The 288,358-nt window shown below is 40.2% G+C and overlaps 6 protein-coding genes and 1 long non-coding RNA gene across 17 annotated transcripts; 4 read left to right on the forward strand and 3 right to left on the reverse strand.

The window, feature by feature from the left end:
* The first annotated feature begins 6,161 nt into the window (after positions 1-6,161).
* Positions 6,162-33,680, forward strand: LOC148651359 (Y+L amino acid transporter 2). 2 transcript variants are annotated; one of them, XM_088601528.1, is made up of 10 exons: positions 6,162-6,489; positions 13,718-14,253; positions 22,254-22,379; positions 23,259-23,403; positions 26,220-26,343; positions 28,953-29,056; positions 29,350-29,446; positions 30,021-30,170; positions 30,356-30,539; positions 32,984-33,680. In XM_088601528.1, exons 2-10 carry the CDS (start codon positions 13,809-13,811, stop codon positions 33,076-33,078), a joined length of 1,470 nt encoding a protein of 489 aa, XP_088457654.1. In that variant the 5' UTR covers positions 6,162-6,489; positions 13,718-13,808; the 3' UTR covers positions 33,079-33,680. The 2 variants fall into 2 exon arrangements, with proteins under 2 accessions (XP_088457654.1, XP_088457655.1); XM_088601529.1 differs by lacking the exon at positions 6,162-6,489 and adding an exon at positions 7,955-8,076.
* An 8,678-nt stretch (positions 33,681-42,358) lies between these two features.
* ripor2 (RHO family interacting cell polarization regulator 2) lies at positions 42,359-167,005 on the forward strand. 8 transcript variants are annotated; one of them, XM_088601537.1, is made up of 23 exons: positions 42,359-42,843; positions 127,894-128,014; positions 128,443-128,598; positions 129,011-129,089; positions 129,630-129,653; positions 130,327-130,380; positions 140,180-140,329; positions 141,265-141,328; positions 141,444-141,487; positions 141,892-142,017; positions 144,114-144,262; positions 146,074-146,203; positions 146,973-147,119; positions 147,542-148,216; positions 149,282-149,448; positions 150,904-151,069; positions 152,848-152,983; positions 154,585-154,746; positions 155,477-155,647; positions 156,397-156,599; positions 157,259-157,342; positions 160,476-160,566; positions 163,908-167,005. In XM_088601537.1, exons 1-23 carry the CDS (start codon positions 42,711-42,713, stop codon positions 164,006-164,008), a joined length of 3,333 nt encoding a protein of 1,110 aa, XP_088457663.1. In that variant the 5' UTR covers positions 42,359-42,710; the 3' UTR covers positions 164,009-167,005. The 8 variants fall into 8 exon arrangements, 7 of the variants coding, with proteins under 7 accessions (XP_088457663.1, XP_088457656.1, XP_088457658.1 ...); XM_088601530.1 differs by lacking the exon at positions 146,973-147,119 and having other exon boundaries at positions 42,374-42,843; XM_088601531.1 differs by lacking the exons at positions 42,359-42,843; positions 146,973-147,119 and adding an exon at positions 92,738-93,082.
* A 2,719-nt stretch (positions 167,006-169,724) lies between these two features.
* On the reverse strand, positions 169,725-173,249 carry LOC148651361 (uncharacterized). Its single transcript, XR_015925739.1, has 2 exons — positions 171,355-173,249; positions 169,725-170,725 (listed from the first exon to the last, which is right to left on the reverse strand). It is a non-coding gene; the product is annotated as an uncharacterized LOC148651361 (long non-coding RNA).
* A 665-nt stretch (positions 173,250-173,914) lies between these two features.
* LOC148651362 (armadillo-like helical domain-containing protein 2) lies at positions 173,915-176,385 on the forward strand. Its single transcript, XM_088601542.1, has 2 exons — positions 173,915-174,125; positions 175,868-176,385. The coding sequence occupies exons 1-2, from the start codon at positions 173,927-173,929 to the stop codon at positions 176,293-176,295; spliced, it is 627 nt and encodes a 208-aa protein (XP_088457668.1). The 5' UTR covers positions 173,915-173,926; the 3' UTR covers positions 176,296-176,385.
* A 169-nt stretch (positions 176,386-176,554) lies between these two features.
* Positions 176,555-183,951, reverse strand: gmnn (geminin DNA replication inhibitor). Of its 3 annotated transcripts, none has more exons than XM_088601541.1 (7): positions 183,876-183,951; positions 181,783-181,829; positions 178,995-179,099; positions 178,655-178,811; positions 178,273-178,355; positions 177,667-177,777; positions 176,555-177,264 (listed from the first exon to the last, which is right to left on the reverse strand). In XM_088601541.1, the coding sequence occupies exons 2-7, from the start codon at positions 181,816-181,818 to the stop codon at positions 177,097-177,099; spliced, it is 660 nt and encodes a 219-aa protein (XP_088457667.1). In that variant the 5' UTR covers positions 181,819-181,829; positions 183,876-183,951; the 3' UTR covers positions 176,555-177,096. The 3 variants fall into 3 exon arrangements, with proteins under 3 accessions (XP_088457667.1, XP_088457666.1, XP_088457665.1); XM_088601540.1 differs by lacking the exon at positions 183,876-183,951 and adding an exon at positions 182,777-182,902; XM_088601539.1 differs by lacking the exon at positions 183,876-183,951 and adding an exon at positions 182,802-182,866 and having other exon boundaries at positions 181,783-181,857.
* Positions 183,952-185,815: 1,864 nt separating this feature from the next.
* c12h6orf62 (chromosome 12 C6orf62 homolog) lies at positions 185,816-194,748 on the forward strand. The gene is made up of 5 exons (XM_088601538.1): positions 185,816-187,224; positions 187,975-188,151; positions 188,730-188,855; positions 190,351-190,485; positions 193,460-194,748. Exons 1-5 carry the CDS (start codon positions 187,096-187,098, stop codon positions 193,583-193,585), a joined length of 693 nt encoding a protein of 230 aa, XP_088457664.1. The 5' UTR covers positions 185,816-187,095; the 3' UTR covers positions 193,586-194,748.
* Positions 194,749-197,000: 2,252 nt separating this feature from the next.
* acot13 (acyl-CoA thioesterase 13) lies at positions 197,001-200,815 on the reverse strand. The gene is made up of 3 exons (XM_088601543.1): positions 200,656-200,815; positions 199,887-200,071; positions 197,001-197,417 (listed from the first exon to the last, which is right to left on the reverse strand). The coding sequence occupies exons 1-3, from the start codon at positions 200,737-200,739 to the stop codon at positions 197,261-197,263; spliced, it is 426 nt and encodes a 141-aa protein (XP_088457669.1). The 5' UTR covers positions 200,740-200,815; the 3' UTR covers positions 197,001-197,260.
* Positions 200,816-288,358: the final 87,543 nt, after the last annotated feature.

Below are 288,358 nucleotides of genomic sequence, written 5' to 3' on the forward strand. Positions count from 1 at the left end.
CACCAACTCCTCCGCCTTTGAAAAAATGAAATGTTATCTTTCATGAACATCCAGATAGATTAATGGATTAACTGAAGAATTTACACATCCTTTATTCATTTAATTGAAACAACTCTGAGTTTCATTTCAGTTCCATGTAATTTACAGTCTTTGTGAAGAGAACTACAGCACACATTGGCATTACTGAGATCAGTATTCTACATATCTTTTTCCACAATTTGCTACACTTTTGTTTTCACTCATTAAACTTGTTTTTTAGAAAAAAATGTGAGCAGATTTTAATTTGGATCATATTAAGCTGTTACTTTACTTGTTAAAAAAGTCTTAATTATTTTTAGTTTAAATTGAGACAGAGCAATACTGTATAGTATATCTTCAACACTGTGCAGTCTCAGATACAGCACTAGATAGCTAGAGAACAGAATGAGAACTGGAACCCTTATGCACTGTATACCCCAATATGTCTTCTTAATAATTTAACGTATTGACTTTTGACTTCCCCTTAGAATTTGCCCCCTTGAAGCAGAACATTCCTTGCAAAAAGGGATTTAAACTTAGTTTAGCAAAGTGAGAATAATTTGAATGAATAAAAATATGGTATAGTACAACTGTCTGGGGTGATCAGTTGCCTTTTTAAAGGACCAAGGGACAGTAAACATATTGTATACATTAAACAGTAAAGCCGTTTTACAATACGAGATACTTTTCCTGTGTATATTTGACATAAAGTTATGTTTACAGCAGATAGATATGTACAATGCAGATTTAAAGGAGATTATCCATTGACTTTTTAAATCTTTTTTGGAATTATACTTCAGATAATAACAAATATTTTTTGCTGATCCATCTACAGTACTTCGAAGCCTGTCCTGGAGAATAAAAATCTGGATAGTTTCATCTAGAACCCAGCTGGGTTTGGATAAAATCCTAATTAAGGAGTGTTGATGGAAGAAGTGATGCACCTGCTTTAGGGTCAAAGCCAGGAAATGGGCTGGATGTGGATATTCGTGAATACTCCAGGAGCCACACATGCTCTGGAGAATATCCAGTTTTTTGTGGCTGAATCAGGTATGTGCAACTGGATCATGCCTGTAACTATGAACAGTACAGTATATTAATAAGGTTATTTACTATACCCTAATGAAATAGTTGTGTTATGAAAACTGCACTGTTTAGCAGTGAACATCAGTACACATACAAATGGACAGTATGTTCCATTGGACATTATAACAAAAATACACACCAGAGAGCACTCACATCACTAGCGTCCACAAGTGTGCGTCCAGATTGTTGCTACTGTAGGTTATAAACTCACCACCACATATACCATGCAGCACCATCTGGTGCTCATGGAAATGATTCTCTTATGGCCCCATTTGTATGTGTAGCAACATTAATTGCTCAGCAGTGCAGGATCCATGATCTTACACCATTCCAAAAAGCTAACTAAATTTCTATAGCATTTTTTGTCCCCAAAGAAATGGTGTATCCTTTGTGTGTCTGGCCTTTCTGATGTTGCATCTAAAGTATATTTCTAGCCCTGATCTCTCCTTGTGGAGTGGGTAGGGAAAGAGTTATCACCTTGTCATATATCCCATTTGATCCCAGAAAGTATGCAAGATAGGACTTGGACAGAACTGCAATGAGAGACTCCAAGGAAATCACTTTACTACGTCAGGTGGTATTGGACCAATAGGTGACTATGACAAACCCGGGCACACACTGCTTGAATATAACAACAACCTCCTCTGGGACCCTAACTCTTCTACATTGTTCCCCTGACAGAGAAGACTGCACAGGTCTCTTACTTCAGGCATTGGAGCATTCATCACAGACTTCTGGGTGCCCAGCTCTCTCTATCTTCACTTATCACATTCTACTTGCACTAATTACTGGGCACAGGATTTTTTATCCTTTATGGGTATTCACCATAAACTCCTTCACTCATCACCCACTCATCTTACATTACTTCTCTTCTTAAAGCTGAACCTTCCTGCCCAATTATACGTTTTTATAATAAACGCTTGTGTCTACGATACAGTGGCAGCCGGGTTTGCAATTTCCTTTCACTCTGATCTTACTCTCCAAGACATCCATCTGTCCACTGTCAAGGCACTAGAGTACTCAAAGCTCACCCTACTCCACAGCAGAGGCAAGAACCTACACTGCTACCTTGCTAGGTGATGCTTTGTTTCTCCAGGTGATGCCTCATTTCTCCAGCCACAGCCTCCAATCAGCCCTGGTCCAGCAGACCAACCCCGTTCCTTGACGGTGCACTTCATCTTCAAAGAGTCTGGCAAATGAACTTCTACACAGCCAACAAGTTCACAGTCTCTGACATCCCTCAGGCCAGTTTAAGATGTATCCACTAAAGTGTTTCATAGCTCTCGGAGTCCCACAGGCCTGTCAGCCAGCACATTCAACACCTAGTGAGAACCTTCCATTTGATCTCTCCTTCTCTTTTTAGGCTATAAATTAGACTTAGACCGCTTTCCTCCCATTTGGTCTTATAAGCCTATTAATTAGCCCATAGGAGTTCTTAATTTCATGCAGAGAAGAGCATGCTTATGGCCACACCATTGGACACGAATTTTGAAACTGAGTTGTAGGCTTCTCCATAAAGTTCTGAACTAAAACCAATGCCCCAGTTGGGTGACCAGGGACACTGTGCTGTAATAGGTGCCATCTTTTGTACATGGTGCTAAAACAAGGTACTAATTATTTTGTCATTTAAGATCCCATGTTACTGATTTATTGAGAAGGTGTGTAAATCCTGGTAATCAGGCTAAGCTTACCGTGCACAATTTGGCTTACTTTAATTTCAACTTTATTACGACAAGTGAAGCAATTCCTCACTTCTCTACTTGATCCGTTAAATGTCCTCCACCTATCTGTTGTTCAAGATGCATCCGGTGGCCCCTGACAGTGAGTCATTACCTGAGTAACTAGATCAAGCAGGTGTCTCCTGCACATAATTGTGAAACACTGAACAAAGTAACTATTCTCAATAGTAATGAGATTTGCATTTTAAGAAAACAGCAAAGAGATTGCAGGAACCTTTTTGTATATCTTCTGATGAGCGATATGCAGAGACCTGCCATGTAACACTAAGAAGGCATGGAGCAGTTCAGGTGGGCAGTTGCATCAGCATGCGTAGTCTGCAAAGGAACAAGTAATAGGTTTATTCCATGCTGAAAAGAGAAGAAAGAAAACACAACATTTTGGCAGTGACGCCTTCTTCAGGTGCCTGAAGATTGCTTCACAGCTGAAACGTTGTGTTTTCTCTCAACTAAGAAGGCATGACAGACAGAGTACAATGCTGGCAAAACACTGTGTACAGAAATGAGCAGACACAAACACGGTCCTCACAGCTTATCTTTGTACATGTGATTCAATTGGCCTTGCAGTAGGTGATATTTCTATGCCACTATACTGTAGAGGACAATTGCTGCCATTGTTTCATTTTATTTTGGGTAGCAGGCATCTGCAAAAGTCGGAGTGTTCAAGATTTCACTGAATTAAATACATGAAGAAACAATTACACTCTGAAGGCAAGTGCTGTTGTTCTTATTGTCTCAATATCTGTCTATATCTAAGATAACATGTAACTTACAAGGCTGTAATAATTATGCAGTTATGTAATTTAAATACGAAGTACTACTGTATAAACAAAACATATTTCCTAATAAAATGCTAACATGAATGCTGTTGTTTTTTCATACTAGTACGATCCTAATTAACTTACAAGGGGCTCTTTGTCCTGTGTATTAAAATATTTGGCATTTTGTGACTTCTTAGTCATAAACACTCTTCTTCTTTGTTTCTGGTTGTGTCTAGTTCATGTTTCACTACTGATCCTAAGTATCTTCATTTAAGATAACTTCATCAATACCTATACCTATACATCAATACCTATCACGTTTTCTCATTGTCTCTTTTGTTCAAAATAACAGACATTCAGCAGCTTTAACATATTTTATGAAGACATTCCATTAACTCCAAGAAATAATCTTGTTACTCTTCCTTAGACTGGTTTTGGAGCAACAGTTACTTTAAATTACCATTGACTCTCTATCCAAAGGTTCCACAAACAGGAAATCCTTATAATGAATTGTGGGTAAAATAACATGAGTTATTTGATGTATTTGTTTTAATAACACAGGCAGCAGAATGTTTCTGTACATGGAAGCATTAGTGCAAAAATGAAAAAAAAAAATAGCCTTGACACCTTTATGCATTTAACATAAAAAGAGGTGTGAATTAACATTACACAAGCACAAAATGTGGGCCGACATACACAAAATAAGTTAGTTGGTACAGTAGTCTGACACAATACAAAACCACGTCATAAGAAGGTGGGTCTCAAGAAAGTGTTTGAATGTTGTTGGAGATGGTGCAGGCCTGATGTTTCATTTCCAGCAGTCTGATTTCACCATTAGCATGCTTGGGAAGAAACTTAGCAATCCACTGGGTTATGTTTACCAGTTTCTTTTAAACTTTTAAATACTTATTGTATATCAAGTCCCCTCATAACCTCATCTGCTCAAGACTTGCTCAAGACTCCTTAATTCTATATGTACAGTATATGGCAATCTTTCTAATGCCGGAACTATTCTGATCAAACTTTACTGAGCTCTTTCTAGTGCAATATCCTTTTCATAATAGAAAGACCGTAAGTAAATGTTCCTTATTTTTTTCTTATGTTCTCGAAAGCCTGATGGCCTAGAAATAGGAAGGCCATAATAATACAGTTAAATTCATTGTCAAGATTTCAGAACAAGATTGTCTTGAAACAAGAATAACAAGAAAGAATAACAAGTTCCAAAAACAGGAAGGAACATCTAGGATAACTGAATCCTCAAATATTTTAAAGGAGTAATCACTGTCAAAGATTTACAGCTTAAACAAACATTTAATAAACGAGTGAATAACTATTGAAGATGGAGGACACCAATACTTATGCCTGCCTCTGTATATATCAAAGGCAGCTTTCACATGAATATGCACCAGTTTCTCCCATGCAACAGCTTAGAACATTGTTACAGAGTACTTTGTACTCCTTTGGTATAAAGATCTATAAACGTTATCTGGTAGTCAGGCTACTCTATGCCATCAGAAATAATTTATTGCAATGTATGTGGGGGAAATCTTGATGTGTAACACAATGTGGAAAAAGAGGTGAATGAGTAAATGCAAATCGTCTTGTCACACTTGACATTGTTACTAACATTCCTTCAAGGCATTATTCGTTAATCGAATTAGCTTGTCTTTTTTATTATCTTTCACAACCACGGTATAGAAAAATAACCAGAGACAATGCATGTTGTGCTCTGTCTTGATACACAGCAGGAGTAAAGGAAAAGTGGACTGCTCATTAATATGGAAATAGAACTAGGGAAATTCTTGGTCTCTGGTTAACTCAAGTATTACATTTTAAGATTTTTAAAAATTAAATTATGTTTCCTGCGTACTTAAAATTTTTCATACAAACAGAAAAATTTGAAGTCCTTTATTCTGTACAGAATTACTGTCAATCATTAAAAAGAGTAATCTAATTCTTTTTTTATTTTTTTTAAGAAAGGAAAATCAAGCAAAAGAAATGTCACATACTGTACAGGTTTTAATTTATTTAAAATTTAAATTAAATTTATTTATTTAATTCCACAGTGGTTTTCTTAAGCTTACCTTTGATCCAGTAACAGGGCTTAATTTGTCTATGTCAAACAAGCTTTAAAGTAAAAATGTATTTTCATGTCCAAATTCAGTGTAATTTTCATTCCGGGAAAGGTTTTGTTTCACAAAGGTATGACCTTTCTCACAAGGTCTCACAAAAGGGCAAACATATCTATCTGAAACTTTTGCATTTTACCCATTTAAACGTTTTATAATGTTGAGTGACATACAGTAGTACCATTTAGTTATGAAGTTCGACAAGTGCAATTGCCTTTAACGGTTTATAATATTTCTCGGTCTGTGCTATTGTAAACCTGAGATGTAAAACGAAATCGTCTTGATAAAGGGAGACGTGCATGCAGATTATGTCAGCGGAATGAATCGCACAGAATGTACAGTATTTCGAGAGGATAGAAGAGAGTGAAGTAGCCAACATTCCCCCTCTCTCTAATATGGAGTGTGTCTTGTGAATGTCATCATTCAATCTGGAGCTTTCTTAGTTACTGGTGACTGAGGGGAGGTACTATGGAGGTACTTCATTGCATTTGTACCGGATTGGCCTCCTAAAAGCGTGTTACACTGCAATGAGAGATGTTGGCGTGTTGTAAGCGGTGAGATGACCTACCATCTGCTTCCTTTTTCATGTATGTGTCAACGATCACGCACACTCACGAAAACCCTTTATAAGCAAGGAGCACCTGGACCGAGACGTAGAGTGACTTTATTTTCTTATTCATGTTATTTCTGAGAAAAAAAAATTGATTCAAATTTCTTCTTCTTTTCACACGCTGTACTGAATCCAGGAAGTGGAGCTAGGTAAGATAATTGTTTTGGCATTGCTCACAATATATTCCTCTAAAGCTTGTTGAATTTTAAAAACTGGTGTGGATATATAAACCTGATACACGCCAAAGACACGTGTGGCGCGTTATTTCATATATATTTGCTTAACCAGATTATATTTCTTACTATTGTTGCTTCAGGGAAAGGTACCAGATACATTAAAATGTGTACGATATTTTGCACGTCGATTCTCATTGATTCGGTCTCGGTGCCACGCTGTAACTTCCCTTAGCTTGTATGAGCCAACCCTCGAAGATCATCGTTTTTTCTGCCTTAAATTTGCAATATGGCTTTACAAAACTTTATTTTGTCACGATGGCCACATGAAATTGAGTATACTGGCTAGGTATGTAATCAAATAACAATTGTATAGCAACGCGCGATAAGAATGGCTAACACATTCTTAAGAGCGGGCGGTAAATAATTTTATGTAATTTATTTACTTTTACTGAAATTTATCGAAGTAAAGTTTTCTGCAGTAGCTGTCATTTTAGCTTTGCAATACATAGCGATGCCATCCTGTTAAGAGTTCTATTTTTAACAACCGAATACATTACTTTACACGTGTTCTGTTTGATTTGCACCGGTTGTATTCTTTGCATTGGATCATCTCAATTGCGAAATCCTCATTCTGACCATTAGCCCCAAATACATCCCCTAAAATTACATACAGTGGCTTTAAGTTAAAATACTATGTATTTCAAGAATCTTTGCATGAATTGTATCGCTCTTTATTAGAATTATTATTCTTTATAATACAGGATAGCCAATAAAATGTTTAAGGTTATGTATTGTCAAGACTGTTACAATTATCTGTACTGAGTTTTTCTGTTTCTCTAGCTACTTTTTAAATTATACTCCTCTCTGTGTTTCTCTCCTTAAATTGTTCTTCTGAAAAGATTACTTGTTCATAAAAGATGCGTTTTTTAACTTAACAGAAAAAGAAACGTACATTTAGAGTACAATATTTTTTAATTGTGTTTTTTTACCATTAAAAGTGACAATCATGCTCTAAACGTTTTTCCATTACTTTAACCACTGAAAATAGTCTAATGTGTAAGACAGGGGCAAGGAGACAGCTGAACCAAATTCTGGGTCTGTGTTGACAGAGTGAGCGAACTGGGCATGAAACTAATAACTTTTTTGGGTTCAGAAACATCTGTATTTTGCTAGGTTTTAAGACTGCAACTGGAAGCCTATTGCAATTGCAAATATTTTTTCCAGCTTTTGAAACTCCCGGTTTATGTCCCAAGTTGAACAAAATTACTCATTAATTAAAATTGATCCTGATATTCAAAAATCCATTCAAAATATTCTTGTGAATCACTGCATCTGTAACACTTCATCAGCATGTAAAATTTTATGAAGTCAGTGCCTGAAATATTTTCTGCCGTAATATGTATACTCACAACAGGTCAGAACCCTGTTTGGCAAGCAACAAGCAGCTCTTGGTCCTTATTGCCTGATCTTGGAAGATCTCAGACAAAAAGCAATACTGAGCCTTGATTGGGAAGCCTCCCCAGAAATCAGTTGAATGATTCAGATGGTGTTGAGGGGCTTGTAAGTGGAACTTTTTCCTTTGGACCAGAATTTCCAAACCAGTGGCTTAGTATGGTGACAGATGGATGGGTGCTGTAGGAGGTCCAATTATCAGATGTGATGCTAAGCTGTGATCCCGACTACTTGTTCATTAACAATCTTATGTTAATGATTTGTTAGAATGGTGGTTATCATGGAATTCCACTCTGGCCTTGAACAATCTGGCTGTATTAAAGGTTCCCCTTAGTTCAGGTGGTAAAGCTGTTTCTCTGATCTGCAGCGCCCAGATCTGCATTGCAACGAAGTTACTGGCACATACTGTATAAGCTGATACATCTGTCTCTGGTGAGATCTGTACTGTAGGAGTGGATGGTGTGGGTCCCCTGTTCTATGTAAAGTGCTTTGTGATGAAAATGCAAGTAATTCTTAGTTATGAACTGTTTTGAAAAAAGTGGTCTAGAACACAAAATGCTCTTGAGCAAAAATTGTTTGGCCAGTTAACTCCAAACCTGACAGCACGCAACAATACATAGTGGCAATACGAACATATGGAGAAATGGTGTTCCTGCATAAATCACAGTGACCCTTGAGTTTTGTTTGCAAACTTCAAGTTACCATTGTCTTGGAAACACTGCACCAAATTTATCTGAAATTTGGCAGGTTTCACTAACCTGACCGGCTTTAGAATTGTGCTTGCAGCAATACTTTACACTCCCTCACCAGATACTCACTCGACGGGCAAGGTGCCGCTGGCAGTGCTAATCACTCTTCTTCAGCAACTGTTTGTCCAATGATCTCCAAACCTGGCAGGAGTTATTCTAGGTTCCCATGCTGTTTATGCACAGTTCAATCTTGGTGTTAAAGAAAGTGAAAGTCTTCAGATTTGCTTGCAGTTTTCTAGCTAGTTATTTATAGGTGACAAAGCTAACTCTTTATGGATTCTGTAGGGTTAATCCTTAAGTGTGAAAATTAAAATTTTGCACCATTTATAAATCTTTACGAAGTAAGAATGTTCAACTGTTTTTGTATGAACTTTTATCAGTTTTCTTCAAGAACATGAAGATAACCGGGTATATGAGAACTCACTTAAGGAATATGAAACTTTCTGAAACTGGAGAAGTCTCTTAAACTGTGTTCTTATATGGCACGTCTCTTTTCCCAGGCTTGTCCCAACTTTCTTGTCTTAATTATTCTTAATTACACCTTCTGAATGGCAGAGGTGTGTAGCCTGACCTCAAATCTGGTTGCACCATGGAAGAGTGTTATTGGAGTACCTGAGGGTACTTGTAAACACATCCACTGATTTATTTTCCAAAATGGACAGTAGAGGTGTAGACTGTTATTTTTAATAAGATTGTAGGAAGTGCTCCAGGCAGCTACACCTGTTTTATTGCTTGTCAAGTGATGAGTCTACTTTAACATTAGCGCACTGTCTTTATCACTACAAAACCAGGAGAATTCCCTCATTAACTGCAATTTATTTGCACATGTGTCCTGCCTTAAACCAAAATCTATTAGGATGTTTACAGTGCCAGTATCAGCACGAGTGACTGAAAGTGCAACATAAATTAATCTTAATTTGTGAATGACTTTTGAATTAAGAATTTAATTACCAAACTGAAGTGTGACCACATACTATTGTTTCTATGTGCTCTGATAAAAAAATCCAGATTTAAGTCTAATCAAAGTTATTTCTTTCCCAATTTCTTGTTTCTAACAGCTGATTACAAATAAAATATAAATAATAAGTGTCGCTAGGTTCAGGGGTTCTTAATGCAAAGCAAAGCAATGAAAACTTTTTGTGCTGCTCGATTTTCTCTGCAGTTCCAAATGAAGTATGTCAGTTATGTTAATAAGTGTCCCAGATCCAAGGGAGTAGTCTTTCTTGATGGTCTTGTTCTGTGCTTTACAAACCCTTTCAGCTCACAGCACGCTTTTCATGTTCCAAACGTATTGCAGCACAGCAAATTATTTAAAGGAAAACAACCCTCATATTGCAGGAAATAACATTTATTCCAAACTGACTGAATATAGACTGCAGTTTTAATGAGAAATATTTGGCATTTCACTTGTCTAATTATCGGCAATGTAATCGAAACAGAGTGTATGGTGTAATGGTACAATGGTAATATAATGGTGTATGAGCTCAGCCTGGTCAAATCGCGCTACATCATGACCATCACCATTGGGTTTAGTCATTTGTTGTCATTTGAAATTACTTTAGAGTATTTTGACATGGGCCTAATCCTTTATCTCATTTTCAAAGCCCGAGCAAACCTCTCATGTCTTCCACTCTGGTCTCTGTGTCCTGAACCTAGTTCCTATCAAATTTGTGCACAAACAGATGTTACTTAGATCTAATAGAGTTGATGATTAAGCCCCAAATTGACAAGACTGGAAATAAAACAGTTACAGATGTATATCAAGATGAGGATCGTACTCTTGCCAGGGTGCACAGTAATCTGCTTATGTTGCCTGTATCATAAAGCAAAGGACATTTTTGTTTTGCCAATGCATTTTTTACAGGGCTAAACAGGAAATAATATCAGCCATCCTAAAGCAGACATTCTTTCACTAATAACTGTTCAGTAACACATAACGGTCGTTCTTGGTAGGTATTCCACCACTGAGATATATGTTCGGTCTAAATAAGACAGGAATCTCTCCTGTCTCACTTAAAAAAAACCATGGTATAGAGCATGACTTTTGGGGGTGTCTATGCCAAAGTATAGCTCTTTTATAGCAAAGTCTGGAGCAACTGTAGAGCCTAATAGCCAAGAGTTAGCGGTCTGAGGTGAAATGATGATGATGATGATGATAATAATAATTATTATTTTTATTATTTTACCATGAAGGATATTTTTTCTCACACAGACAAAACACTTACAATACTGAGATTTGAAGTACCTTGTTTCAGGCCAGGATACATGCCCTAGGCTTCAAGGGGCCTCCATCTCGGTTCTTCGGACAGTTTCAAGATCCAGCTTAATTGATGTCTGTGTGTTTTAAAAATGTTGCATGGAGCTTGTCAGGTGACAGAATTTGACCAATTTGTTTTGATGTCTCGCTGAACTCCAGTCAGGCGCAACAGTTAGATTTTTTTGTGCAGGGGTTGTAAGACTCTGTGGGTTCCGATATGAAGTTATTAAATTAAAGGCTGGCACAGACACAAGGAACTTGCACCTTATTAGTTGCAGGTCCTATTAAAGCAGAGGAAGTAGAGTCTATGGCTTTTAAGCACTGCGGAATGCCAGCGGTACAGCATGTACAGCTTAGGGCTATCATTGTTAAAGCCAGTTTATTAAATTGGATGTGTTGCAGCAGAACACTATGGGCAGAGGATTAGTGTGGTATGTTTAACATTTTTTTTCTTTTGAACTTTTATTGTGCTAATCAGTAGATGCTATTTACCTTTTTTTCCCTCTGGTGGTCTGCATCATTTTCTGCTTATAGTTTGAAGTTTATTTTCCCTGGGCAGGAGCAGTTTTTACTGTGCGCTAGGCTGCTGTCTGATCCTATCTGTATCACAACACGCACAGGTGATACTGGTGACTGTGATACCATCACAGACGAGGTGTTCAACAATGAATAGCAAACTTATTTTTGAACTTCTCATTCACAGAAACTGGATTTCAATTTTGAACTGCTGTCTTTGCATAGTCTGAGTAGCACACCATAATATTTTGGGACCTAATATTATAGTAGTTGCCAGGTAATGTGCAGTTAAAGAAAAATGTATTCAAGAGTTACATTTACTGAAAAGTAAAAGGATGAGTGTAGTGTGACAAAACTATTTCAATCATAGTTTTTCACTGGAGTGCTCCTTTAACACTAGGTAGTTCACTCAAATTAAGTATTAAGAAATGCATTTTGAGTACACCAACTGGTATAAATCTCTCACTATCACAGATTTCACAATGTAAGGATCACAGTGCAACATACTGTATTGCTCTGTACTAGTCCATCCATCCACCCACCACTTTAATAAATACAGGGATGTGGGAGAGCCAGAGCCTATCCCAGCAAGCAATGTGTGCAAAGTGGAGTACACCCTAAAAGGACACCAGTCCATCACACGGCACACCAGGGCCAGTTTACCTACCATTATGTGTTTGGACAGTGGGAGGAAACCAGAGCACCTGGAAGAAAACCCACATCAACACAGGAAGCTATTACAAACACCACGCAGACAGCATCAAAGAAATTGAACCCAGGGCACCAGTGCTGTGAAACAGGAGACAGCAATGCTAACTCCTGTGCCACCATGCCATTTCTCTGTAGTGCTCATTAAGCACTTATTAAAATTAAATGTTACATCTATTTTAGTGCACCATGATTGAAGGTTATTGACTTTATATTATAGTTTAAAGAAAAACCTACCACAATATAGAAACAATGCAGTAAGTGAACTACATTTCTTAGGATGACTTAAATGAAAATGGAAAGATGATTATAGTCATCAAATAAAAAAAACATACTTGTACGTAGATATGGAGTGAGGCAGTCATCAAGGATTCATGCCTGGCTAATTCAGTTGAGCTTTCACACTGCAACTCACAACTGGCAGCCCACTGAAGCTAAGCAGGTGTGAGCCTGGTCAGTACCTGAATGAGAGACCTCCTGGGAAAAACTAAGGTTGCTGCTGGAAGAGGTGTTAGTGGGGCCAGCAGGGGGCGCTCACCCTGTAGTCCATGTGGGTCCTAATGCCCCAGTATAGTGACGGGGACACTATACTGTAAATAGGCGAAGTTGAAGTTGTGTAGCTCTGTTTGTTTAGTCCAAAGTAATTTTCTTTTTATCTGTATTACTAGTTGGGAATTAACTAGGGAATTAAGTGAAAATCTACACTTACAGCAGTACTGAGCTTTAAAATAAAGGAGTCACAAGACCATTGTTTGCATTTATTCGCTTGCTGACACAGCTTTGGAAGGGAGTAGTAAATTGGGATCACAGACTTTTAACTCTTTACCATCCAGCTGGGTGTTCAGATTCTATTCAACATGGGCTTTGTGAGCTGGTGTGCTATTTCTATTCCATCTTTAAGTGAAAATTGCATATTGAAAATGTCATTTAGCATGCTGGAGATAAAAATTTGTTTAATCATTTCATTGACTTCCCCACACTGCTTCAGTTTGCACAGTTGCACAATCTAAGAAGATTACAGTGTTCCTGTTCATTAGTCCCTGGACTCCTGTAGGGGGGTGACCTGTTGCTCTTATTTCCAGCCTGTGTGCTGGGTTAATTAAGCGGCCCACTTGTGTTACCCAGAGGGAAAGGCTGAACTATGTTATCTAATCATCCTTTCAAATAGTAGTGCTTTGGTGTTGTCTCTTGCAAGCACCCTAAAACACAGTGAATGAATTGTGCCTGCAAATACTTGTAATTTCAAATATTTACACTCTTAAAATTCTTTAATTTCTGCTGTGTAAAAGAATAATAAATAAAAGAATAAGGTGCTCACAATGTGATTTGTTTTCAAAATGTAAAATAAATGTTGACATTTATTTTGTAAAACAAAGGCAAATATAAAATACTTTACCATATGTTATTGGTTCACTTCAAATTCATTTTTTCTTTAATTCTTCATTCAGAAATAAACTTTAAAAAACCCTTTTAAAGGGAAACACAGGTTTATTTAAATTTTTGATTGGTTCTCTTTCAGGTTTTGAGGTGGACCAGACTGTTAATGATGCAACTTGATTGAGCTTAATTTTTAAAAACATACTGCTTCCTTTGTTCAGCCACTGTGAGACATGGCCAATGACAGTGACAATAGCTCCACCAGCTCAGTGCGACTGAAAAAGGAGATCTCCCTGCTCCATGGAGTCTGCCTGATCGTGGGGAACATGATTGGCTCGGGAATTTTTGTGTCCCCCAAGGGGGTCTTGCAGTACACAGGCTCCTACGGGCTTTCCCTGGTCGTCTGGGTGATCGGAGGTGTGTTTTCTGTGTTTGGAGCACTGTGCTACGCGGAGCTGGGAACCACGATCCGGAAGTCTGGAGCCAGCTATGCGTATATCTTGGAGTCATTTGGGGGCTTTTTGGCCTTCCTCAGACTCTGGACCTCTCTGCTGATAGTGGAACCGGCTTGCCAGGCTGTTATTGCATTGACCTTTTCAAACTACCTTGTCCAGCCCTTCTACACAACCTGCCATCCGCCATACAATGCAGTGCGGCTCATAGCTGCTGCTGTCATAGGTGAGTGAGTTCTTCTTCATCTTCCCCCAAGACCACACTGTGTGTGTTACAGTATGTGACCTGCCAATGATTTATGCAGTTATAGTTATGAATGTTGTTGGCCTATTCAGATAGCTGATGAAAAATGTGCACGGTGAAGAAATGGAGCCAAGAGGAACACATTCCCTATGGACTGTGACTGTACACACCAGGGGGTACTGACATTACTGGTTTCCACAACTTTATATTCCATAGGAATGCATTGCAGAGAGTGTAATAGACAGCAGTGATGTTGGCACCCTGTGTTGTGTACATGTCACTGCTTCACCGTGCACAGTATGATGGGGTTGTCTGAATAGGTCCACAAAGTTTATGCACATCTTATGTTTAATTCAGTGTTAGGAGTTTAATTGCAACTCTCCATTTAGACATTTCCTGAAAATAAACCAGCTTCTCTGGTTTCCATTTGTGGAAACATGTTATATGTTTCCTGATCCATATAGATGTATGCAAAATTTTGGGCAATCCTGGTCAATTTGCATGTTTCACAAAATCTCTAATTAAAAATTAGTTAGCACAACCTCTGCAGGGTACAAACTTAAAGTGACATATATACACATTTTAATGCAGGATTACCATTTATTTGCTGAATTTAACAGATTGAAAATAAAACATTGCATGTCCCGTGTGCAAAAGTTTGGACATTACTGCCTCCCAGTGGTGGGATCTCTTTTTTCAATTCTGGAGATGGGGTACCATCTGCATGGAGTTTATATGTCCCCCCTGTGTTTGCATGGGTTGAAGGTGCTCCAGTTTCCTCCCACAGTCCAAAGACTTAGACACAACCCTACCATACTAGTAGGTTAATTGGCATCTTGGAAAACTGGCCCTGGTTTGAATGTGTGAGAGTTTGTGTCTTTGTGTGTGCCCTGCAGTGGACTGCAGGGGACTGGCAACACGTCAGGGGTGTATGCTGCCTTGCGCCTGTTGCTTCCAGAGAGGCTCTGGCTCCCTCACGACCTTGTATTAGATGAAGCAGTTAGAAAATGGATGGATAGAATTTGCATCATATAATGTCCTGTTATTTTTGAATTAATGTTTAAATGTGAAATACTGTCCTAAACAGTGAAGTAAAATGCAAATTAATCTCTCCAATATTTCTGGAGTGTTTTAATATATGTGTGGTGCCAACAGTGGCACTGTCATAATCTATAGCACTCCATTGTTGCATGTCAGCATTTCTATATAAAGACATGCAGGGGTTTTCATAACCTGGATATCGTTTTTAAAAAATATTTACCATTTCTTAAGAGAAACAAAAATGTATTGAGTTAGTTGAGACATGGGGGAGACATGGTATATGTGAAAGATAAATATATTTTTCAGACAGTAAGCCCATGTAAATATACTTTGGAAGTGGCAGTTTGTATGTTCTCCCCATGTTCACGTGGGTTTCCTGCAGGAGCATCTGTTTTTTCCCACACTCCAAAGACACACCGGTAAGTTGATTGGCTTCTGGGAAAACTGGCCCTGGTGTGTGTGTGTGAATGAGTTTGTACCTTTTGAACTACAATGGACTGGCGTCCCATCCAGGGTGTATTCCTGCTTGCGCTCGTTGCTTGCTGAGACACCTTCTGGCTCTCCTGCAACCCTCTACTGGATAAAGCAGTTAGAAAATGCTTGGATGTATTTTGTCCCACCAAAATGTGCTGGCCAGTTCTAGCAATAAAGCAGTGTGGAGTCTTGCTGCATGCTCTTTAATCTTTGATTATAGGTTTATCTTTAATCTTTGATCCTAAGTCATGCTCAATATATTCAGTTTTCATTCTACCTGAACAGTTAATGACCTAATTGAATCAATTACTGGTCTTAATGTGGTACTTTTTCTAACTCTTCAGTTATTATGGCATTTGGGTTCCCTTTCTGTAAAACATGTAGGAATGCTGCTCTTCCTGATTATATTAAGAACTCAGGTGGAGTAGAAACCAGAAGACACATTGTTACTCTAGGCCCAGGATTCAGAACCAGTTGGATATTACTGTATTCATTCGCTCAGGTAAATGCCTTTTGATTTAGCTCATATATGCAAGCTTGATTTTATGCACTTTTCCTTAATTGCTTCACTTTTATGATTTGCACCAATAAAAAAACAGTTTCTCATTCAGTTATAACATTTGCTATAGTTATTAACTAATGGTTGCTAATATTAGAGCGTCAAGAGGTTAAAGAAATAAGAACAAGCTGTTATTATATATGAAATATTAGTTAATAGGATTGAAAAATGAACTGGCATTTTGTATGTTTTGTAGCTACTGTTTCGTCAGCTTTTTTTTTGCTTCACTCTGCAATTAGAAAATCGGTTTGGAATTTTTTGGTGTCAGTTTACAAAAGTCAGAATGGTAGCCCCTTTGATGTGGTCAATAAGTGAGGCAAGGGCTTATATTCCTGTTTTTAAAGGTGCTGTTTTTTTAGAAATATTTGGAGTTCATAGGAAAAAATAGGATTTTTAAGTGTTCAGGCTCAACTGTTAAATGAAAGTGAGGAATGACACACTAATGGATTTTCAGAAAACGGAAAAACATTGACTGAGGAGCACAAGGTTTCCACCTTTGCATCTGCATCAGTGTTTACATTAGGTGATAAGTATAAACTGCAAATCTCAAAGGACTTTAAAAGAGAAAAGGCTAAACACTTCCAGATTCTTCAGAGTATTTGTTGCTATTAATTTGATATGCTCAGTTGTTATCCTGATTTTTATTTAGTTTGCATTTGTAGTTGCAGGTTGTAAAATTTGCATTTGTAGAATGCACGCATTTGGTGTCTGTGCTTGGCTGAGGAGCCAGTGGTGAGAAGATAGTTAGCACCTGTGGGATTATGTTTGAACTTGTTTTATTTAGAATCTCTCTTAAACATTTTTAGCAGAACCTAAGGAAGGTGCAGTTATAGGAGGCCACTTATACCACCTTCCTTCCTGTAGGTTTCTTGTAGTTTATTCTTTCATCAAGTTCAAAGTTCAATTATTGTGATAAAAATCTCCCTAGAATGGCTTAGTTTCTGTACAGTGACAATAATTTTACAGTCTTCAAAGGAACAAGCAATAGGTTTATTCCATGCTGAAAAGAGAAGAAAGAAAACACAACGTTTTGGCTGTGGAGCCTTCTTCGGGTGTAAGCCACACTACAACCCGAAGTACGAAGTACAAGCCGAACTGTAACCCACCTGAACTACATATTACAGTCTTGTCAATCACAATCTTATTGTCATCTTACTGCCATCTTTCCTGTGTTTATGAGTGATCTGAGCACTGCCAGCTTCATCTAGAGCTTTGAATGCAGAATGCATACTTTGTTTGCACTCACCTCATACACCCATTAAGTCAACGTTTAAATAAGTGAGAGCTCTGATTCTGTTGTGTTCCGTGCTTCAATTTTTTTTCTTAACACAAAAAATGAAAAAGAATTTTGGTTCATCATGTTTTATTTTAACTGACTCTCTCTGATTCACTGAAGGAAAGTCTCACTTCCATTTTTTTGAAACTATGAAATACTTAGATTTTACACAATGAAAGAAAACAGACAACATGAAATATGAAATGGGGGTTTGGAAAAGTACAGTACATGTGGAAATTTGTGTTTCACCATCACAAGGTCAGCTCACTTGAAAACAATTGGTTGAATATTACCAGTCCGTTAGAAATAATAACTTGTTTCCAATCAGTCTTTTAAAGACTTTTAGTTTCAAGATCAGGTTCACACTGATTGGCCATTAAGGAGCAGAGAACAAACTATATGGATTGCTGTTTATCAGAGAGAACATTCTATTGGGGAATGATAATGGTGTTTTGAAATGTAATATTTAATACAGTGGCCTTTAAATCATGACTCAGGGTAAGATGCCGTGTTCTTTCAAATTTCACAAGCTACACATCATTCTCCAAATTCTAAAAGTAACATGAGTTAATTCCTTCATTGGTGTACAACAACATTTTGATTGCAAAGGTTTCTTCAAACTTGTGACATTAAAATACACTCATCCTACCAACATTTTATGTGTCTTACATTTCTTAAGCCCCATACTTACAAAAGGCAGTTATTTCAGAGATCCAGGTGGATGCTGCACATTGGTGGTGGTGGAGGGGAGTGCCTATAACTTGCAAAGTGCTTTGAGTGGAGTATCCAGAAAAGCACTATATAAGTATAAGCAATTATTATTATTATTTAATGTTTATCCATCAGTCTGTTTTCTAATCACTTTATCCAATACAGAGTGAAAGGGAAGCCAGAGTCTATCCCAACAGGCAACAGGTACACACAGATACACCTAGAACAGGGTGTCAGTCCATCACAGGGCACACGCACAGATACAAACACGCACACACTCACACCAGGGCCAATTTTCCCAGAAGCCAGTTGACCTACCAGTATGTCTTTGGGCTATGGGAGAGATCTGGAGCACCCGGAGGAAACCCACACAGACTCGGGGAGATGTTATAAACTCCACACAGTCAGCACCCCAGGAAGGGAACCCAGGGCCCCAGTGCTGCGAGGCAACAATGCTGTTCAGTGTGCCACTGTGCTGCCCATTTACTTTATATATGAAATACATATCATATCAGATTTACAGTATTTATATACTGTTTTAATTCTTAGTGTTTCATTTTGCCTAATTTGGCATGTGCATTACACTTGCATCTTGTATGAGCTTTATTGTCTTTTTATTAATGTATCTTGTTGTACTTAAATGATACATAGTACGTTGTTCTGGAGGATGGCATCTACTAACTTAATATGAATAATGTGGAGATTGTATGTGAGAATGCCTTTATTTTATCCCAGATCCAGCAAGAAAATAATATAATTTAGACTTAACAGTGCCAAAAAGTCTATATGAAGTATATTTGTGATCCTATCTTATGCAGCTGCTGAAAACATAAATCAGAGAAACATGAGCTGTCATTCATACTATCTGTCAGTGTCCCAGCGTGTTTGACAAGGTTGATATGCATGTTCTCTGCTACATTTCTTCTTTTTTTCCATTTGCTTTACCAATTGACCAACCAAGCATTTATGATTTTTGAAAGGTGTTTCATAGCTGTCTAAGAGGAAGGGACGGGGTTTACTCAGCAAAGCATTTTCAGGATGAAGAAATCTTCCCTTTACAAAGAAAAAGGATTGTATTTAAAAAAATATATTTTGCCACTGTGTAGACTCTGTAGAAAGCCAAACTTTACACATCCTTTGCAAGACTAGTTTACTTAAAACAGCACTGAAGAGCAAGTGGAATTTTCTATGGACATTGAAATGTTCTGTGATAAGGAGAGTGAAATGTATATCAGTCTTTTAGTCCTGTCTTAGTACAGGATGTCCAGTGTAGCACACAAAACCACGTGCTCTGATACACTGCTGCGGTAATGTAATTTTGCAAGTTGTACCATTTGCATGTTTATTTACGGATATAATGTTTTTATCCTGTGATGTATGGATACAAGAATGACCTATTAGTGCTGAATACTCTTTCATTTTGCTTCCAAACATGGCACCAGCAGCAAATCCAAATCGGGTGGCAGATAGCTGTATTTTAAGCTCATAATCACATGGAAAGTTCTCCAAACGCAGAAGAAATTTGTAAGTTTTTCAGTGGGACCGTCATCTGTCATTAATAATAGCCTTGAGTCGGATTGAAGCTTGATGGTCCCATTTTTAAATGTTAATTGAACTTTATTTCAGGATGAGTCACATCTGACGACTTCCTCATGGAGGTAACAATGTAATTCTGGCACACACTACTTCCTACTTTACTAGATAGCGAACAAACATGATTGTTTGTATTGCTACCTTTTTTCTGACCTGTGTCTTGCAGGCTTTTTTTTGTTCTCATTTAAAGGGTCTGGAGGCTTGGATTATGTAATGATACAAAGCTCAACCTTGGCTGAGTGGACAAGTTGCTAATCACTCTCATGTGTGACTATTTAAATTCACTGCTTTACATTGCGTTAGTTATATAGTTAGTATAAGTGCACAGGCGTGGTAATCTATTTATGGACAGAGGTGAAAATTAGAGCGTGTTTGAAATTATGTCAGTTATGTTCCCATGTCCATTATAATGCTAGTGCATTGTTTTTGTGTGTATTGATTTGGTATGTTGTGTTATATGGGCAATCAAAAAATAACATTACCATACTGATTGTAATAAGTGTAGCATATAGAAAAGATCAATTAACACCCTAAAATACATTCCTGGCCGAACTGCCATTCTTTCTTTTCAGTTCTACCAACAATGTGCTGATTTATTTGCAGTGCGTTACAACTGTTGTTTAGTTTAAATCGCTTCGCTCCCCATTAATCCAAACCCAGAGTCCTGAGGAGCTCCAAGTTATCCGTTTGGTTTTTTTAAATATTTTTGTAAAGATTGAATGATCTCGTTGTGATTTACAATCACAACTTAGTTGTGACCTGCAGTTAAGTAGATGATTTGTTAAATTAAGTAATTTTGATATTATTTGGTACCTCATGGAATCGATTAATTCGTTTATTTTTCCAGTTCAGTCAATTGTGAACAAATAGGGATTTTCTGTGTGATGTGGATACAGGGCTTTTACAGGAGCAATCTGAGTAAAGCGGATGTCGGTGGTCTTTACTATTCTCCAGTCTGGAGTCTAGAGTTTCTGACAGCAGCTGTGAGGTGTAGAGTCATCGATTCATGAATAACTTTCAGCTGTTTCAGCTAACTGGATTAGGGTCCTCCATGATCTGAATTAGAGACTCTTGGCCTGAACTGCCAACAAAAGCCTTTCCGTACAATTGTTTTGTTCAGTTTGTTGGAAACAGGGTTACACCATGCACTGAGTGTGTGCAATGCATGATTAAAAACTAATGCTACACTTTTGCCAATCAATTGAGCACCAGTGCTTTGTGAAATTTGGCAAAATGACCCAGTTTGTTCTCTGAATGGTTGACCTTTTCCTGGCTGAGTTGTTTGTATCCCTGCATGTGCAACTGCACTGACAGAAGAAATATGCTATAGGGCAAGCCAACCTTTGAAGCTGTTCATTTTCACTGTTCTCATTTGTTTATTCCTAAAAGCCACTTGGCACAGGTTCCATAGCTATGCTCTTAAGGTATGAATAAAAAAACTTTAATATATCATACTTGCATTTGACTGGGACCTTCTGTTATTTAAAAAGTGGTGACTAATCTACAAATAAAAACAGATCTAGACATGCCTCTGTATATTTCTAACCTTGCATAGCTGTTGAAATAAAAAACAGATATTGAACTCTTAAATTTGAATCCATTTGAGTTTTTCTGATTTGCAGAGAATTATGCAAAGAATTACACTTGTTTATTTGGGGTTTGAAACATCCAAAAGCCGGAAATGAAAATGTCTGACGCCCTAAAGTTGTAATTCTCTTGCAACCTTCAGGCAACCTTAGCTTTAGCTTGTTAGAATAAATGTGGCTTACCAAACCATCAAATAAAATTTTACAAGCCTATATAGTGAAATGGAGGCATGTAGTTACAAATTGTTTTCTTTACAATTTGTCTTACATGGACTCACTCTTGTTTACCACAAAAAGTCTTTGGGAGCTCATACTTTATGGCGTGGGCTGTAATGAAGAATAAAGCTTCATGCATTTTTCTGTGCAATTAAGTATACAGTATACTTTAGGAAAAAGAGAACTGTTTTAATGTGAGGGAATTACTGAATTTCTAAATATTTTACCTTTTCATTTTCATAGATCACATTACAGTAGTTTTCAAACAGTTTCCAGGGAACTGTGAGTGCAATATCCATTTCAAATTAATGTTATGTAGTCTGCAGACACATCTGTATCTTTATTCTATGATGTAATTAACAGATATGTTAAAACCTTGCCTATGAAAGAACATAAAAATAGCTGAACCTTGAGTTGTTCAAGAGCCATGTGCCCAGAGTGGAAATGTCAATGCCCTTGGTGGTTTGTGAGTGATGGGATGAAGCCTGCTGAGTCATCTTTACTAACGTGTGTCCCTGCTGCACAGCTCTCCTCACCTGCGTGAACTCTATGAAGGTGAAATGGGGGGCTATGCTGCAAGTCGTCTCCACTGTGGCCAAGGTTCTTGCCCTGATCGTCATCATCATCGCTGGCTTGGTCAAGCTTTGCCAAGGTAATAGCTTCTCCCTCCATCTGGTGCTTCACTACAATCTTGTGCTCCTTCACACAAATAGAGTACTATTTGAAGTTTAAACTGGAAAGACCTGTGCTCTGACATTTTTCAGATGCTAGCTAAATTGCTGTTCCCCCTTTTGTAAAATGTGCTGCTTGGGACAGTATTTTTAGAAAATAATCCTTGCAGTTAAAGGTTATTTGTATAAGGGATTGCTTTTAAAATCAATAACAAAGCTTGGATTATATATGTGATAAGTCATTGTAATGCCCGACTTTTATAAATTACTTGTGTTTCTGTATCAGGAAGGAAGATCAGAAACGTTCTGTTAAAAGTGTAGAAGCAAAATTTCACTTAGCTGTAATTCTAATCCTTCAATTGTACAAGTAAGAGGAAGTTTTGAACTGAACTATAGGATGCTTATAAAGTTAGCTGACCAATTCCTACATCTACATTATGAAAACTGGACACGGAGTAGTGGAATTTGGTACACATGACTATGGAACCATAGGAAGCACTATGCCCTGAACATGACAGAGCATCCCAAGATATACCTCTTTGACTGGAGTACTGGAAATATTGCAGTACGTACCTTCTGGTGGGCAGTGGTGGTGTTACATGTTTCCGGTGTGTACTGCTATCTATGGAAAAGTGTTCTGCATGGTCCCATTTGTACCTTGGTCATTGGTCTGTGATTCAGTTTTCACGATACAGCTGTTTAAACAGGTCAGCTATCATTTCAAGCACCCATATATTTCCAATGGCCTCTTCTAAATCTATCTGATCTGATCATCATAAGAATCCGGGCTTTTCACATCTTAAAGGTTTACTTGATTCAGCCCAGCCTGTTGCTAATGAGTGTTGTTTGGTCACTTGCAGGGAAAACAGAGAACTTTGAAGATTCCTTCAAGGATTCCAAGATGAATGTGGGAGACATGGCCTTAGCCTTGTACTCTGCTCTATATTCCTATTCTGGCTGGGACACCCTCAACTTTGTCACAGAAGAAATCAAGAACCCAGAACGGTAAAGCGGGTCACCTCAGAAACTATGGCACTGGCTTTAAAGATCTTTTTCTAGAACTTGTGTTTTAAAAAAAAATGTGGTTTCCTTCAGATACTGCAGATATCCAGGTGACAGAGTTTATCATTATAAGAGTATTTGAGGACAAGCACAGCTAGGTAAAAAACTCTGGTTTCTTAGAGAATAAGCTCTGCAGCGATAACAGCACTTATGGGATACTCACCCACAGCACATCCATTTTGAACATTTTGCCAAGAACCAAATACTGTCTCATTTTGCAAGGTTCCCTGAGGTATTGAAGTTGAAAATACAGTTTACCTGCTGTGAAATACATTTTGGTACTGGCACAAATCCTTTATTAAACACGGTTACATCCTAAACACTTCCTAGTTCTCAAGCTTTTAAAATCCCTTTAATGTTACTATATATATTTAGACAGCATGTTTTGTTCAGCCTATTTAGATTTAAGATATCTCTTTGGAGTCCAGCATCAATGCATGAAAGTAAAATGAGTCTTGTATAATGGCAAACTTCAGGTATGGTTCATTATGAGCAAAAACAATAATTATTTCTTCATTTTTTTAGAATTGCCAGACCACTAACATAGTTACCAGCTTGTGAACAGATATGCAACAACAATGGTTAGAGATCTTTCAGACTTATTTGTTTTAACAACAGTTCTTGTGGGTTACAGTACTTTTTGTTTGGATTATACCTAAATCAAAACTTCAACTCACCTTCTAAAAGCAAACTTGATGGAGATCTTTACATTTCCTAGTTACATTTCTCCTCTGCCCAGTGGAAGTCTGCAATTCTATACTTGCTTTGGAATTGGTGGACAGATTGATGTTTTGGCATAAATGTAAGGTGTTTATACTTTTGAGGTTAAATAAAGTAATTTTCTTCTAATGTTTTCAGTATTTTACTTTGCTCCTGAGTGTCTTAGCCAGAAAAGGCACACACTGGGATGGCTAAGCTTATGTGGGTCCCAGAAGTGGGGAGTTCAAGCTATTTCACTAGTCGATTGTAGCTGGGATTTCCCAAGTGACAGTTCACAGCTGGCTGAGTGGTACCAGGGCAGGGCAGAGTTTACTGACAAGAGCAAGAGATTCACTTCTTGCCCAGTCAGTGATACCACAGGAATGGTGGAGCTTGTAAACTGTCAAATTACAAATGTCTCTGCAGTCTGAGGCTCCACGAAGCATGGCCACATGGTCTAAGAGTCATTACAGAAAAGCCAGGACTTAAAACAGTTGCCAGTTTTCCTATTGGGTGGGCATAGAGCAGAAAAATGTGCAAATTCCATGTTTTGTCAATTCTAAATCTTGCAGAGACAAATTGTCTGAATGTATTTATGTGTTACATTTATGCCTTAAATGTATTTTTTGTAAACAGCATCTTGATGTAGAAATATAATTCTTCATCATCTTATGCTTTTTAACTTTGCTTTAACTTTATTTAACTGCTGTTTAACATATTTTTAGATGTTTCGACTTGAAACATCTGTAAAAATTAGTCAGTACTCAGTAGCTAATTCTTCTACACTGGTCACCAGTGTTGCACTATTTGGAAGAGTGTTTTCTGTGCTTTACTGTAACACTCTCAGTTGTAAAAGAATGTTTTAAAATATGATAATGGTTTTTGACATTGGTACTGACACTGACACAACAGAATCAGATTTATTTAAGATCTCTTCAACAGCAACTACAACAGTCTTCACCAAAATGTACACTGCTGTGCAAGCATTTTAGACATTTTGCATTATGCTGCAGTTTTCACTCATGTTTTCCGTATGCAAAATCTCAATCCCATGGTAGTCTACTGAAAATTTAGCCATTTTAAACAAAGCTAACAGTTACTCCTGATCTGTATTTTATTGTACAAAATTAGTCTTTCAGTTTAATACAAGAATTCTTTACTGCAGTGTATGTAGAAGTAAATACATTTTGGCCAGTTGTGTAATACACCAAAAGTCCACAGCTTTGCTCATCACTTCTGATTCTGTCCTCACCTTGGTTTCCACTTGAGTGGAGTCGTTAGAAAGTCCATTCAGCAGATGGAGCCAAGGATCTAGCTTAAGTAAAAAAATCCAGCTTTCACTTGAAAAGAATAAGGCTATCAACTTAAGCTGCATGGGTAGCTTGTTCCACACTCCCACAACCCTTTATGTAAAGAAGAGTTTCCTTTTTTTAATTTACGTTTTCTATGTAGTTTAAAGTTTTTTATAAGACCATAAGGTCCAAGTTAATTTTATGTTCATTGTTATGAACATGATGTATACATGTCCTCTCTGCTCCAGGTACTATCTGATGCAGAAGCTATTTAAATAATTATTTGAATAATAATTGTTGTGCAACATATTATCATGCTTATCCTGTGTAATAAGAAGGCAAAGTGGGAATACGTACTAGTTAAAAACGATTACTGTTGTATACGTTTGTTTATTTTTTGTTGTTACAGTTCAAGTTGGTAGTTTTGTGGTATTTCCTGCAAACCCCCACCCAGTATGAGAACTCTCTAGCAAACTTTGTTTCAGTGCTGCCACCTAATGATTGTCTTGCTCATGACAAAAGCAGCACTCCAGGGGAAAGGAAAAACTGTCTGTTTTGTTTGCCTGGCTATTGCAATAAACACAGTTTGCATTATTTGAAGTTGTCAGTTTCTATTATAGTGGCAAGGCATCAAAAATAGTCTATATAGTAAAAAAAACATTCCAGCTAAAAGAAGCTTTCTGTCATACATTGACATATATTTTAAATAGACTTTAATAAAAGAGTTGTAATGTTTCTTTTAATCTACATTGTTTCTTTTCCTGACAGGAATCTCCCATTGTCAATAGCCATTTCAATGCCCATTGTTACAGTTATCTACATCCTGACCAACATTGCATATTATACTGTGCTCGACATTGATACAGTCCTGTCCAGTGAAGCGGTGGCTGTGGTGAGTATTTTAAGAGGGAAAAGCATTTGTCTACATGCAGAAAATCATCAAAGACTAGGAGTTAGTTTTTCTGCATCGAACAGGAGACCCTTTCTAAGACACCGTGTCTTGAGAAAAGAAATTAAGATGTAATTTTCTGGTGTGCTGTTTTTTCAAAGGAGGGGTTTGTTTTCCATTTTTATTTTGCTATTACTGACATTTTCTGATGATGTACCTTATAGGTTATGTTATAATGTTAAATGCTCTTGAAATTCTTAATGGAGTTTATAAGCAAACATTAGACACCAAGGGCTCACCCTCCACCTAAGGGAGAAGTATAAATACAGGTAACAACTCCTTTCCCATTCCTCTCTCCCATTCACAGCCCATGCAGTGGCACATTAGCTCATTTGACCTGATGGTCAGGTGATTCCTCCTCCTAAGCAGGTTAAAGCTAGATCAGTATGTAGGTTACTCATGCAACAAGACTTACAGCAGTAGAGTTAGGCCACACAATGTTGAGTCTAGAAAAAGCTGTAACAATAATAATCTTTTATATACTACAATGGAAAACATACCACAGCAGAAACAAAACACTATACCACTCCTTTTCATGCTAAACAGATTGTCAATTAAATTTTAAGTCATGGCAGAGTCTAGACAGTTTTTTGTATCTTGCTCCAGAATTTCAAGGTAAATATTACGTTGTTTTTAGGTGTTAGTGTGACTGACATGATAACACTGCAGTAGGAAGAACTAGCACAAGACTGTAATACCCAAAATTCTGCAGGAAGAAAAGAAATGGTTTATCTGGTGAGAGAGAAAAGGAGCTCTTAACAAATAATTTTTCAGAAGTATTTTTTCTTTGTGTATTTTAGTATAACCAATATGTAATTTATAGAACAGAAAAATCAGTATACAGGATCTGCCCTGTTATTTTTTTTAATTTTTAATTCCTAGGAAAAGAAATGCAAAGCATTTTATCCGGCTTTGCCTCAAAGCCTGTACTTGGTGCTAAAACGATTAGCAAAACACATTAATAGGCAATGTTGCCTATTAATGAGGTCTATAGAGAGTTTAACTGGTGTGTCTTTTTTATTATTTTGTTTAGTTCTGTAATGCTATTTTTTTTTTTGTCGGTGTTGAAAAACTGTTCAGAGTTTCTGAAAAAGATTCTAAATGCTGATAGTATTGAAGAGTATGAGAAAAGCAAAAAAGTGAAGAAAAATATGCTGAAAAGGGAATTAAAATTCTTTGTGTACAACCCTGGAATACTGGAAACAGGATTTACAGGAATTAATGTAGATGGTTGTTTCCTCTTCAGTTAATGTACTCTGGCCTTTGTTAAAGAAGGGATGGTGTACCCTCTGTTCCAGCCAGATCCTTTGGCACTGCAGATACTCAACACAGATTGAACTCTGTGTTGGGAACACATGGCATCAGACAAAGGGCATATAAAGATGTCCTTTATATTCTATCTATCCATCCATTTTCTATTCTGCATATCCAGTTCAGGGTGACGGGTGGAGCCAGAGCCTAACTTGGCAAGCAATAGGCATAAGGTGAGATGCACTCTGAAAAGGATAGCACTGCAGGGTAAGCACAGACATAAACACAGGCACACACACTCACACCAAGGCCAGTTTTAAAGAGGTCAGTTCGCATAACTGCACATCTTTGGACTGTGGCCGGGGAGAACCAGAGCACCCTGAGGAAACCCATGTAAACACACGGAAAACTCCAGGCAGAGAGCACCTCGGGAACTGAGGAATTGGGCCCCAGAGCTGCGAGGCTGCAATACTAACTATTGCCCCACTGTACCATCCAGTCCTTTATATTATTTTTAAATTTTCTGTGTTTGGGGATTCACTGTTTAATAGGTATATCTCTAATATGGCATATATAAAAAAACTCTGTTCCATGTTGTTGATGAAACATAAAGCAACTGCGGTGATCACAAGCCCATAGTCCTATGTCTTTAGGGGGTGGCAAGGAGCAGATGGCCGACCACATCCTATACTCCTGCCCTCGCTTCAGATGCCCCAGCAACTTTACCGGTTTGGATGATGCCAGCCGCGACTAGCTGAGGCACCTGACTGTGACAATATAACTATGTAACCTCTGCATGTTAAGCTCATACGAATAAATAAGGGGGTCATGTGATTATACTGTAGGTAATGATAATGATTTACCTTCTGTTTTGTTTATTCTAATGCATTTCTAGAGTTTGTTCTGGTTATGCCTTAATATTCAATGCCTTCAATATAAAACATGGCTTGCTTTACCTTCAGGTAGGATGTTGATTTGAATGTGTTCAATAGACCACCATGCCTTTGTGATCTACCCATAACCTAATGGGTATATTTGCATAAGCAACTCTTTGCAACTGTCACTATTAATAAGTTCATTACTTGTCCCCTAAACAGTATCATATTTATGAATTTTTGTAACATTTTATCATCCGAGTTTGTCCCGTATGATGCATTATGTTAGGGAGACAGAATTGAATTTGAAAGTGAGTCGAAATTTTGCTATTAATTAGTTTGATTTCTCACCTTTAATCCTGATGATGTTGTGATGGTAGGAATTTGCCTTTTCATGTATATGCATGTATCTGTTTTTCCTTTAAGACATTTGCTGACCAAGTACTTGGCTTTGTTAAGTGGCTGATACCATTGTCAGTGGCAATATCTTGCTATGGAGGATTGAACTCTTCTGTTATAGCTGCTTCTAGGTAAGTAACTGAAAAATGACCTTGCAGAAAAAGAGCACAACCAAGAACATCCTTCACGTTTAGAGGATGTTTTTTGTGGGGAAAAAGTCCCCAGCAATAAAGTACTTAAGTAAACTACAATAAAGATGCTCCAAGGTAACGGCAGTGTGTATTTAAATAAAAGAAAGATCTAAACAATCTTTGTGTCCTACCTCACTGTGAATATGATCTAAAGTAATTAAATGCTGTGCAGTTGACTGGCTTTCTTCTTGTGCTGGAATCGGAATGCTTCCTCCTCTTCTGCTCCCCTGCAGGCTGTTCTTTGTTGGATCCCGGGAAGGTCACCTGCCGAATGTTCTTTGCATGATCCATGTGACGAGGTACACTCCTATTCCTGCCTTGCTGTTCAATGTAAGTACAAATGGAATTAGACACTTGGTCTGTTGATATTCTTTTCTGCACTTAAACATTTGGAATTGCCAGTTACATTTTTTGCTTTTATTATTCCCAACCAATTTGGAATTGCCTGGAGGTGATCAGCTCGACTCGCTGCTACGTCTCCTACACCAGCATGTGTACGAATACAAGCACACTTTTGACCAGCTTAGCTGTCTTAGCCGCTCACCACAATGCATGTGTTATCTGGGCTACAAGGTTCAAACTCCGTCTAGGCAAGAACCTTTGCTGATACAGGCCTTTTTTGACATCATATTATTAGGTTTGGATTAAGGGCACATAGGAGGGGAGATGGCCTGTTTACTATTTCCAATAACTCCATAGATCCCCTTCATGCCTTTCCTGCTTTTAATATTCACATTTGTCCAACAGCCTCCCCCCAACTCTAATTTTATCTTTTTTCCTTTGGCTCAGACTCATTTTTCTAAATGGTAAACTATAAAGTAACTTTGACATCAGTGAAACTAATCTGACATGTTACATTTATTTATGCTATTTATCTTATTAATAGTTGTTTAATTTAAAACAGGGTGGGATGTCTCTGATCTACCTCTGCGTGGAGGACGTCTTTCAGTTGATTAATTACTTCAGCTTCAACTACTGGCTCTTCATCGGCCTCTCCATCGGCAGTCAGATTTACCTTCGTGTCAAGTTTCCAGACATGCCTAGGCCTGTCAAGGTGAGGTGGACTGAAAAGAGAGCATTTAGCATTGCCTTTATCACATCTCAAGTAAGTTAATGTAAGTGGAAGTCCCTAAATACATAGCAGTTAATTCATTAGGAATCCCTATGAAAAGAGTGGCAGAAATTCTAACCATATTTCAGTCCTATTGACGTAATCTCACTTCTTTTTTCCACTCCCAGCTGAGCCTGTTCTTCCCTATAGTCTACTGCATCTGCAGCGTGTTTCTGGTGGTGATGCCTCTATACAGCGACACTGTTAACTCCCTGGTGGGAATAGGTGTGGCTCTTTCAGGCGTGCCTGTCTACTTCGTCTGTGTGTACCTCCCGCCAGAGAAGCGACCCGCCTTCCTTGAGAGAATGCTTGGTAAGATCTGCAAAACAGAGCAGTTAAATAAAATGTTAAAATGTCAGAAATGTACATGAGTAGTAGGTAGAAATGTGGAGCACGTCAAGTTTGGCAACAGACTATTTGTTTTCTGGCACAAATGTGGTGAAAGAGTAATAAAATAAGTTTAAACTTGACACACAAATATTTATTAACAGTAAGATAATACAACTAAACAAAACATTACAGAACATACATCATTAAACACTAAACTATATACAAAACTATGCATTTCAGTGTCCTACATCCTACAGACCCATAAACCTATACCTGTAATCTGAAACAACACCTTGATAGGCTAACAAAAGAAAATTCTCTACATCCTAAATAAAACAGTATAACCCAAGATTAAATCTCCTTACCATATGGATACCCAAAAGTAAATGTGAATCTTGCTATTCTGAAAATGCATCACTTAAACCAGGTGAGATTATTTTTAGCCTGAGGATTCTACAATAAAGGAAATCATAATTTCTTAAAGTAAATAAGACAGCAAGCTCTCTAAAATGAGGGTCAAATTACTTATCCATTATCTGGTATCCAGGAGAGGTCACAATGAGGTCCTCTCACATGGCACAAGCATAGAGAAGGACGGTGGTCATGGTATTTCTTTTTGTCCCTGGCTCATCTCTGTTTCTTCAGGTATCTCCTCCCTGTCCTTTTTCTGAGATAAATTTCAAGACACTAATTGCAAATATGATAGATTTTATGACCCGCGGCTGGGTTGTAATAATTTCAAGCTACTAATATCTCTAGATACTTACAAAGATATTAGAAAGTCATAAAGATTTGCTTTAATATTGTGCAACTCTTTTTTTCATTCCTCAGGGAATGTTTTGACCTTTAAAGTGGAAAGGGTAATGACCAGAGTAATGAGATAGGAAAAACACACACACTCATACACCCCAAAGGGATGCCTGCAGTTAAAAATAGATCCATTACTCAGTCTCTAGACAGGTTTGTGAGAAAGCCATCCACTGAAATCTGAGACTATTAATATCCATGTTGTGAAATTGTAAACTTATGTTTACTTTTAATAAGGAATATATTGATGTCAATATATTGTGGTGTGAATATTATTGTAAATATTTGTGAATTTTTAATGAAGTACTAACTTACACTGGGTCTTATGGAACAACAGAAAGCTTTTACAGTATTAAAAAATGGACTACCAAGCACTTCAACATAATGTTCCTCAGTGGTATTGCAGAAATACTACTAATAACCATCGCAACAAAGGAAACCTGTTTTTATCTTTATTTAAAAAAAAGTTAAAAAGAGTTTTGAAATTTGAAGTGCAGTTTATCCAGATGTCTATACAGCCTTACCTCAAATTATGAATCACTAAAGAAAACTTAAGGGAATGTAACGATGTAATTATTGTTTAGCAGTTACAAAGATTTTCATTATAACAAAGGTCCATCCTTCATAGATAAACAGAAGATGCCATCTTCATAGTGTGACCTCCCACAGCACAGGTCCCCAGTGTGTCTGAGTTCTTAGAATTTGTGCACGCTTTACCTCATTTATACCGTATGTCTTGTTCATTACTGTACTAGGGTAAATAGGATAATTATCATAAGCGAGGGTGTTCTTATGTTTAAAATTCAGGGCTGTGTTAGGGTCAAAACCTATAATGATGGATGATGCCCTCAGAAACAAATTGTAAAGTTAAACATTTAAATTTTTTATTTAGGAATTTTCATAATATGAACAGTTTTCAAGGTACAGATTACATTCAGAAATCAAGGAATAGGCATACTGTATATAAAATGTATATTTGATTTAGCATTACTAATGGATCACTTTGAATTATTATTGTATATTAGTGCTATTACAGAAGAGACGAGTTCCCAGAAAGCCTGCTTAATTTTATCAAAGCCAACCTTCAAATCAGGCTTGGCTGATTATAAAGTGGATCCAGTTGAGTAGAAGAAGAGGTGATTATGAGGTTCCTTGGAACAGAGTCAGAAGGGAAAACGTCAATTTTCTCGGATTTCAACTGTATTCGAAGCAAGATTTATTATTTAGGTCAAAGTAGCAGTTATTTTATGAGACTGATCAGGTTATAAAATTGAGTTCAATACCATCATGACCATGGGTCTATTATTGTCACAAAGTTCTTCTGATTCAGTAATGGACAGTATAGTAAAACTGAAGGGGCTTTGGAACTTGCCTGCAATAAAACTCAGTATTATTGAAAAGTATTGACTTATCAGATAGACAGCTAGCATTAATGGAATGTTCATTGAATGATGTACCACTAATTTTTAATTTGTCACAATATCTGTCAGTAACTGAAACTGGTAAATAGTTTTTCTTGTGAGAAGCATAGTTATTGGAGGTCTTTTTTCCTTTTTATTTTTATTTAACTGTTTAGAAGGAAAGGAGGTGTTCATGTACTTCTTACTTGCATTTTGCAGATTTCATTTCTCTGAACACCCAGAAACTGTGCATGTGCTGCCTGACCGACCCTGAACTTGATCTGGATGATATCTCTGAACCAAAGAAAGATTAACACCCTACAAGAGAAACTGAAATCAGCCCTATCTAACTGTGCAGTGCATTACAAGGCTGTTTTGCAGCCATCAATGATTCAGTTATTCAAAGTTTAAATTGGTTAACAGTATTTACAAAACTTGTCAACTTTGGTTCTGTGCACCAAAAGCAAGATGTGGGGACTTTTTTTATTTCTCAAGTGTAAACCTTTGGACAATCCAGTCAGTTAAAGGAGGGACGTGAAACTTTGTCCATTTTGCTGAGGTGTTTTCCATTGTGCTTCAGCTAGTTTAGGTCTCTGCTCCCTGTAGAGCTCCTGGTTCCAGGTGTTCTGAGCAGAAAGACACTAGTGAAGGTCTGTCTTTCAGCAATAGATTCAAACCACATGGGCACTGGGCACAGGCTGCTTTGGTTTCCACTTGGTTTGACAATGAAGGAGTGGCGATTAGATTTTTTTATCTATTATTTATAAGTTGAACAAACTGTAAATGCCAGAAGGATGAAAGATGACCAGAAAGTCAGAGTTTTATTTTTGAAGGTTGGTATTGTGGCCTTATTTGCCTGAAGATTTATAAATTCAGTCCTTCAGTGGGGTGTCAGGTGAGTCAGGTATTTTCTATGTACAGTGCCTTGCGAAAGTATTCGGCCCCCTTGAACTTTTCAACCTTTTGCCACATTTCAGGCTTCAAACATAAAGATATAAATTTTTTATTTTATGTGAAGAATCACCAACAAGTGGGACACAATTGTGAAGTGGAACGAAATCTATTGGATTTTTGAAACTTTTTTAACTAATAAAAAAATGAAAAGTGGGGCGTGCAAAATTATTCGGCCCCTTTACTTTCAGTGCAGCAAACTCACTCCAGAAGTTCAGCGAGGATCTCTGAATGATCCAATGTTGTCCTAAATGACTGATGGTGATAAATAGAATCCACCTGTGTGTAATCAAGTCTCTGTATAAATGCACCTGCTCTGTGATAGTCTCAAGGTTCTGTTGAAAGCGCAGAGAGCATCATGAAGACCAAGGAACACACCAGGCAGGTCCGTAGTACTGTTGTGGAGAAGTTTAAAGCCGGATTTGGATACAAAAAGATTTCCCAAGCTTCAAACATCCCAAGGAGCACTGTGCAAGCGATCATCTTGAAATGGAAGGAGTATCAGACCACTGCAAATCTACCAAGACCTGGCCGTCCCTCTAAACTTTCAGCTCGGACAAGGAGAAGACTGATCAGAGATGCAGCCAAGAGGCCCATGATCACTCTGGGTGAACTGCAGAGAACTACAGCTGAGGTGGGAGAGTCTGTCCATAGGACAACAATCAGTCTTACACTGCACAAATCTGGCCTTTATGGAAGAGTGGCAAGAAGAAAGCCATTTCTCAAAGATATCCATAAAAAGTCTCGTCTAAAGTTTGCCACAAGCCACCTGGGAGACACCCCAAACATGTGGAAGAAGGTGCTCTGGTCAGATGAAACCAAAATCGAACTTTTTGGCCACAATGCAAAACGATATGTTTGGCGTAAAAGCAACACAGCTCATCACCCTCAACACACCATCCCCACTGTCAAACATGGTGGTGGCAGCATCATGGTTTGGGCCTGCTTTTCTTCAGCAGGGACAGGGAAGATGGTTAAAATTGAGGGGAAGATGGATGCTGCCAAATACAGGACCATTCTGGATGAAAACCTGTTGGAGTCTGCAAAAGACCTGAAACTGGGACGGAGATTTATCTTCCAACAAGACAATGATCCCAAACATACAGCAAAATCTACAAAGGAATGGTTCACAAATAAACGTATCCAGGTGTTTGAATGGCCAAGTCAAAGTCCAGACCTGAATCCAATCGAGAATCTGTGGAAAGAGCTGAAAACTGCTGTTCACAAACGCTCTCCATCCAACCTCACTGAGCTCGAGCTGTTTTGCAAGGAAGAATGGGCAAGAATTTCAGTCTCTCGATGTGCAAAACTGATAGAGACATACCCCAAGCGACTTGCAGCTGTAATCGCAGCAAAAGGTGGCTCTACAAAGTATTAACGCAAGGGGGCCGAATAATTTTGCACGCCCCACTTTTCATTTTTTTATTAGTTAAAAAAGTTTCAAAAATCCAATAGATTTCGTTCCACTTCACAATTGTGTCCCACTTGTTGGTGATTATTCACATAAAATAAAAAATTTATATCTTTATGTTTGAAGCCTGAAATGTGGCAAAAGGTTGAAAAGTTCAAGGGGGCCGAATACTTTCGCAAGGCACTGTATATACATCTGTATCTATATGGATATAGATAATATTGTATATAAGAATATATGAATTATTGCTAATTATATCCTACATATATATTATCATGTAATACCTGCCTCAGAATGAATGAGGCACAAGTCTGTTCTGGTTATAACATGTTGAGTCTTATTTTGGGGTGGTTCATTAAATAACTGCCTGGTCAGCTGTAAAATATTAATTGGTGGTTTAGTGTGTACGAAGGTTGTAATTCAATTGCATCCACCTTCAGTAACTAAATGCCTCACAAAAGACAGTAACACAACTAAGGAAATCCATTGAAAGGTGGAAATTGCTTCCAGAAACACTTCACCTTTTTTATCAAGTCACATGTAGCATAAAAATGGAATACAAAGGACAAAAAGGCTTTACCAAAAAGGTGGTCCTTGTTCTTTCTCAGCCAGCTAAAGCCTATTCTCTTGAAGGTTGTTAAAGAACTGTGATGAGAAGTGAGCTGAAATGGGAAGACACAAGCTATCTGTCTTTGAAGATATCCAAGGCCAGGCCTCACTGTGTTTCAGCACTGTTGACTTTTGCAAACCTGCTTTGAAATTAAACAAAAATTGAGACTGTTGAACAAGAATATTAGAATTAGAAGAATATAGGAATATTATTGATAATGCAATGTGGGTTTCCAGCTGGAACCTCAGGACCAAAAAACAAGTCTGTGAGGTGTAAGCACAAGGGATCTTGGTTTGAGATAAACATACACACCTAATCAACAACTAAGACAATGTCATGTCATATTGCCAAGTCAGGTCACTTTTGGGCTTTGTGTGGTTTAGAGGACTGGGTCATTAAATGGTTCCAATTCACTAATTACTCTTCAGAAATTTTAAAAATTAGGTTTGTGGAAAATTATTTTTCAAGTGATATGGTTACTTGCATTGTTAAGCGCCTTGGGGCAACCTTGTTGTGAAAAGCGCTATATAAAAATTAATTGAATTGAGTTCAAGGTGGTAATGGCTTAGTGAATTGTAGAACCAGATTTTGACTATTGAGTAGGACTGCTGTCACTAAATGAATAAGTGCAGAACTGTGGAGTTGTGTAGAATTGTTACAAAGTAATGAAAATGAATTTGCATCAGCTACTCTCCTTCCTATTCACATAGAATTACATATTGGGGAACTCTTGTGTGTGTATATATATAGAAATATATAGTTTGTACTCTTTGCCTTGCCTCAAGATCATCTGGGGTTGCCTTCTCTACCTTTTGGGGGCAAAACTATTTAACAGCACATTATTCGGGAAAATCTCTGATCAATTTTTAGTGTATAGAAAGTTCCCCAAGATGTTTTTCTTATGAGAGTCAGGCCACAAAGGGGAGGAGACGGTTTAAATTAATCATTTTGGCTTGAATTGAGAATTTCTGTAGTACCTTTCTCTCCACATGCAAAGCTGTTCATATGTTATTGTTTAAAACTTTACGGTGCTTTTCAGTATTTGTATTAAAAAGTGTCCTTTAAATTTAAAATGAAAGATGTCTTGTATCAAAGACCAGGATCTTTTTGAATCATATGCTTGATAACCCAGAATGTGATCTTGACAGTCTTGGTGTAATGCTTTTTTTAAGTATACGTTGAGAATAGATGTCACTCCAAAAACCAGCAAATGCACTTCACTGAGTCTCTCAATTCAGTAAGGATTTTCTTAGAAATGGGTATTAAGACCAACTGATATTTCTTAAGAAGTACAATCCTGTAAAGAGTTTAAGTGTATTTTGATATTTTTATTGAAATTAACTACAAATCTCTGCTTTTATGAGCCAATACTGTATCACAACCCAAAACCAACTGACATAGTTATGTAAAAGAACAAATAAGTCACCAAACTTTGTGTAAGGGAAGTTACATTTGATCTGTATTTGTCATTTTCGATGAATTAATGAAATTCATATGCTGAAAAATGCATTTTATTTCCTGCTATTCTTACATCGTTCCCACTACTCTCTCCAGTAAAAGCAGACATGGAAATAGGTAGATGTATAACGTTGTTTGGTAAAGAACCCTAATCCAGTTGGATTTTTAAGGTCAATATAGTTCAAGGATGGAGACACAAACCACCACATAAACTTGATGAACAATTTATTTTTTAAAAGACAAGCAATTATTGTAGCAATTCACACCCTCATAGGATATCAGCTGTTTAATGTAATAACGATAGTTACCTTCATATATTCACAAGTTTAGTACATTTCTTTAATTGTTTGAACAACTGAACTTTGAATAATGAGTAGAACTTACTCTTTTATATTAAAAATATCTTAATTAAGGAATGCCTGGAAAATCTGTTTTATCTGATGCTCATGACATTTCAGTTTAAAAAAGTGGTAATTGTGTATCATGTGCTTCTTGACTTCTGGCTTCTTTTCTGTCAAGTTGTGGATTTTTAGATTTGGATTTAGATTTTTTATACCTCCCAACCCTGCTTTGGAAGCAGCAGGTGTTAATCAAAGCAGCTTTTGGCAACCTGTTTCATACCAGCTTGAAGAGCGATGAAGATGGAATTCTCTCATCCACTGAAATGTATGCTGTTGGACCAGCCATTCCCTATTTCAATGCAGTCTGGCATTAACAGCATGTGTAGGGCACCATAGGACCACCAGGGATCATTGTTACACAGCAAACCAGGGAATGCCAGTCTGACACTGAACCAGGGATTCCCTAATGGCCCACACACACTCATTACTTCTGTTCTCTTCATTGTTTTGCAAAGATTGTACTGTAAGACAATGCTTATTTTACTTCCCCCACAAACAATTATATAAATGTATCTGATAGTAGGTGTACCTTCACTTGATGTTCTTTGATACTACCAATAAGAAAATAAAGTTTACAAACTACAGGAGGCCATTTGATCCAGCTAACCTGTTTCGTAGTATGTTGCCTCCACTGTGCCTTTGCATGGATAAAGATCTGTCTACTATTGTCAGTTATTCACCAAAGTCAGCCACATCCAAAAAACATTTCAGTTATGAGCTATGCACCTCTTTCTTTGAAGTATTTGGTTAATTAGTATAGCTTTTCCCTCATGAGCTAAACATCATAATCTGACAGAAACAAGCTCCTAGATGTCTACTTTTCTGCAACATATGATGTTCTCTAAGATTTTATAGAAGTTACAGTTAACTAAGCTTATGCCTCATAGGGTGGGTTTTTATGTTCTTGAAATAGAATTTTAAGGTATAAATCAGGATTTTTAACCTATTTTTTAGTAAATGTGATTTTGATTTGGTGTTACTAGGTATTTGTACTATTCTATTGAAGTACACAACATGGGTCCATTAATTTGGAAGTGACAGTTTCTGTATAGTGGGCTGAAACCCAGTCCTGTGTTCAAGAACCCCTGTTTCAGTTCACAAGGGTCAAGGCAAGTTCATGTGAAAAATCTTCAAGGTACATACTTGCCTTACTCTTCTACCTCTTGATGCTGCATAATCATACTTACAGAGCCTTTTCTCCACTTGATGTGTTCTTATGATTCCAGTAACTCCTGTTGTATTGTTTCTGAGAGTTATAGTGGTATAGTGTTTTGTTTAGGAGAGAGTATCTTGTACTGAACATTTTACTAAAGTGGTATTGTTCTTTGTTTAATCATTATTCTGAATCTTGGAAGTTTTTAATAAATCTAGAAACTAATGAATAAAAATGCCTGTGGTCCTTTTTGTATTTTGTTTTCATTATATGCAATACATTTAAAAGCAGCTGCATGCAGCTGATTTGATTGATTTTGTCATAAAGTCTGGGAAATCTTTTCAGTGCAGCATGTTCCTATTAAGGTAAAACAATGTACCCCCATACATTGTAAAACATTGCACAACCACCAGTCCCCCCTTTCAAAATCAAGTGATACCTATAGAGTGTTTTCTCTCTTATCTCTCTAAGATCATCCATTCATCTGTTATCTCACATAATCCAGTTAAGGATTACAATGACCCAGAGCACATGGAGTTTATAACAGAGGTTTGGGTGGAAGGTTAGATCCTAATCTTCACTTATGTACACTTATGTACAGAATATATAAGTCTCTCAGCCAGGACTATCCTTGGCATACTAATATATCTCTCATCCTACACCCTTAACTACATCTCCCTATCTGACTCCTCGCAATAGTTTGAGCTGTCTTCATAACTTGGCTGGCAGTCACTTAGCTAGTAATATAATGTATTCTATATAATGTAATATACTGTATTCTACTTAATTTAGCCTTCTTTCATATTCATTAGGATCTGATTGAACTACTGAAAACCCAGTTATAATCCCCCAAATGGGAGTAATTATGCTCATATGTTTTCATTTGAAATAATCCAATCTATCAAACCCTTCAGAATGTTTATAATGTCTGTAAAATAAAGCTGTGCACCATAGAGAGGTTTCTAATTATTTTGTAGGTTTTTAGTAGTCTTGGTTTTTCAAATTCCCACTAGATGGCACTATAGTTAGTTATTTGTATTGTCTTCCCAAGTGGCTCCATCAGAGAAATGTGGTGAAATTTCTATAGGTACTTAATATTTACTGTTTATTTTAAAAAATGATTATAGTAATTGTGTTTTGAATGCTTTCAAAATATTTAAGGAAGTATGTTTATACATCTTACAGAGTCTTACTCTGTGACTCTTCAAAAGCTCTTTAGTTCTGCTTTAAACTGGTTGGAGATCTTTTAGAGACCAGCAAATAAATTAATATACATGATACATACTTTAATTTATGAAAGTAACTCTCTTTAAGGTGTACATCAAGCAAAAGACAGAAAAAGAAAATATATATTTTTAAGCATATTTTGAGGTGATAACTAGAATTGATTTGGAGGTTGAAAACATAACAAAGGTTACAAATTAGAAAAGGTAATTTAGTCCACATGTCTTTTTTTCTAAGAACACAAGAATGAGAACAAGAACACTAAGATCTGCAAATGAGAGGGTCCATACTACACTCAAGTTATCACTATTATTTCTTAGAAGTATTTTGGAAGTGCAGTGGGTATAGAAAGTCAAAATTTGTACCTTTTGTTGTACGACGCTCTGAAAATAAAAACAAATTAAACTAGGCTTGTTCCATTTTTATTCACACACAATAACCCACATTAGCCAAGTAAAAATACAATTCAAAAACATTCTGAAAATTAATATTTCAACAGTAAAATACCTTATTTGGATAAGTGTACACCCCCCTTACAATCGCATTTGTAAACTTGCTCAGGTATAACCAATCGCCTTACAGATCAGACAACAAACTAATTGGCTCCCACCTGTGATCAATTGTGTTTATTTTGATTAGTTCAGAATAAAAGAGGATTCCACTGCTTGGAAGTGTAATTCAAACCAAAGAAGCTACTATGGGCAGAAAGGTGCTTTCAAAAGAACTTTGAGATAAAGTTGTGGAAAGGCGCAAGCCAGGAAATGGGTATAAAAAGATTTCAAAGGCTTTAAGTATCCCATGGAGCACAGTCAAGACCATCATTAAGAACTGGAATGTGTATGGCACCACCCAGACCTTGCCTAGATCAGGCCGTCCCTCCAAACTGGATGACTGAGCAAGAAGGAAACTGAACAAAGAGGCTACCAAGAGGCCGATAGCAACTTAAAACGAGCTACAGGCCTTTATGGCAAAGACTGGTCAGTGTGTGCATGTAACAACAATATCACAAGCACTCCACAAATCTGGCCTGTGTGGGAGGGTGGCTAGAAAAAAAGGCCACTCCTTTAAATTTCCACATCAAGTCTCGTTTATGTTTTGCTAAAAAGCACCTTAAAGATTCTGTGGTCAGATGAGACCAAAATTGAACTTTTTGGATGGAAAGCAAAACGGTATGTCTGGTGAAAGCCCAATACATCTTACCATCCAAAGAACACCATTCCTACAGTACAGCACGATGGTGGCAGCATGCTGTTGTGGGGGTGTTGATGGATGGTGCAAAATACATGTAAATTCTTGAAGAAAACCTACAGCCCTCAGCCAGGAAGTTGAAAATGGGAAGATGGTTCACCTTTCAACAAGACAATGACCCAAACCAAACCGCCAAAGCAACTGTACAGTGGCAGAAGGACAGGAAGGTGAATGTCCTTGAGTGGCTTGGGGGGTGTTCTCTTATCCAACCCAGTTATTCTACTTTTTTTTAGAAATTTTGCTTTAGTTTTTCACTTGGATATTTGGTACAATTTGTAAATAAAGCTGGAAAAAGTCTAATTTTATTTATCTTCTTTTTGGGCTTTAGGGCAACAAAGGTGAACATTTTGAAAGGGGGTGATGACTTTCTATACCCACTGTATGTTGCTTAAGGTAGCCCAAAACCTGGAATCATCTGTCCAGGTCACTGAACGGCACACACACATACAGGGTCTATTTAGAGACTTAAATTACCCAAACCAGCTTGTCTTTGGAAGGTGGGCACATTGAGCACAGAACTCAACACAGACAGGCATCTCAGTCCAGAATCAAACACAGGACACTGGAGCTGGGAGGCAGCACTTTTAACCACTATTAAACTGTGCTGCTCAAATCACTGAAAATAAAAACTGTGCTGTTCAGATCACTGCAGATAAATCAAATTGCTTTTTATTCCTTGTTCCAGACAGTGGAGTCCTGGAGGCAGTGCTGAATAGCCTTCAGGAAGCTTGGTGAGTGATGCCATCATTTCAGACTCATTTTTCTCTATGAGAATGACTACACCTACTGCACAGGCCTTTTTCACTCAACAACATTTCAATTTTGTGACAGCAAAGCAAAAAAAACAACAGTGAAACATGAGTTAAAACTGGAGCTAATTCTGTTATAATGTAGGTTAAATATATTCCTGCAAAAGTTTTAAAGTTGTGACAAAGTGTTACAATGTTCCCGGCCTAAGTATAGCTAATGTTTTATGCCCTGGAGATCACACAGTCTGACTTTTTAGTGGAAATTTTAAAACTCAGAATTAGACAAGGACAGTGCGACAGCTCCTGTCACTGTAGTTAGAGGGCTAGAGCAAGGTATTCTTTCTTCATGCTAGTGATGGCAGCAGAGATGGAAGGAGCTCTGTTTTGCTTTGGCCTTTTGTCAGCTTCTGCCTGCCAGGGATCACATTTCCACATCATGATCATCTGCAGCTTCTGTTCCTTCTAGGCGGCTTGGTGCTCAGGCTTGGGGGAGAGAGGAGCAGGCTCATTAATGTGCCAGCCTCTCAGTGCAAAAGGAATTATGTCCCCAACCTCATGCATAAAACATTGAAGCTGAGGGAAGCGTGAGGGGAGTCAGCCAGGTACAGTGTCACAGCTGCAGGAGAGATTGGACTGCCCAGACCTGAATGAACAGCAGGTCAGTTGAAACAGAAAGAAAAGACATCCTCCTCTGGGGCTAAAGATGAGGGACTTGCAAAGTGGGATTTTGTTTGTGGAGTGATGCGTGTGGGTCACAGGGACATCTACCCTGCGTTTGCCCTTCCCCCTCGAGAGGCCATGGATTTGTCTGGACGGCTCCACTGGATCAGGAAGCGGCCATGGAGAAACCGGGCCCCCAGACGGGACTTCAGCAGTAAGTGTCTCAGTGTGTGCGTCTCTTTGTCACTTTGAAGAACTGCGCTTTGCTTTAAAGCCTCTAGAAGGTGATGAGTCATTCTGTCTAACGTGGCCTGTGTACTGTGAAAGGGAATGTCACTCTGACTGACAGGATTCATCCTGTCTCAGCTTCAAATGTTGTTTTAATAGTCTCACTAATTCTTGCTACAAGACCAAAGTAGAATAAAGTTGAAAATAAATTATATTTTTATCATTTACACAAGCACCTAGTTTTAGCACTATCTGTTAAAGCACAGACTTGCTGTCAGTCTCTCTCTGTGAGCATAATTAGCTTCTCAAAATCTCAAGGCAAAGTTTGACTTGGATTCTGTAGTCATATTTGTTCTGTTAATTGCTTGTAATGTCTCAGCTGCTGCATTACCACATGATAGCTCTAAGATAATTTAAGTGAAAATATGATAAATAAATTAGGGGAACTTATTGCCTGTGCAGGGTACTATGGGATAGAGCAATGATGAGATGACTTCAAAATAAAATGCACTGGTGCTTTTGGAAATGATTCTACTCGATCCTTTCTTTTTGTGAACAACTTTCGTTTGGAGAGGAGCACTACTGAAAAACTTAACACCTAAGGACCCCTAAAATGCCATCTAACAGCTATACCAGAGCCACCCTACAACAAGGCTTTGATGCTGATCTGCAGCTGCATTCCCCTTGACCCAGTGTGACCCCACTGGCACCATGGATCAAAGTAGCTGATAGCTCCATAGAAGTAACATTAAGACAGGTCAGATCCTGTGATGCCAGGGGGGAGAATGCAGAGGCTTCCAATTCAGTGCCAGAACTTTTTAGCAGCAGTCAGACCAGCCCACCAGATCCATTTTTGCTGCTGTGAGACGCCCAGATAAGAGTCACAATCCAACAAGAGTTCTAAATGTGACCATGGAATGTGTGTATTTGGAATAAAGGACAAATGCAAAACAACCTGTTTCAGCTATTTATCCATCACTGGGACTCCAAAAATATGTAAAAATGTGCTGACAGGCAGGAGACTAGAAACTGTTTTAGAAAGTTATTGTCTGGGAGCCACATACAGGTATTGAAGTAAATGTAAGTGGAAAATTCCATGGTAAGGATTTCTGGAGGCAGAATTGGAATTATCCTAAATTCTGTACCAGGAAATAGGTCATCTGCAGCATTCAAGTCCCTGTCCTAAATTGGAACCACGGCTAAAGTTTTATAGAACGGTGCTGTAATAGAAGGGCATCCTTAGAAGAAGCCAGTTTCTTGGTTTCTACAAAGAGGCTGTACACTGGGTGTACTGTATAGACAACCTCGCCCTCCAGGGTGCGACGGCAGCACACATTGCAGTACAGAAAGAAAAAAGAGAGCTGTATGATTGCTTGAAATGTGGAGACTGAAGCACTCCAGCTTAGTCCCACTCCCTTTTGAAAATGCAGTGCATTCATTTAAAGGTGATCAGATAATTCCAACATACAATAAAAATTCCTTACACTTATATGGTGCTTTTGTGGACAGTTCACTCAGAGTGTTTTACGGGTAATGGGGACTCCCCTCCGCCACCATCTGCACAATGTGTAGCTCCCACCTGGATAATGCAGCAGCATTCAATCACTGGGGAGGAGAACAGAGTAAAGAAACCAATTCATACATGGGGAGTATTAGGAGGCCATGATTCGTAAAGGATAGGAGGATATTTGGCTGAGGTTAACACCCTTCCATATAACCTTTATGATGAATAGGATGCTTTCTGCTAATGGATGGATGCTCTGCCTAGCCTTGCCCAGCAAAATTATCATTTCTTTCTTGGCATTAATTTACCCTATAACAGCTACTTTCAAGAACAATGGTTTACAGAAAAGTCTCTGTACAGACTTTATCAGATATATGGATTCTTATATAACTTATAACTTACACCTCTCCCAATTCATAACATTAGTATATCTTTTAAATTAAATTATTTACTGTACATCTATAGGCTGCAGTTAGGTGGTATCTGCAATTGTAAAAGAAAAAGGTTAATTTTGCCAGGGCTGGACTACAGCTAGGATCACACCTTGCCCCTTCTCTTAACGACAGACTACTTTCTTCTACATTTTCTCCATTCATTGGAAGTTTCATTTCACACCTGTCACTCCTCCTCTCTCCCAGCCTTTGTTCTCCCGCTACATTACCTTTGCTTACTGCCTTGTCTTTCTCACACCTGAAGAAGGCTCCAGGGCCGAAACGTTGTGTTTTCTTTCTTTCAGCATGGAATAAACCTATTACCTGTTCCTTTGCAGCCTACGCATGCTGACGCAGCTACCCACCTGAACTAGTTTATGTACTATACCACAATTTATATTATGGATATAAATTAGAAAGAGCAGTGGTCCTCATATACTGTAAATCCTTGTGGTACTCCACTTATTACATTATCCCAATTTGAGTATTTACTGTATCTCTTTTCTCTAGTTTGGTTTCTCTATATTCCATGCCTTGCATTTCTGGAATTTGATTAATCTCTCAAGAGGAACTTCATCAAAAAACATTTTGATTACATGTTTTCTGAAAATATAAATATACCATAACATATGCTCTTTGTGTATTATTTACGGTTGTATTACTGTTATTGTCAAGTCTCACAAAATAAGCAAAATAAATTCATGCTGACTGTCCCTTATAATTTTCTTTTCATATAGATGAACCACTAGTTTATTTCTAATTATTGCTTCTATAACCTTGCATTAAATAAAAGTAAGAATTATTAGCTGTATTTACTTGGTATAATTATATCAATTATATAAATATATTTGGTATAAAAAAATATATTTATTTGAATGGGTGCTACATACTTAAAGCAATATTCAGCTCATTCAGTATTAGCACCGTCTTGAGATGCTGCTGGAAGTGGGACTGAAGTTTTAGTAGCTGTAACACTGTGCTGTTTCTGTGCCAATATTATTTAATACAGGACTTATCTTTCCTCAGGTTAAGGTATGTTGTCTATTTCGACTGGTCAAAATCTGAGTGACATATTTATTTAATGCATCAGTCATTACCCCTTTCATCCATTACCCAATTATGATTTGTCATTAATGTCCCTAAGACATTTTACCATTTATGGTTGTATTGCTGTCATAATACTGAAGAAACATTTTATTACTTAATTTAGCCTCCATTACAATATTTGTTCCTATCCTCTCAGACTTTTTAATATTATTTTAAAAAATACTGGGACAAAACATAAAATTTAACTCTTTTATACAATTATACTGCTTGCCTGGAAAGGGGTCATCCCCACAACCTGGTTTGAATGAAGCAGTTAAAAATAGCTGGATATATATATATTTTACTTTTAATTATACGTTTTTCCCTTTTCCCCTTCTGTTGATTTTAAAAAGAGAGCATGTGGACAAAGACGGAATGAGTTAACCATTCTCTTTATTTTATAATGTACTTTCTTCTTCCATGCAATTTCTTAATTGGCCTATTGAACAGATTGGGCCACTGTTTTCCAGCCTTTGGGTCACTTTATCTTGAAATGAATTCGTTCTGCATATCAAGCAGAATATCTTTGAAGTGCTGCCATTCATTCTCTACAGATTTCATATCCATCCTGTCATATTATACTTTTCTGAATTTCTGTTTCATTCCTTCATTGTCTGCATTCCTCAATTTGTAAGCCTTTGCTTTGACTCTGTCTGTACAGTTTCAAGTTATAGCTTAAAGCACAGCATATTATGATCACAGTTCCCTAATGGTTCTCTTGCCTGTTTTTCTCACTCCATCTTGATTGTATGAAAAAAAGAGATCAATGCAGGAATTCCTAATTCCTAAAAGAGTGGCTCTGTGGCTAAGGATCTGTGCCTGTGGCTGGAAGGTTACAGGTTCACATCCCATGGCTGGCAGAGGAATTCTACTCTGTTTGGCCCCTGAGTAAGGCCCTTAACCCCAGCTACTCCTGGGGTACTGTATAAATGGCTGACCCTGTGCTCTGACCCCTAAGCTTTTCTCCCTGTTTGTGTCTCTCATGGAGAGCAAGTTGGGGTACATGAAAAAACAAATTCCTAATACAAGAAATTGTATCCTGCTAATAAAGTGATCATCTTATCTTATCTCTCTTAATAGCATCTGTGGCAGGTAGGCAGTAATTAGGCTACTAATTTCAGCTGACCTGTCACTAGAGGTCTTTCATGTGTAAATAGGTTGATATGTGGTGAATTAGTTGATTAATTAGGTAATTGGTGAAGAGCTGAGAGTCACATTCTCACATGGTGTTAATTTAGATTTAGTCTGTTTTAGTTTAGTTTTTATAAACTGATTCTTAGGGAGAGCTGGAGTAGGGTTGCTGAAAGTTTATTTGTGGTGTATAAAGAAGAACTTTACTAAAATATTTCCTTGTATAGTATCTCTGTTTTCTGTTGTTTGACAGTTGCTAAGGTCTCATGAGCCTTAGCATATCCCTCCCATTGAGAAGCAGGCCTGTTGTTGCATTCTACTATATATTCAGCCTCCAAAAGCAACAGCTATGTCTACGATCTTCCACTACTTAATTTTATATTGCTTTTTTTCACACTCTGTGAGGAAACCATTTCTTGAGTGAACAACTACATTTGTCATATGTTTAATATTTAAAGACAGCCAGGGAGCTATAGGTTAGGAACATTTTGAAAGATGTAATGAGTTTTCATATTTTAAGGTAAGCAGTCTAAAAGTGTGTTCTTTAGATCTTAGATGCACAATGTGTGCTTCTTTGCTGTTCCTGCCAGAATCTCATTACTTTGTCTGTTTCATTTGCCTTTCTGATGGCCCTGTCTTTACTTAAAGCACATCTGGATAATATGGATGGTTTTTAACATTCTGTACAGAGTGCACTCTAAAGAAGCTGTAATGAGCAAGTGGTGGGACGTATTAAAGGACTAAAAAGAATAGGAGTACTCCTAAGTGCTGTGATAAATAGCTAGCAGATTGCAATACAAGCATCCAGGTTACTGCAATAAGGTCGCATTGTCTCATGCATGATAGAAGGTTAGGAAGCAATAGGAACAAAGGTGCAGGTTTGTGATTTATATAATTTCCTTAACTGGATCCAAGGGAAAGTGTGTCAGGATTTAACATCTGATAACACCCTCAAAACCCTTAAAACCCAAAATTATCTCCTTTGCCAAAGTAAGAGCACAAAGGACAGTCTTAACAACATGTGGTGTGACTGAGTCTACTGCAAGTGCTATCTCTCAAATGCATTCTTGTTCTAAGTTGAACATACTCTTCAGAAAGAGGTTTTAAGGTCTATACAGTATGCGATGAGATGCCAAGTGTTAAAGTGCATTTCACAGTCGACAAACTCCAACTGAACAGCACTCAGTCAGGGACTCATGAGTAGGCCTACACCTGCCCAGGTCCCCTCATGCAATGGAACTCCAGAGCAGGAGAGTGACCACCTGCGATTGAGAAGTCTGGTTCCTGAGCTAATGCTGTGCGTAGTGGTAATACCAAGTCCAGCCGGTACTTTTCAACCTCTAGCACCAGCTCAGGGTCCGTGCCCCCCAGTGAGGTGATGTTCCATATCCAAAGAGCCAGATTTTGTGGCCCAGATCTAGTCCATCTAGATTGATCCTGTTCATGCCTGTCACCTGACCGGCATTGCATCCGACCCCTGTTCTTCGCCTCATGGCCAGACAGCCCATACGATGGCTCCACGTCACCGTTTCAAGCTGAGCTAGGAGGCACGTAATTAAAACAAATCACACCATAGGTTTTATACCATATACTATAATGATTTTATACTTGATTTTGTGAATGAAGTATTATATGTTCTCAGCTTCAGTTATACATATTTCTTAAATTATAATTTTAATTGCCATTATTTCTAACATATGCATAATTGGGAGGTCTCTCTTTATAAAATGACAGAATACTTTGCTGAGCTTATAGAAGGTTTGATGGCTGTCCATACCACATTAGATGACTTATTTTATTTTGACTTTTGAAATATTTTATTTTCTTTTGCCACATCACTTTCATCTCCCCATTATTTAGCAGTATTTTAAATAGCACCCTAAGGTTTCAACCTTTTTCATGCACTCTGTCATGATGGGACAAACAGGAACCCAGAGACATGCTTCCTACTTGCCAGGAGAGATGGGGATTTAAGTATTTCATCCACCTTATTTCTCATTGTCTACTTGGAAAATCAGTTGTGATATCTTGTCTAGTCTTTTCACACACATAGAGAAAACTTTCATTTTTTGTTTAGCAAAGGCTTCTTTCAACAGGAAGGTAATAGATGTGCTGTTTTAAAAAAAGAGTTCTTTAAAGTACAGAAGAACATCAGAACTTGTGTGTGACATCTTACCGTCATAAGGTCTGCACATGAAAACTAACAATGATATCCAGAGGTAAAGTTTAATAGATTGGTTTTCTGTCTTTTCATCTATAAAAACTCAACAAATGCAAAGTCCATCCATTCATTTGCAAACTGCTTCATCCAACACAGGGGCGCTGGAGCCTACCCCAGAGAAACAATAAAAAACATGTTTTACAATAGATTTATTGTGTTTGTTTTACACAGTCTTTTTCAAAGCATTTGTGTCTGCCTTTTGCAGGAAAGGAGTGAAGTAGTACGCATACTATATTCATATTGTAACGCCCTCGCCTGGTAGTGAGGAGGAAGCACCCCTAGGCGCTCGTAGTACCGCTGGGCATGCTGGGAGTGGTAGCCGGGGAGAGTCTGAGGGTCAGCACGATGACCAGTGGCTGACCCTGTGTAAATAATGTCCTAGTAGTTTGAGTGCCCTTGTGTAGTCTTGTAAAAGTATAGTGTGTTGTTAGGTAATTACCACCCTAACGATGTGTACGTGTTCCGTCAGTCTCCTCATGTGCGTGTATATCCTGTGTTTGGTTTTGTGTGGTTGTTAACGAATAAAGCTAATGCTTGTTTGTTAATCGCGTCTCCACTCGTCCTTTGTTCTGAAAAGAACCTGTAAACGCTACATTGGTGTTAGAAGTAGGATGAATGGACAACTCGTGGCAGACACTACCCGATTCTATTACGCGCCGGCTGACGCTGAAAGAAACAGAACCCATCGGCAGCGCACATAAAGAGCCTGAGCAACTCCTGGGTGCGACAGGCGGCCACAGCCCTTACCAGGGCTATTCAATAGTGGTCCCGCCGGTAGAATTAGGGCGACTGGCCGCTACTCCTGGTCAGCGGGCACCCCAGATAGAGGATACTCTCCCTGCCGGAGCCGATCAGCGATTCCCACACCCATCGGCGCGGGTGCGACCAGGTCGCTACAATGGGGAAGCGCCTTGGGAAATATACGAGGCGCAGTTCCAGCTCGCGGCCCGGACGAATGGCTGGAGCCGGGCGGAGATGGCCGGCCACCTGGCGGCGGCACTGGAAGGAGCGGCCTGCCAGGTGCTCCTGGACGTCCCGGAGGAAGACAGAGGTGAATACACGGCGCTGGCAGCAGCTCTCCAGCTGCGCTTTGGTGTGGAGGAGGCGCCGGACTTGATGCGGGAGAGGATGGCCCCGCGGCGGCGCCGACCAGGAGAGCCGTACCTGTTTGGGACCCGGTTCCAGCTGAGGACCGACCATGCGTCCCTCACCTGGCTGCTCCACTTTAAGGAGCCGGAGGGGCAGATGGCGCGATGGATAGAGATCCTGCAGGAGTACGACTTCACTGTCGTAGGGCAGCAAGAGTGCAGCCTACGCGAGAGGAGCTCGCCCCGCACCCAAAGTCCGTCAAGGCCCTCTGCGCCCTGTGGGAGGCCTTGGAGGTAAAGGACGGGGTGCTACGCCGGGGGTGGCGGGTACCCTCCAGTGGCGAGGTACGGTGGCAGCTGGTGGTGCCTCGGTCGCTCCGCGGGGCGGTGCTCCGAGCAGTGCATGGCCAGCCGGGCGTGGGGCACTTCGGCGGTATAAAAACCCTGCAGCGTCTCCGAGGCCATTTTTATTGGGGTCTTTGCCACCGGGACGTGGAGCGGTACTGCCGAACGTGTGCGGTGTGCGTGGCGCAGAAGGGTCCCCCTGAGCGCTCTCGGGCCCCCCTCCAACAACACCAGGTGGGGGCTCCTATGGAGCGGGTGGGGGTGGATGTTTTAAGCCCATTTCCGCGCACCGAGGCTGGGAACCGCTACGTCTTGGTGGCCATGGATTATTTCACGAAGTGGCCGGAGGCCTACGCCCTCCCGGACCAGAGTGCCCCCACGGTGGCCGATGCACTGCTGAAGGGGATGTTTGCCAGGCTGGGGGGGGTCCTCTGGGCGTATAGGACCGCGGTCCAGGAATCCACCGGGTGCACCCCGGCCACACTCATGCTGGGCCGGGAAATGCGAACCCCGGTGGACCTGGTCTTCGGCCCGCCGCCCGTAGACGGGTCGGCACCGCCAGCTGGACCGGACTACGAGTTGGACCTGCGGCAGCGGATGCAGCGGGTGCACAGCTTTGCACGGACCCACCTGACACAGGCTGGGGTCCGGCAGAAGCGGCACTACGACCTGCGCTGCAGGGGGCCTGCCTTCCAGCCCGGGGACTCGGTAGCCGGGGAGAGTCTGAGGGTCAGCACGATGACCAGCGGCTGACCCTACCTGTGTAAATAATGTCCTAGTAGTTCGAGTGCCCTGTGTAGTCTTGTAAAAGTATAGTGTGTTGTTAGGTAATTACCACCCTAACAATGTGTACGTGTTCTGTCAGTCTCCTCATGTGCGTGTATATCCTGTGTTTGGTTTTGTGTGGTTGTTAACGAATAAAGCTAATGCTTGTTTGTTAATCGCGTCTCCACTCGTCCTTTGTTCTGAAAAGAACCTGTAAACGCTACAATATCATGCGATGAAATTTCACAGAGGTAATGTCTTTTATCTAACTCCCACTAAATCTGACATCTTAATGCAGTTGTCATACAGACCACTATATATGAAATAGGGTCTTTATACAAAAGTGGCACACTGTGCTCTAGAATGAAAAATAGCCAGTCCAATAACTAATTAGTTAAGCAAACAGTGAAATATATAATTTACAGCAAGTGGAAAATAAGAGCTACTTTCTGTTTCTTTCCACACATATTTTTCTTTGTTTCTGGAAGATTTTCACTTCAAAACAAGTGGTCTAACCATTAAAGGCATTCTTTCAGAGAAGATATTGAGCCTTTAGTCTAGGTCATATGAGTTCAGGCTACGTCATTGACTGGCCATCAATGGAATTCCATACACATTTGGCTGAGCAGGTTTGAACCAGCCAACTTATCTTCAGCTTCAACAACTCGTTTACAGCTCCCTTGACCGCCCTCAGCAACCATCCACACCAGGCACTTTCCCTTGCAACAGAGCTCACTGTTTCACCTGCAAGTATACATCCAACACCACTCATTCAAGGCCCCTCAGAACAATTCCACATCACCCAGAGGGCATCTTGTACCTCCAGCAACCTTATTTACTGTATCTCTTGCAGTAAATGCCCAGCCATCTACGTTGGAGAAACAGGAAGAAGCCTCGGAGACTGCTTCAGAGAACATGTCAGGGCTGTGAAGATTAAAGATCTCTCCAAGCCCATTGTTTCTCATTCCTCCTTCTTCCCAGCCTTTGTTCTCCCGCTACATTACCTTTGCCTACTGCCTTGTCTCTCTCACACCTGAAGAAGGCTCCACGGCCGAAACGTTGTGTTTTCTCTCTTCCTTTTTTCAGCATGGAATAAGCCTATTACTTGTTCCTTTGCAGCCTACGCATGCTGACGCAGCTACCCACCTGAACTATCTTCAGCTTCCTATGTAACATGACTCTCATGATTTTCCAGGCACCTGTGATCTTGCAGTATTGTCTAAATGTTTTCAGTTTTCAGAACTCACCGTTCTCTCATTCCTCTTGCTAGTTCGAGACCCATACTCTGCACTGTACTGACTATTGACTGGGATAAAGTGAAAATTTCTTTACTGGTTGTTTAAAGAAATAAATATACTGCTACAATTTTATATTAAGAAGAAACATTTATTGCTTGTGTTATTATGTTTTCTCACTTTAAATTAGTGGGTCAATGTTTTTGAAAGTCACAAAGCCATTCAGAGTTTGACTCTCATATGTCACTTTTTGCAGAAGAGGTTTTAGTTCACTACAGAACATTTAGTTTAAAGATGCCATAAATGGTACCGTAGAATACTTTTTGGGTGTAGTGCCCAGTCTTGGGAGCAACAGCCACTTGTCAACTCTACATGAAGAGCAGTAGTTGTATTCTGTACTTAAAATGATCTGTTGAACAGCAGACAAAGGATATGCTACTGTACATCACTTTGTAATTGTGCTCATCTGGCCAGCCAATTCTGAGGCTGATTTAATCCTCAGTCCTACCACTCCAGGAAGGAGTAGTCTTAAATGAAGCTATAGAGCCATTAAATGGGACATAAAACAGTTCAAGGAACTCATTAACCTTTTAAAAAACATCTGTGCTGAAAGAATAGCCTCTTTCTTTTCATAATCATTTCCCCAGCAGGGAATCAAGTAGTTGCTATTTTTAGGGTTTTATCTGATGTTCTGTCTAATGTTCTTTATAAGACTTGCAACAACAAGCAGATATCCTCTGACATGCATCTTTTTTCTAATCTGTGCTCTATGAATATCCCCTCTCCAATTACTATGTAAATTAGTGGCACATTTTCAGGTTCTCTATTTTATCTGACTTTGTAAACACTAATGATGACATCTCTTATCACTCACAAAAAGTATAACTTCCACATATAAACAGGAGTAAAAATAATAAAAAATCCTCTGGGCATTTTCCTAAACATCCTCCATCTATTAAGTGATTTTATTTTCTCTGTGCCTTCCTTTCTAGCTATAATGACTAATTATTATTTTTTTCTCTCCCTATCTGTGTGTCTGTGTCTCATGGAGAGCAAGCTGGGGTATGCAAAAAGACGAATTCCTAATGCAAGAAATTGTATGTGGCTAATAAAGTGATCTTATCTTATCTTTTCGAAACTAAACTCAGTTTTGCTTGAATTTGGGGAAGCATTGAGGTCTCTGAATAAAACGGTATTCAAACTTTAAATATAATAATAATAACATCACTTTATTAACCCTTTACAATTTCTTGCATTAGGAATTATCTTTTCGCGTACCCCAGCTTGCTCTCCATGAGAGACACAGACACACAGATAGGGAGAGAGCCTGGGGTCAGAGCGTAGGGTCTGCCATTGTACAGCGCCCTTGAAGCAGTTGGGGTTAAGGGCCTTGCTCAGGAGCCCAACGGAGTAGGATTCCTCTGCCGGCTGCGGGATTTAAATAAATATTAGGCCCAATGATTTAACTTAAATAATGCATTACTGAATTTCACCATGAAAATCATATCATCTAGTCAAGTATAAAACTCAACATTTTTTTTAATTGAATGTATTTTAATGGATTGGGATTCTCAGGGCATGTGCCCTCGCCGCTCCCACCCCAGTTCGAACCCAGGTCCCTGGCGTCACGCAACAGGGAACTTGCCTAAATCTCTGTTGGCCCGGACGGCCAAGCTCCCTTTTATGCGCAGGGGCGTATTTGTTACACTATAACAAATTTACAAATACAAGTAGAGGAGAAAATACAGATGAAAGAAAGAAAACATAAACAGAACAAAAAACAATTAACTGCCAGCGGTTATGAGAGAAATATTTATGTAACCATGTTATATTTTTACATAGATCAAACGTTTTTCTTGCTTAAGCATTTTTCATGTTCTTTATGGAATTTAAATAAAATTTAAACTCCACCTCAAAAGTGCTAGAAGATGGAGTATTATTGGACCATTTGACTTATAAATATGAAATTTACCCAGGATGACTAATAAATTCATTACTGTATAAATAAATGTTATTTTTCTAAATTTCCTCTTAGTACAAAAGAAAATCAAAATCCTTAGTATAAAATCTTAGTATTCTAAATTTCCAGTGGATTGTCATGATGTGAATTTAATGTGCTCTGCCTGGCAATCTCTGTTCCTAAGGTTGGCGCAAGAGTTAGCCAGTTTAAGAAGCACTTAGTAATTAACGAGTGTGTCAGGGAGCAAATAGATTACGAAGGATTTAACGTGCTACTTTAGTTACGATGGATTTGGGAAACACTCGTAAAATAAAGATAGATATAAAGATTGAGTTTACGTTGTTCTTAGCACTACGATGCTTTCGGGAAACTCACCCCTGATCTATAGTCCCTTGAGCTTTGACAGTTAGGTTTGGAATCTCATGGACAAAAAAAAAAACTATCAAAGATTCATATTGATGGTATTAATTATTAAATTTTGAAAATTATTTTGCTTAGCATTACATCAGCTAAAGTGGGTGATCATTTAGTACTTAGATTCTTCCCTATCAAAGCCCTGTTTGAAAGTCCTGAGATTAATCTTAGAATAAAATTCCAACCTCCAGATTTGGTCTCCAAATTTATTCATAATCCTGATGAAACACGAACAATACAATAACTGAAAGATTTGCACAAGGTTTCTTGAACTTGAACTTTATTGCCATATGTAACTGGTACTGGTACAATGGAATTCTTACTTACAGAAAGTCTCTCAATTGTAAAACAAGTGTAAAAAACAAAACAAAGTACAAACAGTGCATCAAGACAATATACAAACAAACAGTAGACAATGTGCAAGTAAACATGTAGACAGTTTGAATGTAAACAATACAGACGTGTAAACAATGACTGGAGATGTGCAATAGATAAGAAATCATAAAGAGGTAGATGGTGATGGTGTAGGTGTGGTCCGAGGGGGATGGCTAAATTTGTTCGCCAATCTCACTGCTTGTGGATAGAAGCTATTGAAGAATCTAGTGGTAAGTGTCCGTATGCTCTTATATCTCTTGCCTGAGGGCAGTGGGGTTAAGAGCTCATGCCCGGGGTGGTGACTGTCCTCTGTGATGGCCAGAATTCTACCACGGCAGCGGTCCTCATAGAGCTGTTTAATCTCGGTGAGACCGCAGCCGATGATCTTCTGGGCCATATTGACCATTCTCTGCAGTGCCTTTCTTTCTCGCGAAGAGGTGTTGCCATACCACACGGTGATCCCGTTGGTGAGGACGCTCTCGATGGTGCAGCGGTAGAAGTTCACCAACACATGTATTGGCATCCCCCATCGCTTGAGACACCTCAAGAAATAAAGGCCGTGCTGAGATGTGAATTCCCAAAAACCTAAAGCTGGTGACTGTTTCCACTTCCGTTCCATCAATACTGAGTGGGCTGCGAGTGTGTGGCCCGTGTCTCCGAAAGTCCACTATTAGCTCTTTCGTTTTCTTTACGTTCAAGTCCAGGTTATTGCTATGACACCACCTAAGCAGCTGTACGACTTTATCCCTGTAAGTGGACTCGTCATCATCACTGATCAGTCCTATTATAGTGGTGTCATCTGCAAACTTAATGATGCGGTTGTTGCTGTGTCTTGCTGTGCAGTCGTGAGTGAACAGGGAGTACAACCTTGGACTCAGACAGCAGCCTTGTAGGGTTCCAGTGCTCAGGGTGAGTGGTGTTGATGTTTTATTGCCTATCCGCACCACCTGTGGTCTCTCAATAAGAAAGTCCAGCAGCCAGTTGCAGACAGAGTTGCACAGACCTAATCCCCTGAGCTTTGTCACCAGTTGACTGGGTATGATGGAATTGAATGCTGAACTGTAGTCCACAAACAGCATTCTCACATATGAGTTCTTAGTGTCCAGGTGTTCCAAGGCTGTATGCAGAGCCAGGGAGACAGCATCATCCACTGATCTGTTGTTCTGGTAGGTGAACTGCAAGGGGTCCAGGGACAACACCAGCTTCTCCAGGCATTTCATCACCACAGATGTTAATGCTACTGGGCAGTAATCATTCAGGCATGTCACTTTTGCCTTTTTGGGGGGTTGAAACAATAGTGTTTTTTTTAAAGCAGGTGGGGACCATGGACTGTGACAGGGAGGAGTTAAAGATATCCGTAAACACTGTGGTCAGCTGGGCTGCACATGTCCTCAGGACGCAAGGTGGTATCCCATCAGGCCCTGCAGCCTTACAGATTTTCACCATGCTCAGAGTCTTCTGCACATCCTGCTCTGAGAGTTTCAGAACAAACTCGCCCTGCACACTTGGGGTCTTCTCAGCATTGCCCGTGTTCAGAGCATCAAAGCGGGCATAGAAATGGTTCAGCTCGTCAGGCAGGGATGCGTTGTTCGTGTCAATCTCCTGGCTGCAGCCCTTGTAGCCTGTGATTGACTGTAGTCCCTGCCACAGCCTCCGGGTGTTAGCGCACTGCGATTCAAGCCGCACTCTGTAGCTCCGTTTGGCGCGTTTTATGGCTTCCTCTAATGCATACCGTGATTTCTTGTACAGCTCTTTGTCCCCCGATTTGAACGCGGTGGATCTATCTTTTATTTTATTGCGAATGACGGTTTCTGATTGGGAAATGACCTAATTTTCATTTCTGGTACACAAATGTCAGTGCAGTATTTAATATAGCTGGTGACCGCTTCCGTATACTCATTTAAATCTGTGTCGGGAGCTCTGAATGCATCCCAGTCTGTACTATCAAAGCAATCTATTAACCTGCTTTCTGCCTCGACAGACCAACAACGCACTGACCTGTTCGCAATGGGGGAGGTCTTCAGCTTCTGTTTGTACTCAGGAAGCAACAGGAGAGCGATGTGGTCTGACTTACCGAAACTCGGTTTGGGAAGCGCTTTGTATGCTCCTTTTATTGTTGTGTAACAGTGGTCCAAAATATTGCCTCCTCTTGTCGGTCCAGTAACATGCTGAATGTATTTTTGCAGTACTTTCCTCAGATTGCAGTGGTTGAAGTCCCCAACTACAATTGAGACGGCTTCTGGGTGGGAGTTTTCGTGCTTGTTGATAATGTCGTGGAGTTCGCTGTGTGGTGCTTCCACGCAGGCTTGAGGTTGAATGTAAACGGTTGTGAAAATAGTGGCGGAAAACTCCCTCGGCAAATAAAAGGGTCGACATTTTACGGTCAGGTGTTCTAGATTCGGCGAGCAGGATTTAGAGATTACCTTCACGTCGGTGCACCACTTGCTGTTGACCAGGAAGCAAACGCCTCCTCCTTTGTGTTTGCCGGTTGCTTGGTGGTTTCTGTCCATGCGGTAAACGGTGAACCCCTTTGGCTGGATGGCGGTGTCCGGGACTCATACATTCAGCCAGGTTTCAGTGAAGGAATAAACACAGCATTCCCTCAGGTCCCTTTCCGTGTTGATCCGACAATGTAGCTCATCTATCTTATTGTCCAGTGACTGAACATTAGCTAACAAAATAGACGGCAGCGGTGGTCTGTGCGGACGCCTTCGTAGTCTCGCTAGTACGCCGCCTCGTCTCCCCTGGCGTCTGCCCACCTGTTGTTGTTGTTCGCCGCATCTTTGTCCGATCCAGCAGGTGGGGTCCGGTACGTGAAAAAAGTTGTTTGATGATACTAAGGAGTCTGTCCTCAGGTTTAAAAGCGTTTGTCTATCATAAGTAATGATTGAGCGTCCAACACAAAACAAGAGTATTAACGTATAAATAAACATTAAAACAGTCACACAATGAGAGAGCTTTCTGTAAACCGTTGCCATCTTTCCAGCGCCGGAAGTACGACTCCATAAAAATCTAAAAATCTAGACAGTAATATTAAAAGCATTGCATAAAAAACAGCCACAATAAATAAGGATTACATTTATTCACACCCTTGTCCTTCCAGATCTTCTCTGGAAGGAAGTAAGCTGACGTGATGCCTCTTGTAGATTGCTATGTGTTTCTGGTACTTCAGAGGCTAAATCTATTGACATTTTTCCATGTAGAGTTGCTCTGAGTCCTTCAAACCCTTTGGTTTCCATTAGCAAACTGCCATCCAATGTTCAAGTGAAATGAGGTCTGCAGACTGAGATGAACAGTTGAGAACATTTATTTTATGTGTAGTTAACAATTCTTTTGTTGCTTTGGATATATGTTTTAGATCATTGCCATCCTGGAATGAACATTTTTGTGGTAAGCCTGAGCTTCTTGGTAAAATGAACTAGGGGTTTGACAATAACATCCTGGTACATGTTAAAGTTTATGATTTCCCTTACTATCTTGACAAAGACTCCAGGATCTATAGATGTAAACAACCCCAAACCTTAACAGGCCCCCCACAATAACACATTAGAAGTCTACTGTGTCCTGTCTCAATGACTATTGCCCCATGGCACTCACACCCATTATCATGAAGTGCTTCGAAAAGCTAGTCATGGGCCACATTAAGTCCAGACGGGGACCTCTCTGGACCCCCTCCATTATGCGTATCGTCCCAACCGGTCTGCAGATGATGCCGTATTCCTCGCCCTTCACCTTGCCCTGTCCCATTTGGATTAGAGGGACACTTATGTCTGAATACTGTTCATTGACTTCAGTTCAACATTCAACACAATCATCCCCCAGAAACTGATAGAAAAACTGAGCTTGCTGAATCTCAATGCCTCTCTCTGCAACTGGATTCTGTGTCATGATAGTAATCCCTCCTCTTAAGGGCGCTCTGGCTCTTTCACATTTTAGTTGATTATGTGCACCTGCCTCCAATCCTGCCCCTCCTTATTTAAGGTGGGTGCTCTCGCTACTCCTGGCTCTGCATTGGAAGATGGACACCCGGAGGCCAGCCTACCATCAAGTCGCCCTACGTCCATGGCTTGAGGGCAAAGGTCTCCTATCAACGTCTTGGCCCAGCTGAGTTTGGTGCTCAGAGTGCCTGGCCTCGTCATCCCTGTTTTAATTCTCTCTCCCTGTACCAGATTTCCTTCCATTTTTTAACTGTGTCTTGTTTTTGTCTCATCTGGATTTCCCAGTTTTGGACTCTTAGACTTCGCCCTGGATTTCCCCTTGGACTTGTTTGCCATGGTCACACTCCCCGAGCACCAGTTCACCGTCGTCACCCCCCCTGTTTGTCAACCTGCCCTGATCCTCGTCTCCTCCCCGTTGTCCTTTTCCACCTACTTCCAGATTATGCTTTCTGCATAGGGTCCAGAGCCACGCATTGTAACATTCTGGACTTTCTGACCAAGAGACCTCAGACAGTCTGAATTGGAAACAACATATCTAGTTCCAACATATTGAACATCAGAACCTCCTAGGGCTGTGTACTCAGCCTGCTCCTGTTCACACTGATGACTCATGACTGCACTGCTAAGCACAGTTCAAATTACATCATCAAGTATGCTGATGACGCAACAGTGGTGGGCCTCATTAGTAATAACAACAAGGCTTAAACAACAATCTGTCTCTGAATGTCGATAAGACAAAAGAGATGATAAATGACTTCAGGAGGGCCCATGCTGATCACTCCCCACTGCACATCAACGGCTCCCCTGTGGAGACAGCTAGAAGTACTAAGTTTCTTGGTGTGCATATCACAAATGCCCTCACTTGGACCATCGACACCACCTCCCTAGCTGAGAAAGCACAACAACGTCTCCACTTCCTGTGGTGACTGAGAAGGGCAAACCTCCCCCTCATACTATTCACATTCTATAGAGGTACCATCGAGAGCATCTTGACAAACTGCATCACTGTTTGGTTTGGGAATTGTAAGGCCTCAGACCGCAAGCCCCTGCAACAAATTGTCAATATGGCAGGAGCCTCCCTTCCATCGATTCAGGACATCTACCACAAACACTGCACACACAAAGCCTTCAGTATTGTGGACAATCCCTCCCACCCCTCCTGGAACCTCTTTGCCCTGCTACCATCTGGTAAAAGGTATCGCGGTACACTGTCTGATGTATTCTTTGCACAATTCTTTGCACAGTCCTGTAAAGTAAATTGCAATATGCACATTATACTTTATGTACCCTGTACCCTGTCAGAAATGTCTATAGCATTGTCTTGTCAGTGCCTTGTCTGTATTCGCGCTGTAGACTTGTAGAACGATATCACGCTTCTCTGTATACTTGTGTATGGCTGGAATGAAAAACAAACTTGAACTTGAACTTGAACAATAGTTCACAGTGGGTAGATGTGTTTTCTCAACATGAGCTTCATCTTTTTGTGCTCAGCAAAATGCTGATGCTTGCCAACCTTGAGTTGCCTCTTTTTGTGGTTATTCCTTTAGAAGAAGATTCATCCTAGCAGCCCAGCTATTAATCCCATGATCAAGGTGATTTAGATGGTGATGTTTGACACTTTGCATTTCCAATTGTTGCCTCGAAAACCACTTGTTTCGTAGGTTATTGTGTCCAGTTATGCTTGTAAACTATTCCTGGCAGGGTAACCACTATTCCTTAAACCCTTAATGTTTAATAATAAACACTACAGTGAAAAGGGGGTAGAATAATCTTTTTGTGGATTTTTTATAACCATCATTCAACTTGTTAAGGTCAGTGATCGAAGTGTTCAGACCTTCACCATGACGATGCATGATAGAAGTGAATGTTGAATTACCAGACAAACAGGAAACCATTGGAGGTCTCTGTATAGTTTTAGAGGAATCCATTGTACTTCCAAACATCAGAATGATGTTGTGAATATGTTTTTGTTCAATTTTTATTTAAATAACTACTTAGAGGGGTAATAAATGTGGTGCTTTTTTTCTGGAATTTAGTTATTAATTACACACATGTGTTTGCTCTGTACAATGTTATTATGATTACCATGTAAATATAAGAAGTTTTCAAAGTGAGACACACTGTCTTCATATGAAGACTGTATCTCATTCTACCTTATTGCCTGCCCTATTTAACTAGAGGGATGATTAATTCTGGAAGGCAGTGTAAGTGGTAGGAAGTTAGATACCCACGTTCACTGTATTTTATATTTTATAATGACACCTCTTCTCTAGAGCACTCACAGCACCACTTCCTAAACAGCAGCAAAATCCACAATGCCAAAAGACCTGATCTCTGTCTGCAGGAAAAGTCTACCCTGTCTAGGTTTCATAGGAGTGTCGTCAGTTCAGTAACATGCTCAATGTATTGGGCTCTATAACATATGGACTAATTCCAGTGCATCAATACACCCACACCCTCCATAATTACATCTCGTATTTCAGCTGAAATATCCATCTGGCAATTTCAGTGTCAATCTACTGGGAAATACCTCATATCCCATATCCTTCCTTAGCAGGAGTTGGCCACTGAAGTGTGTCTTAAACTGAAGTGTATCGTGATAATGAATTTCCATGGCTCAGTTTGCTAAAACTGTAATCACTGGGAGAATCATCTAATCCACCACACATGGTTGAAATAGCAAAAGAGTTCCATACACTTCCACAGAAGTGGAAAAGGTCTTTTGATAGTTTATGTGTCAGAAATGACTGAAATGTAGCTGGTTCAGGTCTAGGCTATGTCATTAGCCAACTGTGTCTGAATTAAAGCATTGTTGCTGAGAGACACATCACTTCTCCAATTAATACAAATGAATCCTGTTGGATTGAAAAAATATGTAAAAAATGTGGAAAGATGACTAGAAGAATAATATGATAGAAGAATAAAAGTGTGCAAGATACTCATCACTAATAGTAGTGCTAAGATAATTTTGGTAAACAGAAATTATTTACAGTTTAAATTGCGGAGAGCTGAAGTACTGTAGCAAAAAACATATTTGTATATATTTTTGACAACTGTTTTTGTATCCAAAATGCTGTGTAGCTACAATCACCAAAAATAATACACATGCAAAGAATAGGAGCTCACACAATACAAAAAAACACCTTGTAGTCAGATCTCATTACTAACTGGAGATCTGACTACTGGAGAGACAGGAGCCTCTGTGCTGAAGAAGGTGCCTTTGTTCATACAAGACACTTAACCAAGGTCCTGACTACCTTGTCAATACAAGACCATATTGCTCCATAAAATTGGAGTTCTATTTAAAATCTACTCTAGCCTTGTGCAGTCTGGGCATCCTTAAGGTTTCCCTTAATTCAGCTGGTGAAGTAATTTCTTATTTCACCACCTGATCTGCTGAGTGGTGGAGCTACTGGCTCATAGTGGCTTTCACCCATCATCTCTTCGGGTGCTGCAGCTGAAATGGATCCCCTTTTATATGTAAGGCATCTTGGGATCCTTTTTGATTTTTGTTCTGTGTTCTGCTGTTCTTTTGTTGAACCCATAATTTCTTCGATATTAGGACTTTTCCTATATTTCCCCTTCAGTTTCATTGTGATTCTTCAGAACAGACACTAAAATCAACACATAGTCACAGCTGAAGGGCTTATTCTTGTTACCAGTTTTATATCACTGATAATTTGGCTCCTAGATAACCGAAAACAAGATTCAAAATTGAATAAAAGTGAACAGAAGTGCAGAAGTTACTTAAAATGATAGTGTCTTTAGAAGAAGAAGCTACCTAGTAAATTCTTGTAACTTCTTGCCCAGGACAGTGCAGAACCATGATTCATGTTATGTAAAGCAGACTACACCAAATGGTCTACCTAGTGATAACTGGTCGCACTCACTCCCACACATGTGTGCACACATTCATCAGAGCCACCCACGATGTTCATAAGTATCAACAGCAAATATCATCACATGCTGAATCTGATGCTGATGTCTGCTATATGAGAAAGACTGTCAAAAGTATTTTATTGAAGGTCACACAATAGGGTTCATGCAAAATTGTGACAATTACAGAAATAGGAATTAGTTGTTGTTTCCAGAGTACAGATAGACTCTCACATTGTTGTTTCCAGAGTGCAGATAAGCTTTGTTGATATAGCTAGACTTATTTAGAACAAGCAGATTAAAACATTTTGACAGAGCACTCCCTATTGATTGTATCTGTTCACCAATTTACATCTTATAGTTTTGAAGGTCATCCTGTGCTGAGATTTGTTTCAGATATATTGAAACATTTCTTCCGTTTTTTTTGTTGGTGGATTATTTTAATGTCCTCCTATTTCAGAGCAAATAGGCAGTTTTACTGCTTGTGATAGGACTATGCTATTTTATTGTTATATTATTTTATATTAATAATGTATTATTTGAAACTGACCTCACTTTTGCAATTCAACACCAAATACAAGTGTCTTATATGTCACTTTCATAAAACAAAACTTGCACTTAGTCTGCTGCTCCTGTGCCACTTCAGGACAACATGTTTAGATTTCACATAATGGAGCACAGAGATATACAGGAACCTGCTCGTGGACCCACAGGGAGTCCATGATAGATCCTGACATGGACTGATGTGGGAATGTCCTACTAGAAAGGGCTACACTATTTCAGTGCCTTCCCTCTTAGCCTTGAAATTGTGGTACTTATAGAATTGGGGGTTGTTTTCAATTGAACAGTTTCTTCCAAATGTGTGTCAATAAATGTCATGTGATTTATTACTCCCTTTATTAAACTGCAGAAAATAGCTGTAACCCTCAGTTATTGGTACTTCTTAAAAGCAATGTCATAGTTACCTTACATGTGCATACTGTAGCAAACTTCTTTCAGATGTCATTTTATTTCATTCAAATGAAGTTCACTTTAAGGCACTGATTTTATTCCTGTGTTGCATGCATTGCAACCTTCAAATATTTTTATATGTCTGGGGGACATATTGACTTAGACCTCGGTTTTAAATATTAAGTTATTTTTTAACAATTTCTCTAATCAATTTTCAAGACAACCAACCAAAACAAATATATAAATTTATAAACAAGTATATAAATATTGTAACGCAACGGGGGCTCAGGCGGGCGCCCTTGCCGCATCTGGTCGGCCCCTGCACCGTCCGGGGCTCGAACCCGGGACTTCCGCGTCTCTCTGCAGCGACCTAGCCCCGTGAGCCAAAGAGAGATCTCTCTCAGCCCAGTGGCTGTGGTCCTGCTATCACAGGGAAGGGCGGTGACGTCACCCGCTCTGGTACGCCGGCTCTTACACACAGTGCTTGTCGGCCGTAAGCGTTACACTCTCCCCCGCTTAAATCGCCGTCCCCGGCGAAGGGCTATCCCATCCCACTTCTGACACCAATGTAACGCAACGGGGGCTCAGGCGGGCGCCCTTGCCGCATCAGGTCGGCCCCTGCACCGTCCGGGGCTCGAACCCGGGACTTCCGCGTCTCTCTGCAGCGACCTAGCCCCGTGAGCCAAAGAGAGATCTCTCTCAGCCCAGTGGCTGTGGTCCTGCTATCACAGGGAAGGGCGGTGACGTCACCCGCTCTGGTACGCCGGCTCTTACACACAGTGCTTGTCGGCCGTAAGCGTTACAATATACAAAAACACAGAAATAGGAGATCACACATGACAAAATAGGGCAAGGACCGAATTAAACCAGTTTTTCACCAGTTTTTCATTTCTATCTACTTATTTATGTTTTTTTTTTCCCTTTTTCTCCTCGATTACACTGATTTCTAATTTATCTATTTTCATCCGCTTCACGTTACAAATTCACAAATGCGACTTCCACTGCATTGTGAACTTACTCAACTGAAGACCTTCACCTCTTGCTACCGCCTTCTCTGTATTTCCTTCCCGTCTCATTTCATCAATCATGTCTCTGAGGTACACTGCACTGCAACTTCTTCAACTAAAACAAAGCTACTTCCTGGTCAAAGACACATTCGATTACTGCCGTTTTACTGGGATTTTACGACCGACTCGCTACATCCATCGCAGCACAGGACGCCGTTCTCTACGTTCGTCTGCCTGCGGAGTCTCTATCCCTGCCTTTCGCCGCACGTCTGTAAGTCCATCACGTACCGGCGCCGATCTAAAAAATCTCCTCTCACTACCGCACCTGGACCGCACTCCGCTTCCCCCCGCATCCCCGAGACTGGCCAGATCAGCGCTACTCAACACCCGCTCCGTTAACAGCAAGGCTCTTCTTTTATGTGACATTATCAAAGAAAAACAACTGGACCTTCTGTGCTTAACCGAAACATGGCACAAACAAAACGATGGACTCATGTTCAACCAACTAGTTCCTCCTGGATATGGTTTCTTTGACCTTCCGCGTCTTTCAGGCAGAGGCGGGGGCATCATTGTTATTTACAACCTTTTTTACAGTCTTAGTCCTATAGCTATACCTCCTCCCTCTTCTTTTGAGTGTCTTGTTTTAAATGTTTCTATCCCCCAATCTACTATTATTGCCACAGTTTACAGACCACCCAAACCCAGTGGAGTCTTCTTAGGTGAGTTTGCTGATTTTCTCTCATTCTTATCCCTTACATTTAAAAGGATCCTTATTCTAGGGGACTTTAATATACACATTGATTCAACTTCCTCCTGTCTGGCTAAAGACTTCCTTTCTCTTTTGGGATGCTTTGACCTTGCTCAGTTTGTTTGTACCCCTACACATAACAAAGGACACACCTTAGATCTAATTATTGCAAATGACTCCTTTGTCTCCCACTGCTCCCCCCTTGATCTAGGCCTCTCTGACCACTTAGCCATTCTCTTCAATCTGGAATTACCTGTTTCTAACACTTCCCCCTCACGCTCTGTAAATTTCCGCAACTGGCGATCAATTGATCACCCAAGGTTTGCAAATTCTGTTCTGTCCTCCTTATCCTGTTTCTCTTCCTCTGACCCTCTAGAGGACAAAATACAGTTACTTGACAATGCTCTTTTATCTACCCTCGACACCTTTGCTCCTTTAAAAACTCGAACCATCTCCTTCTCTCGCCCTGCCCCCTGGTACAATGACCATCTGCGTTTCATGAAGGCAGCCTCTCGCAAACTTGAGCGTAGGTGGCGTCTTTCCGGCCTAAATGTACATTATCAGGCCTGGAGAGATTACTTATCTGATTATAAGGTTACTATAGAGTCTGCTAGATCCACCTACTTCTCTCACATCATTGAAAATCACCAAAACAATCCCAGACATCTTTTCTCCACCATCAACAGACTACTCAAGCCAAACTGCCCCACCACATTACCTGCCTCATCACAACTTTGCAACACATTCTTAGATTTCTTTAGTTCTAAGATTGACAACATCCGGCATCACATTCTCTCCACTACGGATATAATTTCCACACCTCCTCCCTCCTCATCCAACTCTCTCCAGCTTCTCTCTTCTTGACTCAGCATCCCTAAACAAACTAGTTACGCGCATGAAACCCACCACATCTATTTTAGATCCCATTCCCACCACTTTATTCCAGTCCTGTTTCTCTTCTCTCTGTCCCATTGTCCTCAATATAATACATGAATCCTTGAGCACCGGCATTGTACCAACGGTCCTCAAAACTGCTGCTATTACCCCAGTGCCAAAGAAGCCTAACATGGCTCTCGACAATCTTAACAACTTTCGCCCCATCTCCAACTTACCCTTTCTATCTAAAATTCTAGAACGTGCTGTCACACTTCAGTTACATAACCACCTCATGACAAACAACCTTTTCGAACCCCTCCAATGTGGCTTCCGTCAACTTCACAGCACAGAAACCGCCCTAGTCAAAGTCACCAACGATCTCCTAATAGCTTCTGATTCTGGTTCTCTTTCCATACTCATCCTTCTTGATCTCAGTGCTGCCTTTGACACTGTTGACCATAACATCTTGCTTTCTCGTCTCGAGACTGTGTTTGGAGTCTCTGACACTGCCCTCAAATGGTTTAAGTCTTACCTCACTGATCGCTGTCACTTTGTCTCTCTCAATGGGTACAGGTCTGAAATTGGTCTTGTCAAGTCTGGTGTCCCTCAGGGCTCAATACTGGGCCCCTTGCTCTTCAGCATTTACATGTTCCCACTTGGTCAGCTTTTAAGATCACATGGCCTCAGCTTTCATTTTTACGCTGACGATACTCAAATATACATCCATACCAAACCCGACACTGATGTGGCTGTCTCTATTCTATCTAATTGCATCTCTGACATAAAAATTTGGATGACTCAAAACTTCCTTCATCTTAACTGTGACAAGACTGAAGTCATGCTTATTGGTACCCCCCATCAACTTCGTAAAGCCAGTCCTGTAACCCTGTCTGTAGATGGCTCTGTACTTGAGCTCCAATCAAAATTGAAAAACCTTGGGGTTATATTCGATTCTGGCTTAACATTCGACCCACATGTACAGCATACTGTCAAAACATCTTTTTTTCACCTTAGAAATATCGCAAGACTACGCCCTATGCTATCATTAACTGTGGCTGAAAAGCTGATCAACATATTTGTATTCTCTCGAATTGACTACTGCAATGCTCTGCTCCCTGGGGTATCTAAATCTACTCTGAACAAGCTGCAGTATGTCCAAAATTCAGCAGCCAGAATCCTGACCAGATCTAGTGCAAGTGTTCACATTACTCCTATCCTGGAGTCCTTGCACTGGCTTCCGGTCAAATTCCGCGTAGACTTTAAAATCCTCATGCTCACCTACAAGGCTTTACATGGCTTGGCACCTCAATACCTGTCTGAACTTTTATCGCCCTACTCCCCACCTCGCAACCTCAGCTCTTCAAATTCTGCCCTCCTTACTGTCCCCCAAGCCCGTCTACATTGTATGGGCGACAGGGCCTTCTCCTGCTATGCCCCCAAGCTCTGGAACTCCTTGCCCAAGGATATTAGAGAGTCACCTTCTCTAAACTCCTTCAAATCCAGACTCAAAACCCTCCTTTTCAGAAAAGCCTTTACTTAACTGGTTCCATTCTTCACCCCTCTGCTCTTCTTAATACCATCTTCCACGGTCTCCTCTATTGTTATTGTTGTATTGTTGTAATTATAATTGTGTCCTGTCTTGTGAAATTTTCTTATTTATTGTTGTAGTCTTCTTATTTATTGTTATTGTCATCCTGTAAAGCGCTTTGAGAAGCCACCTTTAAAGGCGCTATATAAAATAAAGTTTATTATTATTATTATTATTAAACAGGTTTTGAAGAAAAGAACATTTGACTGTGTTGTCACAGTTTGTGCAGTATCCAGATGTATCCTAGCTATACATTAAACTTATGAAATGGAATAAAACCAAACGTGTTTTAGGAATGTTTCAGTCCTCATTCAAAGTCAGGAGATGCAACATGCTTCTATAGTTACTGGACGCAACCTGAGTCAGAGAGACACCTTTATGATATTATTTACAATGCCAAAAAGGCCTATCATCCAGTTTGCCTAGTTCTCTATCCTAATTTCAGTGTAACATGTGAAGAAATTAATAAAAAGTGGAAACAAAGTTCTTGTGGTGACTGGTAAAACTATCAGAATAGCCACTGGCTTCGAGAGTCCTATTGGACTCTACAGATGTGAAGTTTTGATCAGAGTCTGAGTTATATGAAATAGGAAAGGGAGCAAGTAAGTCTCCCTCAGATCCTGCAACATGTGCAGGTCATTTTCATTAAATATATTGCAGTGTATAGCATAAACATGTGAGCCATCTAAAAATAACAATTTATTAAAAGACAGAATGCTGCATCACTGCAAGCACGAGCCTAATCTGACTCGATTTCTTACAATCTCCTCTCACCATGGCAACCAGTGAAAACACAAATTAAACACAGTGTCATACTAATACAACAACTGCCGAAAACTCAGACCATAATAGATGTCACCTTGAGTATGAACATCTCTTGTAGACCAGGGTGGGGAGGCAAAGGGCTGAGAACCCAGCAGTGAGAGAAAATTATTCCACATAGATAAAAGTTTATAGTGTGTCGGGGGGCCAAGAATGATTGACTTTCCTTGAAATTTCCACTGTTTCTGAAATGCTTGGGCCATCTGAAGGGAGACAGTCGAGCCCTTTGGAGCAGAAAACAAAAAATCCTGGAATCTAATTGGCCTAAATAGAATTTCTTCAATTGGGCTCCATGAAGCTGAAGGTCTGGAATCTGCCCATGTCTTAAAGACCCTCAAGAGAAAAGACAAATTGCATTTGTTTAAGATGTGGTAATGCAACTTAAAACTTTCCAGTACTTTGAGGAATATTGTCCAAGGGCAGTTCACTACTGCAGATGAAACTTATTATCATAACATTAATTTGTGTTGGGTATTGTAGCGGGAATTTGATAGGAATAATGTAAATTAAATATGATGATGAATGAATATACTGTCTTCTTCAATCTGCTTTAATTTTATTAAAGAATTCAAGCATCATTTTAAACAAATCTAATGAAATTGGGGGAGATCTTCAGGCTCAAATTTGTGAAACCAGTCAATCGGCACTGAACGGTTCTGTTAATATGTAAATTCAAGTTGCTTATAACAGAATTATTATAGTTCCTCATCTATTAGGTTTATCTGTATTTTACTGAATGGGGGCATAATATTTTAAGAACCCTTTTTCTCTGTCTCTCTCATCCTAATTTATTATAAATCAAAACAACGAAAGATGAGAAAACTATGTAACAAGCAGTACCAAACATATTTCAGATATGTTGAAACCCTCTTACATGGAGACTGGGATGGGAAATATGTATTAACAAGTGTAGACAAATAGTCAGTCAAAATAGGACCTTAGTTTTACTTAATGATCAAAGCCAAGAGCACAATAAGGTTATGTAACTTATTTAGGATGAAACAAAGCAATTCTGTGGCAGAGCTGGGGCTTGAGCCATGAGACTCTTGGCAACACATTCTCTGCTGCAGAACCCCTGAGCACCTCAGGTTAGTTAGTTTCTGAAGCCCTTTCCATTATACTCCAGAAATCTGTGGTAACACTTATATTTCTGCTTGTGGTTAAGGCTTATCAACAAGTTTTCAGGAAATAACATTTCTTGGTGGACTTTTCAGATATATCAGTCAGTTCTATGGCATCACAGTGCTGCCTGCATGTTTCCTTAGGAAGGCCACACTACCTTCCTGATTTCCGGGGTCTGTAGTCTTAGAAGACGTCGAAACAGGAAGGCGAAGGAATATAAACAGTGCTAAATATAAAAATAAAGAAATTGAATTTAATTTTTAGTTACTTTTTTTAAAATTTTATTTGAATATGAATTGAATATTCATTTAATCAAATAGAAAAATGTTTAAAAAAAGAACATCACCTCATGTTGGAGTGATTTAAACAGCTATGTATCTGCTCACAACAAGGCCCTGAAGGGATAGACTGAAGGAAATGTCAAGAGCTCCTGTGTCAAATTCAGCTTGATTTCAAACATGCTCCATTTTTCACACTGTGTTTGTGGTTATTTTTATCTATTTTCCCCTCCCTGTTTAATGTTATTGCTTTAACTTGATTTGTAATGGGCTTTGCAGCCCTTAGAGGCATAGTTAGGAACAACTACCCACTCCATGGCAACCAGCTTCCTATATTCAGCCTGATGGAAGAGTCACAGAATCAGGGTCTCCCTGCTGTGATGTCTTTCTGACATGCCACACATCTTATATTACTGGGTACTGCAAAAATATATTTTTGATTAAGCTTCTGATGTGGTTGAAAAAAAAATAGAATTACAGTGCTGAATAATTGGATTTTGTGTTTATGAATACTGCGGTATGACAGTACTGCTTAAAATCAAGCCTTGAAAATGTTCTCAGTGCCTCTGCAAGATATCTTGGAGACTGAACACTTGATCTCCCTTCTAGTGTTCTTTTGCTCTACAGGGTCTTGCACAAGACTCCGATAGCAGCAGAAAATCAAGCACAGGACTTAACTTTAGAAAAAATGACATTCTTGCTCATAACTTAAATAAACCCAAGTGGGAGTTCAAACTTCTGGTGCTGCTGAATTAAATGAGATCACTATGACCAATCAAATTCTTTTCACACTACTGATAAAGATATTCCTCTAATATCTGTTTTGATTTTCATTTCTTTAAAGTGTTGTCCCACTAGTTTGCGGTGGCTTGGTATAAGTGTGGTATGTACTGTACACACCTGCATTTGGAAACAAAACCTTTTAATTCTACAACCATATATAAAATACATATATAAAACCATATATGAAATACGCTTGCATCCACGGATCCTCACCAACTTCTACAGATGTACCGTGGAGAGCATACTGACCAACTGCATCACAGTCTGGTATGGCAGCTGCACCGCATCCGACCGTAAGGCACTGCAGTGGGTGGTCAAAACTGCCCAACACATCATCGACAGTGCCTTACCATCCATCCAGGAAATCTACAACACAAAGCCCCCAAAATTATGTCTGACCCCATTCACGTCAGTCATAACTTATTTGTCCCCCTACCATCTGGTAGAAGTTTCCGGACGCTCCAGTCGCACACAACTAGACTCCAAAATAGGTTCTTCCCCAGAGCCGTCAAATTGGTGATGCCCCCACTCAATCCCATCATACTATGATCTCTCCTCACTTCTTCCTGCACCCACAACGACTGTACTCCTACACCACTACATACATGACAACTGAATGTAAGCTAAAATTGTACTTAAAACTGTAGCAATAATTATAATAATAATAATAATAATAATAATAGTAATACAAAAATGTATTTTATATAGCGCCTTTAAAGGTGGCTTCTCAAAGTGCTTTAAAGGATGAAAAGCGCAGTAGTACAGTAGTTGTGCTATTTATTAATTACCGTATTATTTTTGCACTGTTCGCCAAATTACTTTTGCTTTGTTTTGTCCTGTTTGTATACTTTTGCACTGGCACCTTACTGTTGTTTACACTGTTATTTTTATTGTATTACTGCCTATTGTCTTGTCTTCTGTTCCATTTATATACTACACCTGAGAGACTAATGAGAAACACTTTTCTCTATACTTTGCAATTGAATATAACATGGACAAAATATAATGCGGTCTAATAAATAAGACCTGTTACAAATGTGAAGCCATTGACTCTATCTTGCTCATGTGAATTCTAAAACACGAAGGTGGTTTCAACTATTGCATTTCATAAGTAACCTACACTCTCCAACAACAGAGTAGGAAGAACTGTTAAAGGTTCTAACCAAGAAAGGTGTTCAACTAAAGATTAATTTATGTGATAGATAGATAATACTTTATTAATCCTGTAGTGATTCATAGCCGTTCAGGGACGCCAAATATGTAATGTTAGTGGCTCTCTGAAGGCACCAGTTCTGTAGGGTTTGGGCATTTACTGAGACAATTATTAATTGTAGCAGTAAATCACAAAGTTGATTCTTTTGATGGCTTTAGAGTCCAACCATGCGACATAACTCAAACAACGCACACACACAGGTACTAATACACGAGGATACATTTATTAATACATAGAATATGCCTTAAACTAACAGATCTTATCGAGAGGGTTATCAGAATACAAAAGATATATATTCAATCAGTTATGAATTGTTACATATATCAAGAGGACATACGTTCAGTATATCATTCATTAAGACCGTTTCATAAATGAACTTGGTTATAACTTCTACATTAGATACTCGAAACAAGTACATAACTCTTAGGAATTAAATTGATATCAACTCGTTGGGATAACAATTGAATTCTTGAGCTGTAATGCATTGAAGTTGAATACTCATCCAATCTTTGGGGATTCAGATCTCCTGCGGGCACAAAGAAACAGTTGCAGGCTGTTGCTGTCCAATCCGCGCTCTCTGGCTCGGTGCCAGGCTGTGCTGTGCGGCTTGCGACGGTGCGCTGCTGATGCTCACTGACCGGCTAGTCAGTGTTGGCTTTAACTAGCAAAGTTTGTGCACAGGAGAAAAGATGACTGTGGGTCCCAGCAAGTCAGGAAGAGGACAGGTTCGTTCCTAATGAAGAGCTAGTTCTGAATAGTGATTCAGCTGTCCACAGTTCCGACCTGTTCACGAGGCCTGCTGCTGGTTACTCTCTGGCAACCTCCACTCTAGACTCTTAGAACAAAGGAAAGTTCTGGCACTCGGACACACTGGCCGTTCCGTGGTTGTCCGGGCTGAGTCTCAGGATGGTCAGGAGGCGCGCTGCGAGGATGTCCTGCCCTTGGGAGCCTTCTGCTCCTGGGCCATCCTGCCCTGGAATTCTCCTTTGAATTCCCTTTAGAACAGTCCACAGAATCCTCTCCAGAATCCCTTCTGAATCTTGTTGAATCTCTGTGTTGCCTGTTTTTACCTGGAGGAACTTCAGCTCATTGATTGGCTGAAAGTTCCATGGGCATCAGAGTCCCACGTGGGTTACTCGGCCCTACCAGTCCCTGATTGGTTGATCAAGGTGAGATATGAGTCACTTACTCCTGACACTTAGGAATGCAATCCAGATGTCCAACTCGCACTCCCTAGACAGATAGGCGCCAATGGATGACCATTGATCATGATAGCCAGGCTTAGCTAAGTGCATCCCCCTGTGGGAGCTGTCCTTATCAAAAGAAAACATCTTGCATGAATAGTTTCTCTGTGGCTGCACCACAGAGATGAACAGAGAAATGGGGCCTCATTTGGGAAGCTCAGAAACACTTAATTCTGCCTTATTATTAAGCCTCGCCGCTACATATCCCCCCTTTTTGAAGGCCACGAGGTCCCGAGGCATTGTTGCCTTCAAAACAAAACAGAGTTAAGTGATGTCCCTTGCCATTAGAACATTAATCTTAAATGTCTACATTACTCCTCGAGAATTCATACCGGAACCAGCATTGGATACAAACAGGATGAATAACATCTGGAGTATGTATAAACACGGTAGGAGACATTATCTCAGTCTAGGAATTACACATGAGGAAGTTCACTGTCAATATCTGATACCTCTGTAGTAGATATTTGGGGAGAAGTCACTTCCTTTCTTTTGACATGCTACCTTTGACTCATTCATGCTACCCAGAGTACATCTTGATGTGAGACTACATCATTCAGAGTACACTGTCAGTCATGATCCAGCTACCTGGCAGTAGTGTTACAATAATAACAGTTCCTGTTCCCAGCCCCCGATAAACCACAACACCTGTGTTGGGTATCTGCTAGGGTGGTTTGGAGGTTTGTTCCATTAAAGCAAACTAACTACCTGTACCTCTTCAGGGCTTACTGTTTCTTGGATTTCTATCCAATTGAATAGTGTGGCACCTGAAGGCATCTTAGACCTCAAGTTTGGTCTTATATTGTCTGGTTCCAGACCGTACAGTGTTAAGTTACCATGCTGTACTATGGCCTCCTCGGGAACTTACAGGAAAACTATTGGTTAGGTAGCTGCATTGTGGTAGCTGTATCATGCCCGTCACAAGTCATAGTGTCAGTTAAATGTGGTGTGCTGACCAGCCATTTACTTCCCACCTGCTCTTCATGGGGTTCATTAACCTCCCTCTGCTCGTTAGTAGCTTTACACCCTTCATTGGTGAATCGTTTAGACACAGCCAATGGATAGCTTTGGTAGCCATACCCATCTCAAGATTTGGAACCGAATTCAATCTTGGATTGCCTTCTGGGTGAGCTATGAGCGATGGGGTTAATGTCACATACTCCTCTACTGAGAAGAGTGGAATCAAGTGGGTTGGGAATTGTGCCATGGTTAGACTGGCTACAGTGGCACTAAACTCCCTTAACAGGTCTTGTGTCAAGATTCTGGCCTGTTGCACACAAGCATAAACCCACTGTATAACACCAACAATCATGTCCACTGGTTGGGGAATAAGGTTTAACCCTGTTGCATAGGAAGTTGCCTGTAGGGTTTTCCCTAAGCTTTCCAACTTTTGCTGCTGTCGATACAGTCTGTCACTACCCTCTGGCCTCTCTGACACCTGCCTTCTTGGGGCAGTCAGGGTGAGAGTGCCAGTAGCACACAAACCTACCAGAAAAAGCAAACGTGCAACAGTGGCGGAAGCAATCAGTCCTCCCAAAAGTCTTTTCGGGTGGCTGATCCCAGTCATCTCCTTCTGAGTGACTGCTGCCTTTCTAAGCTGGCGCAGCGTGTACATGGTGTCTTTCTCAGTATGCCCTGTGGCATCTTGGGCACCAACATCCTGGAAATCTGGGGAGATCTGACACAGCTGCTGATGCTGTTCCTCCTTTTCCAGGGCATCTGCTTTTTCGATTTGTTCATGCCTGTGCTCTAGGAACCCTGCAGGGGGCGGTGCAGCGGTGGAGCATGCCTGACCCTCGGCTGAGTGGTCATCTGGAGCACCTGAGTGATCTGGGATTGTTATCCCATTCTCACTGTTCAGGTCCACCCTGCACACTTCCTGTTTGAGGAATCCTTCTATCGGCATGTTTACAATCGTTCGCTGGGGGTAGGTGTAGGACACCTGCTCGCTCCCCCCTTTCCTCGCTAGGGGTTCAGGGAGCTGCCCCAGCACTGGGATAGCTAGTTCACTGTCTTTGAACTTACTATCACTCACCAGGCCCATGTCAGTGCAGGCGGGGATTCTGACACCTCTCTTTGCGATGTCCTGCACTGGCAGGCGGGTGACTTTACCATCCAGCTCCAGTCTGGCTGAACCACTGTTGGTCAGACTCAGACTGACAGACTGAGCTGGTGGCTGTAAGAAAACCGGCTCGGCTTTCATTCCCTGTCCCTTCTGGGGGACTGGGTGTGTTGGCAACCCTGCCGTTGAGGCAGGAACAATCAGGTCAGTCTCACTCACTACCTGGTAGTTGTGAGAAATAATGTTACCTGACTGCAGGTTCCCTGGGTCAAAGCAGAGGGAATCGGCATCTGGGATCAGGTGTGTCCACAGCGCAGTAGTCTCAGCGTCGAGCTGGACCTCCTGTCTAACCTGTGAATGTTGCACCAGGGGCACCTGGCGGTGGCCCTGTGACAGCTGCTCAAGCAGATCCTCACTAATAGAGGACCTCTCAGCGCTAAGGGTGAGGGCTACATCACCAACCTGCTCTCCTGCCATCTGGATCCCTTCCACCACTGCGGGGTGGTGTTCCTGAACCCTCTTGGGTGCCAGGGTGCACAGGGAAAGCTCCTTCTCATCGCCAGGTTGGGAGATCTGCTCCTCTTTAGGGATGTAAAAGGGGTGTGCTTTACCTGGTGGATCAGGCGGCTGCTTGGAGCACCGCTCCTGTGGCATGGAGGCTGTTGTGACCTCAGCCGGGACACGACTTCCCTGTATATCCGGGGAACAAGAAAATATTTTTATTTCTTGTCCAGAGGGAACAGAAGGAATCTCCGCATAGGCTTCTGTGTTCGGTGGGCACTGTGTGAGCACAGTCTGCCTCTTGGCCCCCCTTTCCTTCTGTACAGAAGGCTTAGGAGCCTTGACCTGTTTCCACACTTTGCCTTTCTGGCGATCCACCAAAGGTTCCTCTCTGAGTCGCATGCCCTTTTCTTTTTCTACCCTTTTGAGCTTGCCGTGTGACATCAAACACCTTTCAACCTCAGTGTCAATCAGTGTCTCACTGGGTAAGACATCTCCCATGGCAGCCTTGAGGTAAAAGCTTCTTGCTTTTCCTCTGCGTTTTACTGCCTGCTCTGTGACTTCAGGGGTGGAGTCAGCACTCACTTGGGAGTGGCTGACCTCATCCAGGCAGGAACCCTTCCGCTCAATCAGATAGACTGGGGGAGGGAGAGGGGGCGGGTCTCCACCTCCTCCAGTGGAGAGTATCAGCTCATTCACGCTTCCGGCAGCCTTGGGGAGCGGTTGTCCCTGTCCTAATAAAGCTTGTTCAAGCCTTGCCAGGCGGGCGGCTACTGAATCCTTTTGTTCAGCTTTATCTAGCCCTTTCCCTCCCCCGGTGTTCTCATGGCACTTTGGACGCTGGGTGCGGTCCTGTGTGAGTGCTTTGGAACGGGGCTTAGCCAGCTCAGGAGCCTGTGCTCCTTCGAGCAGGGGGGAATTAAGCCTGCTGGCTCTGAGGGCGAACACAGTCGCTTTAACAGCTTTTTGCTCAGAGCGACTTTGGACATCATACTCCCAGGCTTTCTGCACGAATCTCTTGATATCAGTCATTTTCATGGTCTGTGCATCTGTATGCATTAAGATCATCTTTCTGACTGATGGGTGGAGATTCGCAATGAATAAACCCTTGAAATGTGTGTTCTCTTCGCAACCCTCATCATTTCGCCCTGCAAAATAAGTTCGTCTAAGTCTCTCGTAATATTCGCGAGGGGACTCTGCTCTCTCGTGCTTAATGTTAAGAGCGGCGGCTATCGCAGCAGTCGGGTCCATAAACGCACTGTATTCTTCGATAAGTGCTTGACACAGCTGCTCAAAATCATTACAGACTTCTTTCATCTGCCTAGCCATCCACTCATGTACAGCTCTGCTGGTAGTTTTCCTGACCAGAAACACTTTCTCCTGTTCTGTGGCGTTTGGCAGGTACTGCAGGGTATACCTGAGGTCTTGAATATAACTCTCGATATTATTCTCTGACACTGCGGGGTCAAATCTCTCTATGTCCTTCGCTAGCTCTCTCAGAGAATGGAGATTTATTCTAGCTTCTCCGCTGACGGAGATATGGAAGAGATCGTGGTCAGACCTGTCGCTGCTAGAGAGAGTGCTTAATAGCGACTCGAATTCAGACCTTTTAGCAACCATCGTTAAACTTAAAGAGTATTACTTTTAAGTACGAAATTACAGTTTTACCACAGAAAACCACAAGATCAAGTATGCAATCAACCCGGTAGATCGCAAAAGATCACAAAACAATCAAGCACTGCTTAAAGAGCAAGGGGAACTTTTTTTTCTTTCGGCTTTCAGCACACTGTATTGTCGTGTATGAAACCCGCGGCGTTTTATATTGAATTATTCCGCTTGGTTGACTCATTTCAGTCTTGCCACGCCCACCCAGGGACGCCAAATATGTAGTGATTCATAGCCGTTCAGGGACGCCAAATATGTAATGTTAGTGGCTCTCTGAAGGCACCAGTTCTGTAGGGTTTGGGCATTTACTGAGACAATTATTAATTGTAGCAGTAAATCACAAAGTTGATTCTTTTGATGGCTTTAGAGTCCAACCATGCGACATAACTCAAACAACGCACACACACAGGTACTAATACACGAGGATACATTTATTAATACATAGAATATGCCTTAAACTAACAGATCTTATCGAGAGGGTTATCAGAATACAAAAGATATATATTCAATCAGTTATGAATTGTTACATATATCAAGAGGACATACGTTCAGTATATCATTCATTAAGACCGTTTCATAAATGAACTTGGTTATAACTTCTACATTAGATACTCGAAACAAGTACATAACTCTTAGGAATTAAATTGATATCAACTCGTTGGGATAACAATTGAATTCTTGAGCTGTAATGCATTGAAGTTGAATACTCATCCAATCTTTGGGGATTCAGATCTCCTGCGGGCACAAAGAAACAGTTGCAGGCTGTTGCTGTCCAATCCGCGCTCTCTGGCTCGGTGCCAGGCTGTGCTGTGCGGCTTGCGACGGTGCGCTGCTGATGCTCACTGACCGGCTAGTCAGTGTTGGCTTTAACTAGCAAAGTTTGTGCACAGGAGAAAAGATGACTGTGGGTCCCAGCAAGTCAGGAAGAGGACAGGTTCGTTCCTAATGAAGAGCTAGTTCTGAATAGTGATTCAGCTGTCCACAGTTCCGACCTGTTCACGAGGCCTGCTGCTGGTTACTCTCTGGCAACCTCCACTCTAGACTCTTAGAACAAAGGAAAGTTCTGGCACTCGGACACACTGGCCGTTCCGTGGTTGTCCGGGCTGAGTCTCAGGATGGTCAGGAGGCGCGCTGCGAGGATGTCCTGCCCTTGGGAGCCTTCTGCTCCTGGGCCATCCTGCCCTGGAATTCTCCTTTGAATTCCCTTTAGAACAGTCCACAGAATCCTCTCCAGAATCCCTTCTGAATCTTGTTGAATCTCTGTGTTGCCTGTTTTTACCTGGAGGAACTTCAGCTCATTGATTGGCTGAAAGTTCCATGGGCATCAGAGTCCCACGTGGGTTACTCGGCCCTACCAGTCCCTGATTGGTTGATCAAGGTGAGATATGAGTCACTTACTCCTGACACTTAGGAATGCAATCCAGATGTCCAACTCGCACTCCCTAGACAGATAGGCGCCAATGGATGACCATTGATCATGATAGCCAGGCTTAGCTAAGTGCATCCCCCTGTGGGAGCTGTCCTTATCAAAAGAAAACATCTTGCATGAATAGTTTCTCTGTGGCTGCACCACAGAGATGAACAGAGAAATGGGGCCTCATTTGGGAAGCTCAGAAACACTTAATTCTGCCTTATTATTAAGCCTCGCCGCTACAATCCCGTAGGGAAATTGATGTGTTACAGCAGTCCAGCCCACGACAAGCAAAACAGACATCAGAATAGTTATAAAACAAAAGACAAACAAAATAAATAAATACATAGGTGTGTGCAAAATGTGCTGATCATAGTCACTATAAAAACAATAAAATATGTGCAAAATGTGCATAGGTTTATACAGACTGATTGTCCAAAAAGTACAATGGAGTAAACATGCTGTCCATAGAGGAGCAAATGAAGGGCTAACAGTCCTAGCCTAGGGCAGCGTTATACACCCTGACAGCCGCCGGGAGGAAAGACTTTTGGAAACGTTCCCTTGAACACCGTAGCTGGAGCAGTCTATTGCTAAATGTGCTCCGCTGCCCAGTAACAGTCCCATGAAGCAGATGAGAGGTGTTGTTCATGATGGCTGTGAGCTTGGTCAGCATTCTCCTCTCAGCCACCACCTCCATGGGGTCAAGGCTCATCCCCAGCACAGTGCCAGCCTTCTTGATGAGTTTATTGAGCCTATTTGCATCTTTTGTCATGATGCTGCTGCCCCAGCACACCACAGCGTAGAAGATGGCCACCGCCACCACTGATTCATAAAAAATGTGTAGCAGTGTTCCACACACACCAAAGGACCTGAGTCTCCTAAGAAAATAGAGTTGGCTCTGACCTTTCTTGTACAGGGCATCAGTGTTACCAGACCACTCCAGCTTATCATCCAGGTGTACCCATAAGTACTTGTAGGAATGTACGCCCTCTATGTCCTCACCCTGGATGGAAACAGGGTTCAGCGGAGACTTATTCCTTCGAAAGTCAAAGATCATTTCTTTGGTCTTGCTGGTATTAAGCTGGAGATAGTAAAGATGACACCACTCCACAAAATTGGTAATCAAGCTCCTATATTCCTCCTCCCTCCCCTCTCTAATACACCCCACAATTGCAGAGTCATCCGAAAACTTCTGCAGATGACATGTCTCAGAGTTGTACCTGAAGTCAGAGGTGTAAAAGGTGAACAGGAATGGAGCAAGGACTAACAACCTGCTAACAACCTGTTCGGACACACAGCTCTTTAGCCGTACATACTGTGGCCTGCAGGTCAGATAGTCTATAATCCAGAACAGCAGGGGAGTGTCCACCTGCGCCGCCCTTAGCTTATCTCTCAGTAAAGGTGGATGGATGGTGTTAAAGGCACTGGAGAAGTCAAAGAACATAACTCTCACAATGCTCCCCGTCTTCTCCAGGTGAGAGTTAGCTCTGTGTAGCAGATAGATGACTGCATCCTCCACTCCCAGGGGTGACCGGTAGGCAAACTGCAGGGAGTCCAGTGCTGTACTCACCAGGGTTCTGAGGTGGTCCAGTACAAGCCTTTCCAGAGTTTTCATTAGGTGTGATGTAAGTGCCACTGGTCTGTAGTCATTCAAGACTTTAGATGTCCACAAGATGGACATCACAAGATATCCACAAGTCTATGTAGAGATTAATTATTTCTGCCCTGAGATTCTGCACATCCACATTATCTCAGCATTCTATCTACAGCTGCATTGTTGTAACATGTTGCAACATGCTGTGTACTGCTAGTTAAGGGTCTGAGGTTAAATGGTGAATTATTCATAGCTGTATTCAAAACCAAAGCAAGGGAAACTGTAAGTGTCTTTTTTTTAAAGTATATACCCATCGTTGGGAGCATAAGAGCCTTCAAATTGTCATCAGAGACAACATTGTCGGGGATCAGATGCTGAACAAAGATTAGACATTACTCATACACATTCTCAAGCCAAATCCAGCAATGTCACTCTCCTATTGGTTAGTACAAAAATATTTATTTATTTTTATGTCTGAGGCTACTTAGTCACTAATCAAGTTTCATCACTAATCATAGCTGTTACTGTTATAATTCATCACTTAGTTGGTGTTTAAGGTGTTTTTTTGTCAGATTTCATGTGGACACTTAATTATAATTAATTCACTCATTGTGTTAAAATTGTCTTAAACAGGTTAATAATTTGCAGATATATGTTGTTTTTTCATGAGTCCATGTTTTAAAAAGTAGAAGAGATACAAAGAATAGCAAGAAGAGGCCTCAGTGAAGAATATTTTGATTCAATAAAACATTATTTTCTATAATTTAATGTACTGTATATAACAAGTAAAACAAGTGATACATACTCATGGAGTTAAATGCCACTTTCTCAGACCATATGCACAACAATTTTATATGTTTTTATTTTATTTATGTGTTTACATTTTTAAGCCTTTTTATTGTTCTTGTACAAAGTGTGGGTAGGAGATAAATATAGTTATACTGTAGAAAAAAACACTTAAAATATGAATTTACAATTTTTAAATACTGGTACAATGATGCATTAACACAGAAAAAGCATTCATAGCAATGAAAACTATAATTATTCCATTTGAAAAGGGATAGGTTGCAAAGCATTTTGAAACTAGTGATGTAACGCCTTACTGAAAAAGAGAATATTGCAAAAGGAGTACAGTTTTGATTTACTAGTGTCTATTACATGTATAAAAGTCCAATTAAAGAAACATTTTCTGCTGTGCGCTTCAATTTGGTCTCTAGATTAAGGCACTCTCCTAACAAGGATGGTGATATGCACCATCAGCATAGTATTCAGTAGTTACACACATGAGTATACTCAGGAGTACAGATTACACTGTAACTAAGATTACACTCTGGACAGGATGAAATGCTACTGCAAGGCACATACAAGCACAAAGGGAAAAGTCAGAGAAACCCATTTATCTAGCCAACATCTCTTGGAAGGTGGTAGGAAATAAAGACCCAAAGAAGATCTTCCTGAGCCATCAGAACATTCAGACACCACACTGAGGACACCCCAAAAGATGCATGTGACATTTCACGAAAATAATAAGACAAGAAAAAAATGAAGCATCCTAAAACTAGTAATAATATGAGCTGAGCATTCTTTCATTTTTTATTTTTTTTTATTTGCTGAAAAGAGTCATCTTTCATTCCACAGTATATTTACTGTAAATGTATATGTAACTCTATTGGGGATTTGCAAAACATGAAAAAGATGGCATTATTCAGCTTGAGAGATTAAAAACACCTTTGTATCTCACTACAAATTCAGAACTCTAATTTATGCAGGGTTTCTGAATATAAATTTATCCTTTTTAAATGTATCCTTTTATTGAATAGAGTAATCTCTATGGACCAGAATCACAAAGCTTCCTTTTTAACCATAGAGAAACTCAAAAAGCACATTTAAATTTGTGCCAAACTCTGCAAGCTTTCCTTCATAACCAGTGCATCTATAAAGCTTTTTAAAGCATTGCTATTAAGATTTCTATAACAATGGAAAAAAATAACACACTGTGTTCATTCAATTCAAAGTGTTCTTATTATATATAATATATAGAAAGTGGGGCAGAGTGGTGGCTCTGTGGCTAAGGATCTGTGCCTGTGGCTGGAAGGTTGCCTGGTTCAAATCCTGCAGCCAGCAGAGGAATCCTACTCCATTGGGCCCCTGAGCAAGGCCCTTAACCCCAACTGTTCCAGGGGCCCTGTACAATAGCTGACCCTGTGCTCTGACCCCATGCTCTCTCCCTGTCTGTGTGTCTCATGGAAAGCAAGAACACATTATGTGCATTTTTCAGCTCTCTTGCCCAATGAAGATGATAAAAGTGATTTTGCTACGTGTCTTCCTGTAAAATTGCACTTGAAGGCTTGGTTCCTTATTTCAGGTCACCTGCTTCATGAGAACGGATTCTGTGGGCGATATGTTACAAACCACAGTTCAACTCCACCTTTTTGAAGCTTTTCATTAATATTGTTTATGTTTCATATAAAAATAGCAACATAAGCAGCAAATCACTTACATATACAGTACATATTGAACAGTTAAAGCAAGAGCAATCCTTTGTACACAGGGGGGTGCATACACTATATTCCTTACAAAAAAGATGGAATTTGATCATGGATATTAATAATGTCACTTTTAACATGTCCACATTTTCATGTTATTTTTAATTTCCATTTAATTTAATTTCAGTTTGATATGCACAATTCTGGCAAAGGGTCAACTCTTTTTGAATCCGCTCTTGATTTAACAATTAAACTACTCCTTCAGAGTCACTCGGGATGTTGGTTTTACACCACATTCACCTTGGACTGACTACAAGGAGGATAAAAGGCTAGCTCAGCTCATCATACTGATGTGGTGGCAGAGCTGGGGGTTGAACTGGGAACTTTTATGAAGCTCTTTTTTGTGAGGTCCACCATCTGCAAATCTGAAAAAATAAAACTTGGAAGGGCAAATCAGGCAGCTAAAGCAGTACAGTCCCAGAAACTCTGAACCAGAGCAAAATGATAATTGCTTGAAACCAATATACCCGTGCAGATACCTTGTATCCATGACATTAGTGTCAGATCAACGTTATTCTGTCATCCAGTTTCTAACTGGATTTAGAAATCCATCATCTTTAAAGAGCAAGAATTCCACATAAATCGTGACTTAGAACAGATTTACTGTGATATGGACGAATACAATACTTTGGCTCACTCAAGCACGATTTTTTGGCCAGAATTAAGAGGCCTAAGCAAACAGAATGCAGCAATCACTGGGTTGGTCATTTTCAAAATGGGCTTGGTTAAAGTGTTGATTTGGTTTTATCAAATCAACAACAGGCAAACCTTTCCAATGTAACATTTGTCTTTCCCAATGTAATGCTGAATGTCAAATACAGATGGCAACAGGCAGCTATAAGCTGTTAATTAGACTGTCTCAGTATCAACACTGGAAAAAAAATTACTTCCCAATCACTCCCCTCTTAAGTTATTTATTTTTGATTTATGTCAGGAAATGTGCAATCCTGATCCTGTAGCTTTAAATGAAGAATTGGTAGCCAAAAGCAAAGTGTCTAAACTTCCAGTTGTGCTGTAATCATAATTACGGCATCCTCTGCATGACATTTCTTCTTTCTTAATTGCTTCACTTTTTAACAATATTCAATCTGTTGTAAAAATTCTCTTGGGATGTTTTCAGTTTTTTTAATAAAAAGTGCCTTTGTGGCAGAAGAAAAATACAATTATTCAATCTTAAATTCCAGAACTTAAAGTGCTTAGTTCACTAGATTATACCCAAAGCAAAAGGTAGAAACATATTTTGTTTCTGAAGATGTTTATTACTCAGCTTCAGTGATGCTTCCTGTAAGGCTCATTTTCAAAACAGGTGTAATGTGATTTGTTCCTTAAATCTAATTGTGAGAGGAAGTGGTGCTCATTTTGAAACTAGGGTGTGGACTTAAACGGGTGATTCTGAACTCTTTAAAAAACTCAGACGGGGGTCCTGGGAGTAAATGTTTGCTCATGAAAATATTTAGCTGATACAGTATCAGCTTCGACAACATGGCTGGGTAGCTTGTTCCATACTCCCACAAACCTTTGGGTAAAGACGTATGCCCTGTTCTTGATTTTAAATACACTCCTACATAATTTCATGTGCAGTCTATTTCATGTTTCATTTTAAAGAAATCCACTGGATGTTCTAGTGTCAGAGGATTACGAATACTTGTATAAGGTTCCCTCATAATCTTTTTTTTCAATATTGAAAAGGTTCAATATGTTCAGCTTGCCAGTAAAGGACATTATCTTAACCCTGAATATATCTGGTTGCTCTTTGCTGAAATGATTCCAAATATTTTTCAAAATATATTCCATAACTTGTACACAATATTCTAAATGAGGTTTTACTAATCTGTTACATATTTTTTATATAACACCCCTTAATTTCTACACATTTACATATACTGAATATTTGCAAAAGTTTTTCTGTAGTACATTAGAAAGCACTTTTCTTATAATGTACTATTATGTATTATACCTAGGAGTACATTATAAGAACATGCAAATTCCAGAGAAGACCCCACAGTCTGGAGCCAAACCCAGAAAAAAAATAATTAAGCCTCAATATTCCCTTGAATCTCTCTCTTGGCCCTTCTAATATTACTTTTTACCAGTGCTTGCAATTTCTTGTACATTTTTCTAATTCGATCTTTTTTAAAATGATTTTATAAAAATCTTTCTTTTCCTTTATATTTTACAAGTTGATTTGTTGAACTATTTGGAATACAGTTTTCAAGCTTTTGATTTATTCATTTTTGTTATTAATGTGTTCCATATGGTCTGTGTATGTTACATGTGCAATAGTGTTTATTGATTGTCACTATTATAATTAAAGCAACAGAGAGTTTTCTGTCAACCTTAAAAGCAGAAGGCATTAAGATCTCGAAGATTAAGAAGAAAAATCTTTCTGAACCAAAGGTAACCACTGGCAAAATATGGTAGGGAAGGCTGTCAACACATCTACACATCACATGGATGAAATGAGCAATCCTGATCTAAAATATACAAAGTGGGTCAGAAATAAAATATAATATGTGTTGTCTGAAGGAAAAAAGTATTTTATCCAAAGATTAATCTCTTCTTGCATTTGTATAGAATAGTTCAGCCCATAGGACCTCACTCTTCATTTACAGGAGAAAACCCTCTTTGTCCACCACTGCAGTGCAGCACCGCTTGGGTGACACAAAGCAGCAATCATGTGCTAGCAGTCCTCCCACACAGTAGACTGAAGGAGAAGTGAGAAATTACTTCACCAATTAAATTAGACCAAATAGTGTAATATCATAATGGAATTTAACCAGGACACTGGAGTTAACACCCCTACATCCCTATCCCATCCTTCGGATGAGACCTAAAACTGAGGTCCTGACTCTCTGTGGTTATTAAAAATCCCAGGGCGTTTCTCAAAAAGAGTAGGGGTGTAACCCCAGCGTGCTGGCCAAATTTCCCATTGGCCCTTACCAATCATGGCCTCCTAGTAATTCCCATCTATGAATTGGCTTCATTACTCTGCTCTTCTCCCTACTGATAGCTGATGTGTGGTGAGCATATTGGCGCACTATGGCTGCCGTCGCATCATCCAGGTGGATGCTGCACATTGGTGGTGGTAAAGGGGAGTCCGCATTACCTCTCAAGCGCTTTGAGTAGAGTATCCAGAAAAGCTTCAGAACAAAGACAACTCCTACAGCACAGGGGCCACTGTCTCCATTTTGGGGTTTTGTTACTACAACTATGCCACTTACTACAGTAACCTGGTCTCCCTTGGAGGTCTCTCATTCCAGTACTTTGCCAAACCTTGTTTTATTCATCATTCTTTGTTTTCAGCAATGTACCTATAGTATACATACATTTAACATTAAATAATTATGAAGAAAGATACAATAGCTACTTAAAATGATCAGGTACAATAGCATGTATATTAAACATCACTGATCTAGCCTGTGGCTCATTATTAACAACATGCCACTCTCATTAAAAAAGGCATTTGATTAATTTGGGTCCATAAATTCCCCATCTGGAAAATAATCCAGTTCTATTGCCATAAAATACATGATATAAAGTGGTACCTCAATGAGCAAGTGACCTACCTTCTTTTCTGTAGGTTCTATTAAAAATCTGAGGTTCCTGCCTCCACATTCCATAAATATATAACAAAATGTATCTGATAAAAGGTTCATCTTGCCTAAGGCATTCTTTTAACAGACCAATTTTGCATGTACTATGGCACAATTAGCCGAATCTTGATACGCTTATTTTTCTTAATTTCCAAGGCTGATCAAACAAATTATGGAAGACTAGCATGAACATTTTATCTTCCAAGGTAAAAAAGCCAGAGACAGATGTACACAGCAGTAAAATCTTTAAAAGGCTTTAGAGAGAATGGACAAGAGCCAAAGTCAGCTTTCTAGTTCTGGTCTCAATGTTGTTCCCATGGTAACACAGCACCACTTCTGAATTTTTGCTTATATTGAGCCCACTATGTATAGCTGTTGGTGACACACTTGTTGCCTATTTAACCATCAAGAATTTATATTTTCTCAAAAATCATTTCTCCAGCTTTACAGTTGTGTAAATAAGTATTAGAATATTTTCAGACTTGTCATTTGATGACCTTTTCATAAATGTATTCATCTATTACAGAAATGATCTCTTCATATGTTTTGCAAACATCCATCCATTTTCTAACCACTTCGTTCAGTACAGGGTTGTGAGGGAGCTGGAACCTGTCCAGCTCCCTCACAAGGGGGAGTACACACTGCTGGACTGGTTGCAGTCCATCACAGGGCACACACAGACACATACATGCACACACTCACACCAGGGCCAATTAACCTACAAATATATCTTTGGACTGCAGGAGGAAACTAGAGCACTAGGAGGAAACCCACACAAACATGGAGAGAACATATAAACTCCACACAGACAGCACCCCACGTCTGGATTGAACCAAGAGCTGCAGGGCAGTAATGCTTACCACTGTGCCACCATAGCACCCATTTAGCACAAATAAAAGCGTATCAAAACAAAACTAAAAAACCTAGTTAGAAGATTGGTTTGGGGTCTAATCTCCGCTGAGAACCTGTGATGTTTGAAATATGTGCTGTGTTTTAAAGGTTTATATTTTTAACAAAATAGTTTTATTGTTCGAGTTATGAGAAAGTTCATTGAGGACAAAGTTGCCCTGGAATGGGAGGAGTTAAGATATGCTGTTGTGTTGCCCACATGTGAATGGGTGTGCATGTTATCTCAGACAATGCGTTCTGTTGTTCTATGATGACATAGACAGGGCAGTGGAGAAGCAGACTCCTCTCCAAGATTAAAGTGTGTGTATGTTTTAACAAGTTATAGGATTTCTATAAACCAAACAACAGGTTACAGATTTAAGCCTACAATCACGGCAAATAGCTTTTATGTCTTCCTGATTTCAGTGTTTACTTTACTAAGGCCTACTTCAAACTAAGGGGCATCCAATCCACTGTTGCACTTTAGTGCAATCAGCACCTTAGGTTTTACAGTAATTGATAATTAGCTGGAGGAATGTATCATTTATGGTCCTGCACTGAGGTACTAAAGGACAACATTTGTGAAATCCTGGTCTTTGACAACTGTATTTTTTAATCTTTCTATCTTCCTGATTAATTAACCTCATTTCAATTTGAATAAGTCACACTGATCTCTTTATCATAGCTAGGGGATTTTAAGACACTGTAAACAGGAAAGCAACTTACATACAACTCAATACACTGTTAGACTTGCAAATTCCTTTCAGTTCCAGGTTTCTTGTTTCAACCACATCCTGTATTATTAATGACCCTGCAAGGAACACCAGTATGTGTCATGAAGCATTCTTTCAGGACCCTGTGCAGACAACACAATCCGGGGGGAAGTCAAGTTAACATGGGGAAAAAGGCATGCAAGGGGCTGGAAGGAAAACAGGGGGCGTGTCCATGGTGCGCTGGTGTTCGGGGGAGGTGTGGCCGAGGCAAACAGTCCAAGGGAGTCCGAGACAAATCCAAGAGTGTAGCAAATGTCCAAGACTGGGTAATCCATCCTGACCGACAGAGTTAAAAGCCAGTGCGGGATCCGGCAGAGGGTCAGGGGAATAAAAAGGGGTAACAGGACCAGATGATCAGGACACCGTTGTGAAGCCTATGCCATTGAGTCGCTCCTGGAATCGCGGGTAGGTGAGCTTCCGGGCATCCATCTTCCAAAGCTGAGCCCCAGTAGGCAGGAACGTCTGGCTTATATAGCATGGGGGGCTGGAACCGGAGGCAGGTGCAGGAGATAAGTACAGAACAAGGAAGGGCTGGAGCATCCTTAAGAGAAGGGGTTTACGATCGTGACATACTGTATGTAAGCAGTGCATCCCTGGATCATCAACTTGTGGATTTAAGGGACAGTTTCCTAGGAAAATTACTCATTAAGATTTGCCAAGTGGACCTACGAGTAGTCAGTCTGTTTGTGTGTAGAGCATATAAGAAATCGATTGTTGTGTTAAATGAAATACTCATGTGACAAGCTCTATATTTTCTACAAAAAATACCTGAAATAAGAGGCAAATTATATATTGGTATTTCCTACTAAATTTTTCTTTTTAGCTTTTAATGTGGATTGTACAATGATTTTTGCTTTATGGAAGTCCCAGTTTTTTTCAATATCCAAATGTTTGTAACCATGGCTCTCTGTTACCGCGTAAACTACAAACATGGGACAGATGGAGTGATCATGCCAATTCAATTTAATTCAAATGTATTAGTCATTATACGTACACAGGTGCATAGTATAATGAAAAGTGTTTCTTATTAGTCTCTCAGGTGCAGTATATACAGAACAGCAGACAAGACAATACAATAACAATAACAATTTAAACAATAAGTATGGTACCAGTGTGACAGTACCCATATCTGTTAAAAACTGTGAAAAGTACACAAAAAGAGCAAACAGTGCAAAATAATACAGCGTTATCAAATAGTACAATCAATCAAGTACAGTTTTATGTTCAAGTTCGGCTTACATTCAATTGCCTGGAGGCATGCTGTAAGTAGCGGTGTAAGAGTACAATCGTTGTGTGGTACAGGAAGAAGTGAAGAGAGATCATAGTTTGGTGGGTGGGAGTGGGGGGGTCACCAGTTTGATGGCTCTGGGGAAGAAGCTATTTCGGAGTCTTGTTGTGTGTGACTGGATCGTCTGGAACCTTTTACCAGATGGTTCTACCAGATTTTTTCAGACAGTGTTGCAGATTTCCTGGATGGATGGTAAGGCATAGCTGATGATGTGTTGGGCAGTTTTGACCACCCGCTGCAGGGCCTTGCGGTAAGATGCGGTGCAGTTGCTGTACCAGACTGTGATGCAGCTGGTCAGTATGCTCTCCACCATACATCTGTAGAAGTTGGCGAGGATCCGTGGATGCAGACGTATTTTCTTCAGCCTTCTCAGAAAGTAGAGCCACTGTTGTGCTTTCTTGATGAGACTGGAGGTGTTGAGTTCCCATGTAAGGTCCTCAGTGATGTGAACACCTAGGAATCTGAAGTTGTTCACCATCTCCACTGCAGTCCCTTCGATGTAGAGGGGGGAGTGGACATTTCCTTGTCTCCTGAAGTCAACAATCAGCTCTTTAGTTTTGCTGATGTTGAGACATAGGTTGTTTCTTGAAAAGAGTAGGGGTATTGCCCCCTGTCCTGGCCAAATTTCCCATTGGCCTTTACCGATCATGGCCTCCTAATAATCCCCATCTCTGAATTGGCTTCATCACTCTGCTCTTAGAAGTAATCCCCACATTTTCATTAGAAGTAATGGCATTTTCAAGTTCTGTCAGTCTTGGACAGTGGCATTTAGCCAGTCGTGTTCCTCTCATGCATACATAGCCCCTAATATAAAGTAACAGCTCCTCTCTAGGGAGCTAAAGGACCCTACCTGCTCTACCCTGAGTAAGTGACTTTACTGGGCACCTCAGAGTCCTGGTCTGGAGATATTCTGCTTTTCTGGTCACATGTGTGTCACTTTCTCTGGCAGCTCTCTTTGGATATCCTGAGTCTTATAACAGGTGAGAGTTGTTATGTCACAGGTTGCATAAAAAAGTTATTAAATGATAAAACAGCCTTCATTGTATTAAAAAGTAATAAATCCTTAAGCTTATACAGAACTTTTCTGGACACTCCACTCAAAGTGCTTTACATGTAATGAGGGCTCCCCTCCACCACAACCAACGTGTAGGCCCCACCAGAATGATGTGACAGCAGCCACAGTGCGCCAGTACACCCACCACACACCAGCTATCAGTGGAGAAGAGAAAAAAGTATTGAAACAAATTAATTAGTTTATGAACATTTGACTTTTCTGTGTCTGAACACACACAGGCCAGCATAATGAAACCTGCTTGCTTATAATGTCCTCCAAAGAAGGTCAGGTTAATCATACTTAATTAACGTAGAGTACAACATTCAACATTGTTAACTGATTGGTTTGCATGAGTACTGTACTTTATAGGTTCAATAGGTTTCTCTGGATCAGTTTTATTGCACAAAAGAAATAATGTATGGTAAAAACACCTGACAGCAATAGATTAAATAATGCTTTTCTTATGCAATTTCATAAATTGCCCTTTCTTAATGAGATCTGTGTCTATTTCTCTGGACACAAGGAAATAATCGTGATAAGATTAGACTAGAAAAGTGGGAGCTAAAATCAATTGAATGCAACCTAGTTACTATTTTTGGGCCTTGACTTTCAGCTCCTCTCTCTCACTGGAGTGAATCACATCACCTTGTCTGAGACACACAACACAATTGTGTTAAAACAATGCCTAAAGTTTTTTCTGCAATGGTATTAGAAGGAAAATAATGGCTTGCAGGAACAAACAACTTGGGAGATCAAAGCCTAAAGAAATACTCAATTTATGTTCTACCTCCTAGCTTTTTTAATTGGTACAGTTTAATGTTTGTTTTCTGTGTTCTTTGCTGCTGCTAATTAAAAAAGAGCTAACAACCAGTAGAATTTTGGAGTCAGACTTTATCCTCCTTGCATGAATAAATGTTGACATGGATGGTAAACCCATTGTTTGGATGCATAAACCAACAACGCTCCAAACTTACAAATCAGATGTTTCAAATTCGATTAAACATTCTATAGCCCTTCACTATGTCTGAAACATAAAAAAATGTAATAACAGAAAGAAAACTGCACACCAGAAAATAAGAGGGAGTCATGACCCTTTAAATTTTTCTACTGTTTTACTGTCAGATACGTTCTACTATATTACCAAGCACTGTGTACCATAAGTTTTAACAATAAAAAGCTACCACATACGTCTTGTCATCATCCCTAATTTATACTGTACATCATTCACTTTCACATCTATCCCCTGTCCCTTGTTCACAACTGAAATGAACTGTAGTTTATTTTGTTGGACTGTTTCTTATAATCCTTTGTAAAAGGGATTAAAAAAACTGTTTATTTACCATGTGGGTACTCCTTCCTTTTTTTCTGGCTGGTAAGATCATACTCTAATGATAAGATGTTATATCTCTAGAAATGGAACAATCCTGTGCTAGTGTAACATTAAGAAGAACATGACACCCTTGAAAGCCGCTGGTGGTTGTATCCACTCCTCCACACACAGCTAGGCAGGGTGAATCTGGAGACGCTTATCGCTCTCTTTCTCACAAAGAGGTTATGAAACTTGTATATTAGTGGGGAAACAGTTAGGGTGGTGGAAGTTGCACTTTTTTTTTCACAAAGTGAAGAAAGCACTGTGCAGCTTTTCATTTCACTCAGGCAGAAACTGAGAGGCAGTGCATATTATCTCAAGAAATTGCCTGGAGGAATTGGGCAACACTGATTAAATTTAACAGTACAGTGAGCAGCTCAGAAACAGCAAATTGACAAAAAGTGGTCATAATGACAGAGATCACTGAAGATGACCTAAATGCCCTGATGCTGGAGGAATCTGAGGACGTCTTCTTTGAAGGTATTTTAGCCTAACTAAAGAGAATTGTTACTAAATAGAGGGAAAGTATGGCATTGTCTATGTGCACTAATGCATTGCAGGTCATGCAGACAGCGCTGCTTGAAGTTGAGCCCTTTATGGGTGTAAATGAGAGATTTTCTTGTTAGAAGGTCCAGGATAAAAGCTAAGAAAATAGGTGCTGCTATGGTAGCACTATGGTAGGTTTTTATCTAACAACAGTAAATTATTTGTATTATTTATTCATTCTTGTTTTTATTAGGATTATTATTTATTGATAATTAATGTGTTGCTTAGACAATACCACACTCCCATATTGCATGTGGACTGATTTATCAGACAGCTAGATTGCACAGTGCTGAATTTCATTTTTGTCTTGAAAAGCACACATTTAGTCTGAGCATAAAGCCACAATTATTGATTTTTGTCATTGGTATTTTGTTTTTTTACACTTTACAGAAATAATAAAGCTTTGTTTTTTTTTGTGGGGGTGTTCCTTTATAACCCACACATTTCTAAACCAAGAAACCATGGTACAGAAGGAATTTCTGTGGTTTGTTTTTTCATTGTGCTTTACAAAAATAAAACTGTGAGGAAGGATATATACACTAGGCCATCTGACCTATTTTGTTTGCTCCATTGGTATGTCATGATTTTTCCAAGAAGTCCAGGTTTTATTAAGTCAATTTCTTTGCTCTGAGATTTAAGGTTTTCAGTTTACAGGTTTTCAGTTTTCAATTTAAGATTCCTCTCTACTGTAGTTTGTAAGATTCTGCATGCCTATACAGCTCCAAAGAAGCTTGTAGTTTTAGCTACATTTTAGTAGTTTAGAACATTTCTATAATGCACAAATCTCAATTCCCAGGCTGATTTACTATTGGACATAATCACCTTTTTTAAGACAGTGTTGGATTTATTACATTTGAAGCCTTCAGTTGTGGTCTAGGTCTCAACAAGTACTATGGATTAGGTTTCTAAAGCTTGGGCATTTTACATAAACACCACGATTTTAATACGAGAAAATGTATTACTGACCTTTATCATGGACTTTTACCTATTAAGACACACTCTTACATTCTTCGGAGGTGCACAGTCATGGTGTCACAATTTGCACAGCAGTTGCATAATAGCTACACAAAAGAGCTATGCAGATTTGAAAGACCATATCAAAAATAGTCTTTAGGTTTACATAGCCTAGATTTGTATAATGGAATGGGAGACTTAAAATGAATGGTTATGTTTAAAGTTTCATATGACAGAACATAGTTTGTACAAAACATAGCTAGAGGGAAAATGTCACATTATGTTAGTGCATTAACTTTTCATATGGACCTCAAGTCATCTGGAAAATCATCAATGCTTTTTTTAATAAAAACCTCTCTACTAGGATAAAGAAGCTCATAGCAGTTTACCAGTGTAAATATGTAAAGCTACTTTGCATTTCTGCTGCTGTTTCTCAAATAGCCATGTTGTAACAAGGCAACAGGTAAAGGTTTATTCTATGCTGAAACCTGAAGAAGGCTCCACAGCTGAAACGTTGTGCGTCTTTCTTTTTCTTTCAGCATGGAATAAACCTTTACCTGTTCCTTTGCAGCTTATGCATGTTGATGCAGCTGCCTACTTGAACATGTTGTAACAAGGCCTATAATATAAAACTACCATCTCAGCTTATGCAGTAAATATATATATAGTGGTTGCTCTTGCATAAATCTATTTATGGTATTATAATATACAGAATATTATTCCCCCAAAAACTGATGTCATGCTCTTAAAACAAGTCTGGTTTTCATCCAGACACTTGTAATGTTCATTTTTGTCTAGACCATCCTCTGCCGAGAGGTTGATTCAAGAGTCTCCATGTTTCCTTAGTGATGTTCATCTACAGTTTCCTGCAATAAAAATGTTCTTTGATGTTTGTTGCTTGGTATGTTGTTGATGTACCTGTTATTTTTTATATTATTTTCAAAGAATTTTTTCCTCCTTAATGATTCTGCCTTGACTTCTAAAGCCAAGATCATTGGGAAATGCAAACTGGAATCAGAGCAGGGAAGACATGCTGTTTGATCCTGACAGAAGCATACAGTAGGCTTAGCCATGTTATAGTATTACATTACATTCTATGACCCTTGCCTCACCCTTTGAGGTGCCCCTGCTCTCAGAGTAACTTACCAATGCCTAGTGTGTTTGAGTGGCGACAATCTTTTAAATGGACTTTTAAGTGCTGCTACCACAAACAAAGTGTGGGGGAGGAGGAGAATCTGTGCACTCACAGAGAGTTTCAGTGTGAGATAATATAAAAACAGTCCGTGACTAGTAGATAAGTTTGTATTGTGTGTGTAGTAAGGTGGAAAGAAATGTCTCATGTGAAAGTGGCTGTCGTTAGAGGAGTTTCTTGAATTGTGGTTCCTGGATTAGGTATCAGGCTTTCTTGGACTATAGCTTTCCTTAATTTCTGAGATGAACTGGCAAAACTGCATTAGCACAGTTCCCTGCTTCCTCTTTACCTACAGTGTTGTAAAACATTTGGCAATGTTTTGTATATTTTTCTGGATGGGTGATGGACCACCATGGCGATGGACCAGTACTTGTTGGAAAAATGACAGCATCTCACAAAGAATGTGTGCAATAGGAAAAGCAACCCGCACTGAAACTAAAGACACAGGATACACTGTACTTTTAAAAGATTATTTAAGAAAATAACTAGCTAACGTGTGGATGTGTTAGCATCTCAGTCTTTTGACACCTTCAGATCTCTTCCTTAATTATGGTCTTTGGCAGTGATCACATGCAACAGGCTTCTTGACTTATCAGCTGTTTACTGTGAATCGGAAGAAGCAAGATGAGTTTAAAAATAAATTGTTAAGACCTGGGTGTAGCTCAGCTGCTTCACCACAAAGAGGAAATATAAAAGGAAAAACTCTCAAATCAGTTTAGTCATAGTAGGAGAGATGCTCTTTTGAAAAATCAAATACAGGAGCTTATCAAATGCTCTATTTTTAAAACATATCATGAAGTAAAGAAATGGTGTTATTAATTTTGAAATGTGCAAATATATTAGCATATATTATACATTAATATGGCTGGCAAGCACTTCCTCCTTTGCCAGCAGCTATATCACCCTGCAGCTCACAACTGGCAACCCACTGAAGCTACAGTAAGTAGGTGTGAGCCTGGTCGGTACCTGGATGGAAGACCTTCTGGATAAGCTAAGGGTGCTACTGGAAGAGGTGTTAGGTGCTCACCCTGCGGTCTGTGTGGGTCCTAATGTCCCAGTACAGTGACGGGAAGACTATACTGTAAAAAGGCACTGACCTTCAAATGAGATGTAAAACTGAGGTCCTGACTCTCTGTGGTCACTAAAAATCCCAGGGCATTTCTCAAAAAGTGTAAGGGTATCGCGACATCCTGGCCAAATTTCCCCCTGGCCCTTACAATTCATGGCTTCCTAGTAATCCTCATCTATGAATTGGCTTCATCGTTCTGTTCTCCTCCCTACTGATAGCTGATGTGTTGTGTGCACTATGGCTGCCGTCGCATCATCCAGGTTGGGTGCTTCACATTGGTGGTGGTGAAGGGGAGTCCTCATTACCTGTAAAGCACTTTGATTGGAGTGTCCAAAAAACAGTTATATAGGTGTAAACAATTATTATTACATAAGCAAATAAACACTATCCTCTTTATATGAAAACAGCTTGTCTGTTTTATTAGTGTACTGTAGACAAACTTAAAAAAAGCTCAAATGTCCTAAAGGAACAAGCTCATATACAGTATCTATCTATCATCAGAATGCCACTTCCTGGTGAGTTTAAAGCCAAACTGGGGCATATCACAGAAGCACAGAACACGTCGGGATATCACTGCATGTCAAAAACACACGTACTAACATAGGGGCAATTTAGAGACACCAATTAACCTATCTAGTATTGCACCAGAGCACATTGAATTGTCATGGCCTGATAAACTAAAAGATATTGTTCTTCCAACCAGCTTTAAAGACAAATACATGAAATGTAGACATCCAAAGGCTCCCAGAGACATGTTCCAGGTCTCTGGGGCTGTCGAGAATCAATCAAGGTTTATGCTAAGACCATTTGATTGTACACAACCAGGTTAGTCTCTCCCAGTATTGTTTATTTGTTGTTGTGTTTTTTAAGCACCGAGTTGGAAAATGTAAACCAAAATCTCACTTCACCTCACACATGTAATAGAAGTATTGAAAATTGTTTGGTTGAGCCTCATTTCCCCAAACAGATCTCCTTTTCCCTCGTTGTCCCCTTTAAACTCTTATCTACCATTTAAAAAATGTAAAGGGGACACATGCCACTGTGTAGACAAAGTGTGTTTCTCACCACAGCTGTCTGCTGGATTTAAACAAGATGTCAGTTTGTCTGTCAGTGGGGCACAATTATTTCCTTGTGAGCATGCAGTGGTGCTGCATTTTTCTCTGGCTCCCAAAAAATAGGATTGTACATCCATTTCATAGTCTATGGATGTAATCTGTCACCATGCTTGCATTGAAGTTCACTGAATCCTGCCACACTCCTGGAGTCACCTGCCACACTCGTGGTTATTCAATTCATTGTGCACAGTAAGATCTCTTCATGTCTAAATACCCAAAGGCACTAACAGTATTCACACTGAGTCCCATGTCTCAAAACAGTCACTCTTTTGGAGGAGCACAGCCACCGATGGTTGACCTTGTATTTGCTTTCTTAAATGAGAGAAATTGTCTGAGTTGTGAAAAAGTGGATGAGATGGTTTGGAAAGACACAGATGACAGAAAAGAATGAAGATTCAACAGCACAGGGACTTATAAAAGCTTCTTAGAGTTACAGAAAAGGGCTGTAAAAACAATTACCATGATTATTCTTTCCTTTCAGGTATTACCGTTTTAAATATATGTTTATTTACTTTGCAGAACTGTTTTATGTGCATGTCTCAATGCACATTAATATTTATGCTATGAATAAGAAGAATATATATAAATATTGCCATCTTTATCTTTTATTGCATAATTCACCGAAAACGTTTTTGTGCATTTTGTAAACTAACCTAACATTCGGATGATTAGACACTTAAACATTGTCACTGAAAATATTTGAACTGATAACATTATTTTAACAAATAATGTTTATCATGGGTGACAGTGGTACAGCGGTTTGAAAATAAGTAGATGTTTATTGCACATTTGAATGAATAGTCTTGTTTCTAGAAACAGGCTCCCAATACACACTGAATGTCTGAAATGGTATCATGTTATAATTTAATAGATAATCAACACTTAAATGTAAATGTGAAGCGTAGTTCAGGACCCTGTGCAGACGGTATAATCTGGTAGTAAGTGGAGAAGGACAACAGGGAAAAGATGTAGAGGATCAGGATGTGTTTGCAGACGGGGGGGGAATGACGGCGGTGATCCGGTGCTCGGGGGGTGTGGCGAAGGCAAACAAATCCAGACACTCCAAAGGGGGATTCCAGGGCGAAGTCCAGAGTCCAGGAACTGGGGGATCCATCCGTGACAGACAAAGTTAAAATCCGGAACAGGAACAAGGAGTAAAAACAGGGTAACGAGGCCACGGGCTCCGAGCAGATGGTCAGGACGTCGGGAGGAAGCCTGTGTCGTCAGGTCTCTCCTGGACCCGCTGGTAGGCGGGCTTCCGGGCGTCCATCTTCCAATGCTGAGCCAGGAATAGCGGGAGCGCCAGGCTTAAATAGTGGCAGACTAAACAGGGGGCGGTTGCACTTAATGAACTAAAATACAAAGGGTCAGAGTGCCCTTAAGAGAAGGAATGACGATCGTGACGGTAAAACAATACTCCAGAAAAGCTGGAAAGCAAATCTGTTTTCTAATTATTTTTTCTTTTCAATCCTTCTTTAACTTCCGTCTCTGACTCAAAGGCACATGGTCTTGAGGGACCTGTTCCCAATAACCTAATAAGAAACTGTGTTAGTCTTTTTTAGACTGTTTCCTGAGAAGTGGAACTGACTTGAAGCATATGACTACAGCTAGGTATACTGCCAGACAAGGTGCCTGAAAGCTCTGAATTACAGTAGATTTGGGACAAGCCTGAGGGCACACTCAGAGCACTCTCAGTTTCTGTGAAATCTAAAGTCATTTTTCCCAAAAACAAACAACTGACAATTAAATATATGTATTAGAAATCAATCCCAAAACACCAGTCTCTCTTTAGTTTAAGCAATTTAAAAATGAACACCAAAACTCTTATGAAAATGAAACAAAAAAAATCACAAAAATAAACTATATTCCTGGAATATATGTGTGCTGATGGAAACAACACAATGGACATTATTGGCTCATACTTAGACCTTATACTGAATAGATTTTATATTGAAAGCTTTTTTAATTAAAACATCCTCTATTAACCAAATGGGAGATTTCCAAGCAACTCAAAATTCAGTTTGACAGCATCATAGATTTCTGAGATCACTGCACTGGGGAGCTGTTCTTAGTGCAACATTTTGCATTAACATTTTGCCAGCAGCCATATAACTTTGCAACTCAGAACTAAGCAGGTGTGAGCCTGATCAGTACCTGGATGGGAGACCTCCTGAGAAAAACTAAGGTTGCTTTTGGAAGAGGTGTTAGTGGGTGCTGTGGTCCATGTGGGTCCTAATGCCCCAGTATAGTGACGGGGACACTATACTGTAAACAGGCGCCGTTTTTCCGAGGTCCTGACTCTCTGTGGTCATTAAAAATCCCAGGGTGTTTCTTGAAAAGAGTAGGGGTGTAACCCTGGTGTCCATGCCAAATTTCCCATTGGCCCTTACCAATCATGGCCTCCTAATAATCCCCATCTATGAATTGGCTTCATTACTCTGCTCTCCTACCCACTGATAGCTGATGTGTGGTGAGCGTTCTGGTGCGCTATGGCTGCTGTCGCATCATCCAGGTGGATGTTGCACATTGTTGGTGGAGGGGAGTCCCCATTACCTGTAAAGCTCTTTGAGTGGAGTGTCCATAAAAGTGCTATATAAGTGTAAGTAGTAATAATAATAATAATAATAATAATAATAATAATAATAATAATAAATATTATTATTATTATTATTATTATTATTATTATTATTATTATTATTATTATTATTATTATTATTATTACTGTGATTAACATTTTCCAATAAGCAACTAAAAGACAATTGTTTGAGGAAGGCTGGGAATTATGCTTCAGCAATTAGATATTTTCTTTTAAAGGCCTTCCACCTGCCTCTCATATATTTAAACCTATTTTTAAATTTCGTTTTAAATTCCAGTGCCTCACTAATAACAGCATGTATCAGCATTTCATGTTGTGAATTACTGTTACATTGTCTGCAAGTTTGAAAGGAAAGACCACTACTGCTTGACAAGAATCTGTCTTCAGGAGGGAGTTTTTTCAGGAATGAACACCCTTGTTAGCTGAAGCCCTGTAAAAAGCAGGGTCTATAACAAATGCTGGAACCTGTATGAATAGTAGGCAAAACCAAGATCCAGTTTCACAAATCCATTTATTGTGGTGATCTTGACATGAATTAGGTTGTTTCTAAGAAACATAATCTGCTGCTGGGCCTGCTAACGAGTCAAACATACAACATTTCAGTGGAATGGCCCTCATGAAAGTGATTAATGGTTAAAAAAAGGAAAGTGGTGACAAGAAGGGTTTGTTTTCAGGGCTGAAATAGTCATCCAAGGCATCGGCGCGTTTAGGTTCATGCTGATGTTAAGTATCAGCCTTCTAGGATGCAAGCCACAGAGCTGCAGTATTGGTTGTTTTTGTTATGGTGACTTTTCTCAGATAACATGTACTAATTGATTTGATTAAATATTTTTAGCCATTGTCTGCCTGGAATTTCCTCCCCTTGAACATTTTGTTATATCTCTGCAGCAGAACATAGCAAGAGCCTGGTTCAGGTCTTAAATTGAAGCTAACACCCCTGGCTTTGAGTGTGAATAGTCATATTTCTTTTATTTCAGAATGTGTCCACTCAGCAGACAAAAATATGAAAAACAGCAGGTGGAAATTTTGTTTTGGTCTTCAGAGGTTTTAGAATTTTAGAATTCTAGACCTGTCAGGTAGCTGAAAAGGCTGTGTAGGCCTTGTCCTAGATGTCTACTAGCTTGGATAAAAATCTGGGACAAACTGATCAATTTGAAAAAAAATCTACATAATGTTTTGTGAAGACTGGACCTGGAATGAAATTTCTCGCATCCCAAAATAAATCATAAAAAATATTGAAAGCAATAACAATAAAAGCCATTGCAAATTGCTATAAAAACCTTTAGACATGGCTAGAGAGCCTTTTTCTACTGTTAGACATCGAAATAAAAACTCAGAGTTGCCTTCTGGTGTGAAAAAAGGACCACTGATAAGAAACTGATTGATTACCCCCTCTGAATCAATGATTGACAGCTAGAAGGCAGGTAGAATGCAGCATGAGGCTTCTAGAGGAAGTCTCACCCCCTAAGGGCTCTGAATGGCTGAAAATACAATGAATGAAGCATTTTTTACCAATCAGATAATCTTATTTCTGGTGGTCAAGTTTCAAATATCTGTTTCAAAGCCAATAATGTTCAGTTTCCTCCAGGTCTGGAGGTGGGTTAGTCTAGCCTTTTGTGGATATATATCGTGCTTCAGAATAAGGTAAAAACATGGGATATTTTCTTTTTTTTGCTGGTTTTTGCTTTTGCGGTCATGTTTTGCTGGCTTATTGATTACCCTATCAATACACCTTGGAAGTTTGGAAATGCATCATCAGATTAAAAGTGTCTTTGTGATTGATTGCCTTGGTGTTTTTCAGTTCAGAAAACGGTTTGTTAAAGCTCCAGTTGTCCTTTTTTGATTGATAACAGGTTTTGTGGTTTTGTTGGTAAAAAACGATTAAATATGACGCAGGACTCAAATGTAAATATTGACTTACACTGTGGTTCCTTGCGACTACACGGCGCACAAGCATAGTTTGATTAAATTACCTTTTTTTTCGGTTCTGAAAAAGGTTTTGTGAAGCTCTAGTTTAACCTTTTTTGATCGAAGGGGTCGAAGGGGGATGTTCTGCTTTTGGGTATACGCGCTATGGCAGGAACCTATCTACTGTATAAAACGCGTGTCTACTGTACTTAAATCCTCTTGTGAAGGTGACAAATTTCTTTATGGCTTCAGACTCAGGTACTGTCAGGCATTCCACATGCACTCACACTGACACGCATTCCACATGTGTCACGATATTAGTTCCCCCTCCTTAAGGGTGCTCCAGCCCTATCACTCAAGACTTTATTCCATGCACCTGCGCCCTATTCCCTGCCCACCTTAAAAGCCAGGCGCTGACGCTCTTCCGGGCTCTGCTCTGATTTCCATATCGTGCGAGTCCGGGACCAGGAAGCGCCTGGTCCCGTTAAGGTTTTAACCTCGGTTCCCGTTCCTGTTCCCCGTCCGCCGGTTCCGACCCGGCCTTCGTGGTTTTTAATTCTTTGTTCTGATGGATCTTCTGGTTTTGGACTTTCTCGTGTGTTTTTGGATTTTCCCTAAGGACTACTCTCGGATTGTTTGCCTCGGCCACACCTCCCCCGTGCACTAGCGCACCTTGGACACGCCCCCCTGTCTTCAGCCCCGTTTTCCTGCATGACGTTTCCCTAGTGTTTCCCCACTCCGTCGGACTGTGTCGTCCGCATAGGGTCCGGAAAGAACTGTTCGTTACAACATGCTCTCACAAATGCTTCACATTCCAACATGCACCCATTTAAACAGGCGCTCATGCCGCAACTAATCTTCCTTTCGCCTTTCACTCCCGTTACTGCTTAAACCCCTCTTTTCCCTTACCATCGCTTACTATTTCAGATTCTCCCTGGAGCTCCCTAGTGCGCGTACCCTCCTTCAAAAGCTTGTTCTCTTCCTTACTTTCTGACTCTCGCTAGATTCTGACCACGTTTCTGCCTTTGTGTTTTTGGATTGGTTGCCTTGCTATATTGTCTCTACCTGGTCTTGGCTATCTCCTCCCCTTTGGATTTAGGATATAAGGACTTGTTTCTTTTTTGGTATCCTTTTCTATTTGGACTGCCTGCTATTGCTCAGAGAATAAGCCTACTTGAGCCCTGCACAGGGTCCTTATTTTCGGCATTCATAATTGCTAACAGGTACATGATCTAATCTTGTTTAACTGTCTTTGCACTGCCTAAGACATACTTACAATCATACAATCCTTCTAAATCAATAAGAGGCCTGAGCTGTTATCTCTGTGATTGTTCTTAGTCGGATGAGGTCCTATCTGTCTGATAAATAGCAAATTTGTGACAAAAGGACATAAAGCCTCTGACACCTCTTTGGTTACTCTTGTCCCACAAGGCTCAGTTCTAGCACCTCTTTGATACTGCACCTACATTTTATTACTTGCACAGATAATTTGTTGCCACAGTATTAACTTCCAACCTTATGATGGTGACACTCGGATGTAGTTACATACAAAGTCTGACACTGATCTAGGTGTTTGTTCTAACAAGTTGTAAATCAAATATAAAAATTTAGATTCAACAACTATTTAAAGTTTAATAATGATGAGACATAAATTATGCTACTGAAGCCTTCATACAATTTATGTAAGATATATTTCTTTAGCATGGTCATAGAAGGTTTGGAGGTTAGGTCAGGTACTCTGATAATGTGATAATTTGCCTGTCTATGATCCAGTAAGATACTGAGAAACTGATTCATACTGTGGTGTTCTGTGGATTAGGTTACTGTAGTGCACTGCTTCCTGACATCCCTAAGCATACTAACAACAGTCTTTAGTATGCTCAAATTTCAGCTTCTCGATTTTTAACTAGATCTATGTCCTGAAAACACAACACTTCTGTTTTGGCCTCCCTGATTGTCATAATGTAAATATTGGAACTAATTATAAAATTAACAAGGTCCCAAATGATCCAGCTGAATAATACTGCAAAGGCTTACAGATTTATTGCACTCCACCCTGACTGCTCAGTTCACTGTATTCTGGTTTGCAGTGTGTCCCATGATGAGGCACCATACTTGTCTGCAGTTCTGCCCTTCATAACTTATTCTCAGCTGTGTTATGCTCTTCCTGAGGCTGTATTTCCAGATTTGTATTATAACTGAACATGATTTTATTTTTGTTATTTTGTTCATATATTGATCTTTTAATAGTGCTTATCAGTGTAACTGAGTCTTCCACATATTGCATTTACACAGATTACAGCTGAGACATCTGAGACATTAAGTCACCAGGAAATATATGCACTTACTGTATATTGCTTATGATTTGATCTTCTTTAGGAATAAGATAATAAACAAAAAATTAAACTAGAACACATATGGAACAGAAATAAAAATGTTGTTGCATGTCCATTGAGGAAACCCTTAAGAACATTTTTTCATTCCATACATACCATAGGATATTTACCATAATGTTTCAACTTTACCATGTTTTTAAGATGGTTTTCTGTATTATATTAGGACCATTTCTATTTAGACTATATTACGACTGAATAAATATATGGAAGAAGACATTTAATGTCGACATGTTCAGGGTGTTGCATAGAGGTAAAAGTACCATAAAACATGCATAAATATAGAATGGAAACACCGAACTTGGAGAGAATGCTTATTAGAAAGTCTTTTTGATGCTGGGGAAGGAATAAAAAATACAATGTCAGAACATACAATTAACAAATAAAATGAAGAAAAAGGAATGTTGTGTATGACTACAAGGGGACCTCATTCAAGTATTCAAAACCTTCAGAGGTCTTCAGCTGTAATGACTGAGCACCATGACAGCATAGTTTACACTGGTCGATTATGGTAAACACAGTGATGACATTCTGAAACCATAGGAACATACAGAAAAAGCCATGAAATCCCACAGTAAAGGTGCATAAGTACAGTAATATGTTCACCATGTAAACAATTGAATTGTCAGTGTCATTGTTTTATTCAAGAGTCCAGGGAATCCTGGGATCCTCAACAACTTTCCACTCCAAGTCCAGTTAGCCTTCCTGGAAGAAGAATGTGGGGAAGGCATTTATATGAATTTGGGGGACTGAATCTGAGAAAGTGTCCCCACAAAGGCAGTAACCCCTGACACATGCAAGTATGACTTCCTAATTTGTCCTACACCATATCAGATTAATCTAGGGAACATGATATGCCAAGTCAGTTACAGTATATTATAGGTAAAGGAACTCAGCAGGGTGAATTTTGGGGTGTTATAAAGGAATCCATGTTCTGGACAGTTAAAAATTAATCCAAAGGCTGACAGGCACCTTGCTATACCTGCTATACCTCTGTTGAAAGAATTCAAATATCAGGGCTGTTCTGTCACACCATATTTTGTTCCTGTAATTAAGTGACTTGTTACCTTTTGAGATCTATTCAGTTTACCTCAAGGATAAAAGCCTTGTGTTCATCCAAAAACCTGCACATACTACAATATGTTTTTGTTCCTTCTACAGGAGTGTTTGCAGTTTATGACCTACTTTTAAGTAGCTCATTTTTCTTTTAATATTTTTTTTATTTAAAAAAACAGAACAAAACAGCCATATGCAAAAAACAAATTAAAAATAATCAGAAATGGGAGATCACTTATAAATACAGGAAAAGTAAACAGCCCTGATATTTGAATTCTTTCAACAGAGGTATAGCAGGTATAGCAAGGTTCAAAAAATGATTGAAGCGTGAAAAAGCATCTGGCCATGTTGTCTCAGCTTTTACTCTAGCAAAAGGTAATCTACTAGTACTTCTTTCCTAACAGCAATTTATTCAAATGAATGCAATTAAGTGTGAGCTAAATTGCATTCTCATTCTCCACCAAACATCAAGTACATTTTTTAGCTGTAATCAGACCTCTAAATCTCACATTTTTCCATCATGAGGTTCTATGTCAAACAATGGAGAGATGAAATTACAAGGACATGGATGTAAAAATAATGATGACACAATAAGCTTAATTCGAATTTATTAATCTGTGACTGGTTTATTTTGGGAGTAGTTTTCTCAGAAAAATTATTCTTACAAAAGAGTTATACTACTAGGTTTCCAGTGCACTCATTTAGTTTATTATTACCTTCTGTGCAGGAAGACCATGTAATCATTACTTTAATCATCTTAAAGAAAGATCTGCACTTTTTGAAGTAGTGATAGTTTTGACCCCCTATTGAACATCACAATATTTTTGTTGGAGGCTTCTTTCCAGACCAGTTTTTCTCTCAGCTTCACGTGGGCTCATTTATAGATCACATGGTCATTGACATTCTGTTCAATCAATTCCTTCTGGGGGAGCTTCAGTAAAACATTTCTGCATTCAGGAGAAAATGCAGCTTTAGTTTGAGCATACTTACAGTAGACCAAGCAAACTACAGTACATACAGTAGGTTTCTAAAAGGGACTAGGAGGTAAAAACAGACTTCATAGATTGATTACTCATCATTTTAATGTTTCTGTTTCACTGTCTTGCTTTCAAAATCACTGATTAACAAGGTAATAAAAGACACTAATTACAAAATTGTCTAAAATGTACTGGGAAAATGACAATACCAAAACACAACTGGGGCACCTATTGGCACATAGATGGTGACAAGATGGCGAGCAAATAACTAAAGGTCACAGAAATTGATCAAAGGCTTCCCATTCTTTTATCCTCCCTCATATTATGTTTTAGTACTTATTAGCATGGAAACTGAAAGGCAAAAAAAGATCCTTCTCGACAGATACAGTAACAGATTATAAATATAAAGTGTTGCATTAAATAATAGGATTGTACAGGTTGGTAGTAATGTAGTTTGTCTATACTATTTCATAATTAAGACTTTAAAATATTAGATTTTTATTTTCCAGGAATATGTATTATTTTGAAAATATGTTCATGTTGTGGAAATAATCATGGCAAAATCACCAACAAAAAATAATTAACCTGCTCTGAATTCAGGTAATAATTACAGTACATACTCTTTGTGACAGTGGCACATTTAATAATAATGGAAAATATTTCCACTATTTTTTGTCTCAGTTCATTTACTGTATGTTTCTGGTACATGATTCTGGATGCTGATGGCAGTAGTAATTACAAGATAAATTCTGACTTGAGGTGAATATTTTAAAGCACCCTCTGCAATTCAGGGGTTTGACTCAAAATGGCCTTAAAAAAAACTCCTCCAGATGCTTCAGTTTCCATCCAGATCAAAAGACATACTGATAATAGTCTTCTGTAAAAAATTGGCCCTTGTGTGTGTGTTTGTGGTTCTATGTGTCCTGCAATAGACTGGCATCCCTTCCAGGGTGTACCTTGCCTAGTGGTCGTTGGTTGTCAGGATCGGCTCCAGCTCTCCATCAACCCTGTATTGTTTTGTTGTTGTTGCTGCTGTAAAGAGTTCTGCCATATATGAAAGTTAATGTTGCTGCAGCCAATTCTGCTTTGCAATAATTTTTGCAATCATTTGGAGATAAAGAGTAACAGAAATCAGCCTTTTATGGTTCTCTAGGTGCATAGAGACATCAGGCAGATTAAAATTTCTTGGTTTGTAATAGAATATATGATTTATAGAGAAACAATTTGCACTGACAGAAATGTTACAAAAATGACCATAAGAAAATTGTGTGTGTTGTACAAACTCAAATACTGTAGACGTTTTTTTTTTTTACATTTATACCGGAGTATTGTCACGGAGACCAAAAATAATTTTGTATCCTTTAATTTAAATACACAATTTAAATTAAATTGTGTGTCTGTGTCTGTTTGGTGTGTGTGTCTTTGCTTAAATTAACTCTGCTTTAATAATAATAATTGCTTACACTTATATAGCCCTTTTCTGGACACTCCACTCAAAGCGCTTTACAGGTAATGGGGACTCCCCTCCACCACCACCAATGTGCAGCATCCACCTGGCTTCAATTTAAGACCTGAACCAGGCTCCTGCTATGTTCTGCTGCAGAGATATAAAAACTGTTTAAGGGGGAGGAAATTCCAGGCGGAAATTGGCTAAATGTGTCCATGGACATAAGTTAATGGCATGTATTCACCTCAACTCAGAGAGTAAAAGTACAACGCAAGTACAAGTTTGAGATGTAGGAATTATCAAATGCAGCAGGTCTGTCTGAAGACTTTGAAATGTCACGACAAACAGCTGTTTAAATCGTTTACGACATAAACAGGACCCGTCTCGTACAACTCACTACACCCCCTCAGCACTAAACATACAGTATCTCCTGTGTTCTGTTATGGCTCTGACGAATCCCACCCACTCTATGTGGACCGCCTGCTCATTGGCTGGTATTCAGCAGCAAAGCGAACCTAAACTGGGATGAGCATAATGTGTTTAGTCGCTCTCAGTTTAGTCGCTGTCGAAAGCACCGTTGTATTTTTGAGACACTTGCCTAGTAAGCAGTGGCCCAGGGATTTTCGGATGCCTCTTTTTTATTGTTGTGCTGTCAGATTAAAAACGGAGAAAGAGTGAAAAAGGTTGCTTAATTTCGTTTCAATGGAAGGACGCAGATAGTAGCCTCTGGTTTCAGAGAAAGTAGTTTTTGCTTTTAGAGGTGAGTAAAGTTTCATTTCGCGTGAAAAGATAAAAGGTCTGCGAGGCAGGTAGATAAATACGAATGCATGTGTTTTGCTGGATAGCTTTTACAGGTTACGTCTTCGTGAAGCTTTGTGATAGTCCGCTAGTTTGATTTAATCACAGACTTGTTAATAAGGCCGATGAAGGTAATTACAATCAGGATAAGATTATCTATACATGTTTAACAGAATGCGACTGAGAAGCTTGAATGCATTTCTAACGCTTAATTCCATTCAAATGAAATCCCAAATGATTAACGCATTTACGTACACGAGGACATGTACCTAATTTAGTTTAAGTACAAAACTGGTTTTTGATCCTCTATTTTCAAAGCAGTAATTTCCCGACAGTATAAAGTATTATTTTTAATGTATAGGTGTTTACAGTTTGTAAACCTCGACCAAATAAATACGTAAGCTAAAGTTTTAAGTTTGAAACTTGGGTTTTAATTTTCAAATGAATGTTGGAGTTATGTTGTGATAGAACATCATAACATTTCATGGTTATAATATAATTTGTATGTACAGTACAGCCGGTATTATTCTTTACAGAGTGATAGCTGTGTGTTATTTTGTTTAGATGATGTGATGAAGTGAAATAAATGATCAATCTCAGTCTTTGATGGTTGTGCATTCGCCTCTAGCAGTATTAACTGTCTATAGTAAAACCACTAGACAATCTGAGTCTTCAAGGAGACTGACATGGGGTTCAGACAGCTGCACTGTGCGGGTAGGTCCTTCAGGGAGGCTAGCTCAGACACTTTGAGGAACAGTGTGGGGAAGCTGCCATTGTGAGTCTGGTCATCATGATCTGTGGGTTCTGTGAATGAAGCACAGCGCTGGCTTTCTTCTGGTCCAGACTAATGTATTGCTTAGTAATCTGAAGTGGAAAAGAAGTGGTCCTTTCATTTTACAAGGCTGGATACTTAAGGATTTGAGAGGATGGAAGAGGGGGGAGGGGATTTCATTATGTTCCACACACCTCTTTTGCATAATATCTTTCAGTTTTGAAGTCATGGTTTTCATTCTCAGACAGGTTCTGCACCAGAACAGAACACAAAGACACTCTGGGTAACTTGGGGACCTCCAGTACAATCCAGTACTACCTAACAGAAACTATCCATCAGTGCAATCCTTTGACATTTGTCCGAGGACAAATGAAAAGAAAATGTGATTTTTAGGCTCATGTTGTAGATCTGTGTGCAAGTGTCCAAACACCAATGAAAATAGAAAATAAAAAGCAATAAAAGACTCATACAATTTCAATGAGGTTATTTTTACCTGCAGTTGTAATACCTATATAATGCTGTTGATGTGAAGAGTCATAGCAGCACAACTGTGGACAAACATTTATTCATATCCCAGATGAAAATGGAACAAAATCAGAAATATTTGCACATTCCATAATGTATTTTACTTAACAATTCTTAACATATTATTATGTAATCTTTATAATATTGTGTTGAGCAAAGTCATAATTAATTCCATTTCTATAAAACACAAGGGGCACATTTATTCACACCCCTGTAGTTAGTATTTTGAAAATCGTCCTCTGGCATGAATTACACTGACTAGACATGTCCTGTAGTGTGTTGTGAGGTTCAAGCGCTTCTGAGGGGGAAGTTTTGACCATTCATCCAGGTAGAATTGCTCTTGGCCCTTCCGTTTGGTTTCCATTAGGGAACTGCCTTCTTGAGTTCAAACAACAAATGTTTAATTGGATTGAGGTCTAGAGATTGAGATGGACATTTAGATGTAGATTTGACTTCAGAAAAGGATTCTTCTTTGCAACCTCGACATGAATGCCATATTCATGCAGGTACAGTAACTGTACTGTAGTGTTCAACACTGTATCCTGAAGATTCCAGTTTGCACAGTGGCAAGATCATCCTTCCCCTTCCAGGGCTACCACTGTACCATAAATACCTTAGTAATAGACACTGCAGTGAAGAGTGGCAGATTCAGATTTTTTATTCTTTTATCGTCATCCCCCACCTTGAGCAGCTCAATGATGCTGAAGCATGATGTCCCATGATGTCTTCTGGATGTTACTTCTTTTATACTCCAGGGAAACAGGAATTCTTCAGAGGCCTCTATATACAGAAGTTCCAGGGGAATCCCTTTTACTTCCAGAGAGCAAAATGTTGCAGTAGATTTTGTTTTGTTAAATTTTATTAATGGAATGCTTGGAAATGTGAATAACGTGACCCCTGTGGTTTCTGGAATTCAGTTATTTTTGACAAATATTTTTTACAAATATTTTTGGCAAATATGACTTTACTTTGGATGAAACGTATTTGCAGTGATGAGCAATGCCGGGGCCCTGAGTTCTGATATCCGGAGTGATATCTGTGTGCAGTTTGTATGTCCTGCCTTGTTCTCTTGAGTTTCCTCCATGTGCTCTGGTTTCCTCCCACAATGTTACGTTAATAATAATACGTGTGCATGTCTGTATGTACCCTGTGATGGACTGCCATTGCTTGCCAAGTGACTTTGGCTCCACTTTAACCCTGAATTGGAAGAAGCAGTTAGACTATGGATGGTTGGACTTTGCTTTATGCAGTGCAATTAAAGTATGATTACAGTATATTATTTTTAGAAAAGAAAATTTAATGTTTAATCAAGATGCACTATCCAACCTGTAACACATTCTTTAATATAATGTGGTTTTTGTTCCTATTTCATCTTAGGTTTGAATAAATCTAGTGAATGCTTTATAAGTATGTTCCAGATGTAGTAGACCTCTGTATAAAATGCTAAATAAATAAGATGGTATCTAAATAAAAATGCATTGGTATTGAAAATTTCCAAAAGATGATGAAATAACGAAATGTTAAAAGGTATATTTAACTACTTACTGTTCTGTTTCAATAGTGGTGGTTAAACATACTAGATAGAGTAAGAATTGAAAATACCTCAGAGTGTTTGCCAGGTTAGAGATGGTTTTTGGGCAGTTTTTGGAGCCATATGGGTTTTTTTTTCTTCTCAACTTATCAGACACATTTGCTGGTAGCATTGTCTGTGGCTGACAGTCAAACAAGTGGCTTACAAACAGAACCACTTCCTGGACATACCAGATTCTGTTTTCCAACATGAAGTTAATCGTCTTTTTTTTTGTAAATGTAAATCTGACTGTAGGAAGACCTTGGAGCAAAATTTGCAGTGTTGTTGTATTGTTCAGTGCGAGACCTGACCGTTTAAAGTCACATTAACTTCTGATCTTTGCTTCAGAAACTTTAACCAAGTAATTGAATCAAGACACCACCAATGACAGTGCTTTTTTAAAAAAAATCCAATATTGAGAACAGAGTGTGCATTCTGTGAGGTGGGATAGCTTTAAGGTGGGGAATTAATATTTAGATTTCCAGTGTTGCTTCTAAAATTTAGAAGGATACTACAGAGATCTCTCATAGCAAGGAGTGCATGACTTCACTCTTTGCACAGCCTTGCTGCAGAGTGGGAACACCCACACAGTATTCCAGAACATTTTCTCCCTACAGAGCACTGGTTGCTCACATGTTAAACTGAGTGTGACTTTGTGTGCATACCAGAAATTAACTTTTTAACTATGAATTTAATTTTGACCTGGAGTGTCCAAAGTGTAACCATCTGAAGATCTTTTGCCTTCTGCCTTTAAAACTAAAACCTCCTCACCATTCTATTTTATGTGTTACTTTGTTTCTCACAAAAATATTGGACTAAATTGAAAAGCCTTATACATTTGTTTTACAATTGTATACAATATTACACAAAGCTCTGAATCCTTGAGGAATAACCCATTACTTAGCTGTTTCATTAATTTCATTGCAGTAGACATAACTGAAAATATGCTTTTCAATTAATTGTGTGTTTGAAGCAGAATCGCCAATATTAGTAATTATATTAATTAATTAATTGCCGTGAAGATCTCTGAGTTTTATGAGCTGCAGAATTTTGTGTGGACTGTAATCTCTCTCTCTAAGGACTCAGCTATCTCTTACTTTTTACCCTATCATGGGTATATAGGAAGGTGAAATATACTGTACATATGTACCATTTTGGCATTATTTGCAGTTGTGTGTGACTCCTTATGATACTTGTGCTTTACACCAAGAATATTTATTTGGGTGACCTGTGTTTGATATACTTTGTGGAAAATATCTGACAGTCCCTCCCTTACAACCACCTACAGAGATTTTTTCAGGAAGGAGAGGAGTGAGTGAGATCGGGAGAGATTTCTGACATTCTGTACTTCAGCCACACAGAGATGGTAAAAAAGGCCAAGATCAAAGGCTGCCTCTTTATCCACAGCTGTCCCTTAGCAGTCTGCTGGGGCAAAGAATGTGGCTCACAGATAAGTGTGTGCTTCACAAGTCAGATGCTGAATTAAATCAGGCCGGTCATTCTCAGTTCATCCAGAGCACTGCACAGTTTGAATTGAGAGTATTAGTTCAAGTATGGTAACTTGCTGCTTCTTATGAAATCATTATTTTTCTTTTAGACTCATATTACACTTTTAAAGAACATTTTTCTGTCTTCTGTTTCCCAACCTTATCTGTCAAGAGGTTTTAGTTGATCTGAAAAACAAACTTGTCTGATAACAAAATGTTTATGTTCATTTTTATAAATATATTGCTTTAGGTTTGGTGTTTGCAGATGATAGAAAAAAATGGTTTTTGTAAAAAAATTGTACCCTACAAACAAAATAAAAAATATGATATAGTAATATTAAATACTGTTGTTTTTGTGTTACTGTACATTGTATAGTACATGTAATGGGTAATTGTTAAATAATTTACTTGTGTATTAACTCAAGTATCTATGAAACATAATGAAATTTTAGCCTCTTCCCTTTTTTAACTATACTTAAGATAGTATAATGAATACAGAATTATTTTTATCTGTAAAAAGTTGTTTAAATAAATAACTCAGCACTTTAAGAAACAATGTGTACATCTGAGGCTATGATCTAAATATATTGGAACGTGACATCTGGTCCAGACTGTAATGTACTTAGGTGAATGAAAAACTGGCACTCCTTGTGTAGCATACCAGGTGGATCATGGGCAAGGACTTTGGTTTTTGGGAGTGCTGATGGGACTGTGGAGCAGGTGCTGCAATCAGTGGCCAACTGGCCCTCCTGGGATCAAACCTTTGATTGGAGACATGTGGGGGTTTGCATTTCTCCAAACACACATATAGTATTTTTAGTTTTTTGGTATGTGGCTGCAACTAATCTGCCCGATTGTGACTGTGATGAGTTGTAGCAGCTTTCTTGTGCTTACAGCCCTGCAACCCACCATAGAGCAGAGGTCCCTGAGTCCAGGACAGTAAGACTCTTGTGTTTGGTGTAAGGTTTCTGATCCACAATTTCAGAGTCCATCTGTGTAGTACCAGGTCTTGAGCTTGTAGGAGACATTTGATGGATAGGGTTGTTGTTTAGAACTTGGTGAGTCTTGTGTTTGTAGAATGGAGACAGCTCTCTGGAAGATTTTGTAGAGTAGTCCAGAGAGACAGTACATATTATTGCAGACATTATTTTCAAATAATCTGGTTAATTGGGTAATTTAAATATCATGTTGAAGAAAATCATTAAAAATGATGAGAGTTTATGACATTCCTCTTTAAATAGGCTGTTAGTTCTTTTATTTTCCAGAGCCTAAATGTAGTTGAACTTGAACTGTATTGCCATATGTAACCAGTACATGTAGTGGTACAATGGAATTCTTACTTACAGAAAGTCTCTCGATTGTTAAAACAAGTCTAAAAACACAAAGTGCAGACAGCGCATCAAGATAATATACAAACAAACAGTAGACAATGTACAAGTAAACAAGTAAACAGTTTGAATGTAAACAATGCAGACGTGTAAACAATGACTGGAGATGTGCAATAAATAAGAAATCATAATGAGGTAGATGGTGTAGGTGTGGTCCGAGGGGCATGGCTAAATGTGTTCGCACTTCTTGTGGATAGAAGCTATTGAAGAATCTGGTGGTAAGTGTCTGTATGCTCTTGTATCTCTTGCCTGACAGCAGTGGGGTGAAGAGCTCATGCTCGGGGTGGTGAGTGTCCTCTGTGATGGCCAGAATTCTACCACTGCAGCGGTCCACATAGAGCTGTTTAATTTCGATGAGACCACAGCCAATGATCTTCTGGGCCATATTGACCATTCTCTGCAGTGCCTTTCTTTCTCGAGAAGAGGTGTTGCCGTACCACACGGTGATCCCATTGGAGACGATGCTCTCGATGGTGCAGCAATAGAAGTTCACCAACACAGGTATTGGCATCCCCCATCGCTTGAGGCACCTCAAGAAATAAAGGCGCTGCTGAGCCTTGTTCATGATAGAGTCAGTGTTCACAGTCCAGGTTAGATCTTTAGAAATGTGAATTCCCAAAAACCTAAAGCTGGTGATTTTTTCCACTTCCGTTCCATCAATTCTGAGTGGGCTGCGAGTGTGTGGCCTGTGTCTCCGAAAGTCCACTATTAGCTCTTTCCCTTTATTTACATTCAAGTCAAGGTTATTGCTATGACACCACCTAAGCAGCTGTACGACTTCAGCCCTGTAAGTGGACTCGTCATCATCACTGATCAGTCCTATTATAGTGGTGCCATCCGCAAACTTAATGATGCGGTTGTTGCTGTGTCTTGCTGTGCAGTCGTGAGTGAACAGGGAGTACAACCTTGGACTCAGACAGCAGCCTTGTGGGGTTCCAGTGCTTGGGGAGAGTGGTGTTTTATTGGTTTTGTGGTTTTATTACCTATCTGCACCACCTGTGGTCTCTCTATTAGAAAGTCCAGCAGCCAATTGCAGAGAGAGTTGCACAGACCTAATCTCCTGAACTTTGTCACCAGTTGACTGGGTATAATGAAATTGAATGCTGAACTGTAATCCACAAACAGCATTCTTACATACGAATTCTTAGTGTCCAGGTGTTCCAAGGCTGTATGTAGAGCCAGGGAGACAGCATCTATCGTTCTGGTAGGCGAACTGCAAGGGGTCCAGGGACTCCTTGATGGAGGAGTTGATGTGTGACAACACCAGCTTCTCCAGGCATTTAATCACCACAGCCCTACAGGCTGATGTATATCTCCCATTAAAAGGAAAGAGATGTTAACAATTAAATAATTAAATAATGCACATCAGGGAATTACAGGAAATGCAGGTGATTTGTTTATGAAAAAAATAAATATTCTAAGAGGCACATTTATTTTTAGTTCTGTCATAATTGTAAACAGTAGCAGGGATTAATATTAGTTACGTTTTCTTTCAGATATATACAGTAGCTCATCTCATATTTAATCCCATCATACATTCTTATACAAATGGTTATAGCTGGTTCAGAATTAGGAAGTTATTTCTGATGTTCAGTACAGAAATCCCTAAAAATCTACTAATTGGATGAGGTACTGACTTTGTCATTTGCAGTAGCTATGTTGATGAAAGAATTGTTATAAGCTAAGCCTCAACAAAAAACAGAATTTTGGTCTTAGAAAGGAAATCTAAGAATGGACCATTTTACGTATATCTTATCTAGAAGGTATAATGTTATAACAAGATAGATAGATAATACTTTATTAATCCCGTAGGGAAATTGATGAATATCAATTGATGAACAAGCAAGCATACTATATATTAGATATAGTATATTTATGCCACGATTCTGAAACAATGTGATAACACTAAATAATTGTAGTTTATTATAATTTAATTTTGTTTCTTCAGCATCCTGATGCCCAAGGAGGGAAAGAAGACCTCTTCCCTCACAGAAGGCATTTAGTTTAGTAGCCCTGAGATACAGGAACTGCATTTCATGATCCAAAATCCAATGAAAGAAATTACGTGGAAGCTGCTGAGAGAAAAACAAACGTTTTCTTAAATGACAAATTTCACCGTGTTGCAGTTTTTGGAAGGAAGATGATCTCTTGCTGTACCTTAGATGAGTTACAACTTGTAGTTACTTTTAGAAAATACAGTGCAGACTTTGACAGGAGACTGAATGCTTTGAATATGGCTGCATCCTTCTAAAATGCATTAAGGCATCATTTGTGTGCAGCTTCAGCTGATTGTGTTTGAAAGCTTTCCATCTTTGCCAGAGCTCTATAATGAAATGATAGTGGCAATTAAGGGGTTTGATAATGGTTAAACCTTTTCAATAGAAAACTTAACTAACTAATGGCAACTTTTGAAAATAAATGGTTTGCTTTTTCTTCTTGCAGCCTTAAAAAATGTATCACGTTCACTACCACCTGGACAAGTTCAATGCACAGAAACATGGGCATCATTGAATAAACTTGTACAAGAAGTTAAACATGATGACCGGAGTCTGTGATACAGCCCTGCAGTCTTGGGCTCTATGTACATTGTTTTTTCCGATAAGGTTGGCATATAATATGTACATATGTATAAACACATTGTGGTGGAAAGTATGAATTAACCAACATCTGTATTCAACCAAACTGAAATTTCATGCTTGTTACATTGATGTTAAAATGGCATCAAGTAATCATTATGATTCATATGAATATCTCTGAGATTGTACCATTGCTGGCTGACTTATTAGGACCCTCCAGTCAAATGAAGAGATTTCCTCAGGGATGGGTAATGCTTGACAAGCATGAGACAGAGTTCAGTCATCTGCTGCCTTCATCCACAGTAGAGAGGACTCAATCCTCTTCAAAGCTGGAGGAACTAGTACAGTGTGCAAATCAATTACGTCCACTTACCTGACTGATGCATCTGTTCCATTTATACACATTTACATTTCAAAGAAGCAATTGGAGTTTCTTTTTAAGGACTGTAACAACAATGTCTTATCCAAGGTTTGAACCTACAACTTCCACTTACAAAACCAGAGCCCTATCCACTACTCCACCTCACGACAACTACAATTGAAGGTGACCCTGCTTTAAGAATGGAAAATAATCAGGCTAAAAATATGTCCAAATCTTGTCTAACACAAGTTCTGATCAAACTGTTTTGCTGCTCACAGAGGTAAATCATTCAGTAAGGAGATTCCTAATGTATTTGTCATTGTGTGAATTATTTGGAATCCAGCTGCCTCTTTACACCCCATTGTTTTCAATTTCTAGGAAAATGCTTAAAATGCTGAAAGAAAGGAAATTTCATCTTCAAACCTAAAACACTTAATAGCACCAGTCCCAATTGTCAGCTTTTATAACCAGGAACACCTGGTGCAAACATTGCAGATTTATGGTGAAAGCAAGTGTTTGAAAAAAAGTGTTCATTTGTGATATGTATTTTCACAAAAATAGCCTCAGCAGAAAAAAACCCACAAAAACATGTAACCATTAAATGGCCAAGTTGCATGACACTGTTAACACTGTGCTTTGGTATAAGAAAAAGCCTGTTATCATTTCAGAACTCCTCTGTTGTTCATGAATTCAATTTAGAATTGATTATTCTTGTCTGTTATAATAAATGTGTTTTAGCTTTAAGAAAGTAGTTCAAAACTGGAATCGTATTAAATATATTATGCATTCTGCTCTAAATTACAACCTTGACAGGAAGAGCCGTCAGCAGGTTTAGTCTCTTGATGTCATTGTAGAGTAGCTACAGTCTATTGGAAAACTGTGCATAAAAAACTGGCAGTGTTTTGTAGGATGTAAACACTACAGTTAAAGCATTTATTATTGCGCAAAATCATATCTGTCTGTGCTGCTAGACTGGCCTCTACAGAAAAGCAGACAGTTTTTTATTTTGGAGTTTAAATGATGGATTACGGTTACAAGAGGGCAATACAAAAGTTCACTGTGTGGAACAAAACCTTGTGACTGATATATTTCAAAACGGTTTTCCCTCGGCAATGTGACCTATAACTTACTCTGTAAGCATAGTGTTGAATTGGAATTACATTGAAATTTGTAAGTCTGCATTGGGTATTAGGATACAACTTTACACTTTCCATCCATCTACTCTTGTTCCAGAGGACTGGGTTCTTTGATCAATATGTATGCATTTATATACAGTACATATTTTACATACTGTCTGCAGTACTTTTGACAATGTGAATTTAACTGTGCTTATTTAATTTTTTTTTGGAATCCTTATAAATGCTGTTTGCTCTATTTTCTATTCTTTCTCTTTAAACACACATTCACAAATTATAAGAAAGTTATAAACTAAAGGCCATTCTATATATGAAAAATTATATTTTTAATTGATTCATTTTTTAAGTTAATGTGTACAATGGCATTACAAATAATAAGGCCCTCAATGTTTCCAGTGTACTTTTCAGTGTTCTGTGAGGTGCTCTGTGTGCGTAACCTCTTATTTGTCATGACATCATAGGAGGATGGAAGTGACATTTATGAGCTTTTTAAACTTTAAAAGAAGGGTTTCAACTGATCCACAGATGATGAGGACCTCATACATATGACAATGATATGTCATAAGAACATATCATGTTAAAAACAGAAAGAGGCCATTTGGCCCATCAAGCTCCTTTGTTTGCTAGTAGCAAATTGATTAAAAGATTTCATCTAGCAGCTTCTTGAAATAAAATAGGATATCAGCTTCAAAAACATAGCTGAGTAGCTTGTTCCAGACTTCTCCTGTGAAGCGTTCTGTTTTCAGATTTAATATACTTCCTCTGTTCTGTGTTTAGCTGATTATTCTGGAAACATCCATTAGGTTTTGTCAATGTCTTTGAGAACTCTAAATACGTAGATCGTTTCCTTTTGTAAACTAAATCTTTTTAGTCTCAAACAGAGAAAACTTCAGAGTACAAAAATACTGTAGGATATTCCTCTGAGACTGTTAATGTAACTGGTTGCTGTTCTCTGAACTATTATAAATTTATTCATATTGAAAGTAGTCAATGTTCTTCTGAGGTCTTTATAGTGCATTGTAAAATTTTAACATAACATCTGTTGACCAAAAGGTTATGCTTTTCACTATATATCCTAACATTCTGTTTGACTTTTTATTGTATCTTCACATTGTTGTATACTGTATGTGTCATCATGAACAGGTTATTTCATGTTTTTATTGCATGCATTTATTAACTATAACAGAATCTAAAACATTTAAATAAAATAGGAAGACTAGTACTCCTAATACCGATCCTTGTGGTACTGGACTAATTAGGCTTCATCATCCCAATTTGAACATTCATCTTTTTCTGTATTTTTTTCTATCCATTATGTAGTTCTTATTTCAAACATACACATTTTCCCATGGACTACACCTGTAATTTAAGTATTAATCTTAAGTAACATTATTAAGCCTCATACAAGTCTAAATATACTACATTTTATGCTCTGGTTGCATCATTTGTTCCATTCTTGTGTTTTAAGTACCTTAATAAGTTAGTTAAAATGGACCTAATATTGATCTACGTATCAGTATCAATATTGATAATGTCAATATCAATGAAAATAAAAAAATTGAGCAGTTGGGTTTGAATTGCGAATATGTCATGACATGCATCCAGTTTTGTGATTTTAGTGGTGATGTATTCAGGTCTAAATTGTTTATTGTGGATAGGAAAAATGTTGGTCACATGTATGCATTGCCGTTACTATTACTCTTTGTAAAGGCTATTACTACCAAGTGTCACGAAGTGTTCTTTTAGGACCCTATGCAGACAGCACAATCTGGGGAGGAGTGAGGAAAACACAGGGAAAAAAGCATGCAGAGGGGATGGAAGGAAAACTTGGGGGCGTGTTCAAGGTGCGTTGGTGTTCAGGGGGGTGTGTCCGAGGCAAACAAGTCCAAGGGAATCTGTAACAAATTCAAGAATGTTCCAAAGTCCAAAACTGGGTGATCCATCCTGGCAAAGACAAACGGAGTTAAAAGCCGGAGCGGGATCCGGCGAAGGGTTGGGAGAATAAAAGGGGGGTAACGGGACCAGACGTTTCCAGTACCGGACCCAGAAGGTCAGGACGCCGTTGTGAAGCCTATGCTGTCGAGTCGCTCCTGGACTCGCAGGTAGGCAGGCTTCCAGGTGTCCATCTTCCAAAGCTGAGCCCAGATAGGCAGGGACGTCTGGCTTTTATAGCACAGGGGGCAGGAACCAGAGGCAGGTGCAGGGGATAAGAACTAAACAAGGAAGGGCTGGAGCATCCTTAAAAGGAGGGGTTTATGATCGTGACACCAAGATGTTGGTTCTTTTACATTGTGTCTCTGTTGTTAAATGACATAAAATACAACAACATTTTTCTGTTTACCTACATATCAATCAGATGTGTGATTTAGAATGTGCCCAGGCAACATGGGATAGTTGAACCTTTAGTTATTACTGGGAAGTAATAATATTTATCCTAGCTTTTTTTTAGAAACACATGACATATCCCTGCTATTTCATATAGTGTCAAAAGTCCAGGGTGTTCAGGATTAGTCAATGCCTCTAATGCAAATTAGTTGTACTTGAATCTTTGTGACTGTGCAATCTTTATAGACTGGCAGGGACTTGATGTTTTCTGATCTCTAGTAGAGAAATTCAGTCTAAAACCTTTTAGTTCTGTTGTACTACAAGACACTTCCTCAGAACATCTTGTTCTCGCTCAAAAATGTATTTTCATACCTTTAGAAATGACGTTATGGCGAAATGTGCGGGGAATTGTGAAACACTGCAAGTAGTGTAATGGAAATTTAGCAAGTCTGCATTTCACCGCTTCTCCCTTTTGATGCTTTCACAAAAATATCAGACATTCAGACAACTGTGGAAGATGGTAGGTTCTTTGGTGGGTCTCTGTACCACCCCATAGCACATGATGGGGGCCATTAAAACAGCATGCCTTTGAAATTTAAAGCTTTGAAGTCCAAGCAATTTTTCATGAAGTGTTCACTAATTATTTTTTTACAATTTGGTTTGTTTTATAAAACATAAGTTAAATACAGTACATAAATGAAATAATTCAAATACAGTTAAAAGGAGTCCAAAAATAAAATGTCACCTGCCAAGCAACCAGGTTTGGCTCAAAAGTAAAGAAACTCCCAAACAGCAGTCTTCAAATACAAACAAAACTGGATTTATTGCCATCAAAATAGGGATAACCAAAAAATAAACCCTCACAGGAATACTCTCTGCACACCTTCCCTCCAAGGCACTCTCTCCATACTGAGCTCTCCCAGTCCCTTTTATAGCCCCTCCTCTCCAAGGACCATCCTCTTAAAGGGACTTACTCATGTTTTTTAACAGACATTTAACAGAGATGGGCAATTTGATCAAAATAAAGTATTTAACCATCCACAAAAACGTATACATTTTAACAGAGTCATGCAACAGTTATATATCCACTTAAACAAAACAAATAACCTTATATCTGTTATTTATAGATGGCTCTCCAGTAACCTTTCCCTTTAAGATCATTTGTGGGATACTACAAACAGGAAAAGTGACTGGTGGCCATCTTGATCAACACAATACAATACTCCACTGGGGGAAACACTGCAGTGATTTTAGGGAAACAAAAAAAAGTATCATTCATACTTCATTCGTATCACATACACACTCTCAAACATACCAGAAGGGTAGAGGGAAATATTGGAGTATTTCAAATTCATTAAAAGAAAGAAAAAAAACAAGCACTCTGTTACAACAAGCAATAGCAAAACAGTGAAGTAGACACATGTTACATGAGCAATGCTAATGCAGCACCGAGCAGTGTAAACAGTATCCATGGAGCAGTACACAGTATATAGGTGAGCAATTATTGATTACAGAAAAGGGATATTAGTGACCAGAGAGCAGCATCTTTGGTTCCTGCATAGTCAGGATTGAAAAATGAATGTGGACTTGAGGTAGGAGAGAGGAGGCACTGACATTCTGGTGGAAGAGAATGAGTGATTAAAGACTGGGGCAGAGTGGTTAAGACAGTAGCAGCAAGAACAAATACTGTATGTGCAGCTATAGGGAGCCAGAAGACGGACCAGAGTGGTGGCATGAGAGAAACAAGGTAGAGAAAAGACCAGGAGAGTTTTGAAATATTTGGAGAGGGAAATAGCACAGGTCAGGAGGCCAACCAGAAAGCAGCTGCAATAGTTCAGGGTTTGAGGATGGGATTTTTTAAGAGAGGTGTAATAGGCACGTTTAAGAAACATGGAAAACAGCCCAAGGTAAGAGAGGTATATCTTGAGGGACAAGTATATATAGGGAAGGAGATCAGGGAAAGGAGCCTGGAAGAGTTGGGTAGGTGCTAAATTCAATTCAGTTTATTTTTATATAGCGCCTTTCACAACAAGGTTGCCCCAAGGCGCTTAACAAAGCTGTTTGACAGTACATGACATTACAATACAGGAAGAGAAAAGGCCAGAAGGCAACACAGGAGAGGAACCAAAAACTCCTTTGTAAGGAGAAAAAAACCTCTAGGTCAAGGTCAACTGGCTGCCCAACCATATTCGCGATGTCCCTCTTGGATCCATGGCAGTGATGCAGCATCCAACTCAGATGGTGCCCAGCTCGGGCACCATCCAGCCATGTGGGGAGGAGAATAGGATAGTTTGGTCAGAACAGATGTATCTACCTGGAAGGCCAACACTGAGACACACAATGGCATGTACAGCAGCACCAGCAGCCATAGTTACAACGAGCTACAGTATGTTGTAAGATGTGAGTAGGCTAGGCTGAAGTAATAGTTTGGATTTAAATCCTGAAATTGACTCGGCATCCTGTACATTTGCAATATTTCTTAACTGTAGAAAGCATGGGTGCGATACTGCATCAACATGTGAGTTAAATGAGAGCCTTGTGTCTAAGATGACGCGTAAGTTATGTGCCAAATCTTTGAGGCAAAATTTTAAGTGAGTGACAAAAAATTTTCACACATCCAAGACTTTACTTCATTAATGCAATTAGCTAGTGACAATTGACGAGTTGTCATTAGGTGTAAATTAAATGTATATTTGAGTGTCATCAGCATAGGAATGAAACTTAAATGCAAGTGGTAGGTTTGTGGGTCAAGGAAAAGAAGATGTTGGTGTCAAACAGGGGTGTGAAGAAGGGTCAGTAGAGAACTGAGAAGGTGGGGTCAGTAGGTTGAGGGTGAGGGTTGCGGTAAAGTGGTAAAGAGCATGCGGATGTCGGTGATTCTGGAGAAAACAACAATGTCATCTGTTGAGATGAACTCTAGTTCATCTACACATTACAGCAAGTAGTAGCTGGGGTAGAAGGGTTGAAAGGGATGAGCAAATAGCTAAGATCTTCTGAAGTGGTAAGAGCATGAGGGTGAGTGAGCAAAATGTAGTGAGCCTGTCAAGGGGTAGCAGGAGCAGTGAACATCTTGTTGCGTTCTTCACCATCCTCTTCTACTACGTAGACTACATAAGGGATAGGGGATGCACTGCCAATGGAGCTTCAAACTAAATTGTGAGGTTGTGAGCTTTGACCCACTGTGATTGATTAATTGTCTCAAGTGTATGCTACAGCCAATTTCCAAGTTTCTATAGCAAGGTCAAGTAAACAGCTGAAGTTTATGCAGTTATAGCCACATTGGTTCCTGTAAAGTGTTATGTAATGCAACAAAACTACTCAAGCTAACACCAAAATGAAATAAAAACAGTTACGTTTGTGACATCTTGCTGAGAGCATCTAGATGTGCTGTCTGTAGTGCCAGCTGGAATGCCACCTGATTGCGTCACTTTCAACAATTCTGTCAGTTTACTAAAGTGATACTAATTTCTAGTCCTCAAGTATCTTAACCTAGAAGGTTTTCTAGCATGGCTAAACACCAGGCAACCCTGTTTGTTACATAACCAGATACCAGTATGTAACTGTAAACAAATTGTTAAATTGAGTTAAGTAAATGATTTAACAAGCAACCAAAAATGTCCAGTGGTTCTGCAGGACTAGAAGTAGGTGTTGCTGGTCCAACAGTTTGCTAGCAGTGCCACCTGCCACTTCAATCTGGTTGTATGTACCTATAAGCATCTCCTCCCTGTATTACAGAATGACTGTGGAATATTATTATTCTACTGGTCACCCATACAGGAGGTAGATCATGGCTAATAAGTGGTGAGAAAGAAGTGCTTCTTTATAGCTGTGCATCCACTCAGCCATTCAGCCTTACAACATGTAGAGCAGGTGCTTTTAGAAAACAGTGCTACATGCAACAGAAATCTTGAACAGATTACCAGGGTGCATTTTGATATAACATTTTCTAGTGGGTCAAATAAAACAGATGTGAACTGGAAACTCCATAAATGACTGAATACTTCTGCCTTTGCCATGTAAAAAATTATTCGGTCTTCAACAAAGAACTATACAAAGAACGATTGCATATATTTTTAAATGGCGCTGTACTGTATATAGTGTATCATGATCTGCACCATACATCTATACTTAATTAATTACAATTTGTAACCATTACTGTGAAAAAACATAACCGAAAAGTTACTCTAGTAATTTAAGATTATTTAGAGAGTGTAGATAAACTAATTAGAATTGACATCTGATGTACAATACATATACATTTACTAATTTCTCATACATGTATGTCGCATTAAATAATTTTAGACTGGAAGGTCTATAAATGAGAGAGTGCAAGAAGTCTTATCAGATCTGGACTGTATTTTTGTTTCAAAAGCTCCTCCACATGAACCACATTGTCCCATTTCTTGTTTGAGCGCCTTATAATGGCAATGTTGTTTTATATAACAGTTCATATATTGTGTGCCGTTGCCATGGGAGTATAATTAATACAGGCATAGAAATGAGGCTGCAGCTAATGTACTGTAGGCTGAATATAATTTAGTTCACACATGCTTCTGGCCTTAGCCATAGAGTGACTAAATGATTGTGTGTGTGCGAGAGAGAGACAGCTTCTGTGAGATAAGTCTGGCTTAGTCTTATTTATGTTTGTTCTCATGATGTCCCTTGTTCTTGGCAGCCGAGTGTGTTTAGCCTAGTGATTTAAAAGGAATCCAGCTGGAGTCCTGCTGTGAGAGAGAATGCAAGTGGCACATCTTGCGTTCCCAGTGTGTTTTCCACCCCGAGAGCTGCCACATTGCTAGGTCCCACAGGGCCTCATGCTGAGAGTATGGATTTCAGACTTTGGGTGTTAGCTGACCTGCACACCAGAAACATGATGGAAATGACTTATTGCTGTTGCTTTCTATGATGGTGACATGCTTATGGGGTTTGTATTTTTTTTCTTTCTGAAACTTCTTTACACCGTTCTAAAGGAAGACAATCAAAAAACCAAGTATTAGCCAGGCATGAGCCTTGATTACTTTCTTGAGCTCTGACAAGATTGTTCATGTTTGGGGGGGTGTAACTGATATTACTGGTGTGTTAAAAGCAAAAAAATATCCAATGACCTAAATTTTGAAACAGAAACATTTGATCTTAGAAACATTTATGTTGAGGATGAAATGTTTCACTGCTGCTTATGAATGCGATTGGAAATTCATGGAAATTCAGTTTCTGATAAACAGCTCTGTTTAAACATGGCATACTAAAATGGTCAGCCTCAAATTGCAAGAAATAAATGGCTGAACTCAGGAAATTCAGTGGCTGGTTTCTATTAAACAAAAAAATCTACAATGCTCAGCTAGATCTATAGTTTTGCAGCCTTTTCTTATAATTTAATCCCTCATAATCCTGTTTAATGCCTCTTTTCCGAATTGGCACAGTGCATCCTGATGTGCTATGAGGCTCTAGGGAAAGAGGAATTAGCACAGGGCTTCACTATGGCGTGTGGGTCTTATCAACCCACCAGGAATAGAGGATATGGAAGTTATCTCACAGTTTCAGGTACCACAGTGCAAGTTCACAGTACATCAGTACTCCAGACATTGCTTCTTGGCAGTCTGTCTCTTTTTATATAAATATTGAGGCACTCATGTACAGTAATTGCAAAAAACAAGTTTTCCTTTTTTGAAGAAATTCAGTTTTGTATTTAATTTATGTGCTCATTGTTTAATTTGCCATTCAGCTTTTTTCATCTTTGTGTTGTACTCATTAGAGAACACCTCTATCATTTTAATAGTTTTATAATATATTTTTTTATTTTTCTGGCAGTCTACTCATATCCTTCCAAAGTCTTTCTAGAAGGTGTTTTTTATGTATTGTAAAGTAATCTGTGGCAATCACCCGTAGTCATGTGCAGTTTGTATAAACAAATTATAAAATGTAGTCTATAACAAGCACCAAATGTTGTGAATATATTTGTTCTTCAGCAGCTTGTGTGTAGAAGATAAGGTCACTAAATTAGAATGTACTGTACAAGTGATTAAAAATCAGCTTTGCATGAAACTCTGTGGTGAGGGCAGGACAATTTTTCTCTTGTTTTCTAAGGAATAGTTACACTTATACTGTATAAGCATTATTTTTGTGTGTGACTTAATCAATTAATCTTAAAAAATACAAAATAATTGATTTGCTTTTTGCTCACACAGTGTTGAGCCCCTGCCGACCTGAAGGGTAATCTCGGGCTAACAAAGCTACTATAGAACACAGCCCATTCACAGATAGATGTTTATATATTAGTATTTGACAAGTCCAGACTATGAGGAGCATAATGCTGTGCTAATTCTTAGAAAATTAACAATATTAAACTTAAAATGCAGTTAGATATTAAAAGTACAGTTCTTAAAATGTCCTACAGACCCTGCTCTGTTACTTGTGTTTTAGCTTACGTTTTCTACAGTACTCTTCAGTTCTGGGACATCAGCAGAACAATGTGAGAGACTTGTACTACAGTTTGTGTTATTTGTGGTTTTAATACAGAAAATTGAAATATCTTAGATCAGATATCAACTCATTTTTAATGTGCAGTACTGAAAGATATATACATTGAGGATTCATATAATATGTGACTTCTGGTATAATAGATCCACCTGTTCTTGGTTTATGTAAACCAGTGGCATCCTTAAAAACCCTACAAGCTCTAGCAGCAGGTCAGTAGCACAAGTTGTAAAAGCCTTTGAGCATGGGAATGGTTCAACAGTTTTCCCTGTGGGGATGACAGTCAGTTAGTGTGATACAATACCTGATGTTCCTTTCTCAGCTTGGTTACTGGCAAAATGGCATGTCTGAGGAAATAAAGGATGCTCAGCCCTTTCAAAATACCACATCTAGGTTTGTTAGAAGTTACCTAAACTGTAAATAGGACTGTGAGAAACAACTAATGTTACTAAAAACTCTGTTTCATCAAAGGCACAGAAAATATCTGTATTATGTTATCATAAGCTTTTATCATATCTGTTACATTATCATAAGCAGGCTTATTGGATTTTATTTTTCATTGGCCTGTTTTGTGATCAGACACTTGTGTTTGCTGGTCCCTGAAAGTGGCTTCTCCGTTGTTGCAGGAGTTTCCTCCCGATTCCCTGAAATCATGGCAGCTGGGATGCACTCCCCTGGAGGGCCCAACGGGATTATCAGGAGCCAGTCTTTCGCTGGCTTCAGTACTCTGCAGGAGCGAAGGTCCAGGTGAGGGGACTCTTTCTGATTGGTATTTGAGACTCAGGACATTAGTCCATGTTGCATGAAAGATGTAGTCATTGTAATTAATAGATTAACAAAAATAAACTCTCAAAATCTAGATTCTTCTATTACCAGCAGAACAGCATTTTCTAATGTTGCTTAAAGTATTTTTTTTATTTAATAAGTAATATTTCCCTTTTTCCCATTCAGAAAACCACCTTCTGTGCAGTGAGTTAACTACATTGAAAATTAACCCACTTTTCTTCCAGGAAAAATAAGGCCTTTAAAAGCCTCCAGTCAGGTTTAACTGGCAAGTTAGGTGAAATTAACCCAGGATACCATCACCTTACGCAGGCAGCTCCTAAAACCTTATCCTGTGATAAGATTTAATATATTTTTTGTTGCAACAATTGATATATTGTGTGCATCCTCAGGTGCAACTCCTTTATTGGTAACTCAGCTGTGCCCAAGAAGCCCCAGTCCAAGCCAAGGAAGACGCACTTGTCAGGACACAAGACCAGCAGCAGCTCCAAGGAGTCTCAACCCAAGAGAGTGGAGGAGGTGTATGGAGCCCTGAAGAGAGGATTAGAGTGAGTCTTCTGCTTCACATATTTGCTCTCCCCCAGTGGTGCTTAGCCAAATGTGAGAATTTGCAGTCATAGTCAGCTAGTTACGTGACCCAGGTTCAAACACAAAATGTCTGTTCATAGAGCTCAAGCCACACTTGTACCTTTACTGGTTGAGCCCCTCACAGCTTGTCCTTTTCAGTGCCTGACCAAGATACAGTGGTAGAGGAAGAGGATCAGTTCTGAAACCTTTCTTCAATGGTATTCATATTGTGTCCATAATTGTGGCACTGTAGGGTCTGTGCTCCCTCAAATGGTTTTGATTCTAGTTCATTTTGTACTGAATTGTATTCATCTATGTGTAGTCTTTATTCCAGAAAGACTGAATTAATATAAAGTCTGGTATTATTCTTGACCTTTTCCCTTTGTTTTCCAGTGAATATCTAGAGGTTCACCAGGCAGAACTGGACAAGCTTACCTCGCAGCTTAAAGACATGAAGAGAAACTCCAGATTGGTATGATGCTTGGCTTTATTAGTCATTAGTGAGGTGCTGCGTTGCCTCAATATAATTAAGAATACACAATTTAGTGGTGGATCATATAATGATGAAGCAGGACTACTTATTCATGAGCTCAAAATAGTTAAAAAAGTTTCATTACAATTTAGTTTTTCACAACAGGAGTGATTTCCAATGTTTGACCTACAATATCTTTAAGACCATTTCAGTTTCACAGATATTAATTCATATTTGTATGGATTTGCACTTCCTAACCTTAATACTTGTTTATATTAAAAGTCTTGGGGATTTGGTTTTCTGAATGTAACTGTATTAGAGTTTTCTTGGTGAGATTAGAGGAGGTCCAAGATAGTGGACTAGTGTCTGATCATTTTGACAATGGTTAAAAGGGGGAGTTAATCATCATTTCATATCATGTATGCATGCAACCGGTGTAAAATTATGGTGCAATCCTCTTATATGAAGGGTTAAAACACTCAAGCATTATCATAACATGATAAAAAACATGTTTTTCTGTTTTTCTGTTTTGTTTTTCAGGGAGTTCTGTATGATCTAGACAAGGTGAGTTGAGATGAGAAATTTGACTATTTGGATTTAAAGGATTTAAAATGAATACATTTGACTATTTGTACAATATGTAATTGGATAATAGATAAATGTCCATTCTGGTGTCAGCTAAATGCAACATTGAGCCAGAATGTGCAAGATACTTTACAGAAGAACAGGCAGTATTTACACAGTAATGTTTTAATCAAGATAGTGATCAACAATAGAGATCAACAACATATCACCCGCTATCTTTTGTGCTGTCTAGTTTTCCTTAAAGTGTGCTGGGCACAGATTAAGAATATGCAACCTGAACTGGGAATGCACATTTTAATGTGCAAAACAATCCTGGTTTGGAGACCTAAATAAGTTTAAGCTAACAAACACTTGAAGATTTGAAGATCTGTGTTTCAATATAGTATTTAGCCTGCAATGAAAATATAAGTATAATATGCAAGGATGGCTAGTAATATACAAAGTAGGGAATTACTCAATTTGAAAAATTTGTATTTTTAATGAAAGCCACATCCTAGTTTATGTGGACCTTAATGGGTGGATGATCAGCTCTAAGTTTCTACATATTCCTCTAGTGTATTTACACATTTGGTCTTATTGTTGACTATTTTAATGTGCTTTCTAGAAATATGCATTTATTAATGTACATTTTTCCACAACATTATTCTTTCAGCAAATCAAATCTATAGAAAGATATGTCCGAAGGCTGGAATTCCACATAAGCAAGGTACGTAGGCTGTGTTATTTTCTGTCTTAATTATGAGATTGTCCTGGGAAATGTGAATTCTGAGTCCAAATTCTGACTGACGTGCATTTGTGTCCCTGTCAAATTTGTTAATAATTAAAGGGGAACTGCAGTCCCAGTTTCTCAGACTGGCTATTAAATCATTCATTTATAGAAAATAATTTCCACATTTTGAATTAAGCACAAAATCATGAACTTTTTGAAAGTACTATATGGTCACCATTGTTGTCGCAAATGAACTGCAATGTGAAAAAGCCCTTCCTACTCACTAGTCACTGTAATGACTAATGTAATGTGAGTGAATAAGTACAGGTTGATCAGCAGACATTTAACTGGAGAAGTGTTTTAATGTAATCTGGATGCAGAGTTAACAAGTAAGTAGTATTTGTTGGCAAAACCAAGCAATATTTCTATTAGATTAAACAGATTTATTCACAAACCTGCTTGTTTAAAATGTGATGCCTTTTTGCCTCAAGTTACTGTGTACATTTTGCTTTTATTGTGGTTTGAAATGCACCCATCAATGCTAACTCTTTTAAACCCTGAAATGTAAAAATAGCATTCCATTTCACCTTTAAAGCCTAAAAGTGGATAATTTAGACACATTTAGACACATTAACAATATAGAAATGTGGTCAATGTTCAAATTAAAATTGAAAATACACATTAACCTAGAAAACCTCAGAAGGACACAGTCATGTAGTGAGGCTCTGTCTTTTTTCAGGGAACAGCTGATGAGAGAGATTCTCTCTGAGATCTCTGAGATGAGATTCTCAGAGCATTTAGCTAAGAGCAACCAACCGAGCTGGAATGGCATCCTTTTTTGTAACCTTTCTGTTGCTTCACGTGTGGGCATGCATTTTGATTCAAATATTGACAACGTTTTTAAAATATTTGTTTATCTGACACTGTTGTCAGGTGAACAATATACTGTATATAAAACCAAACAATGTTTATATATTTAAAAAATCAACTTGAAGTACTGATCCAGCAATCTGGGGAAATACCTGCATAATAATAAGAATATAAGAAAATAAGAAAAATGGGGAAAAGACATCTGGGCAATGATTAGTTTGCTTCAGTATTGTACTACTTTTAATTAGCATTTTTCTGAAAAGCAAATAATGTTAGTCTTAATGTCACAAACATGTTTTTGCTGTTTGAGTGCCCTTTCATGGCAGAGCAGGGACCGCTACTCTTCCTGTTTCCATTGTCTACAATGTGCCAGTGAAAACTAAAGTTCTCGGGGAAGCACTCAGGTGCTCTGCTACTCCTACACATTACTTAACTATCTCAGTGTCATCCCCACACAAGACAGAGATCTGTTTTTTGATTTAGTTCAAAACGTAATTCAAATAAATTTGAGATGGTCAAACAATTTTGCATGAAAGGTGCACATTCACTTAATTTCTTACTTTAGTTCTCAACATAATGCCCTTCTCTCTTCCTTCCCCTAAAATTGAAACAAAGTGGTCAGTGCTTTTTTTCCCCTCTATTAATTTCCAGACATTCGTGTCTGTGCAGTATTCATAACTCATCCACTAAAGAGATATGACAATTGGAGAAGAGGTAATCAAAGCAGTGATCTGACGACAACGTGAAAGCCTTGGTATCCATGGTTATCGTAAAATGGAAATTTGAATCTTTAGAACCGAAGTCACTGTATGAACAGTCCCGCCAAGGATTTTTTCCATTTCAAATCCCTAGTTCATCCACTTAATCTTTCACCTAATTTTCCTGGTCCTTTATTTTTTTGCTACACATCAAAGCAAAAACAACTGCAACAAATCTAGGTCAAAAGTATTCTCGAGAGCTATTGACAACTTTTTCCGGTGACTGAACATATAATAGTTTCAATTAGCAGGAAAAATGAATAGATTTTTTTGTGGTACAAAGACTACATCTACGATTAGAGATTTTAACAATAACCTTGAAATATGTCACTGGTAGAAAACTTGCAAATTATAAAAATATTATAGAATTTTCCCATCCTGACAAACTTTAACACAGCGCAAATGACTTTGGTTAACCAGGGACTTGGTTGTTTAATTTATTTTTATTTTCATTTAAAAAAAAGAAAGCAGCACAGTTTTCAATGTTGATAGTAGTAACATATCTCTTTCTTATTGAGTAAAATAGAAGGATCTTTTTGTTTCATTGGTGTTAGAAAACACTTGGGTACTCCAATACAAAATCTGAAATCTAAAAGAATCTATTTTAAAAGTCAGTAAAAAACTGGATTTTTGTTTTTCTTTTGCTCATACAAGGAGTTTACTGTATGTAATTGTCAGTGTGAGGTGGAAAATCAGGACAGTTGGAGTGGAGCGGTGGCTCTGTGGCTAAGGATCTGTGCCTGTGGCTGGAAGGTTGCCGGTTTAAATCCAATGGCCGGCAGAGGAATCCTACTCTGTTGGGCTCCTGAGCAAGGCCCTTAACCCCAACTGCTCCAGGGGCGCTGTACAATGGCTGACCCTGCACTCTGGCCCCACGCATCTCTCTGTGTGTCTGTGTGTCTCATGGAGAGCAAGCTGGTATACGCGAAAAAGACAAATTCCTAATGCAAGAAATTGTACATGGCTAATAAAGTGATCTCTTATCTTAGGTATAATTCCACTATATCACAAGTGTTTAGAGTGTATGTGTCTTGGTTGCTATGAGCAGTGGGCAGTTGTAAGAATTCACTTCATAGGTCTTTGAAAATCCTCTACTAAGGAGTTGTTTACTTTCATCCTGTAATACATAATAATATAACACCACATGTAGCAAAAAAGCGAATCCTTCACCAGATTATCCATGCTTACTTAACACTTTGTAACACTGTCCTTATAAATAACAGGGTAAAGGTTAAGAATCTTTTAGAGTAACTAAATATTTAATATATTAAAATGGGCCGGAGTAGTAGAATATGCAGTACCTGTCTCTCTTTATTTACAGCAATATGTAATGAAAATGTTAAATATCACATTGCTGTATTGCAATTGCAGATTTATTCAAAAATAAATCTTTACAGCTCTTAAAAGCATAATTTAATAATAACTTAGGATAGAGCCCTGAATAAAATTACTCTCAATAATTGATATGTATAGCTTGGTGTTTTAAAATCTTGATTGTTTTGGTTTGATTGACTAACAATACAGTCATTTGTAATTCATCAGTGACCATTATTCAAAGTATCTTTCACAGAATGGAGGGTGAACTGTACATCAACGACTACTACTATGGTAGAGCCTCAACTTTTAACATCTAAAGGATAAGGAGATTCGTTAACTTACTGGGTATAACAGAAAGTTGATCACTAGCAAAGGCAGGGCTTGGTCTGAGAACCCCCTGGAAACACCCTTGACCACTGAACCGCTTAGCCTATAGTTAGTTAGTTAAGCAGTGATAATGATCTCACTCTGCCGCACCCAAATTCCTGCTGGTATTCTCTTTTTTTAACAGACTTTGCTGGGTTTACTTTTCTTAAGTAGCATCTTCATATGAGTGTAACATCCCTAGCAAACAGAGTTCTGAATTAGGGTCTCAGCAGCTTGCTATTGAATATAGCTAATCTTTCTAATTCCTCTCACCATGGCAAGAAAGATACAATCATTGCAATACGTGTGGAGTCAGAGGGAGACAGAATTTCAAACCTAGACTGAAGAATGTGCAGTAAATGTGACCTTATCTTTGGCCTGCTTACCACACTATCATTTTGTAATGTATCAGAAATCAACATGTATTCTTTGTGTTTCATTATGAATGACAGATTAAATTAAAAATATTAACCATTAATTTTTTACTTTGTGAAATTACTGTCACAGGTTTTAGAAAGGAAAATATTATAGTAGTCAACATTGTATGGTTATTTAAAGAAAGGGGGTAAAAATATTTATATGTGGGTTGTGTCTGTTTATGTGTAAATGCATCAAATATATCAACATAGTGTTGTGAAAGAGGTTATTATGGCAAAGACTGCAATGTACCACTTCCTGCTTGCAACAACCACTTCCTGCCTGTGTAGGAGAGAGGAGGGCTGGGCAAACAGGAAATGTAGCAACATGTGGTAGAGAGGAGAACGGGGTATTTTTGTGTTTTCTAAGGGAAAAAAGTGGGTGAGGGGCTTATTTTATTAATGACCATGGAAATAGTAATTAACCCTACACCGATACAATTATACAAAGGGTTTCTCTAAATATTCTATTTTTAGAGCTTTTGCTTCAGTAATAAAGGTGACAGTAGTATCGTAAGTGTCTGACTGAAAGGTAACTGGTAGCAGAACCCCATTAACCATCATGGGTACTGATAAAAGCACACCCTATGAACCTGTAGCAAGCACATAAATCTATTTTGTTATTACTGACTCTCTGCAATTTTAAGAGTGTATCTTTTTAGTGAAATTGTAACACTTCTATCTAAAGATGAATTTGAAAAAAATGTACATATGTTCTCTTCAGATCTAAGTTTCCATTCCTTTCAGCATTTTTTAATTTAAGAAATGAAGCTTTGTGGGGGAAGGATAGATAGATAATACTTTATTAATCCCGTAGGGAAATTGACAAAATTGATGGATAATTTAAAGCAATAATCCTGATGTCGGTCTGTATTTTTTTAAAATGCTAACCAATAGCAGGATGAATCTTACCCTTTTGTTTGTGTATGTTGTTGTCGTCTAAAAAACCAAAAGCTGTTCAGTGAGTTCCTTGTACATTTGGAAAGAGCACTGTCATTTCAAGTGAAGGGCAGTTAGATAAGGTATAATTTGCTCACGGAGGAGGTGGAATATTTGTTCTGTAATTATTCCTTCTTGAAACAGTTCCCCTCATTGCTAACTGCTAAGTTGGGTAAAGATGAATAATTAAGACTGTGGCACTGAGTCAGCTGCCAGTGTTTCTCCTGCTTGTTCCAGAGAGGTGTTGGTCATTGTAGTGAGAGAAGAACATGGTGGGGTCAGTTTCTCTCCAGCTGTGAAGGTGATATCTGATTCCCAGTAGTACCAGCGTTAGCCAGAAACCTGAAACTCCATGCTCTGCTCTTAACTCCTTCAGAGCAGATTGTAGACTGGCAAAAACCCAGCTTGGATCACATTGCTGCAATATACTTTCTTCCACCCAGAGATTTTGACATTCACATTCACATTTTTTTCATGAAGTGAAGATAAGAAAATGAAGTACTCAAAGCTGCAAAGAAACAGAGTAAGTCTACAGGAAAAGATGATGTGTTGGGCTATTGTTAAACTGCAGACTGGGCAATATTGTCTTCATCTTAAGTAGTTATTAAAATGGTGCTATGCATTAGATCTCATGTACAATGGTTGTTGTCACATTTAAAGAATATTGCTACTCTAGAATCATCTTGGTCAAGGTATATTTCTGGGTTTGAATGAATATATTACGAAGAAAGAATCTTCAAAGGTACTTGGCACAGTCAATCCAATGGATGTAATTTAATCAACAGTGAAGACCAAACCAGAAGACAAAAGACAAAAGTACTTGGAAATTCATTTGCTATTGTGAACAGGAGGCTAATCTTTACACAAAGGTTGCTTTTCACAAACGAGACTAACCTGAACAAGTAACCAGTCATTTTACTGAAGCTAGATAAAGAAGGAGCTAGATGAGTTCCTGGGATCACTTAGCTAATAGCAACTAAACCTAAGCAATCTAATTGACTGACTAGGCATGTACAGTATGCCTCAATTTATATACAGCTTTACTTAAGTAACTCCCTTGTGTTCTTTACTAGTTCAGTACATTATTTGGCTGAGGAAAAGTATATCATGTTAAATGTGATAATGCAAGAGTTGTAAACCCATAGTTGTAAAACCACAAAAGGTATATTTAAAAGGTTTTATTGAAAATATAGGAAAATATTTTTACAACTAAAAGAAAATAAATATGTAATAAATAGGTACTGCATAGTCAGTAAATACTAATAAGAGATTAAGTTTAAAACTGTTGCACCATCTTTCTAGACGTTAGGTTACCAACTGAAAGCACAGCCTTGAAAGTATCTGATCTGACTAGAGGCTTTGGCATTTAAAAGACCTTAATGCAGGAGAGGGACATGTATAACTGTGATTCAGTCTTTCACTCCAGGGATGTCTTGGAGTATTTCCACAGGTGTGACAACACAGGGAACACTGAAATGAATGGGAGGGCTAACCTTGCTATGGTATGAATATATCCATACTTACATATGAACTACGTAATACGTACATGAAACGTTGTTTCATAGCAGTACAACACTATACATTAGATTCATGGTTTTCAGTGCTTGGATAATATTTTTACCTCTTTCCTTAAAAAATAAAAGATTTAGAAAATCCTTAAATTGTACCTGAGATTAAAGAATTACCCATTTGTTTTTTAAAAGGTTCAACCTTAAAACATAGTACTTTGTCACAACAAAGCATTAACAATTTTGTCTGAATGGGTAAGAGTAAGATTTTTGCTGAAGAGTACAAGCCATCAAAAACAGATTATTGCAGGGAAAACATATTTTTTAATCAACACATATGTACTGAATAATATATATATAGTTTAAAAAAACAGTTACAACATGTAGACAGAACCCTGGCCCCAGCACAAATTTATATTTGATGAGATTGATCAGCCTGGTACATGTTTGCCAAGATGGGCCAAGTTCCCTCAAAGAGCTCTATTTAATGAAAGAAAAAGGAAAGCCAGCACTTACAGTTACTGTAGGTCCCCTTTCATGCAACATGAAGGCCTACTACGGCTGTGGGCGATGTTTTTATGTTCAGAGCACCAGCTTCCAGCAGCTACTAATCTAAAAAAATGGCTTTTATTTTGTGGGTTCATTGTTGTTTTTGCTACAAACAATCCAGACAAACTACCCTCTTGCCAAAATATTTATGCACCTCTTTATCTGGAAGAAACACATTCATGCTCTGATCAATATGCAGTTGCATGCTTTTTGAATTGTTCCTCCTTATTTGTTTCTGTATACAGTTGACTAACATTGACAAGTATTGTTGGTCTAAATGATACTTTAAAATCATGCTTCCAGAAAAGCAGCTCTGTTCCATAAAGGATATCTAGCAATGTAATATTGTCCTTGATGGGTAACTCAGTGATTTCAAGATTTCAAGGGGCCTTGGAATGCCTGATAATGAGTTTCTGGATTTTCATAGGTACGATCCACCCAACTGTATACACCATAGTTTTTCCACTTACCATTTCTGTAGGTAATGTTTACTGTTTGTGCAAACAGGGGCTCCCAAGTGGATCAGACAAGAAAAGTGCTCACTCAGAGTGCAGGTTAGACTACATGATCTAGATGTCACTAGCTGACTCTTACCAGGATTCTCCGAGCAGCAGCAAAGAACTGGCAGAGCATTGCTGAGTTAAAATAGGGATTAGTAGGTCAGGAGGCTCTGGCAAACACAGTTGCTTAGAGACATCAGTGAGAGACATGCTGCTTCTCCAGTTTATGTTACCTCTCCTGTAAAACATTGTGTCGAAATGTTGGATATCTCTGTATGTGGACATTTGGAGGTGCATGTCTACACATCTAATTTTTCCAAACCAGTACGGGAGTTGTTCCTGGAAAGCTGGCATTTTTAAAGAACAGAAAAGAAAAAGCTGACATTAACTTCAATAATTTGTCTCCATTTGTTTTGTCATAATTTGGTGTTGCAAAATTTGCCTTGAGAGTATGTTTTATTTCCCAACTTAATTAAATGGGTGTCAAAATAAATCTCTGGGGTACTGAGGGAAGCTTGCTGAATAGTACTGGGCAAGACTGTAATGAAAGGGCAATTAATCTGTCTTGGAGTTAAGCCCAGAGAGAAAACAGAGTTAGTATTAAATGATGAAAACAACACCTCTATCTTCCACAATCAAACTGCTCCACAGAAAACCTGTGAGCAGAAAACCTTAAAGGCATTTATTAATGTGAAATAGGACATACTGTTCCAGTAAACCAGCAAACCACATTAACTCCTGCAGGAATAATCTGTCATTTCAACATGGTAACCCTTTCATGTTTTGGCAAAGTTGTTTTCCTCTTCATTCAGATCATTCTCGTCTGGTCCTGGACGATTTTCAGTAAAACAAGGCTCTTAACTTAAATTAGCCTACTAATGTCTTAATTGGTCCTGTTTAACATCTCCAAGCTTTATAAGTGGTTGTGCTTTAAAGAGACCTAGAAAACCTGCAGATACTGGCCCTCCAGGACCACAATTAGACACCACTGATCTAACCCATGATCCCCACGATCAGGAGCTTGCAGTTTCATTCTTTTTTTTTTGGAAGCTGCAAGGTGTAGGATGTGACGCTAAGATGACGCTACACACCTCTGCTTTATGTTTATAGAGCATTTACCATTACCATTACACTAATTATGTTTTTGTTTACTATTATGCTATTTACTATATACTGTAGTTATATGAAGTATATGCCCAAAGAATCACACTGCACTTCACTGAGATCTGATTTAGACATTTTTGTAGACATTAACATTTCCATATTTCTAATTTTGTAACATGAAAAAAATTTCCTTTATAAAAATTCCAAATTTGACTGACAAAAGCTGCTGCTTTTTGCCTTCTTTTAAAATTGAAAATGCATACCTTCTAGCCTCACGCCACTGTCTTTGTATTATCATCCCTGTGGTGGCCTGATTATGAACTGTCTGCAGTGTCCGACCACATTCAAATGCACAGTCAGGAGCGTTAAATTGAGCTTGCCGGATTTACAGAAAGAGGAATGGGAATTCCATGGAGCGATGCAGGGACAGTGGAACAGTGTATCCCAGGATCTCTACAGGCTGAAGAGGATTAGCATAATTAATTTGAGTGGGAAAGAAAGTCAGCCAATGTGCGATCAATTGTGAATGTTCTAAATGTGCATTTCCATGATAATAGAAGTGTGATTGCATTTGCTTATCAGTCTGAAAAACATGTTAATTTGTTCTGTTCCAAAGCTGACACCAAAAAGCACCTACAGTACAGGCCGTTCTCACTTTACAAACTTAGCCCTAATCTGAAAGCTTGTGTTAAATTTACTCGACAGTAATTCATTATTAAACAAAAAGATGTTTCCACTTTGAATTTAGCAGCCAAAGGCTGCTTTCCCTGACTGACCTGTAATGCATTAATTAAAATATGTCTATAGAGAAGAGTTTTTGAACAAAAGCACAAAATACCCTAGTATTTCAGTAACACACAGGGATTATGGCTCATCATTAACAAACATTCCCTGTGTGATTTCTGTCTAGCACCAAGGTTTTAACCTTTTAATTTATTTTGTCCTATAAAGTGATGATCTGAAATCTTGATCTTTATATAATTATGGTAATAAACATGGCATATTTGCAAGTAGATCCTTCTTATCCTACCTTTAAACCTTATTTATGTCCTACTGGATGTATGTATCACACAAAGAGTGATGAATCCTTATTTTTATTACATACAGGAGACTAACACAGTATGCCTTATCTTATTACAGCACCCACCCCACAGCTGGCAGGCCAGGATTCAAATCAAGCCAGAGGTGTTAGAAAAGCAATTTTCTGTTGCTTCACTTTCAGTCTCATCAGAAAAATGAGTAAAAAGAATGGTCACTGGCAGGGCAGATGACTAGGTGTCTATTAGCGCTGTTACAGTGCAGTCAGCAGCATCTGCTTTATGAACAGACCCTCACACCAGGTGCTCACAAATGAGCAGCATTACTCAATTGTAAGTGACAGCCATTGCAATGTACAGTACTTGGCTATAGCGCATACCTGTCTGAGTACGTGCCTGAGTGAAGAGAATCTGTTTATTTGTTCCTGGCAGGTGGATGAGCTGTATGAAGCCTTCTGTATCCAGAGACGCTTGCGTGATGGCGCCTGCAAGATGAAACAGGCATTTAGTGCGTCGCCCTCCACCAAGGGCACGAGAGAGAGCCTGGCTGAGATCAACAGACGCTACAAAGAGTACAGCGAGGTAAATGCCAGGTCTTGTAATAGGAAAAAACAATCCTCCCTGTTCTTTTATTTCTGAAAAATAGTACCTTTAACATCTTTGAAGGTAGTGTAATTTGAGAGGCTTAACTGAGACATGTCTCATTATGTCTGAGTCATAATGACATATACTGTATGTGTTTTATATTTGATTAAATGGGTTTATTTACTGGCACTGACATAAATATTCACACACTAATGTTTACACACAATAATACACTTAATAAAATATAAATTAATGTTTCTCAGGGAAAGTTCCAGAACTTGCAAACAATACAGCTGTATTTATTTCTTGGTCTTCTGTAAGGTCTTGTGTAATAAAATATATATTGCCCAGGGCATGTTGTACTTGAAAACACAGAGAATTAGCTACTGTTTCCCTTACTGGGACTAGAGAGGGTGACTCTCCTGAGGATGGTGCTGCTGGGAATAAAGAGGATGACTGTGTCCTGAGGTGATTGTTCTAGATCTAGAGAAAGGATGACCATAGAAATAGAAAGTGCTCCGAACCTCAAGTGTAAAAAGGCAATAATGTGTGAATCAGGAAAGATTCTGTATGAAAAAGGATATGAATGTCACAAAATCTAGACTCAAAGATACCAATAAAAATAATGAAATAATACAGAATGAAAAACCTGTTTGAAAAATACTACCACTAGTACATTTCACACACAAAAATGGTTATTCAAGGTACATTCTATTTAAGGAAACGAGAATTTCTTTTTGTTAAAAAAAAGCATTGCATACCTAGTCTGATAGATATTTCACAAGGGATGTCATCAAAAAAGAAAACAGATGGTATATGAAAGCAAATGGCTATCCCAGTACATAATCTACATCTAATGAGGGAGAAATTCTCTCACATGCTGCACCTCGGTGGAACTACCAACTGTCTCATTTTCCTTCTATACCCCTCAGAACATGTGCACTTATGAGTGTGAATTGGAAAATCTTTTGGGGGAGTTCCACATTAAAATGAAAGGTAAGAGTTCTGAAGTTTGCAGTTGTTAGTATTACAGTAATGTTAAATTGTTTAATTGGAATCTAAGTCACAGAATAATTCTCCTTTTCTCTTCTCTCTCTGTCTTACCCTGTAGGCCTGGCTGGTTTTGCTCGACTCTGCCCAGGGGATCAGTATGAAGTAAGTACTGTTGCTTCCAGGACTTCTAAACACATCTTTCTTCTTATCTTCATTCAATATAAACAAAAGTGAACAGCTGCAAGAAAACTTTGCTGTCACCTCACATCTGGAGTTATCAAGATACTCAGGACTGCACTCTTCAATACTTGAGATTCTAATTCACATGAGTCTGTTTGCAGGATTTCTCAGTTTCAAAATAAAGATGTAAGAGTTGCAGAAGAGACTTCTTCTTTCTGTCCACTTACTCTTCATGGAGTAAATCATGCAAAAATATTGTTAATTTATCACCTAGCAGTAATTGCCCTATATGGTTTTAAGATGTAACAGCAATGTTTTGGTGGAAAAAGTTGTTGTACTACAAATAAAAACTGTCTTTGCACATCATGTGTGTTTTGTTTTCCCAGATTTTCATGCGGTATGGAAGGCAGCGATGGAAGCTGAAGGGTAAAATTGAAGTCAACGCAAGACAGAGCTGGGATGGTGAAGAAATGATCTTCTTGCCCCTTATCACAGATCTCATTTCAATCAAGGTAGAATCTTATAGATGATCTAAACACTTTCAATTGCAATTGACCATTGAATATACAATACATATACAGTGCCTTGCGAAAGTATTCGGCCCCCTTGAACTTTTCAACCTTTTGCCACATTTCAGGCTTCAAACATAAAGATATAAATTTTTTATTTTATGTGAAGAATCACCAACAAGTGGGACACAATTGTGAAGTGGAACGAAATCTATTGGATTTTTGAAACTTTTTTAACTAATAAAAAAAAGAAAAGTGGGGCGTGCAAAATTATTCGGCCCCTTTACTTTCAGTGCAGCAAACTCACTCCAGAAGTTCAGCGAGGATCTCTGAATGATCCAATGTTGTCCTAAATGACTGATGGTGATAAATAGAATCCACCTGTGTGTAATCAAGTCTCTGTATAAATGCACCTGCTCTGTGATAGTCTCAAGGTTCTGTTGAAAGCGCAGAGAGCATCATGAAGACCAAGGAACACACCTGGCAGGTCCGTAATACTGTTGTGGAGAAGTTTAAAGCCGGATTTGGATACAAAAAGATTTCCCAAGCTTCAAACATCCCAAGGAGCACTGTGCAAGCGATCATCTTGAAATGGAAGGAGTATCAGACCACTGCAAATCTACCAAGACCTGGCCGTCCCTCTAAACTTTCAGCTCAGACAAGGAGAAGACTGATCAGAGATGCAGCCAAGAGGCCCATGATCACTCTGGATGAACTGCAGAGAACTACAGCTGAGGTGGGAGAGTCTGTCCATAGGACAACAATCAGTCTTACACTGCACAAATCTGGCCTTTATGGAAGAGTGGCAAGAAGAAAGCCATTTCTCAAAGATATCCATAAAAAGTCTCGTCTAAAGTTTGCCACAAGCCACCTGGGAGACACCCCAAACATGTGGAAGAAGGTGCTCTGGTCAGATGAAACCAAAATCGAACTTTTTGGCCACAATGCAAAACGATATGTTTGGCGTAAAAGCAACACAGCTCATCACCCTCAACACACCATCCCCACTGTCAAACATGGTGGTGGCAGCATCATGGTTTGGGCCTGCTTTTCTTCAGCAGGGACAGGGAAGATGGTTAAAATTGAGGGGAAGATGGATGCAGCCAAATACAGGACCATTCTGGATGAAAACCTGTTGGAGTCTGCAAAAGACCTGAAACTGGGACGGAGATTTATCTTCCAACAAGACAATGATCCCAAACATACAGCAAAATCTACAAAGGAATGGTTCACAAATAAACGTATCCAGGTGTTTGAATGGCCAAGTCAAAGTCCAGACCTGAATCCAATCGAGAATCTGTGGAAAGAGCTGAAAACTGCTGTTCACAAACGCTCTCCATCCAACCTCACTGAGCTCGAGCTGTTTTGCAAGGAAGAATGGGCAAGAATTTCAGTCTCTCGATGTGCAAAACTGATAGAGACATACCCCAAGCGACTTGCAGCTGTAATCGCAGCAAAAGGTGGCTCTACAAAGTATTAACGCAAGGGGGCCGAATAATTTTGCACGCCCCACTTTTCATTTTTTTATTAGTTAAAAAAGTTTCAAAAATCCAATAGATTTCGTTCCACTTCACAATTGTGTCCCACTTGTTGGTGATTCTTCACATAAAATAAAAAATTTATATCTTTATGTTTGAAGCCTGAAATGTGGCAAAAGGTTGAAAAGTTCAAGGGGGCCGAATACTTTCGCAAGGCACTGTATATCCACACATTACAGATATAACATATAATGCTTGAAGTTCTTTCATAATTGTAACTTGTTTATTGCATTATGCATCTAAAAGGACAATTTGCATGACAGTGATGATTATATTACCACTGTTTTAGTGCAATTAGTGCTTGTATCTAGTAGCATGTTTCTGTTTTAACAGCTATTGACAGATGTGTTTTTCACTTGATTATTTTAAATATGCAGTCTTGATTTCAAACAACACAAAATAGGTGGGGCTCATATTGTGATTTCCACTCTGTCTTTAGTGTTTGTACTCAGTGGTTTTTATCAAAGCAAAATATTTCCTGATGTCTTCAACATCATGCTTGTTTTTAGTTAGTTGTTCTGAGACTTTCTAATTTGTCTCTGACCCCTGTCTGCTCTTCAGGTGACAGAACTAAAAAGCCTGGCTTCTCACATCTTGGTTGGGAGTGTCATCTGTGAAACCAAGGACTTGTTTACCGCTAGGCCTCAGGTGCTTGCAGTTGACATCAATGACCTCGGCACTGTCAAGCTCAACCTGGAGGTCACCTGGTTGTAAGTTGCAGCTTCTTAAAATTAAGTTCTTAAAATTCAGTTTAAAGAAACTGAATCAAGAATTCCCTTCTAAATTAAGTACGTCAAAACATCCTGAGAAAAACATCTGAGAACTCTCCAGAGAAAGGACATTTAATACTGAAAAAGTAGGTCTTTGACCTTGTGAGGCTGCAAGATGGCTTTAATGAGATCCTTGAAATCTGAAAAGGAATAAAAAAGTTGATTGGCCCTTTGAAAATATTAGATCCAACAGAATGCAGGGGCATTATAGAATAGACAACCAAATTATTCTTATAGTGCTAAATAAGTATTCTTTGCATGCATTTTTTGCAAATTATTGCTCAATGATTTGGTTTGCTTTTTTAAAAAACTTGTTGAAACTAAGCTAAATTTCAAAAGTTTGAAATTAAGATGTTTATAAATGAATGAAACAAAGTAGGCCAGAATGATCTGCTACTATTACTGGGTGAGTAGTTCTTTTCAGCCAGCAATATAAGAGGGTGTTGTTGCGTAACTATAGAGGCCTGCACAATGATTGCACAGTGTCCCCTGCTGGGTAAACTGAGTATAATTTCCAGACTGAAAGATTAGCTGTGTTTTAACCTCCCACCTCCCATCCATCCATTTTCTAATCACTTAGTCCAATTCAGGGTTGTGGGGGGAGCTGCAGTCTATCTCAGCAAGCAACAGGCGCAAGACGGGAAGCACCCTAGACAGGACGCCAGTCTATCACAGGGGAAACACAGACACACACACACACACACTCACACCAGAGCCTATATAACAGAAGCAAACTAACCTACCAGTGTGTCTTAGGACTGTGGGAAACATCCAAACCACCCAGCAAAAACCCCTGTCAACACAGGGAGAACATGCAAACTCCACATAGATAGCACCCCAGGAATGAGCCCAGGCCCCAATTGCAACTTATGAGGTAGCAATGCTAACCACCATGATGCATTATGTAGGCTTATTGTGTGCCTTGAAAGATTTTCATAATATGAGCATACAGTAGTCTATAATAGTGTTACTATAATAAGTATAGTAATACTATAATGTAGTATAATTTAGCTTTTGGCAATTTTCGCCTTCAGATCTTCAAAAACCTCACGCAGAATTTTCAAATTGAAGAAGAATTTTTAAACACCTTGGTGTGTTGTCAAACAATCTTCTGTTACCATCTTTGCAGTCCTGAACCTACTACTTCAATCATCCTCATCTGTTGCTCTGGTGCACAGAAAAGACAACACAGACAAGTGGTTTCATATTTTCCTGTGTGTGATATAACCTGGCTATAATCTGTAAAAAGATTAGAGTGCTTTTGCCTAGACACTTGAGTCCAGCATTCAAGACATCCCACACTGATACTGTATATCATAGAAATGACAAACTATTGCTGAAACCAAAAAGAAAAAAACAGCATGGTTGTAGTTAACACATAAGAAAGAAACTTTTTTTGAAAAAAATACATTTTGATTCAAAATCTTGATTCAAACTTTAGAGACGTACATTATGATCACTAAAAATTATTCTTCTCACCCTCTAATATTATTTGTTGTTTAACTAGCAAGCCCCACCTATACTGCCAGAAAAAGTGGGAATTGAAAAACAATAAAAAATGTAATTAAATCATTTTGAGTATGTTTTACTACCATTGATCCCCAATTCTAAAAACAGTGTGGAGCACTTTTTTAATCCACTTCTGTAAAAGATTAAATCAATTGCTGATTTCCCTTCATTATTTGTAGCAGTCCTGTTAGAAAATTTTCTCTAAGATCTCTTAGACAGGACCCTTGTTCTCTCCTCACCAGTCCATTTGATGTCGAGGACCTGACCCTGTCTTCTGGGAATCTGAACAAGGCCTCTGCACTGCAGAGAAGGGTGTCTGTGTACAGCCAGGGCACTCCTGAGACACCCACTTTTGAGGACACCTCCTTCTTTGTGAGTTACTATTTATACCTCGGTTCATTAGGGAGGAGGGGTAGCTGGTGCTTTCCTTTATTTTCAGCTATTAGCTGTTTCTGTTACCAGCTGTTGCTTTTGCTGGTAGCTGTGGATTTTTTCACCAAATAAAAAAGGCAGTTTATTAATGTCAAGCTCTAGCAGTGAGATCACAATGAATCAAGAAAATGTTCTTCAGTCTAAAAGATCTGCTAGGTTCCAAGCTTTATTTGGAATTAACTTTTAACTATTAAGCCAAATCTTCTAATTATCCATCCAACCACCTGTTATCAGAGTAACTACTGGTGCCTGGTGAGGGTTGCAGTAACACGACTATCCCAGAAGCATAGGGCACTGGACAGCAGGTGGGACTGGATGCCAGGCCGCATCACAAGGTGCACATACAGATGTAGGAAACTGCTGCATAAAACTACCAACTTGTGAAACCCCACACAAACAAAGGGGAATATGCAAACTCCACAAGAAAAGGTCCACAACCCACAGTTGATCCCAGGGACTGGGAGCTGTGAGGCAGCAGGTCTAAGTACCACTCCTCCGTCCACCCTTTACTGACTTTACTGGTCAGTAAAGACCAGGGACAATTCCATACTTACCTTTAGTATTTGGGTTCATTTTCCTTATCTTATTTGTAGAATAATAAATCACATTGACCTGACTGCAACAAGGTGCAATATGCTTTTTGTTTCAAGCCTATACTCAACCAGTGCTTGCTGCTTACTAATGCTTTTTTGACTTTTGGCATTTGAAGAAGTGTCTACCACATCCCCAGGACAGACAGCATTTGTTATTTATTGATACCCTGCGGGACACATTTTTTGAGAAGCTGAGGCGTAGCCGCTCATTCAGTGACCTGCCCTTTCTGAAACTTCGGCCAAAGTCAGAACTGGAGCTTTATGTGAGTGCAGTGGTATGACACTGCTGTGTGCATACTCTGAGAGTCCCTGTGGGTCTGCTGTGTGCCCATTCTCAGAGTGCTGTGTGTGTTTCTGCTGTGTGTGTTTCTTTGCTTGTTTTTTTTTCTTGATATGGTTTGGTTAACATTTGGTCAACAATTTGTATTCTGATGTAAACCTGGGACCTTAGGGAATCTCCAGTCCCAGCTGTAGTTGTACAGTTGGCCTGATTAATTCCAAACTAGCAAATAATTTTTGTTTCACAGAGACAACCTTGAATAGAATCAACACTATTGATTTGTTGCTTTTTTGGAGCTTGTATTTTCAGATCTGAATTCTGCCCTTGTTTCGGTTTCTCAACAGATACCTCAGTGGCTTTCAACTTCTTCTTTTAACTCTTTATCTTGTGCCTCTCTCATTACAGTCAACCCTGCCTGATGATGTCTTTGACAGTGGGTCATGTTCTGAACGGAAGCGTCTGTCTTTCACCTTCCCAGAAACACTTAATGGCAGCACCTCGCCACTCTCAGGAGTTCTGGGCCTCTCCAACCCAGAGATCACAGTCACTCCGCCAGAGAACGACAGTCATTCCTTGCACTTGGTGGGAGAGGAGAATGAAGAAGGAAAACAAGGAGAGAAGCAGGAGGGGAGGGAAAAGGAAAACAATGGCATTTTGGCGGGTGAGATGGACTCAGAGTGGGAGCAGCCTGAGAGCCTCCAGAATGGTCTTACCTCCCTGTGCTCGGAACAGCTGTCCATGGTGAGGCCTGAGGATGTGTTCTTGAATGCCAGTGTCTCAGAATCTCTCCTGCGGGACTCGGATGAAGCTCTGGAACTAAAGCCCGTGGAGCTAGACACAGATGAAGGCAACCTGACCAAACAGCTAGTGAAGAGCCTGACTTCAACAGAAATGGTCCCATGTCCAGACAAGTCAGAGGGCTCGCTGAGCTGGGGATCAGAGGGCAGCAGATCATTCCTGGACAGTAGCCTAGAAGAGTCCATCCAGGGACTGCTATTGAAGCTGGAGGGCGTAGAAGAGCAGTGCAAGGAGCTTCAGGACCTGGAGCAGGAGGCCATGCGTCTGGAGGATCTGCTGAAGGTTAGTGTGGACACTGGGAATGCTCAGGTGCTCCAGCATAGACTTCCTGTATGAGACTGTCTTTGAGTTTCTTTGTTTTGATGTTCTTAAGTTTGCTTATTTCCCGTTCAAAAATAAAAGTGATCGCCATTTGATTTGTTTTTATTTATGCTTTAAATAGTAATAAATGTTGAAATATCATATTGATTGATGACCTATTCAGAATTTGTTACCAATATAATTTTGTTTTTGTAATTTGTCTTTTTGTTTGATTGCAATTTTTAAATGTTCTTTTATTTTTGGAGGCCTTCACAAAACTATGACTTCTGTTTGAATATTATCTTATTCATGTCTATTTTAAAATAAAATATTTTAACATTTATATATTCTTAGTTATTTGCTTTTTTAATGTTCTGGTTCTTAAATGCCTACATTTTAGTAAAGTTTTTATGGATCTAAAATAGAAATTTTGGGGGGATAAGAAATTATTTTTATTTTTTTCTGCATGTTTACTGTATAGCAAGCTGTTCCTTTTTTGCCAGATTTTTTTAGCAAGAAATTGTTTTTTAACTTTGAAACATAAGATACTTAACAAATGAGGCAGGGCCATTTGGCACATCTAGCTTGCTTATTCCCAGTAAGTTCTTTATCCGAGGATCTGTTTCTAAGGGATCCCAGGGAATCTGTTTCAACAGCAGACACCCATAACCCTTTGTGTGAAGATGTTCTTCCTGTTTTCTAGGCTTAAATGCACCTTAATACATTTCAATTGCCACTTGTGTCCACTAATAGGACTTGTATCAATTTGCTTCATATTTTCCTCTGTTGAACTCAGTTCCTCTCACCTGTTTGTGCATGATGTTCCTGTGAAACAAAAAATAAATGTTTTTTTCCTCTTTAAACCAATCTCACTGCAGCGCTGTTGTTTTAGTCTAAAAGTAGTGTAAAATGTGTTTTCAAGTGTTTGGAAATGTCAGCTTGGTTGTCAACACAGAGCACGCAGTCTTTCTGAGAGGAAGGCAGTGGGACACAGTGAGGCGTGGTCCTCCATGAGAGTTTGAAGCTGTGGCTCTTCTGCTTTTTTAGTGTAAACCGGCTGCACAGAGGAGCAGGTCCTCCAGTTTAAGTCTGACTGTTGAGAGCGCTTTAGAGAGCTTTGATTTCCTCAACACCTCAGACTTTGATGACGATGACACCGGGGATGACGGGCTTCCTCGCTCCGTGTTCTTTGACATGGAGTCAGAGAGGATCGGGTGAGTCAGGGACAGCCCATAATGGATTGGTGCACCAAAACTCCCCCTTCCCTCTCTCTACTAACGCTCAGCCCCCAGGGGTGCACATCCACCAAGTCTATCTCTGGAAAAAGGGCCTGGCCTTGACCAATATGTTCTTGTGTGTGTATGTGTGTGTGCATGCGTGTTTTTCCTGTCCAGTTTGGTCACTAATACCTCTTGTTTCTTTCCCCTGTTTCCTCTATAGCCCTGTGACTCAGTGCAGTGGAATAAGGTTGTCAGTAACAATACCACAGGTGCCGAATTTACAGGCATGGTGTAGGTTTCCTCTGGAGTCTAATATAACTGTTGTCCACCTTGTCTGTTCTTGTGTCTGTGTTGTCATTACGTGAATGTAGGAGAGACGGCTATTGCAGTTATTCCATTCAAAAGTCCTGCTCATTTTCTATAGCAGTGTGTGAAAGACAATTTGAGAGTAAAGTCATATGAACTTTTCAGCCTGTATGATATTTGTCTTCACAAAATTCTAAAAAAGAATAAAGTAAAGTATTTATCTGTAAGTAAAGATAAATCACACTTCAAATATAAAATCATCATGTACTGTACAGTTGTCCTTTGATATTTTTCTTTTTGATTTTGAGGCCGTCTTAATATCATCCTACTGGTCAAGTATTGCTCTTCAGCTCATGGCAATGACCTTTTTACTGTGTGGGGACATCACATACTGTGTAATGTCCCCTACACATCTACTGAGCCTTTCATTGTTTGACAAGCCACCAGCTCCACAGAGCCTCACAGGAGGGACAGCTCCAACTATAAGAGCAGTGCAGCTCTTGCTGATGTCACTCCAAGCCTGCAGGTGCCTGGGGGTCAGGAGTCACTGTTTCATCTAGAGACAATAAAACAAAAGAAAATAATTCCAACCCAACTGCAACAGCACTCTGTCAATTGTGTGCCATGACTTTGGGATTCCTGGTCACAGTGAGCTACTGCAGCCCAAATATTCAGTCAAACCTACAGTAGTTATCTAAAAATGGTGATTCTGGAAACACAAATTAAGATTTTAAATTGAACTTTTTCAATAGCCTCACATTGTGCACATCTCCAGTCATCATACACATGGACGGATAAAGAGGGTAGGGAGTGGGTGAAATACTATATCCACCTTACTACAGATTACTCATAGTTTTGCAGTTTATGTGTGCCTAGGAGCTCTTTGGGAAAGAGATGTAACAAAACTGACAGTCTAGACAAATTGCTGAGTGTCAACATTCTGCATAAACTGCGTTTTACAGCAGCAGTAAAAGCAAGGGAAGAAAAGTACTATTAATCTATTAATCTTAATTTTGTGCTTTAAATAGCATACTTTGTTATAAGATTTGCATTCGTTGAAATACTGCATGCAGTGGTTGTTGCTTGTGTTGTGCATGAAATATTCAGCAAGGAGTCCCTATTAATCACTTTCATGATGTTCAGGCCTGGGCACCACCCAGAGGCCAGAGGTCACCTGAGCGAAGCCCTGACTGAAGACACAGGAGTTGGGAACAGTGTGGCTGGCAGCCCCCTGCCCCTAACCACTGGCAATGAGAGTCTGGATATTTCCATTGTTAAGCATCTCCAGTACTGCAGCCATCTTGTACAGGTACTTGCCATCACATATCCAGTCTCACACTATTGTGTTGATACTGACATAAAGTTGCATCCCTTCCTACACTGACAGCTCTGGAACTGGCATATAGTCTCAGCCCTTTAAGATTCTACTCATGCATCTAACATAAGAGAAAAGAATGTAAGAAAAGAAACAAAAGCGAGGAGGTTTTCTGACTCTCTGGCCTATTTGACTGCCAGAAACATCAGTGTAACCATACAAAATATGAACAAATGATTCTTACAAATTTCAAATATAGAATATACAGGAAACTGTAACTCTTTCAAAGTTGCTGTTGGTCTTACAAAGTTCAGTGGCTGAGATGGGAGAAAATGTCCATGGGTTAACCATATCCAAGTCACTCCACAAAGTGGACTTGTGTGTTACTGAAAAAATAACTCAAAGTCCATATGAGATTTGCAACAAAGCACAAAAGCGATATTGGAAATGTGGCAAAATGTTTTGGGGTTAGAATAGAAGAAATTGAGTTTTTTTGCTGTGAATGAAAAGCATTACATCTGTATCTGTATCACTCAATCAACATCATCCTTACTGTCAAGTATGGTGGCAGCATTATTTTTGTAGTTATGCTTGTCATCAGGACGCACTTGAAAGTTATTGAAAACTGGAACATAGATGGAGAAACGTATTGGCGAAAACCAACTTCAGACCTACAACTGGGACAAAAATTCACCCTTGAGCAGGACAATGATCCAAAGCATAAGGCCAAATCAGCACTGAAATGGCTTATGAATAAGAGAGTGAATATCCTTTAGTGCTCCAGTCAAAATCCTGATTTGAATCCTATTGTGGATCTCTTGAAAGGCTTGTAAGTTTCTGTCCATATGCAATTTCCAAGCAATTTATGGAGCTTGAGCAAAAGTGTCAAAAAATGCACAAAGATGATTGGCAGAGGTAATAGAAAATGCCCAAACAGTCTTACTGCTGTAATTGTCACTGTAAGTCTGAATACTTATGCAATCAACATATTTTATTTTCTTCTGTGTATTTTTTAGATTTACTGTATCTTCTCTAACCTTTAGAAGTCTTCTGTTTGTGCATTCAATTTTAAATAAAATGTCAACTGTAAAAAATATTGTAAACAATTAATCATTTTAGAATTTCACACAATGGAAAACCATAGGAAGGGTTTGAATATTTTTGCAAGGCACTATACTATGTTAATAACATTTTTCTGGCTCAGAAGCAAGATTACCTTTGCTTTTTTAAAAGAGAAAAAGAGTGCTACTGCCTGCTATAAATTGTCTTCTTCCTGTGTTCACATGGGTTTTCTCTGGATACTCTGGTTTCTGTCAGCTTCTCAGTAACATGCAGAACAGGTTTGATTGGCTGTATTAAATTGTTCCTTCAAGCATCCAATCCCTAGCCCCGTGAGGTAAGGACCTGGGCATCCCACCAAATGGCTCTGCCCTGTATAGACAGGCTCTGGTGCCTCCCCACCCAGCGCTTCCAGTTGGGTACATGTTGTCATCAGCAGATTAAAAAGCAATTTAACAAAATATTAAAACTTAATCCTTATAAAAATGTTGCAGATTTGATCACTAGGAAATGGAGTGCAGACAGATACAAATCAGAAGAGTCTACATCAATTAAAAAAATGACAGTTATAACACACCCATTATAGACTACAAGCTGCTTTAAACAGAGGAAGATGTGATCAACATGACACCTCAGTGACCCTGGTCTTCAGATAGCTGCAATATGCGAACAAGTGAAGCTGAGGTGTGTTGTCCTATGGTTGGTTTTTCCAGCAGCTCTTGGCCTCCAGGGGGAGCCCTTCCCACCGGCGAGCAGTGCTGCAGAAAATCTCGGGACAGACCCTGGTGCTGGAGGAACTGGGAGAGATCAGCACAGAGAGGCTGGGGGCCATCAGCTCTGTTGCAGAGGGTGTGTATCCTAAAATCTGGCTTGTCAGAAAACGTCAGTGGTTGAAAGATGTGTGTTCCTCTCATTTAATTTCTTAGCTGTTTATCAATTTAGATCCATTCTGCATTTTATTGCCTTCTTTCAAAATAGCACTTTTGTCTGTGTTTTTGTCTGCAGTCTTCTTTTTCTTAAAAAAAATAATCAGGGTGGTGTTTAAACTACTTCAAAGTTCCCAGTGAAACCCATCGAGGTATTAATGGAAAAATGTATGTGTGCCCTTGAGGATGGCAGAAGAAAGTAGGAAAGGCAATCAAATGTGATTTAATTACAACCTTCCCATCCACAGTTCTCTTAACCGTCCTTAGCCATCATCCATGCCAGTAACCCTTTGTTGCAATATAAGCTGCTACATCACCTGCAAATAAATATCCAGTAGCACACATATACATGGCCCGTCTGGTTATTTAAAGTCCATTTATTGCATCACTTGCAGGAAACAATCTGCCATTTACATCGGTGAAATGGGGAGAAGACCAAGGAACACATTAGAGCAGTGAGGAACAGAGATCTCTTCAGTCCCATTGAATGTCTCCATTCATTCACAAATTTCAGCATTTAACACTGGAATTCAGCCCCAAGATTTCCATGTGTTTGGGCCCTCATTCTCAACCGCTGCGCCCATTCTCACAGGCTGTTTCTATTGTCTCCTTGCCCAGCCCTTTGCTTTCTCCCACACTCCTGAAGAAGACTCCACAGCTGAAGCCTTGGATCTTTTCTTTCTACTTCTTAGCTTGGAATTAACCTCTGCTTGTTCCTTTACAGTTCACACCCTACATCTCTCCAGTGAAACCTCAAACATGATCTGATTTTTTTTTCCAAGAGGTGGTGTTCAACAAAACAAAAGGAAACTGAAGAAGGTTGAGAACACAGAGTGAAAATGTAAAAAAATATCCAAAAGGTGACAGTGTTGAGCACACACCATTTACCCATCTTAATCCTTAAACTCAAAATAATTTCACAGCATGAATACCTAACACTTTTAGGCAAGTAAACATAGTGTTAATATAGTATGGTTTATAACAAAGCAAACTGAACAAAATGATCATATTTCTTTGTATAAATCCAAACAGGATGATCTGTTACACTCTATTTGTAACATATTATTTATTCCTTCACCAGAAACAAAAATCTAATCCTTCAAATAATACCAGAACACAAGCATTTGGCAGTTTGTAGTAAGAAAGAAAAACAAAAATATGTTGAAAAATATGCAGTCAGACATAATACATTAAGGTATGGCCATACCATAAGTATGCCTCTCCCAGCCCCACCTTACCAGATGCACCTGAAGAAAAGCTGTGATAATGAGGCATGAATTCTTAAAGCTCTAATAAGAGGTTCACATGTCCTATTCTGAGTTAGTGGGAGAGTTAAGAAAGTGTTGCTGTATTATGGGGCCCCATGGAACATTGCAGCTCGGTGAAGGAGTGCCTGTTAGGCCGTGACAGCACCAGTGCATGTGACAGTGACCACTGCTGTGTTGGTGTTTCCGTCTGTGTGTGTGAGTGTGTGTTGGGCCATGGAAGTGTTTGCCTTGATGGTTTGTTTCTTTGCTCTTTCAGTTATCCCAGGATTGGCGCATCAGCAGGCCTTGTTGTCACTGTGGGTGGGGTGCAGTGGGTCAGGAAGCATGTTCCACACGACAGCAGACAGGATCCTGAAGCAGATGCACTACTGCTTTGCTCCTGCCCTGCAGGAGAGATGCCCAGATGACATTGACACAGGTATGAGGAGAATGCTGCATGAGGAGAGACCGGGTTATTTCATGAAAGCTAATTTATCTCCCTTTCTCTAAGTGCTTTTCTTTGGTATTATCATACTTGACATAATTTGACCAAATTAGCCTGGTAAAGTATAGTCATTTATCATGATTTGTTTTTTAAGCTTGTAGTGTCAAACAAATGACAAAGTTCAGGTGTCTGTGAAGCAGAAGTCCCTTTATTCATATGCATATGGAAGTCTGGCTTGCGACCACCAGACTTAAAAAATAAGTAGCTGAAGATGGTCCTTTATACCTTAAAACACAAAGAGTTACTATGACATATTCTAAACAAATGATGAAAAAGCAACACCTGCCAATTAATTATATCTAAGTTGCAGACTAGACAACAGTTAGTTCTTTTCATAATCTGGGTGTACAGCCAGCTTACCAAATCCATGCCCTTATCTTACTGACCAAGGACAGGCAGCATCTTTATATACATTTGAGCACAAAGCCTACATCAAGCCACTAGACTGCATAGTTTGCAAAAAACATACAAAAACATGAAAATGATATTATCTCACTTCCCGGGCATCTCTCTTATCTCTTCATTCTTCAAGCTCAATACTGAACTTGAAGGAATTAAACAAGGGAATTGTATTTTAAGTATAGTTATGTAAAAAATACACAGAATACATTGTTATGGAAAAACACTGATTCATTAGGAGGTTTGCTGTATTCTGTTTCCCCAGCCATCCAGACTGTGGTGAGTGAAATGACAGACAGGAGTGAGCTGGCCTCCTCCACCTCCTCTCCCTGCACTTTCTCCCAGGACGTGGTCACCATCTTCCAGTTCCAAAACTACATCTCCACCTATAGGGTTTCCAACATGGAGGACCACCTGTTTCAAGTTGCCAGTGAAGGTATTGCCATCCCAAGTTAGACATCTGAGCAATAGTTTAGAATCTTGTAGGCCTTTTTAACACATAAAGTCTCTTATTAGAAAATTCATGCCCAAAGATTCCATGTGTTGTCTAAAGTAAATGACATAAACCCTTGTTTGGGGGGAAAAAGATGTGTTGCATTATGAGCCATTACAGGTTTTATGAGTGAAAAACCCTTATTTAAGCCAAATTCAAGACACTGAAACTTTCCCTAAGGTAATGTAACAGTGTATTAATAAACAAATGCATGAAGTTAAAATAAGGCAGAAGTGTTCAATGCCTTTCTGTCCTTTTGCGAAACTCACCTAGCTGAGGCAACAGCAGCCCAATGATGAAGCTGACCGCACAGGGAGCTGCTGTGAGGGTGAAAATGGGGTTGTGAAATCTCTGTGAGACAGATATGCAAAAAGGAGCTCAGGAGGTGACACATATTTAGAAGAGTGAAAGTAGTCAGGATTAGGATGTGACCTTCCATCTGAACTTCTGTTAAAAGCACCATGTGTCGGTTATCGCAAGCCATTCTTAAATCATGCAGCTCTTAAATCCTAATATGGATCAAACTTCTATGAGGTGGGAGGCCTGGTTATTCCCCTGATGTTTCAAATTCAGTCTTAGTCTTCTAGGATTATGAAGCCAGGCTCAAACATGGTGGTAAAGTGACAAGGCCAGTAAGAATTGTGTGATTAGTGGCCTCACAGTGGCCTCAGCTTAGTTTTGTGCCATTTCAGCTCGGTTCCTGCTGGCCCTGCGGTCTTCAGAGGTCTACTGTGTGCTGAAGGAGCTGGAGGAAGTGGAGGTCTTGGCTCTTCAGCCTCGACAGGAGACTCTGAAGGTCGTAGCTATGCTTCTAACTTCCGACTCTATACAGATCAGGCAAGCTGCAGACCGATTCCTTCAGACGGGTGCCAGAGACACAGCATTTAGGCAGAAGGTGAGCACTGGGTTTCCCTGTTCTCAGAATGAGTATTCTTGGTGCAGACCCACGATGATCCAATATGAAGCCCAGTATTGAATGAATCCGAACCATGTCACTGTTACTCCAGTGAGCATGGTGCCAACTGCTCACATTTAAAGTTATTAATTGCCTTTAAAAATATATTTAAAAAGTGTTTGGGAGCATAATTGATGTATTTAAATTTAAATTTAAATTTATTTCAATTTGCAGAAAATATTAATTAATTTGCAGTGAGTTTTACAGGTATTGGGACACCCACTTCAAAATGCAGTACATTCAATTAAAAAATAAATTACATTCTTAATAAAGTGGCAGCAGACAATAAAAGATTCCATTACAATTAGTCTGATTTTATTAGTTATTTTAAAGTGACTCCATTGAACAGAAAAACAAGACTAAGACTGAGTTTACAGTGCATTCAACGTATTAGCAACTTTTTTTGCATAAATTCACTGCGCAGTATATCAAGCCATTAGCTAGAAGCAGACATACTAGGGTCCTCAAAATGGAGCTTGAAACTGTTTGATACAAGTGTACGAAACTGACAAGCTCTGGTTCTTGTGTTCACATGTGTTCTTGTGAAAGAGACAGACAGGGCCAGTGCATGGCTCTGATGTGTGTGCTGTGTTGTGCAGGCGGTTTGCTACTACACAGAGGCTCTCTCAGAGGCGGGCGTGCACAGTCAGAGAGCAGCTTGTGCCGCGCTCAGCTGTCTAGTGGTGAGTGACTGGTCTAGGACCACTGAGTCAAATACATGGAACCAAAGAATGAATGTCCATTTACATTAATTGTTATTCTTTACCATTTTGTGTCATTTGTTCATATGCTGGGAAGGACAATACTTCTTGTTTTGAAGAATTCTTTTTTTACTTTAAATAGATTCATCTGTCCAGCCGAACTATCATGCTGGTACACTCCAGTGTCGGTGAAACTCCCAAGATTTGGCTTTCTTTGGTATCCTGCTGATCTATAATTCAACAGGAACTGTTTGTTTTTTATGCAGCAGAAAGAAGCATGGGTTTCTTGGGGCTAGCTGGATATCGGTCATTTAGGGAAGAGCGTAAAAGGACAACAGATTAAAGTTAGTTGACCTATTCCAACAGCTAAATGGTGAAATCAATAACATCTAAAATAAAAGAAGACTTTATTTATGTAATTTCTCTTCCTCTGATCCTCTGATCCGCAATACAGTTACTTAACAGTGCTCTTTTATCTACCCTTGACACCTTTGATACTTTAAAAAGTCTAACCATCTCCTTCTTTCGCCCTGCCCCCTGGACCATCTGTGATCTATGAAGGCAGCATCCCGCAAACCTGAGCATTGGTGGTGTCTTTCTGGCCTAAATGTAAAGGCTAGGAGAGATTACTTGTCTGAATATAATGTTACAATAGAGTCTGCTAGATCCAACAACTTCTCTCACATCATTGAAAATTACCATAACAATCCCAGACATCTTTTCTCCACCATCAACAGCTTGCTAAAGCCAAACTGCCCCACCACATTACCTGCCTCATCACAACTTTGCAACACCACATTCTTAGATTTCTTTAGCTCCAAGATCGACAAAATCCGGCATAACATTCTCTCCACTACGCATATCATTTCCATACCTCCTCCCTTCTTATCCAACTTTTCTGCTTCCCTTCAACCTCTCTCTTCTTCACTCAGCATCCCTCAATAGACTAGTTACACATATGACACCCACCACATCTATTTTAGATCCCATTCCTACCACTGTATTTCAGTCCTGTTTCTCTTCTCTCAGTCCCATTGTCCTCAATATTATAAATCAATCCTTGAGCACTGGCGTTGTACCAACAGTCCCCAAAACTGCTGCCGTTACCTCCCGTGCCAAATAAGCCTGACATGACTCTAGACAGTCTTAACAATTTTTGCCCCATCTCCAACGTACCCTTTCTTGCAAAAATTCTAGAACATGCTGTCACATTTCAGTTACATAACCACCTCATTACAAATAACCTTTTCGAACCCCTCCAATCTGGCTTCCGTCAACTTCACAGCACAACTGCCCTGATCAAAGTCATTAATGATCTTCTAATAGCTCCTGATTCTGGTTCTCTTTCTATACTCATCCTTCTTGATCTCAGTGCTGCTTTTGACACTGTTGACCACAACATCTTACTTTCTTGTCTTGAGACTGTGTTTGGAGTTTCTGACACTGCTCTCAAATGGTTCAAATCTTACCTTACTGATCGCTGTCACTTTGTCTCTCTTAATGAGTATAGGTCTGAAATTGGATTTGTTAAGTCTGGTGTTCCTCAGGGCTCAATACTGGGCCCCTTGCTCTTAAGCATTTACATGTTTCCACTTGGTCAGCTTTTAAGATCACATAGCCTCAGCTATCGTTTATATGCTGATGATACTCAAATATACATCCATATCAAACCTGACACTGGTGTGGCTGTCTCTATTCTATCTAATCGCATCTCTGACATAAAAACTTGGATGACTCAAAATTTCCTTCATTTTAACTGTGACAAGACTGAACTCATGCTTATTGGCACCCCCCATCAACTTCATAAAGCCAATCCTGTATCCCTATCTGTAGATGGTTCTGTATTTGAGCTTCAGTCTAAATTGAAAAATCTTGGGGTGATATTCGATTCTGGCTTAACATTCGACCCAATTGTGCAGCATATTGTCAAAACTTTTTTTTTCCACCTCAGAAATATCGCTAGACTACCCCCTATGTTATCACTAACTGTGGCTGAAAAGCTCTCAAATTGACAACTGTAATGCTCTACTTGCTGGGGTATTTAAATCTACTTTGAACAAACTGTAGTATGTACAAAATTCCGCAGCCAGAATCCTGACCAGGTCTAATGCAAGTGATAACATTACTCCTTTCCTGGAGTCCTTGCACTGGCTTCCTGTCAAATTCCGTGTGAACTTTAAAATCCTCATGCTCACCTATAAGACTCTGCATGGCTTGGCCGTACCGGTACCGGTCTGAACTATTATCGCCCTACTCCACACCTTGCAACCTTCGCTCTTCTAATTCTGGTCTCCTAAGTGTCCTACTAACCCTACATTGTATGGGTGACAGAGCCTTCTCCTGTTATGCCCCCAAGCTCTGGAACTCTCTGCCCAAAGACACAGAGAGTCACCTTCTCTAAACTCCTTCAAATCCAGACTCAAAACCTTCATTAGAAGAGCCTTAACTTAACTGGTTCCATTCTTTACCCCTTCTTTTCTTTTCTTCTTCTTCTTTTCTTAGTACCACCATCCATGGTCTCCTCTGTATATTGTAATTGTGTTTTATCTTGTGTATTATTTTTATTTGTTGTTGTTGTCATTCTGTTAAGCGCTTTGAGAAGTCACCTTTAAAAGCACTATATAAACAAGTGTATTATTATTATTATTATTATTATTATTATTATTATTATTATTATATAAGGAATTGTGGCTTTCTGAAATGAACTGGCCATTCTATTAAACTCAACACTCTAAAATTTTTGGTGAGCAGCTTAAAAGGATTTTGAGATCTATAAGCTACTAGCAGCCACATAAAATAAATATGGGTTTAATGGTGTTCGTGTAACTCTTCTCATGGTCATCACTTCATCTCTTGGCAAAACGTCAACTACCTAAAGACAATATAACTCTTATATTCTTAAATATAACACTGTGCAATCCATCTTAATGTACAAAACTGAAAAAGCTTTTTGAAGACACACCATACAGAAATGTATGCCTAAAGTTTCTCCATTCTGCTTTCTATTTCATCTTCTGTAATTTAATCTAATATGACTGCACTACGTATTTTTGTTGTGTTCATATGCATTTGAGTAAAAGTATGACTCTAGCTTTTTACCAATTCTGTCTCTCAGGCCACTGAAAGTATTGACGCTGTGGTGTCTCTGTGTGACTCTGCCGATGAGGAGCTCCGGAATGTTGCCACAGAAACACTGCTTACTTTTGGTGAGTCTGGCTATATTACCTAACCCCTGTGTTCCCGTTCTGAGCCCAGGTTGAGCCATATAGCCCGACACTGCCATATGTGTTTAACCAGCTGTGACTGTGATTGCCAGTGGGCCAGGGTATTCTTGGTTCTCAACACAACAGCAAGACCCATGGCTCAGTCTGGTATCAGAGAGCTTGCAGTGTTATCACTGAGTGGTTGATAATACCACTCAGTGCTAGCTCTGCCGTAGACACTGTAAGTATAGATGGTTTAACTGCAAATTTCTAACATCTCTCCCATATTATTACTAGGTTTGTAGCAGTAGGTTAAGTTGATTGTTTATTGCCAATTCCAAAAAATGTTGCTGATTGTGAACTTATTTTCTTAGACAAATATGTACTGTAATTACATAAGTCAGTATTTACCTGCAGAGTGCCTTCAGTTGCTTTTGGTAGCATCCAAGTCAAAAGGGAATACAACAACAGGGGGCACAAAAGTAATCAGCAATTAGCCTGGGGAATTAGTGCATGTGCCCCAGGATATTGGGGAACCTCATCCCAGTCTGAAGTGACAGTAGTGGTAGTACAGTTTTAAACAGTCACACAGCGATTCACTATCTCGAGGTGAAGACATTCAGGGCAATTATTCTGTTGGGGGAAAAAATAAAAACTTTTGTTGGAAAACTCACAGGCCTTAATTTTTGTTATAGATAAGGAAGGAAAGATGTTATCTATAAGTGTGCCTCAGGCTGTTCTCAGGTTCCCAGGGAATTAGGAAGGTTCCAGTGTAGAGGGGGAATAGCCTGTCTGTAGGTGTGCCTCAGGCAACATTCAGCTTTGTCAGAGAAAGAGCTAGAGGCAATAGTGGTAGAGCAATACCCACCAAGAAGCTGTAATCAAGTTGTGAAAAGCTCCCAGGCCACACTGCCATGCACGGAAACAAAGACATTTTACGTATAAAAAGATACAAAAGAAAGATTTCAAGAGATATTTTTAATGAACATGAGGCAATATCCATTCATCCATTTCATAACTGCTTTCTAATACAGGGTCTCGGGAGAGCCAGAGCCTATCCCAGCAAGCAACAGGGACAAGGCAGGATACACTCTGGATGGGACACCAGTCACAGGGCATATACAGGCACAAACATTGACAGATTAACACCAGGCCAATTTTCCAGAGGAAACCCAGGCAAATATGGGGAGAACATGCAAACTTCACATAAATAGCACCTCAGGTCCAGAATTGAACCTAGGGCCCTAGTTCTGCAAGGCAGCAGTGCTAACCACCATACCACCATGCCCTGCAATGGAATAACATCCCATTCAGAGTGTACCCTGCCTTGCGCCTGTTGCTTGCTGGGCTAGGCTCAGGCTCCCCCAACGACCCTGAATTGGAAGAAGCAGTTAGAAGATGGATGGAATAATCTTTGTGTATAAAGGATGTGTGGTGGTTAGTACTATTGGCTCACAAACCAAGGATTCCTGGATTATCCGTGGTTTATGTAATCTATGTAATTAATCTGGTTAATATGATCTATATTATTATATTATAAAATCTTTTTTTTGGAAGTGGTGTTAGTGGGGCCAGTAGGAGGCGCTCACCCTGTGGTCTGTGTGGGTCCAAATGCCCCATATAGCGATGGTGACACTGTACTGTAAAAAGACGCCGTCCTTCGGTTAAAAAAACCTGGTCTGTTGTCATTAAAAATCACATTGTGTTTCTCAAAAGGAGTAGGGGTGTTACTCCAGCATCATGGCCAAATTTCCCATTGGCCCTTACCAATCGTGGCCTCCTAATAATCCCCATCTACTGTATGAATTGGCTTCATCACTCTGTTCTCCTCCCCACTGATAGCTGGTGTGTGGTGAGCGTTCTGGTGCACTGGCTGCCGTCACATCATCCAAATGAGTGCTGCACATTAATGGTGGTGAAGGGGAGTCCCCATTAGCTGCAACCTTCTTTGAGTAGGGTGTCCAGAAAAGTAATTTATCATTATTTTAAGTTTATCTCCACAAGGAAAGTAGCTGGGCATGCCATGTCATTAGTTTACTTTGTTATGAGACTTTGGTGCCTTTCTCTCCTGCAACCACTCCTGGTTATGTCTTCACATGGATGGAGTAACCTGTACATTTTCTTACTGCCATAGTTAATTTGTTAAATATATTTAAAAGATGTTCTGTTGAGAATGTAGCCTTGAAATCACTGATTTGGGCAACTGATTTGCTTTTTAAGTATTTGAGTCACCTTGTAATTCAACAGAAGTTGTGTTTACCTATGATAATGCAAAGCATTTCTACACTATTGTAATTTCCCACATGTGTGATGTCACTTATCTTATTTCAATAAATAGGAAGGTTATTCTTTATTTTGTGCAGATTGTAAAGGGATGCCTGATGCTTGTGCGTCAGTATACTGTATAACACAAGGACAGAGGTTGGGGATGTGAGTGTCATTATTTAGAATTATGTTTTTCAGGTTATATGTCATTCTATCCAGCATGGAGGAATCCTTCAAGAATGAGTCGAGTAACTGTAGATTCTAAAAAAGAAAATAAAAAGCTTGTCTTTGTATTTCCTGTAAGAACATGCAATGTTTAGAACTTGCTTCCATTCACTTTGAAATAGGTGTGTTGTGAATTCCTTTGTAATTTTGTCAAAGCAGTGCTATCAACAGGTGAAGTGTACAAAGGTTAATGAATGCAGGTCGTCCCCAGTGGCGTGGGAAAATGCAGTGCCATTCCTCCCCAGGCCATGCCTCTGTCTTCTTTCAGACATTCAGAAAAGACTCTCAAACACCTTCTTAACAGCATCCAAAACAAGGTCCTCCAATACTCTGTTATTTAAAACAAATCTTTCCATTTCATGTTATGATTAGAAACTGTGACTTTTTCAAGTTTTACCTTTATCACTCCATACATCTGTACTTCACAGTATGAAATTGACCTGAGTATATAAAATACTAAAGGGTACAGACAAGTGAGCTAATCTGTTTAACACACAGTAGTAAATCATAGACAGACTTACGAAGGAAAACTAAAAAGGAATTAATTTAGAATGAAGAAAACTTTTTATTACACAAAGAGTTTTGGGAGTCTGGAACAGACATCCTTGTCAATTACCAACCAAACTACCAAAAAAAAAAAACAAGATGAGCCAAAAGGAGTGCTTGCAATATTTCTTTTGAGAAGTGCCTCTTAAAACATCTGCTTGTGATTCGGGTTTTGGTATAAATGTTTGTTCCTATATTCATTACAGTTTAAAGATTTATTCCATGCTGAAAAGAAACACAACATTTTGGCTGTGGAGCCGTCTTCATGTGTCATTGTATCATTGTATTTTGGTGTTTTGTACCCTCAGGGGAAGATGGTAGACTGGCGTATGAGCAGCTGGACAAGGTCCCTAGAGAAATGGTACGGGTGGGCACACGTCGAGGGAACGCAGTTACCACAGCTTTTTGAAGAGCAAAGTACAGGCCTCAACCACAGAGTGAGCAGGGCTGTCGGAGGCCCTGACAGGCCTTCCTGTTGCACAGATAGAAACTAGAAAGGCTAAAGAGCCACAACAGCCCTACCAGTGTGGCTTCAAGATCCATTCACTGGCTGGGCTTTTCATTTGTGTATTTCCAGATAATTTCCAAGCCATCTCTTTGCATTAGTGCATTTTTAAACTCATTGTTTTAATTAAATTGGTCATTATTATTGTTATTATTGTTCATTGACCTCTTTGTTACGGGCCTGCCATTTTCTCACTGGGCCACTCTGCTGCTTCAGTTCACAAAGTAAGGTTGGCACTTTAAAGTTGCACTGTAGACAACAAGTATATACCTTACATTTTTATGTTTTTCTGGTACGTACTGTTCAGTTTCAGGGATATTTACAATGTTAATACTTTTATCACCACTTGCACATTGCATTACAGTTTTCAGCAATTATCTTAATCAAAGGTTTCATTTTAAGATCTCTGTTAGGCTGTGTGAGAGAATTGGGCTGTGTAAAGTGTTTTCCAGGCTTTGTTTATTCACTCCTGTTGGAGTGTTTCTGTGCAGTTTTTTTTTTTACAGAGAGGAAGGGGAGCAAAAATGAAAAATTCCAGCCTTTCTGTTTTGCTGGACAAACACTGGGACCACGCACGCCTGACACATGCATACTTATCCACTATTCAGCAATTATCAGGGACATTGACTGATGCTTGGGGCCATGTTTGCTGGGCTTTAGTAGGAGAAGAGGATTGCACATTGCTTATATCAAAAGGAGGTACTGAAGAATGATTCCTGATCCAGATCTGAAGGAAGACTATAAGCATACAATGAACATTATTGCTTCTGTCCTGTTCTGCTCTAAAGCTGTCATCTCTTAAACAAAAGTCTTCTGGAGTTGCTGATGTTAACTAAAGCATTAATTGAAATTATTTATTTCTGTGCTCTCTGTTTTTAACTTTAACTGGGTAGTTTATAGAGTTTTTCTATGTTATAATTCATGCTGTTCAGTTAATTTTTAAGTATGAATGAGCTGTGAATGTGTGTTGTACTTCATGTTCTGCTCTGCTTATACATCAAAAGCTGGTTGTTTAGTAAAATAGTGACTACAGTTTCTCAGAGATTTCAGAGAGTCAAAAATTTACTTGGATCATGTTCAATATCTTTCAAAATTTTATCACCAGCATTTCATGATTCCCCTTTATCTCTTCAATTTTGTTTCCCTCTTAACTGCCGAAACTAGAATAATGTATAACTCCAGATAATAAGTGAGAAACCTGTTGTTAAAGATGCTGTTGCCTTATTATTGGTAATTAAAATAGCCCATTTTAACCCTGGCTATTATACCTTATGGCTAACTATGAATATTTCCTAATGTTTGATGCAGTCAATGCCAACAATCAGTAACTTCAAAACAAGCAAACAGTGAATTATATATACGAGAAGATGTATCTAAAAAATATGATTTGATTTGATTTTTATTTCATTGCCATCGTCAAACTCCACAGGCTTTAACATTTACAGATTTTATAATTCAGTTTAGTCATGGGTCCATCACAAGGTTTTCCAATCTTGTTCCTTTATCTCTGTTTAGCCGCTTACTGCTAAAACATCAATTAAACTAACATTCAATGTTTGACATTATTTTCTATTCTGAAAGGTTGCAGGTTTTAGATGTAACTACCAAATATCTTACAGTTTAAGAGCTGAAAATAATATAATAGATCAATCAAATTATTAGTTCAATAAAAGGCTCAATTAATTGGTAGCTCAGCAGACAGCATGGTCACTAGGAGTTAGGATTTGGAAACCCTGTTCAAGTCAGGGGGGACAACTCCAACCCTTGAGGTTTCTGGTGTCTTTCTATCTGAGCCTGTAATCACCTGATCAAAATCATTATTTTAAGTCCACCCCTCTCCTTAATAAGCTGCAGATTTACACAAACCTATAAATCCTGGTGGAGCAACACTTTGAGACTAGAGCCACACCTTTCCCGATTGTAAGATAGAAATGCCCAGATTTTGTTCTGGCATTCATTAGTAGATACATGTGAAAATCTGGGGTGACTGAAATTGAGAGCAAAACTGAGTAATGCAGAAAGAAGGATCTGATATTTATTTTTCTGGTTTTGACACAGTTAAAGATAGAAGTGTGTTTTACTGAAAGAAAAACAATGCGACATCAGTAATGTTATCACTAACAGTGACAAATGTTTATGATTTTTCCTGTTTGTTAACTGGAAACAATCGTTAGCAGAAGCTTGTGGCAAAACATAAATGTAATTTATCTACAAGGTAATTGAACTGGTCTTTTTGGAATTCTGGAAAACGTTTCCTGAAAGCATTAGTAGCAATTAGTATGAACCAAGAATCTTGTTTTGTGATAATCATAATCATAAAAAACAATATTCATAAGGTGCTTGCAGATAATAAAACCTTTGAATTTTCAAAATGAAATGTCCAGCACTAAGCAGAGCATCATTATCCTGAAAAAAATTATAAAATACCCTGTGTTACACTTAAGTAGTAAGCATCAGTGACATCAAGGAAATCATTAAAGAGAGGAAATAATTTGACTCACTCCCCTGTTGTATTTGTCTGTAGTCCCATAGTCAATACTAGGAACAACCACCTTCACTATACAGTAGAATGAAGGAGAACTGAGAATGTAACAAAACCATAGGTTACAGTTTTTAGTACCACCAAAATATGACTAGAAAACACTTCTTCAAGTATTCATTCAATTCAGTTCTATTAGAAAAGTTGTGTAAAACTAGTTTGTTTCTCAAACATGAAGGGTATTCTGTTTTATTTTTCTTATGCACTGTGAATCGTAGTACTTTTTAGTTTTGTAAAAAAAAGTATTTGAGATAAAAATGGTTAACGTTTGTACGTGTTGAGCATCTGGATGCTTACCGTTGCTTCTTATAAAAATTCCACAGTTCCTTTGTACAGAAAAATTAAAGTGGCCTGTATCATAACTGTGTGGTATTGATTGTCCTTATTTTCCTATGTTTTTCTCCAGGTCTACAGTATCATTTTTCTCCTGTTCATTAAAAATGGTAATACATTTTATTTTTTTGAACAATTATCTTTTTTATCAAAAGGTGTGTGTCTTTTGAGAGTTTTATGCTAACCTGGTGGATGAGGGGTGTAGGGTATGTTGAGCTTTGGACAAGATGCCAGTCAATCACAGTGTACACATACATTGGAAAGGCAAATTAGCAATGTTACTTAACTAAGAATCCAAGTCTCTGAACAGTGGAAGGAAACCAGAGTGGCCACCAGGAGAACATGCAAACTCCATACAGAAGGAGCACAAGATGGGAATTGAAGACATGACCCAGGAGCCATGAACCAGCAGCTCTAACAGTCCTGCCCCACCTTAATATTGTCATTCAAGTTGCTATCAAATTCTTCTAAAAGGGATAAGGACAGGAGCCATCTGCCATTTTCCCCTACTACACGATCAACAGCACATGACCAGGAAGGCTAGTAGTCAAGGAATAACAAAGCTATCCGTCAGCTATGCACGTTTCTCTCCTTTGGCAAGGAAATTAATTCTCTCTTAACAACTTGGATCATTAACTCAAGCGATTAATCAAGCAAACAAAATTAAATCTATCAACACTTAAACTCACAGGGCAACTTTTCATTCAGAATTTTCTTGTAATCATGAAAATGGTTAACCTCTTGCCCAGGTGAAAAATTGCCTCCAGTTCCAGACACAGGAAATGCTACATTTTTTTCCCACAAGGTGTCTTCTCCTCCCGTGGGAATCCCAAAAGCAAAGCCACAGGCGAGGAACTGAGCACGCTCAAAGGAGCAGACCAGCCTTACAAAGACATTCCACTCTCAACCTGTTTAAGCTGATCAGTGGGGCTTGAGCGCGAGACACAATTCTGATACACAGGAATGCAGTGTTTGTTGGGAGGCCGTGGGAAATTGTTTTCTCTTTTTCAATTCAATTGTGTTCTTTAACAACAGGTTTGTGTGGTTATTGGCTGGTTTATATCCTTTTTTCTTCAATTACCATATTCTGAAGAAATATCAAACATCACACTTCCAGAGCAGAACTTTCCACAACTGTGAAATGGTCTCGATTGTTCTTGCTCAGCTAGATTAATTTACGGTAGAGAAATAAAAAACAAGACATTTTTAAATTAATCTCAATGTTATAGTGTAGGTAATATAGGACTCATATCTAGAGAAATAGGCTCCGTATGGCTGTGATCTTTTTGTTTTCTTTTGTTAATGAATGTTTAGGCATTTAGGCCTATGGCAGGGATGGGCAATTCTGGTCCTCAACACACAGAGCCCTGCTCATTTCGTAGGTTATTTTCGGACAATTGATTAAGACTAAAAAACAAGTAATCTAACTAACTCAAATAATTATTTCAATGTAGTTATTTAGATCAGAAGAGAAATAAAATCAGAGAATCCTGGCTGGAGTTATCATTTTCTGGTCTAAAGCACGATATTTTGACCACCTGACCATTATAAATATTTATAGTTATGTTTTGTTTGAGCTTAGGAGCTAAATAAGGGATAGGAAATGTTATGTTAAAAGGCTGGTATCTGTAAACACAAAACAGGGGTTATTCGAGAGTCTGTCCTCCAGAGCGTAAGCAGAAAAGCATTCATCACCATTAAGTTCCTACCTCTTTCTGCACAAAACGTTTGTCATTTCACTTTTTTTCCAACCTTCAACACTTAGGCTCCCTTACATCCGTGGTTTGGGAATTATTTGAATCCATCTGATTTTTAGCTCACCATGTGCTGATATGAAAGATTGTGTATTTAAAGATGGCAAGTGAGCAAGATAATGCAGTTTCACTTGTCAGGAATACCTTCGTTCAGCGGGTATTGTGGAACATTTATTACACTCTCACAATGGAACTGAGTGTAAGGGGAAACATTGAACATAAATTACTTTTTTAAAGAATGTACTAACACTAATTTAGTGAGCTTTCATCAATTTCTTCAGTTATACTGCTGATTGGTTAGGATCTACAGTGCATACCCATGAATGGATGTCTTGTGTTTGTACATTTTTTCTACACATGATTGTTTTTGTATTTATATATAAGATATTTGCTCTGTCTCAACAGTATAAACCCATATAACAGTGATAAGTCTTCCTTGCCCTAAAATCCAGATTTTACAGGTAAATTTCTATTTACAATGAATAATGTTACAAACAATTGAAGGTTAATACCATATTGATCTGTGGATCTCATCAAGTCACTTCTGCAAAGATTCGATGAAATCACTTTCAGTCCCATCATCTGTAAAAAAATGCTTCCCATTCTCAATGCACTCTCAGCTGAACTTCCATTTGTAAATTAGCATCTGCATGTGTGGTGAACACATGAAAGCAGTAGACATAACTCTCATTCAGTAGACTTATAGGGAATGCCTAAGTGGAATGGTTTAAGTTATTTCAAAGGATGAAGAAAGTGATATAAAAAATAAAATATTTACCTTCTAAAAAGTTCTAAAGTTCTTGATCAAACAGCAACAAAACAGTTTGATAGTTGGTGTTGTAATGGTTATGCTACAGTTTTAATAACAAAAAGGGAAGTTTATTGTGACTATGACTAGGACTAGGACCTCTCAGCTCCATATTGTGGGGGTTCCCATAGTACAAATTTTTAATTGAATGAGCAGCCATGGTCTCAACAGAGAACAGACACAACATTTAAACCCACCAGGTTTATTTTCAAAACCAGAAGTGGTTCCAGAGAATGTTATAAAGAAGAAACTTAAAGGCATGAAAACTATTATAGGAACACACAGCTCAATATCTTGGAGATTTAAACCACAACGTAAACTGACAACAAATACTCAGCGATTAACTAAAATGCAGAGAAACAAGACTAAAACACCATCTTAAATTCGACAGGGAGCACTTTGCAGAGAAGAAAGCAAGCACAAAATAACCTTTAACATTAAGATGGGCTTTCCCCAATAAACAGTCAATAAAATGATCTCTTCCTCTTGGAACCAAGTGCCACTCAGCTGAAAGCTTGTTAACCAACAGTAGCTTGTCTGAGAGAAAGAAAACAAAAAAGAAATGCATTTGTTAAACTCATACAGCTGCAGTGTAACATCTTAACAAGTTTACTGTCAACATACATCTAAACAAAAGAAAATTACACAACATTTGTTAATAAAGAAATATGGTATTAAACCATACCAATTCTGATTATTTTAAGCATTTTAGCTTGAATCAGTCTATATACTGCAAATAAATGGCACTCTAATCACTAAATTAACTAATTAAATGCATTAAAACTAATTAAAATAGCCAATGATGCAAATGTTCTCAAAATCAGGTCTATGTAGACTGTACAACAAAATCCCTATACTTGCTCTTTGGCTCCTCATGTACTTAACAACCTCTCATCAATCAGCAATCAGCACAGTCGGCAGCAATTCAATCAGACTTGATTAGTAGACTGATTGACTAGACACTTGAGTACCACACAGTCAGAGGTGATACACAGGGTGTGGACCAGACCTCAACAAAAGGATAGAAGGAAAACAAAAGAAAGGAAAGAAACCACAACACACCATGACACTTGTCAGTTCACTTACAATAATAGCCCTATGAGTCACCATGCAACTTGTATATTGTGGTATCCCTCTGCTGATACCCATTACACTCTTCCTTGCTTGAGACAGCCATGTCTTCAAGGCTGCAACAAAACATCAATCTCTGAATCAAGCAGATAACTGACCTTTGGTGGAACATTTGGACCTACTTACAACTGGAAGTTCAAGCTGTTCAGGTACCTGTAGATCATTACAGGGTACCCCATTATGCAGGACCTGGCACAGATAAAAACACTGGCAAAAGCATGATCCAATTTTCTCTAGTTGGAGCAGGAACTAACTCAATATTCTTTATACTAGGGAAATAGCATGGGCGAATAAGGATATAACATCTGTTCCCTTATACATACATACACAACACATACAGTGCTAGCACACTGCCACATAGAGCATAGGGTCCCACTTACCAGCCCAATTGCCTTGGTCCTTTTCTTATAATCACTGCAGGTGTTCCTTTATATTTCCATGTGTTTTCTAACCATTTCAGGATTCTAATTCAGGTTCGTGGGGGAGCCGCAGACTATCCCAGTAAGCAATGAGTTCCAGGCTGTGCACACCTTGGATGGCATGCCAATCCATCGCAGGGCAGTTACAGATGCACACACTCACAACAGGGGTAATTTTAGCAGTAAATCTACCTAGGCTTAGCAATATTGGACTGTGGGATGAAACTGGAGCACCCAGAGGAAACCAACACAAACACAAAACCTACCAACTCCATGCAAATAGCACCCCAGGTCTGGAACTGAACCCAGGGCCCCAGTGCTGCAAAGCAGTGAAGAATGAAGAGATAAGAGAGATGCCCGGGAAGTGAGATAATATCATTTTCTTATTTTTGTATGTTTTTGCAAACTATGCAGTCTAGTGGCTTGAAGTAGGCTTTGTGCTCAAATATATATAAAGATGCTGCCTGTCCTTGGTCAGTAAGATAAGGGGCATGTATTTGGTAAGCTGGCTATACACCCAGAACATGAAAAGAACTAACTGCTAACTAGTCTGGAACTTAGATATAATTAATTGGCAGGTGTTGCTGTTTTATCATTTGTTTAGAATATGTCATAGTAACTCTTTGTGTTTTAAGGTATAACGGACCATCTTCAGCTACTTATTTTTTAAGTCTGGTGGTTGCAAGCCAGACTTCCATATGCATATGAATAAAGAGACTTCCGCTTCAGACACCTGAACTTTGTCATTTGTTTGACGCTACAGCAGGATTGCTAACTACAGAGCTGCCATGCCACCCCGGTATTCATACACAAATTTAAAAAAATGAATATCTCAAAAACATATTTAACATGTAATATATAGCTTGTTTTCTTTACACCCACCATTGCTAACCACAACAAGACAAGATAAGGGATTACTCTTTTGTATGACTTTGGCTCTTGAAGACAGGGCAACCTCTTCATAATGGTTCAAGTGGGGATCTGCATCTGGGAGCAGACTGAAAAAGACATGTCTAATAACTCACATTCCTGTTGTTTGGCTCTTGTGGTTCCTCCTTGTTTGTCCAGAGTCATTTATCAGGTGCCCTGTCTGTTTGTCCCACTATTCTTTCTGGAAGGGGGTTAAAATTATTCTGTCCTTATCTGATGCATTAATTCAGTTATCTCTGTCACATTTTAGTTCTGGTCTTTGACACCTGAGTGAAGGACTTCGTGGGAATGGCATTTGGCACACCCTTTGTGACTGAGTTACACCGCAGACATTTTTACACAGGTATTTGCCTTTGGGGGTATCTATTTGCTTTCTTGTCATTTCCCTGTCACTGAAATGCAGGGTCCCACAACTGTCTCTCTGATACCTTCTGAAATGTCATGTACAGTGATCTAAGATTACAAGACTAGGCTAATAGACTTAAGAAGCTACACTGTCCCTGTAGGTCTTATGATTCACCTGTGTGTTGACAAGTGATTGTTTTGGATATTTGCAAACTATATTAATAAACTTGCATTTTCTGCAGCATTACAGTTTTAAAAAGTATTATAATTCACACAGAAAACAAAATAATCATGGATTCAAATAGAAAAACCCCTGAACAAGAGCAGTCATCTAGTTAATTGATCAATTAATTGATCAATTTCCCTGCGGGATTAATAAAGTCTTATCTTATCTAATTAATTAATTGCTTACACTTATAAAGTGCTTTTCTGGACACTCCACTCAAAACGCTTTACAGGTAATAGGGACTCCCCTCCACCACCACCAATGTAAAGCATCCACCTGGATGATGCGACGGCAGCCATAGTGCGCCAGAACGCTCACCACACATCAGCTATCAGTGGGGAGGAGAGCAGAGTAATGAAGCCAATTCATAGACAGGGGTTATTAGGAGTCCGTGATTAGTGAGGGCCAATGGGAAATTTGGCCAGGAGGCCAAATAGGTAGTGTTTCACCCCTACTCTTTTCGAGAAATGCCCTGGGAATTTTAATGACCACAGAGAGTCAGGACCTCAGTTTTACGTCTCATCCGAAGGACGGCGCCTGTTTACATTATAGTATCCCCGTCACTATACTGGGGCATTAGGACCCACACAGACCGCGGGGTGAGCGCCCCCCTGCTGGCCCCCACTAATACCTCTTCCAGCAGCAACCTTAGTTTTTCCCAGGAGGCTGTGGCTCTCCATTACCTGGGCTGAAGATCCCTTTAGAGTATTATGATTAAAGTATTTCAGCAATAATAGAATACATTCCCATATAGCTAAAAATGAAAGAAAGGGGGACTTCATACTCTGTGAAGTCCTCCAAAAATTGCATTGATAGAATGAATCACATTAGATGTAGACTAAGTTTATTCTTGGTCCAAGAACAGACCAGGGTACTGAAGGTGGTCACCAGCTTCTGCTCTCTTGGGTTTTTGACATCCAGGCTCTGTCATTTTGCTCTAACATAAGGGATCCCAATATTGGTCTTGGGGACCCACATGTCTGCTGGTTTGTGTTCCTCCATTAAATAACTGAGCCGTAAAGTGACCTCAATGAGTTTACATTGCACTCTTTTTGTTCAGTTCCTACACAAAGCAGGTTGCCTTTTAACTATTCTGTTTCTGAAGTACTTTAAAATCTCCAACCTTTGAGTAGAAAAATAATTTGCCAAGGGTCTAACCAAAGTAACTTGCTGGTTCATTAAAGTAATGAAAGCCCTACTCTAACATTCTCTAGACCTTGTGATGTCACAGTCCCAGTTATGACTCATGGGGCATCAGAATTTCTGTCTCTCATGATTTTTCCGATTTCCAATATCCAGCTTCTGCTAAACAACTGAACCTTGAATTTCCAGCTGCCATGTTTCAGCGTCTGGCGTTATTTTATGAGACACACATCAAACCCCATCTGTTTCCCAGTGAGGAGCTGTCAGACATGGGGAGTGAGAATCTTCACCACAGAAAGATCAGGCTTGCTGGCCGGGACATTCAGAACACCAGCCTACCCCTGAAGAAAAGAGTACAGGCTGCCTCCTATATTGGGCTACTGGCCTACACAGGTACCTTAATCCTCCTTCTATAATTAATGCTTTGTCTTTTACTCAGGCAAAAAAAAACAACTACTTATCTACAGGACTGTTCTTGTCATCAATCCCTTTTAGTGCTGTGATTTACACATAAAGGCAGGGTTATTAACCCAATCTCCTTATAGCAGGTTACCCAACATGTTTCTGTTGTCTTAAATGGACCAACTACTGAAGGACTTCAAATTAAAAATCAGTAAGGGGATCCCAACATTTTTAGCCAAGGTTTCACATAGGTTGGTGTTTTACTACTGGAGTTACAAAAAGTGTACAGTTTATTAAAGTGCTCTTTTCATAATTTTAAAACACTAGCTGGCAAATTCTTATAGATAAATCTGAGCTATAACTAAGTCATATTGTTAATTTTAAAGATTTTGTGTTTTCAAATTAATAAGGTTTCTGTTGATTAAGTATTTAACTTTATCATTGCAGTCTTATGTGTTCTGATGAAATTAAGATTACGGGAGTTCAGCTCTTCCTAGTTTTCAGAACACTAACACAATACCTAGATGAAGAAAAACATAATTTGCTGGTGGTAGTTTTTAAAATTAGTTTCACATGTAAAAAACAAGGAAAACGATACAGATACCACACACAAGAAGCAACTAAAAGACAACTAAAAAAAATGCCCTTTGAGTATAAAAACAATCTAGGCAAGTGCCAATCCTTAAGAACATCTTCCGCAAGGCAAGTCAGTTTTTATTAAAAAACAAATTTTTGCTGTACTTCATGACTGAAAACACTTGTGTCACAAGGGCACCGAGGACTGAAAGCCTGGGTTGACCTCTCAGCCATCTGAGTACCACGGTTTGGGGAATCCCAGTCACACACTGTTGGACATCAGCCAGGCACATATCTGTGATAATGGAGCTCAACCTGTACTTTACCACTTGAACACTCAAAGAGAGTCCAGGTAAAGGTTTTAAAAGTAATCTTTCAGGCACCAGTTTAATTTTAAAAAGAGCAGAAAGCCCATAAATACATTGTATAAAAACTTGGAACCATAACCAGCACCAAGTGCTTGATATTTCAATGGGCTGAAAGGCCACCAAGCAGTAAGCACAAACAAAATGTATCCAATTCTACCACCCACTTCCATTCAAAGATCTAATTGGATATACTGTACTTTGCTAGAGAGCCTCGTTTTCTTTCTACACTAGGGGAGCCTACAAGCACTTTGTCTTTAGTGATCCATCTCAAACATAAGAACTAGGATTTTTTTAAAATCATGCTTAAGATAAGATTCTTCTCCTCTATAGTTAAACTAATGGAATGACGATCATTGGTAGATAAAAGCTAATACATTTATGAACATTCCTGTGGTACTTCAGTGTAAAATTTTTAATCCTCCATCAAGCATATTCCTGCCAGCAAACCAGTGAAAACAATTAGATCTTAGCACATCTACAGTGTTTCAATCGTCTTGGAAATTTTTATCCACCAAGCATTTGGCAGAACTAGTATAACTTGAAAATCTAAAACCAGGCTTTCTAACATCCACAGGCTCAGGCTTTCGATATAGGAACAATAAAATTACAATTTACCTACCACAAAAGAAAATAAATGTCAAGACGGAACCATCAAACAAAAGCCAAATCTGTGTTGCCATCAAACAAAATGCAAAACACTTTTGCACTCATCTTGGATCACACTGGTGATGTGAAGAAGAGCACTGGTTCTTCCACACAGGATGACAGACTTTTTTGTGCCACTTTCAGGAGGCTACGCAGCTGGGACATGCGCTGGAGAGTACATGGCTAGTCTCATTGGCTTTCTAAAGCATCCTGCCATCATGGACAAAGGGATCATGACAGTTCTGCAGAGTCTGAGTGGCATTTGCTACATACACCTTCACAACCAGAAAAGGGCAAAGGACCTGGAACTCTTCGACATTCTCCTGAACATCCTGCATATGAAGGAAGCCACCCTTTTACTAAACAACGAGTCCACCCAAGTGAAGTTCTGGAGCTGCTACCTGTTGAGTGTTCTCTGCTGCAACAACATCCCCATTATCAAAACACTAAATAACTCAGAGAGACTACAGAGAGACCTGGAGATCTTGGCACACAAGGGGTGGTATGGCTGGCCCAATAACTACGCCAAGGAATTGCTTCAGCTTCTGGGATATGCAAGGCCCAAGCACTGACTAGTATACTGTCAACGTCACAAGCAATACTCCGTAAAATTGAAATTCATACAAGGTTAAGGTGTGCTTTAGTAAAAGCTTTCATACAAAGATTTTCCATTATTAACTGATCCTCCCAAACCTGAATACTAACCATGTTTTATCATTTAAGACTACTAAAAATTGTGAAGTACAGTTTCAATACCAATTCATGAAGATGTCAATAGAATAACTTGTCATCAATTTCACTCCTCAACTAAACAAAAATCAAAATAGCCACTTAAATTAAATTCAGTTTATTAAAATGTACAAGTGAAATACCTTTTAGGTAACTATGTACAGATCACATGCATTAAAACTGCACAAAGATTTTACATCAACAGCTGGTCAAACCCAAATTATATAATGGACTTTAATAACCATTTACATCCAGGTCCCCAGTGTCAAACTGAGCCGATACCTCCCCAATTTGTGCAAGACAAGAAACCAGCCTTGATTCCGCAGGGAGAACAATTCAACCGGTCTTGATAAAAGCATGGAACCACTCATCCTTTAACAACAACCCTTTTTTTGGTTCTATATCCAAAATGGGTAATGGCCAAAAACTAAGCTACCTATAGGCCAGACAAAATAAAAATAATGGAAGCTTCGTAGTAGTTTGGGGAGGGGGGGGGGGAATTCCCTTACACAAGGCAGTGTGGGCAAATTACAGGAACAATCAGGAGTGAGCTTGTTCAAGCAGAATCTCACCATAGGAACAATTTAAATATGTACTGCATGAGGAGTCTTTTGTTGCACTTTGGTTCCCATTTTAAAAAAAAGTTAAATTTGGTTAACAGAATCAGACACTGATGCAGCAGGTTCCTCATAGTCCTCTTCCAAAAACTCCTCTTCCTCACTGCTCAAGTCTTCATCTTGATCCTCTTCTTGTTCTTCCAAGTCCAGGTCTCTCACAGCTTCAATACTATCCGGACTCTTTCCAGTTAACCTCTGAAAATAGTTTTTTTTAAACTGTCAAGTTCTTGCTGGAGATCCCAAATTATGATGCTGTATATCACAAGTCACTTAAAATATACAGAACCAATTAAATTCATAAAGCATACAACAGTTCAAGAAACTTTCTGCTCTGGCCAACATATGGAGGCAGGCAAAAATTGTTTTCTGGAAAGTGCTTGGAATTTATTAAGTAACACTCAAAATAAGAATGCACAAGACATTCATCCAACTCTTATGAGAATTACTGAATGCAGAAGACTAATTTACACCCCAATCATACATGCAAGCCAAGCTTTCATAAAGTAAAACAAGAACTGGGAGTATACTTCAAGGATGCCAAATCCTCTATTGGAGGGGAAAACAAAAAAGTATTATCTTCATTATATCAGCTCTTACCTCAATCATATCTGCCATGTACTGAACATGTTGTGCAAGTTCCTGAAGTTCTTCATTTTCTTGCCTTAATTGGGTGACCTGCTCATCTCTGGATTCAATCTCCCTGTGCAACTGTTTGGGAGGGAGAAAAAGTCAATGGGAAAAAACTACATTATTATGTAGCTTCTCATCTAAATTTAATCATGGCATTAGTTATTGGTGTCGATTTCAGTTGTGTCCTGGTTTTTACCACTTCAGTTTGTCATTTTGTTACAGAACAGCAATGAATGTTTAAGGTGGATCTTTACACTTTGTAGTAACTGTTAATTAAAACAGATATGAATAACATTAAGGGCTGGACAGTTTCTGCTCTTAAGATAGGGAGTTTAAAATTAACTTACTGATGTTGAGGCACAGAAATTATCTACCATTTGTACAGCAAATATGAATTGATCAATCTTTAAGGCATGCATTATAGAAGTAAAGGTTTTTAGACAAAACCCTTGCTTTACACTGCGTGTTGACATCTTTGTCTGAATTTTCAAAATGCCACTTGTGTGGGACAAAAGTTAAGGGAATGGAGCAAGTAATGGCTAAACATTACTCTACTTTTAGGGATTAACCAACCTTTTCATTTTCTTGAAGAACATTATAGAGTGCTTTCCTCCTTTCTTCAGCAACCTCTTTCCAGTAGGCAGATGGTGGGATTTCTGTTTCAACAAAACGTATATATTAATGTAAAACAGCAATTTGTAAAGCGCGTGTTCCTACCATTTTGTTATTATTTAATAGACGTGGATGGAATAGTATAGTTAGTAGTTCCAGAGTGAACCACAAGGAACAGAAACTTACAAGCCATTTAAAAGGAATAATTCTATTAATGTACAGCTTTACATTTAATGTAGAATGCATGTAGCAGTCTAGAGTTTGTTATCAAATAGATGACTAGTAGAAGAAAAACCACAAAGGTTTTCAAAATATATTCAAACTAGCAGGGACAAATAAATACCTTTGACCATAAGCTCATATGCCTCCTTTGTCATTTCCTCAGACGTGTTCTTGTTTTCACTGCCCTCCGTGTAAACTTTGACTTCTGCCTTCACCCTCTTTGATCCCTTTTGTTGCTCAGCAATCCACAGTTTTCTCTTTGAGAATGACTTCACTGGCTAAAAAAAAAAAAAGACAAATCTTTAGACACAGGAATGATAAAAAAAATGCTTTAATGGAACACGTCTACCAAAAGTAAACATTTATGATACAAGGGTTCTATGAAGCCAGTTAACATTAACCTCCATACTGAAAATACTCAATACAATGTACTTGCAAATGAGTCACCAAAAATTCTGTACCTCTCCTGCTCTGCCAACCAGATGCCCAGTTGTTGCAGAGGGCTGAAGGACCTGCAGTGTTCGCCTCACAGTTGATCCACTCTGAACCCCACTACTGCAAAAGCTCTGGGGAAAAAAAAAGGTAGATTATGAAGAATCAAATTAACCAAAGGAATTTTAAGGGTGTAATCTGTACTCATGCAAATGAACAGAACAGCACACAAGTTGGAAGGGGGGGGGGGGGGGGAGAAGGTAAAAAATCATGCAAATAAAACATCTTGGCAACAGATCAGGCCAAAGTGGTACTTGTGGGAATGAACAGTTTAATCAATATAGTACAAACCTCATTTACAAAAGCTTAACTTCATTGTTTCCTTCTAATCATTAGTTACACTGTGACCATGGGATAGCAAATAAGAGCAGGTAAACATTGTGGGTCTGACCAGCCCTGCATGTCTGACTGCATTACCAGCGTGGGAAAGGAGCAGGTTTACCTTGCACTCTGTGAGGCAATTCAGCTTTATTCCCATGGGTAGCTATTACTGTTTCACAGATAATTATCTTACTGCTACATTCTTGAACAAAAATACCGTGGGAACTGGCTTCAGAAATAGACAATTCAGAGCTAGAGTTATTTAATGTTTTTCACTTGGGGACAATAGTGCAGGCTACAGTAGTCAAGTTACAAAACAGGAATGCATGATAGTGCTTAGAAAAGAGGCTGTGTGTGAAGAAAGGTGAGAACTGTCACTTTCAGTATATGAAAAATGTGGTTCTCATTTAACCACTGATCAGAAAGAATAGTCACAAATATAAAATGTCACAAGGGGCTCTCAACTAGGTCTGGGCAATGTATTGAAAATGTAATTGATACCAACATTAAGAATCTCTCAGTGACCTAATTTTCTTATGTTGGTATGTTACGGTAAAAGCTTTCCCCACTGTGTGCTTAATGAGCTGTCCCCTTAAAAAACAACACCAAGTCATCATATCCAGTCACATGCTTCTGCCTCGTCCAACCTTCGTTCTTCATTCAAAACACAAAGAAGCATGCTGGGCATGAGACAACACGAGTGCTCATGCTAAACCCCAGTCAGTCAGACAGGCAGGCAGGGATGACTCAAGTACAAAAGACGACAAGCGGGTATCTAAAAAAAATGCAGTGTTGATTGTTTGGTCATATTTTGGCTTCAGCAAACAGGATACTGAACAAAGAGAAGTCAGATGTAAACTGTCGGGAAAGACATTTTTTGCGCCCATAAGTAACACGCGCAACTTCTTTCATCACTTGAAACACTACCATGAATACGAAAACTGCATGTCCAAAAAAAAAAAGGGAGTCTGAAAAGCGCACTCATAGCCGAAGCGATTCTCCCAAACAGCTGACTCTAACACAAGCATTTACTAATGCCACTCAATATGCAAAAATGTAACAAAAAAAACTAATGGCATTACATACTACATAGCAAAGGACATGGTCCCCATTGCTAAAGTGGGGCACAATGGTTTCAAGACTCGTTCAAGTCCTTGACAAGAGACAAGTTGTGCCCTTGAGAAAATCTTTTGCTCAAATTGTGGTGCCTGACATTTATACAGCTTTAATAGTTTCACATATTTAAAACTATCTTTCAGCATATCATCTAATCATAATTTCAATGGTTTCAAAAAAATATGATAGTTAATTTAGCATTATCAAGGTAAATGTGTAAAAGTGTGATATTTACTTGAGGTCATATCACCCACCCCTGCTCTCAACCCATCTCAAACTAAGACTACATACAGTACTTTTTTCATGCATTTGTGAAATGGTTAGTCATATATCTGCTGAAGGAAGGGGGAGCAGCAAATGCTACACATTTTCACCTAAAAAAGGCAGTCAGTGCATAGAAATTTAAAGTTAATTAGAAGACCAAAGTCTGCATGTGACAATCTAAAATTATACATTATATGCAAGTCCATCATTGATTCACCAAATATGCTTTGAGATTTTTTTTCTGAAATAGTACAATGTCAATTAGTTTGTATACTTAGAAAGAGGTTTATATTACACTACATTGTAGATATTTTGTGGGGGGCAGAGGGAGAGGTATTCCCTGTTAAAGTGCTACTCGATTAACATATACATCCACACAAACTTAACACTAACAGAGACACGACAAACCTATGTTATACTGACAATCAGCACAAATCTCACTACGGTATTTTGGAGCCCTGTGCTACAATTCCCGAGGAACAGACTCTATACCCAACAAAAAGAAAGTATGCAAATGCCAGGGTCAGGATGAACTGACCAGGGGTATTGTCCCTTCTTGATGCTATGCATGAGCCAAATGTTTCTCCCTCAATTTGACACTGAACCTCCAGTACACCACTGTAGAACTTGTCCAGCTTTTTTTTTGGCTTAAGTTCCATTCTCCCTACATGGGTACAGGAGTCACAGTCTCAGCTCATTCTTACAATTGGATGTTACAAAATGATCAGGTCCAAGACCTGCTGCTTTTGGATGAGGGGCAGTGTGTGCATGTGTAGAAGATTAAAATTAACTTCTTAAGAACACAGATACTGCTCAATCAAACAACTCCTCCACTCCCACCTTCAGAAACAGAAACACTACAGATTATTTTCACATCAGGCAAGTCCCATAATAAAAAATATAAAATAGATCTGCAGAAGACCATTACAGCTTAGTATAGACTTTTAGTCTAGAGAGCCCTTATATACATTATTTTTTTGGAAACTACAAGCCACAGTGCTCTATTTTTAATTCATGGGGGATCAGAGAAGGCTTTGTACCAAACTGAAATCTTACCTTTGTGTTCCCGATCTGTCTCATTTCCGAATTCATTATCTACAAACCTTAAAAATAAAAAAAAATAAGGCTGGACTGAATAAAAAAAGAGGGTTGGTCATGTTATAACTTCCAGAATATTGCAAGGGTATAGATTCCCTTATAACTACGTTTAGTTTTTTCCCCTGTAACTGGGAAGGGAAAACATTTACATAAATAAGCCTGGCATAGTTTAAACTATTTATATGGATCATTATAAATTACCATAGCAAGCCAAATAAAACACCTATAGAGCAAAGCATTAGACATTTAATCATGCATTATCCGCTTTATAAAGTTCACTTTATACGTTAAGGATTTCAGCTTACATAGGACAAAGCTGACAAATACGAGTAAGATATTATGCATTTATTTTAGACACGTTTCATGTTGCCATCCGTTTAACCGCGCAGCCCGAGGTCTTTGTGTAAACTTTCAAGGCGCCTGAACAGGAGCCTGGCTCCCCCACAATTCCCAGGGAACACTAACCGCCTGGGAAAACAGCCGCCAAAACTCGGGACGGAAGCAAAGGCCCGTGAAAGGACAGTTTCCAAACTCCAGTAAGAAAATAAAACTGAAAATACATATTAGAACTAATATTCGCTTCGAGGCTTAAAAGGCACAATAATACAGTTAATAGCACATTTCATCCTTACGTGTAGAGCTTTTACACAAATAGAAAACACGAAGTATTCTTTACAGATGTTTCCTAAATGAACGAGGTCAGTTTAAGCCTGAATCACAAGATATTCAGATACGACTTGTTCTTAAACTCAAAATATCCGCTTCATTAGTCGCAACCCACTACGTGAACCTATACAGCCCATCGCCTAGCACACCCTGCAAGTAACTAGGTCGCATTACCACTAGGACGTAGTACAGACTGTAAAGCGCTGAAGACTTTCTCTCATATACCGCTTATAAAAATACACTATTTGAAAAATAAATAATTGCAATCAAATCATCATCACATTACCTTAATTACAGGAAAACAAGCACACACGCTCCTCCACACAGCTCAAACTCAATAAACTAGGCTCGCGCGTTTGGCTTTAATACTCAGTTGGTCACGTGTCCTCGGTTCTCATCAGCTGCCCGCGCGGAAAGTCTTCCTAGACTTTTTTTAAGGTGGAACCTCTCACTGATAATCCCAGAAAGCCTTGATACACGAAGAGTAAATTATATTAATTATAAAAACTCATATTTTACCTCACTCTTAACAAGAACCACTGAACTCTCTTTTTTAACATTGTAAATGCGATAGTCTTATAGAAAATGCTACTGTCAACTCTACAAATAATATATTAAAATGGCAGTAGTTCATATAAACAGATCGCCGCTTCCTGGACCTCAGTGTAGGACCTGCAATAAATCTGATTTTAATGCACCACGTACATGTCTTGTAGGATTGTATACTAATAAGCTGTTTTACATAACGAGATTAAACGTTTTGCAGATGCTGCTTCTTTTATAACATTTTTCCTTTGGTTTCTTTAAAGACAAATGATGGCAAATAACTTCTAATAGTCATATTGTGTTTAGATTAACATTAATTTATTAGCGCTCTTCGATCCTATACACTAAATATATTCTATCTGATCACTTACAATGATTACAACCGTTACACACTAATTGAATTTTCTGTAATATTTATGAAATACTTCATCAGCAGCACCCATTTTCCTGTAAAACATATTCCATTGTGCTTTGTGTAGTGGTTTACCTGACAATACTGAACTTTTTCCCGCAAAAAGTTTTTAAAAGCTTTATATCATAATCTACATATTGGTGATTTGAACTTCATTGAAAACTTTCATCAACTGCAGTTTATGATACAGTAGTATATAAATCACCTGTTATGAAACTATACCGTGATACATCACGGTAAAAGCAGAGCGTAAGTGTTGTTTATTAAAACATTTTTTTAAACCATGGGGAAGCATATAGGCCTACATATAGTAGAGAATGGCAAATCCGGTATACATTAATAATGGGTGGTGCGCTCTTTATTGTGGAGACTGTTACATTCACATAACACAGAACAATTAAAAGTCTGAGCTATCGTGGGAACTCACGTGTACGAGCTCTTACTTCAGGCGATGGTTGCTTGTCGGCAGTTAGACGCAACAGACAGGATTACAGCATCAAAGGCGGCGACGGGAGCTGTGATAAAGTAAGATAATGCTGTGATACCCTTTGAAATGAGAGAATTGTTAATCGCAGACTTTGTTATACGGTACTAAACGAATCAGTTTCAAAATAGTTTCACGTAATACGGTGCGTAACTTGTAGAAATTACATTCAACCCTGTAATATGACGTTTCTGTACTCGTTTTGCCGAAACTTAACTGTTACAGTAAGAACATACAGACTGATATATTATTAATAGAATTATGCCAAATAGGTTGTGCAGTCATATGAAGAGCGGTTACTAACAACTGCTGTGACTTTTTTAGATACTGTAAAATGGAAATATGAATAAACCATTAACAGCACACAGATCCCTATCAAAGCCCCGCTTGGAGTTGTGTTTCAGTGCTTTATTTAATCGGTGGAATGTGACACGCATTAACTCAATATACAGAAATGAAAGACTATACAATAATAATAATTGCTTACACTTATATAGTGCTTTTCTGGACACTCCACTCAAAGCGCTTTACAGGTAATGGGGACTCCCCTCCCCCACCACCAATGTAAAGCATCCACCTGGATGATGCGACGGCAGCCATAGTGCGCCAGAACGCTCACCACACATCAGCTATCAGTGGGGAGGAGAGCAGAGTAATGTAGCTAATTCATAGAGGGGGAGTATTAGGAGGCCATGATTGGTAAGGGCCAATTGGAAATTTGGCCAGGACACCGGGGTTACACCCCTACTGTTTTCGAGAAGCGCCCTGGGATTTTTAATGACCACAGAGAGTCAGGACCTCGGTTTTACGTTTAGGACCCACATGGACCGCAGGGTGAGCGCCCCCCGCTGGCCCCACTAACACCTCTTCCAGCAGCAACCTTAGTTTTTCCCAGGAGGTCTCCCATCCAGGTACTGACCAGGCTCACACCTGCTTAGCTTCAGTGGGTTGCCAGTTGTGAGTTGCAGGGTGATATGGCTGCTGCAGAACCACAATACGTGGTTCTGAATTTTGCTTATTGTAATTATGCAAGCCATAGGTGTTAAATACAGAATTAATAATTGTATAATTAAACACATTATATTGTAGTTCAGGTGGGTAGCTGCGTCAGCATGCGTAGGCTGCAAAGGAACAATAGGTTTACTCCATGCTGAAAAGAGAAGAAAGAAAACAACGTTTCAGCCGTGGAGCCGTCTTCAGGCGTTAACATACATCTACATTATATTGTAGATGTATGTTAACGTCGTTTTTTTTCTATTATTTGGTGTCCAATAGGTCGATTCACTGTGAATTTGTGGAATATACAGATAGCCCATTTTCATTCCTTGTTCTCTTTCCAAACTCCCACAACCCCTTGCGTAAAGAAAACTTCCCCTCAAGTCCCATTCTATCACTAACTTTGTTACAAAAAAACTTTCACCTGTGTTGTAGCGCCGCCAAGCTACCATAGCTAGAGCAACCAGATAAAGGATTTTATAACTACCGTTGTACCTGGAGAAACAGAGCAAGTCGTCACCTCTAGCACAATTACAGTGGGTCGGTTTTCATATTTTCCTCGAAGATACTGTAAAAACGTTTGTGATGAAATGAGAGACCTGAGATTCCGTATAAGAGTAGATCATTAATTTTGCCCGTTATGTCTGACCATGTCTACAGAGCACACTCGTATCTGCCATATCTGTAGCAGCGTCTATTCTGGTATTTACGGTTGTTGGTTTTCTTTCACGTTAACTCCGGGACACCCCCCTCCTCCGTAAAATATGTTATACTTTAAAATATTTTTGATTGAGATATTTTGCAACGAAACACAAACATTGCATTATTTAAAGAGCTAAAGTAATTATAGAAATGAAACGTTTTAAAACAAACCACATTTAAGTAGTCATGGTGCATGACGTTTTTCAGCCATTTTGGGTTGTTCGTTTCGCAGAGGGCACTTATTATTTTAGACCAAGGGGGATCGCGGGGCCTAAGACACGGATTAATCGAGCAAACATCATTTTATACATTAATTGTTGAATATGGGTCCACCAGGGAGCAAACCGCGCCGTGTATCGTTTGAAAGAATGGAGGATTTCGGCTGGTTTGTCAATTTATCTTGACATGGCTTGTTGGTGGGTGGAGGCTGACGAGTGAAAAAAAACAAAAAAAACACGCAAGTTAGAACTATTTATACAAAAGAAAGCGAGAGAAAAGAGAAAAAATCGAATAGCCTTTTGTGATGTTAATCTAAGAACGAAATGAAGAGGGAGGGTATAAAGCGCGTAAAAATGGCGAAATATTAAAGTCGGTTTAATAATGTCATAATACGCGCTCGAACCTTCATCCGAAGAGCCGCCGCTGACGGAGGATGTAGGAGAAACTAAGTGCAGCTTTACTGGCAGGACGCGATTCAGCCGAGCAACGTAGGTAAGATGTAGTAGTATCATCTGTATAGCAGGCTCCTTGAAAACACAAAACGCCGTCATTATGAGCACGGCTGCTGGGCCAGTGCTAATGCCAGTGAGCTCCGATATGACTTCTCCGTTTTTTTCTGTTGCGTCTGGAGCCATCGTTTCCTGGCATCTGCGTTTCCCTGCCGCGATCCGCTGTACCCCATATCCCTTAACAACGCGTTCATAAACCTAAGTATCTCTACAAAAAAAAAACAGAAAACACCAGTCATGAATGAGGCTGGGAGAAGACAAACTTAAAAGTGTACTTTTTATATTTCTGTAGCGATTTGTGTCGGCATGGGTTTGATAGCATCCTTTCGGTTCGTGTCAGTTGCGTTTTGTGTAGAAGTGTACTACATCTTAATTTGATTTATTTTCTTTCGATTAGTTAAACTCGCCGTTTTTATTCGGACCCTTTTGTGAAACTGAGTGGCTGAATTTGTTTTCGTATATTTAAAGCATAACTAGCGTGATTCACATAAGTCATCAATATGATTTCTTAAAAATAATTAGCTGTATTTAATTAATACCCCCTCCCTCCCACACCTTTTCATCAACACTGGGGAAAATGACTTAAGTTATTTAAAATCTTATCTTTTAGTAGATCTAGAGTAGAACTTCCACTTAGCTTAGACGCCTTTACTTTTAACTAGTTTCCAAGAAGGGAACTTGGCATATCATGCCCCTAGTTATAAAATATTAAGGAAAGCCACCATCAGTAAGTCGCAATGGGGGACCCAAACTCACGGAGAAAACAAACCATGAACCGACTTCGTGCTCAGCTTAGGAAAAAAAAGGAATCTTTAGCTGACCAGTTCGATTTCAAGATGTACATCGCATTTGTGTTTAAAGAAAAGGTGAGTGTGATGTATAAAATATACATTATCAAGTTTATATTCTTTAATGCAGGAATCTCCCAATTCCAAATGTCGATGATTGTGATTTGGTTTTCCTGTCTCTCAAATCCTGTTTTCCTGTCTTTGGGAGATACCTAAATTTAGTACAGTTAACACTGAGTTGATAATGATTCAAAGAGACACAGAAAACCTGGAGTGCTATCCACCAAACTAGGATTGGATACTCTTAATTGTGTGTTATGTTTAAGTTCTTTAATATTGTGGAAGTAACATTTGAATTGCTTTTGGGCAACAGTGAGAGCTGTCTTCAGGGGTCCTGCTGAGCTACATACATTGGTATATATGTCAGGACTTCAAAACGTGGGTACAGTGCAGTTACAATCAGCATTATGTGTAAGGAAAGCCCTTATCCCTGAAAAGATGTGGTGGTTGGGTTTGTGTGTGAGTGAGGGTGATGAGGAGCTGTCAGAGAGGAGGAAGGTCAGGACAGCCATTTCTACAGTAAAATCAAACTGACATTGTAGTAAAGGAGGTTGGCTTTCTTGGGCAATTAAGCAAAACTTAAGTTCTTTATAAGTATTCAGATGTTAGTTGATCTGAGCTTGTGTCCTTTTTGGGAGGGTCCGAGTGACTTTTTTTTTCCTTGTTCTTACTTTCATTTCCTGTGATTGATTTCCTGGGTTGTGCTCTTTGTTGGGTATTGGGGATACCCTGAACATTAACAGGTGCCTTTGTCTTTTCCTAATTCAGAAGAAGAAGTCTGCGCTTTTCGAAGTAGCTGAAGTGGTACCAGTTATGACGAATAACTATGAAGAGAATATCCTTAAAGGTGTGAGGGATTCCAGCTACTCCTTAGAAAGTTCTTTAGAACTGCTGCAGAAGGATGTGGTGCAGTTACATGCCCCTCGCTATCACTCCATGCGCAGGGTAAGTAATGTTCAGACTTGTGTAGAATCTTGTACAGATTTAATTAAGAATTCAAGTATATGTTATTTTTTGGTTGTCTGTTGGATAATATTGCATTGCTCCTTATTATTTCATATGAAGGCTAGTTTGTCATTTATTCTGCATGAGTCTGTATCAGAGAATATATTTTTCTTGTTAAAGTTTGAATCAGATTCTCTTATCCCTTTCATCGTCTTTAATAATCCTAAGTAGTAAAGACATCAGGTTGATGTTTAAAAAGGGTGAATGGCTTTGGTGAAAATTCTGCCCTGCAAAGAGCTCAACCTACTTGTCCACCAGCACCATGTACATCAGCAACTTGGTTTTCTCTGTCTCTCCCAGTATTGATCAGACCCAGCCTTGCTTTGTTTCTGAGATCTAATGTGACCAAGCCATAAGGTGGTAATGCTGTTGTCATAATTGTGTACTGTATGTGTAGTGTCTCTCAAATCTAAATTTTGAGAGATAGTGAAGCGAGAGCAGTGATTGGACAACAAGGTGGTAATGCTGCTGTCTTATTGGTTGTGAGTTTGTTTGACATACTGTTTCTTCAATTGCAGGATGTCATAGGTTGTACCCAGGAGATGGATTTCATTCTTTGGCCTCGTAATGACATTGAGAAGATAGTCTGTCTTCTGTTCTCCAGATGGAAGGGATCTGAAGATGAGCCCTTTAGGCCTGTTCAGGTGGACCTACCTACAGTCTGTACATAGAAACTGCCATTGTTTATAAAATTGCACATTTTGATTACTTTTATTCCTTGGAATAAAGGGGTAGTCCAATCTTTGAGACTAAAAAGTCACTTAATATTTTAGGGTATACTAAATCAAATGTATTACAGTGCTGAAATCTTATTGATTATGGAGTCATAGTGTTTTAAAAACAATAATGCCAAGGTAATGAAAACATCTGACCATTCCAACTAAATTACACTTATGCTGAGCTGTTATCTGTTCCCTATGGAGTCTAGGCAGGCTGTTTTAATGTTTTTGCTTATTTGATGTAGTAAATGAAAATGTTAAACCAGCTTTCATGTTGAAAGGACCTACTGGGACAGATTCAGGAGAATGAAGAAATTAGGCACTCTTGGTAAAACTCTTGGCACAACTGTTCTAGTCACAGAAGAGGAAACTTTATTTGAAATATATCCAAGATTCAGTTCCTTTTTTATGCAAGAGAATTGCACCAGAGAAAATGCAGTTTCATTTGAGTGTGATGTAACAAATTCATTGTATTATAACCTTAAATCAAATATTTGGTCCATATTTTTATGCACACCATAAAGTGTGCTTAGAATCCTCATATGAACAAGATGTGTGAAAGATAAAATGCAATGAGTGTCATTTAATTAGATATAAGCAAGATGGATGTGGAGAGAATATATTCAAAACCTTTATGCTTGTAGTCAACTTGAGTTCCCATTGCTGGTATCTTAAAGAGAGTATTCAGTAGTCTAAAAAAAAAATCCTTTGAGTTTCTAATTTTAATTTTTTCATATATGAAGAGACTTGCTCTTTGTGTATGTAAAGAATGGTTAATGGTCTGCTGTGATGTAGACTAGGTGAACACCATGCTCTCTTTAAAACAAAATGTTGGTGTCAAAAATAATTATTATAGCATAAGGAACATATGGCCATCAGGACCGAGTTTGGTGGAGTTTCTAATATAACGTACCTCATTAGGATCAGAGCGCAGGCAGTGTACTGAAGATGCCAGAATAGGTATACCAGTGTCTTACCATTTAAATGTGAGCACAGTGTTACAATATATATCATTTTAAAATAACAAAAAACAAAACAAAACTGAAAGTATGAAATGTAGATGGCATATTGCCTAAGTTAAATTCACAAATACATTCATTGTTCTTGAATAAAAAGTGGTTTAGCTCTTTTATTGTGATGACTCTTTCTGTTCCTGGTGGATAAATGGTCAGGGTATATATGTGATGGACTGCTGTAATTAAATCCAAAGTTTGTCCTTTCCTGTTGCATTGCCTATCTTTGACTTTTTTTGTGAATTCACAGCAGATTTTATGTGAGGAAGCAGAAGTCAAACTCATTGAGCAGCTTGTGCACATTGAATGAGGCCTGGTGTTGAAAGCTATTGTATGAAGACTATAGGCCAGGTAGGGGAGAGTTAAGTCAGGCCAATGGAAGAAATAAGCGACTTTGTTTATTTCAGGCCAAGTTTGAGTTTCATCATGGAGACTACGAGAAGCAGTTCCTGCATGCACTGAGCCGAAAGGACAAGGCTGGAATGGTCATGAATAACCCCAGTCAGTCTGTGTTCCTCTTTATGGACAGACAACACTTACAGGTAACCTCATGCTGGGAGGCTGTATTTTCACTCGTGGGCTTTTAAAGTCTAGTTCATTTGGCTGTTGATTGGTTCATGTAGGTTGATATTTGGGTTTATTTGGGGGTTATACGTTCACCCTCCAACAGCCATGTAATCGCAATACGAGAGATCAGTTGACCATTGAAAAAGTGACCTTTCTTTGTAGATTGTAGATTTGCCCCTTCATTCCTTTTATGAGTTAATAAAGTCCTGCTACTCCCACGTACTGTACATGCCATGCAAATTAATATAAAAATACCAATGTGATTTATTACTGAGGCAGGATTAGGCATAAAAGTTAAATGACAGCACTCACAACAAGCACGAATACAAAACAATTTAATGAGTACTTGCAAGAAGTGCAAAACAGTTAAGTAGTGCACAAATTACACAAAAGAGGTGTTGACTTAATAGATTTGGGCAATGAGTTCCATAGACATGGCGCTACACACAAGAGGTCTGTCTCCCACTATAAGGAGTTTTGTCTCTTGCAGAATAAGAAAGAGCTGGAAAATACCTGTGTAAGTCTAGTATGAAAGCAAGGGCTTCCACAGAGATGTCAGTTTGGCAAACAATATCACAACATTCTTAGCGTGTGTAAAAAAGCTGGACAAGTCCAGTTACCTATAATTATGAGTTAGCACGGCTGCTAGAGGAGTGACTTAGTGACTCTGAAAGAGGGGTGATTGTTGAGGTGCATTTGTCTGGACCTTCAGTGACCTGTGCTGTACAGTGAGGCTGTGCATAATTACTGCCATGTGTCACCCAGGTAGGTGCTACACTTTAGTGTAGGTGAAGTATGAATCCCTTGTATTTATGAAGCACTTTGGATTTGAAAATCACACAAAATGTAAGAAATTATTATTAATTACACTTTTACTTGGCAGTCTTTTTTTCATAGGTTTATATAGGGCAGTGTTTTCTTATCCTGGTCATGGAGTACAGCATCCATATTCAGACAACATCCTCAAAAAATTCCTCCTTTAACACAACATTCTAAAATTAATTAAAATATACAGTTGTGTGCAAAAAGTTTAGGCACTCTTGGTAAAATTGTATGTGAACCTCTAAGTACAAAGATGTTGATGCAACCTTTTTTTGCATGGTACAAACTTAAACATGACATCTTTCCTCATATTTTAATGCTTAATTAGTATTAACAGTTTTTTAGATATTCAAAATATTAAAAAAGTGAATATGACATATGCAAAGGTATGGGCACCCTGTCAGTCAATATTTTGTAACACCTCCTTTGGCAGAAATCACAGCTTCCAATTATTTCCTCTAGCCTGCTTAATCTTTCTATTCTTGCTTTTGGAATTTATTCCCACTCTTCCTTGCAGAACCCTTCTAGCTCAGAAATATTCTTAGGTCTTCTTGCACGCACTGTATGTCCCCCCCCCCCCCCCCAAGAATGTTAATAATATTCAAGTCTATGAACTGTGCAGGCCATTCAAGAACCTTAATCTTTTGTTCTTGTAAATAATTTATGGTTGAGTTTGAGGTATGTTTTGAAGGTTGTCTTGTGGAAATATTCAACCTCTGTTCTTCAATTTCTTTTAGGATTTGTTGATATTTAGTCAAATTAATTTGTTGACAGATGTTCTTTTCTGTGATTTTGGGCAAAAAAAATCTTTAATCAGTCCATAGCACTCTGTTCCATAAAGTTTTCGGCTTATTAAGGTTTTGTTTTGCATACTTTAGGTGTTGACGTTTGAGATCAGATTGTAGTCCTTCTGACAGCTCTCCCATGTTACTCTGTACTGTAGACATGTGAACAACTACTCATGTTGGATAAACTTCTGTAGATCCTTTGCAGTGATCTATGGGTTCTGCTTTGCAGATCTAACCTGTTTGTGAGCAGTTCTATCAGAGATGTTTCGGAGATTTTTCTGGGTCTAGGTATTGCCCTGACTTGAACCGTAACCTTTAACAATTTTAGTGATGATTCTAACAGTTGAAGGTGAAAGTGTTTAGAGACTTTTTTTATAGCCACTTATAACTTTTTTGGGAAAAAATAAAAAGTAGTCATGAATCAACTGGAAGGTTGCCCAAACTTTTGCACATGCAACATTCACTTTCATGTTTTAAATCTGTTAGAATCAGCAAATATATAGTATTTCTGCATTATAATTTGAAGACAAATGTACCATGTTGAGATTTGTCAACTACTTTTAACTTGGAGGTTCACTGAAATACACAATATATCCAGGGGTCCCTAAACTTTAGCACACAACTGTAAAACAAAGTAACTGTTTACATAAGTGTTCATCCCCCCTCCCCAAAGTGTTTGTCACTTTTGTGACGTCAGTGTAGGGGCATTTGACAGAAATTAGTTTTCTTTGCTAAGTCTTGACCAGCTTCGCACATCTGGAAACTGCATTTTTTGCCCATTTTTTATTGCAAAACTGCTCAAGCACTCTCAAGTTGGATGGGGACTATTGGTGAACAGGAATTTTCAACTCCGACCACAGAGTCTCGATTGGATAATCACAGTTGTACATTTTAGGTATAATCAAAATGTATTTAAAGTATGTCTCTTTTTGTTAGTAATATTCAAAAACTATTTGTGACACTAATCCATACCAATGAAACAACTAATCCAGTGTTGTAAAGTACACTAAATTGGCCTTTCAGTAACAGTTAAATCTGTTCTTTTGAGCTGAAGGTTGTAATCTTTGCATATATTGGTTTAAAAATAGAAGATGGTAATTTCTGAACTCATAAATTGATTAATTGGTTAATAATCACTATCATAAGGCAGACTACAGGTTTTGGCTTTATGGTCTTAGTTGCAGTTTTCTTATCATTCTCCTTAGTAATTTTGAGTAGAAGAGGTTCCTAGCAGTATTCTACTCTAATTACCCTGATGTCCTGATGAATTTGAAGATCCTCATCCATCTTTTCCTCTATAGTGAGCTAATTCATTTTTTCCTCTTTCCTGGTCAAACAGACTCCAAGAAAACAGGCCACAGTTTTCAAGTTGTGCAGCATCTGCCTTTACCTGCCACAGGACCAGCTGACCTGCTGGGGGGTTGGAGGCATTGAGGACAACCTCCATCCCTACATGCCAGACTAGGGTCATCGCCTAGCCATACAGGGAAGATCCTAGAAACCACAACAGCAAGCTCGCCTCCTCACCTCCACAGAGATTCCTTTTTAATGACAAGTGAACTCGTGCTTGGAACACTCCTTTTGTTAACCATTTTTTCATGCATCCCTGGAGCTTCTTCTCTCATTCACTCATAATTTTATTTCCTACCAAACTTACTGTATATTTTTTTCCTTCTTTTCATGTGAACCTGCACGAACATTGGTTTGTCTTGAACGGTTGTTCCCTTGGAGCAGCATTGTCCCGGAAACCGGTGATGGAAAGAACTCTATACACAAAACAGGAACAAATGACTAAAGTCTTAATGACGGTCCTCTCATTTTGTACTGGTTGTGTGTCCCTGTCATGAACGATAGTCTACTCGTTTGTATTTTTCACAGGATCAGTGCTACCAGAGATTTTTGTTGCAGTTAGGTAATCTGGGATGAGAGAGGGCAAGTGAGTGGAAGTTTGATTTCTCGAAATCTGTTATAAATCCTAAAAAAGCAGAGAAATAAGGTGAGGAGCCTCGTCAAAGATCATTAAGTGTAGGCATTGCCTTTCTGTTTATTTTTTTTCTGCTGACAAGTGTTGAGTTTTGCTGGCTCTTTTATTTTTGGATCTCTTTCTCTGAATTGGCTATGATGTATTTTAAAACGTATTACTTAGTGAAAATTTACACACATTTAAGCCAGGCAGACCCTAAATAAAAACAGGAGCATGGACAGCTTTTAGGATGAGGGTACAATAATGATGTGATGCAAAATGGCAGAAAAAAGCTTAAGACGTAATGTTTTTCAAATGCATACGGTCACATAAGTTGTAACCATACAAGCAAGTCATGCACTATTCTCTGGCTACTGAAAACATGTTGTGGGATTTATTTGGGGAAAACTTAAAAAAAGTGGGGGGAAGCTCATGTACCAAGCAGTTATAAGCTGTGGAGAAAAACTTAATGGAAGTGTTTAGATTTAAGACTTTTTTTTTCTTTTGACAGGCAAAAAACTCTTGAAGAGTAGGAAATTCTTGCATTGCTTTAATGGGATGGGTTTAATTGTAAGCTGGCTTTACTGGGTATAAAGGCACAAATCGGCAAATTTATATTTGCCACCTGTTAAATCAGCAAACTGAAATAAAGGGTGAAAATAGAATTGTTTTGTCTGTAAATTTATTGGATGCCTGTCTTTTCCTTGAGAGGTACAAATGTATCTCTCAAAATTGTATACGTCCGATAAGAAGCCTTACTACAATTTCATATCAGGTGGGTATTATATATACACTTATATGCATTCTTAGGAAAGTGGCAGTGTTTGCTTGCCAGACTTATTCAGAAAGCTTGAATAGCAAATAAAATGCTCCTCATTTAATGTGTTTGTCAACAAACACATGAAATCAAAACTTGGTAAACGTCAAGAAAGCGGGAAGTTTTATGATCCATTCTCTTAACCCCTGTACTTAGATTTGTGGGACAGAAAGCAGAAATAGCTGTGTATAACTTAAATTACTAAAAATGAGCAAAAGCACATTTAAAGCTATAATATCAAAGATTTTGACCGAGAAGCTACATCATGCTGCCTGCACATTAAAACTACAGTAAACATAAATATCTACAGGTATAACCAGTGTACCTTCCATTTTTTTTCCAACAGTACTGTAAATGTTGTAGATCCTGTATTCTGCTAGGTGCTTTAAGATCTTTTGATCATGAGCCAAAGTATAGAAGATAACTTGCTGGGGAGCAGGTACAAGTAAACTGAATGGAAATAATCCCGAGTTGGCAAGAATGTTGATATTTGATATTTAGTGTATTTTCAGCAGTGTTGCCAACTTTTAGTCTGTTTTTTTTTTTTATCTCGGAAGCTAAGCTAGGGTGTCAGTATTGGTCATGATACATGTAAGTAAAATAAGGTTGCTGGTGTAGGTGGACCAGTAGGTACTATTCTACCTTGATTGAATTTCCCCAAACAATATCACAGTAGTGTGGTGGTGAACTGGGACAACCAATAGGAGGATCCATTTTTCAGATGAAATGTTAAACTGGGTTACTTTGTCCTTAGCCATGAAAAATCCCATGTTCTTAAGAAGGTGGCCTGACTGTTCAAACCCAGGTTGGAGTTTAATCTGTTTTACATAAAGATTCCTTTAATTCAATTAGTGAAGCTACTTCTCACTTCTCATTAATAACTTCCAAACATCTTCTAGATGGATGCTGCCTTTAAGTGATGGAGTGGTCCCCCCCTGTATATAAAGCATTTTGGGATCCTTAGGGTGGAAAGTGCTATAAAAATGCAACTTAAAGTTTTTACAAACTCTTTAAAGTAATTTCCCACTTATTTTAAATGAAGCCATGTCTTGGAATACTTTCACCTTATTTTAAACATCAAAATACAGATCAGTCTTAGACTGCGTATTTTCACCTGCAAAGGTTAAAGTTGCACCTTCTTAGTTGCATCTGTAAGTTTGCTGTATTCATAGAAATGTCATGCAGATGGATAATTGTAGGGAAGTGTGGATTTTTCTATTACATCTCAGTATAGAATGCATGTACAGCTACCACTGTGACTAACAAATTCTATGATACACATATAAGAATATGTGGGAAGGTCTAGTTTTTGACCAAATCAGCATTCAGTGAATTAGAGACAACTAGTGTAACCTTGGCTCGCAGTGCAACAATGAGTATTATTCTATCCAAAAGCACTTGTGATTTTCCAGTATGTCAGATCAGAGGTGCACCCAAGTCCTACCAATTCACTGGGGTTTAAGTGCAATAAACCAGATAGAGCTCTACTGCACATTGATGAAGACATGATCGTATTTTCTATTAGTCTGATGAAGTGCTAGTTTTTGTTTTATAATCCAGGTTGATTAACAAGTGGATATTGGATGGCACAAAGATTGTAAAGAAAACATATCTTGTGAACATCTTTGTTCATGCAATATGAATTGTAGCTCATAGTACAAACATTTTTAAAAGTTTATTATTCCATGACCTTTACTAAAGATTCACTTAGTTCTTCAGAAGGGGTTCATACAAGGGGCCTCCAGAGTGATGCAATCAGTAAAGATGCTTGTCTGGGTGAAGGATGAGCTGTACGATTTTTAGTTATAGCCTGAGTCATGTCACTAGCTGACTGTGATCAGGATTCCACAAGAACCAGAGCACAATTAACCTAGTGCCTCCCTGAGGTTGTCCGGGAACTCTCGTCTCTCGGTGACTCCTGTGACCCCACAAGAGTTTGCAGGTACGCTATACTACTGATGATGGAGTTGTGGAATGGAGCTCTTAAAACACAAATGGGTCAACAGTATGCCTAAGCTCCTGCATGAGATTTGTTACTGTGAACCGAGTCTTGAAAAACAATTGGTCATGCCAAAGTGGGTGGGTTTAACAAAACAATAATTTGTAATTATTAAAAGAGAGAACACACAAGTAACTTTTATTTCTGTTCACCTTGAGTATTTAAAAGTATATGAGCAAATGCTTCTAAAAGACACCTATTATACAAGATGCAAAGACCAATAACTTACATTAGAAGTGTGAAGATAAAGGCATAGTTGCCACAAACACTTTGATCACCAGTGGCATTTGTGCCAGGTAATAGATACAGTTCTTCTTAGATTTTCTACACCATTCAGAAGTGTACAGTCTTCTGGTCTTGTTCAGCCACCAAGATGCTTGGTGTGTCTTCCCTGAGCAATGAGCTTTCCTGTTTCTTTGTTTGTGATATCTACAGTTGCAAATGCCAAGGTCCGGCCTTGCTTCAAAACCTGGGCAGTGATAAGGACATCCTCTCCCAATTTTGCAGTGTTCATATACCTAATCATTAAAGCAAAAAAGTGTTATTAATTGCTATGCTAAAGATGAAACATAATTGCCACAATCTACGCTGTTATCCTGTAGCTGATAAATATGGTCATTCTAGAAGAATTTTCCGGTAATATTAAATACGGTAATATTGTACCGTTATTTTTTTCTGAGCAGGAACCCAGCCACAATATCTGTAGTGTGTATGCTGATTAATGGTTCCATTTAGTTCATGCTATGAGCCTCACCAACCCCACAAACCTCACTCTTTCTGTCCTCAGATTTTAATACGGCTATGGGATAACAGTAAAACAATATATTATTTCTATGAGTGTGATGTACAGCCACGTAAAAAAGAAAGTACACCCTCTTTCAATTCAATGGTTTTACATATCAGGACATACATAACAATCGTCTGGTCCTCACCAGCTATAACTAGACAAATCCAACCTCAGATAACAGACAACACATAACAGATTTCACTATATCATTATTTATTCAAAACAAAAAGTAAGCCAAAATGCAGAAACCATGTGGGAAAAAATAAGTACACCCTTACTGCTTCCATAGGAATTATGAAGGTAATTAGCAGTCAGGTGCTGCTAATCAAATGCACTTGATTAGTTGATCATCAGGAAGTGTGACCACCTCTATAAAAGCAGAACGTTTGGCAGTTTGATGGTCTGGAGCACTCAGGTGTGTGTTAACACCATGCCAAGGAGAAACATCAGCAATGAACTCAGAGAAGCAATTGTTGCTGCTCATCAATCTGGGAAGGGTTATAAGGCCATTTCCAAACAATCTGAAATCCATCCTCCTACAGTGAGAAGGATTACTTACAAATGGAGAACATCCAAGACAGTTGCCAATCTTCCCAGGAGTGGGCGTCCCAGCAAATTCACCCAAAGGTTAGATGGTATAATGCTCAGAGAAATCGCAAAGAACCCAGGAGCTACATCTAGGGATCTACAGACCTTTGTTAACAAGTTAAAAGTTAAAGTTAATGACAATGGTATCAGAAAAAGACTGAACAAGTATGACTTTCATGGAATGGTAGCCAGGAGAAATCCCCTTCTCTCCAAAAAGAACATGACGGCACAGTTTAGGTTTGCAAAGTTGCATCTGAACAAACCACAAGATTTCTGGAACAATGTCCTTTGGCCCGATGAGACCAAAGTGGAGATGTTTGGTCATTATGCACAATGCCATGTTTTGTTAAAACCGAACAGCATATCACCACAAACACCTCATAAGAACTGTCAAGCATGGTGGTGGAGGGATGATAATTTGGGCTTGTTTTGCAGCCACAGGACCTGGGCACCTTGCAGTCATCGAGTCAACCATGAACTCCTCTTTATACCAAAGTATTCTAGAGTAGAATGTGAGGCCATCTGTCCGACAGCTAAAGCTTGGCTAAAATTGGGTCATGCAACAGGACAATGTTCCCAAACACACAAGCAAATCTACAACTGAATGGCTAAAAAAGAAAAGAATCAAGGTGTTGGAATGGCCAAGTCAAAGTCCAGACCTTAACTCCACTGAGTTGCTGTTGCGGGGCCTTAAGAGAGCTGTGCATAAATGAATGCCCTCAAACATCAATGAACTGAAGCAATGTTGTAAAGAAGAGTGGGCCAAAAATCCTCCAAAACGATGTGAGAGACTGTTACAGAAAATGATTACTTCAAGTTATTACTGCTAAAGGTGGTTCTACAAGCTACTGAATCATGGGGTGTACTTAGTTTTTCACACATGGCTTCTGCATGTTGTTTTTTTTTGTTAAATAATGACATAGTGGAATCTGTTATGTGTTGTTCATCACCTGAGGTTAGATTTATCTAATTTTAGGACCTGGTAAGGACCAGATGATTTTTTGTTATGTCCTGATGTATAAAACCATAGAATTGAAAGAGGGTGTACTTTCTTTTTCACATGACCTTAGCTGTTTTACAGTGCTTTGACATTGGCTTTTGAGGTAAAAGTCACTAGGACTAAAAATCTGCTTTTGTACCTGACCAATATAGCTGAATGGATGCCAAAAGGAAGGCAAGAGAGAGATAATTTTCACACAATGGGTAACTTTACTATTGACCGTAGTGCTTTTGGGTCTGAACATTTCCATTCTTCAGCAAGTTTGATGGGGTCCAAAACTTTTTTTAAAATACCATAAATGTAAAGGAGATGCCTGAACCATATTCATTCAATGAGAATGATTCCCAGTATAACAGGTAGTGGCTATGACATTATAAATAAATAGAACATAATTATGAGCTTATTGATATCCTTTCAATTGCAGTTTAATGGTTACTTTGAGAGTTTAGAGGTAACAGGTCTCTTCTACAGTTTTTAAGGAATTGTAATGATATTTTAAAGGACTGAACGCTAAGGAGGCAGAGAGCTGCGAGGTCAAAGGTGCTGTTTAATCATTTTTAATGAATGCGTCTGTTTCAGTTGAAGTAAAAACTTGAGGAGAAACAGACTCACGTGATGTTCATGTCTACGCTGACGCCGGGCTCCGCTCTCTCGGTATAAAGCAGGGCCGTAGTGGAAACTATATCCACCAAAGTGGCAGTCAGCCCCCCGTGCAGAGTGCCCCCGCGGTTCGTGTGCTCCTCTTCCACTTTCATCTCACACACCACTTTCCCCGGGCAGGCAGACACGAGGTGCATCTGTACCAACAACACCACATCACACACCAGACCGGAGCGATCAGGGCAAACTAGTAGAAAGATTTTCTGGTGCTTGTACTTTAGAAATAGCAAAAATGCTAAAACATTTGGAAGAAACAATCTGGTAAGTTATTAACGGTATTTTTCATTAGATTCTGGAATTTTCATTTTTTAATAAGGTAACCTTATTTCTATGCACATTAAAATAGTGCTCCTTGACGGAGCGGAAAAACCTGGTTGTTTACATTCAAGTTTTTTAGGCGTGTATACATTATTAAAGTTGATAACTTTTGTAATGTTTGTGGGCAAAATGAAAAGCAAAACGAAACTCTTCCTCAATCTTGTGTCTATCTGATGACTCCCTAACCACTAACATGATTTTGTTATAGTACTAAAATGATACCTAAACAAATCTAGTAAATATGAGCTGACGGTGTCTGAAAATACCTGTAAATATTTAGGCTTGTCCCGCAAACTGCAACTAAAACGCACCACAATGAGAGGACACCGACATTAAAATCCTAAATGGCAGCATTTGTAGTTACCAGGACAAGCAGCTGCAAACGCCTTAGAATTCCACTTACCTTCCTTAAAACTCGATCAAACCCCGGACCATCAATCATAGCTCTCATTAACTGTTTTAAAGAATTTAATGACGAAGAACCCATCACTCAATGTCAAACACTCAGAACAAGCGCCCTTTCTCAGTAGCGTGAAGCTGGCTACATTAAGTGACGCTGGCTTGGCAGAACCTTTCAAAATAAAAGTCCCCTAAACCTGCCTCATAAAAAATAATCCTGGACCAGTTAAAGTCACATTTATAGCACAACAAAAATGTGTACATCCTCAAAGCTAGATGGAATGTGATAAATAGACCCACAGCTAATAGGAAATTGCCGTTTTTCAATAATGTATTTGCTTTCTTGCAATCGTATTGGTGTTTATATATCACTTCCTCCTTGCAAATTGACAGAGCTGTGCACTGCTAGACAGCAAAACGTCTCATTGCTGACAAAAAAAAAATTGTGCCTCTCCAAAAGTAGTTCAAATCTATTCTACAGACCCACAGCTAATACAAGATCACCATGATTTTCTTAGATAAGTGTCTCTGTCAAAACTGCTGGGGTTTATAGAGCACCTCCCATTCCCAGACTGGGACCGTGCAGTGATGGGCAGGGAGTGGTCTCACTCCCCTCCTGACCAAACAAACATTTGTGCCTCTTCAAAAATACCTCAAATCTATTCTACAGACCCACAGCTAATAGAAAATCACCTTGATTTTGTCACATAAGTGTCTCTGTCAAAACTGCTGGGGTTGATAAGATCACCTGCTGTTCCCAGACTGGGACCATGCAGTGATGGACAGGGAGTGGGCTCATTCCCCTCCCGACCAAACAAACATTTATGCCTCTCCAAAAGTGACTCAGATCTGTTCCACAGACCTTCAGCTAATAGTATATAACCATGGTTTTGCCAGATGAGCGTCCTTTGCAAATGTTGACGGGGTTTATAGGGGCCTTTTAGCGGTGGATACTAGATTTTTCTCGAAGGACATGTTATCACAATGTGGGCATTGTTAACACTTCACCGGTGGATCATCCTTTCTGGTTTGAAATAAAGTGTCAATTTCACACATTTTTCCTTACTGTCTATGGGATAATTGTTTTTTGGGGGGGGGATGAAAGACATACTATCAAACTTCAGTATTCTGCTTTATTAAATGTATTAGAGTGTATAGAAACAGCCAAAATATTGAATAGACCTTCAATGGTGATGTGTCTTTCCTAGGAAAGTGGCTCTGCCACAGACATGGTATGGAGTCTTTTTGATTTGATCCGGTAATGTGGAAACAATGACTCACATGTTACCCAAGTACCAGTTGATAATTGATTCCCCCCATGCGTTGCGATAGACTGGAAAGTAAAGATGCTTTGCAGGTGTTCTGTATCAAAACACTACAGATTTTTTCTTAAATCAGATCAGCTTTTATTATTTTGAGTGTAGAACTACTCAGATAGCATTCCAATGCTGCTTCAGCTATCTGGCCAATTATCCTTTGGACACAGAAATTCTGCACAGCACGGGGGGAGGAAAAACCTCATTTAACTGCAAGAGAACCTCCGGGAGTCCATGGCTTGGGAGTCCAATTCTGGATCATTGATATTTCGCGAGAAATTCTCTAATATTAGATTCTTTGTCAATTTTACCTGGTTCGGCATCTATGGGTATTTTTGGAAATCTGAATAGCTTTAGATCCCTGAAGGGTATTGTTACAGGTAACGCTGTCTGTTTCTTTGTCAGTGATTGCAAGCTATTCAAAGACTCTTTCAGTGCCTCTTTATTATGCAGTAGAGTTGATATGTAACTGTTCAGTGTCTCCAGGTTTTTGTTGTATTTCATGAGTATTGTCATTCTCAACTGTGAGTACATGGTTTGACCAACATATGTCTCTGTCTGATATCTCATTTATTTATAGAAAACAAAGGCAACATTAGTTTAGTCTATGCTATGTGTTGGCTGTGTTTGATCATTTGCTTTAATTCTAAATTTCTGTCCAATGCACGAAAGTACCGCCCAATAATGTCCACCTCTGCTTAAAGAGTTTCCTTCATGGCATATTGTTGATTTAATAGTACATTGCACTTTACCAACACCTTCCAATTCCAACTGCAGTTCGCAGAGGAATGTGCTCTGGGAATCTGAATCACAATAGTTTGTGGACAAGAGCTAAATCGTTGCTTCCAGACCACTGTTTGCTTACAGTTTGAGCAATTCTGTGTGACTATGTTCTCTAGCAAAGACTTGTGTATGAGGGTCGATAAACTCATGAAAAAATCAGCTATCTGTGCAACCAAAAAGTGACTGACTTCAAACTACAGTTCTAGCAAACGTCTACATGGGAAGTAATAAAGGTACTATTTATTTGGCCACAAACAACCCAGGATATAAGGGGAATTATTAAATTGGCTGGGTCAATTTCTCTCTTGAAATCTATTGAAGATATCACTTCGCATATCTCATCTGTTGATGGGAGGTTTGACCAAATTCAGTTAACAGCCAGGCATAATCTTAAAACCTTTAGAATAGAATTCCATATTTATTTTGGTCTGTATTGCATTCATATTACACACTACATGACAAAATTAAACCAGCACTTGTTTAGGGCTTTTTTTAACTGTTTTTGAGATTTTAATGATATTTCTTGTTCCATTCCTCCTCTTCCACAAGGGCAGGAGACTTACTTGTTCTAGACAAATTCAGTCTTATCTTATCACAAAATTCCCTTTCATGTGATTTGTAAAGAGTTCCTAACCTTTCCACAGATTCATTTTGAATTTGACCTCAGAAATTGATGTAGTCCGTCCATTTTTCGGTATTGCTGAAATCTGCCCATTGGTATGTCTGTCCATATTGGGATTGGCGACAGGACATGTTTTTTCCAGAAATAGTTTTGAACCAAAATAGTCATTGGGCTCTTTGTTCTCCTGTCTGTGTATATCTGCCATTGCCTTAATTTTTTCTTAAATGGTAAAGAAATGGAATCATTCAAATTCTCTATGCATCCAAAATCAACATATGAGTCCTCAGCACCTGTAACAGTGGAGACACTACTAGTGTTCAGTTGTGGCACTCGACTTCTGAAATTGGAAATAGACTGTGTGACAAGTGTGTCACTGTATCTACTACCCATGAAAATGCAGGTGTCATAAATATGAGCAGACAAGTCTTCTAATCCCGTGGAATTAACTATGACACTGAAGATATACATGCCTACTCTACAAGGTTTCCTGGGTTATTTTAGCTGGTTTTGGAAAATTACCACTGTGCTTGAGTTTTAATTTCAGGTGTGTTCTCATAACAGCTACCATCTAGATTCATACCATCAACATCAGTTCTGCACATACTGTGCATTTCACATTCGGAGGGAATGACATGAGGAACAATTTCCTTGGGTGTTGGATGCACTACATGCAATACAGCTTTCCACTTCTGTGTCACCATTTAGCTCGCCCTCCCTATTCTGAGAAACCATCTGTTTATTGTCTGTCTAACCACAATAAGATACAAAAATGAGATAATCCAGCACTGTTTGAGTACCAATGCTGACATGTGATACAGTACATCAATTTTACTTTTTTTTGGTTACATCTGACTTATTATGTATTACACTGGTGATTGCTTCAAATTTGTTCATGAAACTGAACCCAGTTTTTAATGCTGTGGCTTTAACATCACAATTTTCTGAGCAACACAGAAACCCTACAGATTAAATATCTTTGTAATTCCGTGTAATACCTACACAAAGTTAAACCGCTCATTGCAAGCATCGCACTCCACCTTTGTTTTTTTTGGCTGTGTCACGCCCAACATCCCTCCCTAGAGGGCGCTCCACTGCTCCCATTATTGTCCCTGTGATTAAGCTCTCCAGGTGTACCCTTTAAGCGTTATTACTTAAAGACCAGCTCCTCCAGTCCTCGGGGCTCATCATTAGGGTAAGATGTCGCGAGGCCCGCCTAGCACCAGGAAACCCTACGTCCGTCTCCTGAGGGCATAGGCCTCATCCCCGACACCTCCCGTTTCCTGAGCCCGGGGTCTGGAGGATCTCGCCCCGTCACCCTTGGACCTCCATGTTTTGTTTGACCATGTGCTCCCGGGGATTTTAACTTTGTCGCTTCCCAGGATGGATTTCTTGTTGATGGACTCTCGGACTGTGCTTTGACCTGCCCTTGAACCCGTTTGGATTAGGATGCTATTTTGTCTTCCCCGTACACTGTCTCACGGATTGTCACTATTATTTTGTGCACTATTAAACCCCTGTGTGTTCCCTTTTACCACGCCTCCTGTTTTCTCCAGCTCTTACCGCATCGCATAGGGTCTTCTCCAAGATCTGACACGGATTTCAGTCCGTGTTCGTGACAGGCTGTTGGATGATTTACAAACGCATTACAGTTTCTGCCTTTTCAAAACATTGCCAGTCATCCACTCTATGTCTAAGAAACTTTTTATTGTATGGTTACTCCGTGTCACAACTATGGTTTTGGTTGCAATACTATGATCTTCAGTGTCAGCATTACTTTGGTTAGGAGCTCCTTTAAAAGCTTGCATCTTAAAACCTTTTTCATTGAACTAAAAAAAAACATTTCTATGAAAACAGAAATAGCAATGACAATTTTAACAGTAGTATAAATGGAAGAAAGGTGCTGTAAAATTAATAAAAACTTCTAATAATCTTAGATTTGTCTAACTTGGAAATTAGTGGTTTCGATTTAAAATTAAAAAGGACCCACTCAAATTTTGGCAGAATGTTCAAGGAATTACAGTTAACCACGAAGAAATAACAAAGCAGCTGTTTCAGCTGCTTGTCACTTCGCTTAATGTTGCTGTACTCATACGCTACTGTGGTAGCTGAAGGACTTTTATGTTGATTGAAATTCGGCTATTTACATACACTTCCGGATCATTAGTGTCGCTTAATGTAGCTAGCTTCACGATACTGTATTGACTGATGCGAGTGTGCATTTTACAGATAACTATTCATATCACCTCTAAATGCTCTACAGCATTTTTAAGTGAACGACGTTTACAGAGCTAAAATACATCCAAAGTATGTATTTGACGCTTTTATTAGCAGGCCATTCTTGCATTTAAAGGTACGATTAATTGGTTAGCACTGTAAAATGCGACTATACCAATTCAGTGTCAACTCTTGTGGGAAGTAAGTCACGAATTTCCAAATGAGGTGTCTTTTGGCATCGAAAATAGAATACTAATTTCGTGGGTTTCATAAAAGTTTAAAAGCATTATGAAGGATCCAACAAGATCTTTGTTTATATTTTAATACCTTCGCAGTTTTTATTCTCATGGTGCCTCACTCGATATTACTCTAGTTGCGATGCATTTACTCCAACCTCTGAAACCCATACGTGCGTGCACGTTCTTCTGGTATGTTATGCAAAGTCCGCTGAATATTTAAAGGCAAGGTAAACCCTGCATGGTATTTTAAAGATTTTGAAATGTGCGTTTTGTTCATTGTGTTTTGTAATAAAATATTAACTTCAGAGTAACTCGTAGAACTACTGAACAATCTAAAAGCAGCTTAGAACTGTTAGAAGCAACAAGTGAAAATGAGCTCTTGCAGCTTTTCATTAGCTAAAGACAAAGTCCCCTTTTCGCGTAGACTCATTGCAGATTTGAATGCGAAAGTGCAAAAAATAAACATGCGCCCATTCCTTGTGGTAGCGGTAAGTTTTCGATCTTTTTGCTTAATAATTTTCGCTCAAACACTACAACACTACAAATGAAAAAGGCAATCAAACTAATCAAACTGCAGCTTTACACATTTTAATATGTACTGGTAGTTTGTGAGCTGATGAGTTTTCGTTGTATTATTTTGTGTCTAAAGAGAAAAAATGTACCAAAAATGCACAATGTGACATAAGGTAGGAACGTGATTCGTCCGCAGAAAAAACATCGCGCCAGGCTTGCTTTCGGGATGTTTATGTTCGGAATAACTATTGGCGGGAATAGGAGAAAACTAAATACAACAAATGAAACATCACAAAATATGCATATATGTGTCATGTTTAACTTATGGTTGATCTTTAGAAATGAATTATGCAACTTGCAATTGCAAAAGAGAAGGAGGGCATACGTTTTCGTCGGAGCCTCCGAAGACATACCAGACAGGACCTAACACGAAGATTATGCTGATAAAGACTGGTTTATACAGTATTTTACTGTCGATCAGTATGTTACAAGGCACCTTCCTTCCATTTTCATTTGTTGAATTTTGAATTTTATTTTACTATTACTGCTGAACAGAGCTTTGCAAAATCGAGTAGCTTTGTCCTTCAGGTATGAGACTGTAAACATCCAACTGTACCAGAACTTCATACAGAGTCAGATATTATCAACAATGATGAAAATTATTTAAAGATAAGTGATTTCAGGATCATTTTGAATATGAATGAAAGTTATGAAAAGAAGGAAAATTTGTTTTTGGTTGCAGTAACAGTGTTGTCTCTGATGTGATGTGCTTGAGTCTGAGTTGTGGTGCTCTAGTAGTGCTGTCCTGATGCTGGTTAGTGTTGGTGTGGCTCAGGTCAGTGAGCCTCAGGACTAGCTGGCTCAGGAGGCTCTGTTTCGGGCTCAGCTCTTGGCTCAGCAGGGCTTTGTGGTGGTAGGAAGTTTGGTCGCTGTTTTTTAGGTATAGCCAATACTTTAATACTCTTTTCTGTATGTTTATCAATAGTGGGTACTGGCCTAATTCGACCCTGCACCCGTTGTTAGGTGTTTTTCTCTGCACGCGGAGGATGTTTCTCTCTCTTTTAAATACACAGACACACAGCGAGCTCAGAGCACGAATACGGTCTCTCTCTCTGTCTCAATTCAATTCAATTCAAGGTGCTTTATTAGCATGACCGATGGGTACAATCAGTGTTGCCAAAGCAAATAAAAATAATAAAATTAACATGGAACAAAACACAAAATAAAAGTAAAATAAAATCTACAGACGTATTACAGACATTTACAACAGAGACATGTCATAAAATATTTACATATACTGTAAACATACAGTATTGAGCATTACTGGGAGACAGACTCACTGTTCCTCAGGCTGTGACAGGAGATCACATACTGGGCTGCCAGTTCAACTGAGTTCCCTCCTCCATCTTCCAGTAGGATTGGGACCCGTTGTGGCAGGTGTGGGAGCTCTGAGACTAGATTTCTGAATTTAGGGAAGAATGTTTCTCTAATCCCAGAGTATGTCTTTCTCTCTCTCTGAAACACACAGATACACAGCGAGCTCAGAGCACGACTTTTCTCTCTCTCTCTCTCTGAGACACACAGACACACAGCATTGCAGATTTGAATGCAAAAGTACAAAAAATAATCATGTGCCCATTCGTTGTGGCAACAGTAAGTTTTTGTTTCATCATTTTCGCTCAAACACTACAACACTACAACTCAAGAAGGCAATCAAACTTATCAAACTGCAGCTTTACACATTTTAACATGTACTGGTAGTTTGTGACCTGATGAGTTTTCATTGTATTATTTTGTGTCTAAAAAGGAAAAATGTCCAATGTACCAACAAATGCACAATGTGACATAAGGTAGGAACATGATTCGCCCGCAGAAAAAAAAACATTGCGCCAAGCTTGCTTTCGGGATGTTTATGTTCGGAATAACTACTGGCAAGAATAGGAGAAAGCTAAATACAACAAATGAAACATTACAAAATATGCATATATGTGTCATGTTTAACTTATGGTTGATCTTTAGAAATGAATTATGCAACTTGCAATTGCAGAAAAGAAGGAGGGCATACGTTTTCGTAGGAGCCTCCGAAAAAATATACCGGACAGGACATAACACGAAGATTATGCTGGTAAAGACTGGTTTATACAGTATTTTACTGTTGAACAGTATGTTACAAGGCAACTTGCTTCCATTTTCATTTGTTCAATTTTGGATTTTATTTCAGTATCTATTACTGCAGGATCATTTTGAATATGAATGAAAGTTATGAAAAGAAGGAAAATTTGTTGCAGTAACAGTGTTGCCTCTGAGAACCAGTCATGACAGAAACCTACTAGATATAATTCCTTTATCAATTAATTGTTTTTCTCTGTGTAACATTTCTCTACCCTACTCGGTAAATACCTCACCTTCCAACTTTGTGTTGCTGTAAGGGGCTCTGGCACCCCTTGCACTGAGAGGTGTTTTTTTTTTACAAGACAGCTGTGACTAGTGTGATGCATTGAATTTAATAAAAAACACGTATGAATCAATTTTGACTCCACATATACAAAATATGGATAGTGATACAAGATCCCATTTAATGTAAAAAATAACAAACAAACAGAGAACAAATAGTTCACATCACCTTAATGAAGGATGTCATGGTATTTAGATGATAAACATTTAATTTGAAGAGCAAAACAAGAAACCAGTCATTGGGGTCATTTTGTACAACGTGGTATGAAGATGGGCATGAATTGCCCGCAGAAAAAGCAACGTATCGGGCTTGTTTTCAGATGTTTGTGTTTTGAGGAGCTATGGGCTGGAACAGGAGAAGACTAAATATAACAAATGAGACATTACAAATATGCATGCTTGTGTGATGTTCGTCTTTTGGCTGATGTTTATAAATTAATGGTGGAACTTGTAAATGCAGAGAAGGAGAATGGGATACATTTTCATTGGAGTCTCAGAAGGAATACTGGACAGCTCAGAACAGGAAGATCGTGGTGATAAGGTAGACTGATACAGTACTTTGGTGTTTAATTATCTCATTACAGTGTGTTACAAGGGAGTATACTTCATGGCATCTTGTACCAAATGCACGTTCCTTCTGTAAACTGAGCTGATGGTTTACAATTTGGCTGTGCAGAGAGACCAAGACGAGCTATGTCGACTCAAAAGCAGCTGAAAAGAACAACAGAAAGATTAACCCCTGGGGGCTTCTTAGTGAGCCCAAGATCTCATCAAGAAGCCAGGATATTGACTCCAGCAACAGGCCTGGGCAGACTGTTTCATACCTCGACCACTCTCGGCCTCAACACGTCTCTCCTGTTCTCTGATTGAAATGGACTCCTCTGTAAAGCGCTGTTCTTTCACATCACTTAAGTGGGGCAACATCAGTTGGGCGAAACCTTGCAGTACGCTTTGCTACGCAGGTTAACTATGAATCCTTGTCAGTTCATCATTCATAGTGCATTTATAAACCCTTAATATCGTAGCATTATGGTGAAGTACATTACCTATATTTATACCATTAATGCCGGTATGTTTACAAATAGCTATGGCCAACGGTTCAGTGGCTAGGGTAAACAGCAATGGGGACAGGAGACATCCTAGTCATGTTCCTCTGCTGAGATTAAAAGGTGTAGATATCAAACCATTGGTTAGAATTTCAGCGGATTTGTTAGCATAAGTGAATCCATTTGAGAAACCCTTTTCCTATCCCCATTCTGGAAAGAACCTCAAACAGATACTGATGTTCGATTCGATCAAATGCTTTCTCTGCGTCTAATGATAATATTGCATTGTCAGGCACCCGTTTCTTTTCATACACAATGTTGAGTACCATTCTAATATTGTGGAATGCTTGCCTGTCCTTAACAAATCTATTTTGATCACTATGAACTAATTGAGGCAAATGATTCTCTAGTCATTTTGCCAAAACGTTACACAAAATCTTTGTGTCATTATTGATCAATGGAATGGGTCTGTATGACCCGCGTTCTAATGATGATTTTCTGTTTTTTAGTAACAGTGTAATTAATGTATGATTTAATAAGGGAGGTAGAGTTCCATTTTTATATGACTCTTGGTACATGTCCATAAGCGGCTGAACTAGTTTACTTTTAAATATTTTATAGATTTCTATAGGGATGCCATCTGGCCCTGTTGTCTTTCCTCCATTCATATTGACAATGGCTTCAGACAGCTCATCAACCTTTAAGTTATCCTCTAAACCTGCAAATAAATCCTCTAGATGAGGAAACTCAAGAGTATCTAAAAAGTCTGATTGCTGGGGTTGGCAACCCTCTGAATATTTTGAACTATATAGAGTCTCATTATAACATTTAAATGCATTATTTATCTCTGTTGGATCAGCTGTAAGATTTCCATTATTAGACTGAATGGCATTTATTGCTCTCTCTGATTGTATCTGATGTGCCAAGCCAATAATTTTCCAGCTCTTTCTCCCTGTTCATAATAACTTTGTTTCAGTTGCAGTAAACTTTTTGCTGCCTGATTTGTTGATAATTCATTATAGAGGACTTTTACTTTATTTAATTCAGAAATTAATTCAAAGGAGCCATTTGAAAATATTTCATTCTTTTACTCTATTCTCTAATCTTTTCATTTTGAGTTGGGAGGCTTTAAATTTAGAGCTTGTATAGATAATGATTTGACCTCTAAGAAATGCTTTAAATGCTTCCTATCTCACACAAGCTGAAGTTTGAGTTGTATTTACCTCAAAAAAGAAATCTATTCGTACTTCAAGAAATTTTAAAATGTCCGGATCTTTCAACCAAGTTGTCTGAATGTCTAAATGAAACACATTAATGGTCTGAAATAATTATGCTATCATACCAGCATTTTGAAAGTTTAGGTAATAGTTCTACGGATATTAAGTTCACGGTTTCTAAATCTCAAAATGTCCAATAGTCCAATAGGTTAAAATCTTCTATACAGTGATGTAGCTCTTTCCTTATGTTTTATGTTAACACAGATTGACCACCTGCTTGGATGCTGATAGAATCTAAATCAATAGCTAAGATCCCACTGAATCTATATCTTTTTTCATCTGATAGCAAGAAATTGAAAAAACAGACAAAAAATCATTTTCTTTAAAAAACAAAATACATTATCTGTTTGGCATGAGACCCTTTCATATCTAGGGGAGGTTTCACAGATATCTCAGTTTACTCCTATTTTTGGTAATGAAGATTTTTGTCCTGGGAGGTCTGATCCAGGATTTAAATTATGGTCAAATCTAGGTATTAGGCAGGTATCAGATCTTTATAAAGATGGGTACTACATGACTTTTGAGGATCTTAGAAACATTTACAATATTCCCAAAACCCAGTATCTACAACTGAGAATTTGTATCCTGTCAAAGCAGAATCACTCGTTGGACCATCCTCCGTTATCCACCTTAGAGAATTATGCCTTAAAGTACTCAAAAGGAAGGTGACAGGTTTCATTGGTGTACAGGGTTTTAGTTGAAAAATTGAAAGAATCATTTGAAATATCTGAGGAAGAGTGGACGGAAACTTGTTTGAAAGCTCAGACTCAGACTGTGAATACTAGCTTTGAACTCTTACAGTATAGGTGGATAGGAAGATTATATATCACACCACATAAACTTCATCAATTCAATCCACATATTCCTTACTTCCTTATTAAATGCAAAGATAACAAAGGCATATTATTTCACTGAATGTGGGAATGTCTGAAAGTTCATGGTTTTTGGAAGAAGGTATTGCATATAGTTTCACAGATTATTGGTAAGAAATTGCCTCCTAACCCCAAATTATGCATTCTTAATATATACCCAGAAGTGCTTAGGATGGCTAAAAAGGAGTGTTCATTGGTAACTATCTGCATTTTGGAAGCAAAACGAGTGATAGCCTGTGTTTGGAGACAGGAAGAAAGTCCTTGTGTGTCACAGTGGTTGAAGGGGATGACCTCATGCCTTGCATTGGAAAAGATTACTTATCTCCTAAAATCAAAAATGGGAGAATTTAGAGAGATATGGGATTCATTTCTAAACTTTCTAGAGAATCATAGGATAAAATCTAGAGAGAAGGGGAGTAAATGTTTTTTTTTGTAAATATATATTATAACATGTTGCCTAAAAACACAGAATATAAAGCTCTCTTAGCAAGGTTAAAATACTTAGCTCCAACCTTGTCTCTTGGATTGACTAGCAATGGAATCCTAAAATTCTTGGCAGACAAGATCCAACAGCTGATTTCAAATAAGGTGAAAAATAAGGAAATATAGCTCCTTGCTAAATTCGGAAACAAATCAAATTGGTATTGCGTTTGTACGCCATCTAGCGGCAAGAATAATGAATTGTGATCTGTGATAAGTTGACCCCAGAGAGTTGAACTGATTTCTGATACACAGTATTTTCTGCATCTTCAGCGAAGACCTCTTTGAAAGCTTCAATTTTTGAGAACGTTATAATGATCATTACACATGCTAGTGGAACTTGAAAAATTGTTAGAGTTGTGAATAGAGATTACAATTGCAATTTGCGAGAAGATTGCACCGAAACAAATTGCACCTGTTGTTTTCGTTACATCAAGTAATTTAAAGTACCGAGTTTGTTGGTACCTTTAAAATTCCTTGTAGACAGTCACGTGAGCATCTTCTTGTATTGTAGCACAACACTGGAAGGAGCACCACAAAGTTGGAAGATGGGTTATTTATCGAGTAGGCTAGAGACATTTTACACAGAGAAAAACAATTAATTGATAAAGGAATTATATCTACTAGGTTTCTGTCATGACTGGCTCTCAGAGGCAACACTGTTACTGCAACAAATTTTCCTTCTTTTCATAACTTTCATTCATATTCAAAATGATCCTGCAGTAATAGATACTGAAATAAAATCCAAAATTGAACAAATGAAAATGGAAGCAAGTTGCCTTGTAACATACTGTTCAACAGTAAAATACTGTATAAACCAGTCTTTACCAGCATAATCTTCGTGTTATGTCCTGTCCGGTATATTTTTTCGGAGGCTCCTACGAAAACGTATGCCCTCCTTCTTTTCTGCAATTGCAAGTTGCATAATTCATTTCTAAAGATCAACCATAAGTTAAACATGACACATATATGCATATTTTGTAATGTTTCATTTGTCGTATTTAGCTTTCTCCTATTCCTGCCAGTAGTTATTCCGAACATAAACATCCCAAAAGCAAGCCTGGCGCAATGTTTTTTTTTCTGCGGACGAATCACGTTCCTACCTTATGTCACATTGTGCATTTTTTGGTACATTGGACATTTTTCCTTTTTAGACACAAAATAATACAATGAAAACTCATCAGGTCACAAACTACCAGTACATGTTAAAATGTGTAAAGCTGCAATTTGATAAGTTTGATTGCCTTCTTGAGTTGTAGTGTTGTAGTGTTTGAGCAAAAATGATGAAACAAAAACTTACTGTTGCCACAATGAATGGGCACATGATTATTTTTTGTACTTTTGCATTCAAATCTGCAATGCTGTGTGTCTGTGTGTCTCAGAGAGAGAGAGAGAGAAAAGTCGTGCTCTGAGCTCGCTGTGTATCTGTGTGTTTCAGAGAGAGAGAAAGACATACTCTGGGATTAGAGAAACATTCTTCCCTAAATTCAGAAATCTAGTCTCAGAGCTCCCACACCTGCCACAACGGGTATCAATCCTACTGGAAGATGGAGGAGGGAACTCAGTTGAGCCCAGTATGTGATCTCCTGTCACAGCCTGAGGAACAGTGAGTCTGTCTCCCAATAATGCTCAATATGTTTACAGTATATGTAAATATTTTATGACATGTCTCTGTTGTAAATGTCTGTAATACGTCTGTAGATTTTATTTTACTTTTATTTTGTGTTTTGTTCCATGTTAATTTTATTATTTTTATTTGCTTTGGCAACACTGATTGTACCCATCGGTCATGCTAATAAAGCACCTTGAATTGAATTGAATTGAGACAGAGAGAGAGACCGTATTCGTGCTCTGAGCTCGCTGTGTGTCTGTGTATTTAAAAGAGAGAGAAACATCCTCCGCGTGCAGAGAAAAACACCTAACAACGGGTGCAGGGTCGAATTAGGCCAGTACCCACTATTGATAAACATACAGAAAAGAGTATTAAAGTATTGGCTATACCTAAAAAACAGCGACCAAACTTCCTACCACCACAAAGCCCTGCTGAGCCAAGAGCTGAGCCCGAAACAGAGCCTCCTGAGCCAGCTAGTCCTGAGGCTCACTGACCTGAGCCACACCAACACTAACCAGCATCAGGACAGCACTGCTAGAGCACCACAACTCAGACTCAAGCACATCACAGCACAGATCAAATAGCAATATCTCTCACACTGGGACACACACACAAACACAACATAAACTGAAATGCTACAGAACCCTAAACAGACAATACACATTAGCCGAATATTTGACCAAGATAAGAAACATAGAATAGAGACACAGGTGCACTTCCTACTGCACTGACAGATACTCTGTCTGTGTGTCTCAGACACACAGAAATTGAATTCTTCAATAAATTCAGAAATCTAATCCCAGAGTTCCCACACCTGCCAGAATCACAACAGGTCCCAATCCTACTGGGAGAGGGAGGAGGGAACTCAGTTGAACTGGCAGCCCAGTATGTGGTCTCCTGCCACAGCCTGAGGAACAGTGAGTCTGTCTCCCAGTAATGCTCAATACTGTATGTTTACAGTATATGTAAATATTTTATAATATATCTTTGTTGTAAATGTCTGTAATATGTCTGTAGATTTTATTTTACTTTTATTTTTTGTTTTGTTTCATGTTAACTTTATTATTTTTATTTGCTTTGGCAACACTGATTGTACCCATCGGTCATGCTAATAAAGCACCTTGAATTGAATTGAATTGAATTGAGAGAGAGAGAGACACGGATTCTCATGCTCTGAGCTTGTCTGTGAGTCTCAGAGAGAGAGACGGGTATTCGTGTGTAAGCTCGCAGTGTGTCTGAGAGAGAGAGAGAGCGAGAGAGAGAGAGACCAAACGGGACCAGAACCAGCGCCCCACCCCACGCCCCTCACACAGACCAGCAGCTGAACCGGACCAGAACCACAACCCCCCCCCAACCCAGCACAGCAGAGCTGGACCGAGCCCCTCCTGCACAGCTATGGCGCAGCCCTGGCCAGACCAGCGGTCCTGAGTGGTTTGGAACTGGGAGAAATCCGACAGCTCCTGAATCTCATCTGCACCCGGCTTATGAGCTGAACTACCAGCTCCCAGAGCGACAGACACACATCCAGCACAATACTCTGTTTTTGTTGATGATGTAAATGTCCAACACGAATTTGATACAGTTCCATATAACAATAACAAATTGCAAAGATCATTCAAACGCTTATAATGAGATCTTGAACGATTAGTATGTGGAACATTCAGGGTCAGGGCTCGACAGCATTTGGGTTGAAGAGCACTGATCCTGAGTATATCCAGAATGTAAAGGAGACATACATCATGATCCTACAGGAGACATGGTGTCGGGGAGACTTGACTACCCACTGTCCCCCAGGCTACAAGGAGATCATGGTGCCCTCTGTCAAAAAAAACCAAATCATGCGGGGCAGAGACTCTGGGGGGATCATTGTGTGGTACAGAGCGGAGCTTAGTCACTCCATACAATTAGTAAAGAGAGAAGAGACACGAGTTTGGCTTAAAATCAAAAGAAATATCATCTGTACAGAAAATGAGGTTTTCCTGTGTGCTATATACATCCCGCCCTCAGAATCCACTTACTACAGTGATGGAATTCTCCCCAGTCTCCACAAGGAGATCGGACATTTCCAGGGCCAGGGAAAAGTGCTGCTCTGTGGTGACCTCAATTCACGAACAGGCACACTGGCAGACTTCACCAGCGCACGGGGAAACACTCATGTATTTGGACAATCCCTTCTGTACCACACACCGGTCAACTCACACAGGTGTAGCCATGACACCACGGTCAACAGCACTGGTCCGCGAGCTGCTCCAGCTCTGTCAAGGGCTGGGCCTGTACATCGTCAACGGCAGGACTAGAGGGGACTCCCTAGGCAGGTTCACCTATGGCTCAGCTCTGGGCAGCAGTGTGGTGGACTAAGCCATCACCGACCTGGACCTCTCCTGTATGAGTAACTTCACTGTCAGGCCACAAACTCCTCTCTCCGACCACAGACAGATCACACTCTACATGAAGAGAACACACAAGCACAGAGATACACTGACACAACCCAGCCAGCTGTATGACCTCAACCAGACTTACAAATGGGACACAGACAGCTTAGACAGATACCAAACTGCACTGGACAAGGACAAAATTCAGGCAATTCAGAGACTACTGGACACATTCCTAAACACTTTATATCAAACCAACAAATTAGGCATAAACTTGGCCACACAAAAACTAAATCACCTATTTCACAAAATAGCATCAAAATCTAAGCTAAAAACAACTAAATAAAAAAACTGCCAAAAAACAAAAGAAAAAAAAAAGTGCTTTGATACGGAGTGCAAAAACATCAGAAATACACTATGAAAACTCTCAAATCAAAAACACAGAAACCACACAAAACACATCTACGCCTCAGCTACTATGACACAATAAAACCTTACAAACACACACTGAAAAAGAAAAGAAACACATACATATACAAACAACTTGCAGAAATTGAGGAGTCACTAAATCAGAACTGTTTCTGGGAAAAATGGAACAATCTAAATAAATCAAAATTTGTCAAAATACAGTTTTCAGGTCAAATAACCACGTTTGAGCAACCTTTGGCATCCCACTGTAACTGCTGTGGCCAGAAGTGCATAATGAGACAGCTCTTGGCAGCAGTGTTGAGAATTGTTCAAAACATCGCCAGCAGCCATATCACCCTGCAACTCACAACTGGCAACCCACTGAAGCTAAGCAGGTGTGAGCCTGGTCAGTACCTGGATGGGAGAAACTAAGGTTGCTGCTGGAAGAGCTGTTAGTGGGGCCAGCAGGGGGCGCTCACCCTGTGGTCCATGTGGGTCCTAATGCCCCAGTATAGTGATGGGGACACTATACTGTAAACAGGCGCCGTCCTTCGGATGAGACGTAAAACCGAGGTCCTGACTCTCTGTGGTCATTAAAAAATCCCAGGGCGCTTCTCGAAAAGAGTAGGGGTGTAACCCCGGTGTCCTGGCCAAATTTCCAATTGGCCCTTACCAATCATGGCCTCCTAATACTCCCCCTCTATGAATTGGCTACATTACTCTGCTCTCCTCCCCACTGATAGCTGATGTGTGGTGAGCGTTCTGGCGCACTATGGCTGCCGTCGCATCATCCAGGTGGATGCTACACATTGGTGGTGGTGGAGGGGAGTCCCCATTACCTGTAAAAGCGCTTTGAGTGGAGTGTCCAGAAAAGCGCTATATAAGTGTAAGCAATTATTATTATTATTAATTATTAAAACGTGTTTTGCAGCCGAAATAAACGCGTTTTTGCAAACTTAAGCATGCCAATGTAACTGCTGGGGCTAGAAGAGCACACTGAGGCAGCTCTTAACCCCAGTGTGCAGAAGTTGTCAAAACGTGTGTTTCAGCCGAAATAAACGCGTTTTTGCAACTTTTGTCACCCCAATGTAACTTATGGGGCAGGAACAGCACACTTTTCAAAACGTGTTTTTCAGCCGAAATAAACACGTTTTTTCAAACTTTGGAATCCTTATGTACCTGCTGGGCTCAGAAGAGCCCACACACTCAGCTCTTAACCCCAGTGTGCAGAAAGTGTCAAAATGTGTTTTTCAGCAGAAATAAACATGTTTCTGCAAGTTTGGTCACCCCCATGTAACTTATGAGGCAGTAACAGCACACTTTTCCAAACGTGTTTTTCAGCCCGAAATAAACACGTTTTTTCAGACTGTTGAATCCCAATGTAACTGCCTGGCTCAGAAGAGCCCACACACTCAGCTCTTAACCCCAGTGTGCAGAAAGTGTCAAAACGTGTTTTTCAGCAGAAATAAACATGTTTCTGCAAGTTTGGTCAACCCCATGTAAGTTATGGGGCAGTAACAGCACACTTTTCAAAACGTGTTTTTCAGCCCGAAATAAACGCGTTTTTTCAGACAACTGAATCCCCATGTAACAGCAAGGCTCAGAAGAGCCCACACACTCAGCTCTTAACCCCAGTGTGCAGAAAGGGTCAAAACGTGTTTTTCAGCAGAAATAAACATGTTTCTGCAAGTTTGGTCACCCCCATGTAACTTATGAGGCAGTAACAGCACACTTTTCCAAACGTGTTTTTCAGCCCGAAATAAACACGTTTTTTCAGACTGTTGAATCCCAATGTAACTGCCTGGCTCAGAAGAGCCCACACACTCAGCTCTTAACCCCAGTGTGCAGAAAGTGTCAAAACGTGTTTTTCAGCAGAAATAAACATCTTTCTGCAAGTTTGGTCAACCCCATGTAAGTTATGGGGCAGTAACAGCACACTTTTCAAAACGTGTTTTTCAGCCCGAAATAAACGCGTTTTTTCAGACAACTGAATCCCCATGTAACAGCAAGGCTCAGAAGAGCCCACACACTCAGCTCTTAACCCCAGTGTGCAGAAAGGGTCAAAACGTGTTTTTCAGCAGAAATAAACATGTTTCTGCAAGTTTGGTCAACCCCATGTAAGTTATGGGCCAGTAACAGCACACTTTTCAAAACGTGTTTTTCAGCCTGAAATAAACGCGTTTTTTCAGACAACTGAATCCCCATGTAACAGCAAGGCTCAGAAGAGCCCACACACTCAGCTCTTAACCCCAGTGTGCAGAAAGGGCCAAAACGTGTTTTTCAGCAGAAATAAACATGTTTCTGCAAGTTTGGTCAACCCCATGTAAGTTATGGGGTAGTAACAGCACCCTTTTCAAAACGTGTTTTTCAGCCCGAAATAAACGCGTTTTTTCAGACAACTGAATCCCCATGTAACAGCAAGGCTCAGAAGAGCCCACACACTCAGCTCTTAACCCCAGTGTGCAGAAAGGGTCAAAACGTGTTTTTCAGCAGAAATAAACATGTTTCTGCAAGTTTGGTAAACCCCATGTAAGTTATGGGGCAGTAACAGCACCCTTTTCAAAACGTGTTTTTCAGCCCGAAATAAACGCGTTTTTTCAGACAACTGAATCCCCATGTAACAGCAAGGCTCAGAAGAGCCCACACACTCAGCTCTTAACCCCAGTGTTCAGAAAGGGTCAAACGTGTTTTTCAGCAGAAATAAACATGTTTCTGCAAGTTTGGTCAACCCCATGTAAGTTATGGGGCAGTAACAGCACACTTTTCAAAACGTGTTTTTCAGCCTGAAATAAACGCGTTTTTTCAGACAACTGAATCCCCATGTAACAGCAAGGCTCAGAAGAGCCCACACACTCAGCTCTTAACCCCAGTGTGCAGAAAGGGTCAAAATGTGTTTTTCAGCAGAAATAAACATGTTTCTGCAAGTTTGGTCAACCCCATGTAAGTTATGGGGCAGTAACAGCACACTTTTCAAAACCTGTTTTTCAGCCCGAAATAAACGCGTTTTTTCAGACAACTGAATCCCCATGTAACAGCAAGGCTCAGAAGAGCCCACACACTCAGCTCTTAACCCCAGTGTGCAGAAAGGGTCAAAACGTGTTTTTCAGCAGAAATAAACACGTTTCTGCAAGTTTGGTCAACCCCATGTAAGTTATGGGGCAGTAACAGCACCCTTTTCAAAACGTGTTTTTCAGCCCGAAATAAACGCGTTTTTTCAGACAACTGAATCCCCATGTAACAGCAAGGCTCAGAAGAGCCCACACACTCAGCTCTTAACCCCAGTGTGCAGAAAGGGTCAAAACGTGTTTTTCAGCAGAAATAAACATGTTTCTGCAAGTTTGGTCAACCCCATGTAAGTTATGGGGCAGTAACAGCACCCTTTTCAAAACGTGTTTTTCAGCCCGAAATAAACGCGTTTTTTCACACAACTGAATCCCCATGTAACAGCAAGGCTCAGAAGAGCCCACACACTCAGCTCTTAACCCCAGTGTGCAGAAAGGGTCAAAACGTGTTTTTCAGCAGAAATAAACATGTTTCTGCAAGTTTGGTCAACCCCATGTAAGTTATGGGGCAGTAACAGCACCCTTTTCAAAACGTGTTTTTCAGCCCGAAATAAACGCGTTTTTTCAGACAACTGAATCCCCATGTAACAGCAAGGCTCAGAAGAGCCCACACACTCAGCTCTTAACCCCAGTGTGCAGAAAGGGTCAAAACGTGTTTTTCAGCAGAAATAAACATGTTTCTGCAAGTTTGGTCAACCCCATGTAAGTTATGGGGCAGTAACAGCACCCTTTTCAAAAGGTGTTTGTCAGCCCGAAATAAACGCGTTTTTTCAGACAACTGAATCCCCATGTAACAGCAAGGCTCAGAAGAGCCCACACACTCAGCTCTTAACCCCAGTGTTCAGAAAGGGTCAAACGTGTTTTTCAGCAGAAATAAACATGTTTCTGCAAGTTTGGTCAACCCCATGTAAGTTATGGGGCAGTAACAGCACACTTTTCAAAACGTGTTTTTCAGCCTGAAATAAACGCGTTTTTTCAGACAACTGAATCCCCATGTAACAGCAAGGCTCAGAAGAGCCCACACACTCAGCTCTTAACCCCAGTGTGCAGAAAGGGTCAAAACGTGTTTTTCAGCAGAAATAAACATGTTTCTGCAAGTTTGGTCAACCCCATGTAAGTTATGGGGCAGTAACAGCACACTTTTCAAAACGTCTTTTTCAGCCCGAAATAAACGCGTTTTTTCAGACAACTGAATCCCCATGTAACAGCAAGGCTCAGAAGAGCCCACACACTCAGCTCTTAACCCCAGTGTGCAGAAAGGGTCAAAACGTGTTTTTCAGCAGAAATAAACACGTTTCTGCAAGTTTGGTCAACCCCATGTAAGTTATGGGGCAGTAACAGCACCCTTTTCAAAACGTGTTTTTCAGCCCGAAATAAACGCGTTTTTTCAGACAACTGAATCCCCATGTAACAGCAAGGCTCAGAAGAGCCCACACACTCAGCTCTTAACCCCAGTGTGCAGAAAGGGTCAAAACGTGTTTTTCAGCAGAAATAAACATGTTTCTGCAAGTTTGGTCAACCCCATGTAAGTTATGGGGCAGTAACAGCACCCTTTTCAAAACGTGTTTTTCAGCCCGAAATAAACGCGTTTTTTCAGACAACTGAATCCCCATGTAACAGCAAGGCTCAGAAGAGCCCACACACTCAGCTCTTAACCCCAGTGTGCAGAAAGGGTCAAAACGTGTTTTTCAGCAGAAATAAACACGTTTCTGTAAGTTTGGTCAACCCCATGTAAGTTATGGGGCAGTAACAGCACCGTTTTCAAAACGTGTTTTTCAGCCAGAAATAAACGCGTTTTTTCACACAACTGAATCCCCATGTAACAGCAAGGCTCAGAAGAGCCCACACACTCAGCTCTTAACCCCAGTGTGCAGAAAGGGTCAAAACGTGTTTTTCAGCAGAATTAAACATGTTTCTGCAAGTTTGGTCAACCCCATGTAAGTTATGGGGCAGTAACAGCACACTTTTCAAAACGTGTTTTTCAGCCCGAAATAAACGCGTTTTTTCAGACAACTGAATGCCCATGTAACAGCAAGGCTCAGAAGAGCCCACACACTCAGCTCTTAACCCCAGTGTGCAGAAAGGGTCAAAACGTGTTTTTCAGCAGAAATAAACATGTTTCTGCAAGTTTGGTCAACCCCATGTAAGTTATGGGGCAGTAACAGCACCCTTTTCAAAACGTGTTTTTCAGCCCGAAATAAACGCGTTTTTTCAGACAACTGAATCCCCATGTAACAGCAAGTCTCAGAAGAGCCCACACACTCAGCTCTTAACCCCAGTGTGCAGAAAGGGTCAAAACGTGTTTTTCAGCAGAAATAAACATGTTTCTGCAAGTTTGGTCAACCCCATGTAAGTTATGGGGCAGTAACAGCACCCTTTTCAAAACGTGTTTTTCAGCCCGAAATAAACGCGTTTTTTCAGACAACTGAATCCCCATGTAACAGCAAGGCTCAGAAGAGCCCACACACTCAGCTCTTAACCCCAGTGTGCAGAAAGGGTCAAAACGTGTTTTTCAGCAGAAATAAACACGTTTCTGCAAGTTTGGTCAACCCCATGTAAGTTATGGGGCAGTAACAGCACCCTTTTCAAAACGTGTTTTTCAGCCCGAAATAAACGCGTTTTTTCAGACAACTGAATCCCCATGTAACAGCAAGGCTCAGAAGAGCCCACACACTCAGCTCTTAACCCCAGTGTGCAGAAAGGGTCAAAACATGTTTTTCAGCAGAAATAAACATGTTTCTGCAAGTTTGGTCAACCCCATGTAAGTTATGGGGCAGTAACAGCACCCTTTTCAAAACGTGTTTTTCAGCCCGAAATAAACGCGTTTTTTCAGACAACTGAATCCCCATGTAACAGCAAGGCTCAGAAGAGCCCACACACTCAGCTCTTAACCCCAGTGTGCAGAAAGGGTCAAAACGTGTTTTTCAGCAGAAATAAACATGTTTCTGCAAGTTTGGTCAACCCCATGTAAGTTATGGGGCAGTAACAGCACCCTTTTCAAAACGTGTTTTTCAGCCCGAAATAAACGCGTTTTTTCAGACAACTGAATCCCCATGTAACAGCAAGGCTCAGAAGAGCCCACACACTCAGCTCTTAACCCCAGTGTGCAGAAAGGGTCAAAACGTGTTTTTCAGCAGAAATAAACATGTTTCTGCAAGTTTGGTAAACCCCATGTAAGTTATGGGGCAGTAACAGCACCCTTTTCAAAACGTGTTTTTCAGCCCGAAATAAACGCGTTTTTTCAGACAACTGAATCCCCATGTAACAGCAAGGCTCAGAAGAGCCCACACACTCAGCTCTTAACCCCAGTGTGCAGAAAGGGTCAAAACGTGTTTTTCAGCAGAAATAAACATGTTTCTGCAAGTTTGGTCAACCCCATGTAAGTTATGGGGCAGTAACAGCACCCTTTTCAAAACGTGTTTTTCAGCCCGAAATAAACGCGTTTTTTCAGACAACTGAATCCCCATGTAACAGCAAGGCTCAGAAGAGCCCACACACTCAGCTCTTAACCCCAGTGTGCAGAAAGGGTCAAAACGTGTTTTTCAGCAGAAATAAACATGTTTCTGCAAGTTTGGTCAACCCCATGTAAGTTATGGGGCAGTAACAGCACCCTTTTCAAAACGTGTTTTTCAGCCCGAAATAAACGCGTTTTTTCAGACAACTGAATCCCCATGTAACAGCAAGGCTCAGAAGAGCCCACACACTCAGCTCTTAACCCCAGTGTGCAGAAAGGGTCAAAACGTGTTTTTCAGCAGAAATAAACATGTTTCTGCAAGTTTGGTCAACCCCATGTAAGTTATGGGGCAGTAACAGCACCCTTTTCAAAACGTGTTTTTCAGCCCGAAATAAACGCGTTTTTTCAGACAACTGAATCCCCATGTAACAGCAAGGCTCAGAAGAGCCCACACACTCAGCTCTTAACCCCAGTGTGCAGAAAGGGTCAAAACGTGTTTTTCAGCAGAAATAAACATGTTTCTGCAAGTTTGGTAAACCCCATGTAAGTTATGGGGCAGTAACAGCACCCTTTTCAAAACGTGTTTTTCAGCCCGAAATAAACGCGTTTTTTCAGACAACTGAATCCCCATGTAACAGCAAGGCTCAGAAGAGCCCACACACTCAGCTCTTAACCCCAGTGTTCAGAAAGGGTCAAACGTGTTTTTCAGCAGAAATAAACATGTTTCTGCAAGTTTGGTCAACCCCATGTAAGTTATGGGGCAGTAACAGCACACTTTTCAAAACGTGTTTTTCAGCCTGAAATAAACGCGTTTTTTCAGACAACTGAATCCCCATGTAACAGCAAGGCTCAGAAGAGCCCACACACTCAGCTCTTAACCCCAGTGTGCAGAAAGGGTCAAAATGTGTTTTTCAGCAGAAATAAACATGTTTCTGCAAGTTTGGTCAACCCCATGTAAGTTATGGGGCAGTAACAGCACACTTTTCAAAACCTGTTTTTCAGCCCGAAATAAACGCGTTTTTTCAGACAACTGAATCCCCATGTAACAGCAAGGCTCAGAAGAGCCCACACACTCAGCTCTTAACCCCAGTGTGCAGAAAGGGTCAAAACGTGTTTTTCAGCAGAAATAAACACGTTTCTGCAAGTTTGGTCAACCCCATGTAAGTTATGGGGCAGTAACAGCACCCTTTTCAAAACGTGTTTTTCAGCCCGAAATAAACGCGTTTTTTCAGACAACTGAATCCCCATGTAACAGCAAGGCTCAGAAGAGCCCACACACTCAGCTCTTAACCCCAGTGTGCAGAAAGGGTCAAAACGTGTTTTTCAGCAGAAATAAACATGTTTCTGCAAGTTTGGTCAACCCCATGTAAGTTATGGGGCAGTAACAGCACCCTTTTCAAAACGTGTTTTTCAGCCCGAAATAAACGCGTTTTTTCAGACAACTGAATCCCCATGTAACAGCAAGGCTCAGAAGAGCCCACACACTCAGCTCTTAACCCCAGTGTGCAGAAAGGGTCAAAACGTGTTTTTCAGGAGAAATAAACATGTTTCTGCAAGTTTGGTCAACCCCATGTAAGTTATGGGGCAGTAACAGCACCCTTTTCAAAACGTGTTTTTCAGCCCGAAATAAACGCGTTTTTTCACACAACTGAATCCCCATGTAACAGCAAGGCTCAGAAGAGCCCACACACTCAGCTCTTAACCCCAGTGTGCAGAAAGGGTCAAAACGTGTTTTTCAGCAGAAATAAACATGTTTCTGCAAGTTTGGTCAACCCCATGTAAGTTATGGGGCAGTAACAGCACCCTTTTCAAAACGTGTTTTTCAGCCCGAAATAAACGCGTTTTTTCAGACAACTGAATCCCCATGTAACAGCAAGGCTCAGAAGAGCCCACACACTCAGCTCTTAACCCCAGTGTGCAGAAAGGGTCAAAACGTGTTTTTCAGCAGAAATAAACATGTTTCTGCAAGTTTGGTCAACCCCATGTAAGTTATGGGGCAGTAACAGCACCCTTTTCAAAAGGTGTTTGTCAGCCCGAAATAAACGCGTTTTTTCAGACAACTGAATCCCCATGTAACAGCAAGGCTCAGAAGAGCCCACACACTCAGCTCTTAACCCCAGTGTTCAGAAAGGGTCAAACGTGTTTTTCAGCAGAAATAAACATGTTTCTGCAAGTTTGGTCAACCCCATGTAAGTTATGGGGCAGTAACAGCACACTTTTCAAAACGTGTTTTTCAGCCTGAAATAAACGCGTTTTTTCAGACAACTGAATCCCCATGTAACAGCAAGGCTCAGAAGAGCCCACACACTCAGCTCTTAACCCCAGTGTGCAGAAAGGGTCAAAACGTGTTTTTCAGCAGAAATAAACATGTTTCTGCAAGTTTGGTCAACCCCATGTAAGTTATGGGGCAGTAACAGCACACTTTTCAAAACGTCTTTTTCAGCCCGAAATAAACGCGTTTTTTCAGACAACTGAATCCCCATGTAACAGCAAGGCTCAGAAGAGCCCACACACTCAGCTCTTAACCCCAGTGTGCAGAAAGGGTCAAAACGTGTTTTTCAGCAGAAATAAACACGTTTCTGCAAGTTTGGTCAACCCCATGTAAGTTATGGGGCAGTAACAGCACCCTTTTCAAAACGTGTTTTTCAGCCCGAAATAAACGCGTTTTTTCAGACAACTGAATCCCCATGTAACAGCAAGGCTCAGAAGAGCCCACACACTCAGCTCTTAACCCCAGTGTGCAGAAAGGGTCAAAACGTGTTTTTCAGCAGAAATAAACATGTTTCTGCAAGTTTGGTCAACCCCATGTAAGTTATGGGGCAGTAACAGCACCCTTTTCAAAACGTGTTTTTCAGCCCGAAATAAACGCGTTTTTTCAGACAACTGAATCCCCATGTAACAGCAAGGCTCAGAAGAGCCCACACACTCAGCTCTTAACCCCAGTGTGCAGAAAGGGTCAAAACGTGTTTTTCAGCAGAAATAAACACGTTTCTGTAAGTTTGGTCAACCCCATGTAAGTTATGGGGCAGTAACAGCACCGTTTTCAAAACGTGTTTTTCAGCCAGAAATAAACGCGTTTTTTCAGACAACTGAATCCCCATGTAACAGCAAGGCTCAGAAGAGCCCACACACTCAGCTCTTAACCCCAGTGTGCAGAAAGGGTCAAAACGTGTTTTTCAGCAGAATTAAACATGTTTCTGCAAGTTTGGTCAACCCCATGTAAGTTATGGGGCAGTAACAGCACACTTTTCAAAACGTGTTTTTCAGCCCGAAATAAACGCGTTTTTTCAGACAACTGAATGCCCATGTAACAGCAAGGCTCAGAAGAGCCCACACACTCAGCTCTTAACCCCAGTGTGCAGAAAGGGTCAAAACGTGTTTTTCAGCAGAAATAAACATGTTTCTGCAAGTTTGGTCAACCCCATGTAAGTTATGGGGCAGTAACAGCACCCTTTTCAAAACGTGTTTTTCAGCCCGAAATAAACGCGTTTTTTCAGACAACTGAATCCCCATGTAACAGCAAGTCTCAGAAGAGCCCACACACTCAGCTCTTAACCCCAGTGTGCAGAAAGGGTCAAAACGTGTTTTTCAGCAGAAATAAACATGTTTCTGCAAGTTTGGTCAACCCCATGTAAGTTATGGGGCAGTAACAGCACCCTTTTCAAAACGTGTTTTTCAGCCCGAAATAAACGCGTTTTTTCAGACAACTGAATCCCCATGTAACAGCAAGGCTCAGAAGAGCCCACACACTCAGATCTTAACCCCAGTGTTCAGAAAGGGTCAAACGTGTTTTTCAGCAGAAATAAACATGTTTCTGCAAGTTTGGTCAACCCCATGTAAGTTATGGGGCAGTAACAGCACACTTTTCAAAACGTGTTTTTCAGCCTGAAATAAACGCGTTTTTTCAGACAACTGAATCCCCATGTAACAGCAAGGCTCAGAAGAGCCCACACACTCAGCTCTTAACCCCAGTGTGCAGAAAGGGTCAAAACGTGTTTTTCAGCAGAAATAAACATGTTTCTGCAAGTTTGGTCAACCCCATGTAAGTTATGGGGCAGTAACAGCACACTTTTCAAAACGTCTTTTTCAGCCCGAAATAAACGCGTTTTTTCAGACAACTGAATCCCCATGTAACAGCAAGGCTCAGAAGAGCCCACACACTCAGCTCTTAACCCCAGTGTGCAGAAAGGGTCAAAACGTGTTTTTCAGCAGAAATAAACACGTTTCTGCAAGTTTGGTCAACCCCATGTAAGTTATGGGGCAGTAACAGCACCCTTTTCAAAACGTGTTTTTCAGCCCGAAATAAACGCGTTTTTTCAGACAACTGAATCCCCATGTAACAGCAAGGCTCAGAAGAGCCCACACACTCAGCTCTTAACCCCAGTGTGCAGAAAGGGTCAAAACGTGTTTTTCAGCAGAAATAAACATGTTTCTGCAAGTTTGGTCAACCCCATGTAAGTTATGGGGCAGTAACAGCACCCTTTTCAAAACGTGTTTTTCAGCCCGAAATAAACGCGTTTTTTCAGACAACTGAATCCCCATGTAACAGCAAGGCTCAGAAGAGCCCACACACTCAGCTCTTAACCCCAGTGTGCAGAAAGGGTCAAAACGTGTTTTTCAGCAGAAATAAACACGTTTCTGTAAGTTTGGTCAACCCCATGTAAGTTATGGGGCAGTAACAGCACCGTTTTCAAAACGTGTTTTTCAGCCAGAAATAAACGCGTTTTTTCAGACAACTGAATCCCCATGTAACAGCAAGGCTCAGAAGAGCCCACACACTCAGCTCTTAACCCCAGTGTGCAGAAAGGGTCAAAACGTGTTTTTCAGCAGAATTAAACATGTTTCTGCAAGTTTGGTCAACCCCATGTAAGTTATGGGGCAGTAACAGCACACTTTTCAAAACGTGTTTTTCAGCCCGAAATAAACGCGTTTTTTCAGACAACTGAATGCCCATGTAACAGCAAGGCTCAGAAGAGCCCACACACTCAGCTCTTAACCCCAGTGTGCAGAAAGGGTCAAAACGTGTTTTTCAGCAGAAATAAACATGTTTCTGCAAGTTTGGTCAACCCCATGTAAGTTATGGGGCAGTAACAGCACCCTTTTCAAAACGTGTTTTTCAGCCCGAAATAAACGCGTTTTTTCAGACAACTGAATCCCCATGTAACAGCAAGTCTCAGAAGAGCCCACACACTCAGCTCTTAACCCCAGTGTGCAGAAAGGGTCAAAACGTGTTTTTCAGCAGAAATAAACATGTTTCTGCAAGTTTGGTCAACCCCATGTAAGTTATGGGGCAGTAACAGCACCCTTTTCAAAACGTGTTTTTCAGCCCGAAATAAACGCGTTTTTTCAGACAACTGAATCCCCATGTAACAGCAAGGCTCAGAAGAGCCCACACACTCAGCTCTTAACCCCAGTGTGCAGAAAGGGTCAAAACGTGTTTTTCAGCAGAAATAAACACGTTTCTGCAAGTTTGGTCAACCCCATGTAAGTTATGGGGCAGTAACAGCACCCTTTTCAAAACGTGTTTTTCAGCCCGAAATAAACGCGTTTTTTCAGACAACTGAATCCCCATGTAACAGCAAGGCTCAGAAGAGCCCACACACTCAGCTCTTAACCCCAGTGTGCAGAAAGGGTCAAAACATGTTTTTCAGCAGAAATAAACATGTTTCTGCAAGTTTGGTCAACCCCATGTAAGTTATGGGGCAGTAACAGCACCCTTTTCAAAACGTGTTTTTCAGCCCGAAATAAACGCGTTTTTTCAGACAACTGAATCCCCATGTAACAGCAAGGCTCAGAAGAGCCCACACACTCAGCTCTTAACCCCAGTTTGCAGAAAGGGTCAAAACGTGTTTTTCAGCAGAAATAAACATGTTTCTGCAAGTTTGGTCAACCCCATGTAAGTTATGGGGCAGTAACAGCACCCTTTTCAAAACGTGTTTTTCAGCCCGAAATAAACGCGTTTTTTCAGACAACTGAATCCCCATGTAACAGCAAGGCTCAGAAGAGCCCACACACTCAGCTCTTAACCCCAGTGTGCAGAAAGGGTCAAAACGTGTTTTTCAGCAGAAATAAACATGTTTCTGCAAGTTTGGTCAACCCCATGTAAGTTATGGGGCAGTAACAGCACCCTTTTCAAAACGTGTTTGTCAGCCCGAAATAAACGCGTTTTTTCAGACAACTGAATCCCCATGTAACAGCAAGGCTCAGAAGAGCCCACACACTCAGCTCTTAACCCCAGTGTGCAGAAAGGGTCAAAACGTGTTTTTCAGCAGAAATAAACATGTTTCTGCAAGTTTGGTCAACCCCATGTAAGTTATGGGGCAGTAACAGAACCCTTTTCAAAACGTGTTTTTCAGCCCGAAATAAACGCGTTTTTTCAGACAACTGAATCCCCATGTAACAGCAAGGCTCAGAAGAGCCCACACACTCAGCTCTTAACCCCAGTGTGCAGAAAGGGTCAAAACGTGTTTTTCAGCAGAAATAAACATGTTTCTGCAAGTTTGGTCAACCCCATGTAAGTTATGGGGCAGTAACAGCACCCTTTTCAAAACGTGTTTTTCAGCCCGAAATAAACGCGTTTTTTCAGACAACTGAATCCCCATGTAACAGCAAGGCTCAGAAGAGCCCACACACTCAGCTCTTAACCCCAGTGTGCAGAAAGGGTCAAAACGTGTTTTTCAGCAGAAATAAACATGTTTCTGCAAGTTTGGTCAACCCCATGTAAGTTATGGGGCAGTAACAGCACCCTTTTCAAAACGTGTTTTTCAGCCCGAAATAAACGCGTTTTTTCAGACAACTGAATCCCCATGTAACAGCAAGGCTCAGAAGAGCCCACACACTCAGCTCTTAACCCTAGTGTGCAGAAAGGGTCGAAACGTGTTTTTCAGCAGAAATAAACATGTTTCTGCAAGTTTGGTCAACCCCATGTAAGTTATGGGGCAGTAACAGCACACTTTTCAAAACGTGTTTTTCAGCCCGAAATAAACGCGTTTTTTCAGGCAACTGAATCCCCATGTATCAGCAAGGCTCAGAAGAGCCCACACACTCAGCTCTTAACCCCAGTGTGCAGAAAGGGTCAAAACGTGTTTTTCAGCAGAAAGAAACATGTTTCTGCAAGTTTGGTCAACCCCATGTAAGTTATGGGGCAGTAACAGCACACTTTTCAAAACGTGTTTTTCAGCCCGAAATAAACGCGTTTTTTCAGACAACTGAATCCCCATGTAACAGCAAGGCTCAGAAGAGCCCACACACTCAGCTCTTAACCCCAGTGTGCAGAAAGGGTCAAAACGTTTTTTTCAGCAGAAATAAACATGTTTCTGCAAGTTTGGTCAACCCCATGTAAGTTATGGGGCAGTAACAGCACACTTTTCAAAACGTGTTTTTCAGCCCGAAATAAACGCGTTTTTTCAGACAACTGAATTCCCATGTAACAGCAAGGCTCAGAAGAACCCACACACTCAGCTCTTAACCCCAGTGTGCAGAAAGGGTCAAAACGTGTTTTTCAGCAGAAATAAACATGTTTCTGCAAGTTTGGTCAACCCCATGTAAGTTATGGGGCAGTAACAGCACACTTTTCAAAACGTGTTTTTCAGCCCGAAATAAACACGTTTTTTCAGACAACTGAATGCCCATGTAACAGCAAGGCTCAGAAGAGCCCACACACTCAGCTCTTAACCCCAGTGTGCAAAAAGGGTCAAAACGTGTTTTTCAGCAGAAATAAACATGTTTCTGCAAGTTTGGTCAACCCCATGTAAGTTATGGGGCAGTAACAGCACCCTTTTCAAAACGTGTTTTTCAGCCCGAAATAAACGCGTTTTTTCAGACAACTGAATTCCCATGTAACAGCAAGGCTCAGAAGAACCCACACACTCAGCTCTTAACCCCAGTGTGCAGAAAGGGTCAAAACGTGTTTTTCAGCAGAAATAAACATGTTTCTGCAAGTTTGGTCAACCCCATGTAAGTTATGGGGCAGTAACAGCACACTTTTCAAAACGTGTTTTTCAGCCCGAAATAAACACGTTTTTTCAGACAACTGAATGCCCATGTAACAGCAAGGCTCAGAAGAGCCCACACACTCAGCTCTTAACCCCAGTGTGCAAAAAGGGTCAAAACGTGTTTTTCAGCAGAAATAAACATGTTTCTGCAAGTTTGGTCAACCCCATGTAAGTTATGGGGCAGTAACAGCACCCTTTTCAAAACGTGTTTTTCAGCCCGAAATAAACGCGTTTTTTCAGACAACTGAATCCCCATGTAACAGCAAGGCTCAGAACTGCCCACACACTCAGCTCTTAACCCCAGTTTGCAGAAAGGGTCAAAACGTGTTTTTCAGCAGAAATAAACATGTTTCTGCAAGTTTGGTCAACCCCATGTAAGTTATGGGGCAGTAACAGCACACTTTTCAAAACGTGTTTTTCAGCCCAAAATAAACGCGTTTTTTCAGACAACTGAATCCCCATGTAACAGCAAGGCTCAGAAGAGCCCACACACTCAGCTCTTAACCCCAGTGTGCAGAAAGGGTCAAAACGTGTTTTTCAGCAGAAATAAACATGTTTCTGCAAGTTTGGTCAACCCCATGTAAGTTATGGGGCAGTAACAGCACCCTTTTCAAAACGTGTTTTTCAGCCCGAAATAAACGCGTTTTTTCAGACAACTGAATCCCCATGTAACAGCAAGGCTCAGAAGAGCCCACACACTCAGCTCTTAACCCCAGTGTGCAGAAAGGGTCAAAACGTGTTTTTCAGCAGAAATAAACATGTTTCTGCAAGTTTGGTCAACCCCATGTAAGTTATGGGGCAGTAACAGCACCCTTTTCAAAACGTGTTTTTCAGCCCGAAAAAAACGCGTTTTTTCAGACAACTGAATCCCCATGTAACAGCAAGGCTCAGAAGAGCCCACACACTCAGCTCTTAACCCCAGTGTGCAGAATTGGTCAAAACGTGTTTTTCAGCAGAAAGAAACATGTTTCTGCAAGTTTGGTCAACCCCATGTAAGTTATGGGGCAGTAACAGCACCCTTTTCAAAACGTATTTTTCAGCCCGAAATAAACGTGTTTTTTCAGACAACTGAATCCCCATGTAACAGCAAGGCTCAGAAGAGCCCACACACTCAGCTCTTAACCCCAGTGTGCAGAAAGGGTCAAAATGTGTTTTTCAGCAGAAATAAACATGTTTCTGCAAGTTTGGTCAACCCCATGTAAGTTATGGGGCAGTAACAGCACACTTTTCAAAACGTGTTTTTCAGCCCGAAATAAACGCGTTTTTTCAGACAACTGAATCCCCATGTAACAGCAAGGCTCAGAAGAGCCCACACACTCAGCTCTTAACCCCAGTGTGCAGAAAGGGTCAAATTGTGTTTTTCAGCAGAAATAAACATGTTTCTGCAAGTTTGGTCAACCCCATGTAAGTTATGGGGCAGTAACAGCACACTTTTCAAAACGTGTTTTTCAGCCCGAAATAAACGCGTTTTTTCAGACAACTGAATCCCCATGTAACAGCAAGGCTCAGAAGAGCCCACACACTCAGCTCTTAACCCCAGTGTGCAGAATTGGTCAAAACGTGTTTTTCAGCAGAAAGAAACATGTTTCTGCAAGTTTGGTCAACCCCATGTAAGTTATGGGGCAGTAACAGCACCCTTTTCAAAACGTGTTTTTCAGCCCAAAATAAACGCGTTTTTTCAGACAACTGAATCCCCATGTAACAGCAAGGCTCAGAAGAGCCCACACACTCAGCTCTTAACCCCAGTGTGCAGAAAGGGTCAAAACGTGTTTTTCAGCAGAAATAAACATGTTTCTGCAAGTTTGGTCAACCCCATGTAAGTTATGGGGCAGTAACAGCACCCTTTTCAAAACGTGTTTTTCAGCCCGAAAAAAACGCGTTTTTTCAGACAACTGAATCCCCATGTAACAGCAAGGCTCAGAAGAGCCCACACACTCAGCTCTTAACCCCAGTGTGCAGAAAGGGTCAGATTGTGTTTTTCAGCAGAAAGAAACATGTTTCTGCAAGTTTGGTCAACCCCATGTAAGTTATGGGGCAGTAACAGCACCCTTTTCAAAACGTGTTTTTCAGCCCGAAATAAACGTGTTTTTTCAGACAACTGAATCCCCATGTAACAGCAAGGCTCAGAAGAGCCCACACACTCAGCTCTTAACCCCAGTGTGCAGAAAGGGTCAAATAGTGTTTTTTCAGCAGAAATAAACATGTTTCTGCAAGTTTGGTCAACCCCATGTAAGTTATGGGGCAGTAACAGCACACTTTTCAAAACGTGTTTTTCAGCCAGAAATAAACACGTTTTTTCAGACAACTGAATCCCCATGTAACAGCAAGGCTCAGAAGAGCCAACACACTCAGCTCTTAACCCCAGTGTGCAGAAAGGGTCAAAACGTGTTTTTCAGCAGAATTAAACATGTTTCTGCAAGTTTGGTCAACCCCATGTAAGTTATGGGGCAGTAACAGCACACTTTTCAAAACGTGTTTTTCAGCCCGAAATAAACGCGTTTTTTCAGACAACTGAATGCCCATGTAACAGCAAGGCTCAGAAGAGCCCACACACTCAGCTCTTAACCCCAGTGTGCAGAAAGGGTCAAAACGTGTTTTTCAGCAGAAAGAAACATGTTTCTGCAAGTTTGGTCAACCCCATGTAAGTTATGGGGCAGTAACAGCACACTTTTCAAAACGTGTTTTTCAGCCCGAAATAAACGCGTTTTTTCAGACAACTGAATCCCCATGTAACAGCAAGGCTCAGAAGAGCCCACACACTCAGCTCTTAACCCCAGTGTGCAGAAAGGGTCAAAACGTTTTTTTCAGCAGAAATAAACATGTTTCTGCAAGTTTGGTCAACCCCATGTAAGTTATGGGGCAGTAACAGCACACTTTTCAAAACGTGTTTTTCAGCCCGAAATAAACGCGTTTTTTCAGACAACTGAATTCCCATGTAACAGCAAGGCTCAGAAGAACCCACACACTCAGCTCTTAACCCCAGTGTGCAGAAAGGGTCAAAACGTGTTTTTCAGCAGAAATAAACACGTTTCTGCAAGTTTGGTCAACCCCATGTAAGTTATGGGGCAGTAACAGCACCCTTTTCAAAACGTGTTTTTCAGCCCGAAATAAACGCGTTTTTTCAGACAACTGAATCCCCATGTAACAGCAAGGCTCAGAAGAGCCCACACACTCAGCTCTTAACCCCAGTGTGCAGAAAGGGTCAAAACGTGTTTTTCAGCAGAAATAAACACGTTTCTGCAAGTTTGGTCAACCCCATGTAAGTTATGGGGCAGTAACAGCACCCTTTTCAAAACGTGTTTTTCAGCCCGAAATAAACGCGTTTTTTCAGACAACTGAATCCCCATGTAACAGCAAGGCTCAGAAGAGCCCACACACTCAGCTCTTAACCCCAGTGTGCAGAAAGGGTCAAAACATGTTTTTCAGCAGAAATAAACATGTTTCTGCAAGTTTGGTCAACCCCATGTAAGTTATGGGGCAGTAACAGCACCCTTTTCAAAACGTGTTTTTCAGCCCGAAATAAACGCGTTTTTTCAGACAACTGAATCCCCATGTAACAGCAAGGCTCAGAAGAGCCCACACACTCAGCTCTTAACCCCAGTGTGCAGAAAGGGTCAAAACGTGTTTTTCAGCAGAAATAAACATGTTTCTGCAAGTTTGGTCAACCCCATGTAAGTTATGGGGCAGTAACAGCACACTTTTCAAAACGTGTTTTTCAGCCCGAAATAAACGCGTTTTTTCAGACAACTGAATCCCCATGTAACAGCAAGGCTCAGAAGAGCCCACACACTCAGCTCTTAACCCCAGTGTGCAGAAAGGGTCAAAACGTGTTTTTCAGCAGAAATAAACATGTTTCTGCAAGTTTGGTCAACCCCATGTAAGTTATGGGGCAGTAACAGCACCCTTTTCAAAACGTGTTTGTCAGCCCGAAATAAACGCGTTTTTTCAGACAACTGAATCCCCATGTAACAGCAAGGCTCAGAAGAGCCCACACACTCAGCTCTTAACCCCAGTGTGCAGAAAGGGTCAAAACGTGTTTTTCAGCAGAAATAAACATGTTTCTGCAAGTTTGGTCAACCCCATGTAAGTTATGGGGCAGTAACAGAACCCTTTTCAAAACGTGTTTTTCAGCCCGAAATAAACGCGTTTTTTCAGACAACTGAATCCCCATGTAACAGCAAGGCTCAGAAGAGCCCACACACTCAGCTCTTAACCCCAGTGTGCAGAAAGGGTCAAAACGTGTTTTTCAGCAGAAATAAACATGTTTCTGCAAGTTTGGTCAACCCCATGTAAGTTATGGGGCAGTAACAGCACCCTTTTCAAAACGTGTTTTTCAGCCCGAAATAAACGCGTTTTTTCAGACAACTGAATCCCCATGTAACAGCAAGGCTCAGAAGAGCCCACACACTCAGCTCTTAACCCTAGTGTGCAGAAAGGGTCGAAACGTGTTTTTTAGCAGAAATAAACATGTTTCTGCAAGTTTGGTCAACCCCATGTAAGTTATGGGGCAGTAACAGCACACTTTTCAAAACGTGTTTTTCAGCCCGAAATAAACGCGTTTTTTCAGGCAACTGAATCCCCATGTATCAGCAAGGCTCAGAAGAGCCCACACACTCAGCTCTTAACCCCAGTGTGCAGAAAGGGTCAAAACGTGTTTTTCAGCAGAAAGAAACATGTTTCTGCAAGTTTGGTCAACCCCATGTAAGTTATGGGGCAGTAACAGCACACTTTTCAAAACGTGTTTTTCAGCCCGAAATAAACGCGTTTTTTCAGACAACTGAATCCCCATGTAACAGCAAGGCTCAGAAGAGCCCACACACTCAGCTCTTAACCCCAGTGTGCAGAAAGGGTCAAAACGTTTTTTTCAGCAGAAATAAACATGTTTCTGCAAGTTTGGTCAACCCCATGTAAGTTATGGGGCAGTAACAGCACACTTTTCAAAACGTGTTTTTCAGCCCGAAATAAACGCGTTTTTTCAGACAACTGAATTCCCATGTAACAGCAAGGCTCAGAAGAACCCACACACTCAGCTCTTAACCCCAGTGTGCAAAAAGGGTCAAAACGTGTTTTTCAGCAGAAATAAACATGTTTCTGCAAGTTTGGTCAACCCCATGTAAGTTATGGGGCAGTAACAGCACCCTTTTCAAAACGTGTTTTTCAGCCCGAAATAAACGCGTTTTTTCAGACAACTGAATCCCCATGTAACAGCAAGGCTCAGAAGAGCCCACACACTCAGCTCTTAACCCCAGTGTGCAGAAAGGGTCAAAACGTGTTTTTCAGCAGAAATAAACATGTTTCTGCAAGTTTGGTCAACCCCATGTAAGTTATGGGGCAGTAACAGCACACTTTTCAAAACGTGTTTTTCAGCCCGAAATAAACGCGTTTTTTCAGACAACTGAATCCCCATGTAACAGCAAGGCTCAGAAGAGACCACACACTCAGCTCTTAACCCCAGTGTGCAAAAAGGGTCAAAACGTGTTTTTCAGCAGAAATAAACATGTTTCTGCAAATTTGGTCAACCCCATGTAAGTTATGGGGCAGTAACAGCACACTTTTCAAAACGTGTTTTTCAGCCCGAAATAAACGCGTTTTTTCAGACAACTGAATCCCCATGTAACAGCAAGGCTCAGAAGAGCCCACACACTCAGCTCTTAACCCCAGTGTGCAGAAAGGGTCAAAACGTGTTTTTCAGCAGAAATAAACATGTTTCTGCAAGTTTGTTCAACCCCATGTAAGTTATGGGGCAGTAACAGCACCCTTTTCAAAACGTGTTTTTCAGCCCGAAAAAAACGCGTTTTTTCAGACAACTGAATCCCCATGTAACAGCAAGGCTCAGAAGAGCCCACACACTCAGCTCTTAACCCCAGTGTGCAGAATTGGTCAAAACGTGTTTTTCAGCAGAAAGAAACATGTTTCTGCAAGTTTGGTCAACCCCATGTAAGTTATGGGGCAGTAACAGCACCCTTTTCAAAATGTGTTTTTCAGCCCGAAATAAACGTGTTTTTTCAGACAACTGAATCCCCATGTAACAGCAAGGCTCAGAAGAGCCCACACACTCAGCTCTTAACCCCAGTGTGCAGAAATGGTCAAAACGTGTTTTTCAGCAGAAATAAACATGTTTCTGCAAGTTTGGTCAACCCCATGTAAGTTATGGGGCAGTAACAGCACACTTTTCAAAACGTGTTTTTCAGGCCGAAATAAACGCGTTTTTTCAGACAACTGAATCCCCATGTAACAGCAAGGCTCAGTAGAGCCCACACACTCAGCTCTTAACCCCAGTGTGCAGAAAGGGTCAAAACGTGTTTTTCAGCAGAAATAAACATGTTTCTGCAAGTTTGGTCAACCCCATGTAAGTTATGGGGCAGTAACAGCACCCTTTTCAAAACGTGTTTTTCAGCCCGAAATAAACGCGTTTTTTCAGACAACTGAATCCCCATGTAACAGCAAGGCTCAGAAGAGCCCACACACTCAGCTCTTAACCCCAGTGTGCAGAAAGGGTCGAAACGTGTTTTTCAGCAGAAATAAACATGTTTCTGCAAGTTTGGTCAACCCCATGTAAGTTATGGGGCAGTAACAGCACCCTTTTCAAAACGTGTTTTTCAGCCCGAAAAAAACGCGTTTTTTCAGACAACTGAATCCCCATGTAACAGCAAGGCTCAGAAGAGCCCACACACTCAGCTCTTAACCCCAGTGTGCAGAAAGGGTCAGATTGTGTTTTTCAGCAGAAAGAAACATGTTTCTGCAAGTTTGGTCAACCCCATGTAAGTTATGGGGCAGTAACAGCACCCTTTTCAAAACGTGTTTTTCAGCCCGAAATAAACGTGTTTTTTCAGACAACTGAATCCCCATGTAACAGCAAGGCTCAGAAGAGCCCACACACTCAGCTCTTAACCCCAGTGTGCAGAAAGGGTCAAAACGTGTTTTTCAGCAGAAATAAACATGTTTCTGCAAGTTTGGTCAACCCCATGTAAGTTATGGGGCAGTAACAGCACACTTTTCAAAACGTGTTTTTCAGCCCGAAAAAAACGCGTTTTTTCAGACAACTGAATCCCCATGTAACAGCAAGGCTCAGAAGAGCCCACACACTCAGCTCTTAACCCCAGTGTGCAGAAAGGGTCAAATTGTGTTTTTCAGCAGAAATAAACATGTTTCTGCAAGTTTGGTCAACCCCATGTAAGTTATGGGGCAGTAACAGCACCCTTTTCAAAACGTGTTTTTCAGCCTGAAAAAAACGCGTTTTTTCAGACAACTGAATCCCCATGTAACAGCAAGGCTCAGAAGAGCCCACACACTCAGCTCTTAACCCCAGTGTGCAGAAAGGGTCAAAACGTGTTTTTCAGCAGAAAGAAACATGTTTCTGCAAGTTTGGTCAACCCCATGTAAGTTATGGGGCAGTAACAGCACCCTTTTCAAAACGTGTTTTTCAGCCCGAAATAAACGTGTTTTTTCAGACAACTGAATCCCCATGTAACAGCAAGGCTCAGAAGAGCCCACACACTCAGCTCTTAACCCCAGTGTGCAGAAAGGGTCAAAACGTGTTTTTCAGCAGAAATAAACATGTTTCTGCAAGTTTGGTCAACCCCATGTAAGTTATGGGGCAGTAACAGCACACTTTTCAAAACGTGTTTTTCAGCCCGAAAAAAACGCGTTTTTTCAGACAACTGAATCCCCATGTAACAGCAAGGCTCAGAAGAGCCCACACACTCAGCTCTTAACCCCAGTGTGCAGAAAGGGTCAAAACGTGTTTTTCAGCAGAAATAAACATGTTTTTGCAAGTTTTTCAACCCCATGTAAGTTATGGGGCAGTAACAGCACCCTTTTCAAAACGTGTTTTTCAGCCCGAAATAAACGCGTTTTTTCGGACAACTGAATCCCCATGTAACAGCAAGGCTCAGAAGAGCCCACACAGTCAGCTCTTAACCCCAGTTTGCAGAAAGGGTCAAAACGTGTTTTTCAGCAGAAATAAACATGTTTCTGCAAGTTTGGTCAACCCCATGTAAGTTATGGGGCAGTAACAACACCCTTTTCAAAACGTGTTTTTCAGCCCGAAATAAACGCGTTTTTTCAGACAACTGAATCCCCATGTAACAGCAAGGCTCAGAAGAGCCCACACACTCAGCTCTTAACCCCAGTGTGCAGAAAGGGTCAAAACGTGTTTTTCAGCAGAAATAAACATGTTTCTGCAAGTTTGGTCAACCCCATGTAAGTTATGGGGCAGTAACAGCACACTTTTCAAAACGTGTTTTTCAGCCCGAAATAAACGCGTTTTTTCAGACAACTGAATCCCCATGGAAAAGCAAGGCTCAGAAGAGCCCACACACTCAGCTCTTAACCCCAGTGTGCAGAAAGGGTCAAAACGTGTTTTTCAGCAGAAATAAACATGTTTCTGCAAGTTTGGTCAACCCCATGTAAGTTATGGGGCAGTAACAGCACCCTTTTCAAAACGTGTTTTTCAGCCCGAAATAAACGTGTTTTTTCAGACAACTGAATCCCCATGTAACAGCAAGGCTCAGAAGAGCCCACACACTCAGCTCTTAACCCCAGTGTGCAGAAAGGGTCGAAACGTGTTTTTCAGCAGAAATAAACATGTTTCTGCAAGTTTGGTCAACCCCATGTAAGTTATGGGGCAGTAACAGCACACTTTTCAAAACGTGTTTTTCAGCCCGAAATAAACACGTTTTTTCAGACAACTGAATCCCCATGTATCAGCAAGGCTCAGAAGAGCCCACACACTCAGCTCTTAACCCCAGTGTGCAGAAAGGGTCAAAACGTGTTTTTCAGCAGAAAGAAACATGTTTCTGCAAGTTTGGTCAACCCCATGTAAGTTATGGGGCAGTAACAGCACACTTTTTAAAACGTGTTTTTCAGCCCGAAATAAACGCGTTTTTTCAGACAACTGAATTCCCATGTAACAGCAAGGCTCAGAAGAACCCACACACTCAGCTCTTAACCCCAGTGTGCAGAAAGGGTCAAAACGTGTTTTTCAGCAGAAATAAACATGTTTCTGCAAGTTTGGTCAACCCCATGTAAGTTATGGGCCAGTAACAGCACACTTTTCAAAACGTGTTTTTCAGCCCGAAATAAACGCGTTTTTTCAGACAACTGAATGCCCATGTAACAGCAAGGCTCAGAAGAGCCCACACACTCAGCTCTTAACCCCAGTGTGCAAAAAGGGTCAAAACATGTTTTTCAGCAGAAAGAAACATGTTTCTGCAAGTTTGGTCAACCCCATGTAAGTCATGGGGCAGTAACAGCACCCTTTTCAAAACGTGTTTTTCAGCCCGAAATAAACGTGTTTTTTCAGACAACTGAATCCCCATGTAACAGCAAGGCTCAGAAGAGCCCACACACTCAGCTCTTAACCCCAGTGTGCAGAAAGGGTCAAAAAGTGTTTTTTCAGCAGAAATAAACATGTTTCTGCAAGTTTGGTCAACCCCATGTAAGTTATGGGGCAGTAACAGCACACTTTTCAAAACGTGTTTTTCAGCCAGAAATAAACACGTTTTTTCAGACAACTGAATCCCCATGTAACAGCAAGGCTCAGAAGAGCCAACACACTCAGCTCTTAACCCCAGTGTGCAGAAAGGGTCAAAACGTGTTTTTCAGCAGAATTAAACATGTTTCTGCAAGTTTGGTCAACCCCATGTAAGTTATGGGGCAGTAACAGCACACTTTTCAAAACGTGTTTTTCAGCCCGAAATAAACGCGTTTTTTCAGACAACTGAATGCCCATGTAACAGCAAGGCTCAGAAGAGCCCACACACTCAGCTCTTAACCCCAGTGTGCAGAAAGGGTCAAAACGTGTTTTTCAGCAGAAATAAACATGTTTCTGCAAGTTTGGTCAACCCCATGTAAGTTATGGGGCAGTAACAGCACCCTTTTCAAAACGTGTTTTTCAGCCCGAAATAAACGCGTTTTTTCAGACAACTGAATCCCCATGTAACAGCAAGTCTCAGAAGAGCCCACACACTCAGCTCTTAACCCCAGTGTGCAGAAAGGGTCAAAACGTGTTTTTCAGCAGAAATAAACATGTTTCTGCAAGTTTGGTCAACCCCATGTAAGTTATGGGGCAGTAACAGCACCCTTTTCAAAACGTGTTTTTCAGCCCGAAATAAACGCGTTTTTTCAGACAACTGAATCCCCATGTAACAGCAAGGCTCAGAAGAGCCCACACACTCAGCTCTTAACCCCAGTGTGCAGAAAGGGTCAAAACGTGTTTTTCAGCAGAAATAAACACGTTTCTGCAAGTTTGGTCAACCCCATGTAAGTTATGGGGCAGTAACAGCACCCTTTTCAAAACGTGTTTTTCAGCCCGAAATAAACGCGTTTTTTCAGACAACTGAATCCCCATGTAACAGCAAGGCTCAGAAGAGCCCACACACTCAGCTCTTAACCCCAGTGTGCAGAAAGGGTCAAAACATGTTTTTCAGCAGAAATAAACATGTTTCTGCAAGTTTGGTCAACCCCATGTAAGTTATGGGGCAGTAACAGCACCCTTTTCAAAACGTGTTTTTCAGCCCGAAATAAACGCGTTTTTTCAGACAACTGAATCCCCATGTAACAGCAAGGCTCAGAAGAGCCCACACACTCAGCTCTTAACCCCAGTGTGCAGAAAGGGTCAAAACGTGTTTTTCAGCAGAAATAAACATGTTTCTGCAAGTTTGGTCAACCCCATGTAAGTTATGGGGCAGTAACAGCACCCTTTTCAAAACGTGTTTTTCAGCCCGAAATAAACGCGTTTTTTCAGACAACTGAATCCCCATGTAACAGCAAGGCTCAGAAGAGCCCACACACTCAGCTCTTAACCCCAGTTTGCAGAAAGGGTCAAAACGTGTTTTTCAGCAGAAATAAACATGTTTCTGCAAGTTTGGTCAACCCCATGTAAGTTATGGGGCAGTAACAGCACCCTTTTCAAAACGTGTTTTTCAGCCCGAAATAAACGCGTTTTTTCAGACAACTGAATCCCCATGTAACAGCAAGGCTCAGAAGAGACCACACACTCAGCTCTTAACCCCAGTGTGCAGAAAGGGTCAAAACGTGTTTTTCAGCAGAAATAAACATGTTTCTGCAAGTTTGGTCAACCCCATGTAAGTTATGGGGCAGTAACAGCACCCTTTTCAAAACGTGTTTGTCAGCCCGAAATAAACGCGTTTTTTCAGACAACTGAATCCCCATGTAACAGCAAGGCTCAGAAGAGCCCACACACTCAGCTCTTAACCCCAGTGTGCAGAAAGGGTCAAAACGTGTTTTTCAGCAGAAATAAACATGTTTCTGCAAGTTTGGTCAACCCCATGTAAGTTATGGGGCAGTAACAGAACCCTTTTCAAAACGTGTTTTTCAGCCCGAAATAAACGCGTTTTTTCAGACAACTGAATCCCCATGTAACAGCAAGGCTCAGAAGAGCCCACACACTCAGCTCTTAACCCCAGTGTGCAGAAAGGGTCAAAACGTGTTTTTCAGCAGAAATAAACATGTTTCTGCAAGTTTGGTCAACCCCATGTAAGTTATGGGGCAGTAACAGCACCCTTTTCAAAACGTGTTTTTCAGCCCGAAATAAACACGTTTTTTCAGACAACTGAATCCCCATGTAACAGCAAGGCTCAGAAGAGCCCACACACTCAGCTCTTAACCCCAGTTTGCAGAAAGGGTCAAAACGTGTTTTTCAGCAGAAATAAACATGTTTCTGCAAGTTTGGTCAACCCCATGTAAGTTATGGGGCAGTAACAGCACCCTTTTCAAAACGTGTTTTTCAGCCCGAAATAAACGCGTTTTTTCAGACAACTGAATCCCCATGTAACAGCAAGGCTCAGAAGAGCCCACACACTCAGCTCTTAACCCTAGTGTGCAGAAAGGGTCGAAACGTGTTTTTCAGCAGAAATAAACATGTTTCTGCAAGTTTGGTCAACCCCATGTAAGTTATGGGGCAGTAACAGCACACTTTTCAAAACGTGTTTTTCAGCCCGAAATAAACGCGTTTTTTCAGGCAACTGAATCCCCATGTATCAGCAAGGCTCAGAAGAGCCCACACACTCAGCTCTTAACCCCAGTGTGCAGAAAGGGTCAAAACGTGTTTTTCAGCAGAAAGAAACATGTTTCTGCAAGTTTGGTCAACCCCATGTAAGTTATGGGGCAGTAACAGCACACTTTTCAAAACGTGTTTTTCAGCCCGAAATAAACGCGTTTTTTCAGACAACTGAATCCCCATGTAACAGCAAGGCTCAGAAGAGCCCACACACTCAGCTCTTAACCCCAGTGTGCAGAAAGGGTCAAAACGTTTTTTTCAGCAGAAATAAACATGTTTCTGCAAGTTTGGTCAACCCCATGTAAGTTATGGGGCAGTAACAGCACACTTTTCAAAACGTGTTTTTCAGCCCGAAATAAACGCGTTTTTTCAGACAACTGAATTCCCATGTAACAGCAAGGCTCAGAAGAACCCACACACTCAGCTCTTAACCCCAGTGTGCAGAAAGGGTCAAAACGTGTTTTTCAGCAGAAATAAACATGTTTCTGCAAGTTTGGTCAACCCCATGTAAGTTATGGGGCAGTAACAGCACACTTTTCAAAACGTGTTTTTCAGCCCGAAATAAACACGTTTTTTCAGACAACTGAATGCCCATGTAACAGCAAGGCTCAGAAGAGCCCACACACTCAGCTCTTAACCCCAGTGTGCAAAAAGGGTCAAAACGTGTTTTTCAGCAGAAATAAACATGTTTCTGCAAGTTTGGTCAACCCCATGTAAGTTATGGGGCAGTAACAGCACCCTTTTCAAAACGTGTTTTTCAGCCCGAAATAAACGCGTTTTTTCAGACAACTGAATCCCCATGTAACAGCAAGGCTCAGAACTGCCCACACACTCAGCTCTTAACCCCAGTTTGCAGAAAGGGTCAAAACGTGTTTTTCAGCAGAAATAAACATGTTTCTGCAAGTTTGGTCAACCCCATGTAAGTTATGGGGCAGTAACAGCACACTTTTCAAAACGTGTTTTTCAGCCCAAAATAAACGCGTTTTTTCAGACAACTGAATCCCCATGTAACAGCAAGGCTCAGAAGAGCCCACACACTCAGCTCTTAACCCCAGTGTGCAGAAAGGGTCAAATTGTGTTTTTCAGCAGAAATAAACATGTTTCTGCAAGTTTGGTCAACCCCATGTAAGTTATGGGGCAGTAACAGCACACTTTTCAAAACGTGTTTTTCAGCCCGAAATAAACGCGTTTTTTCAGACAACTGAATCCCCATGTAACAGCAAGGCTCAGAAGAGCCCACACACTCAGCTCTTAACCCCAGTGTGCAGAAAGGGTCAAAATGTGTTTTTCAGCAGAAATAAACATGTTTCTGCAAGTTTGGTCAACCCCATGTAAGTTATGGGGCAGTAACAGCACCCTTTTCAAAACGTGTTTTTCAGCCCGAAATAAACGCGTTTTTTCAGACAACTGAATCCCCATGTAACAGCAAGGCTCAGAAGAGCCCACACACTCAGCTCTTAACCCCAGTGTGCAGAAAGGGTCAAAACGTGTTTTTCAGCAGAAATAAACATGTTTCTGCAAGTTTGGTCAACCCCATGTAAGTTATGGGGCAGTAACAGCACACTTTTCAAAACGTGTTTTTCAGCCCGAAATAAACGCGTTTTTTCAGACAACTGAATCCCCATGTAACAGCAAGGCTCAGAAGAGACCACACACTCAGCTCTTAACCCCAGTGTGCAAAAAGGGTCAAAACGTGTTTTTCAGCAGAAATAAACATGTTTCTGCAAATTTGGTCAACCCCATGTAAGTTATGGGGCAGTAACAGCACACTTTTCAAAACGTGTTTTTCAGCCCGAAATAAACGCGTTTTTTCAGACAACTGAATCCCCATGTAACAGCAAGGCTCAGAAGAGCCCACACACTCAGCTCTTAACCCCAGTGTGCAGAAAGGGTCAAAACGTGTTTTTCAGCAGAAATAAACATGTTTCTGCAAGTTTGTTCAACCCCATGTAAGTTATGGGGCAGTAACAGCACCCTTTTCAAAACGTGTTTTTCAGCCCGAAAAAAACGCGTTTTTTCAGACAACTGAATCCCCATGTAACAGCAAGGCTCAGAAGAGCCCACACACTCAGCTCTTAACCCCAGTGTGCAGAATTGGTCAAAACGTGTTTTTCAGCAGAAAGAAACATGTTTCTGCAAGTTTGGTCAACCCCATGTAAGTTATGGGGCAGTAACAGCACCCTTTTCAAAACGTGTTTTTCAGCCCGAAATAAACGTGTTTTTTCAGACAACTGAATCCCCATGTAACAGCAAGGCTCAGAAGAGCCCACACACTCAGCTCTTAACCCCAGTGTGCAGAAAGGGTCAAAACGTGTTTTTCAGCAGAAATAAACATGTTTCTGCAAGTTTGGTCAACCCCATGTAAGTTATGGGGCAGTAACAGCACACTTTTCAAAACGTGTTTTTCAGCCCGAAATAAACGCGTTTTTTCAGACAACTGAATCCCCATGTAACAGCAAGGCTCAGAAGAGCCCACACACTCAGCTCTTAACTCCAGTGTGCAGAAAGGGTCAAAACGTGTTTTTCAGCAGAAATAAACATGTTTTTGCAAGTTTGGTCAACCCCATGTAAGTTATGGGGCAGTAACAGCACCCTTTTCAAAACGTGTTTTTCAGCCCGAAATAAACGCGTTTTTTCAGACAACTGAATCCCCATGTAACAGCAAGGCTCAGAAGAGCCCACACAGTCAGCTCTTAACCCCAGTGTGCAGAAAGGGTCAAAACGTGTTTTTCAGCAGAAATAAACATGTTTCTGCAAGTTTGGTCAACCCCATGTAAGTTATGGGGCAGTAACAGCACCCTTTTCAAAACGTGTTTTTCAGCCCGAAATAAACGCGTTTTTTCAGACAACAGAATCCCCATGTAACAGCAAGGCTCAGAAGAGCCCACACACTCAGCTCTTAACCCCAGTGTGCAGAAAGGGTCGAAACGTGTTTTTCAGCAGAAATAAACATGTTTCTGCAAGTTTGGTCAACCCCATGTAAGTTATGGGGCAGTAACAGCACCCTTTTCAAAACGTGTTTTTCAGCCCGAAAAAAACGCGTTTTTTCAGACAACTGAATCCCCATGTAACAGCAAGGCTCAGAAGAGCCCACACACTCAGCTCTTAACCCCAGTGTGCAGAAAGGGTCAGATTGTGTTTTTCAGCAGAAAGAAACATGTTTCTGCAAGTTTGGTCAACCCCATGTAAGTTATGGGGCAGTAACAGCACCCTTTTCAAAACGTGTTTTTCAGCCCGAAATAAACGTGTTTTTTCAGACAACTGAATCCCCATGTAACAGCAAGGCTCAGAAGAGCCCACACACTCAGCTCTTAACCCCAGTGTGCAGAAAGGGTCAAAACGTGTTTTTCAGCAGAAATAAACATGTTTCTGCAAGTTTGGTCAACCCCATGTAAGTTATGGGGCAGTAACAGCACACTTTTCAAAACGTGTTTTTCAGCCCGAAAAAAACGCGTTTTTTCAGACAACTGAATCCCCATGTAACAGCAAGGCTCAGAAGAGCCCACACACTCAGCTCTTAACCCCAGTGTGCAGAAAGGGTCAAATTGTGTTTTTCAGCAGAAATAAACATGTTTCTGCAAGTTTGGTCAACCCCATGTAAGTTATGGGGCAGTAACAGCACCCTTTTCAAAACGTGTTTTTCAGCCTGAAAAAAACGCGTTTTTTCAGACAACTGAATCCCCATGTAACAGCAAGGCTCAGAAGAGCCCACACACTCAGCTCTTAACCCCAGTGTGCAGAAAGGGTCAAAACGTGTTTTTCAGCAGAAAGAAACATGTTTCTGCAAGTTTGGTCAACCCCATGTAAGTTATGGGGCAGTAACAGCACCCTTTTCAAAACGTGTTTTTCAGCCCGAAATAAACGTGTTTTTTCAGACAACTGAATCCCCATGTAACAGCAAGGCTCAGAAGAGCCCACACACTCAGCTCTTAACCCCAGTGTGCAGAAAGGGTCAAAACGTGTTTTTCAGCAGAAATAAACATGTTTCTGCAAGTTTGGTCAACCCCATGTAAGTTATGGGGCAGTAACAGCACACTTTTCAAAACGTGTTTTTCAGCCCGAAAAAAACGCGTTTTTTCAGACAACTGAATCCCCATGTAACAGCAAGGCTCAGAAGAGCCCACACACTCAGCTCTTAACCCCAGTGTGCAGAAAGGGTCAAAACGTGTTTTTCAGCAGAAATAAACATGTTTTTGCAAGTTTTTCAACCCCATGTAAGTTATGGGGCAGTAACAGCACCCTTTTCAAAACGTGTTTTTCAGCCCGAAATAAACGCGTTTTTTCGGACAACTGAATCCCCATGTAACAGCAAGGCTCAGAAGAGCCCACACAGTCAGCTCTTAACCCCAGTTTGCAGAAAGGGTCAAAACGTGTTTTTCAGCAGAAATAAACATGTTTCTGCAAGTTTGGTCAACCCCATGTAAGTTATGGGGCAGTAACAACACCCTTTTCAAAACGTGTTTTTCAGCCCGAAATAAACGCGTTTTTTCAGACAACTGAATCCCCATGTAACAGCAAGGCTCAGAAGAGCCCACACACTCAGCTCTTAACCCCAGTGTGCAGAAAGGGTCGAAACGTGTTTTTCAGCAGAAATAAACATGTTTCTGCAAGTTTGGTCAACCCCATGTAAGTTATGGGGCAGTAACAGCACACTTTTCAAAACGTGTTTTTCAGCCCGAAATAAACGCGTTTTTTCAGACAACTGAATCCCCATGGAAAAGCAAGGCTCAGAAGAGCCCACACACTCAGCTCTTAACCCCAGTGTGCAGAAAGGGTCAAAACGTGTTTTTCAGCAGAAATAAACATGTTTCTGCAAGTTTGGTCAACCCCATGTAAGTTATGGGGCAGTAACAGCACCCTTTTCAAAACGTGTTTTTCAGCCCGAAATAAACGTGTTTTTTCAGACAACTGAATCCCCATGTAACAGCAAGGCTCAGAAGAGCCCACACACTCAGCTCTTAACCCCAGTGTGCAGAAAGGGTCGAAACGTGTTTTTCAGCAGAAATAAACATGTTTCTGCAAGTTTGGTCAACCCCATGTAAGTTATGAGGCAGTAACAGCACACTTTTCAAAACGTGTTTTTCAGCCCGAAATAAACGCGTTTTTTCAGACAACTGAATCCCCATGTATCAGCAAGGCTCAGAAGAGCCCACACACTCAGCTCTTAACCCCAGTGTGCAGAAAGGGTCAAAACGTGTTTTTCAGCAGAAAGAAACATGTTTCTGCAAGTTTGGTCAACCCCATGTAAGTTATGGGGCAGTAACAGCACACTTTTCAAAACGTGTTTTTCAGCCCGAAATAAACGCGTTTTTTCAGACAACTGAATTCCCATGTAACAGCAAGGCTCAGAAGAACCCACACACTCAGCTCTTAACCCCAGTGTGCAGAAAGGGTCAAAACGTGTTTTTCAGCAGAAATAAACATGTTTCTGCAAGTTTGGTCAACCCCATGTAAGTTATGGGCCAGTAACAGCACACTTTTCAAAACGTGTTTTTCAGCCCGAAATAAACGCGTTTTTTCAGACAACTGAATGCCCATGTAACAGCAAGGCTCAGAAGAGCCCACACACTCAGCTCTTAACCCCAGTGTGCAGAAAGGGTCAAAATGTGTTTTTCAGCAGAAATAAACATGTTTCTGCAAGTTTGGTCAACCCCATGTAAGTTATGGGGCAGTAACAGCACCCTTTTCAAAACGTGTTTTTCAGCCCGAAATAAACGCGTTTTTTCAGACAACTGAATCCCCATGTAACAGCAAGGCTCAGAAGAGCCCACACACTCAGCTCTTAACCCCAGTGTGCAGAAAGGGTCAAAACGTGTTTTTCAGCAGAAATAAACATGTTTCTGCAAGTTTGGTCAACCCCATGTAAGTTATGGGGCAGTAACAGCACACTTTTCAAAACGTGTTTTTCAGCCCGAAATAAACGCGTTTTTTCAGACAACTGAATCCCCATGTAACAGCAAGGCTCAGAAGAGACCACACACTCAGCTCTTAACCCCAGTGTGCAATAAGGGTCAAAACGTGTTTTTCAGCAGAAATAAACATGTTTCTGCAAATTTGGTCAACCCCATGTAAGTTATGGGGCAGAAACAGCACACTTTTCAAAACGTGTTTTTCAGCCCGAAATAAACGCGTTTTTTCAGACAACTGAATCCCCATGTAACAGCAAGGCTCAGAAGAGCCCACACACTCAGCTCTTAACCCCAGTGTGCAGAAAGGGTCAAAACGTGTTTTTCAGCAGAAATAAACATGTTTCTGCAAGTTTGTTCAACCCCATGTAAGTTATGGGGCAGTAACAGCACCCTTTTCAAAACGTGTTTTTCAGCCCGAAAAAAACGCGTTTTTTCAGACAACTGAATCCCCATGTAACAGCAAGGCTCAGAAGAGCCCACACAGTCAGCTCTTAACCCCAGTGTGCAGAATTGGTCAAAACGTGTTTTTCAGCAGAAAGAAACATGTTTCTGCAAGTTTGGTCAACCCCATGTAAGTTATGGGGCAGTAACAGCACCCTTTTCAAAACGTGTTTTTCAGCCCGAAATAAACGTGTTTTTTCAGACAACTGAATCCCCATGTAACAGCAAGGCTCAGAAGAGCCCACACACTCAGCTCTTAACCCCAGTGTGCAGAAAGGGTCAAAACGTGTTTTTCAGCAGAAATAAACATGTTTCTGCAAGTTTGGTCAACCCCATGTAAGTTATGGGGCAGTAACAGCACACTTTTCAAAACGTGTTTTTCAGCCCGAAATAAACGCGTTTTTTCAGACAACTGAATCCCCATGTAACAGCAAGGCTCAGAAGAGCCCACACACTCAGCTCTTAACCCCAGTGTGCAGAAAGGGTCAAAACGTGTTTTTCAGCAGAAATAAACATGTTTTTGCAAGTTTGGTCAACCCCATGTAAGTTATGGGGCAGTAACAGCACCCTTTTCAAAACGTGTTTTTCAGCCCGAAATAAACGCGTTTTTTCAGACAACTGAATCCCCATGTAACAGCAAGGCTCAGAAGAGCCCACACAGTCAGCTCTTAACCCCAGTTTGCAGAAAGGGTCAAAACGTGTTTTTCAGCAGAAATAAACATGTTTCTGCAAGTTTGGTCAACCCCATGTAAGTTATGGGGCAGTAACAACACCCTTTTCAAAACGTGTTTTTCAGCCCGAAATAAACGCGTTTTTTCAGACAACTGAATCCCCATGTAACAGCAAGGCTCAGAAGAGCCCACACACTCAGCTCTTAACCCCAGTGTGCAGAAAGGGTCGAAACGTGTTTTTCAGCAGAAATAAACATGTTTCTGCAAGTTTGGTCAACCCCATGTAAGTTATGGGGCAGTAACAGCACACTTTTCAAAACGTGTTTTTCAGCCCGAAATAAACGCGTTTTTTCAGACAACTGAATCCCCATGGAAAAGCAAGGCTCAGAAGAGCCCACACACTCAGCTCTTAACCCCAGTGTGCAGAAAGGGTCAAAACGTGTTTTTCAGCAGAAATAAACATGTTTCTGCAAGTTTGGTCAACCCCATGTAAGTTATGGGGCAGTAACAGCACCCTTTTCAAAACGTGTTTTTCAGCCCGAAATAAACGTGTTTTTTCAGACAACTGAATCCCCATGTAACAGCAAGGCTCAGAAGAGCCCACACACTCAGCTCTTAACCCCAGTGTGCAGAAAGGGTCGAAACGTGTTTTTCAGCAGAAATAAACATGTTTCTGCAAGTTTGGTCAACCCCATGTAAGTTATGAGGCAGTAACAGCACACTTTTCAAAACGTGTTTTTCAGCCCGAAATAAACGCGTTTTTTCAGACAACTGAATCCCCATGTATCAGCAAGGCTCAGAAGAGCCCACACACTCAGCTCTTAACCCCAGTGTGCAGAAAGGGTCAAAACGTGTTTTTCAGCAGAAAGAAAGATGTTTCTGCAAGTTTGGTCAACCCCATGTAAGTTATGGGGCAGTAACAGCACACTTTTCAAAACGTGTTTTTCAGCCCGAAATAAACGCGTTTTTTCAGACAACTGAATTCCCATGTAACAGCAAGGCTCAGAAGAACCCACACACTCAGCTCTTAACCCCAGTGTGCAGAAAGGGTCAAAACGTGTTTTTCAGCAGAAATAAACATGTTTCTGCAAGTTTGGTCAACCCCATGTAAGTTATGGGCCAGTAACAGCACACTTTTCAAAACGTGTTTTTCAGCCCGAAATAAACGCGTTTTTTCAGACAACTGAATGCCCATGTAACAGCAAGGCTCAGAAGAGCCCACACACTCAGCTCTTAACCCCAGTGTGCAAAAAGGGTCAAAACGTGTTTTTCAGCAGAAATAAACATGTTTCTGCAAGTTTGGTCAACCCCATGTAAGTTATGGGGCAGTAACAGCACACTTTTCAAAACGTGTTTTTCAGCCCGAAATAAACGCGTTTTTTCAGACAACTGAATCCCCATGTAACAGCAAGGCTCAGAAGAGCCCACACACTCAGCTCTTAACCCCAGTGTGCAGAAAGGGTCAAAACGTGTTTTTCAGCAGAAATAAACATGTTTCTGCAAGTTTGGTCAACCCCATGTAAGTTATGGGGCAGTAACAGCACCCTTTTCAAAACGTGTTTTTCAGCCCGAAATAAACGCGTTTTTTCAGACAACTGAATCCCCATGTAACAGCAAGGCTCAGAAGAGCCCACACACTCAGCTCTTAACCCCAGTGTGCAGAAAGGGTCAAAACGTGTTTTTCAGCAGAAATAAACATGTTTCTGCAAGTTTGGTCAACCCCATGTAAGTTATGGGGCAGTAACAGCACACTTTTCAAAACGTGTTTTTCAGCCCGAAATAAACGCGTTTTTTCAGACAACTGAATCCCCATGTAACAGCAAGGCTCAGAAGAGACCACACACTCAGCTCTTAACCCCAGTGTGCAAAAAGGGTCAAAACGTGTTTTTCAGCAGAAATAAACATGTTTCTGCAAATTTGGTCAACCCCCTGTAAGTTATGGGGCAGTAACAGCACACTTTTCAAAACGTGTTTTTCAGCCCGAAATAAACGCGTTTTTTCAGACAACTGAATCCCCATGTAACAGCAAGGCTCAGAAGAGCCCACACACTCAGCTCTTAACCCCAGTGTGCAGAAAGGGTCAAAACGTGTTTTTCAGCAGAAATAAACATGTTTCTGCAAGTTTGGTCAACCCCATGTAAGTTATGGGGCAGTAACAGCACCCTTTTCAAAACGTGTTTTTCAGCCCGAAAAAAACGCGTTTTTTCAGACAACTGAATCCCCATGTAACAGCAAGGCTCAGAAGAGCCCACACACTCAGCTCTTAACCCCAGTGTGCAAAAAGGGTCAAAACGTGTTTTTCAGCAGAAAGAAACATGTTTCTGCAAGTTTGGTCAACCCCATGTAAGTTATGGGGCAGTAACAGCACCCTTTTCAAAACGTGTTTTTCAGCCCGAAATAAACGTGTTTTTTCAGACAACTAAATCCCCATGTAACAGCAAGGCTCAGAAGAGCCCACACACTCAGCTCTTAACCCCAGTGTGCAGAAAGGGTCAAAACGTGTTTTTCAGCAGAAATAAACATGTTTCTGCAAGTTTGGTCAACCCCATGTAAGTTATGGGGCAGTAACAGCACACTTTTCAAAACGTGTTTTTCAGCCCGAAAAAAACGCGTTTTTTCAGACAACTGAATCCCCATGTAACAGCAAGGCTCAGAAGAGCCCACACACTCAGCTCTTAACCCCAGTGTGCAGAAAGGGTCAAAACGTGTTTTTCAGCAGAAATAAACATGTTTTTGCAAGTTTGGTCAACCCCATGTAAGTTATGGGGCAGTAACAGCACCCTTTTCAAAACGTGTTTTTCAGCCCGAAATAAACGCGTTTTTTCAGACAACTGAATCCCCATGTAACAGCAAGGCTCAGAAGAGCCCACACAGTCAGCTCTTAACCCCAGTGTGCAGAAAGGGTCAAAACGTGTTTTTCAGCAGAAATAAACATGTTTTTGCAAGTTTGGTCAACCCCATGTAAGTTATGGGGCAGTAACAGCACCCTTTTCAAAACGTGTTTTTCAGCCCGAAATAAACGCGTTTTTTCAGACAACTGAATCCCCATGTAACAGCAAGGCTCAGAAGAGCCCACACACTCAGCTCTTAACCCCAGTGTGCAGAAAGGGTCGAAACGTGTTTTTCAGCAGAAATAAACATGTTTCTGCACGTTTGGTCAACCCCATGTAAGTTATGGGGCAGTAACAGCACACTTTTCAAAACGTGTTTTTCAGCCCGAAATAAACGCGTTTTTTCAGACAGCTGAATCCCCATGGAAAAGCAAGGCTCAGAAGAGCCCACACACTCAGCTCTTAACCCCAGTGTGCAGAAAGGGTCAAAACGTGTTTTTCAGCAGAAATAAACATGTTTCTGCAAGTTTGGTCAACCCCATGTAAGTTATGTGGCAGTAACAGCACCCTTTTCAAAACGTGTTTTTCAGCCCGAAATAAACGCGTTTTTTCAGACAACTGAATCCCCATGTAACAGCAAGGCTCAGAAGAGCCCACACACTCAGCTCTTAACCCCAGTGTGCAGAAAGGGTCGAAACGTGTTTTTCAGCAGAAATAAACATGTTTCTGCAAGTTTGGTCAACCCCATGTAAGTTATGGGGCAGTAACAGCACCCTTTTCAAAACGTGTTTTTCAGCCCGAAATAAACGCGTTTTTTCAGACAACTGAATCCCCATGTAACAGCAAGGCTCAGAAGAGCCCACACACTCAGCTCTTAACCCCAGTGTGCAGAAAGGGTCAAAACGTGTTTTTCAGCAGAAATAAACATGTTTCTGCAAGTTTGGTCAACCCCATGTAAGTTATGGGGCAGTAACAGCACCCTTTTCAAAACGTGTTTTTCAGCCCGAAATAAACGTGTTTTTTCAGACAACTGAATCCCCATGTAACAGCAAGGCTCAGAAGAGCCCACACAGTCAGCTCTTAACCCCAGTGTGCAGAAAGGGTCAAAACGTGTTTTTCAGCAGAAATAAACATGTTTCTGCAAGTTTGGTCAACCCCATGTAAGTTATGGGGCAGTAACAGCACCCTTTTCAAAACGTGTTTTTCAGCCCGAAATAAACGCGTTTTTTCAGACAACTGAATCCCCATGTAACAGCAAGGCTCAGAAGAGCCCACACACTCAGCTCTTAACCCCAGTGTGCAGAAAGGGTCAAATTGTGTTTTTCAGCAGAAATAAACATGTTTCTGCAAGTGTGGTCAACCCCATGTAAGTTATGGGGCAGTAACAGCACACTTTTCAAAACGTGTTTTTCAGCCCGAAATAAACGCGTTTTTTCAGACAACTGAATCCCCATGTAACAGCAAGGCTCAGAAGAGACCACACACTCAGCTCTTAACCCCAGTGTGCAGAAAGGGTCAAAACGTGTTTTTCAGCAGAAATAAACATGTTTCTGCAAGTTTGGTCAACCCCATGTAAGTTATGGGGCAGTAACAGCACCCTTTTCAAAACGTGTTTTTCAGCCCGAAATAAACGCGTTTTTTCAGACAACTGAATCCCCATGTAACAGCAAGGCTCAGAAGAGCCCACACAGTCAGCTCTTAACCCCAGTGTGCAGAAAGGGTCAAAACGTGTTTTTCAGCAGAAATAAACATGTTTTTGCAAGTTTGGTCAACCCCATGTAAGTTATGGGGCAGTAACAGCACCCTTTTCAAAACGTGTTTTTCAGCCCGAAATAAACGCGTTTTTTCAGACAACTGAATCCCCATGTAACAGCAAGGCTCAGAAGAGCCCACACACTCAGCTCTTAACCCCAGTGTGCAGAAAGGGTCGAAACGTGTTTTTCAGCAGAAATAAACATGTTTCTGCACGTTTGGTCAACCCCATGTAAGTTATGGGGCAGTAACAGCACACTTTTCAAAACGTGTTTTTCAGCCCGAAATAAACGCGTTTTTTCAGACAGCTGAATCCCCATGGAAAAGCAAGGCTCAGAAGAGCCCACACACTCAGCTCTTAACCCCAGTGTGCAGAAAGGGTCAAAACGTGTTTTTCAGCAGAAATAAACATGTTTCTGCAAGTTTGGTCAACCCCATGTAAGTTATGTGGCAGTAACAGCACCCTTTTCAAAACGTGTTTTTCAGCCCGAAATAAACGCGTTTTTTCAGACAACTGAATCCCCATGTAACAGCAAGGCTCAGAAGAGCCCACACACTCAGCTCTTAACCCCAGTGTGCAGAAAGGGTCGAAACGTGTTTTTCAGCAGAAATAAACATGTTTCTGCAAGTTTGGTCAACCCCATGTAAGTTATGGGGCAGTAACAGCACCCTTTTCAAAACGTGTTTTTCAGCCCGAAATAAACGCGTTTTTTCAGACAACTGAATCCCCATGTAACAGCAAGGCTCAGAAGAGCCCACACACTCAGCTCTTAACCCCAGTGTGCAGAAAGGGTCAAAACGTGTTTTTCAGCAGAAATAAACATGTTTCTGCAAGTTTGGTCAACCCCATGTAAGTTATGGGGCAGTAACAGCACCCTTTTCAAAACGTGTTTTTCAGCCCGAAATAAACGTGTTTTTTCAGACAACTGAATCCCCATGTAACAGCAAGGCTCAGAAGAGCCCACACAGTCAGCTCTTAACCCCAGTGTGCAGAAAGGGTCAAAACGTGTTTTTCAGCAGAAATAAACATGTTTCTGCAAGTTTGGTCAACCCCATGTAAGTTATGGGGCAGTAACAGCACCCTTTTCAAAACGTGTTTTTCAGCCCGAAATAAACGCGTTTTTTCAGACAACTGAATCCCCATGTAACAGCAAGGCTCAGAAGAGCCCACACACTCAGCTCTTAACCCCAGTGTGCAGAAAGGGTCAAATTGTGTTTTTCAGCAGAAATAAACATGTTTCTGCAAGTGTGGTCAACCCCATGTAAGTTATGGGGCAGTAACAGCACACTTTTCAAAACGTGTTTTTCAGCCCGAAATAAACGCGTTTTTTCAGACAACTGAATCCCCATGTAACAGCAAGGCTCAGAAGAGACCACACACTCAGCTCTTAACCCCAGTGTGCAGAAAGGGTCAAAACGTGTTTTTCAGCAGAAATAAACATGTTTCTGCAAGTTTGGTCAACCCCATGTAAGTTATGGGGCAGTAACAGCACCCTTTTCAAAACGTGTTTTTCAGCCCGAAATAAACGCGTTTTTTCAGACAACTGAATCCCCATGTAACAGCAAGGCTCAGAAGAGCCCACACACTCAGCTCTTAACCCCAGTGTGCAGAAAGGGTCAAAACGTGTTTTTCAGCAGAAATAAACATGTTTCTGCAAGTTTGGTCAACCCCATGTAAGTTATGGGGCAGTAACAGCACACTTTTCAAAACGTGTTTTTCAGCCCGAAATAAACGCGTTTTTTCAGACAACTGAATCCCCATGTAACAGCAAGGCTCAGAAGAGCCCACACACTCAGCTCTTAACCCCAGTGTGCAGAAAGGGTCAGATTGTGTTTTTCAGCAGAAAGAAACATGTTTCTGCAAGTTTGGTCAACCCCATGTAAGTTATGGGGCAGTAACAGCACCCTTTTCAAAACGTGTTTTTCAGCCCGAAATAAACGTGTTTTTTCAGACAACTGAATCCCCATGTAACAGCAAGGCTCAGAAGAGCCCACACACTCAGCTCTTAACCCCAGTGTGCAGAAAGGGTCAAAACGTGTTTTTCAGCAGAAATAAACATGTTTCTGCAAGTTTGGTCAACCCCATGTAAGTTATGGGGCAGTAACAGCACACTTTTCAAAACGTGTTTTTCAGCCCGAAAAAAACGCGTTTTTTCAGACAACTGAATCCCCATGTAACAGCAAGGCTCAGAAGAGCCCACACACTCAGCTCTTAACCCCAGTGTGCAGAAAGGGTCAAAACGTGTTTTTCAGCAGAAATAAACATGTTTTTGCAAGTTTGGTCAACCCCATGTAAGTTATGGGGCAGTAACAGCACCCTTTTCAAAACGTGTTTTTCAGCCCGAAATAAACGCGTTTTTTCAGACAACTGAATCCCCATGTAACAGCAAGGCTCAGAAGAGCCCACACAGTCAGCTCTTAACCCCAGTGTGCAGAAAGGGTCAAAACGTGTTTTTCAGCAGAAATAAACATGTTTCTGCAAGTTTGGTCAACCCCATGTAAGTTATGGGGCAGTAACAGCACCCTTTTCAAAACGTGTTTTTCAGCCCGAAATAAACGCGTTTTTTCAGACAACTGAATCCCCATGTAACAGCAAGGCTCAGAAGAGCCCACACACTCAGCTCTTAACCCCAGTGTGCAGAAAGGGTCGAAACGTGTTTTTCAGCAGAAATAAACATGTTTCTGCAAGTTTGGTCAACCCCATGTAAGTTATGGGGCAGTAACAGCACACTTTTCAAAACGTGTTTTTCAGCCCGAAATAAACGCGTTTTTTAAGACAACTGAATCCCCATGTATCAGCAAGGCTCAGAAGAGCCCACACACTAAGCTCTTAACCCCAGTGTGCAGAAAGGGTCAAAACGTGTTTTTCAGCAGAAAGAAACATGTTTCTGCAAGTTTGGTCAACCCCATGTAAGTTATGGGGCAGTAACAGCACACTTTTCAAAACGTGTTTTTCAGCCCGAAATAAACGCGTTTTTTCAGACAACTGAATCCCCATGTATCAGCAAGGCTCAGAAGAGCCCACACACTCAGCTCTTAACCCCAGTGTGCAGAAAGGGTCAAAACGTGTTTTTCAGCAGAAAGAAACATGTTTCTGCAAGTTTGGTCAACCCCATGTAAGTTATGGGGCAGTAACAGCACACTTTTCAAAACGTGTTTTTCAGCCCGAAATAAACGCGTTTTTTCAGACAACTGAATGCCCATGTAACAGCAAGGCTCAGAAGAGCCCACACACTCAGCTCTTAACCCCAGTGTGCAAAAAGGGTCAAAACGTGTTTTTCAGCAGAAATAAACATGTTTCTGCAAGTTTGGTCAACCCCATGTAAGTTATGGGGCAGTAACAGCACCCTTTTCAAAACGTGTTTTTCAGCCCGAAATAAACGCGTTTTTTCAGACAACTGAATCCCCATGTAACAGCAAGGCTCAGAAGAGCCCACACACTCAGCTCTTAACCCCAGTGTGCAGAAAGGGTCAAAACGTGTTTTTCAGCAGAAATAAACATGTTTCTGCAAGTTTGGTCAACCCCATGTAAGTTATGGGGCAGTAACAGCACCCTTTTCAAAACGTGTTTTTCAGCCCGAAATAAACGCGTTTTTTCAGACAACTGAATCCCCATGTAACAGCAAGGCTCAGAAGAGACCACACACTCAGCTCTTAACCCCAGTGTGCAGAAAGGGTCGAAACGTGTTTTTCAGCAGAAATAAACATGTTTCTGCAAGTTTGGTCAACCCCATGTAAGTTATGGGGCAGTAACAGCACACTTTTCAAAACGTGTTTTTCAGCCCGAAATAAACGCGTTTTTTAAGACAACTGAATCCCCATGTATCAGCAAGGCTCAGAAGAGCCCACACACTAAGCTCTTAACCCCAGTGTGCAGAAAGGGTCAAAACGTGTTTTTCAGCAGAAAGAAACATGTTTCTGCAAGTTTGGTCAACCCCATGTAAGTTATGGGGCAGTAACAGCACACTTTTCAAAACGTGTTTTTCAGCCCGAAATAAACGCGTTTTTTCAGACAACTGAATCCCCATGTATCAGCAAGGCTCAGAAGAGCCCACACACTCAGCTCTTAACCCCAGTGTGCAGAAAGGGTCAAAACGTGTTTTTCAGCAGAAAGAAACATGTTTCTGCAAGTTTGGTCAACCCCATGTAAGTTATGGGGCAGTAACAGCACACTTTTCAAAACGTGTTTTTCAGCCCGAAATAAACGCGTTTTTTCAGACAACTGAATGCCCATGTAACAGCAAGGCTCAGAAGAGCCCACACACTCAGCTCTTAACCCCAGTGTGCAAAAAGGGTCAAAACGTGTTTTTCAGCAGAAATAAACATGTTTCTGCAAGTTTGGTCAACCCCATGTAAGTTATGGGGCAGTAACAGCACCCTTTTCAAAACGTGTTTTTCAGCCCGAAATAAACGCGTTTTTTCAGACAACTGAATCCCCATGTAACAGCAAGGCTCAGAAGAGCCCACACACTCAGCTCTTAACCCCAGTGTGCAGAAAGGGTCAAAACGTGTTTTTCAGCAGAAATAAACATGTTTCTGCAAGTTTGGTCAACCCCATGTAAGTTATGGGGCAGTAACAGCACACTTTTCAAAACGTGTTTTTCAGCCCGAAATAAACGCGTTTTTTCAGACAACTGAATCCCCATGTAACAGCAAGGCTCAGAAGAGACCACACACTCAGCTCTTAACCCCAGTGTGCAAAAAGGGTCAAAACGTGTTTTTCAGCAGAAATAAACATGTTTCGTCAAATTTGGTCAACCCCCTGTAAGTTATGGGGCAGTAACAGCACACTTTTCAAAACGTGTTTTTCAGCCCGAAATAAACGCGTTTTTTCAGACAACTGAATCCCCATGTAACAGCAAGGCTCAGAAGAGCCCACACACTCAGCTCTTAACCCCAGTGTGCAGAAAGGGTCAAAACGTGTTTTTCAGCAGAAATAAACATGTTTCTGCAAGTTTGGTCAACCCCATGTAAGTTATGGGGCAGTAACAGCACCCTTTTCAAAACGTGTTTTTCAGCCCGAAAAAAACGCGTTTTTTCAGACAACTGAATCCCCATGTAACAGCAAGGCTCAGAAGAGCCCACACACTCAGCTCTTAACCCCAGTGTGCAGAAAGGGTCAGATTGTGTTTTTCAGCAGAAAGAAACATGTTTCTGCAAGTTTGGTCAACCCCATGTAAGTTATGGGGCAGTAACAGCACCCTTTTCAAAACGTGTTTTTCAGCCCGAAATAAACGTGTTTTTTCAGACAACTGAATCCCCATGTAACAGCAAGGCTCAGAAGAGCCCACACACTCAGCTCTTAACCCCAGTGTGCAGAAAGGGTCAAAACGTGTTTTTCAGCAGAAATAAACATGTTTCTGCAAGTTTGGTCAACCCCATGTAAGTTATGGGGCAGTAACAGCACACTTTTCAAAACGTGTTTTTCAGCCCGAAAAAAACGCGTTTTTTCAGACAACTGAATCCCCATGTAACAGCAAGGCTCAGAAGAGCCCACACACTCAGCTCTTAACCCCAGTGTGCAGAAAGGGTCAAAACGTGTTTTTCAGCAGAAATAAACATGTTTTTGCAAGTTTGGTCAACCCCATGTAAGTTATGGGGCAGTAACAGCACCCTTTTCAAAACGTGTTTTTCAGCCCGAAATAAACGCGTTTTTTCAGACAACTGAATCCCCATGTAACAGCAAGGCTCAGAAGAGCCCACACAGTCAGCTCTTAACCCCAGTGTGCAGAAAGGGTCAAAACGTGTTTTTCAGCAGAAATAAACATGTTTCTGCAAGTTTGGTCAACCCCATGTAAGTTATGGGGCAGTAACAGCACCCTTTTCAAAACGTGTTTTTCAGCCCGAAATAAACGCGTTTTTTCAGACAACTGAATCCCCATGTAACAGCAAGGCTCAGAAGAGCCCACACACTCAGCTCTTAACCCCAGTGTGCAGAAAGGGTCGAAACGTGTTTTTCAGCAGAAATAAACATGTTTCTGCAAGTTTGGTCAACCCCATGTAAGTTATGGGGCAGTAACAGCACACTTTTCAAAACGTGTTTTTCAGCCCGAAATAAACGCGTTTTTTCAGACAACTGAATCCCCATGTATCAGCAAGGCTCAGAAGAGCCCACACACTAAGCTCTTAACCCCAGTGTGCAGAAAGGGTCAAAACGTGTTTTTCAGCAGAAAGAAACATGTTTCTGCAAGTTTGGTCAACCCCATGTAAGTTATGGGCCAGTAACAGCACACTTTTCAAAACGTGTTTTTCAGCCCGAAATAAACGCGTTTTTTCAGACAACTTAATCCCCATGTATCAGCAAGGCTCAGAAGAGCCCACACACTCAGCTCTTAACCCCAGTGTGCAGAAAGGGTCAAAACGTGTTTTTCAGCAGAAAGAAACATGTTTCTGCAAGTTTGGTCAACCCCATGTAAGTTATGGGGCAGTAACAGCACACTTTTCAAAACGTGTTTTTCAGCCCGAAATAAACGCGTTTTTTCAGACAACTGAATGCCCATGTAACAGCAAGGCTCAGAAGAGCCCACACACTCAGCTCTTAACCCCAGTGTGCAAAAAGGGTCAAAACGTGTTTTTCAGCAGAAATAAACATGTTTCTGCAAGTTTGGTCAACCCCATGTAAGTTATAGGGCAGTAACAGCACCCTTTTCAAAACGTGTTTTTCAGCCCGAAATAAACGCGTTTTTTCAGACAACTGAATCCCCATGTAACAGCAAGGCTCAGAAGAGCCCACACACTCAGCTCTTAACCCCAGTGTGCAGAAAGGGTCAAAACGTGTTTTTCAGCAGAAATAAACATGTTTCTGCAAGTTTGGTCAACCCCATGTAAGTTATGGGGCAGTAACAGCACCCTTTTCAAAACGTGTTTTTCAGCCCGAAATAAACGCGTTTTTTCAGACAACTGAATCCCCATGTAACAGCAAGGCTCAGAAGAGCCCACACACTCAGCTCTTAACCCCAGTGTGCAGAAAGGGTCGAAACGTGTTTTTCAGCAGAAATAAACATGTTTCTGCAAGTTTGGTCAACCCCATGTAAGTTATGGGGCAGTAACAGCACACTTTTCAAAACGTGTTTTTCAGCCCGAAATAAACGCGTTTTTTCAGACAACTGAATACCCATGTATCAGCAAGGCTCAGAAGAGCCCACACACTCAGCTCTTAACCCCAGTGTGCAGAAAGGGTCAAAACGTGTTTTTCAGCAGAAAGAAACATGTTTCTGCAAGTTTGATCAACCCCATGTAAGTTATGGGGCAGTAACAGCACACTTTTCAAAACGTGTTTATCAGCCCGAAATAAACGCGTTTTTTCAGACAACTGAATGCCCATGTAACAGCAAGGCTCAGAAGAGCCCACACACTCAGCTCTTAACCCCAGTGTGCAAAAAGGGTCAAAACGTGTTTTTCAGCAGAAATAAACATGTTTCTGCAAGTTTGGTCAACCCCATGTAAGTTATGGTGCAGTAACAGCACCCTTTTCAAAACGTGTTTTTCAGCCCGAAATAAACGCGTTTTTTCAGACAACTGAATCCCCATGTAACAGCAAGGCTCAGAAGAGCCCACACACTCAGCTCTTAACCCCAGTGTGCAGAAAGGGTCAAAACGTGTTTTTCAGCAGAAATAAACATGTATCTGCAAGTTTGGTCAACCCCATGTAAGTTATGGGGCAGTAACAGCACCCTTTTCAAAACGTGTTTTTCAGCCCGAAATAAACACGTTTTTTCAGACAACTGAATCCCCATGTAAGAGCAAGGCTCAGAAGAGCCCACACACTCAGCTCTTAACCCCAGTGTGCAGAAAGGGTCGAAACGTGTTTTTCAGCAGAAATAAACATGTTTCTGCAAGTTTGGTCAACCCCATGTAAGTTATGGGGCAGTAACAGCACCCTTTTCAAAATGTGTTTTTCAGCCCGAAATAAACGCGTTTTTTCAGACAACTGAATCCCCATGTAACAGTAAGGCTTAGAAGAGCCCACACACTCAGCTCTTAACCCCAGTGTGCAGAAAGGGTCAAAACGTGTTTTTCAGCAGAAATAAACATGTTTCTGCAAGTTTGGTCAACCCCATGTAAGTTATGGGGCAGTAACAGCACACTTTTCAAAACGTGTTTTTCAGCCCGAAATAAACGCGTTTTTTCAGACAACTGAATTCCCATGTAACAGCAAGGCTCAGAAGAACCCACACACTCAGCTCTTAACCCCAGTGTGCAGAAAGGGTCAAAACGTGTTTTTCAGCAGAAATAAACATGTTTCTGCAAGTTTGGTCAACCCCATGTAAGTTATGGGGCAGTAACAGCACACTTTTCAAAACGTGTTTTTCAGCCCGAAATAAACGCGTTTTTTCAGACAACTGAATGCCCATGTAACAGCAAGGCTCAGAAGAGCCCACACACTCAGCTCTTAACCCCAGTGTGCAGAAAGGGTCAAAACGTGTTTTTCAGCAGAAATAAACATGTTTCTGCAAGTTTGGTCAACCCCATGTAAGTTATGGGGCAGTAACAGCACACTTTTCAAAACGTGTTTTTCAGCCCGAAATAAACGCGTTTTTTCAGACAACTGAATTCCCATGTAACAGCAAGGCTCAGAAGAACCCACACACTCAGCTCTTAACCCCAGTGTGCAGAAAGGGTCAAAACGTGTTTTTCAGCAGAAATAAACATGTTTCTGCAAGTTTGGTCAACCCCATGTAAGTTATGGGGCAGTAACAGCACACTTTTCAAAACGTGTTTTTCAGCCCGAAATAAACGCGTTTTTTCAGACAACTGAATGCCCATGTAACAGCAAGGCTCAGAAGAGCCCACACACTCAGCTCTTAACCCCAGTGTGCAGAAAGGGTCAAAACGTGTTTTTCAGCAGAAATAAACATGTTTCTGCAAGTTTGGTCAACCCCATGTAAGTTATGGGGCAGTAACAGCACACTTTTCAAAACGTGTTTTTCAGCCCGAAATAAACGCGTTTTTTCAGACAACTGAATTCCCATGTAACAGCAAGGCTCAGAAGAACCCACACACTCAGCTCTTAACCCCAGTGTGCAGAAAGGGTCAAAACGTGTTTTTCAGCAGAAATAAACATGTTTCTGCAAGTTTGGTCAACCCCATGTAAGTTATGGGGCAGTAACAGCACACTTTTCAAAACGTGTTTTTCAGCCCGAAATAAACGCGTTTTTTCAGACAACTGAATGCCCATGTAACAGCAAGGCTCAGAAGAGCCCACACACTCAGCTCTTAACCCCAGTGTGCAGAAAGGGTCAAAACGTGTTTTTCAGCAGAAATAAACATGTTTCTGCAAGTTTGGTCAACCCCATGTAAGTTATGGGGCAGTAACAGCACACTTTTCAAAACGTGTTTTTCAGCCCGAAATAAACGCGTTTTTTCAGACAACTGAATTCCCATGTAACAGCAAGGCTCAGAAGAACCAACACACTCAGCTCTTAACCCCAGTGTGCAGAAAGGGTCAAAACGTGTTTTTCAGCAGAAATAAACATGTTTCTGCAAGTTTGGTCAACCCCATGTAAGTTATGGGCCAGTAACAGCACACTTTTCAAAACGTGTTTTTCAGCCCGAAATAAACGCGTTTTTTCAGACAACTGAATCCCCATGTAACAGCAAGGCTCAGAAGAGCCCACACACTCAGCTCTTAACCCCAGTGTGCAGAAAGGGTCAAAACGTGTTTTTCAGCAGAAATAAACATGTTTTTGCAAGTTTGGTCAACCCCATGTAAGTTATGGGGCAGTAACAGCACCCTTTTCAAAACGTGTTTTTCAGCCCGAAATAAACGCGTTTTTTCAGACAACTGAATCCCCATGTAACAGCAAGGCTCAGAAGAGCCCACACACTCAGCTCTTAACCCCAGTGTGCAGAAAGGGTCGAAACGTGTTTTTCAGCAGAAATAAACATGTTTCTGCAAGTTTGGTCAACCCCATGTAAGTTATGGGGCAGTAACAGCACACTTTTCAAAACGTGTTTTTCAGCCCGAAATAAACGCGTTTTTTCAGACAACTGAATCCCCATGGAAAAGCAAGGCTCAGAAGAGCCCACACACTCAGCTCTTAACCCCAGTGTGCAGAAAGGGTCAAAACGTGTTTTTCAGCAGAAATAAACATGTTTCTGCAAGTTTGGTCAACCCCATGTAAGTTATGGGGCAGTAACAGCACCCTTTTCAAAACGTGTTTTTCAGCCCGAAATAAACGCGTTTTTTCAGACAACTGAATCCCCATGTTACAGCAAGGCTCAGAAGAGCCCACACACTCAGCTCTTAACCCCAGTGTGCAGAAAGGGTCGAAACGTGTTTTTCAGCAGAAATAAACATGTTTCTGCAAGTTTGGTCAACCCCATGTAAGTTATGAGGCAGTAACAGCACACTTTTCAAAACGTGTTTTTCAGCCCGAAATAAACGCGTTTTTTCAGACAACTGAATCCCCATGTATCAGCAAGGCTCAGAAGAGCCCACACACTCAGCTCTTAACCCCAGTGTGCAGAAAGGGTCAAAACGTGTTTTTCAGCAGAAAGAAACATGTTTCTGCAAGTTTGGTCAACCCCATGTAAGTTATGGGGCAGTAACAGCACCCTTTTCAAAACGTGTTTTTCAGCCCGAAATAAACGCGTTTTTTCAGACAACTGAATCCCCATGTAACAGCAAGGCTCAGAAGAGCCCACACACTCAGCTCTTAACCCCAGTGTGCAGAAAGGGTCGAAACGTGTTTTTCAGCAGAAATAAACATGTTTCTGCAAGTTTGGTCAACCCCATGTAAGTTATGGGGCAGTAACAGCACACTTTTCAAAACGTGTTTTTCAGCCCGAAATAAACGCGTTTTTTCAGACAACTGAATCCCCATGTATCAGCAAGGCTCAGAAGAGCCCACACACTCAGCTCTTAACCCCAGTGTGCAGAAAGGGTCAAAATGTGTTTTTCAGCAGAAAGAAACATGTTTCTGCAAGTTTGATCAACCCCATGTAAGTTATGGGGCAGTAACAGCACACTTTTCAAAACGTGTTTATCAGCCCGAAATAAACGCGTTTTTTCAGACAACTGAATGCCCATGTAACAGCAAGGCTCAGAAGAGCCCACACACTCAGCTCTTAACCCCAGTGTGCAAAAAGGGTCAAAACGTGTTTTTCAGCAGAAATAAACATGTTTCTGCAAGTTTGGTCAACCCCATGTAAGTTATGGGGCAGTAACAGCACCCTTTTCAAAACGTGTTTTTCAGCCCGAAATAAACGCGTTTTTTCAGACAACTGAATCCCCATGTAACAGCAAGGCTCAGAAGAGCCCACACACTCAGCTCTTAACCCCAGTGTGCAGAAAGGGTCAAAACGTGTTTTTCAGCAGAAATACACATGTATCTGCAAGTTTGGTCAACCCCATGTAAGTTATGGGGCAGTAACAGCACCCTTTTCAAAACGTGTTTTTCAGCCCGAAATAAACGCGTTTTTTCAGACAACTGAATCCCCATGTAACAGCAAGGCTCAGAAGAGCCCACACACTCAGCTCTTAACCCCAGTGTGCAGAAAGGGTCGAAACGTGTTTTTCAGCAGAAATAAACATGTTTCTGCAAGTTTGGTCAACCCCATGTAAGTTATGGGGCAGTAACAGCACCCTTTTCAAAACGTGTTTTTCAGCCCGAAATAAACGCGTTTTTTCAGACAACTGAATCCCCATGTAACAGTAAGGCTTAGAAGAGCCCACACACTCAGCTCTTAACCCCAGTGTGCAGAAAGGGTCAAAACGTGTTTTTCAGCAGAAATAAACATGTTTCTGCAAGTTTGGTCAACCCCATGTAAGTTATGGGGCAGTAACAGCACACTTTTCAAAACGTGTTTTTCAGCCCGAAATAAACGCGTTTTTTCAGACAACTGAATTCCCATGTAACAGCAAGGCTCAGAAGAACCCACACACTCAGCTCTTAACCCCAGTGTGCAGAAAGGGTCAAAACGTGTTTTTCAGCAGAAATAAACATGTTTCTGCAAGTTTGGTCAACCCCATGTAAGTTATGGGGCAGTAACAGCACCCTTTTCAAAACGTGTTTTTCAGCCCGAAATAAACGCGTTTTTTCAGACAACTGAATCCCCATGTTACAGCAAGGCTCAGAAGAGCCCACACACTCAGCTCTTAACCCCAGTGTGCAGAAAGGGTCGAAACGTGTTTTTCAGCAGAAATAAACATGTTTCTGCAAGTTTGGTCAACCCCATGTAAGTTATGAGGCAGTAAGAGCACACTTTTCAAAACGTGTTTTTCAGCCCGAAATAAACGCGTTTTTTCAGACAACTGAATCCCCATGTAACAGCAAGGCTCAGAAGAGCCCACACACTCAGCTCTTAACCCCAGTGTGCAGAAAGGGTCGAAACGTGTTTTTCAGCAGAAATAAACATGTTTCTGCAAGTTTGGTCAACCCCATGTAAGTTATGGGGCAGTAACAGCACACTTTTCAAAACGTGTTTTTCAGCCCGAAATAAACGCGTTTTTTCAGACAACTGAATCCCCATGTATCAGCAAGGCTCAGAAGAGCCCACACACTCAGCTCTTAACCCCAGTGTGCAGAAAGGGTCAAAATGTGTTTTTCAGCAGAAAGAAACATGTTTCTGCAAGTTTGATCAACCCCATGTAAGTTATGGGGCAGTAACAGCACACTTTTCAAAACGTGTTTATCAGCCCGAAATAAACGCGTTTTTTCAGACAACTGAATGCCCATGTAACAGCAAGGCTCAGAAGAGCCCACACACTCAGCTCTTAACCCCAGTGTGCAAAAAGGGTCAAAACGTGTTTTTCAGCAGAAATAAACATGTTTCTGCAAGTTTGGTCAACCCCATGTAAGTTATGGGGCAGTAACAGCACCCTTTTCAAAACGTGTTTTTCAGCCCGAAATAAACGCGTTTTTTCAGACAACTGAATCCCCATGTAACAGCAAGGCTCAGAAGAGCCCACACACTCAGCTCTTAACCCCAGTGTGCAGAAAGGGTCAAAACGTGTTTTTCAGCAGAAATAAACATGTATCTGCAAGTTTGGTCAACCCCATGTAAGTTATGGGGCAGTAACAGCACCCTTTTCAAAACGTGTTTTTCAGCCCGAAATAAAAGCGTTTTTTCAGACAACTGAATCCCCATGTAACAGCAAGGCTCAGAAGAGCCCACACACTCAGCTCTTAACCCCAGTGTGCAGAAAGGGTCGAAACGTGTTTTTCAGCAGAAATAAACATGTTTCTGCAAGTTTGGTCAACCCCATGTAAGTTATGGGGCAGTAACAGCACACTTTTCAAAACGTGTTTTTCAGCCCGAAATAAACGCGTTTTTTCAGACAACTGAATCCCCATGTAACAGTAAGGCTTAGAAGAGCCCACACACTCAGCTCTTAACCCCAGTGTGCAGAAAGGGTCAAAACGTGTTTTTCAGCAGAAATAAACATGTTTCTGCAAGTTTGGTCAACCCCATGTAAGTTATGGGGCAGTAACAGCACACTTTTCAAAACGTGTTTTTCAGCCCGAAATAAACGCGTTTTTTCAGACAACTGAATTCCCATGTAACAGCAAGGCTCAGAAGAACCCACACACTCAGCTCTTAACCCCAGTGTGCAGAAAGGGTCAAAACGTGTTTTTCAGCAGAAATAAACATGTTTCTGCAAGTTTGGTCAACCCCATGTAAGTTATGGGGCAGTAACAGCACCCTTTTCAAAACGTGTTTTTCAGCCCGAAATAAACGCGTTTTTTCAGACAACTGAATCCCCATGTTACAGCAAGGCTCAGAAGAGCCCACACACTCAGCTCTTAACCCCAGTGTGCAGAAAGGGTCGAAACGTGTTTTTCAGCAGAAATAAACATGTTTCTGCAAGTTTGGTCAACCCCATGTAAGTTATGAGGCAGTAACAGCACACTTTTCAAAACGTGTTTTTCAGCCCGAAATAAACGCGTTTTTTCAGACAACTGAATCCCCATGTATCAGCAAGGCTCAGAAGAGCCCACACACTCAGCTCTTAACCCCAGTGTGCAGAAAGGGTCAAAACGTGTTTTTCAGCAGAAAGAAACATGTTTCTGCAAGTTTGGTCAACCCCATGTAAGTTATGGGGCAGTAACAGCACCCTTTTCAAAACGTGTTTTTCAGCCCGAAATAAACGCGTTTTTTCAGACAACTGAATCCCCATGTAACAGCAAGGCTCAGAAGAGCCCACACACTCAGCTCTTAACCCCAGTGTGCAGAAAGGGTCGAAACGTGTTTTTCAGCAGAAATAAACATGTTTCTGCAAGTTTGGTCAACCCCATGTAAGTTATGGGGCAGTAACAGCACACTTTTCAAAACGTGTTTTTCAGCCCGAAATAAACGCGTTTTTTCAGACAACTGAATCCCCATGTATCAGCAAGGCTCAGAAGAGCCCACACACTCAGCTCTTAACCCCAGTGTGCAGAAAGGGTCAAAATGTGTTTTTCAGCAGAAAGAAACATGTTTCTGCAAGTTTGATCAACCCCATGTAAGTTATGGGGCAGTAACAGCACACTTTTCAAAACGTGTTTATCAGCCCGAAATAAACGCGTTTTTTCAGACAACTGAATGCCCATGTAACAGCAAGGCTCAGAAGAGCCCACACACTCAGCTCTTAACCCCAGTGTGCAAAAAGGGTCAAAACGTGTTTTTCAGCAGAAATAAACATGTTTCTGCAAGTTTGGTCAACCCCATGTAAGTTATGGGGCAGTAACAGCACCCTTTTCAAAACGTGTTTTTCAGCCCGAAATAAACGCGTTTTTTCAGACAACTGAATCCCCATGTAACAGCAAGGCTCAGAAGAGCCCACACACTCAGCTCTTAACCCCAGTGTGCAGAAAGGGTCAAAACGTGTTTTTCAGCAGAAATAAACATGTATCTGCAAGTTTGGTCAACCCCATGTAAGTTATGGGGCAGTAACAGCACCCTTTTCAAAACGTGTTTTTCAGCCCGAAATAAACGCGTTTTTTCAGACAACTGAATCCCCATGTAACAGCAAGGCTCAGAAGAGCCCACACACTCAGCTCTTAACCCCAGTGTGCAGAAAGGGTCGAAACGTGTTTTTCAGCAGAAATAAACATGTTTCTGCAAGTTTGGTCAACCCCATGTAAGTTATGGGGCAGTAACAGCACCCTTTTCAAAACGTGTTTTTCAGCCCGAAATAAACGCGTTTTTTCAGACAACTGAATCCCCATGTAACAGTAAGGCTTAGAAGAGCCCACACACTCAGCTCTTAACCCCAGTGTGCAGAAAGGGTCAAAACGTGTTTTTCAGCAGAAATAAACATGTTTCTGCAAGTTTGGTCAACCCCATGTAAGTTATGGGGCAGTAACAGCACACTTTTCAAAACGTGTTTTTCAGCCCGAAATAAACGCGTTTTTTCAGACAACTGAATTCCCATGTAACAGCAAGGCTCAGAAGAACCCACACACTCAGCTCTTAACCCCAGTGTGCAGAAAGGGTCAAAACGTGTTTTTCAGCAGAAATAAACATGTTTCTGCAAGTTTGGTCAACCCCATGTAAGTTATGGGGCAGTAACAGCACACTTTTCAAAACGTGTTTTTCAGCCCGAAATAAACGCGTTTTTTCAGACAACTGAATGCCCATGTAACAGCAAGGCTCAGAAGAGCCCACACACTCAGCTCTTAACCCCAGTGTGCAGAAAGGGTCAAAACGTGTTTTTCAGCAGAAATAAACATGTTTCTGCAAGTTTGGTCAACCCCATGTAAGTTATGGGGCAGTAACAGCACACTTTTCAAAACGTGTTTTTCAGCCCGAAATAAACGCGTTTTTTCAGACAACTGAATTCCCATGTAACAGCAAGGCTCAGAAGAACCCACACACTCAGCTCTTAACCCCAGTGTGCAGAAAGGGTCAAAACGTGTTTTTCAGCAGAAATAAACATGTTTCTGCAAGTTTGGTCAACCCCATGTAAGTTATGGGGCAGTAACAGCACACTTTTCAAAACGTGTTTTTCAGCCCGAAATAAACGCGTTTTTTCAGACAACTGAATGCCCATGTAACAGCAAGGCTCAGAAGAGCCCACACACTCAGCTCTTAACCCCAGTGTGCAGAAAGGGTCAAAACGTGTTTTTCAGCAGAAATAAACATGTTTCTGCAAGTTTGGTCAACCCCATGTAAGTTATGGGGCAGTAACAGCACACTTTTCAAAACGTGTTTTTCAGCCCGAAATAAACGCGTTTTTTCAGACAACTGAATTCCCATGTAACAGCAAGGCTCAGAAGAACCCACACACTCAGCTCTTAACCCCAGTGTGCAGAAAGGGTCAAAACGTGTTTTTCAGCAGAAATAAACATGTTTCTGCAAGTTTGGTCAACCCCATGTAAGTTATGGGGCAGTAACAGCACACTTTTCAAAACGTGCTTTTCAGCCCGAAATAAACGCGTTTTTTCAGACAACTGAATGCCCATGGAAAAGCAAGGCTCAGAAGAGCCCACACACTCAGCTCTTAACCCCAGTGTGCAGAAAGGGTCAAAACGTGTTTTTCAGCAGAAATAAACATGTTTCTGCAAGTTTGGTCAACCCCATGTAAGTTATGGGGCAGTAACAGCACACTTTTCAAAACGTGTTTTTCAGCCCGAAATAAACGCGTTTTTTCAGACAACTGAATTCCCATGTAACAGCAAGGCTCAGAAGAACCCACACACTCAGCTCTTAACCCCAGTGTGCAGAAAGGGTCAAAACGTGTTTTTCAGCAGAAATAAACATGTTTCTGCAAGTTTGGTCAACCCCATGTAAGTTATGGGGCAGTAACAGCACACTTTTCAAAACGTGTTTTTCAGCCCGAAATAAACGCGTTTTTTCAGACAACTGAATGCCCATGTAACAGCAAGGCTCAGAAGAGCCCACACACTCAGCTCTTAACCCCAGTGTGCAGAAAGGGTCAAAACGTGTTTTTCAGCAGAAATAAACATGTTTCTGCAAGTTTGGTCAACCCCATGTAAGTTATGGGGCAGTAACAGCACACTTTTCAAAACGTGTTTTTCAGCCCGAAATAAACGCGTTTTTTCAGACAACTGAATTCCCATGTAACAGCAAGGCTCAGAAGAACCCACACACTCAGCTCTTAACCCCAGTGTGCAGAAAGGGTCAAAACGTGTTTTTTCAGCAGAAATAAACATGTTTCTGCAAGTTTGGTCAACCCCATGTAAGTTATGGGCCAGTAACAGCACACTTTTCAAAACGTGTTTTTCAGCCCGAAATAAACGCGTTTTTTCAGACAACTGAATCCCCATGTAACAGCAAGGCTCAGAAGAGCCCACACACTCAGCTCTTAACCCCAGTGTGCAGAAAGGGTCAAAACGTGTTTTTCAGCAGAAATAAACATGTTTTTGCAAGTTTGGTCAACCCCATGTAAGTTATGGGGCAGTAACAGCACCCTTTTCAAAACGTGTTTTTCAGCCCGAAATAAACGCGTTTTTTCAGACAACTGAATCCCCATGTAACAGCAAGGCTCAGAAGAGCCCACACAGTCAGCTCTTAACCCCAGTGTGCAGAAAGGGTCAAAACGTGTTTTTCAGCAGAAATAAACATGTTTCTGCAAGTTTGGTCAACCCCATGTAAGTTATGGGGCAGTAACAGCACCCTTTTCAAAACGTGTTTTTCAGCCCGAAATAAACGCGTTTTTTCAGACAACTGAATCCCCATGGAAAAGCAAGGCTCAGAAGAGCCCACACACTCAGCTCTTAACCCCAGTGTGCAGAAAGGGTCAAAACGTGTTTTTCAGCAGAAATAAACATGTTTCTGCAAGTTTGGTCAACCCCATGTAAGTTATGGGGCAGTAACAGCACCCTTTTCAAAACGTGTTTTTCAGCCCGAAATAAACGCGTTTTTTCAGACAACTGAATCCCCATGTTACAGCAAGGCTCAGAAGAGCCCACACACTCAGCTCTTAACCCCAGTGTGCAGAAAGGGTCGAAACGTGTTTTTCAGCAGAAATAAACATGTTTCTGCAAGTTTGGTCAACCCCATGTAAGTTATGAGGCAGTAACAGCACACTTTTCAAAACGTGTTTTTCAGCCCGAAATAAACGCGTTTTTTCAGACAACTGAATCCCCATGTATCAGCAAGGCTCAGAAGAGCCCACACACTCAGCTCTTAACCCCAGTGTGCAGAAAGGGTCAAAACGTGTTTTTCAGCAGAAAGAAACATGTTTCTGCAAGTTTGGTCAACCCCATGTAAGTTATGGGGCAGTAACAGCACCCTTTTCAAAACGTGTTTTTCAGCCCGAAATAAACGCGTTTTTTCAGACAACTGAATCCCCATGTAACAGCAAGGCTCAGAAGAGCCCACACACTCAGCTCTTAACCCCAGTGTGCAGAAAGGGTCAAAACGTGTTTTTCAGCAGAAATAAACATGTTTCTGCAAGTTTGGTCAACCCCATGTAAGTTATGGGGCAGTAACAGCACACTTTTCAAAACGTGTTTTTCAGCCCGAAATAAACGCGTTTTTTCAGACAACTGAATCCCCATGTAACAGCAAGGCTCAGAAGAGACCACACACTCAGCTCTTAACCCCAGTGTGCAAAAAGGGTCAAAACGTGTTTTTCAGCAGAAATAAACATGTTTCTGCAAATTTGGTCAACCCCCTGTAAGTTATGGGGCAGTAACAGCACACTTTTCAAAACGTGTTTTTCAGCCCGAAATAAACGCGTTTTTTCAGACAACTGAATCCCCATGTAACAGCAAGGCTCAGAAGAGCCCACACACTCAGCTCTTAACCCCAGTGTGCAGAAAGGGTCAAAACGTGTTTTTCAGCAGAAATAAACATGTTTCTGCAAGTTTGGTCAACCCCATGTAAGTTATGGGGCAGTAACAGCACCCTTTTCAAAACGTGTTTTTCAGCCCGAAATAAACGCGTTTTTTCAGACAACTGAATCCCCATGTAACAGCAAGGCTCAGAAGAGCCCACACACTCAGCTCTTAACCCCAGTGTGCAGAAAGGGTCAAAACGTGTTTTTCAGCAGAAATAAACATGTTTCTGCAAGTTTGGTCAACCCCATGTAAGTTATGGGGCAGTAACAGCACCCTTTTCAAAACGTGTTTTTCAGCCCGAAATAAACGCGTTTTTTCAGACAACTGAATCCCCATGTAACAGCAAGGCTCAGAAGAGCCCACACACTCAGCTCTTAACCCCAGTGTGCAGAAAGGGTCGAAACGTGTTTTTCAGCAGAAATAAACATGTTTCTGCAAGTTTGGTCAACCCCATGTAAGTTATGGGGCAGTAACAGCACACTTTTCAAAACGTGTTTTTCAGCCCGAAATAAACGCGTTTTTTCAGACAACTGAATCCCCATGTATCAGCAAGGCTCAGAAGAGCCCACACACTAAGCTCTTAACCCCAGTGTGCAGAAAGGGTCAAAACGTGTTTTTCAGCAGAAAGAAACATGTTTCTGCAAGTTTGGTCAACCCCATGTAAGTTATGGGGCAGTAACAGCACACTTTTCAAAACGTGTTTTTCAGCCCGAAATAAACGCGTTTTTTCAGACAACTGAATCCCCATGTATCAGCAAGGCTCAGAAGAGCCCACACACTCAGCTCTTAACCCCAGTGTGCAGAAAGGGTCAAAACGTGTTTTTCAGCAGAAAGAAACATGTTTCTGCAAGTTTGGTCAACCCCATGTAAGTTATGGGGCAGTAACAGCACACTTTTCAAAACGTGTTTTTCAGCCCGAAATAAACGCGTTTTTTCAGACAACTGAATGCCCATGTAACAGCAAGGCTCAGAAGAGCCCACACACTCAGCTCTTAACCCCAGTGTGCAAAAAGGGTCAAAACGTGTTTTTCAGCAGAAATAAACATGTTTCTGCAAGTTTGGTCAACCCCATGTAAGTTATGGGGCAGTAACAGCACCCTTTTCAAAACGTGTTTTTCAGCCCGAAATAAACGCGTTTTTTCAGACAACTGAATCCCCATGTAACAGCAAGGCTCAGAAGAGCCCACACACTCAGCTCTTAACCCCAGTGTGCAGAAAGGGTCAAAACGTGTTTTTCAGCAGAAATAAACATGTTTCTGCAAGTTTGGTCAACCCCATGTAAGTTATGGGGCAGTAACAGCACCCTTTTCAAAACGTGTTTTTCAGCCCGAAATAAACGCGTTTTTTCAGACAACTGAATCCCCATGTAACAGCAAGGCTCAGAAGAGCCCACACACTCAGCTCTTAACCCCAGTGTGCAGAAAGGGTCGAAACGTGTTTTTCAGCAGAAATAAACATGTTTCTGCAAGTTTGGTCAACCCCATGTAAGTTATGGGGCAGTAACAGCACACTTTTCAAAACGTGTTTTTCAGCCCGAAATAAACGCGTTTTTTCAGACAACTGAATCCCCATGTATCAGCAAGGCTCAGAAGAGCCCACACACTCAGCTCTTAACCCCAGTGTGCAGAAAGGGTCAAAACGTGTTTTTCAGCAGAAAGAAACATGTTTCTGCAAGTTTGATCAACCCCATGTAAGTTATGGGGCAGTAACAGCACACTTTTCAAAACGTGTTTATCAGCCCGAAATAAACGCGTTTTTTCAGACAACTGAATGCCCATGTAACAGCAAGGCTCAGAAGAGCCCACACACTCAGCTCTTAACCCCAGTGTGCAAAAAGGGTCAAAACGTGTTTTTCAGCAGAAATAAACATGTTTCTGCAAGTTTGGTCAACCCCATGTAAGTTATGGGGCAGTAACAGCACCCTTTTCAAAACGTGTTTTTCAGCCCGAAATAAACGCGTTTTTTCAGACAACTGAATCCCCATGTAACAGCAAGGCTCAGAAGAGCCCACACACTCAGCTCTTAACCCCAGTGTGCAGAAAGGGTCAAAACGTGTTTTTCAGCAGAAATAAACATGTATCTGCAAGTTTGGTCAACCCCATGTAAGTTATGGGGCAGTAACAGCACCCTTTTCAAAACGTGTTTTTCAGCCCGAAATAAACGCGTTTTTTCAGACAACTGAATCCCCATGTAACAGCAAGGCTCAGAAGAGCCCACACACTCAGCTCTTAACCCCAGTGTGCAGAAAGGGTCGAAACGTGTTTTTCAGCAGAAATAAACATGTTTCTGCAAGTTTGGTCAACCCCATGTAAGTTATGGGGCAGTAACAGCACCCTTTTCAAAACGTGTTTTTCAGCCCGAAATAAACGCGTTTTTTCAGACAACTGAATCCCCATGTAACAGTAAGGCTTAGAAGAGCCCACACACTCAGCTCTTAACCCCAGTGTGCAGAAAGGGTCAAAACGTGTTTTTCAGCAGAAATAAACATGTTTCTGCAAGTTTGGTCAACCCCATGTAAGTTATGGGGCAGTAACAGCACACTTTTCAAAACGTGTTTTTCAGCCCGAAATAAACGCGTTTTTTCAGACAACTGAATGCCCATGTAACAGCAAGGCTCAGAAGAGCCCACACACTCAGCTCTTAACCCCAGTGTGCAGAAAGGGTCAAAACGTGTTTTTCAGCAGAAATAAACATGTTTCTGCAAGTTTGGTCAACCCCATGTAAGTTATGGGGCAGTAACAGCACACTTTTCAAAACGTGTTTTTCAGCCCGAAATAAACGCGTTTTTTCAGACAACTGAATTCCCATGTAACAGCAAGGCTCAGAAGAACCCACACACTCAGCTCTTAACCCCAGTGTGCAGAAAGGGTCAAAACGTGTTTTTCAGCAGAAATAAACATGTTTCTGCAAGTTTGGTCAACCCCATGTAAGTTATGGGCCAGTAACAGCACACTTTTCAAAACGTGTTTTTCAGCCCGAAATAAACGCGTTTTTTCAGACAACTGAATGCCCATGTAACAGCAAGGCTCAGAAGAGCCCACACACTCAGCTCTTAACCCCAGTGTGCAAAAAGGGTCAAAACGTGTTTTTCAGCAGAAATAAACATGTTTCTGCAAGTTTGGTCAACCCCATGTAAGTTATGGGGCAGTAACAGCACCCTTTTCAAAACGTGTTTTTCAGCCCGAAATAAACGCGTTTTTTCAGACAACTGAATCCCCATGTAACAGCAAGGCTCAGAAGAGCCCACACACTCAGCTCTTAACCCCAGTTTGCAGAAAGGGTTAAAACGTGTTTTTCAGCAGAAATAAACATGTTTCTGCAAGTTTGGTCAACCCCATGTAAGTTATAGGGCAGTAACAGCACCCTTTTCAAAACGTGTTTTTCAGCCCGAAATAAACGCGTTTTTTCAGACAACTGAATCCCCATGTAACAGCAAGGCTCAGAAGAGCCCACACACTCAGCTCTTAACCCCAGTGTGCAGAAAGGGTCAAAACGTGTTTTTCAGCAGAAATAAACATGTTTCTGCAAGTTTGGTCAACCCCATGTAAGTTATGTGGCAGTAACAGCACCCTTTTCAAAACGTGTTTTTCAGCCCGAAATAAACGCGTTTTTTCAGACAACTGAATCCCCATGTAACAGCAAGGCTCAGAAGAGCCCACACACTCAGCTCTTAACCCCAGTGTGCAGAAAGGGTCAAAACGTGTTTTTCAGCAGAAATAAACATGTATCTGCAAGTTTGGTCAACCCCATGTAAGTTATGGGGCAGTAACAGCACCCTTTTCAAAACGTGTTTTTCAGCCCGAAATAAAAGCGTTTTTTCAGACAACTGAATCCCCATGTAACAGCAAGGCTCAGAAGAGCCCACACACTCAGCTCTTAACCCCAGTGTGCAGAAAGGGTCGAAACGTGTTTTTCAGCAGAAATAAACATGTTTCTGCAAGTTTGGTCAACCCCATGTAAGTTATGGGGCAGTAACAGCACACTTTTCAAAACGTGTTTTTCAGCCCGAAATAAACGCGTTTTTTCAGACAACTGAATCCCCATGTAACAGTAAGGCTTAGAAGAGCCCACACACTCAGCTCTTAACCCCAGTGTGCAGAAAGGGTCAAAACGTGTTTTTCAGCAGAAATAAACATGTTTCTGCAAGTTTGGTCAACCCCATGTAAGTTATGGGGCAGTAACAGCACACTTTTCAAAACGTGTTTTTCAGCCCGAAATAAACGCGTTTTTTCAGACAACTGAATTCCCATGTAACAGCAAGGCTCAGAAGAACCCACACACTCAGCTCTTAACCCCAGTGTGCAGAAAGGGTCAAAACGTGTTTTTCAGCAGAAATAAACATGTTTCTGCAAGTTTGGTCAACCCCATGTAAGTTATGGGGCAGTAACAGCACCCTTTTCAAAACGTGTTTTTCAGCCCGAAATAAACGCGTTTTTTCAGACAACTGAATCCCCATGTTACAGCAAGGCTCAGAAGAGCCCACACACTCAGCTCTTAACCCCAGTGTGCAGAAAGGGTCGAAACGTGTTTTTCAGCAGAAATAAACATGTTTCTGCAAGTTTGGTCAACCCCATGTAAGTTATGAGGCAGTAACAGCACACTTTTCAAAACGTGTTTTTCAGCCCGAAATAAACGCGTTTTTTCAGACAACTGAATCCCCATGTATCAGCAAGGCTCAGAAGAGCCCACACACTCAGCTCTTAACCCCAGTGTGCAGAAAGGGTCAAAACGTGTTTTTCAGCAGAAAGAAACATGTTTCTGCAAGTTTGGTCAACCCCATGTAAGTTATGGGGCAGTAACAGCACCCTTTTCAAAACGTGTTTTTCAGCCCGAAATAAACGCGTTTTTTCAGACAACTGAATCCCCATGTAACAGCAAGGCTCAGAAGAGCCCACACACTCAGCTCTTAACCCCAGTGTGCAGAAAGGGTCGAAACGTGTTTTTCAGCAGAAATAAACATGTTTCTGCAAGTTTGGTCAACCCCATGTAAGTTATGGGGCAGTAACAGCACACTTTTCAAAACGTGTTTTTCAGCCCGAAATAAACGCGTTTTTTCAGACAACTGAATCCCCATGTATCAGCAAGGCTCAGAAGAGCCCACACACTCAGCTCTTAACCCCAGTGTGCAGAAAGGGTCAAAATGTGTTTTTCAGCAGAAAGAAACATGTTTCTGCAAGTTTGATCAACCCCATGTAAGTTATGGGGCAGTAACAGCACACTTTTCAAAACGTGTTTATCAGCCCGAAATAAACGCGTTTTTTCAGACAACTGAATGCCCATGTAACAGCAAGGCTCAGAAGAGCCCACACACTCAGCTCTTAACCCCAGTGTGCAAAAAGGGTCAAAACGTGTTTTTCAGCAGAAATAAACATGTTTCTGCAAGTTTGGTCAACCCCATGTAAGTTATGGGGCAGTAACAGCACCCTTTTCAAAACGTGTTTTTCAGCCCGAAATAAACGCGTTTTTTCAGACAACTGAATCCCCATGTAACAGCAAGGCTCAGAAGAGCCCACACACTCAGCTCTTAACCCCAGTGTGCAGAAAGGGTCAAAACGTGTTTTTCAGCAGAAATAAACATGTATCTGCAAGTTTGGTCAACCCCATGTAAGTTATGGGGCAGTAACAGCACCCTTTTCAAAACGTGTTTTTCAGCCCGAAATAAACGCGTTTTTTCAGACAACTGAATCCCCATGTAACAGCAAGGCTCAGAAGAGCCCACACACTCAGCTCTTAACCCCAGTGTGCAGAAAGGGTCGAAACGTGTTTTTCAGCAGAAATAAACATGTTTCTGCAAGTTTGGTCAACCCCATGTAAGTTATGGGGCAGTAACAGCACCCTTTTCAAAACGTGTTTTTCAGCCCGAAATAAACGCGTTTTTTCAGACAACTGAATCCCCATGTAACAGTAAGGCTTAGAAGAGCCCACACACTCAGCTCTTAACCCCAGTGTGCAGAAAGGGTCAAAACGTGTTTTTCAGCAGAAATAAACATGTTTCTGCAAGTTTGGTCAACCCCATGTAAGTTATGGGGCAGTAACAGCACACTTTTCAAAACGTGTTTTTCAGCCCGAAATAAACGCGTTTTTTCAGACAACTGAATTCCCATGTAACAGCAAGGCTCAGAAGAACCCACACACTCAGCTCTTAACCCCAGTGTGCAGAAAGGGTCAAAACGTGTTTTTCAGCAGAAATAAACATGTTTCTGCAAGTTTGGTCAACCCCATGTAAGTTATGGGGCAGTAACAGCACACTTTTCAAAACGTGTTTTTCAGCCCGAAATAAACGCGTTTTTTCAGACAACTGAATGCCCATGTAACAGCAAGGCTCAGAAGAGCCCACACACTCAGCTCTTAACCCCAGTGTGCAGAAAGGGTCAAAACGTGTTTTTCAGCAGAAATAAACATGTTTCTGCAAGTTTGGTCAACCCCATGTAAGTTATGGGGCAGTAACAGCACACTTTTCAAAACGTGTTTTTCAGCCCGAAATAAACGCGTTTTTTCAGACAACTGAATTCCCATGTAACAGCAAGGCTCAGAAGAACCCACACACTCAGCTCTTAACCCCAGTGTGCAGAAAGGGTCAAAACGTGTTTTTCAGCAGAAATAAACATGTTTCTGCAAGTTTGGTCAACCCCATGTAAGTTATGGGGCAGTAACAGCACACTTTTCAAAACGTGTTTTTCAGCCCGAAATAAACGCGTTTTTTCAGACAACTGAATGCCCATGTAACAGCAAGGCTCAGAAGAGCCCACACACTCAGCTCTTAACCCCAGTGTGCAGAAAGGGTCAAAACGTGTTTTTCAGCAGAAATAAACATGTTTCTGCAAGTTTGGTCAACCCCATGTAAGTTATGGGGCAGTAACAGCACACTTTTCAAAACGTGTTTTTCAGCCCGAAATAAACGCGTTTTTTCAGACAACTGAATTCCCATGTAACAGCAAGGCTCAGAAGAACCCACACACTCAGCTCTTAACCCCAGTGTGCAGAAAGGGTCAAAACGTGTTTTTCAGCAGAAATAAACATGTTTCTGCAAGTTTGGTCAACCCCATGTAAGTTATGGGGCAGTAACAGCACACTTTTCAAAACGTGCTTTTCAGCCCGAAATAAACGCGTTTTTTCAGACAACTGAATGCCCATGTAACAGCAAGGCTCAGAAGAGCCCACACACTCAGCTCTTAACCCCAGTGTGCAGAAAGGGTCAAAACGTGTTTTTCAGCAGAAATAAACATGTTTCTGCAAGTTTGGTCAACCCCATGTAAGTTATGGGGCAGTAACAGCACACTTTTCAAAACGTGTTTTTCAGCCCGAAATAAACGCGTTTTTTCAGACAACTGAATTCCCATGTAACAGCAAGGCTCAGAAGAACCCACACACTCAGCTCTTAACCCCAGTGTGCAGAAAGGGTCAAAACGTGTTTTTCAGCAGAAATAAACATGTTTCTGCAAGTTTGGTCAACCCCATGTAAGTTATGGGGCAGTAACAGCACACTTTTCAAAACGTGTTTTTCAGCCCGAAATAAACGCGTTTTTTCAGACAACTGAATGCCCATGTAACAGCAAGGCTCAGAAGAGCCCACACACTCAGCTCTTAACCCCAGTGTGCAGAAAGGGTCAAAACGTGTTTTTCAGCAGAAATAAACATGTTTCTGCAAGTTTGGTCAACCCCATGTAAGTTATGGGGCAGTAACAGCACACTTTTCAAAACGTGTTTTTCAGCCCGAAATAAACGCGTTTTTTCAGACAACTGAATTCCCATGTAACAGCAAGGCTCAGAAGAACCCACACACTCAGCTCTTAACCCCAGTGTGCAGAAAGGGTCAAAACGTGTTTTTTCAGCAGAAATAAACATGTTTCTGCAAGTTTGGTCAACCCCATGTAAGTTATGGGCCAGTAACAGCACACTTTTCAAAACGTGTTTTTCAGCCCGAAATAAACGCGTTTTTTCAGACAACTGAATCCCCATGTAACAGCAAGGCTCAGAAGAGCCCACACACTCAGCTCTTAACCCCAGTGTGCAGAAAGGGTCAAAACGTGTTTTTCAGCAGAAATAAACATGTTTTTGCAAGTTTGGTCAACCCCATGTAAGTTATGGGGCAGTAACAGCACCCTTTTCAAAACGTGTTTTTCAGCCCGAAATAAACGCGTTTTTTCAGACAACTGAATCCCCATGTAACAGCAAGGCTCAGAAGAGCCCACACAGTCAGCTCTTAACCCCAGTGTGCAGAAAGGGTCAAAACGTGTTTTTCAGCAGAAATAAACATGTTTCTGCAAGTTTGGTCAACCCCATGTAAGTTATGGGGCAGTAACAGCACCCTTTTCAAAACGTGTTTTTCAGCCCGAAATAAACGCGTTTTTTCAGACAACTGAATCCCCATGGAAAAGCAAGGCTCAGAAGAGCCCACACACTCAGCTCTTAACCCCAGTGTGCAGAAAGGGTCAAAACGTGTTTTTCAGCAGAAATAAACATGTTTCTGCAAGTTTGGTCAACCCCATGTAAGTTATGGGGCAGTAACAGCACCCTTTTCAAAACGTGTTTTTCAGCCCGAAATAAACGCGTTTTTTCAGACAACTGAATCCCCATGTTACAGCAAGGCTCAGAAGAGCCCACACACTCAGCTCTTAACCCCAGTGTGCAGAAAGGGTCGAAACGTGTTTTTCAGCAGAAATAAACATGTTTCTGCAAGTTTGGTCAACCCCATGTAAGTTATGAGGCAGTAACAGCACACTTTTCAAAACGTGTTTTTCAGCCCGAAATAAACGCGTTTTTTCAGACAACTGAATCCCCATGTATCAGCAAGGCTCAGAAGAGCCCACACACTCAGCTCTTAACCCCAGTGTGCAGAAAGGGTCAAAACGTGTTTTTCAGCAGAAAGAAACATGTTTCTGCAAGTTTGGTCAACCCCATGTAAGTTATGGGGCAGTAACAGCACCCTTTTCAAAACGTGTTTTTCAGCCCGAAATAAACGCGTTTTTTCAGACAACTGAATCCCCATGTAACAGCAAGGCTCAGAAGAGCCCACACACTCAGCTCTTAACCCCAGTGTGCAGAAAGGGTCAAAACGTGTTTTTCAGCAGAAATAAACATGTTTCTGCAAGTTTGGTCAACCCCATGTAAGTTATGGGGCAGTAACAGCACACTTTTCAAAACGTGTTTTTCAGCCCGAAATAAACGCGTTTTTTCAGACAACTGAATCCCCATGTAACAGCAAGGCTCAGAAGAGACCACACACTCAGCTCTTAACCCCAGTGTGCAAAAAGGGTCAAAACGTGTTTTTCAGCAGAAATAAACATGTTTCTGCAAATTTGGTCAACCCCCTGTAAGTTATGGGGCAGTAACAGCACACTTTTCAAAACGTGTTTTTCAGCCCGAAATAAACGCGTTTTTTCAGACAACTGAATCCCCATGTAACAGCAAGGCTCAGAAGAGCCCACACACTCAGCTCTTAACCCCAGTGTGCAGAAAGGGTCAAAACGTGTTTTTCAGCAGAAATAAACATGTTTCTGCAAGTTTGGTCAACCCCATGTAAGTTATGGGGCAGTAACAGCACCCTTTTCAAAACGTGTTTTTCAGCCCGAAATAAACGCGTTTTTTCAGACAACTGAATCCCCATGTAACAGCAAGGCTCAGAAGAGCCCACACACTCAGCTCTTAACCCCAGTGTGCAGAAAGGGTCAAAACGTGTTTTTCAGCAGAAATAAACATGTTTCTGCAAGTTTGGTCAACCCCATGTAAGTTATGGGGCAGTAACAGAACCCTTTTCAAAACGTGTTTTTCAGCCCGAAATAAACGCGTTTTTTCAGACAACTGAATCCCCATGTAACAGCAAGGCTCAGAAGAGCCCACACACTCAGCTCTTAACCCCAGTGTGCAGAAAGGGTCGAAACGTGTTTTTCAGCAGAAATAAACATGTTTCTGCAAGTTTGGTCAACCCCATGTAAGTTATGGGGCAGTAACAGCACACTTTTCAAAACGTGTTTTTCAGCCCGAAATAAACGCGTTTTTTCAGACAACTGAATCCCCATGTATCAGCAAGGCTCAGAAGAGCCCACACACTAAGCTCTTAACCCCAGTGTGCAGAAAGGGTCAAAACGTGTTTTTCAGCAGAAAGAAACATGTTTCTGCAAGTTTGGTCAACCCCATGTAAGTTATGGGGCAGTAACAGCACACTTTTCAAAACGTGTTTTTCAGCCCGAAATAAACGCGTTTTTTCAGACAACTGAATCCCCATGTATCAGCAAGGCTCAGAAGAGCCCACACACTCAGCTCTTAACCCCAGTGTGCAGAAAGGGTCAAAACGTGTTTTTCAGCAGAAAGAAACATGTTTCTGCAAGTTTGGTCAACCCCATGTAAGTTATGGGGCAGTAACAGCACACTTTTCAAAACGTGTTTTTCAGCCCGAAATAAACGCGTTTTTTCAGACAACTGAATGCCCATGTAACAGCAAGGCTCAGAAGAGCCCACACACTCAGCTCTTAACCCCAGTGTGCAAAAAGGGTCAAAACGTGTTTTTCAGCAGAAATAAACATGTTTCTGCAAGTTTGGTCAACCCCATGTAAGTTATGGGGCAGTAACAGCACCCTTTTCAAAACGTGTTTTTCAGCCCGAAATAAACGCGTTTTTTCAGACAACTGAATCCCCATGTAACAGCAAGGCTCAGAAGAGCCCACACACTCAGCTCTTAACCCCAGTGTGCAGAAAGGGTCAAAACGTGTTTTTCAGCAGAAATAAACATGTTTCTGCAAGTTTGGTCAACCCCATGTAAGTTATGGGGCAGTAACAGCACCCTTTTCAAAACGTGTTTTTCAGCCCGAAATAAACGCGTTTTTTCAGACAACTGAATCCCCATGTAACAGCAAGGCTCAGAAGAGCCCACACACTCAGCTCTTAACCCCAGTGTGCAGAAAGGGTCGAAACGTGTTTTTCAGCAGAAATAAACATGTTTCTGCAAGTTTGGTCAACCCCATGTAAGTTATGGGGCAGTAACAGCACACTTTTCAAAACGTGTTTTTCAGCCCGAAATAAACGCGTTTTTTCAGACAACTGAATCCCCATGTATCAGCAAGGCTCAGAAGAGCCCACACACTCAGCTCTTAACCCCAGTGTGCAGAAAGGGTCAAAACGTGTTTTTCAGCAGAAAGAAACATGTTTCTGCAAGTTTGATCAACCCCATGTAAGTTATGGGGCAGTAACAGCACACTTTTCAAAACGTGTTTATCAGCCCGAAATAAACGCGTTTTTTCAGACAACTGAATGCCCATGTAACAGCAAGGCTCAGAAGAGCCCACACACTCAGCTCTTAACCCCAGTGTGCAAAAAGGGTCAAAACGTGTTTTTCAGCAGAAATAAACATGTTTCTGCAAGTTTGGTCAACCCCATGTAAGTTATGGGGCAGTAACAGCACCCTTTTCAAAACGTGTTTTTCAGCCCGAAATAAACGCGTTTTTTCAGACAACTGAATCCCCATGTAACAGCAAGGCTCAGAAGAGCCCACACACTCAGCTCTTAACCCCAGTGTGCAGAAAGGGTCAAAACGTGTTTTTCAGCAGAAATAAACATGTATCTGCAAGTTTGGTCAACCCCATGTAAGTTATGGGGCAGTAACAGCACCCTTTTCAAAACGTGTTTTTCAGCCCGAAATAAACGCGTTTTTTCAGACAACTGAATCCCCATGTAACAGCAAGGCTCAGAAGAGCCCACACACTCAGCTCTTAACCCCAGTGTGCAGAAAGGGTCGAAACGTGTTTTTCAGCAGAAATAAACATGTTTCTGCAAGTTTGGTCAACCCCATGTAAGTTATGGGGCAGTAACAGCACCCTTTTCAAAACGTGTTTTTCAGCCCGAAATAAACGCGTTTTTTCAGACAACTGAATCCCCATGTAACAGTAAGGCTTAGAAGAGCCCACACACTCAGCTCTTAACCCCAGTGTGCAGAAAGGGTCAAAACGTGTTTTTCAGCAGAAATAAACATGTTTCTGCAAGTTTGGTCAACCCCATGTAAGTTATGGGGCAGTAACAGCACACTTTTCAAAACGTGTTTTTCAGCCCGAAATAAACGCGTTTTTTCAGACAACTGAATGCCCATGTAACAGCAAGGCTCAGAAGAGCCCACACACTCAGCTCTTAACCCCAGTGTGCAGAAAGGGTCAAAACGTGTTTTTCAGCAGAAATAAACATGTTTCTGCAAGTTTGGTCAACCCCATGTAAGTTATGGGGCAGTAACAGCACACTTTTCAAAACGTGTTTTTCAGCCCGAAATAAACGCGTTTTTTCAGACAACTGAATTCCCATGTAACAGCAAGGCTCAGAAGAACCCACACACTCAGCTCTTAACCCCAGTGTGCAGAAAGGGTCAAAACGTGTTTTTCAGCAGAAATAAACATGTTTCTGCAAGTTTGGTCAACCCCATGTAAGTTATGGGCCAGTAACAGCACACTTTTCAAAACGTGTTTTTCAGCCCGAAATAAACGCGTTTTTTCAGACAACTGAATGCCCATGTAACAGCAAGGCTCAGAAGAGCCCACACACTCAGCTCTTAACCCCAGTGTGCAAAAAGGGTCAAAACGTGTTTTTCAGCAGAAATAAACATGTTTCTGCAAGTTTGGTCAACCCCATGTAAGTTATGGGGCAGTAACAGCACCCTTTTCAAAACGTGTTTTTCAGCCCGAAATAAACGCGTTTTTTCAGACAACTGAATCCCCATGTAACAGCAAGGCTCAGAAGAGCCCACACACTCAGCTCTTAACCCCAGTTTGCAGAAAGGGTTAAAACGTGTTTTTCAGCAGAAATAAACATGTTTCTGCAAGTTTGGTCAACCCCATGTAAGTTATAGGGCAGTAACAGCACCCTTTTCAAAACGTGTTTTTCAGCCCGAAATAAACGCGTTTTTTCAGACAACTGAATCCCCATGTAACAGCAAGGCTCAGAAGAGCCCACACACTCAGCTCTTAACCCCAGTGTGCAGAAAGGGTCAAAACGTGTTTTTCAGCAGAAATAAACATGTTTCTGCAAGTTTGGTCAACCCCATGTAAGTTATAGGGCAGTAACAGCACCCTTTTCAAAACGTGTTTTTCAGCCCGAAATAAACGCGTTTTTTCAGACAACTGAATCCCCATGTAACAGCAAGGCTCAGAAGAGCCCACACACTCAGCTCTTAACCCCAGTGTGCAGAAAGGGTCAAAACGTGTTTTTCAGCAGAAATAAACATGTTTCTGCAAGTTTGGTCAACCCCATGTAAGTTATGGGGCAGTAACAGCACCCTTTTCAAAACGTGTTTTTCAGCCCGAAATAAACGCGTTTTTTCAGACAACTGAATCCCCATGTAACAGCAAGGCTCAGAAGAGCCCACACACTCAGCTGTTAACCCCAGTGTGCAGAAAGGGTCAAAACGTGTTTTTCAGCAGAAATAAACATGTTTCTGCAAGTTTGGTCAACCCCATGTAAGTTATGGGGCAGTAACAGCACACTTTTCAAAACGTGTTTTTCAGCCCGAAATAAACGCGTTTTTTCAGACAACTGAATCCCCATGTAACAGCAAGGCTCAGAAGAGCCCACACACTCAGCTCTTAACCCCAGTGTGCAGAAAGGGCCAAAACGTGTTTTTCAGCAGAAATAAACATGTTTCTGCAAGTTTGGTCAACCCCATGTAAGTTATGGGGTAGTAACAGCACACTTTTCAAAACGTGTTTTTCAGCCCGAAATAAACGCGTTTTTTCAGACAACTGAATCCCCATGTAACAGCAAGGCTCAGAAGAGCCCACACACTCAGCTCTTAACCCCAGTGTGCAGAAAGGGTCAAAACGTGTTTTTCAGCAGAAATAAACATGTTTCTGCAAGTTTGGTCAACCCCATGTAAGTTATGGGGCAGTAACAGCACCCTTTTCAAAACGTGTTTTTCAGCCCGAAAAAAACGCGTTTTTTCAGACAACTGAATCCCCATGTAACAGCAAGGCTCAGAAGAGCCCACACACTCAGCTCTTAACCCCAGTGTGCAGAAAGGGTCAGATTGTGTTTTTCAGCAGAAAGAAACATGTTTCTGCAAGTTTGGTCAACCCCATGTAAGTTATGGGGCAGTAACAGCACCCTTTTCAAAACGTGTTTTTCAGCCCGAAATAAACGTGTTTTTTCAGACAACTGAATCCCCATGTAACAGCAAGGCTCAGAAGAGCCCACACACTCAGCTCTTAACCCCAGTGTGCAGAAAGGGTCAAAACGTGTTTTTCAGCAGAAATAAACATGTTTCTGCAAGTTTGGTCAACCCCATGTAAGTTATGGGGCAGTAACAGCACACTTTTCAAAACGTGTTTTTCAGCCCGAAAAAAACGCGTTTTTTCAGACAACTGAATCCCCATGTAACAGCAAGGCTCAGAAGAGCCCACACACTCAGCTCTTAACCCCAGTGTGCAGAAAGGGTCAAAACGTGTTTTTCAGCAGAAATAAACATGTTTTTGCAAGTTTGGTCAACCCCATGTAAGTTATGGGGCAGTAACAGCACCCTTTTCAAAACGTGTTTTTCAGCCCGAAATAAACGTGTTTTTTCAGACAACTGAATCCCCATGTAACAGCAAGGCTCAGAAGAGCCCACACACTCAGCTCTTAACCCCAGTGTGCAGAAAGGGTCAAAACGTGTTTTTCAGCA

The sequence above is a fragment of the Lepisosteus platostomus genome, chromosome 12 (assembly GCF_059453375.1).
Source record: "Lepisosteus platostomus isolate fLepPlt1 chromosome 12, fLepPlt1.hap1, whole genome shotgun sequence".
Lineage (NCBI taxonomy): Eukaryota > Metazoa > Chordata > Actinopteri > Semionotiformes > Lepisosteidae > Lepisosteus > Lepisosteus platostomus.

Excerpts from the sequence above, each read along its gene's own strand:
- LOC148651359 (XM_088601528.1), top strand. The coding sequence starts at position 13,809 with ATGGCCAATGACAGTGACAATAGCTCCACCAGCTCAGTGCGACTGAAA. Across the intron at positions 23,404-26,219 it reads GAAATCAAGAACCCAGAACG|GAATCTCCCATTGTCAATAG; the intron begins GTAAAGCGGGTC and ends TTTTCCTGACAG. Across the intron at positions 26,344-28,952 it reads CCAGTGAAGCGGTGGCTGTG|ACATTTGCTGACCAAGTACT; the intron begins GTGAGTATTTTA and ends TTTTCCTTTAAG.
- ripor2 (XM_088601537.1), top strand. The coding sequence starts at position 42,711 with ATGCGTGTGGGTCACAGGGACATCTACCCTGCGTTTGCCCTTCCCCCT. Across the intron at positions 129,090-129,629 it reads TGAAGAGAAACTCCAGATTG|GGAGTTCTGTATGATCTAGA; the intron begins GTATGATGCTTG and ends TTTGTTTTTCAG. Across the intron at positions 144,263-146,073 it reads AACCTGGAGGTCACCTGGTT|TCCATTTGATGTCGAGGACC; the intron begins GTAAGTTGCAGC and ends TCTCCTCACCAG.
- LOC148651362 (XM_088601542.1), top strand. The coding sequence starts at position 173,927 with ATGTTTCAGCGTCTGGCGTTATTTTATGAGACACACATCAAACCCCAT. Across the intron at positions 174,126-175,867 it reads TGGGCTACTGGCCTACACAG|GAGGCTACGCAGCTGGGACA; the intron begins GTACCTTAATCC and ends TGCCACTTTCAG.
- gmnn (XM_088601541.1), bottom strand. The coding sequence starts at position 181,818 with ATGAATTCGGAAATGAGACAGATCGGGAACACAAAG. Across the intron at positions 179,100-181,782 it reads GACAGATCGGGAACACAAAG|AGCTTTTGCAGTAGTGGGGT; the intron begins GTAAGATTTCAG and ends TTTTTTCCCCAG. Across the intron at positions 177,265-177,666 it reads ACATGGCAGATATGATTGAG|AGGTTAACTGGAAAGAGTCC; the intron begins GTAAGAGCTGAT and ends AACTATTTTCAG.
- c12h6orf62 (XM_088601538.1), top strand. The coding sequence starts at position 187,096 with ATGGGGGACCCAAACTCACGGAGAAAACAAACCATGAACCGACTTCGT. Across the intron at positions 188,152-188,729 it reads GCTATCACTCCATGCGCAGG|GATGTCATAGGTTGTACCCA; the intron begins GTAAGTAATGTT and ends CTTCAATTGCAG. Across the intron at positions 190,486-193,459 it reads TGGACAGACAACACTTACAG|ACTCCAAGAAAACAGGCCAC; the intron begins GTAACCTCATGC and ends CTGGTCAAACAG.
- acot13 (XM_088601543.1), bottom strand. The coding sequence starts at position 200,739 with ATGGGTTCTTCGTCATTAAATTCTTTAAAACAGTTAATGAGAGCTATG. Across the intron at positions 200,072-200,655 it reads TTGATCGAGTTTTAAGGAAG|ATGCACCTCGTGTCTGCCTG; the intron begins GTAAGTGGAATT and ends TTGTTGGTACAG. Across the intron at positions 197,418-199,886 it reads AGCGTAGACATGAACATCAC|GTATATGAACACTGCAAAAT; the intron begins GTGAGTCTGTTT and ends TTTAATGATTAG.